Here is a 288,358-nt window from a genome sequence, read left to right on the forward strand (position 1 = left end):
AGCTGGCTTTGGGTTCTGGTAGCTCTCTAATGAGACTGAGTCATCACCATCAGCCTCAAGAGCAAGCTATCAAAATTTTCATTAAAAATTATTTTTTAATGAAAAATTTACTTCCCTTTTTTTCCCATGTTTTTTTTTTTAATTTTCACAGAAATAAACTTAATTTGAATGTCAAACAGATCTTTTTTTCTCTTTTTTCCCTTCTTTTTTACTTCCTCACATAAGCAATTGTTGCCTACCATCTTCCCTCTGTTCCTTTGTTTTTGTACACACTTCTTCGTTGTGCTGGGAATTTTTCAGCACTTCCATACCTTTGGAAAAATATGTGAGTGTGGATCTGATAACTTTCAGAATTGGAGCAAGGTTGAATAGTTGTAGAATAGCAAAGAAGAAAAGTAGTTGGAAAAAAAAATCCAACCCAAAATAAACCTTGAACTTTGTTCATTTTTTACACTCAATGGAAAAGAGTAGAAACAGGAAAAAATAACTATTTGAATATTCTTTTCTGAAAGGTCACAAACACGTGGGTGGAAAAACTAAAGTCTCCACTCTTAAGCCTTCAGAATAAAAGAGACTTCAGAATGGCAATACATTTTGCAAAATTATTTTTCCATTATTTGAACCAGGTCAGGACTAAATGTTCAATTCTGGATAAAGCTCACGTCAACCACTGTAGTAATGTTTAATGGTTAGAGAACTTGTGTGAATCATACTATGATTTATACCTTATTATGTGCAGAGAAGTTAATAGGATACTGGGGCAATTGTCAGGGAACTGGTACGGTGTCTTTTGTGTAGCTTGCCAGCAGGACGTAAGAGTCTGGATGATGTGTAAAATACTCTTACTTTAAATCATAGAGATATGGCAGTAAGCTGCATAGTCACTATCCAAGAAAAAACTCTGCCCAACCAGATACTCATGAAAAAATAGTATTGTGTGTGTTCAGTACCAAAATTTCCTTTTTTAATGAGTACAGATTCATGCAAGAGAGGCAATTGTCAAACCTGGGCTTTAGATTTCCTCAAATTTTGCTGTGTTTGAAATCCAGAAGCAGATCTGAATTATACAGTTCAAGCCTAATAAAAAAAAACACAGGTGAAGTCCATGAACGTTACAGAAATCAGTGGAAGTTTCATTATGTGCTCCAATGGAGAAAGAATCTGACTCCAAGATGCACTTGGAATCAGGGAGCCTCATTGTATTAAATTACGCAGAAATATAACTGTGCATGACTGTGAATTGGTCTGCAATCAGAGAAATGGATGAAAAACGAAAGGTCCTATTAACTTTGTCACTGAAGTCCAAAGAAAACGTGTGTGGACTACATCTGTTACACCCAGGCTTTTCTAGATGAATGAACACCAGGATTAAATCAAGCTAAATTTCAGAAAGCTACATGTATATGTGATGGCAGGAATGCCTCTAATCATGTATTTTCATCACCAAAAGGATTTTGGAGTTCTGCCATTTCAGAAGGGTCATCAGGCAGTAGTATCGCATAAGGACAAACTGAAAACTCATATAACTGAACTATAATAATACATTAGCAGTTAGTTATCATTATTCCTGTTAGGAATTCACAACAAACCAATTTTGATTACAATGTAAAAACCAGAAAATCCATGGAAAAATGCAAAAAGAACAGTCTAGAAACCAAAACAAACTGAGACTGGCTTTTGGTGCAAATAACTTTGTCTGTAATCTTCTTTCTGTCTTGTAAATAATAAATGTATTTCTAACACTTGTAGGATTTGGATTCCTGTTGATATAGAGCTCTAATAGCGAGCCATGTGTGACTCCAATAAGACATGATAATATTCTGTCAGCTCATCAGTTGGACCTTTATACTGGAAATACCTGGCTCAGTCACTATGTGAGAAATCATGCCAAGGCATGAAAATAATGTGATTCTTTTAAAGAGAAAAGTTGTTTAAAATGTCCTATCCTGGTTTATGGGCCAAATTCCCGCACTAAACTATCCAAGAATAATTATAATACTTTGGAGCTATTGGAAGGCAGATAAGCTGAAAGCATGCTTATTTTTAAATGGTATACTATATAAAAAGCTTTATACATCTGAGTAATTTTGACACATTCCTGTTTATTTTCAGTAACGCCTTCAGCAAATTACTTTGTAAACGCTAATCGATGTGATGTTTTGAATTCAGTCAGAGTTAGTGAACCTGACAGACAGCTTCAAACTGTCTGAGTGTCTATTTAACAACATTTTGTGACAAAGCATTTTGTGCCAGAGCATTTTTCGGGAAGGTGGTGATTCATCCTATTTATGTAGCTCAATGCAGTAGCTAACAATCAGTATTAACACCGTGCAGAACCAGTAGCACGTGACAGGACCCCGACTCGGCCAGAGGGTTAGTGTGGAGCTACGACACTGTCTGATCACTACCCAAAAGCAGATAAAAGGAGGCCTGGACAGTATCTGCCCAGCTCTAACTCATTAGACAATTCTGGTTTGCACTGGAAAAAACAAGAAGGCATATAGTTACCACATGGGGTGTCCTACCTGAAAGCATTGCTAAATGAGACCTGTCCTACATCTGCCCTCTCCAATGGCTTAGGTACGTGCTGGGAGAACCAGGTAATGCACTATGTGGAATGAAAAGGACTTGTACTACTTCTTCTTCAAACATCAAAGAAACACTGGCTGCAAAATCTAGCTAAAAACTATCTGTTCTTTCACACTCATGGAAATTGTTTTCTTTTGTGTTGTGTTTTCTTACATTGAAATAAAACTAGTAGGGAGTGGAGAAAAATGTTTTTCTTTGTGTATTAAAAATACAGGGGCCTAAATCCAGCTTTCCTTGTACAGCTAGGCACAAAAATCAATCCTACAACACACATAAGTAACCTTTGCAGGATCTGGCACTCAATCTTCTATACAGGTAAAACCAAATTGCCATGTGAGTAGTGTGGTTCAGCAGAATACATTCTGCAACAACCCTGTGCATACATCTGCCTTTGACAAAGATGGGATGCGCTCACTGAAAGTAGTGCATGTAACAGAAAATTTCCTCCATAAAAGGTAGTTCTTTTTCACTTCCATGTAATCTCACTGAAATTAACAGAAATTGCACATAAGCAAATGGTAAGCTATTTTGACTACAGCATCACAGGGAAGAAATGTCTCGTGAAGGAGAGGGGAAGAGGATTAACTCTCCCAGTCAAAATATAGTATTTAATTTAAAGCAGTCACAATTTTTAAAGTATGTTAAAATCTGTTTGGTTTTTTTTTTTTTCCCTTCTTCATTTAAAACTGTGACATTTTTCCTTGTTGCTCTTCTAGAGAAAAAATCCAACTAAGGATATTTACAAGAATGATTACTCAACAGATCGTTACCAAATTACACACTTTCAGCTGAGAGCTAATGCAGAATTTGTTTACCAAGAATAAGATAGTTTCCCTAGCGATGGTAATCCTGCAAAAGCCCTTTGTGTCACACTTGTAGCCACTCAGGTATGTAAAGTCTTAGGATCGAGGACAGGACATATCTCTCTTGTTGGCTGGTCTGGAACAAGAGGAGTGTACACTCTATGCCTTAAGGTTCCAAGCTGACAGATATATCTTGTAGTGTACATCACATCAACCTTGAGTACTAGCAGCAGCAGCACAGGAGCAAGTGTCAGCATCTAAAATGATGTTACTGTACAGGAATGAACTACAGGCCTTGGATAATGTTGGCATTAGCCATTTTTCAAACAGAAGAGGTCATATTCTGAGAGGTTAAATAACTGCCGTTGTTAAAGGGAGTGACTTACTTAAAATAACTTAGGGTCTCAAGTGTAAATGAGTTCAAATTGGTCTTCCAGGTGGTTTGTGCAATGTGAGTTATTTAGGTTACAGAGGTTTAGTATCATTTTAGTTTTTATGACAAAACCTTCTGCACCACATGCATATAGGCCAGGATTTGCCAGCCTGGAAAAGTGATGACAGAGTGGTGATAGTAGAAGTCTGTGAGCAGCAACAGAAAAAGAAAAAAAAGAGTAGGAAGTGATTATTTACGGTTCTCTGCAATACAAAAAATAGGGGGAATTAACTGAAGTTATCAGCAACTTAAAAACACACAAAAGGAAGTAAGTTTTAACAGAAAGTAAAATTAAACTCTGGAATTCATTATTATAGGATAATTGTGGACATCAAAGTAAAATTGGATTTAGAAAGGAATTAGAAAAATTCAAGGAAGAAAAACCATCAAACACAAGGATATAACTTCAGACAGGAAATATTTTGTTACTGAAATGGTATTTGCACATACTATTTTAATAAAGAAAATATATTTTCTATTTGTGACCAGATATAGCTATTCCTAAAGTTGCTTCACACTAGATATCGACATTTTTGTATCATGCATTTTTGTAGATCACCATTTTTAATATCTAATAGGAGAAATTTCTTAAAATTGCCTTTTGAGGACAGTTTGGATTTTTTTTCTTCTTTTTTCATTTTTGCTACTGAATGTAAATAGAAGAATATTTCTTATTCTTTCTTCCCCCTGATTTTTACCATTTTATTCCTTGGTATTTCAGTTTTGTTTTGGGGTGGTTTTTTTTGCAATTTGAGTTTTTTCCAAAAATGTATAACTAGGTAAAAGCTAACACAAGGTAAGGAAATAAGGGTGGTTGGTTTTTTTTTTTTTAGAAAACTGAAGAAAATCACAGTGGAAAAGAAATATAATGGTACTGATGTCAGGGGAAAGTCCTAGTGGACCATTTCTAGTAGCAGGAATGTAGTTGGAACAGAGATGCCTAAATCATAACTCAATCAGTTGTTGACAGAGAAGGAGAGGAAAGACAGACACAGTCAAAAAAGAATCCCCAGAGAAGATGATAAAAGTCTGTGGCCTGACGGGGTCCTGATCTCAGCCTCTCGGCCGTTAAACCTCTCGCACTGAAGCTAGTCATTAGTAAACAGATTGCTCAGAAGAGGCAGAGGAGGAACACGGCAAGAAGAGGGCTGCAGGAGCCAGAAACACCATGATTAATGATGTTCTGCAGACATGCAAAAGCAAACGCGCTCCATGTTCACAGCATCAAATTCAGCTGCAGTCTAACAATGATCCCTTACTTGTTGTCTTGGCATACGGCACATGGTTCTTCTTCTAGAAATCATTTTATATTAAAATTCCTGGTAAATCTTTTATCCAGACCAGAATGAACTAAGCAGTGAAACTTGTCCTCAGGAAAGAAATGAATAACTTTGAGCAAAATGGCCAGAGAAGTGGTGGAGGAGAAGGTTCCGTCTGGAACAAAGACCATGCTGTAGCCAACTGTACCACTGGAACCCCCTGAGGAGTAGAGGAGTGATGCCGTGTCTAAGGAGGCCATCTTCCTGACAGAGAAAATTTGCTCTGGCAAGAGCAAAGTTTTCTCCTGAGGCGAGTGTGAAGGGTAAGGCTAGAAGTGGCAGGGCAGAACCTGGAGTGCTCTCCTGATCCCCAGCCAGCAGACCTACGCCTCTGATACCAAACCACAAAAGCCCTGCTGCACAGCTACGTAGAGGCAAGGTCTGGTTTGCTGCCCCAGGGTTGGGAGAAAGAATAAAAAGGCTGAGTTTTACATTTACATCCATCCCTCACCAAAACCAGAAATGTCAAAAAATCTCACATTTTGCTGTGGCATGCTGTCACATGCCACCAAGTCTGTTGACAGTTGGTGTTCATGGCAGAAAATTAACTTTGTTGGTTTTCCGTCATGATCTCTGCCAACGTGGCTATCTCACTGTAATTTTAAGGCATCTGTGTGCTTTCTTTTGGAAGAACAAATTGATAGCCCTATTGCACAGCCTTCAAATTGGGACCCATTTTCACCTTTTGCTAGCCTAGCTCTTGGAGCTCCCACCACCAAAAGGTGCGATTCCAGTGAAGACATTTAACACAGAAAGCCCTAAAATATTCTGAAAACAATATAGCTGCAGAATCGTTACTCAATAACTTAAGCTTTACACTGAATGGTTATTCATTACATATATTTAGTTATTACAGCCCTGGTTAGCATAAAGAAAAAACTTGATTTTCAGTCTGCTGTCTTCAGAAGACGTTTGCTTGGAAGCTCTTGGTTTTGTTCTGGGATATTTTGTCCAAATACTGCATTCAGGGTCTCTATTCTATTGTTTCACCATGAAAGCTTTTCCCTAGAATAGCTTTTCCCTTTCTTAAAGCATCATTTTGCATTGCTCTGCCCACGACACGAAGGTTAAGAGAGTCTCTGAGGTCTGATCATACAGCAGAGAGACCCAGACACTCAGCCAGTGGGGTTGGCTACAGCTGGAATGGGATGGAGGAAACAAAGTACGGCTCTACCAGAAGGTGTGACCAAATGCTCATCTCAGAGGATTTAATTAACGGGAAGGCTGTAACCCTAGCAAAGCTGTAACCGCAGGTAGCTGCAGGCAGCAGAGGTGGTCTCTCTCACTATGGTTAGACGGGAGCTACTCACTTCTCTGCTTCTTTGAGGTGGATGCTTTGTTTTGGCACCTGCTTTCCTCTTGGACTGAGCAGGCATCCAGGATTGACTTTCCAGGCACGCTGCAAGATCTGCCTAAGCTTTGGGAGAGTTGTGATAGGGTCTGGAATTTACTGGTGAAGGTAATTACAGTTTGGGATTGATTTAATATCAGGCTCGTTGGTTTATTACACTTGCTTGTGAGAGAATAAAGCAGATGACTTTTTCTTCTATATTGTTTTTCTCTAGCAGAATAGAAAAGCACTTAAACAACCCAGAAAACATCCATTTTCTTATTAATGGGAAAAGGTAAATAATTGATTAAAAGGCAAAATTTACTGTCAATAAACCAGTATTTGCAGAACAAAGTGAAATACCAACCAGTCTTGCTATAGACATCAACTTTCCATCCACCACTCCTTAATGAAAATCCAGTGGCCACATCTAACTTATCAAATAATAACTCGGAGCTGCAATCAGAGGTTCTACCTGGGTAGCACCTCGTGGGACACAAAGCATTTATCTGAGATGTGTCATCAGAATCTCTCATTTACCACATAGGCACACAGAGTAAAAAGCATTCATTAAACAAATAAGAGTAGAAATGGGAAGATTTATTCTGGAGAATGTTGAAAGCCTACCAGGAAAGCAGATTTTATTCTTATCAGCTGGGAAAACAATTGCAAAACATAATCTTGTTTTGTCTGGCTTGCATTTTGCTCTCTTTCTTTTCGTTTTTAAGATGATAGCAGCTCTGACTTCTGTGCAACTTTTTCATTTGTTTCACAGTCCATTTTTTTTTAAGAAATTCTTTCACTGGCAGCTACCTTTATGTCACTTTTAATTTCAAAGCTGATGCTTAAAACCTATTCTGTGGCACCAATACAATTAGTGGCATGTTGACTGCTATTCCTTCTGGTTTTAGTACTCTGTCAGATAATTTTTACAGTTCAAACAGAGAATGTGGAGCTAAGTGGATCTTTTTACAGAAGACTGGAAGAAATATATCGCTAGCAATGTTACTGCGACAATATATATACTGTAATATTAAAGCTGTATTTTAAACTGAGAGTAGTTTCTCATCAAGACCAAAGGTAAATGTAAAAAATTAGTGAATGTTAGTTGTATGTAATTTGAACCTCTGGAAAGTATTCCTTAGATTATGCATAATGAAATTGCAAAATAGAAAAGACAATCACTCAAATCAATAAGGGCTCACTTAAAAAGCTTGTTCCTACTCCCTTGGCAAGTACTGTCATCAGCAAGAGCAGGACCCAGTGATCACAGCACCACATGCCTATCTGCGTCCAGATCAGAATAATAACCTTGAGTGTAGGGAAAGTTCCAGCAATGTTGGTTGAATTCCATTTTATTTTAGATCTGGTGGGCGCGGATATGCATTTAAGATGCACGCTTGCCAGCGACTGACTGCACACCGACATCAGTGAGAGATGCATGGTCTGTACAAACTGGAGGTGAACTCCAAACACTGCTGTAGGACTGCTATACACCAGTGGCGTTCTGCTGAGGTCACTGATGGTATATACCCTCCTTGGTACCAGTATAAGAAAGATGAGAATCACCTTTGCTATAAATAAGAAACTAAGACTGTGTGTTTACGAGTTTAAAAAAGGAGGAAAAAGGACTGGGGACCCCAGTCTGGCCTAGCCATGCTGAGAACGGATTAAAATTTCACTTACAATGCAGACCTTCCCCATTCTGCCACAAGCCCGATGGCTTCTTGATGCCAAATACTGTTTTCAGTGGTTTACCAACCCTCAAAGCATACTAAGACTGAAAGCATTTGGCTATGCATCTGAACATCAGAGAGACATGAAATTTCCAGCCTTTTTTGACTGTTAATCTAATTCCTATGTGTTAGGGTGAAAACAGACCTGCAAGTCATGTTTCAGTGCCTGAGTGATTCCCACTCCGAGCAGCAAATTGGTCTTAGGCTGGTAAACTTTCCTCTCTAAAAGGTCAAAGTTTGAGGGTAGAGAGGGCAGCATCAGCTTTCTGGTATTTTTCATGCTGAATGGGAAATGACCCTTAGGAATTTTTAGCAGGCCCTTGCAAGTCTTCAAGCTATGCCAGTGTACATCTGACAGGTGGAAAATGGTAAGGAGTAAATGCCATCACGGCAGGTAGCGAAGACAGACACATCAGAATGAGGACATTTGTCAGCCATGCACTGAATCACAAGAGGTATTAAGCAGTAAAATGAGGTGCTTACCATATAGGTACAGGAGATGTCAACTAAGGACGATTGTCTATGGTGTGTGGTTACCCTCAATGCACGTAGCAAGCTTCAGATTTCAAAAAAGTAGGCTTGCAATCATTGGCAGGGATGGGATTTCAGGTAATTTTCAGTACAAATCATACACTAACTGGAAGCGGGCATTGATTGCTTGGGGTGAGCCAAATTTCTTGATGATATCATATGAAGTCTGTTGGCATAACCCTGCTAACTTACGAGAGCAATGGAACTGACACAGCTCAAGGCTGCTGGAGCTCCTTCCTTATAAAAGAAGCAATACAGGCAGTTCTGGCAATCAGTACCTCCCTGTCCTGCCAAGTTCTTCTGACGCCATTTCATATTCACAATGCCCCAATGACTTTCTTGAGCTTTGTGGAATATCCAGGGTGGCAAGGGATACTGAAAAGATGGTCTGCTGAGTACAAGCAAACTGAGATATGTCTTGCCGTGGATAAATTACCTGCTTTATATGATCAATTGTCATGTTTTGAAAACAATATGACTCTAAAGTTTTGTTTCATCTTATTAGAATATCTGTTTATCTGCAGAAAATCTTACCTATCTGTGCCACGAGGACTGTGTTCAAACACACAGCTGATCAACCTTCTTTCTTAAAATGCTTTGAGTGATTTCTAAGTCAGACAGATGGATTATTTAATTAATTTATTCATGAAACCAGAATGACTTTGATCACAGTTAAATAGGTCTGATTCAAAATACCAAGTCGTAACCAAGAACTACACAATGAGGAATTGCTTCTACATTATTTAAATACGCTTTAAAATTTTAAAATTCTTTTTTATCTCAGCCCTGAACAGAGATGGGAGGACTACCCGGAAATAAGTTCTGAATTGTTGATGATCAGTACCATCACTCTGTGCAAGCTGAATATGTGAGGAACTGCTTACATTTACATCACTGATACAAGGTTCCCCTGGGGGGACATTCCTTCTGCCGTTTTCTGCCTGGACCACAGTGAGAGCAGTATTATTACAGCCAGGTGAAAGCAAAAGTTGTTGTGAGGTACAGAAGTTTACTTTAGGCACTTCATAGCAGTGGAGTCCCTTTCTGCAAAGAAAAAACAGATGATATCTATCTTAACAGTGTGAATCATTAGTGTGCAGCCATCCCTTGATCATACAGAAGAATACTGCAGTCCATAGCACTGTTATGTACACTTTATTGAGGAATGTTAAAAAAAAATGGATTTCTACCTACACTACGAAATCTAGTGAAGGAATTCTAGTATATAATGGTGACATGACAAGTTCCTTACTTAAAAAGACTATGCAGGTCTTGTATTTCTTCCGTATTCTGACTTTCAGAGTGATCTTTGATAACCTACCTTGAAAATAAGAACGTATTATATGACATTTTTATTTTCAGCACCATATAGTGCTGTTATTGTTGAGTATTCGCTGAAAGGGCAACACAGCAGGGTGTAAGAATCCAGGAAATTTCTGGAATTTAGATACACCTCTTTAATACAGATGCTGTATGGGTCAAGCACTGGAGGTGCCTCTGATGGATTCCCTAGTCATGGATAAGGAAATACTGGTTGAAGATGTGATACTCGATGACAACCTTGGCTGTGATTACCATGAGAGGACAGAGTTTAAGATCCCGTCAAGATGGGCAAAAAGGGGGAAACTGGGGGGCTACCTGCTAGACAGCTTAACCTAAGTCTCCAGGAAGTTTATGGAGCAAGTCCTCCTGGAAACCACACCCAGGCACATGAAGGCCTACCACAAAGCATCCCAGAGATTCTTTCTAGGAACTCAGTGAGACACAGACTAGAGAAGTGGACTACTAGGTTGCGAACAATGGCTGGATCACCAGGCTCCAAGGTTTGTGATCAATGGTACAAAGTCCAACTGATGGGCAGTCACTAGGTGTGTCCCACAGGAGGGACCTGAGGCCAATACCAGGATCAATATTGGTTAATGCCTCCTAATGACCTAGGCAAGGAGACAGCATATACCCTTAGCAAGTTTGCACCTGACAGCACAGTGGTGGGCAGATGGGGAGGTGGGGGAAGGCAGTCAATGCACTGGAAGGCAGGGCAGCCATTTGGATGGGCCTCAACAGGCTGCCAGAAACGTCACGAAGCTCTGGGGAGAAAAGTGCAGAGCCCTGGAACTCTGTAATGCAGGTGCTGCAGAGTCCTGGGGCTGAGGCTAGGCTGGCTGAGGGGAAGCTCTGCAGGAAAGCACTCCCTGGTCCTGGTCACAGGAAGTGGAACAGACATAAATAGTGAGCCCATGTGATGATGCAGGATCATCCCACCTGGTACTGGGCAGTATTATTGCACCACGGCCCGGTTAAGGGAAAGGATTCTTGCCCTCTGCTTGGCACTTGCGAGACCATGTGTGGACAACTGTGTCTGGCTTTGGGTTCCTCAATACAGAGAGAAAAGAAAAAACCAGAAAGTCTCACAAAGGGACACCAGGATGGTTAAGGTGACATACAAACAGAGCCAAGGGACATGTGTTTATTTGGCTTAATGAGAAGAAGGCTACAGAAGGATCTAATTTCAATCTTCAGTTACAGAGGAGGCAGCTGCACGCTCTTTTGGAGGTGCACAGGGAGAGGCTGAGAGGCTATAAATGAGTTGCAGGAAAAAGAAGGAGATAGGAATAAAAATGTATCTGCTATTTCTAAACCACTAGTGACACCTAGTTTCCAAGAAAAATACCGGTAGCTACATTAGCACTGCAACTCAGAAAAATGCATCAGATTGCGTTTATGATGCTACAGGTTTGGCAATTTGAAGGTTCTGGATAGCATCATCCCAAACTAATAGCCTTTGATAACAAAAATATGTGCATTAAATCTCTGCTCCAATAAAGAACACGGAGCTTGCAGCTGTGGCCTCTCAGTAGAAGGCACTGATGCTGTAACCTATCAGAGACATTTCCATGTCTGTGCTGTCAGGCTAAATCACTCATTCCTCATTAAGGACTGACTCCCTGATTGTCCACACACTGTACATATTGATGTGCACTGAGACTACCTTTGGGGTTCCACCATCTGGCTCCTCAGGTGGGAAATCCTGGACTTGAAGTGGAAGCAGCACATTCCTGCGCAACTCCTACTCTCACAGGCAAAAGAGATGCAATTGAGGCAGGTCTGGGCTGAGCTGTTCTGCTTAGAGTACTCCAAAGACACTAGAGTACTGCAAAGGCCAGGAGCCTCCTTTCCCTCACGCTGGCCCCAGTTCAAGTTAAAACAAAAGCAAAGTGAATGGTCACTCTGGGCCCCAGAGGACTGTCCAGAAACACTCAGGTTCTCCTTTTTGGGACAAGAACAAATCTCTGGCAAGTGTGTTGGTTTGGAAATTCTGTTCATTGGGGACAGAAAGTTACAAGTATGTGACACAGCATAAAGGTTCTGACACTTAGAAGGGGGGAAATGTCAGACAACAAAGTCTTTGGGCAGCCACAGTCTCACTGAATTGATAGAGCACTCTCAGCTACAGCATCCTTACCTGGCTTCCAAACTTTCCTGCCTCCTGCTCACCATCTCCCAAGAGAAATAAAAATCCCACTTCCAAAGAAATGAGGGGTATTTACCCTAACTGGGCAGCAGCTGCGGTCAGATGTCACAGAATAGGAGAGTCACCAAGCGACAAAGCATATGGTGGCCTGGACCACTACCAGACAATGACAGCGTGTCTGGTCACCACTTTATAATCAGCAGATGACTGAAGAAACATGAACTTTCCATTGCATTCACAGCTGACACCCACACACAGCTGCTTATCCATCACCAACTCTGACTGCATTTTGAGTCGGATATGACAAAACGATGCCACAGAAAACGAGTACAGAAGAAGACCATGTCACTAACAGCAACTGGCAAAATTACTGTGCTTAAGTCATGTTCCCGAAGATGTTGCAAGAGCAAACTAAGAACCCCTACTGCCTGCACAATCTTCCTTTCTACATACTCTCTCCTCATTATTGTTCTTTCCTCAAAAAGCTCAAAAATACAGTTTTGAGATGAAAAAATAAACATCCCTGGGGAACAGCCACCTAGCACTCTGGCAATTCTCAGGTGTGCTTTCAGTGTAAGGAAGAGAGAGCTAGTATGCATCAAAAAATACATGGATTTTATTTATGGACCCCTCATACATCTGGGAAAACTGTGGTTACTGAAGTAACTGATGTTTTTGACAACAAACTGACAGCTAGCATGTAGAAGATATGGCTGATGTCTGTGTAGTAACAATTCTAATAGTAGACTTTTCCATTCCACTCTGGCTGCTCATTAATGAATAGGAGTCTGGGGGTAAGTGCACTCCAGAAGACAAGTACCCTCCGTACTGAAGGACCACACAACACGCAAGATAACCTGACGTGCTCTACACGACAGGAGAGTAACGTTGTGTAGCTGGACAACCTGTCGTGCTATGCGGATCCAACTGATACAAGCCAAGCAAGCTAAGCTCTACAGTGTGGGTTTGTACATGAACCTGTACAAGTACAAACCAAGCATTACAAAGTATGTTGCTCGGCAAATATGAATAGTGTAGTATATAGACATAGTCTAGAGCACTACTCCACCATCCTCCTGCTCAAAGCAGGATCACATATGAGGTCAGACCAGGGTGGTCAGAGCTTTATCCAGCCAAGTCTTGAAAATCTCCAAGGATGGAGACTGCACAGCCTTTCTGGGCGACCTGTTCCATTGTCTGACTGTCCCTCTGGTGAAAAAACATTCTCTTTATATCTAGTTGGAACCTTCCATGTCAGTTTATGACTATTGCTTGTCAGCTTCTCATCATGCATGCCCATGAGTGGCTGTTTTCTCAGTAGCCTCCCCATGGGTATTGGAAAGCTGCCATTAGGTTGCCCCAAAGCCCTCACTTCTCCAGGTTAAACAAGCCCAGTTTCCTCTGTCTCTCCTTCTGGGTTCTGTGCTCCAGCCATCTGACCATCTTGATGGCTTTCTGCTGGACTTGTTATAGATATTTTTCCTATACTAGGGTAGACCAAAACTGAATGCACTATTCCAGATGTGGTTTAATGAGTGCCGAGTAAAGGTGATTAAGCACTTCTCTCAACCCTCTGGCTATGCTTGTGGTAGTACAGCACAGTGTGCTGGCAGCCACCATCTCCAAAACCATGATGGAGATATTTTGTTACTGAGTTCACAGTAACAAAAATACAGTGTCTGCTTCCTACAGTTAAATGGTTTCTGGGACATCATGTACTCTACTGGATCACAAAGATGAACCAGCCCATTTCCTTTGTTTTACAGGCAAATTAAAACTGGTGTTTTTACAAATTTCAAGAAGGTTCTTCACACAATATATCAATATACGGCAGAGTTTTCCTTTCTGTTGCAAAGATAACATTATTTATTGTTAGGAATGTGCTTTATTACTTTTATGCTGTAACTAAGAGCTACATGCACTCTAAGGCACATATTAATGATCCATTAATATACTGCTCAGATGTTTAAAATTACTCAGCCTAATGTTTCATGCCTTTCTACACACCTGAGTTAATACATACCCTGGAGTGCTTTCTTGCATACTTACAGCACTCTCTCTACTAAGGAAAACCGGGACTTGATTGCGTCCATATATTAATCACAGCATATGTTTACATAGTATGACTTCACTTAATAGCGTAATGATGAAGAAGCCGGATGTACATAGCTGTCTGGCCGAATGCCTGACTTAGGAAAAAGGGAAGGTTTTCTACAAACATCTTTACATCTCCACAGAGGGCCAAAGAAATCACAGAAATGCTAGGGAGATTATTTTTTTTTAAGATTGTACAATCTATCTTTATGCATAAAATATGGGAATGTCTTGCCGGATCATCTATACATATCTCAGTAAGTGGTTTTTGTTAATCTCCTAAGCAGCAAATAATTTCTGCCTTTAATGAATTACATTAAAAGGTGAAGTGCTTAGTGGCAGGAACTCATGAAAAAGAACCATTATTCACAAAGAGGTTTTTGGCTCCAGTAGGCAGCTTCTGTAAGTGATTTCAATGGGCTGCTTCCTTCCATTTAAGTTTTCTTTTCTGCCTGCAGCGCTTCACACTGATTCAACTATTTAATTATTTTTAAAATTTATTTATTTATGATTTCTGCCAGGGATATGCCCTCTTGTTGTACAGGTAACAAATGGGGTTTAATGTTTCTGAAGAAATGACCCATATGAATTACCATCTTTCAGTCAGGAATCATTTTACAGCTATATACCAGTGTCTTCTTTTTGCATTTCTCCATTTTTCATGCCCTTATTGGGATGTGGAAGCAGGATCATTTACACAGAATTGGGTTGTGAGACAAACAAGCATATTGTGAGAGATGGAAAAATGTTTTTAAGTATGAAACTTCAGAAACTGTTATACTGGATGGACTGGACACTTGGAACAATAAAAAAGAACTGATATACCAGTGCTGTACTTTTGAGATCCAGGTAGCAATTCATATGCTGACTAACACAAATTCTCAGACGGGAAACAAGACTAGAGAAACCTCATTTCTCCTCTAATGCTATTGCATCTCCTGGGTGGGACTATTTGAGAAAGAGCTACAAAACAAAAATAAAAATTACAAAAGGCCAGCCTCATACAAAGAAAGATCTGGTCTGTTCTGATGCAAGAGCTGGTTTCAGCTCAAATCCTGCATGGCTGATGAGCAACGTGTAGTAAACCAGTAAACAAACATATATATAGATTGTTTTACTGATCTATGTAGTGGTGTAAAATAAGGGTTTCTAAATAATTCCAGTGAAGCACAGAATATTACTAAGGATAAATAAATCTTCCAGTTACATCTCTGGGCTACAGGAGAAAACGGCAGCTAAAGGCGACTGCTGTGTGGAGGGAGTACCAGACTGGAGTGCCCTGGAGGAAACAATTAAAATTAAAATTGACGCTTAGACTAAGACATGTTCATATCAACAAACCATGCAATGAGACAGGTAAGCTTGGTGAACAGCAAAGTAGTCAGGTGGTGTATATTTTTAACATAGTCTATAGCTCTTGGAGGTATAATAGCAGACAATTCATGCTGAACTACATGATCAGTGGAGTGCAGACCACGGCCAGTTTCAGTGGGGCTTTGCCTCTCTGGGCAGTCTGTTAACCAACGCAAACTGACGCCTTTGCCATTCCTTTGGTCCCATCTGAAAGATGAGGAGATAGAGCCTCAGTGTAGACAATCTGCCTTATCTATCTTAACATAGATCTCATTTTAAATTTCGCGTTTTCTTGCCAACTCCAGAGAAAATATCTAAACCAGTATTATCTTTTGTTATCCTACCTTTAAAATGCTTAGTGCTAAAAAATCATGCTCCTGTCTTGTGGCAGTTTCAATTTAATCATGCCTCCAAGAGTTCCAGGAGCTCAGCTCAGATAGATTTTTGAAGGGGCTTCCAAGAATCAGGGTTCAATGTTCTGATGATCAGCTGGAGTGGTGCAGGCAGAGAAAGACCACACATACAGGTTTGTACCTTGGAGCAGCTGCTTTTGAGAGAGCCCTGTAGGAGAGCCAAGATGCTGAGTGCCCCAGCACCTCAGCAGAACCAAGCTTTCTCTTTGAATTAAGACTGGATAATAGAAATGATCAGATATTTGGAAAAAAAAATAAAAAAATTCAAAGATGTGGGCTGGAGGGGGGGGTTACCTTTTCCACACTGCACCATAAGCATTGCTATTTTAGACAGAGATCAGCCCTTCTAGTACTTGAACGCTTCCTAGAATTCCCTCAAGGTAACAGAACTTAAAAATTCCAATTGTTACTAGGGTTAAATTCCCCTCTTACAAAAGGTTTTATATGGGTGTCCTTGGGTAAGGGGAAAAAAGAAGCAAAAAATCTGCGGCCAGCACATGAAGCATAAGGATGATGTACAGCCTCTTGGTGACTGCCCTCTGAAATGGAATTACATCTTTGAGCTACCTCGAGCTTCCCAGTCCCATGTTCTACACAAACATCAATCAAGTCATTTCTTCACAGTCATTGTCTTTACACTTGCACGGGGCTCCTTTCTCCAGGAGCAGGAGAACACAGCCGACTATCACTAACACACAGTGGTCAGTCAGACAGGAGGGAAGCAGTGCAGAATTTTCTTCTTAGGAAATCAGAGGAAAGGTGCTATTATGCTGTAAACACAGGAGCGGGTAGAAGAAAACTTGCCATCTGTTGGCAGCTTCGCCCTGGTGGACGTGGGTGGTTTTTTTTTAAAGGCAGGTGAATAATGGTATGAATTGTTTCTGAGTGAAACCTGAGCTTTTCAAAGCGCCACAGCAAACGAACCCTCCATTGCGAATACTTCCTGTCTGAGAGTCACTTCACTTTGAGTAAGTCTCGTGGTAAATTTCTGTTCACTGACTGGATAAGCATAGCTTTTAAAATTAGAGTACTGGTGTAAACATTTACGATTACAAATTTAAAATGTGCTATAAAGATTTATGGGGAAAGTAAAATCTCAATTTTGCTGTATACTATTGCGCACTATATTATACACAGATGATAAATCACTCAGTATTTAAATATATTTATTTACAGAACAAATACCTATCTCAAAGGATTTATTCTTGTTTGCAAAATGTTCTGATAATCTGGGATGAAAGATGCAGAGGAAGCAGTAATAAACACTTCTACAACCATTACTAACATTTTCTACCAATTTCCTGTTCTTTTTCCTTATCTTTTTTGCTTTAACGTCTGAATTTCACTGTTTGTTAAGATACTTTTTAATCTAGTCTTGTATGTGTGAGAAATGTTTCTTTCTGCATAGCTGTCCACAAGTTTCTCCTGCTAATGTCAGAATATATGCCTCCAGAAAACAGTATTTGAATGTTAGTTACTAGATTACCATTTGTATTTCATTTTTCTAATACTTGCATCCACGTTAGCTCTGTCTTAATTTTACTTCACTAGCCAGTTCTATTTAATGCCAGAGTGTCCTCTGCTGTACGTTGCAAAAATAGGTTCGTTAATCCATGATGATCAAAATGCAGTGAACTGATAGAAAGAGACTCTGTAGGGATCTGCGCAGATTCTCACTTAAATTTCTCTGTCAAAGCATTTTTGCAAAATCCTTTCTAGTTCTGCAAAAATCATTCACGCTACAGATGATTTTGTAAATAGAATTCACATCAAAAACCTCCTAATGCTCCCACCTTGCCTCACCAGTGTTTTATGTTTAAACGGAAGATTTCACTAAGAACGCATGCTAGGAAAATTGCCTGAAAACAATCTTCTGGGACATCTCTGAATGTCAGACATGAAATAGGGAGAAAACTTTTTTTTTTTGTAACTAGCTTTCTGCTGTCTGGTGAGGACAAACTGGATGTGTGAAAGGCTATATGAATACTCCTTTTCAAGGGTGGATACTTAACCATTGCCAGGATGTCCCCAGAGTAAGGTGTACACATATTTTTCTAATGCACACATAATTTTATACAAATATTAAAAATAATATCTGAAAAGCACATTAACTGCAGTCATAATTATTTGCTACAGAAATAGGATTCAGGACAGACCTGTAGCAGTTAAGGTGGATAGCTCTTTGAAAACGTGAGTTAGTTGGTAATGTTTAAAATAAGAAGCGGTCAGGTGTTTTTCAGAAGAGCAGGAGGAAGGCTAGAAATGCTCACATTAAGGCTAGAAATGCTACTCATGTTCAGCAGCATAGAGCACTTTCCATGCATGAAGAACTGACTTGGATCCTTCAGCTTGAAAAATGACTGAAGATGGTAATCTTGAAAAGATGATAATCTATGAAAGCAAAGGTGAGCAGAGAACCACTTTTATTCACTGTTTCCGAAACAGCAGAAGTAGCAAGGATCCAATAAAGCTTTAAGGGAACAGGTTTTAAGAAACGAAGAGGAAATACTTCTGCACATGATTTTGTCATTGAACGGCTGAATTCTGTCATGATACTGTCATTGTCAGAAATAAGTAAAAAAGATGAGCCAGCTTTAAAAAATGAGACCAGGCGCATTTGTGGATTAGGTGTCCACCTACGTGTCACAGTTAGGTTCCTCAACCTACTAAGTGAAAAAAACTGGTAGGCCTGGATTGCCTTGGGCCCTTATTTGTGTCTGGTTTTTTATGTTATTTCCCATGGCAAAATGCCGATGTGTGTGCTCTGTACTAACGGCCCCTAACTCTGTTTCTGCTCGCTACATCCTACAGCCTCCCAGAGCTCATCGGGAAACCTCCCCAAAGTCACTCGCTAAGGTCGGCGCGCACAGACTTTGCAAAGCGCGGCCACCTGAAGGAAGCCATGGCCGAGCAGCCCCGCTCCCCTAGCGTTAACGCTCCGCCAGGACAGGCCCTAACGGCCACGCAAAGGCTGCTGGGAGAGGCGCGAGGGCGGTGCGCGCTCGAGGGATAAGAACGGCTCCAAGTACCCAGCCCCCTCCCCGCTCCGCCTCGTTCTAGGCCCCTGCCGGAAGTGAGGGAAGGAGGAGAAGGGGGGCGGGGCTGGGGCCGGGCGGCGCTCCGGTAGGGTCGGTCGCCGCCATTTTGTGAGCGGCGGGCTGCCGGAGCGCGCGGAAGTGGCGGACGGTGAGGCGGGAAGGGACGGGGCTCGCCCGGCTCCTCCCCTGCTGGGGCGGAGAGGCAGGGACTGAGCGCGGCTGAGCCGAGCCGAGCAGAGCCGGGCTGGTGGGGGCGGCGGGGCCGAGGCGAGCGCGGCCCAGCTATGTCGGCGTTCTCGGAGGCGGCGCTGGAGCGGAAGCTGTCGGAGCTGAGCAACTCGCAGCAGAGCGTGCAGACCCTGAGCCTGTGGCTCATCCACCACCGCAAGCACTCGGCGCTCATCGTCAACGTGTGGGAGCGGGAGCTGCGAAAAGGTGAGGCTGGTGCCGCCGCCGCCGGGCCTTTTCCCGCCCGCGGGTGACGGGTGGGGCCTTCCTCGGGGCGGCGGGTCTGGGGGAGGTGGTAGCTTGTGCAGCTGCGGTAGGTGTGCGGCTGCTGAGGGGAGTGATGGCAGGCCTGACGAGCCGGGGAGGGAGGGAAGGTGGGTGGGCCGGCCGGCCACGGCACCTGGGGAGAACGGAGCTACTGGGGCGAGTATGAAACCCTGGGTCTCGATTTCTTGATGGTTGTGGGCTGGGAGGTGCTTCTCTTCCTTCTTTTTTTCTCCACTCCCCTGGCTCCTCACTTCTCCCTCCCCCATTTCTTCATCGTCCCTTAGTGAAATGTCTCTGAGGAGGCTATTTTTTGTGTTTTCCTTCCCTCCTTTGTGTAAGGAGAGAGGAAAGTGGGAAAAGGGAAGGAAGGGGTCAAGTACAGGGTTTGATACTGGTAGTTACGTCTCATCCAAGACACTTTTTAGGCACTGTTTTTAATCATCTAGAACGATGGTTAGCTGTAATACTATTTGAGTTTCCTGACAGGATGGTTTTTTCTACTTATGCCAGCAAATATTCTTGTAGGGCAACTGAGAATGGGAGTACTCTGTGGAAGAGCAATTTAATGTGTCCAAAGTGTTTTTTACTTCCTGTTTTTGCCAGATGGCTAATACCGATGTTAGCATTAAAAGATGTGTGTTTCTTTAGCTGTATTGAGTATTTGATGTTGAGTGTGCTGACTTAGGTTTTTACATGTATTTCCTTTTAAAAGAAAAGAACTTGCAGCTATAGGCAGTGGTTCAGGGACTGTAAGGTAGAAATGGCATGTAAGGTTTATTTGACCTGATTGAAAAATAACTTGATCTTACGTTGTCTCATTTAAGAAAAAGAAAAATTACTTGCTAGAACTCTACCTTGTAGGAAATGTTACTGTCTTCCAGTTGTTTCCTTGGGAGCCCCATTAACATGTGGATCTTTTATGGGAAAAGTAGAAGGCTAGACTTACAAGTGGAGAGGAAAAGTAGCACTAAGCCATTAAAGGACCTATAAAAGAGAAACCACTCCCTTAGTTTTGCACAATGAAGAAGAATAGTCGACTTGCAGAAATTATGTGTAGTGGAATACAAGGAGTGCATGGCCGGGTCACAACTACCTCTTGATTAGGGGGCATAACTTCATAGCAAATGGATTGAACCACCACTTCCATACAGTATAGTATGTAAGTATGTTCCTATAAGCTGTAGGTTTTCACATGGCTGCTGTGTATTTGTTTAAAATATGCTTTTTGTGTGAAATATTATCTTTTGAACTTTCTAGCATGAGTTATATTCTTTTTTGTTGTTGCCTAAAGACATATTTGGTGGCATATTTTATCTTATGAAATAAACACATTTTCACTGTATGTTTGTGAGCTTTCACTATATGTTTGCAAGCTTGCTTTCTTGTTCTGGGAACAAATAAATGGATCTCTCATCTGCATCTGAAACGTTTCATGTTTCTGGGCCTTCTAAACAAACAACTTGAATGTTTGGTATTCTGAATAATATCAAAAAGGTATCTTAAACCAGTTGGCATACAGCTAGAGTTTTGGTTTCTTGTCTTAATTAATGTGCACAATACCAGTTCATAATAATCTATAATATTAATGGTCAGTCCTTAACTTTAGTATTAGAATAACTTTCCTGTTGTGCTGTTTGACTAATTGGAAAAATGAAATGTTTGAAACATGGGCTACATGTTTGAAGGTGGCATTGAGAGGCAAGGATAATGATTTTAAGAACTCATGGGAATGCTTTGCTTTTTCTCAGCTCTCAATGTCCAGCTTCCACTTTTAAGTCTGTTTTGAGGATGTAGCTCAGGAGCTGTGGATGAGCATAGCAGCTATAATTGGTTTTATCTTCTGTTGAAGTTCTTATCCAGCTTTTGCTGCTTCAAAGTAAGATTTATTTCTGGTGACCTCTTTTTGGAAGCCAACATTCAAGGGTCTGTGGAAAGCATGTGGTAGCCTACCTCCAGGAGGACTATGTTAGTTTCTTTCGAGATCCTGCACCTTTTTTTCTGGGCTTTTAGGTCTTATGTGAAGTGTTTCCTCTTTCGTATGTTTCTATACCACTTCATTTGAAGCTGACATAGTTAAGATAGGTGGGATGTATTTTAGTTTTCTATCTCTGATAATAGTACCTGAGCTTCATAAGTGCTAGCTTACATTTGCCCAGTACTGTCTTTTTGCTAATTGCAGCACTTAATTGTAAGACAGTCCCTAATCCCCAAGGGGTGGATTTAGTGGAAGATGAGAACGAAAACGAGTATGCTGTGGTGAAGTGACTTGCATAAAACATCACAAAGCAGAACACTGGCAATGAGGCCATAAATGGAGTAAGTTTAAGGCTCCTCACTTGCCACCATCCAAGCTGTAGAAACGTTATTTCTCTCCTACCTGAGAGGAAACTGATCTCTGTTTGGGGAATATGGACACAAAAATTACTGGCATTGCTGCTATTGCTAGCCACTAGTGTCCTGGAACTGAAAATCAAACCTTGCTTTCCTAAACTTTATTTCCTTTCACTGTATCCCTTTTTTATTATCACCCCTGTCTGCAGACCTTCCTTCCATCCTACTCCCTTTCACGCTCGTGGAACATTGTCTAACCAAGTTGAACACAATACAGTGTGATATTACGTTTTTCCTGGGTGCTTTCATTTTTGGTAAAAGATCCTTTGTGTCATATCAGCTTGCATGAGCCTTTCTGAAGATTTCTTTAATTATTAATGAAAACAAGTGCTAGGGTCTCAGTTCTTTTGTTACGAAATGCTTGGTCCTGATTCTTTTATTTTTAAAATAGTCTTGCCTATAGTCTTGGGGTAGAAATGAAGAGGCAGCTTTTCAAATGTGCATATAACTTAGGTAATACAAAATCTTAGTCCCTTTCTGTTTACTTGGATTCATTGGTAGTGTTCGGGTCCCATATTAGAGCATCTCTACAGATCATCAGTTCCATACACCCTCATCTACAGGTTTGCTGTTGAACTTTCATTGATTCTTTTGGTGAATTCTTGCATTTAGATGTAAACTTGGAGAATGGGCAAACCTTGCAGGTCTTTGTCATAACTTGGAGCAGTTATGTAACATTGGATTTGTCTTGCAGAACTCCAGTGTTGCTCAAGTTGTATCAAGACAGTTGGTGTAACTCTGATTACTGAAGGAATATGCATATATGCTTTTTCCCTAATAATAGCATACATTTTAAATGTAGTTCTTAAAATACTGGCATGTAGAATTCATAGAAGGAAAGGTAGTATAATGTATTCTAGAATAAACTGTATAGTGACAGTACTGATAACTCTGAACTGTCCAGACATTCCTAGTAACTGTCACAAATATTTAAGTAAAGGACGTCTTCTCATACAACCAGTAGTTTGATGAAATTATGGTAAGGATTTGGTTGTTGTATACTTCAAGAGACTGAGTGTAGAGACATTCTGTTTCATGACTGACCTCAAATATGTACTAATGAAAAATGTATGGATAACCGTGCCTCTAGAGTGGGTCTGTGTCAGAGCTGGTGCTCTACCTGGGGTATTAAGTATTTCTCATTCTGCGTCTGTGCAAAACCACTCGGGTGTCACTCCAGGTACTCCACATTTTAGTTTATGTAGTGGTGTTTTCACTTTCTTTTACTATGATTAGTGGAGAATAGATTCTGTAGTTCATTGATCTTTTGTTCCTTGATGAGTAAAATGAGAAAAGATTAATAGAATGCCTTTAACTTAAATAACAACTATAACGAAATAACAAAGATTTCTCCTGTTTTGACAGATAAGCAGAGGCCTACAATGACAACAGAACAGCTCCTTTTCCACTCTGGTGTTGGTTAAATGTCTTTAAATATTTCTGATGCTTTTTTGCTGACAGTATCTTGTGCTGTGCTAATGATGCAAATCCAGTAAAATTAATAATTAGTTTTGAAATAGAGGAGTTCTCTGATGGAAAGCTGGTGCTGGCACAAAGGAGACTGTGAGGATAGTATCACCCATTTAGGCTGCAGCCTGTGTTAGCACTGGCTTCTGCTGACCATGAGTCTGCATTCTTTTGGATTTCAAAGTTGATTTATGGAATAAATAATTTGGTGGGGCTACTCTTTCAGCACTTCATTTGTTGTAAATGTATTATTAACACAAGAATTTTATGCAGTTTGGATTTTTATTCTAGAAAGGTGTGGCTTTTTTCTTGGTATTTGTGATATGGCATGTTAATGATTGTTTCAAAGTAATGTTTGTGGATTACCTTGTGGTAATGTTGCCACAAAATGTAGTTATTTTACAGAGACCTTAGGAGTGGGGGTTAGGGAGAATTTTGTAAAGGCTTGAAAAGTGTGCTGAGGAAAGTGATCCTGCTTCAGCTAGACTTCAGATGTATGAAATATAACACTCAAAGTTAAATAGTTAATTACTTAGTAGTCACAAGTGTACTCAATATTTATTGAGTAGTACTAATTAATTAACTGTAATGTGAATACATCAGTCATTCACAAAATGCAACTGATGGGCCTGTTAAAACTATTTAGCTTTGTGTATCCATAAAGGCATTGATTTATAGTTGTGTTTTTTTTTAACTGAGGAGTGGGATTACACATAAAACTTTGTTGTCTAGGCCTGTAGCCACTGCATCGCTGCTGAGAAGACCCTTAGGACCCCCCTTGAAGAGGCTCTTCTGAGATGGAGGCTGTTCAGACTTATTTTTTGTTATTTGTGAATCAGTTATTTTGCTACCTCTTGCTCCCTGTTTTCAGGGTTCTCTGCAACTGTAGGGGTTTGTGTGTTTTGTTTTGAAATGAAAAATTTCAATTACACAGAATCACAATTCTGTAATTCAAAGCATCAGCCTTCAAGGGTGAATACTAAGTGCTTGTTCAGTAGGCTACATGTGATACTTGCTATACTGGGTTAAAATGTGTCCAGTTTAAAAGGGAAAAAATGAAATAAAATTGCTAAATGTTTGAGTTTGGTAATATGGGACTTTTTATTTCAAGCTCCAGTTAGTTGTCTGTAATATCTTCTTTTCCTGTGAACTCATTTTCTGTAAGCTTTTCCAGGTCTATCTCTGTCACACTAGGTATCCTAGTGATATTTTAATAGTTATCGTGTTGTATCTTTAAACCTAATTTCAGATTCAGGTATCTGTTTCCTCAGAGTCTGACATGGTATCTCATAGATTAGTCAGTCTCAGAAAGCAATGCTGAACACTGCCGTCTTCCCCCCTCCCTTAATCACGTGACCTCTGGTTTTGGCTGTTATCTGTCACCTCACCCGTGTCACACTGATCGTCTCTGCTGCAAAGCTTATCCAGGTTAGCAGAGCCATTGTGTATCGTCTTTTGACAGCTACAATTGTATAAGTACACCTGGGCTGCTACAGAGGGACATATTTTTAGCGCTTGACTCTGACAATTTACTGGGTGTGCCAATTTATTATACTTGAACTTTTTTTGTTATTTTGAGGTGTTGAAGTCATTCAGTGGTATAAATAGCAACTAATTTTGCTTATTTATGGCTGTTTGTCTACAACTTCTGCTCTTGGGACATTTTCTAGTGTTTGGGTCCTTACTCGTATAGCTGCTGGCATTGATGCAATACATTTTTTTGAAGTTAGTGGCTGTTGTGTCAGTTGCTCAATGCTGCAGAAAATTGGAAGGTAGAGGATTCTAGTAGGCAAATTGAGAAGGTCTAGCAACACTGAACCCAGATTTGAAAGCTGTACTACATCTGAATTACTCTGATATTCAGTCAACTACTTTGGAGCAGAACCACAGCCAAAAGTGGTGGACATATATTGCCTTGCAGATGTGAAATGGATTTCAGGAAACGAGTTCCTGATGTAAAGCAAGTATTTCCTATACTACTTAGTGTAGTTTTTCTGCCAAGAGGAAGAATCTTTCACTACTAGCAGTTGTAAGATTATTTTACTTAATGTTGGTATAGTGTCATTGGCTAATGTGATATACATGAGAGAATAAATAGGTTTTGTTTTATTTAAAAGAAATAAAACAATGGCTTACTGATTTCAGTGGTTAGTAGGTATTCTTGAGGAGGCCAGTAGGATACTTAAGACGGAGGTGCTTGTGGATACCTTCTTGCTTATCCGCACGAATCTTCTCATCTGTGCATAGAGGTTTGTAGATCAACCAACAGCAGGCAAGACTTCTGGTGAACATGAGTTGTTGAGTCAAGTTAGAGAAACGTTATTTGCTGCATATACGATTTACAAAAATACGATATACAGGAGCAACAGATTAGCAATGTAAGAATCTTTCACTTGAAATAGTCACATTTGGATTGTGTAATCCAACCTGACTAGTTGACTCTCTAATATTAGTCTTGAAAGAATGCAGTGTGTACAAATCTACATTCATTTGTTGCTGTACCACGCATGTCTTGGTATCTTACCTGTGCCTGTCTGTCTTTCATCATTCTGGTTCTAAATGCTTAATTTTGGTGTCTTTTTTTCCTATCCTAAAATTGTTGTTGCTGTTGATTCCTATCTATCTTGGCATTGTACCGGCCAGGCAATGAAAGGAATTGGTTTGTTTCATGTGTTCAGGTGATACACTGTATGTTCAAGACATACTAAATGCAGTGGGAAGCTTCTGCAGAGTAATTATGTTGGAATGGTTTCCTTGGTTTGTGACCAACTTTCTCTCATCCCTATGGTAATGCAGTGCTGATGGCCTCTTTCCCAGCAGTGGCTGTATACTGTGTTCCCTTTTCTGCTAGCCTCCAAACTCAAAGTCAAGATACTTGGACCCTCAAACCTTGAAAACACACTTTGTGGGAAATGTCATTCCCCTCCAAAACGGAAACACAGCAGTTCTCAAACCTTGGTAAAATTCCTCAGGAGAATCAGGTGACTGTGCAATGCTGAACACTTAGTTTAACTTTTTCATAACAGAAGGTTAATGAATTTTAAGATTAAGTGCTCTTTGTACAACATGCTTTCTATGGATGTTTGAATCTGTCTTTGAATTGTCCTTTCTGGTGGTAGCCTCTCAAGTGACTTTTTACAGATACGCTTTCAGTCATGTTACCAAAGACGCTGCACTTCATCAGCTTGCATTAAAACTCAGGTTAGTTCTCAGTGTGAAGGCTCAGTGATCTTGCACTCAAGTTTCAGTGCTGCTTGACTGAAAAAAGAGAGGTTGGGTCTTGTAATAAAAATCTCAAAGGCTTGTCAGATGTTTACAAAGAGGTCATGTAACTTCTCATGCAAAGGTATGAAGCATGCTATGACACAGGAAGTGTCCCAGGGAATTTGGGAGAAGTGCTGACACATACACAGCTGCATGTATGTAGGCTAATGTAATTCAAAAGCAATTGAGCCAAGTCTGTATTTAAATCCATATGAGAGAACTTTAGTAAAAAAGCTGTTTAGTGCTGATAACATTTGTGAAGTTTTTAACCTACTGATGCTCTTCTCAAAACTTCTTGTTAAATGATATTTTCATTCAAGGTCAGTTAGCATAGCAGAGCTGGCCTGTAGAAGGTTAAAGCCTGATGTAGCACTTTCAGATGGGTCAATAGTCTATGCACTTGTAGTGGGATGTAAGTGAAATCCCTTATGTGCCTGTGTGTTTCTCTGTAGTTTCTTCCCATGTGTTTAAGACGGCAAGTATCTTTCAGGTCTAGGGAAGAGGTGTAGAACAGAATGAAACTAACAGGCATGTTTCTAGCAATCTTCATGGGAGCTCAATTTCCAATGCCAGGAGGTAAATCTGCAGAAAACAAATATGGGTGATTATGCTGGCTTTGATTGCCAGAGTTAACCTCATTGAAAATAACATGCCTACTGCCTTCCAAGGTAGAATACTAGAGTTTCTTGCACAAAAGTGGTGGCTCTTCAGTGTTCTCTAAGTGTTCAGAGTTCTCTAAGTATTCTGGACTCAAGCATACAATATCAGGGCATCTATATTGGATTGTTAGAGAACCAGGAATACCCAGACCAGGCTAACAAGTATGCATTCCTAAGAGGTGTAGCTTCCCAAAAACTAATGCTTGATAATGAGGATGCTAAGTCTCTCCAGCATAGATGCCTGATTATGCTAGTTGCAGGTGAAATACCGTGCATACCTGCAGAGTATTAATTGGCATTTAATTATGTCAGGTAGACTTTTGGGACAGAATTAGTTTCAGTTGCAAGGTGCCAATCCCATTTAGTCTCATTGTGGGTGCTTTAAGATAATCTGCTTAATATGGTCCTTATACCAGCCAACACCATTGACCTCTTCAGAATCCAGCACTTCAGGGAGCTGCTTTGGTGGGTAAATGGTAAATCTAACTGAAACAAGCAGAAGAGTTATGTGAACACCGCACAGAGCTTCTGAAAAGGTGACTCAGTCCAGCATGGATGCTTTCTTAGCAGTTTTGTGTTTGCAAACCGTACTCTTAGTGTACCAGAGATACTGTGAGCTAGCTCCTACTTCTAACACTATACACTCTGGCAGTATGTGCTTTTCAGATCCTTCCTTAACCTAAGATTGTACCTTTATTCTTTCATTTTCTTCTGACAGTAAGAGTGCTTTTTACTAATAGCCTTGCCAAGCATTGAGGACACTTTTTTGTTTAAATAGTCTAATTGATCTTTGATCCATTTCGGTGTTCTGAGGTATATTAAAGCCCAGAGCTAAAAAGTTAGTGTTACTGCTACTGAAGATGCTTTAAGCAGATAATCTTTTTCAGAACAGACCTATCTGGTCTTGAATTTAATTTTGTATTTCAGATTTCAGTAGTTAATTTACAGTCATAGTGGCTTGGAGTTGAGAACCTCAGTTGCTAAAGGTTATGTTGCACTTTAGTCTTGTGTGTAAAGCAGAGAGGTAGTAGGCCAGTATGTAACTCCTGAAGATTTGTGAAGTGGAACGCTTTTTGACAGTAGGCATAATTTTTAGCTTTGGAATTTTGTGCGGAGCATTCTTACAGCAAGAAGAATTAAATTTTACTTCACAATATTCTTTGTGAACGTAAGGGCAGATTATTAGTTGAATTTCTAACTAAAGTTACAGATAGCTTTATAGTGTTTTGAAGATTTGTGTTCATTAAATGCAGCTTTGTGTCTGTTGAATTGTAGTAGAAAACTGAAAAGGTAATACTAGAGGAAATGAGATTGAACATGACTTCCTGGGTTTTAGCATGCTTTTTCCAAATACAGCATATTGATCTGTTTACTGTAGTGAACAGATGAAGTCTAAGCTTTGTGAGAATCAACATCACCTGACTTCATGGCACTGCGTACATCTCCTGTCTTTATACCAGCTCAGTTGATTTGGTTACTTGTTGGAAACAAGGAAGTTGAGGTCTGAAACAAATCAGTTACATCTCTGAGGATTAAAATAATAACCTTTTTTTTTTCCTGTGACATGGATAGATAAGAACCTATCCTGCATGCAGTTCAGAGGATGTAGCATGGGCAACAGTCTGCTTCGTTAGATTTTGAGCCCTAATTCTGGGCTCATCTAAGAAATGGGGAGGGCAGGCTCAGCTGTGGTAAACGCTGATTAATTTTGGTGCATCCATGAGACAAGATGTATTTTTGAGGATTCTCTCTTTGAATAATTCAGAGCTTTCTATGTGTCAGAACTATGATTTACCTGAAACATAGGTAGGAGATGTATTGCTATATTGTCAGTCTGTTTTTAATACAGAAATTAGGTAGTATAAGTCTATGAAGTCTGTGTTTTAGTTTAGTCAGATGTTGACCCAAATAGATGATCTCCTGGGTGTTTGCAGGTAGTGACTTAATTATTTGAAGCAGACTTTTAATAGAGCCACTTTGTGTCCAGCACTTCCAAACTAATTCTTTTTTACCACTTTTTATTTTGCCTTGTTTCTAAGATAGGTGCATTTTTACTTTCAATGCGGGTTTTTTTACCACTTAATCCACTTGTTGGGTATGTCTGTCCAAGAGGATGGAAAAAATTCAGTACTTAAAGGAAAAATCCTTCAGAGGAGTCTTTCTACAATGCAAAACTTATTCTCAAAAACATTTCCTTAGAATAGAAGCATATCAACATTGAATTTTCTGTTTGTATGTGAGGATGGTGGCTCTGCATGTTTGGGAGGTTGGACAAAATCAAATCATATTGGGAACTAAGCATGAGTTGTAAGAAATCCTAGGTTGGCTGTAGCACAGTGCTGTTTTCCTCGAGAGGGCAGAAAAAACTTAAATCTTGTCTTTCAAGAGAAACCTCCTTTTAAACTTGGGGCATACATACTGAGTCTGTGTGTTGGTAATGGATATTGAAAGTTTTTCTGGTATTAAGACAAGGTTAGAAGTGTTACAAGAGTTGCAGCTCTGAGAAACCTGTAGGCTAATGAAGATCAGATGAAGTGTGATGGTAAATGAAAATACCTGAGTAGGAACACTTAAAACATGGAATAGATTTGCAGAAGTACTTTGTAAATTGGAAGCTTGGAATCTACTGCACTTTATTGGGAATGGGGTAAAATGCTTATGACGTTTGGAGAAAATATCCACCACAGCAGCCTGAAAGTGATTTTTGAAAATGTTTTCTTGATATTACAGCTGTAGACACATGAACGTTTTAATGATTAGGAGGTGAGGGAGGGAAGTATCACAGTAATATGGAGAGGTTCACTAAGGATTGACTGTTTGGTTTGCTCAAATCAAAGAATGAGGGTTGGTCATATTAAACTGAATGAAATTCAAACTGAAAGGAGGAGGTTCTTCCCATGAATGATTGTGGATCTCTGAAGCTCCTTGTCAGAGGACTTCATCGGTGTAAGAAACTTATGCAGGCTAAAAGGGAAGCTGAAGTATGTGGAAGAAATACATGAAGGCTACCAAGCAGACAAATCACATCAGGCTCAGGAAGATACCTGAAAATAGTTGGCGCCTGAAGAATATTTTTGGAATATCATGGGTTTTTTCTGTTTATTTTTTGAGATGGGGCTAGAGGGATGTTGTGTCATTATGAAGGAGGAAGAATCTGAGGAAGGAGTTACAGCAGGAGAGAAGAATCAATGAGTCACCAAAGTCTTCACATTTTTAAATAAAAAATCAGAGTGAAATGTAAGCAGTGATTAGAGTAGGAAAAGCACATGTGATTTGCTTTTTCTGTGTTTAGTATAAATGTGGATAAATAGGTATTAGTTGGAGAAACTAAAATTTCTAATTGTTCTTGTTTATTGCTCTTCATTAGCAAAACCAAATAGGAAGCTGACATTCCTGTACTTGGCCAATGATGTCATACAGAACAGCAAAAGGAAAGGACCAGAATTTACGAAAGACTTTGCTCCAGTAATAGTGGAGGCTTTTAAGCATGTTTCAAGGTACAGTAAATTTCTGTGCAGTGTCCTTCATCATACTGTATTTGAGGGGGATTGAGAAAAGTCCTCAGTTCATCTCTTCTGACACAGCTAGTCCTTATGTGCTATTTCTGTACTTGAAGTCTTGTTAATTTATTCAATGTTCTTTTGATCTTGGATAGTCTTAATTCTGTTGGATGAAGTTACATAGTAAATTCATCTGCATTGAGTCCCTTTTGCCTTAGAAAGCTGCTAGCTATGCCTTAATTTAAGACTTGCTTTCAGTCTGTGTTTATATGCTACAGCAGTTTGATATGTTTCATTAGTAGTGTTGCATGATTTGTTCTTTCCCAGCAGCCATTCATCTCATTGCATGAGGATGCCAAATACGGAATTATTTTCACGTGGTACACAGCTGTTGAAGCAACACAAACCTATTTGCAGTGTTTGCATAATAGGCTTAGCGACCTACAGATTTATGGGTTGAGCAACAAGCAGAAAGAGAATTGGGTGTTTGCTTTTCTTTATGTGCTTGCTAAGACATCTTGAATTGGTCTTTGCTTTATTTTCTTTAAAATGTGATTTTATTATTTTTTGAGATTATTGGACTTCTGATACTTTGATATTAATAAAGTATGCCAAGGTCCTTCTGTGAAAGATAATCATACGGCAGTGCTGTCCTTTTACCTAGTGCTGATTTTTCCTTTTTTTTTTTTCTTGTAACAGTGAAACGGATGAGAGTTGTAAGAAACACCTTGGCCGAGTGCTCTCTATCTGGGAAGAAAGGTCTGTTTATGAAAATGATGTATTAGAACAACTTAGGCAAGCTTTGTGTAAGTATTTTGTGTGTGTACAAGGATTCAGTTTCTCGGTTGAAATATTATTTCTCTGACTCCTCTGTTTGTTTTCATTTAGATGGAGACAGAAAGGTGAGGAAACGCACATATGAACAGATAAAAGTTGATGAAAATAACTGTTCGCCTCGAAGTTCTCCCACTGACCCTCCACAGGTAAAAGCATGTGTATAAAATTCTGCATTTGCATATGGTTTCATGTAGAATTTTTCAATTAGTCTTGTTTTTGAATGGTTTCTGTCTGTCTTTTTTTAATGAGGTACTGTTTCTGGGCAAGGGTGACTACACCTGAAACTTTCCTTCATGGTCCTGTAGGTTACATGTGGACCTAAGAAGTTGAGTGCGCTGTAACTTTAGTCAGTTTGACACTAAACCAAAGTGTATGAACTATATATCCAGCTTTGTCCACATCAGGATTTCAGCATTGGTTTCTACAATGTTTTAGTTTCTCATTTTGTTTCCAGGGTCGTAACCAGTAACACATGTATTAGAATAAGATTGTTATTGGTTTATGAGTAAAATATTTTTTCAATGTTGCAATTGTGATGGTTGGGAAAAGTTTTTTATCTATCTTGCATTGTTATGGCTTTTATAATTCTTCTGTTACGGTACTGCCCTGACTCAGAAGGCTTTTTGTTACAGCAAGGAATGACTGTTCTAAAATAATCACAATTTAGTATGTTTCTCTGTAGCAGATACTGGGCTTCTATGAACATCAGCCCTTCTTCCAAAAGAAGTGCACTGATCTAGTCTGATGCGGTAGTGAAGCAAAACTACAAGAAAAATAATTTCAAAAAAGTATAGTAAAATGAAAGGTACTGTAAAATAATCGCCACTGTCAAAAGATTTATAAGTAGTCTATACCAAGCATTTAAATGAAAAATCTATTTTAGGAAGGTGACCTTTAAAACTAGGAACACTGCGATATTGCTCTTAGAATTAATGGCTTAGTTTTGTTTTATTTTCAGTCTGAGAGGGGATAGAATGTTGCTATAATGCTGATATCATAAATGCTTTTAAAATTACCATCAAATTGATTTTATAAGCTTGTTGCGAAATACTGTTTTGTACCAGGATCTGTTTATTTAAACTAGTTCTCAATCTTGCATGCTTTTTTCAGACCACAGATCTCATTAGAGCATTACAAGAACTAGAAAACGCTGCCTCTGGGGATGCAGCAGTTCATCAGAGAATAGCTTCTTTGCCTATAGAGGTCCAAGATGTGTCCCTGTTAGACAGAATAACAGGTGAGGGTTGGGGATCCAGTAACTGAAATGCTGTTCTAAGAATTTCACTGTATATAATGAAATCATGCTTTACTTGTTTTTCTCTGCTTCCTTTTTAGATAAGGAATCTGGAGAGCAACTTTCCAAAATGGTAGATGATGCATGTATGTTGCTGGCGGATTACAATGGCAGGTTGGCAGCTGAGATAGATGATAGAAAACAGCTAACTCGAATGTTGTCGGACTTTCTCCGATGTCAAAAAGAATTCCTTGCAGAGAAAGAACATAAGCTGGAAGTGCGTAATGTTTTGTTTTAGTCCATTCTTCACTAAAGCTTGTTCTTGCAAATGTTTTTAGTTTGCCTAAACAAATTTTCTCTCCAAGGGTAAATAGTTAATTGCCACTATTGGGTCTTTGCTTCCAGCAAATTTTTTTTTTTTTGGTTCTAGAGTTCTAAATCTGTTAAACCAGTTCAACATTAGGTCATGTTACAACTGTAATCACTTCAGTGTTTTTCTTTCTGTCTTCATTATATGTACAGATTTAGTTTTAGTAGTGCAGATAGAAATTCTTATCCTGAGTGGTACAAACTTTTTCATTCATTGTTACAAGTCTTACTTATGTGTTACGCTTTAATAGCCTTTTTGTGAATAGAATGATCTTTCTGGTTGTTGTAGGTTTGTGAAGCCACTTAAAGGATGAGTTTAATCACTGATTTCAGCACAACTTTTTAAGCTGACTGAAGCATCTATTAAACACAATAAAATGTAGTTTTAGGTTCTACAGCCTCTCACACAGCTGGTTAGAAGTATTTGTAGCACTAGCACCATTAGGACAGGACAAATTAATAAAAGAAGGATGCAGAGTGAATGGCTCATTATGAGCAAATGATCCCCTAAATTATTCCATTCTTCACTATTCCCAGTCATCTGTTTTCCTTTCGTACCACATAATACTGTCAGACCTCCTGTTGAACATTCCACGTATCCTAAATAGGTACATAATTTCATGTGCATTGCTTCCCAGATCCCTTGTCTCAGCTTTGAGCCTTAACTCGGGTATTACAGTAATAGAACGGAAGCTGCATCCTTTTGCAATGGGAGATAATAGAAGAGTTGCAGTGCCCTGTAACTGCAACATATGCATGTAGTCCTTATGTGGTGCACAAATTAATTGCTCTTCAGGTTTCATATCATACAGGCCTGTCAAGAACATTTTCTTCATTCTGTGGTTTCTTTACCCTTTTATAACTTCATAACTTGAGCTCAGATTCTGTGGTGTCTTTGTTCAGGAAAACGCTTTTCACAATGTATCTGAAGTGATCATTCAGATCAGACTACTCTTATTTCCTGACTTCCTTCTTTTCCTCTATGCCTCACAGAAAAGTATTTGATGAATGTTCTTCCTATCAACTTCACTGTGTTTATCCTGTGGGAAGACTATCAACCAACTTCACAAGAGATAGATGGTGTGCATGGTAGTGCTGATTGCAGTAGCAACTGATCCAGCTGCACAATGGAATCTGGAAGATTAAAGAACTGGAAGCCTTAAGCTTTTAATCACCTTCCCTGCCTTCCCTCTAGCTGGGTGTGATGTGTTTGAAGGACAGGTTCCCACAGTACCAGCATGGGACTGATTGTTTTGAGGCACTCACTTATAGATCATTACCAGCAATTAGACCCTGTTGAGGTATAGTAGACCACTGGGAATAGTGTATTGCTCAAAACACAGTGACTTAGTTCTTCAGACAGATCTATACTTCTGTAAAAACAAAAGAGCTCAATCAATAAGAAATTATGAATGGTGTGCAGCTGTGAACAGGGACCACTCTTGTTGGTTGTTTTCAACAAATACAAAACAGTTTAATTTCCCGGTATTACTGGATCAAAGAGTTCATAGCTGTAAGTGAAAGCAATTGCTTATTCCTAGGCTGTCGTGGTCCTTAAAACTGGGTTTCTTGGTTGAATTATTTAAACTGTTAAATTCTAATACAGCACGCTTCCAGTTTTAGACTGGTTTCAGAGGTCTGTTTTCAGAAAGCAGGAGCCATTCTTCAGTATCTGTAGCAGTCTGTTTTGAACAAATGAAGTCCTAGGATGTTGAGGTGTAATGTAAGAATGGTTTTAGGCTGATCAATGTGGTATAAATGCAGGTTACTAATAAAGAACTGCGAGCTAACGTGGTGTCAACCTAAGGTACTAAGAAAGAGCCGTGAGCCAAGAGATTGTAAAGAATGAGAACCTTAAAGTCAAGCTTCTGAACTTGGCTTAAGATGAGTGAAGTGACTTCATGCTCACTACCAGTAGTGCCTTTTGGTTTGGGAAGTGCAGGCTGATAAATGCTCAGAAGTTTTGAAACCTAAGATCAGGATGTCTTCATGATACTGTCTATAGGGCCAGGTGACTTAGTTTCTCTGTGTTTTTTTTTATTTTATTTTTAAGCAATGGCTATCTTCTGATGTAAATACCAAATACCTGTAGCCAGATGCATTTATTTTCTGAAGCAAGGACTCTGTTTTTACAGTCTTTAGAAATACCATACCTCATTTGAAATAGCACTGGGAACAGGCCTGTCACCTAATTCTTTGAGAATGTTTTTCCTGAGCTGTCTGTCCCTAGGCTTTGCTGCTCACATTTAGTTTCTGGTGAAATTAATTTGTTCTAGGTAAGCTTGTTTCCTTTGTTAGACTTCTGGCTGTTGACTTTTTTTTTTTTTGGAGTATAACATGATCTCTGGGTTGTAACATAACAAATCTTCATTTCTTTCTGAATAAGTATCATCCATCTGTGAGTATATTGCTGAGATCCTACCGTATTGCTTTGTCAAACACCCAGGTATGGTAAGAAACAAGTGTTTGTATTTTAGTGGAATCTAGAAACGTTACCTACTGTTGACCTGGTTTAACAGTATTAGAATTTGAATTCCCAGTGAATTCTTGCTAACGTTAAACTTTAGATGGGAGCTTTAGACCTAAATTTGCAGATCTTTTATCTTCTGAAGAAAATTTACAGGTAAGTAACTTTGACAACCCAATCTTTCCATGAGTTTTTTTAAAGATAAGAGTTTCTCTAATAGTTATTTCTAAACAGTAATGCATGATTCCCATCAAAATCAAGGTAATGTATACATTAGATCTTGACAGGAAATTTTGACAACAGATTAATAATATGAGCTATCTTGTCTGCATCAAAAGCTAACTTTACTGCTTAGTAGGTGATTTTCGTAAGTCTGCTCTGGGTAAGTAGTGTCATCTTTAACTCTTAAATTGTTTTCTTTAACATCTGTCTAGCTTCTGTTGCAGGTGGTGGACATGGACCTATCTTCTAATGATGTCACCATCCATTAGTACACACATCCTGCTAAAAATAAATTTAAGAATCAAAATCTTGTATTGTCTGTTGTTTTTGAAAACTGAAGAGGAGAAATTCTGTAACTACTCATACCAAACCTCTGCTATTTTCATCTGTATTCTCACAAGTGTTACTGAGTTTATGCCTGAGGTGGATAAGTATTTATCCAGTGTCATTACTATTTCTTGAAGATTAAAACTTTCACATGGTTATTCCTAAAACTCACAAGTCCTTTCGGTTAAATAATTTGAAATTCCAAATGCAGAAGTTTGGGTGTCACTTGCATTGAAGCTGCCATTACCAAAAGGAAAGAGCTGTAAAAACACTACTTTTTTCAGACTTCCGCATTTGAACTCACACTCTAGTTCTTGGGTTTACATGAACATCAGAAATGAAAGTGATGGATGTAGAACTCTTCTTTCACAAGCACAATAAAGAACTTTCACTTTATTAACGTACATCTGTTTTACATTTTATGTAGGTAACAGGGAAATATGTTATAATTGCTCTTATACCCCTTTAAAGCCCCCCTCAAATTTAGGGTTGTCCTAATGAGCATTTTCCCCTTCACTTTGTAAGTTTTAAAGTAGTATAAGCATCTAAGATTCAGTGTACTGTAGCTGTCTCTGAAAACTTGCAAGGGATTTGTAGGTAGATGTGATTCTATCTGATGGAGAAAAATGGAGCTTTTTCAGAAAGGTTTTTGTAGGAACCCTTTTTTTTTCCCAGAACTTTGAGGACTAATATAATTTCCTGTTTTCTACTGCTTTGGCTGACTCCTCCCTCTCTGCTTCCTCATTGTGTCCCCCTCCTACCTGTCCCGTAGTTTTTTTGAACAGAAATGTTGGTTGATCTCACTGAAGGCTGATAAAAAGAGCTTTTTATGTTATGCTGAAACAGAGAATTAGGTATACATAAGTTAGTATCCAGGTGCTCTCATCTCCTTGTGGTAAAGACTGTGGAGACATTCTAGAATTAATGTGATCTTAAAGATAACAGGGATGACATGAACAAGGGAAGTACTTGGTTTACTGTTTTGGTTTTTTTTTTTTCATATTGTGGAAAAGGCAAAAGCAAAGCAATCTCATTGATTACAGAGTAAATAGACTCTTACTAAATTTCAAATAAAGGCTTTGATATCTTTATAATAATCTTACCTGACTTATTAATGAGTGTGAGCAAGGGATCATATGACCTTTTTCTAGAAAACAAAGACAGCCGCCTTGCCTTCATTTTGATGTTATGGAAAAACACGGCATCGCTACACTTAGTGTATACTGGATGACCGAGTTTCTTACATGGTGTTTCTGTCGATTTACCACTTTAAATTGGGGAACATTCTTGCCACTAAATCCAAATTTTTATGAAGGAAATGTTACTCCGCGATGCCTGCTGTGGATTAGCAGCTTGCATTTAATTAAGACACTTTTGTTGATGATGTTGCTGTGTTGCATTCCTTATTTTCTACAACTGTATAAACAATATTTGTATCCTTACACTCACACATCTGGTTATAATTTTTTTTGGCTCCTTAGCCTGTTGAGAGAATATTATATGTTCAATGCACTTTTACTTCGTGTTTGAGCTTTATAGCTCAGTATAGCTTCACTTGTCTTCCTAAAGGGTTTAATTGTGTCATGGGATTTTACGGCTAAACAGCAAGCAGTTAGTCATCCTAGTCTGTAACTCTGGAGTCAAAGGCTTTTTTTTTTTTTTTGGTTCAGTTCCAGCTTAATGATTTCAAATGCAGACAAAAATGGTAGGCAAAGAATTTAGTGATGGCAGTGGTATAACAGGCCTCTTGTGTTTAGATTTTGTTTCTCAGTGCAAGACTGGATTGATACTATTGTCTGCAGTTTCCCTCCATCATGGCCTTTGTGTTATCACAAGGTGTAGTGCTTTCCTTGCTGTTTTTTTTGTGTGTGTGGTTTTTTTTCCTTACACTTACCTACTACCTTTGTATGCCCGCCTCTTTCTTTGAGTGCCAGGTGAACTTACAGTAATAGATTTGGTCATGCTTCATACTTCTAAGCCCGCTTAAAATAACTGGGATTAACTTCTTCATAACCTTGCAGCTAAGTAGCTAAAGTATTTTGCTGAGCTTTGGTTGCAGTCGAGGAACATTGATTTATAGCATGAATCCTACACTGCATTTTGTTACAGGGTGGAGTTTGCAGCATTGTAGGTGATCTACGACTCCCTATATGTGGCAGTGCCACAGTGATTCAGGTTAGTCCTGAATTAGGCACGAGTTGTGCTATACCTTTCATGAAGTGCAATGGTTACAGAACTGGTAGCTGGGAAATATAAGGAAGAGGGCAATAAGGTTCATCCATACTCATCAGGAGGTTTGAGTATTTAAGAGCTTCTCATACAGGCTGGGCAGCAGAAGACCCTGTAAGCAGTGGTACCAAACAGACCATGTTGACTGGTCTCTTCACATTACGAACCATTGCATTCTTTTTTCTTCAAGATTACAGCTTCAGAAATTGAAGCTGAGTTGACGGTGCTTCCAGTTCGGGGTAGCATATGACTTCTGAAAGAGGTGTTAGAATTGATCCAAATATTCCTGGACTGAGGGAGCGTGACTTGGGCTCTCTTTATAATAAAAAAGGGAGCAGACCCTTTGCCAGAATTTCTTACTACTTTGGTGGGCCAATTTCAAGTGACTTTCACTATTTTTCAGAGAAATGTATGTAGTTCTTAATCAGGAGTGAAATGTAGGCTAAGGATCTCTAATGGATGGATTCTCTTCCTTCTGGTTCTCCCCGTCCTGCCCTGTATGAAATGGAATAGGATTCAGAAACAGGTCCCTGTGCTTAGAGATTTGTGTAGATTGGTTTGAAGCCCTTTCTCATAGTTTGGCTTTGAATGACCGTTTGAGATGCTTTGCGTAATGTCGATGCTTTATTGATCTTAATGTTGAGTTGCACAGTGCAAGTCCTTTAGTGAATATAGTCACTGGGGATTTTCTGTTTCTTTTTCTTTCTTTTTTTTTTCCTTAAGAAAAATAACAAAACCTACACTCCCCCTCCCAAAGAAAAGAAAGAAGAAAAAAAAACAAAAAACAAACAAAAAAACCCCCTCAGAACACAAACATGAAACAAAAACACCAAACCCAGCCAGACTTCAGTAAGCTCATTAATTTGGATTATCTGCCTGAAGATGACTGAGGAGAATTAAGCAATAACTGCAATACTGCAATACTTATCTTTTAAGGGTTATTACATTAGAAGTTAAGGAATGTGAGGGAACATTTAAAATGAGACACAGCTTGCATCTCTTACCTGCAATAGAAGTATACTTGCTCATCATGCTTACAGGTTGCTAACCTATCTTTTAAATCTAGTCGTTCTTTGTTTCCGTGAGCATTTTTTCAGTACCAAAAAGTGATGGGAGATACAGTTCTATGGGTTAAGTTACTTAGAGGTAGTTTGCTGGACACTTTAGTGGAGAGTGGCAGCCCTTTCGTCAAACACAGCAAAGTCAAGTGGTCATTGCATTTTGTTCCTTTGTGATGTACCCGTTTTATGAGAATAATGCTTATTTGCTCCATTTCTTAGAAGAAGCTAATAACCTCTCTGTACTTGACCAATAAATACCCCTTTTTTTTTATATTATGACTTAACAACTGCAGCCTCAGATACCACGGTACATAGTTTCTCAATCTTTACCTGAAAGAGCGTTAGACTTCAGAGCAACGGGAATACTTTAAGACTCCCACTTTCTAAATTGAATTACCAGATACTTGAGTATAAATCCTGGCTTTTCTAACAGATCAGGCGGGTTGTAGGTTTTACTTTGCTCATCATTGTAAAGTAAGGATAACCTTTTGCTTCAGTTCATCATGTTTTAAAGCATTGCTTGTCACATTGAAGATGGCCCATTTTTGAAACAGGGTAATGAAAATATTGCAACTTTCCTATTTATAAAACTTTTTACCAATTTCACCCTTATTATTTGTGAAGAGTGGGGTTTTTTTAACCTTCACTCTGCAGCTTACCTGTTCCTTTTTATTTGGAAAGAAGGAAAAACAAAAAGGAAAGGAAATACAAGATGGCAGGTACTTTAATACTCTTGAGGTACCTTTTGAATTCCATGTTATAAAAACACTGAGAGAAGATACTGGTTTTATCTAGGTAGGACTTGCTGTTCATGGGTATTAGACAGAATATTCTGGGCTGTTGCAAGCCAAAAACTTGATACAGTTAACCAAAATGAATGGATCTATTTGTGTCATCCTCAGAAGAACGAGTTTTGCAGGTATGTAATGGATTCGGTTTTTGTGCAAACAAGCATCTGAGAGGATGGGAAATTGAAGATGGAATAATCAGTACTTTAGAACTTATTGTTAAGTTTTTGAAGAACAGCTGTAGATTGGCAAGTGACTTGGGTACTTTCTGCAGCAGATGTTCCTATTGCTTTGATCAGATGTTTGCTGAAGAAAAAAAAAAAGCACAACTGGATGTAAGAAATACTGAACTGGAGCACCTGTTTATGTCAGTAGTAGAAATGTAATTTTTCAAGTTAAGACTGCACCTTTGCTACAAGCTTAGTTTCCCACAGTAATATTGTTGCTGTTCGGACTTTTTAAATTCTGATGTTTCTGCCGCTAGACCTGTTAAATTTTAAGAAGACTTTTTTTTAATCATTATTGTGAATACAAAGTCGGACGCACTGTAAACCCTGCTTGTATGTCCCTGCTGCAACTAGAAACTTGCCTTTGAAATTGTTATTTGTTGAAGCAACTGTAAACTCTAAATAGGAACATAAGACTACACTGGAGTAAGAGGCAGTTGTGTTGGGGAAAACTCAATGCAAAAATGAAACTACACAAACTAGACATGGGGCTTTCTCACTCAGTTTGAGTTACAAAGGAAATGTTTGTAATCTAGTTTTGGAAAAGAAACAATGTTGTGGATGGAAGAGAAGAGGGGAGGGAAGCTATAAGAAAGCTTTGCTCCACAATCTGGGATGACTTCGTATAAGCAAACAGAATAGAAATCTGTTGCTTTAACTAATTCTTCTGGTACTTTCGTTTACCAGGAAAGTAAGCCCGTGTGTATTTGAAGATAATTGTGTTCGACTCAAATGCCGTGCTCTTTAATGTTCTTTTTAAATTGTGTCCTAATTAAAGCCTGTGTCATTAGGCTGATACTCAAAAGATACACTTGGAAAATTTTTCTGCCGGCATTAACATCTAAAAACTTTATCGTAAATTCTTTGGTCTAACAAGCTTCTATATGAAGTTAAAAGGAAACACCACACTCAAGTTACTCTTCACTATAACGTACACCTGTAGTTAGATTTTTTTGCTGCGTTTCTGATAATGATTTGTCTGGTAGGTTGGAAGGGCTGATGAGAAGTGCTTCTAGGAATCTCTGACAGAAGAAAGGAGAGTGTTTTTTTTCTCTCAGCCTTGCTGAAACAACACAAAGCAGATTTCGTTCTATCTCAGTTACAAACTTTTGATGTTTCCACTTGAAACCAGCATAGTGTTAGAAAAAGTGATATATGTAAAATCTGATGCAGAACGTATCTGATGGAAATGCTCATGCATTTGTGGACAGGGATGATACCTTTTTGAAGAATTTGAATGCGCACAGCAAGGAAACAGTCTACAAGTGGACAACAACTAGCTGTTTATGAGGCAGCATTTAAAGAAAATTTGCATCCATTGTATCTACTGTAGGTCTTGGGCAAAGTGCTCATATTTATCAGTGTCCTCGCATACACATAGGAAAGTAATTCATCTGCTTCTGTAACAGTCTGAGGTGGCAAATATTTTGAGACCCTGTTAATGAAATAATAAATTACCTTTTGTTGTTAGTTGTATTTTAATGTCAGCGTAGGGGAAGGTAAAGTTCTTACTGGAAGAAATGTTAACTGGCACAAACTAATCAGTAAGGATAGGTGATGTCTATGACAAAAAACTTTGCATTTAAAAAAAAAAACTTGTATTAGGAGTGAAATATTGTTTCAGAATACTTCAACATTTTGTGGTATGTAAGGACAGTCCACTTTCCCTGAGGCTTGTTTGGTTTTTTAGTTTGTTCTTTTTGAAACCCAGGGCTTGAATAGACATTCATCTATTACTAAGTCCATCAGTTATGGGTAAAACATCACTGAAAATAAAAAGAACATTGAAGAATTCATATGAAACTTGTATGACTGAGATAAGGACGATTTTTAGTTTTAATAATTCGGTTGTCAAATCAAAACTATTTGAGTTCATATGGATTAAAATGAATGAGTTCATAGTTGAGCTGCTTTAATCAGGCACCAAAACTATTCTGTTTCGCTAGTTTAAATTTATGATGATCTTATGTAGTGATACAACTAAACTACTCACAGGGTTTATTGTGACCATTTCAGATGTCTTGTATGGTCTGTAGGGTCTTTTCAAATACCTGCTGATGATCTGAAGGATACCTTCAACTTTTTTGTTAATTACAAATTTTCCATCAAGTTCTTAATAAAGGTACAAGTAAGTAGGCAAACACTAGCCAAGAGGTAGAGTTTTAACACGTCATGGTAGCGAGGTCTTTGTGTTGACCAGTTGCTCTCCATTGTGCTTTTTTAAAGTAACCTCTGCTTAAGCAGCAAATCATGGAAGTTAGTAACTTCCATATCTCTTTTCCAGTTCTTTTTTTCAGCTAAGGCTAAATGTAGAGGGCAGAAATACTGTTCAGTAGGACTTCAAGTGAATCTGAATTTTATAGATCAAAAACATCACACACCAATGTTGAAGCAGGATAGTAAACCTGGGGAATTTTACTTCAAAAAATAAAATTCTATAAAATTGGCTACTCCTGGTTATTAAAGAGCTCTAAGAACAATAGGCCACTTCATGGAGCAGTAGAGGCCCAGCTGAGAAAAGATCAAAACTCTTAGGGAAAATAACGCTTCTCTTAGCTGGGCTGTTGCTGAAAAATCCAGTTCTTAAAAATGCTCGTTATCTTTCTGTTGAAGTGCGCAGGTGAAATGCAGAGTTTGAAGAATGTTTCTTTTCAGCTAGTACTAACTGTAGTTCAATTAATACTGGCCTGATTCTGAAAATTAATCTCCAAGAATAACGATAGCCTTTTTTTATTGGAGAAGCCAATCTGGAAGGCTTAGCTCCATACTGAAACACACACACACACAATGTGCATTCTCTGAATCAAAATGCTGAGAAGAGAATGGGAGGAAGAGAACTGCAGGGCTTTTACATGATGCTACAGCTACCTGGTTAGAAGTATTCATTCTTGCTTTGACTGGAATTGGGAGATGAGATTTATGATCATGTATATGTTTACACACACACAAACTCCTTTTTTTTTTTTCCCTAGTGCCTTATTTCCAAATGTGTTGTTTTAGAAGCTGGATTATTTTCTTCATACCTAGATTTCCTTGATTGAGAGGGGCATGGTACAGGTGTCTGCAGGGGGGAAGGACTTGGAAGCTATGAATTATAACATGGTTGAGGACAATGTGAAAACTCCCGCGCTCATTACTGACTGTCTCTTGAAGCTGTACACAGTAGTTACTCTGAGTGTGTGTAATGGAAAAGTAAGAAAGCAATTGGGAGAGCTATTTCAGCAGCAGTGAGGAAACAAAGTATTCCACATCTGTGGTGAGAGTTAGTTTCTTAGCTGTGGAAAGGGAGAAATGGAAGAAGTTATTTGTCATAGGAGTTCTCATCATCACCCAGTAGGGGTGTAAAGTGTTCCTTACACTTGCCTTAAAATTTCATTCTAGATGAAAGGAATGGCCAGAGTACATTTATTTCTGCATTCAGGCTGAAGCAGTTATGATGTTTTTCATTTCTGCCAAAAGTAAAAGAATACTGGATTGGTCTACTTTGGAGTTGTTGGTAAAGATTTTTCCACTGCCAAAATCTGAAATGCCACGGACTTAAAATGGTTGAAATAAGGAGAAACAGAATCCAGGGAAAACAACTCAATGTATAAATCCTGTAAATGAACTCTCTGTTGTCTTAGAATTTCGTTCTGCTAAATTAGCATGAAGATATATCTCTGCGTTAAGTTGACTTGATTAGAGAGGGCAAAACATGTAACACTTCTCAGCTACTGCTGGCAGTGACTGGTGGAAAAGGGGAGAGCGAATTGCTATTATAGCAGGCTTATAGGTATTGTGCTAGTCTGATTTCTCGGGAGAGAAATCTAGACTGTTGCAGTCATGCTGCCAGTCTATCAATTCTTCTTTCAGTTGACGGGGAAACAATCATAAATAATTTAGTTCCTTAAAAGTTTGATAAAATTAGTTTTGTGAATAAGTGGATAGAAGAGAGGCCCAAAGGAATGCTTCAGTAGCTCTTCGCCCCTCATTCTGCTATCTAGTCAGCCTGTGTAGTGTGGAACCAGTCATGACCTCTGCTGCTCTTTGCCAAAACAGTAGTTGGGCAACATAGAAGATGTCAAGGGATATTGGGATGGGAAGGGGAGAGTTGGAGGGGGCACACTGGGTGGGAGTTACTGTGGGACAGAAGAATTGGGCTGGTTGTGGGATGGAGGTAGGACATTTAGCTGTTCCTTTACAAGAATCAAATAGAATCACCATTCACTGAACATCCTTTTCGCACCGTGCTGCCTGATCTTGAATAAATCATACTGTTGAGGGTGTAAAATACTTCCGTGTGATAATAGGATTGAAAAAGGATTTCTCTGAAAGTAGTAGTCTGAAGAGCCAGTGTTTTGAGCTGCTCTCTCCAACATCACTAGCTGCTTTATTTTCTTGCCTGATTCACTATTAGATTAAATTCTTGTTTGTTTTTCACAGAAGCACCTTTCTGTTTAATTTTCTTCGTCTGTGAAATTGATCTCCCGTCAGGTTCTAAATTCTCAGTAGTTTGGTATCTTAGAAATAGATTATGAATTCACATTGATTAAAAAAAACCCCTTTTGCACAGTTATCCAAAAAAGTACACTGCTCCGTCAAGAAAATGAAGAAAAATCTGCTGTCGTAACTTTTTCAAATTGAAGAAGAGCTTCGGTATTTGAAATGGGATGGTACATATTTAAATGAGGATATTTGGAATGCTTTGTTGTCTAAGTGTCAAAAAGACATTTTAGTTTACTTGTTTCTCCACACTTTACACTACGAAATTAAAAAAAACCCACACTTCTTTTAAGCTAGTGAGAATGGTATTTTTGAGAGGCATAGGCAGGAGAGGAATGTACTGTGACTTTTTAAGTCAGAAAATTTAGTGAATGTAAGAGACAAACGTGTCTTACATTTCTATTAGACAAAATAAGGACTCTGAGGAGAAAAATGACTGTTAACAGCATTATCTGGCCCCAGCCTTATCTCCCTGAATCAGACTGGTTTCTCAGTGCAAGAGAGATCAGTTCTCTCTCCATAGCTGGGTTGGTTTGCCATAGCATACACATCATTTGTAAGTGGGGGTGAGGGAGGAAGCTGGGAAGTAGGAAGAACGCTACATGCTTTTTAAAACAGTTGTAGGAGGTATAGTAGATGCGCACCAGAGGGCTGGAATATTTATTAATCATTGTTTTGTGATTTAGCACAAGTCATGAAGTATTTGAAGCTGTTCTGTGAGTCTTTAAGCGTAGGCCAGTGTTAACAAATAGAAATCACTGAAAAATTAAGCCTTTGATCTGTCTGCAAGGTAAACGCTTCCCTCTGTGTTTTGAGGGTTTTTTTTTTCCTCCCCATGCATCTAAACCAGACTTTTGTATGCTACTCCATCTTTGAGGCCCCGTAAACCAGATGTGGAGATTGAATTTTGCAGTAAGCACAGGCAATGGTTTTAAAGCTCTGCTTCATGCAGAGTTTGGGGGTAGGAAATGTGTAGTGGCTGCTTTGTTATTACATTGCAAGAGGGAGAGTGAGTCGAGTTTTGAAAGACACAGAATTGAGCGTTGGAGATAAGCATTTGAGCTTTGGGTTCCACCGTTCAAAAGATTTTTGTTTTGGAGTCATTTCTCAAAATAGCACATTAACAACATGTCAAAAATAGCAATAAAACAATGTGAAGGCTGGAGAAGCAACATTTACATCTGACTGTGGTAGAGGTTGAGTAGATACTTAATTTGCTATAGTTCCTCAAATATTAGGTTCTCATTACCCCTTCCCATTCCTAATTATGTATTTATTTTCATCCTTTGTTGTTTTTGGTTTTTTTAAGTCATTCAGATAAGGTTCATTTTACTCTGGCTCAAATACTTCATTCAAGAGGTAGAGGGACAACATCGTTTGTTTGTTCCAGAGTTGTGCCTGTAAACAAGTTCTTGGATTTTATGTGGAGCGCTGAGCTCCTTATAACTTTTTTAAAAACAAGCCTCAGAGCTGTCCTGATCTCAATAAATGTGAGCCCTTTGATCATGAAGACGGTAGAAGGCAGAAGACCGAGCAGGCGGCACAACTCCCCCAAATGTTACACTTGGCAATGTTTCAAGCACACAGAGTTTTAATGTAATTTATTTCTAGGTTGCTAGTAACTACCAGAGTAGGAGGAATGATTCTGCAAAGGCAGGATATAGGAAATCAGTCCTTTCCTGCGTCACATCCTAATTCACTATTTGTAATCTGACCCATCACTTTATTTTTTTCTTTCTGTGCTATCACTTACTCTGCTTTCTCCTCAAACCGTGGTCACTAAGAAAACACTGAGAACGTTGCATTCCCGTAGAATCTCTTCTGTTCCCTCCCTCCACCTTGTCTTTGCTATCCCACACATCAAGACTCAACAGTGAAGCTGCATCTGGTGCTATTTGTTACCTAAGAGTTCAGTGTCGAGGTGAGACCTGGTAAATTCTAGGTGTATTCTAGAAGTATCATAAAATCTCCCATTTTAAGTTACCTGTTTTCTGATGGAGATAATTGACATCTGTCAGCCATAGTGAACTGTAGTTGAAAGGCGGTGGCTCATTTGTAAGGTCGGCGTACTTGATAGATAAATTGAATGAGCTGTGACATCATTTTATTGTGGAGTATTTGGCCTCCCAGATACTGACAATCATCTGGCATCCAGAAAAAAAAGTCACGGGTTTAGTTAAACTGATACTTGATGCACGCCTTCCAGCCATATATTTTCAGTTTCACTCATCTATGATTCCATAATAACCAATGTAAGCGACAGGTACTGCATGGGTGTCAGTAAATCATGTTTTCCTCTTTTCCTCATTTTCTGCCTTGTGCCCTAGGAAAACATTTTTTTTGTTTTGGTGGTGATTTTTGTTGCTGCTGTTGTTTTTTAAACCAGTGGTATGTTAAACAACCTTTAGTTTTAAATTATTTAGATCTAGAAGCTGTACCGCTGTCATTAGTGTTGCGTACACTGACTGTTAAGCAAAACAATTTAGCATGCCATGTTGAAAGCCGGACGTTTCTTGTGCTTGCTGTCACGGGTCACGTAGTGAATTGAGTGCCATTTCCAATAGAGAAACCCATCATTTGGGATAGGATGATACTAGATGCAGCCTCAGTAAAAAGAATTAAATTCTGTCTGTGTGTATACCTGCTAATTTGCTCTCTTGACCAAAACACAGTTGCTGTGCTTAGCTATGGAATTACCTGAAGATGTAGGAGTGGAAAGTCCCTATTTATAATATTCTTATCTGTGGAAGAAATCGGGTGTTCTTGCTCAGCAATGTTATCTCAAAGCCTTTTTAGCCTAATGCTGAAAGATTGTGGAATAAAGCACGAACAGTGATGCAGGTACAAACCCGAAGTGGAAAGTGCAGTCACTACATGCTGGTTTGGTTCTGGAGAACCTGCATGAACATTTTCCTCTCAAGAACTAATAATTCCTGATTTACTGGGTTTCTTCTTGTGCCATAGCGCTGTCTTAGACAGCAGCAAGAAATTTAACGTGACTAGGCTATCGTCCAGAAAGTAATCTTTAAACCACTACTCCTTTGTTTTCCTGGCTAGCTCCTCGCCTGTAATTCGTATGGATTTTCAATGCCTGTAAGAGAAAATCATCCCAATGCCATTGAAAATGTAATGGGTTGTTTCTTCTGCAGCCCTTTTGTACCCATGTTCTCAGCATTTCTAGAAAGAAGCACCTTGAAACTTCTATTTTATTGCCTACTGGTTGATTAGTGTCTTCTGCCTTAGGCAGAGAGAAGAATCCAGGCCAGTCTTGTGGAACACCAAGGTCTTCCTTTGTTCCCAACCCACGCTCTAGTAGAACTGTTACACCTAGTGCTAATCCCTGAGTCCTAGAGTGGTACTGCTTTATTATTGGGCTAATCAGCATTACCAAGATTGGACTCCAAAGGGTCGAGCAACTGCTTTCAAGGCAGGTAGTTGAAAATTTTTGTTTTGATGTATATGCAAAACATAAATGATTATTAGCTTTTTTTCCCCAAAAATATCTTGATTCATGATAAAGAAGCTTCCTGTCACTGTCCTGACTTGGAACATCTAATTTATTCCATTCCTGTTCTTTGCACTCTATATATGCATGTACAACTTGGCAAATATCCTGGCCCTAGATCCTTGAAGATATTCTGGGTAACAGTCACTGTAATCAGTGGAAAATTAATGTTCTTTTCATGCAACGTGATCAGAAAAATTGTACACAGTTAATAGCAGCTGTGGCTTTTAACTTTATACTTCCGTTACATGGTAAGCAATGATTCTTAGGCTTCTGAGGGTAATTCCATATGTGGGCTGTAGTAGAATAATCGTGAGTACTTGAACTTCAATTTTGGATTACCTATAAGTATTTATTGTTTTCTGGTGTCTGAATAGGTAACGTGCAGTTAGGTAATGACAAAAAGAGCAAGAGGCTTTACAGAAGCTACTCTTAAAAATACCAAAAGTAATAAAGACCGAGATGTATAATCTAGGTTTGAGCTATCTTCAGTTATAAAATGCTGAACACAAACTCCAGATTCGCATTTTTCAATGTAATTGATAAAGACTAAGCATTTAAATATGTATTTGTTAATTTAAGAAATCATAATTGTATTATGTGATTTAAGATTTAGAGCAAATTTGTTTTCTGCATGTGAGCCAGTGCCCAAGTTTCAGTAGGAGAAATTTGCTGGAAAGTACTAAATTTCATTACAGCTCCAATCAAAACAAAGCTATTAGTGAAAAGCAGAGGTGAACTGTTGTGAGGGACAGCAGGCAGGCTCTCCGTGCTGCAGTGGGAGGGAGGGATGCTGTACAATTCTGACAACTGCGAGGCCCAAGCTTGAATTAAAACAATTTCTGCAGGAGACATGTTCTACGCAGCCTGCAAAATGTTTGATGGCAGAAAAGCTTTCTCTTATGCTGCTATATACAGGCTTATTTGTTAAAGCATGTTGCCCACTTTTTTCATGGCATGTGTGTGTTTAACAATACTTTTTCTTCCGATATTTGAGTAGCTGGCGTGCTTCTGTGCTACATCACTCAGCTTTCGCCATGTTGCACAATGAACTTTCTCCTCCAAAGTTCAGGTGATCTGGAAACATAATGAAATATGCTCTACACAGTTGCAGATTTCAACCTACGTATGAATGACTGCGGGGAAGGGTTCTTTTGCTGGTTTTACCTGGTCTTGTTTTCTCAACGATTTTTACGCAGCTCACCAGTGGAATGAGACAGATGTAATTATTTTGCAATTTGGACATCAAATCAGATAAGACCCATGTACTTCCCTGCTTTCCTGAGGTATTGTAAGGAAAAACAACATGTTAAAAGATTTTAGGTTCTTACTTTAACCTGTACAAATGGAAGGAGAGCCCGAGTTTTTCTCTGGAACCTTTGATACAAATTGAGAATAGTATCAAGTTTGCAAGAGCGGATTTCGTATGACTAAGAGAAATTTGGAGTGTCTGTTACACAAAAAAACCCAGGGTAGTGTACCTGGTGAAAAGGTACCTAAGCGACTTGCATACTGACATGCAAAAAGCATGTGGCAAAACAGGGAATTGAGGTGATTTACTACTTTGTATAATTCTATTTTTTTCAACACTGTGGAAACCCAAATAACTAGTTTAGGAAATACAGTAAAGGAACTGACGAAGAAGAGTAACTGTGTTTAGGTGTTTTATTAGTGCCTACTGATTAGTCAGAAATCTCAGTCATTAGAATCTTTATCCGGAATATCTGAAATGCTGTTCTTTGCCAACAGTGGTTCTTCCTGTGTTCCACTCCATTCCAAAATTACACATGTAATAAAAATTGGATGAAAATGGAAAGAATGAAAGAATTTTTTACATTATTTGCATTTTCCCTCTGTAACATGTTTAATGAATTACTCATGATTTACAAATGAAATAACTTAGTACTAAATTACTTTAGTAACATTTGACTTACTGTGTTCTCCTGATGACCTGATTCTCCAAGGTCACTCCACAATGGGATAGAAATGCAGACATACAAACCAGAAAAGCCCACAGGTACTCTTGGAGCTTCTATATAAACCAGGATAATAACTTTAAAGACCTTTTTAATGAAGTGCAGGTGGCTTGGATGGATGAAAGATGCTTTAAAAAGCTAAGGTATTTTAGATAGAAATGATTGCTAACCTCTGATACATGTTTTCTTTTATCAGTAGATCACAGAATAATGTGCATTAGTGGGGTTATTGCAAGCTGTAGGCTTTTGGGAGGAAAATAGTTCATAATGGGAAAGAAAACTTCAGGAAAAACACTGTAAATGTCTTTCCTTGTTCTTTTTAATGTTGTTTACTTGTTCTGTGTTCTGCTTTCTCTCTATGCTTTTTCTTCTCTGTTTGCTCATAATTTCTGCCCTGACAACCTCTTTTTACACCCTTTTTGTTGTAAAATAAAACTACCCATTTGAGCAATTCAGATTTGGGTAAATAATGCCAAAAATGAGTGGCTGTGCCAAATTTGCTGCCTGAAGTTGATTGTTTGATAAGAGACTTTTACATTGTGATTTTTTTCCTTGTAATTGCTCTATGCTGGTGTTGCTTACCTTATGCAAAACTTTCTCATCATAATATTTAACACTAGGGCTAGAGGCCACTGTTTTTTTCTTTTTAAATGATAGAACTTGTATCTCTGTGCATTGTTACGAAATTAAGATTCTGCTCCTTGTTGGCTGTAGAAGGGGCGCGGTTGTTTGCTTGCTTCATGCATGGTAGAGTTTTCGTTAGAGAGATTCCTATGGGACATGCTTGTGTAGTTCTCCCTTTCCAACATTACCTTTCTCACACTCCCATCCCCATCACTGAACACTGCATTTGAAGTATCTATTTCACACTCACAAAAGGAAAGAAAACCAAAATTTACTGTGCAGCATATCAACAGTTTGTCTCACGCACATAATTACTCTCATTAGTCACATAAACTATAGCTTCGATTCTCAAGTGACACTAAGCACTTTCGACTACCATTAAAGCAAATCAGGCTACTGAATATTTATCTTTGAGCTGTAACTAAATCTTCTTCTTTGGAATCCATGTCTCTAAAATGGATGTTTCAACCTACTTAATGAGATTGTGAGAATGAGTTGACAAGTGTAATATTAAATTGTCTAGCTGATAAAATTTATTAGACTGTGTACACATTGGATGACCCGCTGGCATTTCTTGGCTTATTTTGAGAACCATTCCTTAAAGATCTCTTTAAGAAATAGCTTCATACTCTTCAGGTAAGACTGTTCTGGAATTGTAAGGTGGTTGTCCTTCACAGCTGTTTCTTCAGGTTGGATAGAGTAATTTCTGAACTGAGAAAATAAAAGACAGAAATAAATAATAATAATAATAATAATAATAAAAAAAAAATTAGTCTGAAGAGCTTGTTCAAAATGTCCAAGGCCAGTTTTGCACAGATAGACCTGCACTGATAGATAACTTAAATGAGCAAGGTCAACAGCTTGGGCTCACCTGCAGCAGAAAGCTGATGTCCTCTATCTGTATTACTTTTATTTATTTCACTTTAAATATAGCTAATACCCAGTCTCGGGTCAATAAAACACTTTTGATTCAAACACTTCTCATTCATTTTCTTTCTTGCTCACAGGTTAACACTGAGTGGCTCTGCACTGCCGTTGCAAAAGCTATATACGTTAGCCTGCTTTAAGCTCTCTGCGGCTTGGACTAGACTGCCACTAGTACTTAGCCTTGCTACAGTAAAACTGGGTCTCATGCTTCTACTTTATGTAGATCAGTTCTTTGACAAAAGGATCTGAAACAGTTCCCTCTTGGCTAGCTGTAGATAAATCCCCTGCCTAGCGACCTGTAGTGTTACTTTCATTCTCCGACTCACTTCTCGTCTTCAAAATAGTTACATGTAGTCTTGGCTTTACAGAATTTCATACTTTCAGATGTCCATTTGTCTCTTAAACAATGAACATCAAAGTCCACGTTTTTGTAGTTCGGCATGCACAGCATTAGCTTTAGAAAGATGAGTTGCACATGTGGAATCTGAAGTTGGAACTGAGACTGTTGTAGGGACCTACAGGCAAGGGTTGCATGAAATGAGGAATACGCATCTGACACACAATTTTTACAGTTCTACTGTTACGTACAGTAAATAGTTGAGCCTGAAGGCTTTACACGGCTGTTCTTAAGTGCATTGCTAAAGGCCTACTTTTTCTAAAAAAACATCATAATTTTTCATTCATAGATTCCTTTAAAATTGAACCCTGATATCCTTTAATTTGGATTTCCTTTGGGTCATTTGTGAATAGATGAAACTTTAAGAAGTGATCTCTAAGTCTGCAACCATTTAATTTTTTGTTCTTATTTTCAAAACTGTTCTGCTTTATCCCTTGTAAGTGTGTCTGTGTAGTGTATCAACTTGAATATTTGAGCACAATTGCTCAGAATTGTTCTGAAGTGCCTGATTGCTTGTCATCACAAGTTCTCCAAAACTTCATTCTGTCAGCCAAGATTTGAAACTTAAGAATTCAGTGTAATTTAAGCATCTGTTGGAAGTGTGTAGCTTTGAGTTTATTATAATGGCTAAATTTTCAAGCAGATAAAAATGCTGTATCAGATAATAAAACACAAGGAGACATAATTTAACCTCAAGCATGCATCATTCATTCGAGCTGCTGCTCATATGTGCCATCCTGAAATGCTTTAAATTAAATCATTGTGCCATAGAGATTCTCTAATTAAATCAGTGTCTTTAAATAGTAACTTGTTTTATAAATTAATATTCATCACTGTGGACCTTTTATGATTGAATGGAAGTAAATATAAACTAAGTAAGCCTAGTAATAATACTGGTAATTCAACTTACAAGTTTATTAACTGTTTTCTTTAACTTTCCCAAACATTGACCAATTTTTTTGCCAACACAATCCTCAAGAATAAAGCTAAGGACCAGTGTAATAAGACATTCTTAAAAAATTACCATTTCTTTGAGATGACATAATTCATGTTCTTTCTTAAAGTATTGTGGAATGGGGAAATCCTTTCTGTCAGGGGCATGTGTATTTTTATATACTGGTGAAAATCAACCTGAATTTAATGAAGTTACAAGCCTTTGGAAAAATCTTACTTTATACTCTTGATACCTGTTAGATCGAGTCCAGAGAAGGGCCATGGAGATGCTCAGAGGGCTGGAGCACCTCTGCTATGAGGACAGGCTGAGAGAGTTGGGATTGTTCAGTCTGGAGAAGAGGAGGCGCCAGGGAGACCTTATTGTGGCCTTACAGTACTTAAAGGGGGCTTATAAGAAAGATGAAGACAAACTTTTTAGCAAGGACTGTTGTGATAGGACAAGGGGTAATGGTTTCAAACTAAAAGAGGGCAGATTTAGACTAGATAATAAGGAAGACATTTTTTATGATGAGCATGGTGAAACACTGGAACAGGTTGCCCAGAGAGGTAGGTGGTAGATGCCCCATCCCTGGAAACATTCAAGATCATGTTGGATGGGGCTCTGAGCAACCCATCTAGTTGTTCTAGATCTAACCTGGGGGTTAGATCAGGGGAGTTGGACTAGGTGACCTTTAAAGGTCCCTTCCAACCCAAACTATTCTATGATAATATGCTCATCAGAGATTTCTTAAAACATTACTAACTTCCATGAAGAGCTTCTCTGCCAGAGAGTTTTCCAGCTTGACTGCAATTGCTACTGTAAACAGTTGTTCTCTGGGTTGACCATGGACCAAGCACCTGACGTAAGAGCAGAGAATTTCTTCTGTGGCTGGGTTGTCCATGGCTCCCATGAGTCTAAGTAATGAAGAGGTGGAAGCTGATGGGTTTTAATTCAGAACTTGGACAAGTGCCCGTGAAACTTGGCACCAGAGGCTGCAGAGATTAAGAAGGGATCCAGGACTAGACATTACACGAAAGAACAGAATAGAAGATCAGCTGGCTGAGAAGAAAGGGAGTGACCAGCCAGAAAAGCATAACATCATGTAGGACTGAAATGGGAGGAACTGGAATTCCTTTGGACTAAAAGGATGGAAGCAAAAATTGATGTGAGGTGATAGAGAGATCTGGTGGAGATCTTATATAGGTAAAGAATAGGAACAGACTGAGAATAGGACTAGGGAGAAATAGGTGGGACTGGAACCAGATGCAGCCAAAACTATAGACAAAGTGATAAGTGCAGATGAGGGTTGGAGAGGGAGGAATTCAGATTTGGAGTCAGAAAGGAAGGAAATGGGAACAGTTAGGCAAAAAACAGTTGTGAGCGTTTGTACTGGATGTGAATACAGGCGTGATGGGAGTCTGAGAGGCGTTGAACATCCTTGCTGGACAAAGAGATTGGTTCTAGGAACAGTGTTCAAGGAATAGAGATGGCAACCAGGAGTCAAGACTGGGGTGAGCGAGATTTGAGATCAAGGTTTAGGCTGGAAGGAGCTAGACAAAGAAATGGCATTTTCAAGGAAGGGGAAGAATAGTTTGTGACCATTGTGAAGGAGTTCACATTTCTGATAATCACCCTTCAGATGGGAAATGTCCTGGTAAAATGCCTTGTTCCTATTTACTGCTGCTGCACCAGGGAATTTATGGTTTGAAGATGTGCAGTGTATTCCTGTCTGTACCACAGCATAACGGTGGTAGACAAAATCACTTAATCAAGGTTTCCCCAGATGGTCACTAATTTAGTTTGTGGGTTTCAAACTTCTGAGTTCATTGTTTCCTGTTGCTTCCTTTGCAGACAAGCTGAGGAGTCTCTGATATTTTAGCCAAATTTTTAAGGACAGCACAGAATTTAACCCTGCTCATCTGTTTTCCAGACTGATAGTGAGGCTTATCTGACTCCTCCAAGTTCTAGTTGTCAGTCTTTCTTGCAGAAGAATGTCCAGGCTGGGTGAAGCATTAGATTTTAACAAGGTGGTCTACAAACAAATACTGTGTTTCTGAACTTCAAAGTGTAGATATCGGGGTACCGCAGGCCATTTGCCTTTGTCTGAGCCTTTGGAGATTTCCAGTGGTTTCTGTGCTGTTGGACACAGCAAGCGAGAAGCCTTTGTTCTGTGACATCTGCACCTGAAATGGGAAGGTTGGAACAGACCTAGAAAGTCAGATATCTCAGTTTTAAATAGGATGTATGTACAGGCCGCGCATGCTGATATACATACAAGCCCTCAACACCTTGAAAGTCTTTTAAGGCTTTTGGCATTTGTTTTTCTGTATTGAGAATATTGATTTCCACCTTACCTTTCTATCTGTAGCTAACAAAGATGCAGATTAAGTATTTGTGTTTTCTGCAAACTTTTTATTCTTGCTTTGGAATCAGACTTTGTTTCTTTTGCTTTGCTATGCATTTTCTGTTGTGCAGTATTTTTATGCATGTTGTAGCCTTAGTGATCAGATAAAGGTTCAAAGTCATATTAATGTTGTAAAGGGAAAGCACATCCCTGAAGTTCCAAGTTGTTTTAGCTGTAGCAGCTCTCTACGGTAATTGCAGAAACTCTATATTAAGATCTATTTCAGTTGGAAGGGAAAATATCCTCTGCAGTGCACAGCCTGTTTGGCCTGCCCACGTTTTTGTTATTCATGATGGTTGTAGTGTCTAATCAAAAATTATTTGGCTTTTTTGTCTGGTACTTATTTGATAAATAATTACTATTAATCTAGGTGTGGAATCCATATGTTGTTAGCATTGCTTTCACCAAATAGCCATATTCTGCACTGTCAAGTAATGGAAACTGTAGTAATCAGTGAGATTCTAATAAGCAAAATAAGTTCTTCTAATTATCTCATAAACCTTCTTTTATGACTGGAAGTACAAAAAATTATTGCTTGAAAGTCGTGTTAGACCGCTGAAGAAATTGAAGAGACTTTAATTCCGTACATCAGGTTGCCTATATATCCCAAGAGTAAGGTTCTCCATAGGTAGCAAGCAATGCAAATTATGTTCAGAGTAGCAAAAGTAAACATCATACTTCTGCATGTCCTTGACTGTTTGAAGTAAATAGCTTCAATCTTGCCTCATTTACACGGGGGTAATTTGAAGTATATCTTAAATCAACATAATGAAAATGAAATACAAATTCTCCATGAGGATTTCTGCAATAAGTGTCAACAATACAGGTAAATTGTTACTCGGTTGTATGGTATACGGCATTTCTAATGGAGCAACAATATTAGAAATGACAGCTAGATATCCCCATTCCCACTCCTCTGCTTTAATTAAGTCACACCCTCACCATACGTAGACACTGAGGAAAAAGCTTGTAGGTACATGTGCATCCTATTATGATAAAATGATAAAGGCTGTACATGTAACGAGTATTCTTGATAATAAGTACTTGATACTTGTATTCTAGCAGTCCAGGACTACTTAGGTAATGCCAGGACTATATTAGCAGCTTTAAAAATATATAAGCAAACCCTTTCAGAAGTGACTAGTGATTTTAAATAGCATCAAACTGTGAAAAGCAGCCCTTTTGAAAGTACCTCAAAACTGCTAAGTCACTGTACTTGAAAATCAGCCCTCTGTTGAACTTGCTTACCAGTCATGAAAACTAGAGATTTCCAGTGATTTCTAGAATGGTTTTGAGAGTGTTGTGGAAAATGAGGTGCTCTGGATAAGGCGAATAATATTTCTACTTGTGGGGGAGGATAGTCATGGCCATCTAACCTGTAGCTGCAGATCTTATAGGCATTCTCATAGATTACCAAAATTGTATTAAAATTGCACTTCGTAGCTTATACTGCACCAATAATACAATGAACTATAAAACTTTATGTAATTTTTTATCTACTCTACTGTTATAGTAAAAACCTTGAGCAAACCTTCCTAGAGGTCTCTATTTCTAAGAAGGCACAAGGAACGAGTTTTGACCCCCTGAGAGTGTGTGTTGTGCTAAAGGCGTTGGCAAGAGGAAGAAGACTGTTATATGGGAGACCGAATTTTTGAGAACATTTTCCTTAGTGAGAAAAAGGAACCTACTGTCAGTAATATTGATCAAGCTGATATTCACTAGTCAGCAAGTGCCAGGCAAAATTTATATGGAAAATGCTGGATGTCAGAAACGTGATGTTACTATGGAAATGATTTATTATCAGCTAAAGGGAATTTCAATGGAGTCAAGTGACTGGCAATCTAATTTAAGGCACATTTCAGGTTTTAGAGTAAAGTCTTCAGAGAATATAGCTGCTAATCGTGATCTGTGTGTATTTGCCTAGCGTCGCGCTTTGAAAGGATGCTGATTTGCTGTTTCACGTTCTTCATTGACAGAGAATGAACTTAGTCGGGATTCAGCTGTTTCAAACACCATTTACAAGAATTAATTGCTGGAATGATTTTATAGGTTTGTTTGGGTTTTTTTTTACTAATTTTGGGCCTTTTGAGTGTTTTTGTTCTGCTTACAGTTCTGCTCAGCCTGTTCTGTACAGCAGTACGTCTTTCATAACGGAGGCCAGGTCTCCTGGCTTCAAGCTTGCTCAAAGCCCTCATTGCCCAATGCTCAACCTGCAGCCATCCTGCTTCTGAAAATACAGATTCTGGTTAACTAGTGTTCTGTATATTGCCAAATTGTTTATTTTACTAAACAATGAAACCCATCTTTTCCTCTGACATTAAAATCTATTACCTAAAATAATAGTCAGGAGTATATCTCTGCAATCTGAGCTAAAATAAATAGAGAAAAGGGCAAAAAGTATTCTGTTATTGGCTTTTTACATGCTCGCAAAGGACCATGACTCTTGCACAGAATCAGCTCACTGAGGCCTCTGGACACTGCTGTAAATGAGATATGAAACAGTAAAATATTTATGGCCTTGGGGCATTACTGTAAGGATATAGTATCAGGACACAGCCCTTCATTTCCATAGCCACGTCCTGAAGTCACTTGCACCAGAGAGAATGTTTTTGGCAAGTTTGAGCAAGTGACAGTTTTCCTAGGACCAGAAGACTCACAGGTGTAAGACTTTTTTGGTCATCTGTATCATAAAAGGAACGCTGCTTTGCCCTGTGTACCATCACCAAGTGTTTACAGTTCTGCTGACTAGGCATCTGTAATATTTGCACCGTGTTTAATATCTCCTAAGACTCTGAGCTCTATGTAATATTTATTTTTAAAATATAAATGATATCAAGGAATTGATGATCCTAATTCAGGGACACTTTCTCTCTATGTAAAGATTTAATTATTATTATTTTAGTTATGCATTATTTTCTCATTAAGAATTTAAGATTTCTTGTGGTTCTTTTACTGCCCTTGGTGAAAGGCCACACTGCCGCTAATAGTCACAAACTTTGTTTTTATGTGTGGTGGACCTTGTCCAACAATCTTGATCATGCCCCAGGTATTTAACATTTGTACTACTGTATTGCGTTCTACTACCAAAAGGTCTTTTCATTGGCCTTCCTTTTTACTCCTTGCTATTAACAATATAGAAAAACGTTTAACATTATGTTTAGACCTTGTAAGTGGCATGGTTGTTATCTTTTACAGACATTTGCACAGTGTTTCTATACTTGCTGGAACTTTCAAGTGTTCGTATTTGGCACTTTCACAGGATGATGATGGGGTTTTTTTCCCCACTGTTATTTAGAAGTGGTAATAATCGTGAGATCTTGGTAATCTGTGTGTAGGTTAACTATCTCTTGTTATTTCCAGCCGTTCCCAGGCTGCAGCAAAACCTGCAGCTGCACTAGAAAGCATTTGCATTTGATCTGTTGTCAATTAAAGTATATTTTTATGAAGCGACACTTTGCCTACTAATGCTTAGTCTCTTCTGCTCTCTAAAGAAATGTTTCCCAGTTTCTGAAGTGTAAATATTCTTTTAAATTGTACCTTGATCTTCCTACATTTTGCAATAATTGTTTTCATTTTATACGAGCTGGTGTTCTTCTCCATTATGTCTTGTGTTCTTAATAGGTGAGCACTAACAATATTCTAGAGGACTAATTTACAGTGTTAAATACTTTATCTTGTATAATGTTGTTTCATGTGGAAAGTGCCTCATAATCATTAAATATATGAATTATGAATGGTTTGACCTGTATTCCAACACAATGTGAAATCCTAAGTCCCCAATTCAGAAACTTTCTGAAAACTCAGGGTTAGATCCATAAATGTACTGATGCAATACGGATTTATTATAAAAATTAATGCAAAATACTTATGATTGGTCAGCTTGGTGGCGCTGATCAACAGGCCTGGTTAAGTGCTATTTGGTTGTTTTTTAGTCTTTCTTCAGTATGAGCTGACAGTAACTTCTTTGACATCAGTAAGTTTAACCTCCTGTATTCTGTGAGTGATAGTAGGGTATGTGTATCGATTATGCTTAATGCAGTTCCTGAGAATAATCCCATTCTACTAGTCATATGGAAAGCGTTAACTGGGATTGTCTTCCTTGTTTAGCATTTATGTACTTACCATTCAAAGCAAAAAAATCCCACGGCTATGCTTCTGAAGTCAGAGGCTGAAAAAATGCTAGAGCTGATGCCTCTGCCTCCAGAATACCCAGTTCTCTGGGTTCTCACCTTTTAAAGGATGTTTACTCATCTAACTCACAGAAGGAATACTTTCTTTAGAAAATGTCAAGTGCAATAACTAGTAGGGGTGGTATTAGCAAGCGACTCATGTTGAATTCTTCTGCATTACAGGAGTACAAACGCAAGCTAGCCAGAGTGTCCCAAGTACGGAAAGAACTCAGGTCACGCATCCAGAACCTGCCTGATCTCTCTCGACTTCCCAACGTCACAGGCAGCCACGTACACCTACCGTTTGCGGGAGACATCTACAGTGATGACTGATTACAAGAACATCCTTCCATAACCTCTACTTTTCTGTGAAATGAGGGGTAGGTCAGACTGATTGGTACTCTTGTAGTATTATTTTTGTATATTGTTGGAGAGTGTCAGTAAAAATACTCTAATAATTTATAAAAAATGGTTTAAAAAGTTGATTTGTTTACTATTTTATTGGCGAGTGAACATAAGGGTACATTTATAAAAGTGGCATCTGTGTCTATTACATTGAAGAATGGATAATTATCTTATCTTTTGTAAAGATTTTAGTTGGGTGCCCTGTAAAAAAACATGCTAAGATTTTTCTTATGTACCCTATATTTAATGTAAGTCAACATATAATCAGTGCATACTTCTAACTCAAGGCATTTCAGTTGCTAGTGAGGGAGTGAAATGTGGAAATCAGAAGCTTATATTTGCAAGAAGGTTGATGCAATTTAATGCAAAGTTAAAAGTGATCTTACTGTCCATTACATTTAAATTACCCACTCCCAAAACAAGTCAAGTGGGTTTTTTTGAAGTAAATGTTAGCAACCAATTTTGTATTGGAAAAGATAAATCATGTTACACTGAGCAGATATTGAAATGACTCAAAATATTGCAATATTTTATTATCATTTGAAATTCAGCATAAGAAGCTATACAATCGACCAGTTTAATTGTGTTTCAGAATTGTAACTTACTTTTTACAGCTGCTTAGTTTCTAAATTGAGACACCATTCATATGTACTCTAATCCCTTTCTGGAATATCTGTCTCCATCTAAAAAGGTTAATCCCAGAAATGCGAAGCCGTTTTACAGCTTTAATTAAATTCAAAGGTCATTCTCTAAACTGTCCCAGTTGTTAAATGTCCATTATTAAAATTTGACAATGCTATGTCCCATCCATCCATGCAACGACACGATGACACAGCCGTGCTGTACAGCCTCTTCCACTGAGAAACCCCGGAGGCCAGCATGGGATTCCGGCCCCCCGCCTGCTCCAGCAAACATTTCTAGATCTTGATTGTCTCTTCTCGCAGAACAGGAGGAGACGAGTCAGGCCTGTGTATAAGTTAAACTGCAGAAAATTATTGCCAAATGTCTGTTTCTGAAAAGAAGTCCTTTGCATGGCACAAACGTTGTATTTGTCTGCAGGTAGCTGAATTTGTGAAAATTCTTTTTTACCATACTACGCACCAGCTTTTAGGTTCACTTAAAAACCTAAAGATACAGACAGGCCTCCAGGAGATTGCCAGAAAGTTTAGGCTTTTGAGTGAATAGGAATTAGGCAAGTAATTGTCGAGGAGTGATTTAAAAAATGCCTGTCTGTACCTTTGGCATTTAGATGACTTTAACAACCTGTGCTTGTGTCTGAGTTCAATATATCGTCGGAGTATTTAATGCTAGCATTTTGTTCATGGGTTTGCACTTGTCAGGTGTTGTTTTGCGTCAGTTAAGTTCACAGTTTGCGAGTTTAACACTCCTTCTCACATGAAAGCAAATTTTCAAAAAAAAAAATCTATTCTTCCTTTTCAAAAACCACAACAATTCGAAATAGTCCTGGAGTGAAATTGTTGAAGATAGTGATCTGTCACTTGTTACTGACTTCTACAAGGCTAATCTCTGGAATAGCTGTTGGATGTGAATGGAGAATAATCTTTCTCTTTGAAATAGATACACTTGGACATAAGCATCACAGTCCAATTATCTTTTCTCATGGAAGTCGCCATGAATTAGAGCTTAGTTAAGCAGGGGAAAAAACCCAAAAGATAAAAATACAGCTGTTGACATAGCATTCCATAGCGTGCAATGTAGAATACTAATTTCATCAAAAATTCTGACTGACAGATAGAAATGCTGAAAATAGTTCATCAGAGCTCACTAGCTGTCCAAAGATTTGTAAATTTTAAGTGGCAATTTTCCGCTCCACAGGAATAAAGAGCTAACTGTAATGAATACAGAGGAGTGTTTCTTTAGTTTAAGTCTAATATGCAAAATCAAATAGCATTCATTGGCATCTTTTCAGCATAGATTCTTGATAAGAAGATGAGTGTTCAGTTACAATTTTAATGTTTTAAATATTTCTGTTCTAGCACGTTAAACTCTGCTCATAAATTCATATATATACATGTATGTGCATTACAGTTGCATTTAAAGCTCAGTCTTGCTAAAGGATAGCACCATAAATATTAAAAGAGATTAATCTATTAAGAATTATAAAACGAATCACAGAACAAGAAGGATAAATAGAGAGTTCACAGTTGAATCTCATCCATAGTAAACTTAATTTGTGCCCAGAGGTGACTCTAAGTGCAGCAGCATGGCTTGTTTAGAGTGCATTGAAGGATCTAAGTCTTGGATACTCAAAACCATAAGGGAATTAAGCTTAAACCGTCTTTTGCTACCTTAACTAAAAATAATTATAATACTAAAGTTGAAGGCTGAATTTCCTTGATCTCTCAAGGGTATTAAAAAAGACACAACACTTACTTCACTAGGCTTGTTTTTCCTATTCATAACTCTGAGTGATAATGTTGCTTATCTATAGGTAATGTAGAACTGATAAAAGAATGGGGAAAAATCTCAACTTCTCCTTGATGTATATAAGTTTCAATTTTGAGAGAGTGCTATTTTCTGGATATATTTTTCTTTTTTTACTGTGAAATTGTTTACTTCAAGGAATATTTCATAGCTGGGTTTTTGGAAATGATCCCTCAACATTTGTTTGGGGAAGAGGACTTGAGGAAGGTAAAGGTCACTCTTCTAGCAATTCTCTTATTTTGTGGCTGAATGGTATGTGGTTTTTTATTTATATGGGAAAGGCATCAGGTATCAACTAGTTAGGAAATTTATATCGTAACTGTAATAGTATAGCAGGAGATAACATGGTACGATACAAATGCGGCCCTGTAGTATCAAAAAATACCTCCAAATTCTCAGGTTCCAAAGCTTAATGTAGGTACTTCTGACATCTCAGGAAGAAAAGAGTCTGGGTGGGGAAGGGAAGGGTGCCTAGGAGCTGAAAGGGAGAACATGCCTGGGTGGAAATGAAAAGCAAAACAAATGTCAACTTCTGTCAAAACAGAAATAACAGCGAAAAGCTGGGCGGCACGATGTTTTAGCTGTAGATGGGATTATACCACAGAATTGCTTTGGGGCGTTACCACCCTGGGAAAGATGATGTGTGGGTGTACCCTGCCCGTCTCTTCTAACGTGGTCTGACTCTACTCAAACCAGAACGCCCACCCTACAAAAGGCACAATTATAAAATATCTGAACATTTTTCATCTAATAATAAAAGTATAAGAATTAGATGATTTGCTTCACTGTATTGCACTTTTATCGAGCGTTCTCTGAAAAAAGCAAAGACAAACCTGCAGCTCTTTGCCATACGAGAATGCTTACCTTGGAGGTCACTGGGACTGCTTGTATATTCTAGTGTTTGCAGGCTCAAGCTGTGTTTTTGCGGAATGTTTTGAAAGATATCAGGAATATTACCCCACTTCTGTGGTTTTAAAAATAAATGTGTAGTCCTTAGTTACAAAAATTACCATTCTTAGAAATCGTGTTTCATTACTCCTTTTGAAAGTTAAACTACAGCCTGCAGTAACATTAGCCTGTCTGTTTCACTCCGTTAATGTTTGTATTAATATATTAAAACACCTCAGTTAATGCCTAGCAGCACAACCCAAACTACACGCTTATTACGTATTTTATCTGAGTAGTCTGCTGAATGTTTAACTGAGAGCTTTCGTTACGATAAAATGACATTCCTGTTTACCTGAAGTTTAGAAGGACAATGTGTTCGGACTTCCACAGACTAATACTGCTCCCACAAGTCAGTGGTAACTCGCTCTGGTGCTTCAATGCTGACCCAAAATACATACGTAGGATGCAGTAGCCCCCTACACAGATGACCACGGAAGACATGGAAGTCAGACGTAGGCTTGATTGGCCCTCGGCAGAAGAGCTGGATTTCAGCCTTTTGGCACGTAAGCAAATAGATTCATGGGCGTGGGGGGGGGGGGGGGTTCAGTGGAAAAATTAGGGAACTAGAAAACCAGCACGTCTAAAATTTGATGGTTACATTTATAAATATTTAGGGCCAGTTCTGCTCATTACTCGTGCATATAATCACAGTGACTATTCCTGCAAGTAAAGAAAGCCAATTCAAATGTAGTGTCTGAAGTGGAATTTTTTTTTAATGAATGACCAATTTTGTCTCGGCTCCTATTTCAGTGTGTCATTTATCTTGATTAAGTAGTAAATCTCTTCCATCTTGTTATTTAGAGATCTATTTCTGATTTCATCTTTACAATATTTAAAGTATCCTACTAAGCATGATGTTTTTGTGGGAATTTGCAAAGTTCAATAGCACTCGTTACTTGTTTGCAACAGAAATAGACTCATTTGTTAAAAGCTAACAAAAGTTTGAAATGTAAAGATGTTTCATTATTGTGCTTTTCTGACAGAACGTGTAATCTTTGTGTAATTTATGTCCTCAGAATAACACCTGTATGTACGCTCTTTCATATTTAATAGAATAAAACATTGTTGTAAAAACATCTTTGAAATCATTGTTTATTGCTTGCCTACTCAATCTCTATACTTAGCAGTCAACCAAAATCTCATATTGAAGCTGAGGAAATGATCAATACTAATTTTGAAGTTTATTACTCTCTGTATTTGTGTTTTGTGTAAGAGAGTGACCATTTTCAGTGAGGAAGCAGTGCATCAAAAAGTCTGAGGTCGTATCTCTAGAACTGTTAAGTTTCTTAAAAAAGAAATATTGTTCATATACCATCTAGTTTGGCTGAAGTTTGTGTTTCTTCAGAGGGGTGGCTGGCTGTGAGGGAACCAGTTGTGATGTGCCGGCTTGAGGTCCCCAGTGCTCAAAAATGGGAAAATGGCCCAAACCAATGTTCCAAAAGAAAACATGATTTAGTTGAACTGGTCATACTAAGCCACATTTTGTAACATTTCAATGTGTGGTATGATGCTGTTACTGGTGATGATATACATACCATTGTGTAAGTAGAATTTGTACGAGCTGGGAAATAACTCTCTCTCTTGTCATTAAATACCTGTAGGCAGGGGTGTTGTGTGCTTAAGAGAACCTTTACAAGTCCGGGTGAAATTCTGGCCTCGCTGAAATCAGTGAGGCCGTTTCCTCCCTGTAAGTTGTTTTTCCAGCTCTTCAAACACAAACCAGTTGTGCTGCATGGCAGAGGTTTGGCAGGGAGCTTCAGCCAACACTTAACCTTCAGTGTTTCATTGCGTACAGGAATGTACTATATTCTGAAAGGAAAAGTGCATCACATGCATGTATGTATGTAGATATATACACACATCTGATCTGTGTGTGTATGTATATACATACCTACCTACATCATATATAGAGATACCTATATACATAGGTATGTGTGTGTGTCTCTACATACGTTTTTCAGTACACTGATACAGTGTATTTCAAGACACTGTGACAGTCCAATAACAGAAGACTGTAAGAGGCTTAGGAGTAACATAAAAGCACTTCAGATAGACCATACCAATGCAATTTCTGCCCAGCATTTTGCAGCACACTTGTAAAACAAGGAATGGCACACACTGAATGATATTTTTTCCCCCTTTTTTTTCTACGGTGAAGTCCGATAGCTTGCAATAGTGATCCCTTACAACACCACATCCAGACGTGTCTGACAACTCTGGTAATTACAAAGAAAAACAAGCTGTTTGGAGCATGACGAGACCGTCTAGGTTAACAAATAGCCCACTGCAACAGCACTACAGGTGGAGTGCAGAATACCTGAAGCTCAGTGCCTGCCATCCACCATCCACTTTTTGGAGATGCGTACTTCAGACTAGCTTTCCTGTGATCCTGGGGATAGACTGCCCATTAGCGTTTGCAGCACACTGGCTGTGCTCCGGATCACGTCTTTCATCCGTTATCTGTAGTTTTATCCAAAAAGAATGTGCCTCGTACTCTGAGACCACTGGGTATTGCGTAAAAAGCACAGTAAACAGGGACAATTGGAAGATCTGCTTCAAAAGCACATGCCTCATCTAACACATTAATGTTGGTGCACCTTAAAACACAGCAGATGGCCGTGCTGGTTTTGCGTAAGCCTTATAGGAAGCACAGCAGTAGAGTACCTAATGTGTGTATTTTCAACAGAAAAACTTATTGCAAAACTTGTTTTTCAAATACTTTTGTATAATACACATTTTCCATCAACAAGATTGAAGTATTTTTCCAGGGGCTGGGACCCTAAATACAGCAGGTGAATTAATGCCAAGTTCTACAACGGAAAAGGCCCAACTCCAAGTTCCATATTTTCATCAAAGAATGACAGTTAATTTGATCCTTCACCTACGTAAGAAACAAACAGCAGCGAACCTTCCAAAGTTCTTGTACAAGTGTACAGGAGATATAAAAAGGATACATGCCAATCTTTGAGACCGTAAGTAGAATTTGCAACAAGCTATTCTCCCCTGCCCTGGATTGCTTTCAAGTCTGCCAGCTTACTCACTGGTCCTGTTTCTTAAGCGGTGTTCATTCACTCTGAATACACCTAGAGAAGTTACTCGTTAGAATACATAAAAAAGGAAAATACAGGCCTTTAAACCCAAGAATTTAAATGTTTTTAACTGACTCTCCAAGGGGAAATCTGAAGCACAATTTGCAAACTATACACAGGGCAGGCTACGCACTCAGTCCTGAACTGTGACTTTCTGTTGTCCTTTCTCATCTCTGTGCTGAACTGAAAATGCGAAATCTGACAGCGGAGACTGCTTTAACCTTGGCAATCGTCCATTCACATCAAAACACTTTGGTGCAACGAGTTGACTGCTGTCCAGGGCAAGCCTAGTTTTCCAGACTGAAGTCCAGGAAGGAAGCAACTCTGAAACCTGAAAAAACCGAAAAGACATTTAAGAAAGATTGATTCTCTCTTTAGTCATTTCTGAATGAGACAGAAGTGACCCATTTTGGTAGCACCAGAGCAATCGGAAAGGCAGCATCTGGTATTCTTTACGGCTGTGCCACTCTCATAGTGGTAACAACTCAGGGTGCTGACAAATCTCACAGCGGGGAGCTCGCTGTCAGTATTGAGAGCATCCCGCATTAGCGTGCAGTGTTACAAGGTTCGGCGTTATCCTGGGACCAGTATCGTCTGCAGTCCAAATCACAGACAACATTCTTAAGACAAGGAAGAAACTTAATCTGGGGATAAAATGCTTTATCTCTCTTTGTATACGAGTGCAGTCTCAAAGAGTAAGTTCTTCTGAAACCTTCGTAAAGGCTGCGTTAAAGGCTGTACTTAAATTACCACAAGTACCAAAAGACAGCGACACTACAGGACACTACATTAAATCCTTGAAAAAATCATGCCTGCAGAAGGTGCTGGTGAAACTCTCTTTGGTTTACTCAAACGTGCAAAGCAGGGATGAAATCTTTTAAATTCTATCGTGATGCATTATCTTAAAAATAGTGGTAGAGTGAGGTGGAAGAAAGCCAAATTGCTTTCAGGTTTGCCAACCTATCCCTTGGTCCTGCTGGACCCACTGATGGATCCAGTATTGTCAGCTTCCTCAAAGGACAGATCCTGGCTTTTAATTCTTAGGCCATTAGAGACTGCAAAACATGTTCAAGATTCCCAATCAAATCAGACTGGCCATTTTCTCATCTCCCTCTTGCGGACACTCAGTCCCCTTAGAAACAGAGCTTGCTTCTAAAAAATACAATCTACGCTTACACAGGGTACACGCTGTTAGCTTGAGTTTTAAAGAAATCACTTTGTTGATTTACTAAAACAGGGACAATACTTATTGCTGTAATCTTTATTACTTTGAAACAAAGAGTAACTAAAGTAAAGTCAAGAAGGTTTTCAAATCTGCCTTCTGGCTTTTCTCTTTTTCTTCTAGGTTAAGCATCCGTTTTAGCTTAGAAAAGTGAAATTTGGAGTTTCGGGGAGTCTTGGAAGCAGAGCTGGTTGTCGCCTGTCCGGATACACGTCTTCTGAAAAACAAAAGACTCAAATGTCTTAAAGGTGAGGAACCAGAATTAACATGAAGTAACTATGAAAGTGCATATTTATAATTTAAGTGAAAAATTTTGCAGGTAGATAGTGTATTTTCATGTGAAAGTGAACAGTCAGAAGTATAACTTTGTTGTGCAAATTTTAAGCCAGACATTTCACATTAATGACAAAACCATATTTGGTCATTTTTTGTGCATAGTTGCTTTTCATTAGAATCTTTGATTTTAAAGGTTGGCAAGTTAAAATTAATGTTCTCAGTCAGACCACTAAGAAAAATACTTAGTTATCAATTTAAATTTTATTAAATGACCAATCTGAAATTAGTACATGACACCCTTTCCCAACAAGACATAATACACTACTCGGCAAAGTGCCTCTTTAAATAGGAAAGAAACAGGTACCTGGGAAGTGATGAGGGACTGTTCCCTTTAGATCCCAAATTACTGCAGCTTACAGGTGTCACTTTGTTTGCAGACTGAATTTTTACATCTGGTGTCCTCAGGCTAGATTTAATACTCGGAGTGCCAGAATTGTGCGTCTTGGTAGTTAGAAAATCCCTGCTTTTACCATAATGTCTTCTTGTTTTGTTGCACGAGTTGCAAGTAACCAGCTATGGAGAGAAGAAAGGAAGTATCAACCATTCTTTCAGTCCTTCCACCTCTATATAAAGCCATTGTAAGAATTAGCTGAACTCTTCTCCAAATATCATGAAGCAAATTAAATATTTGCTTAAATGAAACAAGATATTAAAAAGCAACTTATACTTTGCAGTCAGTATTTTCATTCAGGCTTCTTAAGCCAAACACATCCTGTGGGCTTATCTAGAAATGACTCCAATCCCCTAGCAACTGATTTCAGTAACTCTGAATGTAACGTTGTACAGTGAAATACAGAAAACAACCCTGCCAAAACAGAAAGATGAAACAGCACCTGGAACTGGATATATGGTATCTTGAGTATACGCTAGGGGCACTCATATTTTGCTGAAAAACATGACATACAGTGTCATGTAAATTCATTAGCATATTCTGTCCCCAATGAAGTTATATTACACACTTTCCAGGGAGTCTTGAGATAGATAAAATATTTATATTACCAAACTCTCAAAAACAGCCATCCATAAATAATAACAGCAAGTTTTAGTGAACAAAGAAGAGACTTTCCATTAGTGCAGAAATACCGACTACAACATGCAGGAGGTTCTAAACAAAGGGCACTTTCTCTTCTACCTCTGTACTTCTAGGCTGCAGGGAACTTCCAGTTGCAGAAATGCATCAGAACAGATAATGTCAGACAGTCACAGAGACTGTCAGATATTCCTAAGATCCCTGATTGCCATGGCAACCACTCTTATTAAGAGACATGAGATTAATACAGCCAGACAACTTTTTGTGGCACACAGTTAAACTGCCTGAAAAAACACAGTTACATGATGTTTCTGGTTAAAAAAACACGTCACAAAAACGCCTAAGCAGTTTGGAAAACATCTGTACCAAATCATTCTTCATTTCAAAGTGTTTAAATTTACCTAAATTCAGATTGCTTAGAAAGAATTACATTTAGAAATGCTGAAATGAAACATTTTCAGTTAAGTGTTTTGACTGTCTCTAGACGTTATTTTGTCAGCCTAACAAACTGAAAAAGAGAAAGATCATTAATTTATACAGCTGAGGTATTGATGTATTTTTAGTTCTTCTAAATGAAATTCAGATGGAGAAAAAAAACCCACCAGCATCACATGACGAATTAGCATTCCATGGAATATAAATGGAGGTGAACACCTTATAATGCAGGAATTAGTGGATTAATCATAGCACTGCACAGCTACTTTCCATTCCCTGAATTGCATATGCAGTTAACTCCAAAAATTTCAAAAGCCCTGAAATAGTTCCTATGTTATATGCCTTCTCATGGCAGAAGTATTCTCAAATCAAGTTCTACTTGCTAAGAAAGGTATCAGAGGCACAACCTGTCACATTGTTACTTGGTTTAATTTCAACCACACTCAAATTTTCATTTTCGCAAGTCTCAGGTATTAGATTATAGGGATCTACATTGCTAATTTTGAAAGCTGTCATTTGCTGACAGTATTTTAAAGACTTAAGACCAGAAAAACTTAAATCATAATCCACAGGACAAATGCAAACAGAACTGAGCAGAACACAGGTGCAGCAAACTGTAATTACATCCCAAGATTAGAATATTACCCAGAGTTTAAACTGGACCTATTTAAAATTGAATTTTAAACTACTCATATGGATGCACAGTGCGTCCTACAAACCTCTCCAGCTACAGAATAACTCTCAAGAACCCATCATAATTCTGAAGGACAACTGTTCATTAGTTGTCTGAACAGACAGTTCTTACTGTACATTAAATGTTTGTGATCCCTGAAAAATAAAGCAAGGATTCCAGCTTTTCAGGTGCCCTTTCCGTCGCCCAACTATGATCTACAATTTGGAGAGAGTAATAGCAAAGGTGCCTTTCTGGAGTGCCTTATTTTCCCATAAGAGCTGAGAACCTCAGTGATATCTCCTCAGTTTCATTTTGTGTTACTGACTAATAATTTTTCGTTTCAAAAATTTTACTCCCCAAACCAGCAGACTCTCATCTGAGAAAATGCCAAGTGCGCCAGCAACTGCTGGGCACAATAGGGTGCTGTCTCATGTATTAAAACATCCATTCACATAACCTGTTTTAATAGTAGTGCCTGCCTTGGCAACACTAGATTAAACGTATACTATTATTCTTCAAACAATAGTAATTAGTATAAAAAATAGTAATTAAATCTTACATTCATTAATAATTTTAGGAAAAAGAACTGAAACCCTAAGAGCAATGTTAACTTGTTTAAATTACCTATGATATGGTTTAGTTTTGAAAGACTACCTATAAACAGTAATATTCAGACCAATATAAAAAATCTGTACAGAAGTTAACAATAATCTCATGCAGCCATAAAAGTCTACTGAAATAAGTGAAGTAAAGCTTGTTAAACTGAGCAAATGTATCTTTACACAACTGATAAAACTGGAAAAAATCTGACAATCTATCAGTCACTCAAGCCCTTCTTCAGAGCTGAAACAAAAGCAGCAAATGTCAAGCTACGCATACTGGCAAAACCATCCTGACCAGCCAATGGCACGTGTTTCTTCTTAGGTATGTTTTGGGATATTCTTAGCAATGGACTTCTATGGACTTGAATGGATTTTAGGATCTAGGCAGCTGTATTAAGGCTCTGCATCTAGTAGAGTTGCCTGGCCATAGCTCTGCCACATACATAGGAAAAAAGGAACAGGCAAAAATCTGCCACTCCTGCCATTTTCTGCAAAGCTATGCAAACGATACAGTAGCTGACAGTGCAAATGCCAGAGCTTCCTGGCAGGAAGAAATTACATATTTTTCGGCAAGATCTTAGACATCTGCAGACTCTACCCAAACTGATGCTAAAGAGATCACAGGGAGGGCAGAATTGTTTGTGTAGCTTCTCTGACAAGTGGGGTTGTTTGTTTGGGTTTTTTTTTGCAGGGGAGAGGCGGGAGCTTACTGTTCTTGTCATTGTGCTCATGATCTCTCTTTTGTGGAGGGTAGATTTTAAAATTTTTTATTGTGAATAGAAATTATCCCAAAAGAAAGGAAGGGCTATATGCTCATGAAAAAAGAAATGTGTAGGTGTGAGCTCCTCTTCTAAGAGAAAGATTTCCATACCTTCTTTTTTATGCCACTGAAAGGTTTCAAGGAAATACCAGGTATTTGGCAGTTCCAAGTAAATATCCTTACCAGAACGCTTCTTGACTCCCTGTACTTTTTCAAAAGCTTTGTCTGTTTCATATTAAGTTTGTGGTTCTTCGCCTCTCGTTTAAGAACTTTCTCGATCTGTGGAGTCATTTTCATCTTTGGTTTGAGACGTACCCGGTAGCTATCAGGAACCAGGAACTGGAAGCAGTAAGGACATATTCTTTCTAATCCACGTTCATTATCTACAGATTAACAAAGGTACAAGAGTAAAACTTAAATGAAATAATTATGTTTTACAGGCAAACATTAAAATGACGTTTCTATTTTAACATTATCTAGGTAGCTTTGTTTTTATTTTATGTTTCAGATACAACTAGAACACAAGAGGAAGCTGAGCACCAGTATGTACACCAACATGTGCTCAGCTGGGCACAATTCATGCTAAGCTTATGCACAGCATAAGTTTACACAATATCTAACTGTACATTTTCCTGAGAAAATGCAATTCCTTACTAAAAATCTTTAAAGAGGGAGGGTCACAATGCAGGAATGTTCTTTTGCCAGATCAGTGACACCAAAGCCTTCTAAAGCTCTTTGCCCACTTTAAGTGCAAGAAGATGACAGCATCTCAGCCTGGGATGAAGAAATGCTTTGAGACAAATTTCACACCTAATAATAAGCTGTGTGCTCCCGCACCTGCCTTATTACTTCCTGCTGCCAGGGCTGGACTCCAGCATCTCTCTCTAAACCCCTGGGGAAAGACCTGGGCCCTGCTGCCTAGCAAGCACGCCATTTCCTCCAGAAGCCCCTGAGCCCACCCTGCCACAGGGGAAAACGGGAGGCAAAGAGAAAGCCTGCGTTCTGGGGGCCCCGCTTCCGCCCTTCTGCTGCCCAGGCCGCCCCTACGTGCTGCTCTCCCACCGCGGGGGCCCCTCTGCTCCCCCGCAGCGGCCCCGGCACCACCGGCCGGCCCCGAGTCCCCCTCCACTCGCCTCGGGAGTTGCGGAGCGTCCACCTGCGGGGGAGAAAGGCACAGCGTCACGTCACGTCACGTCACGTCACGTCACCCCCGGCCACGCCGCGCCACCGCAGGCGCGAGGACAGGGGGCGGAGCCACCCACGTGCGTCACCAGCTCGCGCCCTCCCTCCCTCGCCGCTTCCCTTCCCGCCTCCGGCTCCCTGCCCCCCGGTTCCCCCCGACGGCCGCCGCGTCCCGCCGCGGGCTGCTTACAGCAGGAACCGGGCCTGTCCCGGGCAGGTAGCCGCCAGCTCCTCCGCCGCCACCTCCAGGAACCGCCGCTGCCACCCCATGGCGCCGAACACCCGCCCCGCCGGAAGCCGCCGCCAGCCCAGGTCCGGCGGCCGGGGGCGGGGAGGGGAAGGGGGTGTGTGTGGGGGTGTGTGTCGGTGCAGCGTTTCGCCGAGGCTCGGCGGGTACCCGCCGCCGCAGCACGACGGTTCCGGGTTCGCACGGGCCGCGGCCGCCGGGGTGGGCTGCCTCGGCGAAGGCTTCGTGCCCGGCCGAAGGTTTCGTGCCGCCGCCGCCGCTTTGCCCGGGAGGCCGCGGGCCGGGGATCAGTTAGGGCTCGCGCCGCCGGCAGCCGTTGGGGCGGCAGCAACGGCTGCGCGCGTCCGTTGGCGGGGCCGCTGTGAGGGGGGGGCGCGCGGGCGAGGTAGGGTGAGGGGACGGGCGGGCGCCCCCAGCTCTGCCGGCCGGCGCAAGGAGCGGGAGCCGCTGCGCCTTCCGCGGCGTCAAAAGTGTTTGGTTTTGGCTTTTGTTTATTTTTTTTTCCAGTAGGGAAGAAAACTTTTACCGTAGGGGGAAAGGAAAAAAAAAAAAAGGAATAAAATGTTTCTCTGTCAAGAGTTGTCACGTGAAAAATTTCAACCAGCAGCTCCACAAAGCCGCTTGATGTTCAGAAGTGCCGAACATCAGCCATCTCCCACTCTATTTAGATGCTTTTTTTTTTTTTTATGAATTTTGGCAACTACATACTTTGCTTTATCACTCAGCAAATGTGCTCCCATTAAAAAGAAAAGAAAAAAAAAAACAACCCTCAAGCTTTTCAACGTTTGATGTGTGTTTTATTAATTCCCTTGGCCCCATTCATTTGCTAGACATTCTTCTTCTTTGATCTGTTGGTAATGGTGTTCGTTTAGGAGAGGTATTCATCTGAGCAGGCTTCAATATGCTATCAAGGAATTTGAATAAATATAATTATTTCTTATTTTCTAACATGGAGTAGCCGAGGGCTTTAGAAGTAGAAAAGCATGGGAAGAATTGAATTTCTGGCTTCCCTTTAATAGGAAATAGCTTTACAGTGCAGTCAATAAATCTGGGCTTGTTAATGAAATGTTCATAATAGCTACAATTAGGGCCTCTGCTGACTTTATTTTTGAATTAAAAACACATTTTTCAATGGACCTTTCAATATTACATTTTTTTGTTGCCAAGTTGCTGGCTTTGTTGATGATAGTTTTTGTGTGAACTCTGCCTTTCCTGAGTGGAAGAGCAGGGATGTCACATAACATCTATTTAAAACACAACCAGCGTTCATCAGTCAACAGATTTTTGGCAAATGAATATTCCCATTTATTAATAGCTGTGGGGGAACAAAAAGAAAATGTTTTTTGAACAGGAGCAAGCAAAAATAATTTCAACACTTTTTTTGGGGGGCGGGGGGAGGTGGGACGGTTTTTGTCATTTTTAACTATACCAGTGTGTTTGTCCTGCAGGGGACTCGGCTGCAGAGGAGGAATGGCCAGGCGAGATGGCGGGAGGAGGGATGCCCAGCAAAGGGGGATGGTGCCGGGGAGCTGGCTGTTGTCTGGGGCTGGGACCTGTCTCCTCCCTGCCCCTGGGGTGGGGGTGGTGCAGGTGGGCCAGAGCACTCCCACCACCACCTCGGGGCAGCCTGTTCTTTGGTGAGAACAAGTGCCTGAGTGACTTGGTTAACAAGCACCGTACTGTACTAATGAAGCAGTGACTAATACAATACAAAGGATTCGTTTTTATTTTTTCCCTTCCCCCTACCCTGCCCTTAGACTCTTCTTATCCCTTGCGGTTTTTTTTCCCTCAGTCTCTTCCAGTCTGTCTGAAACGCTTATAATTTTTTTTCTTTTGCTCCTGGAACTAGGCCGTGCCATTCCCTTTTTTATGTTAGTTCACTGGTTTCTCTTTGCATTATAGATCATCATTGTCCGAAAGGCAGTGCAAACAGCACCTCCCAGTGCCATTCATATACAGTATATCACATGTCTTGTCCCAGTACCTGTCTCATGAGGCAGAAACTATGTTTGTCATGTTAGATGTGGTACTGAATGTGCTAAACAAATAAAACTCTAGAGACAAAGGGAAAATGATCAAGAAACTGTGGCTTCCAATTCATGGCTCTCTACGAGCCCCTTTCTGCAGAACTTCCATCAAAAGCCTGTATTTCTGTGCATCCAGTGCTGTCAGGACCGGACCCTTAAAACCAGATAACCCTCAGCTCCCTGGTACAGTATTTATGGCATCGGTGGGTTTAATTCACCGGCATTTCAAGGCAGAATGCATTCATCTCTACTTTTTCCTGGCTTTTATTCACCAAAACCCCCACATTAGCAGACCCATGTTACGAACTGCTTCCCGTTTCTGTTGTTTAGTGTTTTGTAGCTACCACGGCTGGCCAACAAGCTGTAAATCTTGCCTGGTGTTTTGTAACAAAAGAAAAAATAGAATGATTTGTGTTGACTTTTGGTCATCGTGTATCATTATTGATTTGAGGGAGGGCAGTGGAGGAAAGCGTACTGTGTATCTGCCGGTTCTCCAGGAAGGCGGTGTTAGCTAGCAGTCAGTAGAGGGCAATAGAGAAATACAGTTTGTGGTACCTAAAGGATTTGAAGCACTGATTATGTGTTTACAGAAAAGAAAAAGAAGAAAAGAAGAGCCAGGAGGATAGGTTGTTCAGTTTACTACTGGAGACCTGACTGTGACAGACCACCAAGAAAACAAAATTTTCAAAGAGAGTACAGAAGACCTTCTGCAGCATCTGCGAGTCTCCTTTTTTCTTCAGAGTTCCGTAGGATAACTTAGCCAGAACTTACTGATGACTGCATGTTCAGTGGACTCGGGGATGGACTGGGAGATGCGGGAAGGCACGCTTTGGAAGGAACAGAAGAGGAGGTGTTTCAAAGCTCCTGCAGGTGACTGAGGTGAACAAACTCACAGCTTCTCTTTCAGGTGAGATAATAGGTGTTCAGTCAGCTGTATACAAGTAACGAGCAAACTGAGTGAGTGATTGAAATTATATGAGGATTTTGCTTTTTCAGGCATGCTGGTGCAAGACTAATTTTATCTTGGGGAAAAAAAAGGACAGTGATGCTACAAGGATAAGCGTTTCTAAGCATATGTTATTTTAGAGACATGCTAAAACTGGTCACTTGTTTTATGTGTAATATTTTATATTAGAACTGTTTGAAACATGCTCATCATTTTACAAGGTTTATGTGCTATAGTTCCTAGACTCTAGTTTACGGAGAAATATATAAAGAAAATGTGACTATTGTTCTTCCTTTTAGAGGGTATTTTTGCTAAGCTTTTGGACAAATGTGACTTGGAGGTTTGGAGAAATTTATTAAGAGATTTTGGATGCATGGTGGGAATGCCCTCAGATTCTTCAAAGGCTTTATTATCAGAATGATACTGAAAAGCGATAACAAAGAATATAGCAATAACAAAGAATATAGCAATAACAAAAGGAGTTAAGCCACAGAAATCAAGGGGCTGACAGAGCGTTGGGAAAGCAGAAAAAAAGCAAGAGACTAAGTTAGGAAATAAGCATATGAAACACTTTTCTATTGCCAAGATCTCAGCTGGTGTCACCATAGCACTTGGAAAATATCCTCAGGATGCTGGGAACCATTAAAGCAGTACAGATTATCAGAGGATAAACTTCCACTTCAGCTGCCACTGGTATCAGAAGTGACCAATAAGAAATGTTTGGGGAATGAACGATGAAGAATTGAAGCATTGACATTCTGGGGATATCATAGAGCAAGTGCAAGGGTATCTAGAGGTCAGTCAGACAGTACCCATCTGAAAAAAGGCAAGCTGATAAATAAAAGGAATAAATCATATTCTAAAAAAAACCATCAGATTTGAAAAGCTGATAAAAGCAAAAAGTTATCTAGTGTTCCTCCTGAACCCGGATTTTTTTTGTAACTGATATGATAGGTAGGGCTACAGCACAGCGATTTATCTGTGCTTTGAGTGCCAAAATATGTAAAAGATTAATATGATGATTGTTTATTTATTGTTTAGAAGACAGCTTCCTTGCAGTATGTACCTGAGGGAAACGAAAGATACCATATATAAAGCATGTCACTATTTTCCATGGGTTGGCAACATCCATCTGACAGGGAAGGGACTCAGTGACAATCAGAATCCCCCTGATCTTGAAAGCTACAAGCTCCAGTCTCCAATTTTTTTCTTTCTTTCATTCTATTTCCAGTGCTCTAGATCTTCTTGTATACTTACAAATCCATTCTCTCAAAAGATAATAGAAATTAAAGATGGTATTGAACAAAAACCTTAGAGAGAAACATAACTGCCATTTAAGGAAATCCGTAGTTGTGTACCAACTCTTCTTTAAAGTGGTCTCTGGTAGAAATTATTAGTCCTTTATCTAAAATGTAAAGCTCTAGGGCAATAAACATTCTCTTATAGGTGATACCTATTTTCAGTGAAATTAGCATGATTGCTTGTTGGTGTTTGCTGAAGAGTTTTCTTACGGGTCATAACTCCACAGACATAATCAAAGGGATTTTTGAAGTGGGTAGTCACACAGATCTGCAGCTGGGGCTGAGAAATGAGAGCTACTGCTTTTTCAAGTCCAGGCTTTGCTTTGCTTCTGTGTGACTTTGTGGTAGGTTAGGCCTTTTTATGGTCAGCTTATGAAGTGGCCAGCCTGGCATCTTGCCCACTCTAAGGGCTAGGCTTTAAATGGCAGACTGCAGATGTACAAGGAGGCCCTCCTTGCATAGAAGTTATGGGAAAGGCCATCGTCTGGTTGCAGTGTCCTTCAGTACGTAGACAAATGGACTCCTGTGCCAGTTCTGGATATGAGTCCTTGTCACCTTCATAAGAAACTATTCCTTTGCGTTCATTCACAAAACAGTTGTCTAAAAGTGTTGAAATCTCAAACTGAAGTTCCACCAGTGAAAAAGATGTTGCTAATTAATGTGTTAATTGTCATGTAAACTTTTTTGCTTAATGAGATGTGAAATAGCCCCTACTGTTAGGAGTATCAAGGTGCACAGGAGTTCGTCCCAAGCACTCAGGGTCATTTATTGCTGTGCTGCAGCACAACCCAGGGCTGCTATTTCAGCCTTTTGCCAAAATAGGAACATTTTACTTTCTGATGAGTCATCTGGGTTTCACTTAGATCTCGTAAGGTTCCCCCACCCTGTTCTTTGCTATATAGTCCAGCCCCTACCCTAGAGGCCTTGCTTTCCCAGCTGAAAGATGGGGTGGAACCCTCTACAGCAGTTGTCAGCTCCATTCCTTAATTAACTTGGAGGGGACTGCTAATGAATGATACAGAGCATTTTCTCTGTCACTGGAGCTGAACAGGCGGCATTCCTAGCCTTTTCTGGCCTGCAGTGTGGCAGAGCAGTGGTGGCAACTGAGATGAAGTTTGCCACACGCTGTGCTAAATGTTACCTGCATCAAGACAGCAAGGGAACTAGGTCAATCAAAGGAAGCAGTTGTAGATATTTTCCATATTGGTCATATTTACTTCTGAACAACACAGAAGAGCTATATGTTTCAGGAAAACACTTCTTCCTTTTTTTTTCCCTTGTGGTGCAAATAGGGGATATGGGAAGTCTTAGTTTTTTGTTTCTTTTTGCTTTAAATTATTTTCTTTTCCTTTTAATTCTGAGTGACCTGTTCTAAGGTGGCACTGGTTTGAGTGTGAGGTTGGCCTAGATGACCTCTAGAGGTTTACAACCTTACCCTGTAATTTTCAGCAGTCATGCTGTTATTTTTGATTTGTCCTGACTGGAAATTACCTGGGACAGGAAAAAAAAACATGACTATTTTAAGATAATTTTCTTTCCCCCCTAAGTTATTATTTTAATTCATTTGAAAATGGAGCAGAGAGACTAAAAAAAAAAGGTACTTCCAATAAATAACTGTGTCATCGAGTAGTTCTTTGCACTTGTTGGTTTCTGGGTTTTGTGTTTCTGAGTTTTGTCATAAACACTTTGGCTATCATGTTTAGGCTGCTTAGCAGAATTGATATTATACAGAAACGTAGTCAGTTGAAGGCTAAAACATTTGAGGGCTGTACTCCCTGCTGCAATTGAAAAGTGGCTTCTCACACCTGTTTATAGTATCCAAAGTTGGTTTCATGTCTGAGAAGCTGGCATCATTGCTGATTCTTCCAGTTTTATGCTTGGTGAGTCTGATGGCAAGAAGGGGTGGAATATTTGCTGCTAAAGTATGTGAAATAATATGAGCTTGAAAGATTCATATCAGTTTTTCAGTAATCAATTTTGTCTAATTTCATTAAAAATTAAACTTTTTGCCCAGATGACATCCTTAATTCATCACCCTTGCTGAGACTGAGATCTTCAAAGCCGTTTACAACAGCTAAACAAACATATCTTCCATTAGCTTTGATTGGAAAGCCTGATAAAGTGCGTAGAAGATCTGAATCTTTAGACATGACAGTGATGGATATAATTTAGACACAAGAGAGGTAACAGAATCAGACTGATGCTTAGAGTGAACTTTAAGCCAGAGTTTCACAGTCGAATATGGGTGGGTGGTGCAGTGCTCCTTATCTCTTCAAAACTGCTGCTGATGCACAGTGGTAGCATGAAGTGTTTTATCTACATTGGGAAGAGAGTGCTTGAGTCTTCATTGCTGGTAACGTGGCATTGCTCCCAAAACCTACTCCTCTTTTAAAGGAAAAACTGGAAGGGAGAGGATGTAACTACTCTGTAAGTCTGAAGCAGCTACAGTAAAGACGAAAAACTCCACGTGACAATCATTTAATTAGACTGCAGTAGTATTATCCTGGCTAGCATGTAAAACTTCTTCACTGAGGTTTGTATTATAGCTGTATAATTCCCCAATACTGAAAGGAACTAGCCTTTCTAAAGTTGGCCTGCATGCAAGGCCCTCTGCTTTCCTGTGCTCCTGTGAGATTTTGTACAGAAAACAAAACAGCAAGGGGTAGATGGTTTGATAGTGTATTTTTTTCTAAAACCCCAGAGATCTCTGCTTAAGCATCCCAAGTCAGAAAAAGCTCGAAGTAGTTGTATGCACATATGTTAAACAAACATTAACATCAGAGTTGTTGTTAACTTGCTACTTACTTGAAGTGTGAGGAGGGGCTGATGCAATCTCCAGACTTTTTCCAGAAGTCACGTAGCCATGGTTTTCTTTATACTCTTTTCATTATTATTAGATAATGCCAACAGTAGTACTCATGTATGGTCTGCATCAGTCTCCTGAAAGATCATTTTGGTCCTTAGTGAGGAAAAGGCTTGTTTTCCCTCTTTAGAAAAGTAGTTTTAAAGTGGCCTGGCTGATGTCATGGCAGGCATAACAAATTTTGTCAATTCATAATTGGACATAGTTGGTGCAAATGAAAATTATTTTTCTCCTTACTGTGTCCTTAAGCAAAGTTTTCCTGATGAAAATACATGTTTTGGACTTTTTCACTAATCTCACCCTTTCTTCTAAGACAGTCTGAAATCTCCCTTAGCGCTTTTTGGAAAAAAAAATCTGGTTATCCTGAGAGCATGGGTGAAAGACAGGACAGTGGAAAGCCTGAAGGAGTAAAGGTCCAGATAGAGATGTACTGGCAGGTCTGTGAAGAGCTTGTCACAGTGCCTGTTGGCTCTCTGCTTCTGTTTCATTTGTTCTGCTGGTTAATCATTTGCTTGAGTGCTCAGGTACCATGGCGATGGACACACTACCAGTGCCACAGACCCATGCTGCATATTCATTAAAACATTAATTTTGAAAGGAAACCCAAAGTAAATACAACTTTTGAAAATCCTCAGCATAGCTAACGTTGCTGTTTACTTTCCTCTCTAACAATACAAATTAGCATGGTAGGATAGAGGCTTCTTCCTCCCATGTTAGGATTTTCATTCTGCTGTTGATATCCACAGCTTTCTCATGAAAACATAAGTGGTTTGAAAGGCTTCAAACTTCTTCCATATGTTGAGTATAGCACATTTGTGCATTAGCCTTTCTGTGTAGCTACTGAGATGTTTGTTCCATTGTCATCAATATTAAAATCAGGGAAAGGGCCTTGGAAAAAGAGCCAAGTGCGTCTGGTCTATTAAGCCCCACCAGTTTGCTAGCGTGACCTTTGTGAAACGAGGGGTATAAAGTGCAACTTTGAAAATCCTGGCCAGCAACTAACTGCTGGAATGCCAGTTGGCAAGCTGTTCTTCCTTCTTCTCCAAATATGAAGCCTTCTGCCTGAAGAGCTCCTATGCAGCATCTCTTCTGCAGTGTCATGTTTTGAGATCTGATCCTCACACAGACCTCTGTTGCTGTTGTTACTTTTTATAGTGCTGTGCTATTTATACCTCTGTTTGAATATTTATGGTGGCCGCCACTGGAAAGTTAGCGCTGAGCAATAGTTTCCCACAGAGGGCATTACTGTGCTAGCATCCGTCCAAGATAACCGCACAGAATATAGAAACAAATGTTACCTCTTTATCATTAGTACCTTAAGAGTTTGCTCCTGGTTTTGGTATCTTGAGTTGCTTCACAACACTGCTGTCTGAACACTGGTGCCTGGAACAGCTTGAACTTGCATACTGGCAGTCTATGAACCCCCAGCACATGATGTGCCCAGGAGGCAAACTAAACCACAGGGGAGTGAATTAGATAGAGTTAGACATAGGGTATGCATCCACTGTAGCTGGATAATTGTTCCTCAAACTCGACTGATAATAAAAGCTTGCTTTAACTTTTGTTGCAGCCCTCAGGAAATGGAAAATACATTCTTTCCCTCTTATATTTCCCTCATATGATAAAAAAGTACCAAATATTATTTTCAGGCCTATCTTCCCATCTGCTCTGACAGCAATTAGCTCACCAATTGGTGTGTGCTGAGGTTCATTAATATGTGGTAAAAATATGCAGAAAAGCTCAAAACTCAGACAGTGATGCAGGGATGCTGTTTATGTCTCCCTGGCATGAGGTAGGAAGGGCCTGTGATGCCCACTGCTTGCCAGAAGTTGGAGACACTTACAGGCAGTGTGAATCTCCCGTACTACTGGTAAATAAAACAAAAAAGTATAGTAAAGACACTGAATATGGCAATCCTGTTAACATTTCTGAGCAAATGGCTAGTGAGATTTGTGGGACTTGTGGGTCAGGACAGTGGTCTCCTCCCTAGCCTGCTTCCTGTAAGATCTGAGCTGACGTTGTTGCAGGGGTCATGGGAGAGAAGCCGAGACTTACCCTTTAAGGATTTAATTTGGAAGGCAATTTAAATTGGAATCCCCTCTTCTCTATCCTTCTGCAGTATGGGACTTTCACCTTGGCACCATCCAGTCCTTGAACTCTCTAAGATCCTTACAAAATCCTTATAAAATGTGCAGGTACATCAACTCTGCTCTGCTCTGGTGTTTTACTGGGGAGAAAGAACAGCCCTTGAGGAAAGTGGAAGATGAGTGCTGCTTGCTTCTTCTGCCTCTCCTGAATCCAGGAGCCAGTGCAGGTAGAGTCACACCCCTCTCCCAGGTGGAAGTCAGACCAGACTGTCCAGGAAGGCACGGAATAGGGTGCAGCTAGTATTGTGGGATATCAAAGTAATACCTTAAGAATCCTGGTGCCTGTCGTATGATTGAAAACTGGGCTGTGGCATCAGACTACTACTGTTGAGATGGCAAACACTGCCCTATGGTGCAGAACCTATTAGTTTTCCTGTAAAATGCTTTTGTTGCTGTGATATTGCCAGTCATGCAGGCAACCCTTCCTGCCAACTGTTCCCTCTTTTTCATTAATCTGCAGTAATTTCTTTGGTGTTCCTTTGCATTAAATCTGAGGGGTATTCATGGCATTCACAGGTATGGTTCAATTAACTCCCTCATACTTCCCTTCCCAGGGTGTTCCATTTTTGAGAACAACCCTAGGAACATGTGTGAGTTCAGTGTGGATAGAGGCATCTCCTGCCAGCAGATCTGCGCACTTGTTTTTTTCCATGGACTATTGTCTGGAACTTGGCAAGCCTTTGGAATCTTTCCTGGACAAGCAGTTCGGGATTATTCACCAATTTTTTGTGAGCTGAAGTGAAAATAAACATGAGCTTAGGACTCTGAGCTCAAACTCAAACCCAGGCTTTCCCAATGTGAGCCCAGAACTGAGACTTTTAATTTGGCCTTTTATGATTATGATCCAGTGACAGAATTAGGCTTTGAATCTGAATGGTATCCAGGCTCTGTGATACTCATGTAAATATACTAGCTTAGGGCTTGCAGTATGTTTACAGCCTGTTATTCATTTCTAACTAGTGGCGTTTTCCTTTTTGGCTACAGTGGGAGAAGCTATGGGTTTTACCAATTGTGTTGGGTTTGGTGGTAATATAATCTGCAGATGTAGAAGCATGATAAATGCTCAGATATGAGGGTCAGAAATGAGTCCATTTCTAAACAATCTTAATGTCTTAATGTTGGAATGGGCAAAGAAAGAGTTTATGTAGTTTGCACAACTGCAACCATTGACTTCACTTTCAGTAAAGCAGATCCGTGATTTTTCTGTCTTCAAATACTTGGTAATTTTGGTTTAAAACAGTAGGTCCAAATCCAAACTGAGTTCAAGTTCTCCAAGCGTCTAATTAACAACAGGTATTGGTACACCTGGAATTAAAAGTATGTAAGTAAAGGAAAGCAATCACCTGGTCTAGTGCTGAAAGGCTTAATGAGGAATTAAGGAGAAAATACAAACAGGCTGCTGGAGTTGTGTTTGATTTTTCAGTTTCTTTGCTGTCTGCCAGTCCTTTACATGAGTGCTAAAAATTTCATTAAAAAATTAAAAATATATTTTAAAGACCAATTTAAGAAACAGAACTTGTAATACTAACTTTGGAAAATTGCAGCTCTATTTTCTGACACATTCTTACATTTGTGACTAAGGGAAAACTCAATTATTTCAGTGGATTGCTGGAGAAGTAGATGTGAATCTCACTTTATCCATTCTCATCTTAAAAGATTGACTTGGAAACCTTTCGTTTCAAAGAAGGTAAAGGTGTCAGGGTGAGTTCATATGGAACAGATGGGTTTTCTGGAAAAAGCCTCCAATTTGATAAACTTCCAGAAAAAAATCACATGACTGGCAGGAGACAAAGTACCTTTGTTTTGAATTTTTGCTGGTCCCACCGAAGTTGATGCTACTTTGGGAATTGATTTCAGCTGAGATTAGGACTTTGGTTATAGACTAGTGTTGAAGTGTTGAGTGTTGAAGATGCTGATCATTAAAGCTGTGTCAGCTTCTCAGCAATGAACTGATGTTCTTTCTGGCTTAAGTTCAATGCTCTTCGAATGAGAACCCTTGATTTACATTAAGTGTTTCTCAACTATTCTTGCGGGGGCATTAGGCTGATGTCTTGCTACTGTTTGTGGAGCCATCAAAGGAACAAGCAAAAAAGAAAAAAAAACCTTAAAACCCAAACAACCTCCCCCCAAAATATTGATTTCAGTTTGATGTCTGGTGTTGAATGTGCTCGTCCTTCCCTCTTGCAGCTGCAGAACGTACTGGCATTGCAGGTGGGTCGTCCGACAGCTCCCTTTCGGACCGTTGCCAATCCTGCTTCATGGATCCGCTAGCAACTGCCTCCCGAATTGTGCTTGCACCTGTTTCCTCTTCTTGTGGAATAAACAGTTTTGTCTGAAAAGAGCATTGACAAAGGCCAAAGTTGCACACCCATCCTGGCCCACTGATATAAAGGAAATCACATTTTCTTGATGCTTGTAGAATGAAAGTGGCAGCTGTTGCCATGGAAATAGTCCATTTATGAAAGAAGAAGTTTTGAGGAGGCTGAACGTCGCCACTAATCTAAGAGATTGCAGTCAAGACAAAAGGTTAAAGTTGGAGATGTGCTAATTAGGAGATAGCTGTGTTTCTGATAATGTGAGGATAGATACAAAGGAATTCTATTTGATAAAAATTCTGTTGTCCTGGCTAATCCCTTCAACCTATTATTTTGAATACACAACACGGATTAGATTCATCCCTAGTATAAATCCACTGATTTGTGTTCAAATAGGTGTAAACTTAATGAGTATAAATAGGCACTATGCCCTGGAAAGGTTCTTTCAAATACTTACTTAAAATGTATTTTAAGAGTTATTTTTTCACATTCCCTTTTTGGAGACATTTTCCTGGGTTTTGTTTTCTATTTTGCAAGTACTGATGTCCTCTCTGTCCTCTTCTCTATGCTCAACACATTTCCTGAGGTGCAGAAATTACTGTGGTTCTTCAGATTTCTCCTTAAATGTGCTAAAAATGTTAGCAGCAAATAAAGAAAAGGCTTTGTTATTTCCAGTGCACTCTGTTGATCGACTGTGTCAAGACAAAGTGAATAATGCAGTAACATCATCGTCAGCAAACAGGAATGTTTGGGCCCGATCGTCTCTGCTCATACGAAGTGCCAAATTTTCACTCTCTTCAGGAGAGATGCATCTCTCCACAAATCCTGAAAATACAGCAACATACTATTTCTGTTAAATTTTTCAGCTTTAAAGCACTGAAAACCCATCTGACAAACTCCATCTGAGTAGCTAATAAACATTTTAAAACAAATGCACAGTTTGCCCTGGATTATTTCACAAAAGACTTAATTATTCCTAATTAAAGCTCCTGTTGATTATATTTGTATGAGCCCTAGCCATTCAAATAATCTTGGGCCCTACATTCTTCTATTTATTTGTTTTCATTTACAAGTAGCCTGCGTTATCGCAAAAGCCTTTATCTGTGTAATTAGTTTTACATGGATTTTGTAATGAAGACTGTATGTGAAAAATGAAATGGTAAATGTTGTTGGATATGTCCCCCAAAATGACACCAGTAACATCAAAGCATTAAAAATATCACTACCACACTGTTCATGAAAGAGCGAAAGGACATTCTGTCACCAGTGGATGCAAGCAATGGGTCCAGGAAATTGTGAAGGGTGTTATAGCATGTGATAGTTCCAACTGTATCTCAAGCTCCAACTTGAAGGCTGTAATTTTGCTGTAACTCTTCTATCTGGGAGACTGAAAAACTCATAGGCTTATTGCTAAGTCCCTTCTTTACAAGCAAAATGAATATGTAGCATGAATACTGTCTTTTTCCCGCCTTCCCCTCCCCTATGCTATTGTTGGTGTTTAACTTAAATGACACTTCTCCCACCTGGAGATGTCTTCCTCAAGGCATTTCTAGGCAGCAGTTACATCCTTACTTAGGTCTTTTATTGCTAGGCTGAACAGCTTAGTTCTGTTAGTATCTTTGGATGGAGGATCTCTGTTCCTTCAGTCATTTTAGAAGCTATTGTCTGCACTTCTCCCCATTTGATTTCATCTTTCTTGAATGTGTATAGGATTTCAGGTGAGCTACAGTCCGCACTGTGCACATGATCACAGATGTCTCCCAGATTCTACTGAAAATCTTTGTCCTCATGTCCTGTAGTTTCACTTGCCTTTTTCATCATGTTACTAGTCATCTGCTTATTGGCAACTACAGCCCTCATTTGTCTCTACCTGGTCATCTCCCAGAATACATTTGAATTTTCTGCATGTGACCTTGCTGTTTACCCCATTTCTGTGGCTCCCATCTAAAAGCTGCTCTGTTTGTATATTTTCAGTACTCTTCTGTACTGACAGTACAAGAGTGCCCAGGTACTCTTCTACCTGGGTCACAATAATCAAGAGCTATGAAAGGACAGCAGAAGCCCCATACTGGATCCTGAATGCCTCTTACTAGTTCTGCTTTAGCTGTTTTTAAACACCAAAAAATGTCTTTACTTAGTCCTCAGATTCCTTAATCATGTATAACATGGTGTCAAATGCGTTCCTAAAGTCCTGAAAGATGACATCTGTTACACTTCATCTGTTCAGAAAATCAGTTACCTCATCTAAGAAAACTATATTGATAGTTTGTATGGTGTCCTTTTGGTAAATTGCTGTTGCATTTTAGCATTTTATCCCATTTTTCATTTATCTCCGTGTCTTTATATATTGTCTCCTTCAAAATGTATTTTAAGGCCTTTGCTGCTAATGAGGTCAAATTAAATAGCTTTTAGAGGAAACTGGCTTTTCCTCTTCTTTTTCTTCACATTTTTTTTTTAAGTAAAGAAATCATATTTACTATTTTTCAGTTTCACTCCCAACTTGCTGGTGGTGTTAAAAATATTTGTCACTGAACCAGCATTACACGTCAGAAATGTTTAGAAGTCAGAAACAGTGATTAATCAGACTTCAAGCTTGATGCATTTCACTTTTTTAGTTGAGCTTTTGTGTTAGCTATGGTAGTTCTATTTGCATACTGACATTCTCATTATTCACCCTATCTTTCTCTCTAAATTCAACTTAAAACTTCTTATTGAAAACTGTGGCAAAATACTTATTCAGAGCCTTTCCTTGTGTTGTCTTTAATCTCTACTCCATCCTTCTTCCGCAGTGGCACAGCATTTTTCCTTGTCTGTCTTTATTTATACTACCAAAAAGTCTTTTACTATTTGTTTTCATATTCTTTGCAAGATATAACTCAGTTCGGTTCTTACAGTTCAAAATTTATCTTTGTACTTCCTGGCCTCTCGGATGTTTTTAGTTTGTGGACAGCACCTTTGGAAATCTGTGTGGACTCTGCTTATTTCCAGTACCTTCTTTTCGACATGTTTGTTCATTCAGTTTAGACCTGGGATCTCTTCTTGAAAGGTTCTGCTAGTTACTGGCTGCTGCTTTGTAAAAGCTACTAGTTCAGTTTACTGTCTCTTTTCTGTACTACAGAACAGACATAGTTTAGACAGCTTAAATGCCATTTTTATTGTTGTTTTACAATGCTTTACTATGCTAGTGCAATTCTTAAGTTCCTATGCCCGCCTTGCTTCTCTCTTACATAAGTAATCCTACTTATGTCATAATCAAAGCTATGAAGATTATTTGTGTGAGAAAAGGGTTGCAGATCAGGGTCTACATTCCTTAAAGTACTTTCACTGGGTGCAGCATTTTCTCACAGTGGTGGCTTTTTTAGCTGAACTGTAAAAGCTGTTTAAGAGATACATGTGCAGTATCAAAGAAGTGCAGAATATTTTGGAAGATGAAACTGCTTGGAAACTGAAGGATGCGGGGATTTGTCCAGGTGCCTATTATTTCTGTAATAGCCTTTTTGCCACTTGACTCAGGTTTTATTTCTGTCTTTTTAAGTATTATTAGATTTTCTTTTGGCACCCTGGTGATTTGCAAATGTACAAGTACTGTACTGAGTGCTCAGGAAAATGGTCTTTCACAGAACTAAATTGTTGCATGGAGAAAGTTCCTTGGTAACTACTTATTACTTGGATTTTTGTCAGGTCTCAAGATATATCATGTCTATGTTGCATTAACACTGGAAAAGCTATTCAGCAGCAGGCTCTGCCCCAAAGAGCTTGCAACTGAAATACGTAAAATAAATTCAGGGCCGAAGGAAGCAAATACTTTTTTACAGTCACTGTGAATGTGTGAAATAATCCAGACTCAATCATCTAGGACGTGATCAGTAGCTGAACCCAGCCTCCTTGACTTCTCAGTCTCTTTCTCAGTTGCAGGAAGATTTTTTGTATTTTCATCCACTACAGTCATTAATAGGAGTAGGAAATTTCAGTAGGATAGTGGGATTGAAAAGAGATAAAATTTCATTTATTTTCCTGCTTTCACTGACTTTAATAATCTGTTGGAATATGACAAAGTAGTTGGTAGAAGACATCTACTGATGCCATTGCATTTTTTAGCCAATCCAGTAGGGGAGTATATATTAGCTGTTAATCTGTTACAGGGAGAAGGCAGTGGATGGGTCAAAACCTGATTTTGCTGTTAATTTACAAATTTTGAGCAATAGGCATGAAATGACTGAACAAAGAAGTAGATGACAATGCAGAAAATATTTTTTGGTATATAAAGAGCTTCCTTTTAGATTGAGACTCTTCATAAGTAATATTACACACAATTCTGAGAAGATATTAGGAAGTCTCAGTGCATTTAGATTTTCAGATTAGCTGGTGAGCTGCACAAATGTGACCTGAATTATGACTCTCCTGTGGTTTCTACTTATAAATACTTTTTCCACTACAAATAAATTATGAAATACGTTTAAAATCATGACTTAATGAAAAAAAAATGTATTTTTTTCAATCTAATGGACACAGCTACTTTGAATAGCGGAATTTTTTGCTGTGGGAATGAAAAACAACAACCCTCCAAATCTCTTCTGTATATAAATACATCCATTTACTTCAGCACCATCTCAGTGAACCTAAGTTTGACCAATAAAACCAAGCTGTAATGTCACTCCTGAGTGTGTCAGAAAGATTCAGGAGAGATTAGTGAGGAATCTGTATGTGATTCAGTACTTACCACTGTGTCAACTTCACAGCAAAGCGGGATCTTGAGTCATGGGAAAAAAAAGGAAACAGTTTTGTTTCGAAGAGTGTCATCTCATGTACGTACAAAGCTGTTACTTCCCTCTCTGGCAGCAAAACTCCATATTGTATCTACCAAAAGAACAGCAACAAATCTCATAAAGTGCTCAGATAATGTTACAATAAGGAATTTCAAAGAAATTCTGATTAAGACGGTACTCGGGCTATGAATACCTGCAGAATTGCCAGGTACCAGCACAGTGTTGTAAAGAGCACTACAAGGAGGGTTTCCGCTGGCACCAGTGTTGCAGTTTTACTCACCCAACAAATCTTGTGCTCATTGTGCTCAGTAATTGGTCTCAAAAAAAAAACCCTTCCAAATAATTTTACTACTGGAAATGTTTTTTCCCGAGTGTCTGTTCTGAAATAGCCAACGCAAATCTTTGTTTTGTTCTCTTGTTCTGATTGATTTTTTTTCAGGAAAGAAGGAGGTATTCAAACAATTAGAAACTTTCACATCAAGAATGTGGGGGGAATAAGTTAAGTGGGGATGATAAATCATCATAATGGAAAGCTGTCCCTTCCAGTATACGTGCTGGCTTTCTGAGTAAGATTTTCAGAAAACAAGATCTTAGCCTTAGGACTTGTACTCCTGCGTGAACTTTTCAGGAAAACAATTCTACTATATCAAGGATGCTCCACAGCCTGTTGGAGTGATGGGTGTTGATTTAAAATCCAGAGAGACAAAATAACTGGCTTAATTTTCAGACATGTAAAATGTACAGATCACTAGTTGAAAAAACATATAATTTATTTTAATGCTTATTTGTCAAAAATAATGCATATTTTTGACTTGGCTTATATGTCTATGTTGATTTTTCTTAGCTGTGGAGAAAGAGCTACAATACAAATAATGTGGCATAGGTATTTACTCAGCAGTCTGTTCAAACAAACTGACCTGATTAAGGTGAAAATTTTTCATTGCAGCAGTTTTCTGTTGGTGCATTAGGAGATTTGTAGTGAAAAGCATGTTATTTTTGCAGGTTTATTTTAATAAAAACAAACCCACCTCAAAACCAAATATTCAACCACAAAGTCATATTCGTTTTAATTCCAAAAAGGCTCTGTAATGCCTTCTGAGTATTATAATTTAGATGCTTCTTGCTCCTGTTCTACTTAGGGGCTTTTTTTCCTGTCTGGACCTAATCTTCCATGACGTGCCACTATCTCTGCTTTATGGCTATGGACATAGCCTATTCTCTGATGAATTGAGGGAAATACAGTCTAATAATGTAGCTACACAAGGGAATGAGAATATGAGTCACTCAAACTTTAATATCTGTACAGGCCAAAAGCTTGTATTTAAAGCTCCCCTGGAAAACTGAATTCTCTGCAAAGGAAAAAAGCACAAATATTTTTAATTACCTCTAGGCACCTAGTTCTCATTTACTGTTGAATACGTACGGTCACTTCAGTAAAGTTAGTTCACAGGAAATGAGCGTAGAATCTGAGCTGTGCAGAAACCTAGCATCGCGTGTGAAGGGCTCAGTCTGAATTTCTATACCAATGACTTCATCTGAGAGGAGGAAGAAAGGGGTGATGGTGAGTTAAGAGCATGGTGGGCTATTGTTATTCTTCAGCCACAGTCTTTGTATGGAGAACTTTTTTGTTGATGGCTCTATTCATCCTTTCTCTCAGTTCATAGCATTTGAGACAAAAAGCATTTTTTACACGTGTTGTGCATGTGGCATGGCCCACACAACTGAAATCCATCTGTGAACTACAGTGTCAGCCTGACATCGGTTACTGTCTGTGGCTCTAGGAGAGGTATCTTTAAGCATCGAACAACAAGCAGAAGTTGTATTTCAAAGCCTTGAAACCAGCTGCCTGTCTGAAAGCTCTCCAATTCAGATAGAATATTCTCAGCTTGGATTGCTTAATCAATGCTCTGTTTTCACTTCATTGGCAAAAAATAATATAAAAATAAAGCTTCTCTGTTAACAAATTGTTTGTCATTTTCAAGCTGGCTGCAGAGGTCTGTGCAGTCACGTCTACTGAGTCGCTAAATCTTTATGCCTCCTCCTCTTTGGAGAGTCATTAAGCTTAGAAGCATTAGCCTCTACAGGGCTGATCAGGATGGCTTGTTTTAAAACATGTCAAAACTGTTGGACAGCAGCTTGTTAAAAACACATTATGGATCATTCTGATTGACTGGGCATACATTAGTGCCAGTTCTGTTGTTATTGTTTTTAACACAAGTTGCAAAGATATTTACACATCATAATCGAGCCTTTAGGCTGGCGTTGGCACAGGTATTTAGTGCATCTGAGCTCTTCCAATTTTTCTTTTTATTAACCCAAAATTTTTTATATGGTCTATTAATTAGAAGTCTGAGTAACTGTTACTCAGTGCAACTACAAGACTGTTGAGAAACTGATTTTCAGAAAGACTGTTTGCCCAGACCTTCATTGGCTTTAGCTCAAGTTGACAGTATCACTGCTTCTAAAGCTTGGATTTGTACAGGGTACACCACAGCTCTGCAGTTAACCTATAGCTCTGCAAGAGAATGTTAACTACAAGCCAGCTCTGCAGACCAAACCTCTGTGCCAGAATTCACTTGAGCTTTTCCCTTTGGTGAGTACAAGGGGGGAGGGAGATGGAGGAGAGGGGAGCAACCATCCTCCTTTCCCCCCTTATATTTCAGGGGGACTAGTCCCTTTCAGGGAGAAAGGAGGGAACAGACCCTGCTCACAGGAAGAACTTTTTGCTCTCTGCTTTTGTATGCACCATGTGCGTGTGTAAGCTATGTCTTCCCCGTCATCCCCTCCATTATACCACAAAGACAGACTCTCCTCTTCTCCTATAGCTAGATTTTCAGAGCTCAGCAGCAAAGGTGCAAGCCCATGTTCTGCCAGAATATGACTTGACATTTTGTTGGCACCAAAGAGAATTGGACACTAGTATCCAAAGGCAGATTTTAGGTCTTTTTTTGAAGACTGCCCTCCAAGGTAAATCATTTTGTTGTCTGACCAATTCATAGGGAAGAATTACATCTGTTTCCTGTTTTGTATGCTATAAATACAATCTGAGTATATTATATTTATTATACTTTGAAATTTAAGTACTTCCTGCAATTTCCAGGAAAACTTCCTTTAAAAAAGCAATAAGCTACTGACGAATATGTAGAAATGATTTAGCATTTTATTTTTAGTAATGGAGAAAATACAAAGAAAAAAACTCATGGCCTACTGTGACAATTTATAAGGAAGAAAAAATAGGAGGAAAATCATCAGATAAATGACATCATATAATTCACCCTGGTCTGATTTGTGACTTTTAGATTTTGAGCATTTCTTAATTTGATTCGCAGGTGGTGATCTGGTGCCAGAATAAATTAGTCTTAGAAAGTGCCAAGACTGCTCAGCCATTTGCTGTGGTATCACTCCCACATGAGGAACCTGTATCATCATCTTTCTTCAAGTATCTTCTCTAGCATGGTAAGTTTTTCAGGCATACAATCTTATTCTGTGTCAGGAGTTTCAAGAAGAGGGAGTGAGGTGAGTTCTGAAAAGTCCTGCTCCGGTCCTAGATTTTGTTGGCAGAACTGGAAGCTATAGTCAGTAAACCTAGGTGTACTCATGTTGAACACATGTAAGGTTTGGTAAGGCTGTGGAGTGTAGTAAATACCACAGAACAGGTGTCACTAACTCTAGTTTGTATTTCCTTCTTCCCCCTGAAGTGGACCACAGTTGCACAGGGTGTAAAATTTCTCCACTTGTCTTATTATCTGAAATTAATTTTTTTAATACTGGCATCTGTATTTGCAAATTTATGACTTTCAAAGCAATGTCAGTCCCTCTAAATAATTAAAAAAAGAGCCTCTCATCCAATATTAAAAACAAACAAACAAAAATCCATGAATAATTCTGACAACTAACCTTTGGAATCAAGACCTAATTAGTTCTTATTGAGCTTGGTCCAAAGATCATTGAAGTAATTTGGAGTCTTTCCATTAAAGTTAATTGACTTCAGAGCAAAGTTGTTTCTCAGATACACTGGTTTAGCAACAGGGTAGCAAACAGTCACCCTGTCACCCATCAGTAACATCACCCGCAGTCAGGGTGCGTTAGGTGTTCTATTTGACATTGTTTCTGGTAAAGATGTTGCCTAAGTTGGTGATGCCCCTGGGGCCATATAGAGGACGTGGAAAAAACTTTGTGCCCTGAGTACCCATTACTTTGCCAGTCACCAAAGCCTGCAGGTTTCACTCATTCCAGCTTCACTGCAGAGCTTTCATCAGAAGTGTCAACATTAACAAGATTTTAAACTGCAGGCGAATACAGAACATCATTTGATCCTGGCAAAGAACTGTTTGCCTCAGCACTTGTGGGATAATGTAGAGTAAGCAGCAAATCATTGATGAATCTGTAATGCAACACCAGTCCCAAGAGTGCTCAGGCAAAATTGCTGCAAAGAAGGAGGAAAGACACCAAAAGTGATTAAATGCAGCAATAGATTCAGACCTTGGGAGACCTCCCGGGAGATTCTTCTTAAAAAAACCCAACAAACCAACCAAAAAAAACCATAAAGCAAAAAAGAAAAAGGGGTACAGAATTATGTGCTTAACCCTTTCATTCTGTCTTAATAAAAACCATAAGGAACCCACAGATGTGAATGTTTACTGAACCTTAATTTGCCTGGAATCATCATAGATTCATAGAATTGTCTAGGTTGGAAGGGACCTTCCTTGCAGTTACTCTAGTTTTATGCTTGTGGTAATGTTGACTTCTGGCCATTACCATGAGTTTCCAGTGAAAATTTTGCACACTCCATCAGGCCAATAACTCTTATCACTGTTAAATACCTTATTTGCTTTTGCTGTCTATAGAGATAATTAGTAAATGTAGGATAAAATTTGTACATTTAAAAATGTTTCAAATTCAATAACAATATCCAGCAATACTTAGGTGGTGATTAGAGAACTTCAGTGGAATTGCATTCTCAAAATGTTAAAAAACATCTGTCAACACAGACAGTTGGTTCTTAGACTAGCATTTCAGTGGATGCTTACTTGCTCCCCATCTCTGTTTTGTCTTGTATCTGGCTGCCATAGTTCAAATATAGATCCAGTAGGGTCAGTGCAGGTTTTCTGTTGTGATGATTGGGACTTGTACTTAAGACCTTGGCACTTGGGGGATCCCTGCTCAGTTTCCATCTCTGTTACGTATTTTCTCTGGGAACATAGGTGAGTCGCTCTTGGGCGAGTCATAATAGGGCTGCTTCTTATGAATAGTAAAATGAATATATATATTCATTATTATTGAATTTATATATTCATATATATTATAAAAATATTATTAATAATAGAGCTTCTTTCTTATGCCCTGGGTGCTTGGATAGTCTGCTTTGTGACAGGGCTTTGTTTCCTACTATATTTCTGTACCTAGGAAGTAGGGTTCCAGTTCCTGGTGCACCAGGTTACTTAACAAATTTAATTTGGTCAATTTCAAATAATGACATCAAGATAAAAAAATCTCCCTATGACGTTAATTATCTTCAGAGTATTCCACTCCCTTTGCAAATTTATTTTGGAGACTAAGCAAGGTTATACTGCAGTATTAAATACAGTCATCTGCTTGTATTAAAGTAGTTGCAAAGCTCTGGCTAATGCTTATATGAAGTTGAGATTAGAGAGTACATTCCACCTACTGATACCAAAAATATCGAGTTACTGTACCAAAAATAAACATTCATTTAAAGAAAACAAAGAAGCTTTTAAGTGATCATTCTGAAAATTTCAATGGCATTTTGCAGTCATTTGCATTGCATGATTCATGCTTGAAATACTGTTTCCTACTTTCTCTTAAATATACTTCTCTTGTTTAAAATTAATTTGCCTTTTACTTTGCACTGGCAAAGTAAAGTTTGGGAAGTATATGAGAGTGGTTGTTAGTCTTTTATCATTTGCAGCAGTGGGGATGTCACTTCAGACTGTATCGGCCTAAGATGATGTAAGGATCTTTAACTTCATGTTTATATCCAAGCCAGTGGACATCTAAAAGAATTTTAATTTCCAAGGTACCATCAGAAAAGTGGCAGGCAGTGTAGATGGGCAAAGAAGTCCATATGTGGGCAAAGAAGCCCCACCTGTGCCGTGACAAAAGGGCCCCATGAGGCTTTTCAAATCTGTAATAAAGCACTTGCTCAAGGGATTATGCAGGATAGCAGAAGAGAATCTACTCTTTTTCTTTTTTCGAACTCACAAAAAAAGAAACGTTCTTTCCCAGGCATAACCAGGAAGGCAATGTTTTATTGACAGAGCAACATATATTTAGGACCAGGATTTGTAGGGAGTGTTTGTACTTGTTTCCTGAGAATACATGGAGCCTCTTGATAGTGCTAGATGATAGCAATCTGCCCTGTAGGCAGATGTGCAAATAATAGATAGTGCCTGAGGCATATTTGCCCGCATTTGGTGAATTCTCCTTTTGTTTATGTTACCATATGGTTTAGTTTTATTCTATTAACTGTTGAGAACAATATCTCCTGAATGTCAGAAATCAATACCTTATTTATAAGTATACAGATTTTAATAATGCAATAAGGATAATGATTTTTTCTAACCGTATAGAAAAAATAGCGTGTCACTATTTTCCTGTGGTTGAAGATACTTTAAAATTGGTGGACTGGTCATACTGATTTTGAAATAATCTATTTTTACTGTTGTTCCAGATGATGTAAATTCATGGAAAATGATCTCAGAATCTGGCTGGACAATGCTTTTGCTTGTTTTAGCCTCTGCACTATGTTTAAGAGTCTTGCTCTATGGGCTCAGATGAGACTGAGATGAGGTCATTTTCCTTGAAGTTTTACTGTTAAGGTTCCAGACCAATACAGGACTTATGTTTTCATGTATTCAAGTACACAAGTAGTCCTTCTGAAATCAATGAATAAAGTTCTGACTTCACTGATGTCAATGTCAAAACTCCCACTCACTTCAGTGAGGCCAGAACTAATCATGTTTTTCAATGGAATAGTTTTGGGGCAGGGGAAAGGAGGTTTGTTTGTTGTTTTTTTTTATCAATGAATGAAGGGTAGTCAATATTTTAAGGTTTTATAACACATACAGTGCAGATACCTGTGGAGAACTGTCAGAAATAATTATTTCGGTTTTGTAAAAATCTTCTAGTTTAGTAATGCTGGTTCTTTATTTTGTCCTGACTTTTACATGATATATAAATGTTAACCATATTACTATGATGACATGAAATATAATTGTCATGGTTTAACGCCAGCTGGCAACTGGGACCGTGCAGCCGCTCTCTCAGTTTCTGTCCCCACTCCTCCCCACCAGTGGGATGGGGAAAAGAATCGGGAAAAATAAGGAGAACTTCTGGATTGAGATAAAGACATTAAAGCAAAAGCCACGCATCCAAGCAAAATTTAACAAGGAATTCATTCACTACTTCCCATCGGCAGGCAGGTGTTCAGCCATCTCTGGGAAAGCAGGGCCCCATCACACGTAATGGTTACTTGGGAAGACAAAACACCATCACTCTGAATGTCTCCCCCTTCCTTCTTCCTCCCCCAGCTTTATATACTGAGCATGATGCTATATGGTATGGAAAATCCCTTTGGTCAGTTGGGGTCAGCTGTGCCAGATGTGTCCCCTCCCAACTTTCTGTGCATGCCCAGCCTACTGGCTGGCAGGGTGGTGTGAGAAAAGGCCTTGAGTGCTTAGCAACAACCGAAAGCATCTGTGTGCCATCAAAACCTCTCCCATCCCAAATCCAAGACACAGCACCACACTGGCTGCCAGCAAGAAAGTCAATTCGATCTCAGACAAAACCATGACAGTAATCTAAAGTGGTTTAGAACGCATTTAGATACAATTGATCTAAAGCTTCTTACTAAAGCATCAAACTAAAACCATTCAATCATATAAAAATAAATTGTTTTGTCATTACCAAAATGCTTTTGGTTTAGATTCCTGAATCTAAAATCTATCTTGAATATCTTCAAGATATTTGTTTAATGGGAAATTCTGAAGTAGTGGCATTCTTTCTGATTTAAAGCATAATCAAATTCTGAAGGGTCAGGATTTCCTGCAGAAAAGAAATTTCAATTTTGACCATCTGTCAATGCAAGAGTAGTACATTCACTGTGGATGTTTACCAACTCAATGAAAAGCTGGGTACTAAAGTGCTGTGCAAATTTGGAGCTTAGCAGTGTAATGTTATTCCTGATCAAAATAACATGAACATATGATCATACTGTTGGTCAAATACATTGTCTGTGGTACCTTGATTTTTCAGAAGATAATGACTATTCTTGTGGTTGCTCTTACTCAGGCACTCCTCCTCATTTCTGGTTGACAAGATTTTTAAATAGAACCCAAGCATTTCTAGAAAATAACATGTTTCTTTTACTTTCCTTTTGCTCTTAGAAAACAACTTCATGACCTACAGTCAGAAATGTCATAGTCACAAATAAGTCGTAATTTTACTGTTAAAAGCTTTTGCAATAGATTGATGTGCAGTATAGCCTCTTTTATTGACCATTTAATTTGCTTCTACTTATTTTAAATTTCTTCGTAGTCTTAATTTCTTGGAAGAGTACAATATACCAACAACAACTCTTTATCCACTTACCTGGTAACTTTATCTACAGAACCACAGTGTTTGTTTTTATTTCACTGTAATGGTGATTGGCTGGGATTCACTCTGTTTTTACACTATACAAATATAGTGCCCTCAGTTTAAGTGGAGTGCATCCCAGTTTATACATGTGGCTGCAAAAAAAGGACTTTTGGACATTTCATTGCGTATTGAAAGTGCTGAATTTGGGTAATACAAATGCCTGGGTGGTGGTAATATCCTCGAAAGTTTTCTGCTTGTTTCCTAAAATATCTGTGTTATCAGAAGTTTTGTTCACAGAAAGTCATGAGAATCCTTTGTTCAAACAGGGCTGACTATGGTGTAATAACTATCCCAGCTGTTTGATGGGAACCTTTCACATACAGGCTGAGTGACAAGTAGCAACATAAACGTTCCTCCACTGTTGTAACAGACCTTGAAAATCTGCTAAGCCCAGGAGGACAAGGGAGGTCAAGGAGAGGCAGGATGTAAAAAATAATATTAACACATCATAAGCGGGAGGAAACACAGTGAGAGTTTTGCATTTAAATGAAATTTTATATACTCACAGGAAGCATCATCTAGTGGTTAAAGTGTAGAACTGGGAGCTGAGCGGTGCCTCTTCTATTCTTGGCCATGCTGCTGCAGGTTTTGTTCCAAATAGAGAAGAGCAGAGGTCAAAAATATACCTGTATAAAGAGCTTTCATTTTTTAATAATAGCATGAGATAAGGCCATATCCCAGAGCATTAAAGAGAATCAGAACTTTGATTGTAGATAAGATTTTTATGAAAACCATCTCAGAATTTCAAAAAAAGGACAGATCAGAGTTAAATGAAAATGGATATGAGAGGAAAGTTGTAGTCAGTCTGAAATCATGTGAAGAGAGGTATGTAAGTATAATCTGGGGTCAGCAAATGTAGAAAGCACCAAGGGTAGTAACGGCACAATAATTAGTTAAGGGGTCATAAAATCTGTCCATCTCATACACCCATGAAATTTCAATAGCTGTCTGGCAAAGGATATTGAAAACCTCCTTTTGTATGAATAGAAAATTGCTTTTATAGGGAGATCTGTGCAAAATTCATGGTAGGATTCATGGTCTCCACAGGGTTTGTGCCTCAAGTTGAATGGGAATGGATTCAGACAAGTTCATGCCCAACTGTGCTCAGTTGCACAGGTAATGTACACTGCCATATGAAAAAAACAGAACTTCGACTGAGACAGCTTGGAAAGTTTGATCACAGGTATGCAGAGCTTTGGGCTCATTTTCTATCTCCTAGCACAGCTTCATGTCATCACCAGGTTCTCCACCTATCTGTAGTATCCAGGGTCTTATTGAGCAGTTTAGGTTTTAATTTACAAGCCCAAATCAGTGTACCCTAGATTTCTCTTCAATTTACAGCCTGCTGCTCTCTGTTCTAGATTTGGAAGCTGGTTGTTCTTGGACATGCTGAAAGATAAGAAAATATATAGATCTCTGCAATCACATACGTGCAGAACTACTTGTCTCTGAATACCGCGTGTAGTCTAAGTGTTGAGATGTTCCTGGTGTGCCTTAAGGCTTGCTCCTGTGCATGCCCAGAATGTCTCCAGCCTTGACATTGCTGAGCAGTTCAGCATCTGTCTTGCACCTCAGACCTGTCATCATGATTTTAAACTTAGAAATGGATGGCTTACCTGTACAATCTAATGTTATAGTTATTCTTTGAGCATGGTGTTGACGCACTCAGTCTGGTCCAGTGGCATTCATCGAGTAGTTGGGAGATCCCACTTCAAATCCCACCTCTGCTTGAGTAGATATGAATTTGCATTTTCTGCCTTATGGGGGAAGCAACTTAAACACCGGGCTATAGAGTAAGTTTTGAGAAGGGTGATGGGACATGGAGCCAAGGTTGTCCTTCGCTCAGTTGAAGCTCTTCCAGTTTCTATGAAGTAATTAAATTGGATTGGAGGTGGAAGGGGGAGAAAGAATGAACTGTATCAAGGGACAGAGGAGAAGGGGCCAAAGACCTTCAGACATTTGAAGGATTTGAAGCTGGGATTTGAGCTCCCAAGTGAGATCCCCAAGGAGGTTGGAGAGGGTCTTGTCTGTATTTTGTGAGAAAGGGATGGCTTAACTGTCCATCTTTAGAAGAGGGTTCATAACTATGAATTACAGGAGAAGAGACGCACCATCTGCAGCTCAGGATAGCAGCTATGTTGGGGAAGAGGGGGAGAAGAGGGGCACTTCCATCTCCAGCAGTGCCACTTGGCCACCTTCAGCAAGTTGGCCTTCTGTATGTCTCATGCTGAGGCACCTAACTGTCTCCATGCTCTATCTAATAGCACATCAGTATCTAAGTCAGGATATGGATTGTGTCAAAGCATTGGGGAATATTTGTCTTTCTGAGGATATAGTCCGTCGTACTTTATACCTCAAGAATCCTAGTGATATCTGTAAACCTCTTTATAAAGATCTTTAAAATCTCCAAATGAAAAATGAAATGGCAGTAGTTTTTCTATTCAGAATGGATTAAAAATCTAAGTGAGGCAAGGTTTTAGGGGAGAGATTATCTTTTATTAGATCATCTGCTATACTTGGAACAAGCAGGCCAGGTTTCAGGTATGAGTCTCTTCATTCTAATCTTGATCACTGCTCATTACCACAAGGTGTTGCAAAGCCTACTAGTTTGTCTCTATCTTTGTATCTCTTTCTCATTTTAATGCAGGAAGTTATTTTTTCCTTTCTGTTGCTGATTTTGTGATTATTCTAGTTATTCATCTTTCCTGAAGTGTAATTTTTGGAAGCTGGACTGCGCTACCTTTTACAGCTCCAGGGACTTCTTTGCAATGGCAGAATACCCATCTGCTGTGTTCCATCTGGTTGCCACTTCTGCCTCTGCCACCTGAATGCAGAGAGCCAGAGAAGCGGGCCTAGCATTTTGCATTTTAGCATGCCCACATGCAGGGAGTGTATTTAATGATTTAATATTTAATAGTTAATTAATACATTTTTAAAAATTGAGCTCTAAATAGAACAGCTGATGCTTAATTTATTGAAATTAAGTTACCCCAGTGCACTGGGGTTCATGGTTAAAAAAAGTCAGTTCCTTGAGGGTTAAAAAGAAGAGAGAAGCTGATGACAGAAGGGAAAAATAATGACATTATTTTTTACTGTATTTCCAAAATGACTGTCAGCTTTCTATGGAAAGTCAGTCTGCAGTGTCAGTTTTTGTGTCCATTCACCTGCCCTTCTTTGACTTTGAAGATTCTAGTTCGGCATCCACTAGTTTCTCCAAATGCTCTCCAGAGATGACTGAACCTCTTTGTTTTCTGTTTTCTCTTTAAAATCTTTGTTAAGCTTTCAGAGCTTATACGTGGATATGCAATCATGAGAAAGCAGAAGCTAGGTGAAAAAAATGAAGTAGGTTTTCAGTGAAGTTTTGCTGTAGCATTTGCCCCCAGTGAACTGAACGCTGCTGTACTCTATTTAAAGATGTCCTCAGGACACAGTTCAGTTTTGCCTCTGTCCAAATTCAAGGGGTTCTGAGACAAGCTTTTGTCTCAAACTGAGTCCTCAGGCTGGGGATCAGCTACTGAAGCACTAATGTACTTGTGTATTTTTTACCTTGTAAACAGTTCTCTTCAAATTTTGGTTGATTTTTTTTTATTTTCAGCTTCAAAAGACAAGCAAGTCTTCTCCCAGTCCCTAGGGTTTCATGAATATATTGGTTATATCCATATGAGGCCAAACTGTGACAAGCTAACACCTGTACCTTGCGCTATGAGTTCAGTGAATTATTTAAGGAGCAAAGCATTATTCGTAGATATGAATAAGGGTAATGACACCCTGGGCTTTTTTTTTTGCCTTTTCTTCCTGGTCCTTATAATAAACATAAAAAATATAAGGAGGACTTCAGGAAACTTTACTTTATGGGAGGAGTCAAAATTAAGAATTGTGATGATACAACCTGAAAATTGCCAGTGAGAATAGCAGGGCATAAAAAGTCAATTACTTGCAAGACACTGGGAGCTTGGGAAGAAGGTATCATAACAATATCACATAATGGCTCCATTATAAGACTATAGATGCTTTGCAGAGCAATATTAATGAGCTCTTCTAAAACTTCGGGAAGGTTAAACCAGTCTAAACTCACTTGGTGCCTTGGCCTAATTTAGGCATACATTAATGTCTCTGCAGTCACTTGATGCTGAGTAGTGGAAGGAAACCTGCTATAATCCACTAAGCATGCCGTCGTGTTTTGCTAACAAAACTATCAGACGTAATAGAGCACTTTAAATATATCACAAAATGAGTTAAAATTGCAAAATAAATTATAATAAAGCGAAATATTAGCAAATGCAAATAAGTAAATAATAAAGTTAAATATTACATTTAAGAGTAAAAGATACTGAAACATTAACACTTTACATTGGTTTGCTTTTTAGAAATTACTGAATTTATGATTTAGGATTTGATGCAAAATTTATTGGCCAAGAATTGTTTCTGGAGCAAGGCACCACTGTTTGTTCTAAGATTAGTAAATTCATTACAAAGAAGCATGAGTGTACAAAATTTCTTGGTATTGCTGAGTGCTCTGAGCTCAGATAGTGCTGTAAGTGGAGCCCTCTCCATCCATTCTTCCACCTCCACTCCTTTCAGCATTGTAGATATGCTTCTGCATGTCACCAGGACATATTAAAATGTAGTACATGTCTTAAAAGCTATTCAGTTCTTTCTATTTTATGCAGATGCATAAAAAATGCTTTTGTTAGCTCAGGCATTGATAAAGTAATAGCAATTTCTGCAAGCTTAACTATTCAATTTCATTATTTATTTCGACAAATTTTACAGAATGGGGCAGGGGAAGTGAAACTGAGGGAAATTTATTGCAATTTAGAGTTGAAAGAATTTGGTAATTAGCATGAAATAAGAAAGAGAAAACAAAATTTTCCTGTACTTAGTTACTGGTAAGGTTTGGGGGTTTTTTTTATATGAATGTCCTTTCCTTCCTCCTAGCAGATGCTTTAAATGTATGATCCATACCTACCTGAGAGTGTGAGCACCACTCATAAAGCATCTGCAGAACTTTGCTAAGTAAATCAAGTCTATTGTGTAAATTTTAAGGCACTGCAAGCAAAAAAGGCTGAAAACTAACACTATATGATAGTACCAGTACAGAGTTAGGTATTTTTTTTTTCTAATGTCATTATTAAGCCCTTAAGGTCTTATCCTAAAAGCCTTGAAGTCATCAGGAAACAGGAAGCAGACTTCCAGGGTCTTAGGATCAGCATCTCAGTTTATTGGAGTTTTCTTTAATATCTAAAATGTATGTAAGAAGATGCTTGAATGGCAGGGATTGGAATTTCCTAACTTGGTCATTCAGCAAACAAGGGTAGGATGCTAGAGATTGGCATTACTGAGTGTTGTATTGATGCTTTTCCATTGACTGTCTGTATGACCTTTGCACACTGACTTGCCTCTTCAGCCCTCAGTTAATTTATTGTGAAGAGTCAGAAAACATGAAGAATCCTTTTTTTTTTTCCTTTCAGAATCCAGCAGCTGTGAAATTTAGGGATTCTTGGATAGGGGAGGAGACAGAATGCTTGAAGGCAGCAAAGCAGAGGTTTCTGTGCCTGCAGACAGATCAACAGTGGCTGGTAGCCAAAAAGAGAAAAAACCCCTGCATGTGAAGATACCTGCACAAATAGATTTTTCCTCATAATAATAATATATTCTTCCAGGTACAATGGAGTATAGAGTAACTCCACTGAAGATGATGCTGTTACTGCAAGAACAGAACTGAGTTTGGCCCATGAGAAACAGAGATCTTTCCCCTTTTCCCTTGTGGAAACTGCCATTCACAGGAAGATGTAGGGAGGAAAAAGGAATGATGTTAAGGAACAAGGAAGTTACAGCAGTGGGAGGCTGCCATGGTGATGACCAACCTTCCATTGCTTTCAGTCCTAATGTGTATTGCATTGCGTGTTCTGGGTTTAATTACGGTGCTGGAGTGTAGTGCTAATAAGGCTGCACAGTTTTGTCTTCTCCCTCTCTCTGAGGCAGAGATAATTAAAATAGGCATTAATTAATATGTGCTTTGAGGTCCCTGAACTTTAGGTGATTAAAATATCATAAATAATATATTATAACTTATAGCACTATGAAAGAGTTTAGTGTCACTGACTGTGAAATGTGACTAATCTTGAATGCCCTGCATGGTAGGGAATAGAGCAGTTTGAAGTGACCACCTACATCTCCATGTCCGTGGAAGAGGTCAGTTTAGCTGTCAGTCCCTGGGATCCCTTCTCAAGCCAGCCATAAGGGGACATTAGTGGCAGAAACTTTCCATCTTTGATCTCACTAACTTTTTCTGATGCCAAGACTCTACCTTTTCATCAGGTGCTTAACAGGCTATTGCTGGTTTTATATCTGCTCTAGATAAGTTGCAGGTTTTGAGCAAGGCATTTTTTTATGGCTTTGTGCTTTTAGTTCTCTAATCATCCCACATCATCTTTGTCCTCTTTTTGTTGGTGATACATAGAGGATAATTAATTAAATATTGAAAACATTTTTACTAACTTCACAATGGCTCTTGTAAGTTTTGTCTTTGCATCCATTGCTGTCTTTTTATGATGCTTATGATCAAGCATATGCACTGTCAGCAAACTAGACCTCTTGCTCTAGAATACTTATTTAGAATATAAATTCGGTAAATGTGGCAGTGAATGTTAATAAACTCTGTTAGTGCTTGGTATATGCAAGAGTCAAGCCTACCTTAGTGCTATATAGGGAAGGTCCCGGACAAACGGGACAGCTTTTAAATGATCAGCATAGTGGTGCCACCCTTACAGCTACCTCAGGGATGACAATGCCTTTTCCTTCACACCCCTGCTGAGAGGAGGAGGTTCACCTCCCTGCTATGAGTGATCTCCTTCACATCTCCTTCAGACAAATTAGTAAATCAGACAGTCCTCTTGCTTACAGGAAAAGGATTAAAGATTTGCTTTTCAAAATGACCTCTCTGTTCCAGCCTTCCACCCCTACCCCCTCCATACACACAGTAAAAGCCTCCTGTTAGAAAGGATTCAAATCAAATACTCTGGCTACTGAGAATTTTTAATCTGTATCCAGATTTCTAGGCTGCTGTTTGGTGATGATTTCTTCTTATAATCACCATGGCAGCAATACTTAACTCATTCTGTTAAAAAAAAAAAGAAGCTTTATAGATACTTTGTCTATGAAGCACCACGCCAAAAAAAAAAAAAGAAAAAGGAAGATAATTTTTGTAATTTATTACATGACAACACAAAATTGGAAGCCTGCAATCAGTGGGAAGTAAAAGCTTTCAAAAATAAAGCTCCAAGGTGATAAGTTAAAATTGCTGGTTGTCACATCTATCCTACTGCTTTTATCCATAACTGCTCTGTTCCTTGTATAAAAGCCTGGCTTTATTAGCATCCACTGGAGGCCTTCAGACACCATAAGACCTTGTGACTCCCAGGTTAATGACTGGTATTAATTACTACCAATGTACAAATTTCTAAGGCCGTATACCAGTCGCTGTGTTTTATCTCAGGTGCATGTAAAAATCCACTCTTTAACTTCATTTAATGTCACTGGCTTCAGCACTGAGCGTTACTCTAAGACAAGGCCATTTACAGGTGTCATGAATAGCTGTATTTGTATTTAACTGTAAAAAGGTTCAGAGTTTATTGCAGCAAAATGGGCCTTCACAGAGGTTTCAAGGGGGAAGAGGGAGGTGCTGCTTTGGTCTAGCCTCCTCTCTGAATGGACATCATTCCAGATCTTGCAGAAATGAAAGAGAAGGATGGTTGATCACTTATATAAAGGGTAAGGATCAAAGATGCAACTTTCCAGACTTCTTCCTGGCCTAGCGGTATCTGTCTTGTCTTGTATTTGAAATACAGCCTGACTCTATATTGTTCTTCCTGAGCCTGTCTTCAGTACTATATTCATAGAACTCCCGGGAAGGTCTGAGACAGCCGTGGATACCATCTCCCTGCTGGAAACCCAATAGGTTGGTCCAGCCTACAGGCCATCTTCCACGATCTCTAAGGTTTGCCCTTCATGCTGGGAAACTATGCTCTGCAAATATCCATCAACATCTACTTCACCATCACACTTCAAAACTATTTTCCTCTGTGGTTCCATTTATGAGTTACCAACAGGGTGCATGACAACATTGACAGCCAGTGCCATGACACCATAACTTCCCACTGGCTTAGGTTGTCTCATTCCGTTCTTCCCACGACAGATAGATAACTTGTGAAACTCCTTGCCAAAGGATATGGTAGGTACTAAAAATTTACAAGGGATGACTGAAGCTCTTTAAAATAAATCCACTGAGCATTGCAAAATACATCAAGCCCACATTCAGAGAAGTATGATCCTGAGCTAAAATCATTAAAGGCAGAGAGAGAATTAGCATGAAGTTTCATAGAAGTTGTGGATGCCCCGTCCATGGAAATGTTCAAGACCAGGCTGGAGGGGACTTTGAGCAACCGTGTCTAGTGGGAGTTGTCCCTGCCCATGGTAGGGGCGTTGGAACCAGATGATCTTTAAGGTCCCTTCCAACCCAAACTGTTCTATGATTCTATATGTGGTTGTCTTGTTCTTACTGTTCCATAACCATCCACTTATGGCCATACTTTGATGGTTTTTTTAATCAAGACACCAGAACAAGAGATAGTCAACAGTCCCAGAAGCAAAAACTGTGTTCAGAGATCTCTTAATGTCAATTCTATAAAAACAGGGTGCTCTCCCAGAGTGGATAGACCTTTGGTCTAATCCACTGTGGCCATTTTTAGGTTTTGCTTTTATGTATCTAAAATGGGAATCAAAATCAGAGTATTTAACTCTCTATTAGCCTTTTTATTGTTTTTCCTGTAGCACAACTAGATTAGTTACACACACACACAATTAAAACGGTGGCACCCAGGGCAAAAAACCCCAAACCTTAAGTTTTACCCTGCATCCCAGTAACAACAGAGATGCTCTGATAAGATGTGAGTTGGAGAAGGTCATCTTGACATCTTGAGCCACAATCTTTTCTTGGAGAGCTGTCATTTCAATCAGAAGAGGGTGAAACAGGCCCTAGTGCATCTTTTACAAAGAAATTTGTGATGGTTTCCCTGTGATTTATTCAGTGTCACAGTATGAGACGCTAAAACCCACTATGGGTTTTAGGTATTTTGTCCAGTGCATTTTCTACAAGTAGAAATTTAATAGAATCATTTTCTGCCTTTGAAATACCAGATGCCATATTGATCTTTCTCTTATAAATGCTGTTATTATGGATTTTGATGCCTCCCTGCTTACAACAAGACACAGAGATTTGTTGTAGAGACTGTTTCTGTATATGTTTTGTAAATGAGCATAATTTCGAGTGATGGAGATTTCTTTTCTTTTTTACTTAGGTTAGAGCTAGAAAAACAGTGTTTACGGGAGGAAGAATTTTTGAACATTTGAACCCCAGAGAAGGTTTTTATTCAATAGCTAATTTCTCCTTTACCTGTATTCTTTTATGTGGGACTACAAAGGTAATCTGTCTGTCTGAATACTAGAACAGCTACAGGGGCTAATTTTACCTGTCTATGGCCTCTTAAGGAGAAATACAAGTCCTCATTTACTGAATACTAGTATTCCCTTTATTGTAATTTTTTTTGTTGCTTATATAAATACATTATTTTACACACTTCCCAGACTGCCACCTTCTCCCACCTCTGTAAGCAGTATCTCCCAAGCTGGAGATGAAGACTTCCCTAGGTGGATTGACAGATGACGGCACTAATACCATTTTGTACACAAGTCCCCAAAGATTATTTAAGCACGTATTCTTCTGTTGAAGCTGACAGGAGATTGGTGTCTGGTGGATTTTAGCCCTGCTGCACCAGAGCCCTGGCAAAAACTGAAGCAGTATAGCTCACCACCAGCTCCATCACAAGGGTCAGCTCTCAGCATGCCTGGTCTCCTCGTGCTACTTCTCACACACAGACAGTCCAGACTGAAAGTCACACTGAAAACTACCAGTTGCTGTTGCTATCTTTCATACGTGCATAGCTAAAACCTTCTCCAGCTCTGTCCTCTCATCTGACTGACTGTAGCAAATGTACAGAGCTCCAAATTCATGTCACATCCCACCAAAAACTTCTTTGCTGTCCCTTGGCATCCAGCTCTAATGTATTTGCTATCACTGGACATCCTCTGCTCTGGAGCTCAGCCCACACTGAACCAAGCATTCTTAGCATGCTCTGGTCACCATCCACTGTCTTTAAATTCATTTACAGCCAATTCACTTGAATTAAAATTGGACCACAAACTCTAATCTAGATTTACTCAGAGACACTTTATACAGATGACACATGCACTTTGTGTAAACGCATGATGCTGTTTAATCTAAGCCGTTTTAATTAACTTAAATACAAAATCCAACCAAAGTATTTTTTGTTGCTGATAGTTTTTATTAACAATGTTGCAGAAGAGCTAGTGACACCTGTAGCAACCAAGGACTATATTGCTGAATGGTTCCCATAAGGAATGTATAGAGACTTGATTCCTTTGTTTTCTGTTTCCCTTTTCCCATTTTCACTCCCAAGGCTATCTTTGGGAACCTTCTGTTCTGTTATCTGTTCATTGCATTCCCAGTATTGAACATGATGCCCCCAGAAGTTGCCCAAAATTTGAGATTTTCCATCCAAAGTACCTTTGACTCTGGGAGATGGGGAAAGCGTTAAATGATATTCAAGAGAATCTGTTGAGCACCTTTGATCTATCTACAGCACTTTGAAAGGGTTGTCTCCCGAGTAGGTGCAAAAGGGACATCCTTTGCTTCCTTGTGCTTCCTTCTCACCTCCTTTGTGTGGCTGCCTTGGAGGCAGGCAGTGGACAATGTGTGTCAGCAGACTCTGAAAGCCATGCACTAATATGCTGGTCTTGCTAGGGCACGTGCCTTGGAGAGCATTTCCCAGCTCAACCAGCAAATGTGCTTTCAGGCTCACCCCTGTACAGCGGGCATGTTCAGTTTGGGGAGTATTTAAGCTTTGATGCTGCCCTTGCCAGACACTGTAGCCACAGACTGTGACCCTGGACTAGTTACTTACTATTTTTGCATGTCTGTTCTTCTTTTGCAGTTAGCTGCAAGAGTAGTCATTGAAGTATATTAAATGCTCAAATACTTTACTTCAATAGTCTGAACTTCAAAAAATGCCTTGTATGTTATTCCTTCCTTAAGTGAATGCTTTTGTTCTTTCAGAGGGCTGGGTTACAGAAGGGCATCTATGAACAGGGCAGTAGCATAGTCTTTTATGTTCTTAAGAACTGGAATGGACATACTTGTGCTCATTCAGAGTCAGAAGGACTTTGCACAAAGATTTCACTGAGCTGAAGAGTAATCAAAGACATGGAGAATACAGCAGTTTGATTCTCTGCTAGCCAGTTTCATCAGGCTGTGTCTGCCTAGATCCTTCACTACCAAGCAAATACAATAAACCAGGAGGTCTGTGCTATGCATACAGGTACCAGACATGTCCAGTGCAAACACTTTCTTACCGACTTTGTCCCTTTGCCAACGTGGTACAGTGGGACCCGTTTAAAAGCAAATACTGTAGTCAACTGTAATGCAGACATGTTAGTAAATGGCTATGGCTGAGTGCATGACTTATTACAGTCACAGTTACAGCCTAACATGCCTAAGCAGCAACTAAGCTAGAGCTAACGTGTGCCCTATGGGTAGGATTCTAGCAGCAATACTTGTATAGTGTAATAATTCAGTATAATTTTGTATGTTCCATAATTTGTTGTGTTCCCACACAGTTCAGCATAGCTGGCACTAATGGAAAACAGAGGGACATGAGCTAATGGTGTTAGAAGCTGTTGCAATGAATTTGATAGCAGGTGTCCACATGCGTTTCCCATAGTGTTGCTGGCAAGCCATTGTGTAAGGAAAAATTACCAGCGGGGTTGTTGTTCTTAAATGTGTCTATTGGTATACGGATAAACACACAGATACAGTCTGAGATGTAGCTGTTCTACTGCCGTGGAAGAAGAGACTGGGAACACGTACACAGCAGACCCCCGCCTTGTCGGGACATTTCCAGCTGATACACATTTCACAGTCCTAATCACACTTTCCAGACTGGTGAACGAAGCAGAGCTTAGAGAATGGAATAAGCTGGTTTTCTTTTTCCTTTTCTTTTTTTTTTTAACTTGTCTTTTTCCCTTATTTGTGAATTTCTGCAAGAAAAGTGACTGCAGTCCCAAGTTTTGGAATGGATCCAGCTATCAAAGTTCAGTGGTGTAGTGGCAACTAACTACTTTAATTCAGTTTGAAGTTAGAGTAATTTAGCAAGAAGGGAATATATCGCAAAGAGCTATTCAATCCCACACATACATTAGACAGCAAATGGACTGTACATTATTATTATATCATTTCAAATTTCTGTCAGTTGTGCTGTGGGAACAATTTTTTCATATAGAGTATTTAATTCTGGAAGCAGTAGTCAGTAGTTAGTACTGGAAGGAAGTAGCAATGGACAAAACCACCTACAGACTGGCAAATTTAGGACATCACTAAATCCATCATCGGCTCCATTATTCACCGTGTTTCAATTACTTACCACAGACAACACCAACAGGGGCTTAACAGTGAATATGAAAATCAGTTTCTGGGGAGGTAAAGTTTACAGGCTTTATTTGCAATTTGGATCCGGAGGCTGGTTGGGAGGAGCTACGTGGCAAGTGCTGCGCGTGGCTGACGGCACCTTGGAGGCTTGTTTGTGTATGTCGGTGTGACACACCAAGCACGCAGTGTCCAACCCTATTTTCTGGTGCCCTTTGGACACCAGCTCAAAACCTGCAGAGGATTTTTACATCCATCTGTAGATGCCTACTCACTCCTCAGCTTTATAATCTTATTTTCGTTGCTGATTCTGCCCCACACTTTCCATATAACCGTAGATGAGCCAGTAAGCTGCAGCAGTCCCAGACATAAAATGTCTGTAATAGCTGCTCAGTTCTCGAGGAAGCAGTATTCAGTGGCATGTCTCCAGCTCGTGGAGATGTTTGAGGGTCACGGTATCAGTGAAGAGTATCACTAGATGAGACTTTTGTATCAGTCCACGGGTATAGCTGCATGCCTTCCCTTGGTGCTACTTCATTTAATTAATTAGATCAGTTTTAATAACTGACTGCCTAATTCTGCTTTGTAAATTGGTACCCACAAAGCGGTGGAAAGACAGCGTTAACTGTGCAGAAGCAGGACGCGGGTGTTGTTACACAAGCGCATTCTGTGGGAGAAGGACAGCTCGAGTCACGGCTGAATAAGAAGTGGGGAAAAAAAATTATGGCCTGTCATAATAACAATGACAGTCTCCTCCTGCGTCCTCACCCTGCAGGAACAGGGAGGCAAAGGAGGCTGAGCCGTGCAAGCCACAGCATCCCCATCGGAGGGTGCATGCACGTGGCAGCAGGCACGTGCGGGTGGCTTCCCAGTGAGGAGAGCACAGCCGCAGAGAGCCAGCCCATGGGAGCACAGCACTGCCTGACGAGACAGAGCTTGTGTCGACAGCCTTTCTCCCAAACTGATGCTGATCCTGGGGTGAAAATGGCAGTTTTGTGGGATTTCTTCTGTGGTGAGTGGAAGTGCTAAGCCAGCTTCCCCTCTCTTTTCCTTGATTTAGGAAAGAGAGACTTTTTGTTTAGGAATTAATGCCTGTCTCATTTTTGGTTTTGTCTGTGGAGATGGGCTTTCTCTGTGCTACCCGAGCTGCTGAATAATGAACAGCAGCCCTCTCACAGCATAAACCACCTCTGCCTAAGGAGGGAATGCTTGCACAGGGATGGGTTTGCTAAATACTGATGCTGGAGAATCACTAGCACAAGCATTTTCACCTTGACTCAATGTTCCACCCTTCTGGGCTCCTGAAATAGCTGTGACCTTGATTGATTCATGCATTTTATGCATGTTTGTGTTACAGCTGGAAAGTAAGCAACAGATCTTTTGACTTTCAGACTTTCTTTGCAGGTTGATGCAGAACTTGGGCAGATTCTCCAGAAACACAGTGGCCAGGGTGATTGAGTCCATCAAGCATAACAAGACGAAGAGATATCATGGGGATATGATGCAAACTTCCTCAGTTCAGTGATGAGGGCTGTCAGCAGAAGCCTCAAAATAAACGCTCGATTTGTTGTGACTGTGGGCTTTTTTTGGGCCTCTTTCCAGAACTGAGAATACACAGTGGAAATAGTCAAGCAACCTCCAAAACTTTGCAAAGTCACAATGTATGAACGGGTGGTAAAAAATGTGATGGCTGGCTTAATAGAAGACAAATTAAAATGTTTGGAAAAATCATAATGGATACAGGAAAGAAAAAATCTTTCTCCAAAGGGAATATGTCTAAATCAGCATAAAACCAGCAGAAGCCTTTAGTATTTTGTCTGGTGGTGCAACACCAGCTCAATGGAGTGTGAAGCATGACAACCCATCCGTGGCAACTACGGGCCATCTCCATACTACGGTTTGTATGCTGCAGTAGGAACAAGACTCGGCATCTCCCAAGTTACTGTTGTACCACAACTCTAGAGTAACCTCAGTGTTCAACAGGAGACATCAAGTATGAAGCATGAAGGGAAGCTCCTTATAATAAAGGCCAGATGAAACACTTACCCTAAAGCTGTAAGAGCCATTGAAATAATTGCTAGCTCCTTAACCTTTCAAGAAAAAATTAGCTGAACTGTAGAAAATGAAGGATTAAAAAAGTGAGGTGGGGGGGAGAGAGAGAAAACTGGGAAGAGAAAGACACTTTTAATTTGCAACCTGCTCTCTTCATCAGAATTACTTTAGGATAATCAGGCAGATGCGGATGTTTCCTGGAAGGTAATGCTTGAGTGGTGAAGGTAGAATGCGACGGTTGGATAAAACATGCTTGCAAATTTGACAGGTTACATTATCTTTTATTGACATCCGAACAGAACTGCCAGACTCTGGAGGCTTTATTTTTGCATCAGCCTCTTTTTTTTATGACATCTGCCATCTTTAGAAATTAAACAAACTTTTTATTGCTGAGTTTTAGCATATTATCTCAAGCAAAGAGTCTTGACTGCTTCTTGGTAAAATCTGTGATATGTGATGTGCTTCTGACTTTAACCTGCATTTTTTTCTCCTTTTTTTTTCTGTAAAATCATTCAAAATAATTTATGAAATTCACTCTGTGTTATAATCTAACTTTGATCTGGGCAGACAATACCAAGACGAAATAGAAAAAGATGGATTGTAGTTCCTACATTAATAGACTTGCACCAAAAAAACCCTTACACTTTATGAAATGAGAAAGATAAGAACATGAATTAATAATGCTTTAACAGCGGTGGCACAAAATCCTTGAACGGTAATGCTCCAAAACTACTCATATTGATTTAAAATCTATATTTAAGACAGTCAGGTCTAGATGTCCCCCTTCAGCCACATCAGATATAGATTTTCAATTTACAGGATTATTTCAAATTGCAGTCTTTAATTCAGAAAATATCGTATAAAGCTTTCCATGTTTAAAAGTAAATTCCTTGCCTCTCGCTCTCTCAAATTATGCTAGTTAAAGTTTAACAGTCACTATTGATAAATGCTTGTGCATGACCATGTCAAAGCAGAACTGCCACATGTCCCGCAGAGGCCTTGTCCCAGGTTGCATGGTTATAAGGCTTTGGAGCCTGGAATGAGGGAAATCCCACAGTGAATACAGATTAGAAGAAGATTGGGCTCACGGAGAGCTTAAGGTCACCGAGGGCCAAATTCTGCCTGCGGTGATGTGTACCTATTGAGTACAACAAGGGTTTGTGTTCATGTAAAGGCAGAGTTTGTCAAAAATGTTTTGCTAATAATAAAAAGAGATTGATGTTCTTAAAAATAAAGTTAGACAATTCTTTGCTTTATTTTGAAGTAGGAGCAACAAGAGAATTGATTATTGCTTTCTTGCATTCCAAAACAGTTCTTGAGGACTTTGCTGAAAGTGTGCACTGTTCATTCAAAGGGAAATGATTACAGCCTGCAGCTACATTAATGTGCTAATATGTAATTAGTACAGTGTCACCTTAAACACCAAATTAATTCACAGTGGTTAGGTAAATTGTAACACATACTCACATCTATTTTCTATAAAATGACTGAAATTTTTAGTGTCTCCCAGCAAGACTGTCCTCTCCAAAGAATGAGGTGAACTGGTGTGGAACAGATGTGAAATTTAATTAAAAGAACAAAAGGGTATTTGTCACAAACTCAAAAATTGCGACAAAGAATGGGGGCTGGGAAAGCAAATTGATTCCAACAGTGGCAAGAAATGTCTCCCTTAACTAATAATAGTAATGGGCAGAGAAGGCAGTATCCAGATCCAAAAGAAAGTGCTAGTTTACATTTAATGGCTTGAAGATGAGGACAAATCACCCTGGCGTGAGTTCAAATTCACATTCTGTGGCTTCAGTATCCCTGTGATGTGTTTCTGGAACTGGAAAATAACCCCTTTCCCATTTTGGGTCCAGCCACACCACCAAATTTTAAGGGTGGGTTTGGTGGTGGCAGGCAAAATTCCCTTCAGACCTCCAGTTTAGAGATTTAATTTGATGGACAGGTCTGGAATGGCAGCTCCTCAGCTCGGGGAAGGACCCTTGGACACCTCTGTAGTCATATGAGCGCATTTTATCCGGTCTTGCTCCTTATGCAAACCATAGAAGTAATGACTGTCTGGCTAATGATATTGCTGCTGATTGTTCTCGAATGGCTCACTGTGAACATTACGCTGAACAGCTCAGCTGAGAGGCCAAATTTCCATGATCGTTCTCTGCAGTCTGCCGTACCAGCTTCCCACTTGTGCCAGGGGAGAGGGGAGTGAAACACCACACAAGAGGTGATTTGCAAATCTCTCCCTCGCCCTCCATCCCATCAGTATTCATCATGACTCAAAGTTTATAGCCATGGAGTGAAAGATGATTGTACTGTCAGACTAGGGAAATGAATCCTGAGGAATGAGCAGGTTTGCCATTTATCCATAAATTGACTTACCCCTGTTGGTAGTATAAAACAGGTAAAAGGCTGCGTTGTATAGAGCAGGTAGCAGTGCTAAAGCATCTTGCTTCCTATTTGAGACGTCTCACGGAGCAGACAGCGAGATCATTCCAGAGAGGCTTGTGAACTCAGAGTAACTTCTCTTCAAAACGCCTTCAGTGAACAAAAACGAGGAGACACAAAAGAAGGAAATACAGACTAATTAAACAGAATCTTCGCTAACCCAGATGATTTTCATGCTTTTTCCACAGGGCATCAGCAAATCTTTAAGGATGCAATTTCAGCTCTAACCTTGAATTTCCTTGCTGTAATGGGGATGGAGTGAATCTTTTAGCTTTATCTGAACATAATTTTTCTGTAAAAAGCAGATTAATTCTAGGTCCCAAGTTTCTAGTACTCTGTGTTTTGATTTCCTTTTAGTGCCTGTATAGGCACAGTTTAGGGAATTGGTAAGACAGATGGAGCTTGGTGTGATTTTTTTTTTTCACGCTGAATGTAAAAATGGTTGAGGTTTTTTTACTATGCAGCTAAGATAAGAAAGGCAGGTGGCTGGAAATAACTGATTTCTAGATAAACTATATCATTCATTGCAAAAATCTCAGAATACTTACACAAAAAGATTTGGGGGTTCGTCAAGTTGCAGACGAACAGCTGAAATCTGTTGTTGCACTCATCATTAGACAACCTTAAGAGCCATGTTATTGTCAAAAATACTGACAGCATTCCTTTTGATACACTCATGTGGAAAGATCTTTTAATTCATAGCTTTGTCGTTTGCCTAATCTGAGCTGTGACTGGTTGGACTGCACTTTATTCCATGTGAGATAAGTCTGGAAATGAACAAAGCTGATAGCTGTGCGTTTTATTTGAAGTAGATAGGAAAGTTTAAAGAAAAATTTTAAAATCTTTTGAACAGAAGTTCATCATTTTAGAGCAAACAGCTTATGTAATTTACTAAGTTCTATTAATGTGAGTACTTATCATCAAAGTGCCTGAGCAGGCATTCAGTGGGTCACCTTCATAAAAATAGCAGCTAAGTACACTTCATTTCCTCTCCCACTTCTTCGAGTTTGTTTGGAGAAGAAAAAGTACCAAACGAAGTAGACGAAGTAGCGACAGCATAAAAGTGATATGTAGAGAGTCAGGGACAAAAAAGCAATAAATCTGCCAAAGATATTTTGAACAGAGATAGCAATAATCTTGTATACCTGGCTCTAAATTGCTGATCTTTATTGTAATGCACAGCAATGTACTGTACTGGATTGACATTTATAAAAAAAAAAAAAAGTCTTTTCAAGATCTGCCTCTCAGAGCATTTCAGTTGGGAATGAATTGTAAGTCCGTAAGGAAGAGAACACATACAAGTAAATACTGTGCTCATATGAAATTCAACAACAGCTCTGAACATTTTGGTTAGAATTAATTTATGACTTGAGTTGAGCAAGCAGTAAAAAAAAACATGCTGTCCTGTGAATATCCGCTTGGATTCATAAGTGAATTCCAATTTAACTCTTTGAACCATTTCTAGGGGTTGTTTTCTGTGGATATTTGCCATGGAGCTTTATTAGCAGAAACTATTCTCAGCAGTGCCCATTTTAAATTCAAAAGTTTGAATGTTTACCAAAAGTGATTTCTTGAGCTGCATATCCACAGTGTCAGTTAGTTAATTAGACAACTAACCTCATCAGGAATAAGTTTTACATGGCTTATATAATTAAGAAATGCAATGTGATTTGCAACTCCTTACGAGTGATCTGCAGACCTGGAATTATTAATTACGAAGGCATTCATAAATAATTCTGCATAATAAATGTGGAAATGTTGTGATCCGTGTAAGGGCAATTTGCAAACAAGAAACAAAAGGCAGAATTTGTTTATACATGATTAGCTGCTAATTATTTGCTTAGCTTTATCTGCCATTGAAAGAATAGGTGCTGGCAAAGTTGCCAAAGACATGCTTTCAGTCTTCAAGATCTGGAGATCATGCTGGAAAGGTATTAGAGCTAATTCAAGCTGCTGTGAGGTGACGTGTCTTTGCTGAGGTCAACTGAATGGCAGCTTTTAACTCCGGGTCTGAACTTGACCTTTCTGCCCCAGGTTGGCAGCTACTTGGGTCGTTTTTCCATTTGCAATGTTGACAGTAGCAATAGCACACAGTGTTATCCGCATGCTGTCCATGAGCACCTGATTTCCATTCTTCTCCGCTTCTCTTTCGCAGATTGACACATAGATTGAATTCAGAAGTGCAGGAAAAGAGCTGTGCCTGCAAAAGGAGCCTGCACTCCAGAGGGTTGGCTCTAAACTATTGTGAGACCTCCGGCTACAACACAGGACATGGGAGCTTTTCTGAACCCTCGTGTCTTGTGTTGCAGCCAGAGGGGCACATCTTTTCAACTGAGTCTGAGACAAGTGGAAGAAACCAACATGAAAGAGGTGTAAAGAGAGAGTGAGAGACGGGTACGGGCGTGGGACTTCACTGAACGTCTGAGAGCAGACGACTCAGGAATGTGATCCTCGGCATTAGACTTTGAAGCTTTCTCCTAGATCCAGAGATGTCAGATTTCCACCTGTTCTTGAATGCAGATTGAAAGATCTGAATCAGGTAGTAAAAGTTACTGTGCTTACAATGCCACTGGCATTGGTCTTTTTATTTCTTTCTGCAAATTTGACTAGAATCACTGAATTAAACACTAAATGGTCCTCATGATCTGCCCTTTTGAAATTCAGCAGTTTTGTTTCTGTAATTCAGCAGTTGTAGGTGTGAGCTTTCAGTAGACATAGAATTAAGTAATCTCACATGTTTTGAGCAGAGAACATGCCTATGATTAGTATTCAATTTTTTTGCTTTTCACTGGGACAAATTTTTCACTTCTTGAGCAGCTGATTTCAGGGTGAGCCTCAGATTGAGTAGGAGCTGCAATATGATTTCTCTGTTTTGGCTTAACTTTGCCACTTGTTTAAAATATTGCACGCCAGTATGACCCATCTAATAAAGTATTAAAGTATACTTAACTGAATCTTCCTTTTTAATACTTAATTAGACTGAATGTACTGGGATAAAATGTTTTAAATATCGTAGAATCATAGAATAGTTTGGGTAGGAAGGGACCTTTAAAGGTCATCTAGTCCAGCTTCCCCTGCAACAGGCAGGGACATCTTAGAATCATAGAATGGTTTGGGTTGGAAGGGACCTTAAAGATGATCTAGTTCCAACCCCCCTGCCATGGTCAGGGACACCTCCCACTAGATCAGGTTGCTCAGAGCCCCATCCAGCCTGGCCTTAAAAACTTCCAGGGATGGGGCTTCCACAACTTCTCTGGGCAACCTGTTCCTGTGCCTCACCACCTTCATGGTGAAGAACTTCTTCCTAACGTCCCATCTGAATCTACCCATCTGTAGTTTTAATCCATTCCCTCTAGTCCTACCATTACCCGACATCCTAAAAAGCCCCTCACCAGCTTTCTTGTAGGCCCCCTTAAGATACCGGTAGGCCACTATAAGGTCTCCTCGGAGCCTTCTTTTCTCCAGACTGAACAACCCCAACTCTCTCAGTCTGTCCTCATAGGAGAGGTACTCCAGCCCTCTGATCATCTTTGTGGCCCTTCTCTGGACATGTTCCAGCACATCCATGTCTCTCTTGTAGTAGGGGCTCCAGAGTTGGATGCAGTACTCCAGGTGGGGTCTCACGAGAGTGGAACAGAGGGGGAGAATCACTGTCAACGCGGAAGGCTCGGACAATAACACAACGACCAATATGATCAGGTTAATGCCAGTTTATTGCACAGATAGCTCAGTTATTATAGACGTTCTGCTGACAATTTGCTGATTGGTTGCACAAGCTGTGCATGCGGTAAGCAACATATTATAATTGGCTTAAAGCATCTGTCCACGCGGACAATCACCCCTCCTATATCCTGGGTGAAGTTCTACATTTCGCACACTGAATTCAGCACACTTTCTCATATCTTGTTGGTCTCAGCATTTCTAACATTGCTACAATGTTTTCACATAGCCTTCAAACTAACAAAGCCTACATAGTTGTTAGCAATTCTTCGGTGCTTGGCCTACATAGTTGTTAGCAATTCTTCGGTGCTTGGAGTGTTCACAGGATGACCCCTTTGTACTAAAAATCCTCCAACAAATCACCTCCCTCGACCTGCTGGCCATGCTTCTCCTGATGCAGCCCAGGATACGGTTAGCCTTCTGGGCTGCGAGCGCACGTTGCCGGCTCATGTCCAGCTTTTCATCAACCAGTACCCCCAAATCCTTCCCTTCAGGACTGCTCTCAATCCCTTCATCCTGTATTGACGCTGGGGATTGCCCCAACCCAGATGCAGGATCCTGCACTTGGCCTTGTTGAACCTCACAAGGTTCACATGGGCCCACTTCTTGAGCTACTTCCAGGTCCCTCTGGATGGCATCCCTTCCCCTCAGGCATGTCAACTGCACATCTCAGCTTGTTGTCATTCACAAACTTTCTGAGGGTGCACTTTATCTCATTGTCTATGTCATTGATGAAGATATCATATCTGCATTAAGAAAATGTGTATGCCACTGAAACACCCAGAGGAGGACTTTGGATTTGTATTTTGAGTTGTTAAAATAACATGGGTGATTAAAAATGCTTTTGTTCCAATCCTTCCATTTTAACATCTTGTAGGAAGCTACAAAGACACGTGTCCTCATGTGGCAATAAACACAGTTAAATTTTGGGGTAAGATCTGAATAATTTAGAGAATGTTTCCAGACTGTCTATGATCATTCAGTCTTTGCCCCATTCTTTATTCATTGATTTCAGTGTCAATACACACAAAACAAAGCTCTGATCAGGGGATTAGGAATAGCAGGAGCTGATCCTTGGATCGTCACAAGGCAGATTTTTTTGAAGATTCCTTTACCTGATGAATATTGTGGTTAATATTATGGAATATTGCAGGAAAAATAAAAAGGCGGTTATAAGAAAAGTAAATAAATGTTCTCACCTTCATTTCTCTGATCAGGCTCAGTGTTCCCTGCACAGTTTGTGTAGCTATCATTTAAATGAGAGTGCTTTCATTCAGGAAGTGTCCTTCTGGGTCAGTACTCCTGGCTTAGTTTTTAATGCCATTTAGAGTATTCAGTTTGTCCTCCTGATCTTTAGTGGAAGTCAGCAGAAAGAATTAGCAAAATAACCCACGGGAGACAAATGCTCCAGTGCCATTCACTGCCCCATTAACTCCCATTGGGTTGAAAAGCCCAGTTGTTGCATCTCTGTGTGCGTGTCTTCGCCTCCAGCATCTCTTTCAATCCCAGGAGCGTAAAACATGATCATTTGAAAATTCTTGCTAGAGAAGCTCCGTCTCTCAGTATTCTCAAACACCAGTCATGTTCAGACATTTTCTGAGGGAAAAGGGAGTGAGAAGAACTTTACAGTCTCTCCCTCAGAGGAGACAATACTTCATGAGAAAACCGGGAAGCGTGTACTTAGACAGAAGAGCAGAGATCTGGGTATAAATCTCTGCAGTTGCACCAGTTTACTCCAGCCTAAGCATTTTACCTGGTGATTTTCCCCTTTCTAAAGTATCCCACATGGGCTAGCAAAAATTCCAAGAGCTTTCTAAAATACTCAGAAGTGAAGGATGTACTTCGTGGTTTTTTTCCAGTGATCTTCATTCAAATCCCTTACTTCTATTGCGTACATTAAGTTTTGCACTAGAAATACAAAGCAAATGGTACAACAGAAAAATATGTCTATGCTGCGGAAGAGGGGTATATTTTTTCTCTGGGATCTACCAGCTAGATGTACCAGTTGAGAAGATTTTTGCAAGTAGTTAACATCAGACTGTAGCCAAACCCCTAGTTTAAAGAAAAAAAAAACCAGCACTTAAGTATAGTTTAATTCTTTTTTTCCAGGAAGTATTGTTATTATAAACTGTAATCGGTGGTTTTAACTCAGTAATATTTCATTTCCCTTAAAGGAGAAAAAGGTTCCTAGCTGAGCATCTTTGTAAGAGCTGTCAGTGTCCGCATTCATAGAAGAAGAGCTGTAATCGAGAATGGGTAATTTCTTGGCAGTTTAGATGCACGCCCCGCCAATCAAGAAAGCCAAGGCCTCCTAATGATATTAAAATAACAGAAAATGGATTTTTTTCAAACATTCAGGTGTTTTTCAGAGCACCTATTTGCTCAAGTGAGAATTTTATTTGTTGGCGATGGCTGAATACTTAATTATGGTAGCTGTGCTAAATATCACTGCTGGCGCTTGAGATATATTTAGATTCTGCTCCCTCTGTCTCAGAAAACATAGCAATTAAAATGCAGCACTGTAACATAACGTAACTGATAATAGGTATAGGGCTGAGGAAGGTTTGAGATGTTGCCAAATCTGCTATGGAAACCATAGATGAAGCATGAAAATAGTGGGAGCTTTTTCTTCCTGTGCTAGTCAGAGCCCTTACTCCGCTCTGTCAGTGCAACATGCAGCGATAGAGGGATTTTCATGTGAATCTGAAGGGGTTAGGTGCCTTTGACAGTAATAATCATTACAGTATTAGTCTTACTGCCTGTAATTTATCTTCTTCACAAGATTTGCTTCAAATAATGAACGAAAGCTTAGTCCTGAGCAGACCTAAAGTATTTCTTTAAAAGGCTCTTTTCTCTTTCCCCTCCTTTCATATGAGGCACGCGCATCCTTTGGGTCCTGAATTGGAGCACGTGATTCCCACCTGGTCTGCCTTCTTGCACAGATCAGCACAAGTCGACACAATCATTCAGGCTCTCCCAGTAGGGGCTCTGGTTTCATCTTGTGTTCCCAGGTGGTGACAGAGAAGGAGACTGGGTGTGGGACACAAAATCTAAAAGTTTATCTATCTCAAGCATGCCTGAACCGTTTGTGATTTCATCTGTTCTCTGCTTCCTGTTCTCCTCCTCCCCTTTCTCTGAACACCCTCAGCCCCCTCTGTTTTCACGAGCCCTCGAGTTGTTGAGCCCTATTAAGTTCAGACCCTCAGACAGTCCCAGCAGAAAGCATGTAGCAGAATGCAAGCTCTAATACATAATCCCTGGCTGTATTTTTAACACTGTCATGCCATGTGCAGGAAATTGGGCACAGTACATCTTGAAGGACAAAGCAGGAAGGCATTGTCTGCTTGGCACATACCGTTTGATTTTGCTGGAGGAAACCTGCTTTGCAACATGTATGGAAAAACCCTGCACTCTTACGGGCTCTGAACTTACCAGGAGTTGCATTAACCATGAAAAACAGATGTAACAAAGAAGTGTCCTTATCCTCATTTAAGCTCTGTTTATGCTTTGAAAGTCTCACGCAATTCACTGAAAGAGTTTCTTCATCCCTCTTCAAATTGTGAAGTTCTTGTCAGAGCCCCATACTGATGGGATGAGGAACTGTCGCCTGTAACTGGCCATAAAACAGTGGCACTGTGTAAGTTGCTTTAGCCAACGAGTTGCTTGGAAAGCAAAGGGGCTGTTCATATTTGCAGGCTGATTCAGTCTGTGATCACTATGTAAAGCGTGCTAACAAAAGTGGCAATTCACTCAAGCCACAAAAAAAAATTTCTTATCTGTCATTTACAGCGCCATTCTTTCAAGCTCTTTTCTTTCAGTATGTTTTTTAAATTGAATTATTATATGTATGGTGTACGTGTCTTTGTTTCACCGAGAATTTAATTGACAAAAACCTCATTTTCGACTGAAAAAGGCAGCGTTGCTGGAAGCATAATAATCCATGCACCATTAGCCTTGGTTATAGTCAAAAAGGAACAGTAAAAATGTCACCTTCTAGCTGAGGTCAGCTTCCTGAGTGGATCACAGGTGGTGTTTGTTCACTTTACTGACTAAAATAAATCTTATTTCTCTTGGCTGTGAGAACAATGCAGTTAATGGAGATTGAGGTGGGCTTCAGGCTGTGTCTCATATATTCAGCAGAGATTAATTTAGTACTTTAATGAAGAATTTTTATCAGTAGTCATGATGCAGGGGAAGCATCCATTAAGAGCCTTGAGTGAACTTGCAGTAGTCAAGAAAGAGAGCATCCTTGTAAAGTAAGGTGAGCCCAAGAGGCATGGCAAGCACAGGGGCCCCCATAGTGCTCCTTGAATGGGACCAGGCTGGGCAAGACAGGCCATTTGGGGGACATCCCTCCACCCCACAGGCAAAGGAAGGGAGGGAGGCAAGATCTAGCAGGGCAATCCCGTATCTCTGACGCAGGGTCGACTCAAAATCACAGTGGGAGTAACAGGGTGAGTCAGATCAGTGCCTGTGGAGGAGATTTCTTCCCTCTTCACACTGGCCTGCAAAGCTAGCTATCTGTGGGAAGACATTTTTCAAAGCGGTCTACCTTTTTTAAAGGCAGAGTGGCTGCTGTGGCAATACAAGCCCTGTCCTGAATGCTGCCGCGTCCTGCATCTGCCTGACACGCTGACACCGTGGCAGCATGGTTGGGCTCCAGGCACACAGTACCAAACTGTAACGGAGTCACTGGGTGCCCTCACCTCAATGGCAGGCTCCTGCCTGGTCCCACTGCACTGCTGATGCTTTTCTCCCCTGTTTCTGCTCTCCAAAGATGAGGCAGAGCCGCAGCAGCAGCAGGGAGATGGCGGGATTTCCTACACAATGCCCATGGTACATCGTTTCCTTGCCTTCACGGTGCCAGATAACAGCTCCCAGACACATGGGGCCAGAGGGGGTCTGTAGGTCATGCGGTGCAGCTGGAGCAGGAGGGACGCATGCTGGAGTCAGGGCATCCACAGCATGGGAATGGGCAAAGGCCCTCAGCACTGGGCATACTGCTCTAAGGAGGCTGGGAGGGAGGGAGGAAGAGTCAAGGACTGAGGGAGGGAGAGAGGAAGAGGAGGGGACCCAGACCCACAGCCTCCAGGACTTTACTGCCTCCTCCTCCAAGAGGTTTTGCAGTTTGTACTTGTACCAAGCTTCTATTTCAGTATGAACTTTATGGTTGGTTGGAATGCCATTGGCCCTCAACGTTTGACACAGAAATGCAAAACCACGATCTCTGCTTTAATTAGAGAAGGAGGCTGGAACTGTGTTGCATTCTGAAGCCATGACAATCAAAAAAGGTTTGGAAAAGAGAATGGTGCAGAAAAAGAGAGAAAAACAGTGCATGTGTGTGTGTGTGCAGACGTACTCTCTGGATCATGGACTGCGGAGGGAAGAGGTACAAACATTTGGGAGCTGATGCTATAGATGCCTCTTACCCTCGTGTTCATCCAGAGCAACTCCATCAACTTCTGCTGAGCCACCTGGCTTCCCGTTAGAGTAACGGGTCATGAAACTTCGCTTCCAGTCTTTGCTGCACAAGTCATTTCAATTTTTCTGAGTTGCAAACCTGCAAGCTGAACTTGAATGTCATTCACAAAAGCTGTCCCCTTTACCTCTCCCTCCTGCATGGGCGTATCGCACCAGGTTAGTCAGGCAGCGCTACAGTTCAATGGTCTCCATTTGAACTTGATCATAAACACCAGAAAAGGCAAACACATTTCCTTCCACTCTGCTAATGGGGAAAAGCAAGGAGTAGAAAAGGCACTGATAGAATGTAGGTGGAATGCATCCTGTGTTGGTGGAAAGACATAACTATAGGTGAAATGCATCCGCCAGGTGATGAACAAACAATACCCATAATAGATGGAAAATACTTTCAACACTGTGGCAGGGCACAGCAGGGCAGGGCAGGGGAGGGCAGGCTTCCCTGTTCCCATACATGGCACACAGTTACAACTATGGCTGTCACGGGCACCCCGAAGAAACATCAAATCCAGCTGGCAGAAGGTTGCAAACTTTCCATGGCGTCAAACTCCCCAGAATGATTCCATTGTATATAGTGGGGCGGCGCCAGGCAGGGAGCCGCAGGGTTCCCGTGGCAGGCCTCCAGCTGCACGCCTGCCGGAATTGAGCCGAGTATCAGCCAGGCACTGGCTCACTGCAGCGTGCCACCCCACAAGGTAGCAGATTTCAAGGCCCAGTCAGTGGTAGCAATGTCCTCCCTACTCTCTCCCTGCCAGCAGAAGCCCCTGTGTGCCGGGACTGTAGCTTAGTCACTGCGCAGCCTGCATCCCTGTTCCTCTGCTGGTGCGAGCGGCAGGAGAAGGGGGAGAGGAGGAGAAATTAGTTACCACCACCAGCAGGCTGCCACCAGCCAAAACGCTGCTCCCGAAGCGTTGCCCTTCTGTGCGGGTGCCTCCGCACTCTGTGAGGAGTGGGAGTCACGCAGACGCTGGGGATACTGGGTTGAATGGAAGCAGCTACCTTTGAAGGGTTCATGGGCGTCTCTGCCTGGCTGTCTCCAAAGCCTTTTTCGCTTGTGGATTACCCCCCCACTCCCAGAAAGTGTATGGGATCATGTGAGAGAAATTAATACTATGTGGCCGTTGTTAATCTGATCTCTCCCTTTTGCTTGATTTTGTCAATTTTGTAAAAAGAAAACCAAAATCCTCTTTCTTCCTCAGCCTTGTAGGGGCTCTGTCCATAGCAGGAGGCCGGTGCTGAGGAAGCACTGGAGCATGCTGGGTGTTTTGCTCTTTTTTCGGCAGTGGACTCCAATATAGCCAAGTTAATTGGCCAAAACATTTTAACACCCAGTCATGTGTACACTGCCGCACAGGCTAGGTAATATAGTAAGGGCTGAATATAGTAAGGGCTAAGAAAGGGCTTGCAAAGTATTTAAAGGGAGAGTTGGTAATTCTTGCTATGTGCTGCCTCCTTCTCTGCAGCAGATACATCCACACATATTCTAAGAAGAGCTGAATCACCACATTATAAATAGACTCACTACGTATTTTTTTTCCCTGAAAATAATTTCAAACTGAACATGTCTACTCTATTCACTTTGAATTATTGCTCCTAAGAAAAGAGAAGGCGGCGACATTTTCTAACTCTTTCTACTTTCCCTATTAGTAGTCTGACTGTTAAAAGCCTTGACTGTTAGCCTTTGGGATGCAAACCTGCTCCCATTTAAGTCAATGTGAGTTTTATCATTGACTTAATTGGAAGTGAGATTGAGCCACTGGGCATGTGAGTGCCTTTGTGTAGAGCTTGAAAAAAAATAATAAAGGAGACTGAGGCAAAATGTAGTGCCAGTTTTTTTCATCACAGCAATAACCCAGCTTTGCTCAGCCTGCCCATGGTAATGCTAAAAGGAAAGCCTAGGCTGAAAGGAAGCGCTCATAATATTATAGCTTAATTAGTTTATGGGAGAAAAACGCTGAAGGGGAGCGGAGCTCCCGTTGTTAAATATTTTACCATTGCAACACTGACCAATGTTGTCTGCTCGACACGAAGTTAGCCAGAGTCTTTGCCCTGTTCCACTGCAGCCTGCCCAGGTTTCCGGGCTCCCTCCTCAAGCCACGGTTTTGGTTTAATGACAGTCATGCTGGGTACCTCTGAAAGCACAGAAAACATTTCTTTTCTGTGTATCTAATTTGCCTATTATTAACATTATCCCCAATCTTTTAAGTAGCTGATTATTAAGCAAAGAAATAGCAATGAAGCAAGGAAAGAATGTGATAGGGAGATTTACTGTGTGGGAAGCAGAGATAAAATTAGATTTCTTTAAGCTATGTAGTACAGTTATTAGGAAGTTAGGCTAATTTTTCAAGGAGCTGTCACTTAAATAACCTCATCTTATTATTCATGCTGAGGTATTTACTACAGAAATTCTTTCCCCCTGGTCATCATTTTTTTCCAGTAGCAGAAGTTGGCAACTCAACAATTGTTTGCATGCCCGAATAATGCAATGGCATGTTATGGTAATGCAAATAGTAGATTATTAAAGGACACGATTTAAAAACACTCTGCTGCTTCTAGTGGAATTTGCTTGTTTGGCCTCTTTTAGTATTTTCACCAGTTCTCTCCAAATTTTCTTTCCACAGTCTCTCAGTAGAGCCAGCAGTAAATTTTTCCCATCTTGATTTGTACTTAGTGCTGTTTCTCATTATCTGCTGCCTTTTCTAAAGGTGTTGAGCAGTCCCAGCATCAAACCCATTGACTGCTTATAGCACCCAGTATCTCCACCACCACAGAGATCCAGAGAGTATTTTCTCTTGATTGCTTTCTTTTTCCCCAGCTCTATTCTGTTGCTCCCACCTCCGTGTTGCTCCCAGTCCTGGCGTACGTATAAGTTAATCAGACTGTCTTTTAGGCTGAACTATGGACTCTTAGGAGCTCCTAACATGGGGTACATTTTCCAAGCCGTGAACTGGGACGTAGTCTCAAACCGTTTGTGGATTTGGCAATCCCACAGCCAAATCCCCAGGCACTGCTTGGCAGGAATTTCCACTTATGCTTCTTCCAACAGTGCATCTCCAGCTCTACTCCTCTGTTTTATTTTGCTTACAGGACTGCTTCGGTATGTACTTCTCAGCTCCAGTTTGCTGGCACACCACCTTGAGCGCTCCTCCTGGCCTTCCCAGTGAGGCAGGAGAGGTCTGCATAAAACTGTGTGGCTCTTTACTGCAGATTCAACCTCTCAAACATCAAGGGGACTCTAAGCCTTCTATAAATGAGGAACCTGGTGGACAACAGCAGGTTATTGTTCTTATACCAGAAAGCATAATAAAGGGATCAAGGAGGGAAAAAAAAAGCATATACTTCTATCACGCTTTCATTATTTACAGCCTTAACATAATCTCTTGCAGCTGGTGGTTTGCCAGTAAAAGGGGACCTTCGTTTTTTAGAGGGGACACTTTTTAATCATAGCTCAATATGCTGTGTAGTTGGCGGACTGTGGCCTCACATGCCAAATGCCCAAGGTTTGGAAAAACAGCACGCCATACAGAGCCGTGTTTGTTAGCTGTGCTAGGATTCTCACGGCACGTGTGATTTAATTTGAGCACAGGAAAGCAAAAAGTATTGAAATTTCGATAATCTAAAGTCCCTCAAAAATGGCTAAGATGTGGGAGCGTCCTTAAGGTTGCAAATCTGGATGTCTCCAGGTTAGGCAGTGAAGAGACATTCTTGCTTCCACAGGGTATCACCTGCTGGTCTCCTGTGTCAGAGTGCGTGTGGCTGTTCCTGTAGAAGTTGTTTTAGGAGGTTAGGCCTACCACAGATTTCATTTTTTTTCAAGAAAAATACGCTTGCTTGTTTAAAATGAGGAGGATATGAATGTCAAGATGAGCAAAATGTGTCCTAAACACATGGACTCTGTTCTAGTCAGGGAAGGGGAACTTAGAGAAGATCCCTAATCAACTTCTGAGGCTGTTACCTCCAGAACAGCAATTTATGGGAAAAATCAGCCTTTAAAGCAACTGTTTTGATTCATGAAAATAGGTATAAAGAATGCTGAGGAGGCTCTGGCAAGACAGAAAGGGATGAATGTGACTGGTAGAGGCAGGAGTGGGATGTGGTGCATTTTTGAAAATGCCAAGAATAGGACAAGACGAAAATAGGGTTATCAGGAGATGTATTTATCCTGAAACTTCAGAGACTGTGGAGTAATTAAGTAGCACCAAGGAACTTATTTTCAAGGCAGGTACAGAACTGGCAGCGAGCTAATGCAGAGAAAACAGTGTGCTAATGGTGTATGTACAGCTCTTCTCACCTCTGCTGCTAACCCCCTGCAGACACTCTCGGTCCACATGCTTCCTCCCTTCCTCCTTCCTCTTGTATCCCTCCTTCCCTCCTTTCTTTCTCTTTCTGTCTGCTTACCTTCCTCTCTTTCTTCAAATGAGGCAAATAAATGTGATTTTTATTAGCACTGATAGGTGAGGAAACAGAGGTTGAACCTGCCTGCTGAATTTGCATGCCAGATTCACAAGACCATCAGGCTCCTCTCATTCTCAGAAACATCTGTCCTTAAAAACACTTGTAACAGAAGTGACATTGTAAACAAACAAGTGTCCCCAGTGAGCGAATGAAGCTTTACATAATTAAGTTTCTTTCAGTAATATATGTCAGCATTCAGTCAATTGTCGTCTTAACCCGATTATGGCATTGCGCTTCTTGTAACAATAAACATTACATTCATTTTGTTCTTTTATAGGAAAAGAAACTGGGGGTAAGGAATTATAACTTGGGAGTGCGATGCAGGCAGGAAGAGCGTAACTGGGACATGGATTCAAGGCAAGATGTCTTAAAAACCTCTTTCAGCTTTGTTTTTGTCTGTCTTGGTGACCTTGTCCAGTTGCTTTACGTTTCTTTTGTTGCAGTACCAGTGACTGCAACGCAGCAGGACAAGCCCCCTTCTCCATCGTGTAAGAACAGGACACAGTTCCCTCCAGTCTCCAGCACTCTCACACACGCACCTGTACCAGACTCCAGGGTTCACCATCATCAACGCGCCAGCACATGCGGCGGAGCAGAGGGGCTGTGTTTGCACGTCGGGTCTCCAGTGGGGTGTGCACTGTGACTGCCCTGCTGCGGCTGACACCCACTGATGAATGTGAGCTCTCCTTGTTCCTACAGGGAAAGCAGGACCCTAAAATGATCCTTATTATCACACCGTCCCGGTGCCCTTGGCTCCCTGGGGCCTCCCAGCTTCAGGGGACAGGGATGGCTGTGGTTTTTCCCCAGTCAACCCCAAGCCCGAGAGCCTTGGTGGCCCGCCCTGAAAGTGCAACACATAGTTCGGGGCTTAGCAAAAACCCGTCCGTGTTTCGGACGACTGCTCGTTTCCAGTCTCCTCCTCCTCCTTTGTCTGGCTCTCATGGTCCCCTGGGTGCTGTGGGATTCTTTCCCCTGCTTCACATTTTTCTTTGTGTCCGTACACAACTCCTGAAGGCCAGACCTTCAAAACTTTGGGCTTAACTGTTCTGCCTTTGTCCGAAGCCTCTGTGAAATATGATCAGCACATATTTACCTAGCTGAGAGGCACATTGTGAGGCCTAATGAATGGCTCCACAGTACCTGGTACGATCTAAAAGCCTAGAAGAGCCCGATAAGGAGGTGAGCTTTACTTAATTAAGTTAACCTTCAGATTAATTGAGCTGCTTTCTAAAAAAAATGCAATGTGAGAACATCCAGCTCCTGCTGGGCTCTAGTCTGGTTTCTGGGGCTGCCGTCATTAGATACAGCCAAACGCCGTACCCATCGGAGGGTATGCACATTGCTGGGGGAACACGCTGATCGTCCCTGCTTATTTATGCTTTACAAAGTGCAAATTTCAGAAATAAATAGTTGATCTACTCTGCATGCAGCGAAAATTTGCCCAAGGCTGGGCTGGTGATTTTTTTTTTTCCTCTGTGTCTGCTTGCTTCTTTGGATCATGCCCACATGCTGCTATTTCAGTTCCTAACCTAGCAATTATCCAGCTACATGTATGTGCAGCAAGCGCACCGAACACAGCTGCCTCCCCGGTGAGTTCAAGGAAACTCAGGTGTCTCTTTCCCTCCTTTTATTGAATCGACCCTTTGCACATTATCCTGTAATTCTTTTTCTTTGGGATTGAACTGTAGCAATTTATAGCTATAAAGGTATATCCTTTTAAACCCCTCTTTCCTTTCTTGACAGATTGCAATTCTTTTTTTTCTTTTTTTTTTTTTTTTTAATGACTAATTAGCCAGGGGCTTTGTGGATAAGCTGTTGGCTTTACAGCCTCAGTTCAGGGCCCCTTCCCATTCAAGTGTAAAAGACAGAGAGGTCACAATAGCACTGCTCAGCATAAATCCTTCCCCCCCCTCCCGGAAATCTGTCACCCACCTCTTTATCTCTTGAAATAAAAAAAGGAAGGAAAGAAGCAATATGTGGGAGAATCTCTGCGGCATGTTGTCTGGCAGCCTGATGTGATAATGTTTCTTTTGCTGGGAAACAGCTGAAAAGAGAAAGGGGTTGCTGACTCGCTTCTCTTGCCCTCCGTGGTCAAGCAGAAGCAGCCACAGAGTGGGAAACGAGAGCGGGCACAGCCAATAAGCCAAGCCATGCAGAAGCAGTAATAAATCCCTTGTCGATGTACAGATGAAATTCAGTCAGCAGAAAGTTCTCAGAAGATGCTGGATACCAGCCTGGGTAGAAGACAAAGGACAAACAGTGTCACCTGGTGGAGCTGGGGCAGAGGGGAAAGGAGCCCTCAATGATGAGGGTGCGATGAGAGGCCCCCAAAGAGCCTCAGCACAAGCCCAAGAGTGCTCCTGAACAGAGGACTGCAACGAAAAGGGCTCCCACTGAGTCTCTGTTAACTGTGTCTGATGGGAAATTTTTCAGTACCGCATGGCAGTATCTCTTGGGGGGTTTCTTTTGTCTTCCTGGGGTGAAAAAGGTGAATGGAGCCAACACGCTTCTAGACAGTGGTACTTGGTGTCATCAGGAGTTGCTTCACTCATAGAGGGGTTTCAACTATTTAAACCTCTTGATTAACCAATAGTTTAAACATTAGTTGAACACAGTTAACAAAACCTGTTTTATTTCCAAGGAAGGATGAAGACTTATCTGGGAGTCAATTTGAGGTTTGTTAACGCTATCTGTGGCTTTGCTACAGCTATCTAGCAAATCTCAGAAAATATAACAGTCTTAAAAAAAGCAGATGTAAAATGGAAAAGTAAGTGCTTTACCTTCACAGGAAAGCCCTGTAGTATAATCTAGTGTAGGACTACTTTATGTAGGCATATCTTCATGAGTTTCTTCCAGTTCATATTAATTGTGCTTGTAAGATATATTCCAGGAGAAAGAAAACACGTAAGCAAGGAAATAAGCCATTTCTTATTTGTTGCCTTTGATCACTTCAGCTAGGAGGAACAGTCCTTAGAAAGAAGTCTTTTTCTCTTGCTCTCTGTGGCAGAGACTACCAGAGATATTTGGAGTGACACAGATGATGCCACACACCCTGGGGTTTGGCTCAGGTAAGTGAGATATCCAGACAGATCGTTTTTTCTTAATGGGGGAGAAAAAAATGCATTAAAAAATGTCATTTAATGCATTCCAGAGTGGCAGAAAGGTATTTTTTGTATAGTGGACCATTGATGTATTTCCTTGCAGACAATATACATCACTGTAAACCACCCCTGCCTGTTTTATTCTGTGTATCTATATATACAGCCATGTCCTATTTTAATTTAATTTCAAAAAGCTGAACTTCCCTAGAGAGATTTATTATGGGTGTGACGATTTCAGACTTTAAAAGGAAGCCACAGGTGATTTTAAAAGACGAGATAAACTTTCAAATACATCAAATGTCTCATTGTATGAAAGATTAAGATGAGCTTGATTTTATCCGGATTTCCTGCAAATGCCCCAAATTAGCTTTCACAATGTCTGAAGGGATGTGGAGGCCTGGGGTTTGATTTGCAAATCTGAAGGCTGGGGCTGGCTATCACTTGGTGTCTAAATGGGAAACTGGATTTTTTTTGTTTTGGATACAGCCTGGATTTCTCTAGAAATACGCTCTTTTTCCATCTACATATTTTTGTCCAGATGCAGTTTGGAGACTTTGGCTATTTGTCAGGAGTTTCTGAGTGCTAAACGAAGCTTACCTGGGGGACAACACTGTACCTTGTGGTGCTTTGCAGCTGGGGTGGGGGTCTGTGGCTTGTTTATTTGCTGCACGTGTGCCCAGACAGGGAGCTGCGAGCCCCGGCTTAATCTCTGCTCAGAAACTGTCTCTTGAAACCACAGTAGCTGGGACTGGACCCTGTTTCCCACTGCCTCTTCAAATGTATGGATGGCTGCGAATGCCTGCATGGGAAAGATCCACGCTCCCTGCACAAAGAGAAACTGTCCGTTCCCATTTCTAGCCAAGATTAAGTGACGGCGTCACACGCAACTACAAAAGGAAAGTACCCAGGAGGGAACACGTTGGCTATTGGTCCCGTCTCAGTTCTCTGCTGCTATATCAAAGCTACCTCTGAAAAAAAACCAGGCTACCAAGAACTTAAAGGGGCAGCTCCAGAGAAAACCTAATCCCCCACTTGCTAGTGCTTGTCATTTAGTGGAAAAGTTTGTGATGTCTGATGTTTTCCCTGGTGCCTCAGTTCTTTGAGTCACAGAGCTTGGTGAGAATTGTTTTCTCAAATGTTAATCTCTAGAAAAAAAGCCTGAAAACGTGACCAGCGTCATCCTCTCACAATGAGAAGTGAAAAGAAAAATGGTCTAACTTATTGTTTTAAGCAGTCTCTAGATTTTTAAGTTAATTTCAAGCTTTTCTGAGATCTTGCTTGTGATTTTTTAAAGCGTAGCTGTGACAACACTGTGTTACGATCATGCAGCAGAGTGTAATGATCCTCAGGGCTTCCTGCCGCCATCACTACCTCTGTCTCTTGCTAAGGCTGGCAAATCCTTTCTGCTTCTCCATCTCCTTCCTCCTGGGGTTACTCCAGCCCCCATCTCCCCTCTTCTTTGCCTCTCCTAGACTTTCTTCCCTCCTCACCACCTCCCTGTGCTCCTCCCAGCCACTGCGAGCGCCCTCCATTGGAGTGGCCCTTTCTCACCCCAGGCTCCCGGTGGCTTTCATGGGTGTAGAAGATAGCACAATAACCTGGTGCTTGCTGCCTCCTTCAAGTCAAACACAGACCTGGCAGAGGACAGTTTTGGTGCTGAGGTCACAGGGGTCCCCAGCACACCCCTAGCAGCTGGGGGTTGCCATCGCAGGGGGTGTGCAGCTGCAGCAAGAGCTGCCAGAGGGTCAAGACCCTCAAAATTGACCCTCTCAAGGCGATGGCACCTTATGTGACCTACCTTAGCAAGGAGGAAGATACAAGAACAACAGATGATGTATAAAAGGAACAGAAATAGCAGAAATGGGGAAGTAGAAAAAGACTGGATTTCAGACTTCATGTTTTTTAGTGTTTTACAATTTAGGCTTAATTTTTCATCCAGTTGAAGGTCAGTCTATGGGGCTGTGATTGCTGCCTGTGGAAGGGTAGGCAGGCGAGGTGGGTGTAGAAGGAAACTTCTGTTCGTGGTAGCCTGTGTCCCTGGGCTCCCCTGACACTCGGTAGCAAAAGCTAAACTCCTTTTCAGCGCAATTCAAAGCAGAAAATTAACTCCATGTTCTCCTTTTTCCATCCAAGGCCAGAGTTCCCCTTTCTGAATAATGCCCTCCCTGCTTTTCTTAGCACATTACTTTGTTGGATTAAATGGGGCTCAGCATGGGAGTTGACCTGGACAACCATTGGCAAACAAGTATAAAAGCTACACCTGTGAGGAACAATTGCAAGGAGGGCTGTTGTGCAGCTCCACAGGCTGCTTTGGCTCAGAGTCGAGGAGGATTGGCAGTAAAGAGTGATGGCTTTATTTGTACACCAGTTTCAGGTGTAAACAACAACTGCTTTATGCAAAACCTTCTGTCCAAAAAGCTCTTCTCTTGCTTATGGAGCCATTTAGCAATCACCAAACCCTGTTCAGGTGCAGATGCTGTTTTTTATTCTGAAGAGAGATATATATCTATTTCCTTTTGATAGCTTACTGTTGCTACCAGCATCTATCACCAATATCTGCTTGAAATAACTCTTCTGGCCCATTTCTCTCATGTGCTACATGTGTTCCCAATGCTACTGAATTTCCATGTAACCACGGGCAGTGTTGGCTTGTGGCACTGGAGTAACTGTGAGTCAAGCGTGAAAACGTGTCTGTACACAGGCAAGCAACAGTCATGCATGCCATCAGGTGCAGCTGTAAAGGAAAATTAGCTCTGTGTGTCACCGCCACAGGAGAGCCTCTGCTAGTACTCAGGTGTAACTCCCAGAGGTTGCTGAGACGAAGTGCTGATCATCTTCAGTTCCCAAGAATTCCTATGGGTGGTGAGTCCAGGAGGCTTCATTCCCCATGGAAGCTTTACCCCTTGTAGTACCCTGCCCCCCAGACCTCTTCTATGCAATTTTCTCAAATCACTCTGAGCCAAAAGCAGCAGCTCCAAAGGGGTACTCAGTGGATGTGCAAGCACTGCAGGACTTAGTGGTGCCCTTATGTAGTGCAGGAGTTTGCACTTGCTTTATGCATGCAAAAACTGCCACCTCGACAAAGGCCCATTAAGGTCTTCCTATCTCCAGCTGATGTTAAATCTACTATTTAAAGCACTTGTGACCCTCTCAAAAATACAGGTTACCTCCTGGGCAATTTCCATGAGTATCCAGGACTCAACAGAGATCATCAGTTCCCACCAGCAGCATGAAGCCCCTGAAGCGTTAGATGCGGAGTTGCTTGCAAATCGACCTCAGAGCAAAATGTAAGAAGCCCAGGAAGAAGATTCTCAAGCTCTGCAGAGGTACGTCCATGCTTATAGGCATTTCCAAGGGATGCCAAAGCCAAGCACAGGCTATGCAAATGACCATGGGAGAATAAGGGCAACTCAGCTGAGTGCTGGGAACCCTGCGTTCAGCTACCAGTTCAGAGAGTTGAGTTCAGCTTGCTTTGGAGAAAGATCTGAACCCACCTCCAGAGTGAGGCATCCCACCCACCAGCCTATTTGAGAATCTCCAAATCACATTTATTCACACTATTCTGCTCTGAGCACATGAGGAAAAGCTTGCCAGGGCGTTTCTATTGTTCCAGAGAGTGAGCTGATTATGCAATTGGCTTCTCTTTCTGGGTGTCTCAGAGAAGCCAGTGGAAAGGTTTAGCTCATTTAGCTCTGAACAGCAGGTTTTTGAGGACCCTTCCCCATGCTACCTCACTCTTCATTGAGTCAGAGGTCTAACCTGGAGCTTCACATTCCCGTATGTGGTCAGTGGAGCCCTGGCCAGACAGCATTGGCAGGAGCTCATTCAGTAAATCCCTGACGTGAGAAGTTATTGCCAGCCTCCTCCTCCTTCTGCTTTCTTCCCCTAGCCCCAGACCCAAAGCTATTTGCTGTTACCAGGCTGCTGTTGTCCCTGCAGCAAAACCAGCATGATGCATCTGAACATCTCCCAGGACAAGGTGGTTTCTTGTAAACCGCAGCGTTTAAACTATGGCGTAAGCATCAACGGGGGTGAGAATTGGGTGCCACATTGCCTTTTGTCGTTCTGCAAAGGTGAAGGTTACTGCTATGGACGGGGGGAACTAGCATCTTACATGACCACAGCCTTAAGCTAAGTGAATAGGAGGCAAAGCCCTACATGTCTCTGAGTTTTAAGAGTTAAACTGCTTTACAGGCTCCTAGGAAACAAATTTCATGATGCTCTTGGCAAGTGTTATAGGTAAGTTTTTAATCCTTGTTCTGTTAATGAGGCATCTAATGCACAGAGGGTGTGATCTTCCCCTCTGTTGTTTGACGTACCATCAACCGTGCAAAATGTTCCCAGACCAGAATGGCAATGTCTTGCCTGCACCTCTGAGGATGACACGCATGGCAGGACACCTGGTGTTGGCTAACTGAGGCCAGAGAGCTGCAAAGCCTCCAGGAATCACACAAAGTCTGGCTAATTCGTTTGGCATGGGGTACGTTCAGGAGTGATCTGCCTGGGGCTACCTGGGCAAGTCTGTCTGAAACCCGTGACCTGAACTCAGGTCTCTGGTCCCTGCTTCTGCGCTTGGACTGGGCTCTGCTTCCCTTGGCACAAACAAGGGAGCTCAACAGGCTGCGTCTTTAGATTTCCCTGAGAACCAGAAAAGTTAATGCTGGAAATGGTCTTTTTTGAAACATTTGTAATTGGCAGCTCCTGCCAAGTATTAGCAGGCCAGTGAAATCTCTCTACATAAATTGTGTTGTAATTAGCATGATTTGTTTAATGTCACCTTGTCTGGCTGTCTGAGAAACTGTCTCAAAATGTAAAAACACCACGTTTTTCAGTTGAGCGAGTGGAGTCTGACTGCACCAAGACATTTTTATTTCTCTTTATTATTTTACAATGGCCTTTTCAAATCACTCAGGCTGGTGAACCTAAGCCAATTTAATCAAGAATTCCCAGATGAGGAAAATTACAGCCATAAGACATAGCAACAACAAGCATAAAAATTTTCTTAATAAAGGTAATATGCTAATAATAATTAGTGGGTATTGCATTCAGTACACAGGACAACACAGTAGAAACATCCTGATACCCCAAAAATACTTGGTACATGGGCAAATAAACCATTTTAGGGGGAAGCAATAGAAAGGGTGAGAAGAGAAAGTAGTTTCCTTGCTGGAAAGGGATGTTAGGGACCGACCAACCTTGGTGTCCCCTCAGCTCCTGTGCTTACCTCCCTGAGCTGTGCAGCCAGGTCCGAAAGTCAAACACGAGTGATGGCAATTTTCCCACCAGGTGGCAACAAGGAGAGTAATAGGAAGGAAGTCGAGGGCCACTGGTAAGACTGGAGTGCAAATGGGGAGCAGCACTGTGGCTTCCCAGTGGACTCCAATTCATTAAAAAAAGCCACAGCTGGAATGTGGTCCCGTTATTGTCCATCAGTGACCAGAAAAAGCTCATGACAGGCACAGCAGGAGGAAAACTGGTCAGGTCTTACGGGCACCTGGGTGTTGCAACCTCATAAAGTGACTCTTATCTTCCCCATCCCACAAACATCACCAGCAATCTGAGAAACAGCGGGGAAAAAAAAGATCGGGGAGCCTTTTCAAGCATGAGAAATGTTTCAGGGCAAGAAAGGTGCAGAAGGAGCACTGAATGCCCAGCTCAGCACCAGCATTTTTCAACTTTAATCTTTCTTCCAAATGTTCTGCTTTTATTCCAACTAATTGAACGAATGTCTTAAAATTCACAACACAAACTGAATTTGATTAAATCTAACTTGGTTCGTATGATAAAGCACTGCAGTTAGAATGCAGCTAGAAAAATACATTATGCTAGGACAAATAAGTACGGTTAACTTCAATAAGAGCAGAGGTAAATTGCTTTTCACGTAAGATGTGCAATTTTACCTTGGTACGGCTTTAATCAAAGTAAAATATTATAGGGCCAGGGGAAGAAAAAACCCTCACAATGTAACATTTTGTCTACTCACCACTCACTAAAACTTCGAGTTTAAATTGCTAAATAAAGCCAAGGCTGTATGTTATCTGTCCCCAGTTAGTATGTAAACAATTAAGTTAAGGCAATATCTGGCTATGAACTAATTTATATTTATGACAGATCAAAACTCACAGATAGTCAGTGTGAATGCACAGTGTGAATGTCCGTCAGAAGTTTGTCTGCGCTAAAACTTTTTCTGGAAGGGGAAGAATGGAGCTAAATACAGGTATTTCAGTGGAGCTTGCATTCACGCTTACGGCGGTGTTTCCACAGCCAAATGAAAAAGAATGTAAGTTAAGCATAGCTAATAAATGGGATAGAAAGTATTAACCTTGCATTTGTGGGAAGGAATCTTGCTCTTTGCTCTTCAGTGGTCTGTAGCTGATGTTATGTTAGCAACACCGAACGCTTCAAATTCCTGTTTATGGCTCATTGCAACCTACCTTTTATCTGGGGAGGACCTGCTCTTTTTTTGGGGGGCAACATTGTTATGCTACTGCCGTTCCCTGCTTTGGCTGTACGGGTGCCTGCTTGTCGCAGCGCAGGGTCACCTGCAACCCCTTTCTCACGGGACAGTCACTGGAGTCGTACCACCGTTGAGGACACAGCAGGAGGCTGGGGCAGCTCTGCCCCATGCTGGGGAAAAAGCTCGATCTTTGCATCTGGCGCTTTCTTACCTGTGGCCAGGATGGGAAGACACTCTCAAGGCAGCTTACAATAGAGCCTCAAAAGGGTTTCACATTCCCATATTTCTGCATGCTACAGGAATGGGCCCCTGGAATAGGGCCCTGGCCCCCACCCCCCGGTCCAGCAGAGGGAGGGCACGGGAGGTGTGTTTTGGCCACCAGTTCTGAGAGGATCTGCACCATGGGTGATGTAGCAGCCTGGAAAGCCACCAGAAATACCCCGAGAAAACTAGTAAGGTAGTTCTCCAGCACACTGTGTCAGCTGGAGGAAGATTAAACTAAAACAAATGTGTAAAGCCTGGAGTTTAGTTAAATGTTTGGCAGAGGCCGAGATGAGAGTTCATTAGACAGTCTGGGCAGTTTAGCACCAAGGACCACATACAGTCATTTCTCAGAAGACATAAGGGTTTGTTGTCTCATTATTCAGCACACTTTTTACTGATTATACAGCCAAAACAACCTTAGCCTGGATTTTATGTGAGAATTTTAGCTTCTTGGAGGCAAGAAGAGGAGGGACACAACACCCTCTGGTCTCTGCATGCACAAAACATTTTTGCACAGAAACCAATTCTGTCATGATGGAAAGGTGATGTGTGCTCTCAGGCGTCCTTCACACTCAACGTGGAGGACAAGGGAGACCTTTGCATGGCCTAACTTTGAGCGCCTAGCTTTAAGCCTGAGGTGTAAGGCTGGTTTGTCTTGGGGAGTTGGTGGGGAGAGACAGGCACTTCCTGCCGAGGGGGTTTCACAGCACCGAGGGCAGGGTCCTGTCACTTGGCCAGCCAGAAGCTCCAGCCTGGGAATCAGGCATCCTCCTGGGCAGATAGAGGACACAGAGGCGTGAACAAGACGGTGCCTCCCACTGCACAGAGAAGTCCCCACCAGCTGATGTAAAGCAGGGCCTACAGCCTTGCCAACAAACTGCTGAATCTCCTTTATTATTGATGGCTAGCCCTGGAAAGAAAAGGCGTAGGGAAAAGGGGTCCAGCAGTCTCTTTGCAGAGGCAGGTCAGCAGCTCCAGTTACCTCTTACCATCCCCCAGAGCTGTGGCACTGGCCTGGGGACCCTGGAAGCCAAACCCACTCCAGGGGTGGCCTGAGATGAGGCCACAGCCCACCTGAGAAGATAGGAGAGCACCAAGGGGAAATACAGCTGATTTCTGCTTCACAGGAGCCTCTCTCCCTCCTTTGGGATGGACCTAGTGCCTCTTCATATGACCACATGCCTCCTGATTTCACAGGGAGCCCTGTATCAGTTCCCAGGAGAGAAATGGTGTGCAGAAGTTCATGGGTGGTAAAGGCTGAGAGCCAGCTTGTTTTCTCTGCCTTCCTTCTCCTCTCCCCTGTGGCCTCATCCCTGTCAGATTGTGAAGCACAGCCCCTGCCTCCCTGTGCCAGAAGCCTGGTAGGGAGAGGAGGCAGGAGCTAAGGAAAAGCAGGGTCTTCTGGTGCTCCCGGGACACGGACTGGGCAAATCCAACTGACCATGGCCCCCAGGCTATGGTCTCTGCTACCTTTACCTGGCCAGTACCTTATCTTGAGGCAGGAATGCCTCCCACGCTGAGGGAGTCCTTGCACAAGGACTTGGACTGATGCTTGAACATCCCACCTTGCTTCTAGTATTTTTGGAGACCGTCTAAAGGAGTGAAGCACGTGTGTCTGACTCCAGTTGAAATTCAGCAAATCTCACTAATCTTCAGAAAATATGTCTTTGTACCTGTGGGATAATTTTTAATCCACTGCGTCCAATGACCCAGATACTTCTCACGTCAGGACCAGGAGGTCTTGAGTGCAGAGATGAATGTTCCCTTCTACGTAGCACCTCCTCCTCCTCCTCAGCTGCCTTCCTTCAGCAAAGGGCCTACCACCTCTGTCTCAAGGCTTTCTGCTCCACGTTTTCAGCTGTGATTTTATTCACATCCTTCCTATTAGGCCCAGAAAAGAAATTTTTCTCTTTCCAGCCCCTCAGTTTTATTAGCGCACAAATGTGTTGGTTGCACAGAGCCTCGCAAGTGATGGGATTTAACTGGGAGCGTTTCACTCAGCCAGATCAGAATCTACCTCTTCTTGACTGCACACATATCACTGCCTCAAAATGCAATACTTCATGTAATTTTGATTCTGTCAGTAAAGGCTGCACTGAAAATCTCATCTGGGCTTGTTTGTGATATATTGACTTAAAATACCTGGTTCAAAGAAGGCTAGGAAAACAAAGCAAGAAAAACTCAAATCTCCCAACAAAAGGTAGTCCTTTCAAGAGAGAATGAGCAATTTGGGGAACAGAAGTATTTTCAGTGCAAGGGAGATAGATATTGTGTATTTCAACAAAGCCAAAATATTCCTTGTTTGTGTAGTCTTAATAATTCAGTTTTTAGTAGGTGTAGTTAGTGCCGCAGTCCAAAATCACATCAGTAAAAACTGATCACTCACCTGAAGTTGTCTATAACCAGGTCTTTGCTGCAGTCCCCGCACAGTTTAAGCTATGCCAGTTGTAAAACAACTTAGAAAATTTCCCCAGTGCAGGCAGGTTTGCAGAAGAAAAGACTCTATTGCAATTCATGTAAGTGAAAAACACATGGCATTAAGTTGCTCCCCAGAACCATTGCTAAATGAATAATGGATAAGCAATATCAGTGACACCCTCCTCCCCCCTGCCCTTAACTCAGGCACAAGAAAAAAACACCGATGGTTTGAAGGTTTCGTTCAGCCTGGTGTGAAACTTCCCAACAGGAGGAGTCCCAGGCAGAAAGAGGCATCTGCCACTGCTTTTTATGTGGATTACTTTCCCCATGACCACTCACTCCCTGTAAATTTCTTTCTGCTCTGTGGATTTACACACTAAAAATATGCAATAGGGAAGGAATATAAACTCTCACTTTGTGGTATCGCTGGCTTGCATATTGCAGCTCAGCAGTCATGGACAGCATCCAGCATTAACGCTCAAAGGGAGCTGCCGTATTTATGACTTCTCCAGCCTCACAAGAGCAAGGAAGGCTGGCGAACGGTGATTGAAGCACGGCTGAATGAAATGCATAATATAAAGAGGGCAAAAATCAAATATATTTTGAGTCTGAATTCCTAAAGAAATGAGGTTTGTGCAATCCTGCTTGTCTGGGCGAGGATGCGTGTGTGGCAGATTGCTCCTTCCACAAACCCCACACCAGAGCTTGATCCCGCTGACCTGCTGCCAATGACTTTTGACAGGGAGCGTCAGCAGTCTTGGAGGCAATTCAGTTTGTCCACGCTGGCTGGAAACAGATGCTTATGCCTCACAGGTGTTAAGGCTAATAAACTCACCCCTTATTAGGCACCTTATGAAGAGAGGGCAGAGGTTTTTGAAAACTGCATCCACTTCTTCTGCAGCCCACAGAAGTTCCCCTCCATGGCTTAAACTGGCTATTGCCAGGCTGAAAAAAAAAAAAAAAATCTCTGCGTGTATTTTAAATGCGTTTGCCAGCTTCCTCAGAAAAAAACCCAAACCATTTCTGACGTGCAGGTCACCTGGGAAGAGGCGACTACAGCCGCAGAGTCTGATTCTGCCACCCACTGGTTTCTCAGAAACTATCTGCAGGTGCAGATGCTCCTCCATGGGAGCAAGGCAGCCATCACCCAGCCCAGGCTCTGCTGAGGGCGTTACGTGTCGCGTGGGGAATATTCTTTTCCCCGACCAGATGACAGAGGCAGCACTCAGACGGTGTGCGCTGCTTCTTGTGAGTTACACCAGTGCACGCGCAGTGTGAAGCGGGGGCTTGACTCTGAAGTATCTGTTCTTTAATTGGTGGTGGTGGAGCTCAGGCTCCTCAGTAGACCAAAGTGAACATCGCCACATCTGCAAGGTGGACAAATAGCACTGGGGAGGTTTTCCAAGCTGTGCTCTGCCACATAGTGAATGATGTTTGCATTTTACAGGCCCATAACTGGCAAAATTACATTTTGGGAGGAGGAAGAAGTTTCCAAAAATCTGCACTGAGAGGACGATTTTGCAAGATCTACAATTTTGTACATATCCCAATGGCACCGCTCCCATTAAGAAGATCCTCAAATATGCTGATTTCCACAGTAGCCAAAGAAATAGATAGTAATGAATGCAATGACATCAAAGACAGCCAATTACTTGTGTTTATAACTAATGTGATCATGGTACAGCAGTGATAACTGGATATTCACTGCTTCTTATTGCAAACAATAGCACTGCCCGGGTTTTTGCATCCACGTTTGTAACAAAATAAGAGGGGAGAATTTTCAAAACAGTGGCTAATATCACATGCCTCCGCCCAGAGAAAGCTGCGAGCCCACTTTCTGATGTTCAGAGGTGAAAAAGCACCAGCGGCTTTCATTTCAGCACTTTGAAAATCAGATCACTTGCTCAGGGACTGCTGTGATTGATAATGCCAGTGCTCGTTTCAGAAATGTCCGTGCCCACACCTCTGTGAAGAATAACCAGAACAGTAGTCCAGGACTAGGAAAGAAGTTTTGGTCTACAGTGCATCTGAACAAAGTGGAGCTCACACCGGGGTACTGATTATTTCGGGTCTGTGGAATTGAAGAAAGCCCTCTCTCCCCACACGCGGTATCAGCTTTCACTCAAAAAACCTCCCAAACAGTAAAAACTTTTGACATGATTGCAGCCGCTAAAGCAAGATTAAACGCATAACCAATGTGTAAACTGAGATCCCTTTGACTCTGAAGAGAGCCTGAAGCAATGATTCAAAACTACATGAACTTTAAACTTCAGCTCACTCCGGGCTGTGGGCTCTTCGGTTGTGAAGCTGTGTTTTTTCAAGCTCTTTTTTTTTTTTTCTTTTTTTTTTTTTTTTTTGCTACAGGCTTCATTATTTTGCAGAGGATGGGTCTTTCTGCCCTGCAGGGATCTATCTGTCACTGCTGACTCTCTGCATCTTCTCCACATGGAAGAAGTAATTAGGTTGTACTTTCTGCACATGACCAAGACAGCAGGGAAACCCAGGGCTGTAGGCTGGAGAACTAAGCTGTCTAGAGGATAAAGGAAGCATCTGATGCCTAAGAAAACTAAATGGCTGAGTCTACCCGCAAGATCTTTCCTTCCTTTCCATGGAGGAGCTGGGACATGCTGAACTGCGCTCACCAGACTGCACTGGAACTTGGAAAGGTTCGTGAAGCCTTCAGGGAGCAGTGAAAAATATAACCACCCAAATAATCCCTGCCAAAAAACCATCCCAGGGGCATTAAATGTCTCTAAATATATGAAACAATAAGCCATGCTACAGGATGCTAACAGTTAGGGGCATCTCTTAAAATTACAATACAGAGGCGTTACTGCAAAATATAGTGGTGTTTCCACAATGTTAGGGCCTCCCTGTGCTACCACGCAGCTGGGGTATATGATTATGCAGGAGCAACTGCAACCCTTCAGCCCAGAATAAAGAAAAAAAAAAGCAGTTATTTCAGACAGTTCCAGATAGGATTGCACTTATTATTATGCTGTTACAAAATGCCATGTTGTAACCTTAAGCATTGTGCTGTTTCTTTATTCCTAAAGACACCAGAATACTGACATTATCATGTTCCTTGGAGTGATTTGGGGAAAGTGATGAGATTGCCAAGAATTCATGCTGTAGATCTTTAAGAGTTTAGTAGATTTATTATTTTCCTTCAAATAAATGCCTGCTTGTCATTGCAGGCCCTCCACTGCTTGTTTCCCCCTCCACTCCCTTAGATCCAAGCTTAAAAAAGAAGCTATTTGGGGCTTGATGTGTTGCTTGTAGCTATGTTAGAGAAACCGTACTATTCTGGGAGCATTCAGGCTTCTCCAAACAGCTCTTCCAGCTGTAACACCATGCATGGTTTTCATCTCAGGCGTAAGAACTTTCATTGGTCTCCTATCAAGCCCTGCCAGCCAAAACCCAAGCGCAGGCTGGTCTTCTGTAAGCCCTAAGGAATGTGTGCATGTGTGTGTCCGTGTATGTGTGTGCGTGAGTGTGTCCACACGGTTGTATGCACACACACACTCATTTATTCGCGTGAATAGTGTTGCAACTTAGGGAAAAAGAGAGGATCTATGGCCTTTGGAAGGAAGGGCAGGCCACTCAAGAGGACTACAAAGAGGTAGTGAAGCTATGTAGGGAAAAAATCAGGAGGGCCAAAGCCCAGCTAGAACTAAACCTGGCTTCTGTTGTCAAGGACAACAAAAAAAGCTTCTATAAATATATTAGCAATAAGAAGAGGACTAAGGATTATCTCTGTCCTCTAGTAGATGGGGCCGGCAACATAGTGACCAAGGATGAGGAAAAGGCTGAGGTACTTAATGAAGTCTTTGCCTCAGTCTTCAGCAGTAGGACCAGTTGTTCCCTGAGCACCCAGACCCCTGAACTAGAAGACAGGGATGGGGAGCAGAATGAAGCCCCTCTAATCCAAAGGGAAATGGTGAGGGACCTGCTTCAGCACCTGGAGGTGCACAAATCTATGGGGCCGTATGGGATCCACCCAAGGGTATTGAAAGAGCTGGCGGAAGTGCTCGCCAGGCCACTTTGCATCATTTATGAGCAGTCCTGGACAACCAGGGAGGTCCCAGCTGACTGGAGGTTAGCAAATGTGACACCCATCCACAAGAAGGGCCGGAAGGAGGATCCGGGGAACTACAGGCCAGTCAGTCTGACCTCGGTGTCTGGGAAGGTCATGGAACAGATCCTCCTCAGTGCCATTACACGGCACATGCAGGAGAACAGGGTGATCAGGCCCAGTCAGCATGGGTTTGTGAAGGGCAGGTCATGCCTATCAAACCTAATATCCTTCTATGATAAGGTGACCCACTTAGTGGATGAGGGAAAAGCTGTGGATGTTATCTACTTGGATTGTTGCAAAGCTTTTGACACTGTTTCCCACAGCATTCTCCTGGAGAAACTGGCTGCTCATGGCCCGGACAGGAGTACTCTTCGCTGGGTAAAAAACTGGCTGGATGGCCGTGCCCAGAGAGTGGTGGTAAATGGAGTTAAATCCAGTTGGTGTCCGGTCACAAGTGGTGTCCCCCAGGGCTCGGTGCTGGGGCCGGTTCTCTTTAATATCTTTATCAATGATCTGGATGAAGGGATCGAATGCACCCTCAGTAAGTTCGCAGATGACACTAACCTGGGTGGGCGTGTTGATCTGCTTGAGGGTAGGTTGGCTCTGCAGAGGGATCTGGACAGGCTGGACCGATGGGCTGAGACCAATGGTATGAGGTTCAACAAGGCCAAATGCCGGGTCCTGCACTTGGGACACAACAACCCCATGCAGCGCTACAGGATTGGGGCAGAGTGGCTCAAAAGCAGCCCGGCAGAAAAGGACCTGGGGGTGTTGGTTGACAGCCGGCTGAATATGAGCCAGCAGTGTGCCCAGGTGGCCAAGAAGGCCAACAGCATCCTAGCCTGTATCAGGAACAGTGTGGTGAGCCGGACTAGGGAAGTGATCATCCCCCTGTACTCGGCACTGGTGAGGCCCCACCTCGAGTACTGTATTCAGTTTTGGGCCCCTCACTAGAAGAGGGACATTGAGGTGTTGGAGCGTGTCCAGAGAAGGGCTACAAAGCTGGTGAGGGGTCTGGAGGACAAACCTTATGAAGAACGACTGAGGGAGCTGGGGTTGTTTAGCCTGGAGAAGAGGAGGCTGAGGGGAGACCTCATCACCCTCTACAACTACCTGAGAGGAGGTTGTAGAGAGATGGGGGCTGACCTCTTCTCCCTGGTGACAAGTGATAGGACGAGAGGAAACGGGTTCAAGTTACGTCAGGGGAGGTTTAGATTGGATATTAGGAAACATTTTTTCACTGAAAGGGTTATTAAACATTGGAATAGGCTGCCCAGGGAGGTGGTGGATTCACCATCCCCCAGGTGTTTAAAAAAAGGGTAGATGAGGCACTTAGGGACATGGTTTAGAAGTGGCTTTTGTCAGGGTAGGTTAAAGGTTGGACTTGATGATCTTAAAGGTCCCTTCCAACCTCAGCAATTCTATGATTCTATGATTCTATGAAGGAGAAGTTTAATGGTCAGCTTTGAAACCCCCTCCAGCCCCGTTACAGCAGATTCATCCTGATGGTCTGATCTAGACCAGTGGCTGGCTTGCTGTAACGCGCAGCACTGAAAAGAATTCTCAGGCCTGAACCCACCGCCGCCGAAAGACATCCCAATGGGATGTGTTGCTTTGCTCTGGACAAACCATCACGTCCCTCTGTCCCTGCAGTGGAGGAAGAGGAGGGTGGTATGTGCCGGTACGAAGGTCTGTGCCTCGGGAGAGCCCCCACCTGGGCTGTGCCACTTTCGACTCGCATGAGGACTGCTTGCTTTGCCAGGGAAGGGACTGCGCTACCCCAGAATGACACCCCAAAACTTGCGCTCATCATCATCATCAGTGGCAGGTTTTCTTGCGCAGGCTGGTTTGTGCTTTTTCTCCTCAATAAATATTTGTATCAGCCTTGACTGGAATAAAAGTGCTGACACACAGGGAAAACTGTCTGCTATTATTTTCCACTTACAAAGAACAAAATCTGCATGATGAGCCAAATTCACCTGTTGCAAAGATTATTTGTTACATGAAATAGCTAGAGTGGCAGAAAGAAGCCATTCCTGGAATTTACAAGGAAAAAGATTATTCTTTGCAGCAGCGAAACACCACCGTTGTCCCACTCAGCGTATTAACATTCACAGTAAAAGGTGGCAGTTGCAAAATGTGGGGGAGTACAATCAAATCAGTATTTCTTAAATAGTTTTGGAGTGTGCAAGCTGATATTTTGGAATAATAATGGAGAACATGCAATGTTCTGAGCTGTCAGAGTTTCTGAGGGGGCAGATTCAAAGGTCTGCAACAGTTAATGCCTCTCAAACTCCAGCTGAATGGAAGACGAACAAACAGGACAAATCAGGGTGTTGTACTTACAAGTTGAATGAGTTATGTTTTGTTTTCTTTTTTCTTTTTTAAGCAAATCCAGAATATAAATGCTGCTGTGACGGAAAACTAAAATTACACGGTACCATACACAGATCTCCTACGGATAGTATGAGTTGGCGCCTATGTGCGTGCATGTATTTGTGTTGTAATTTAAAACATAACATCTTCCCAAGCTAAAAAAGTTTAGGGACCTTCTCTGACACAAAGTCTTCACCTCAGAAAGAGGACCGATGGTAATAAACATCAATGTGGCAGCCAGAAACAGCATTTAAACCTTTACCAGCAAGGTACGGAACATTAAAGAAGCTAAATTGATCTTCCTGCCTTCTATCCCAAACATCGCTGCTCCAAAACCAGCCTCTCTCTCTCCCTCTCTCTGTGCTGACAACGACATGGTGTTTCTTATCCCCGCCAGCACACACTGCGTGCTGTGTTTGTGACCATCCTCCCTCCATCTCCACACGTCCAACCTACAGTCGAAGGTTTGGATTAACAGGAGCAGAATTTTGCACGGGCAGGCAGTGATGCTGTGAAATGCAGCGAAAGCAAAGAAACGCGGACCTTTGGCTTGCGAGCAGCCACAGGCACTGGGATTTCAGTGTGCGGTATGGCTGAGGCTAAACTTGGTATCATAACAAAGCGTGGGTCTAAATAGAAACTGCCTTAAACTCCCTGGAGGTTTGCTGCTTCTATGTGGTGACAGCTGTTAGAGAGTAGCTCTCCCACAGAAACAACCATACCAAATATAGTGTGCTGGAGTAAATGCAAGAGGCAACGCTGGAAGAAAACTGAAAATGTTTTGCTTGCTCTCTGAATGCAACCCTATTTCTGGAAGAGGCCATGGATGCTGTATCTGAAGGTATTTGTCCCTCTAGCTCTGCGATACCCTCAATTATATGTGCAACACAACCATTTTCAGAAGCTCCGGGTCTTTCTTGAGGCCATGCTTTGGGCTGGGAGACTCCTTCATGTACCAGCCCCAGAGAAGCTGGTGAGCAATCTTTTCTCACAGATGACTGCCCACTGCTTTGAAGGGAGGCTACCAGGAGACCCTATTTAAGTCACCTTTATTGCTGGTCTGCTATTGATCAGTTGCATAGCTAGTCTTGATTTAGGCATGTACTCATCCAGGCAGCAAGATGAAACTAAGAGAGGAAGCAGCCAAGCACAATAACGCAGACGTTTGCACGCTTTACTAAAATGGTGTATTTTCCGGCAACTTCTCTGCTGCCTCATTCCTCCTGCTCTGCTCAGGATGGCCCGTGGGTCCCTCACACAGCTGCTGTGACCTGCAGGAACTTTGCAAGCACGTACAAGCTGCAGGACCTGGAAGACGGCAAAGTGGTGACCTTGCCTGGAAACCTAGATACAGCAAAGGCAAAGCTCCCCCTGTCCTCGGAAGGTCCGGATTTTCACCAGTGAGTTTCAAAGCGCAGCATGCAGCGGCACTTGCAAGGGAGCTTCTACGAAGATTCATTCCTCGGCCTTTTTATCCCACACAGGCTTCCTCCTCTGCATCTTCTTTTTTGATGTTTTTTTATGTTGTTGTGTTTGGAGCCGTTCAAACTTCAGCACACAAAGCAGAGCTCAGCAAAACCCCTTGTATGTAAGCACAAAACCCTGGCTAGAAATGGTTTTGACTGAAGCCGGGCCGGCTTTCACCTGCCGCGATCCATAACCCTTTCAGCTACCCTGAGGAGGGATCTTGTGGGAAGATCCTGCAACCGGACGAGTCTGGTGCAGCTTCTTGGCAAGCCAGACGAAAACACATCCACGCTGCTAAAATGCTGCTGCTGGGCTGTGAGAGGGATAAGATGTCCGAGCGCTTTTGTGTCCCCACAAAATGAGTGGTTCCACGCTGCGAAATGGAGGTCTCGCTTCCTATGGGGCAGGGACGGAAACTGCCACCCCAGTGAGCAACGCCTTCCCTAATGACCCTTGCTACAGCATACCCCTATGGGTGCCAGGGGGAGTTTTGCCTGAATAAAAGCTAGACTTTGGACTGCTACAAAAGGGGAGATGTTCTAGGGGAGCTTGCATGCCCCTGCGCCGATGGCTGGGCAGGCGGTGCTGCCTGAGGCCGCCAGTACCGTGGAGCTCACCTGACGCTTAAAATATGATCAAAAGTCTAAGCTATAAGCCCGCACCATTTCGTTTTAAAATTGAAGACATTTTCTGAGTAACAGGAGCACATTCGTGCTTGGAAACCATAGAACACTTAGCACCGTTTTTGGTTCCAGTGCTAGAAAAAAGAAGCGGAAAAAAACACTAGACAATATTGTTTCTTGGCTGAACTCTTGTTGGCCAAGTTTTGGTGCAGAGTGGGTTTTTTTTGCGTGACTCAGTGGTAAATTTCTGAACAAAGAGCTTTATGATATAGAGGTAATACTGTAAAAAACGTTTAACTCTAGCTGGGCTAGAGGCAGTTTTGAAAACTTCTGGCATCTTTTCTTTCTATCGCACAGCAGTGCTTGTAAATGGATTGAAACCTTCCTCGGGGATTTCTGTAACAAAGTGGGTAAAAATTTAAGTGCTTTGTAATCTCTATGGGAAGATTTAGTATCAGGTAGAGTAGATAATTTGAATTACTTAGAGCAATCATGCTTTTGAAAGCTTTACTTCATTCTTGTGAAAACTAGTTTGTTGCAAAATTACCTTCCAAAATCTACTTTGCATGCTCCCCTAATGAACTTCTGATTTACATGTAGTTTGTAGATATCACTTCTCTATTTTAATGTAGTTTTCTTCCATTTATTCAAGGCGAATTTCCGTTTTAGGGGGAAATATTATGGAGTGTGGATAGCCGCTGTGGAAGAATTATTACAAATATCTCATTTGTAAAACTTCGGTTCTTCCACTCAGAAAGCCCACATCCCACTCCTCCATGGAGGAGAGGATATTGTGTTTGACTTATTACCAAGCCTAAAGCATTCTTAAGATTGACTGCAACTAATCGCTAAAATATGCCTTCTCATTTTGGGACTGTTGTGACTCTTCAACACAGCAAAACTGCTTCCTACTTCAAAATCTATTTCACTTCTAATTTTTTTTTTCCCCACAAAGGTTTGGTCCAGGCCTGTGTGCCGCCCTCATCAACATGCCCACTAATGTCACCAGAACTAAGGACGTGAGGAGGATGAGGCCTTTGGCACCCGACAAGTGACAGCATGGTGGTACAAAGCTCGAAACCAAAAGTGACCAGACTTCAGACAAAGAATTATTAGGGAAGCTGCTGAAGCCTCCACACAGGTGTCTGACAGCAGTCCCACCACGGCGGATGGGAAACTGCCTCACGACTCAGCCTCTTCTCCCCCATCCCTGAGGATGCAGCTTCCACCATGACACATCCCATCTTTGCCTCCCCAGGTAAGGCTGGGATATTGGTATGAGAGTTGGGCAATTTTTATTGTCTTTTGACATATAGTAACTATGCTATTTTTTCCATTCTGATTTTTTTTTTGTCATGACAGCCACTGCATTCAAATATCTGATACAATCTACTTATGTAGCGTGTTCAGATTATCTAGGACTATGAGCTGGAATGAGCAGTTTATTGAAGGATAATGCTGAAGAAAGGGATGTCAGATACTGTGCTATGGTTTGGAAAACAGGCCAGTAATGTAATGCTGTTATCCAACAGGCCATTCTGAGTTACAGGATGGAATAAAAGTCGTCTCAAAAAAATAAGTGAAATAAACTTGTGCTTCAGGGCATAAACAAGCTTTGTAAAAGGTTGGGATAGGAATAATAGCCCCTTCTGACACATTACTTTATAATTACAGAATATGGGACTGCTTGCATCTTTCTCTGAGAGGTCTAGTGCTGGCACTTTTAGATACTAGGTAAGTAATTTTTAAAATTTATAGGTCCTTCAACTTCTTTTAGTGGAAATACAGTCTGTCAAGGACTTTTTACACAGGTCAATTGCTATGTAGAGACTAAGAACTTCATTTCCTCAATCACATTTCATGACCGCATTAGAGGTAGTCCACAGATGCCCAGGGACCGATGAACCACATGATGAAAACCACAAGACAACTCAGACCAGGAATCAGATTCTGTCTGACAGTTTTCTAACACCTAACGTCTTTAAATCAAGGCTTTTTTTTTTTTTTTCTTTTTCTTGCGGAAGACACGCTTCAGTTCAGCTAGAAAATAGGAGCTTGAGGAAATAACTTAGAAGTCTGTGGCAAGTCTGTAAGGACTGATGTACGACGTGATTATAATGTTTAATCCTGGACTGAAAATCAACAAATCTACAAAGTTCCATATTTCTATGAAAATAAAGACATAAATCTACAGCCATGTTGGCAAACGACGTGCAGATGTCTCCTGGGGAACATCTGCAAAGAAGCCTCACACCTGCAGGAAGGGTGTTCCCAGGGTGATGTCGCCTACATGTATCACAAAGGAATTTTCTCCTTCGCTGCTCAGATGAGGGTTTTTAATGATTGCCTCCCATTTACTCCACAGCATTTCATTGCTGAGTAACTCGAGACTTCTTCACACTGTTTGAATTTGATGGCATGTACCAGTAATGCAGAGACCTTTCTTTCCTGGGGGAAATCAAGAAAATAATTCATTCTTTTGCTCAGTAACTCAACTGAATCCAATTTGGGCTCATTCTTTTAGGAAATGTGTTTAGCTAATTCGGTCAAATTAAAATATGAAAGAAAAAAAGTCAATAATGCTGACCACCTTGACATCACATTTCTTTGTTCTTTCATGGCATTCTTCCTCCACTGACAATTTGATTTTGCAGAGGGAGAAACTAGCATACAGTTTTATAAGAATTGAGTCACGGCTGCAGTTTCTGCATAGTACTAAACGCTAGGATGTGTATATGTACACGAAACAAAACCTCATCTATGCAGTTCTCATGTTGCTTATGGTTTTTGGTTTCATTTTTGAGCTTTTATTTTGAGCTTTTTCCTACATTGACTTTAGTGTGTATTTGTTAGATGCTAGTGTGATTAGTTAGATTTGTTAGATTGCATGCACAGAAAAAGATGTAATAACAGGACGGGAGTGTTACCTGCACTCTGTGTCCTTAAGAGACAAAGAAGAAATATTATTTGGAAATTTCTATGGCATGGGGCCTTCCCAGCAGCTGCTGAGTTCATCCCTATCCCTCACGTGCGGTTGTTAACACAGGGACACACAAGGGAACAGCTGAGAACTGGAGAGGCTAAGACCAAAGTGAATATCGATTCCCTTCTTCCTCAGTGTGACCGGCTGCTTAGAAAGCATTGATCACTAGCACAGCCTTGAGAGAAAGCTGGATGAATTCATGGAAGAGGAAACCCACCGAGAGTGACTAAATACACAGAAAACGAGCCTGGCTCAGCATGTGTCTGGGCCACCAGTGGCTGCAAAGTACTTGGAGGAGAGGGGAGATGCGGCTTGCGCTTGCCTGGTCTCGTGCTCCTCCTTTCAACATCAGCTTTTGGGCATTGGCATTAGCTGTTGTTATTTCATTATGCTTTTATTCACTGTTGGAAGGAGGCGAGGACGGGAAGCCGCCCAGGACGCTGACTGCAGCCGGCCGAGAGACCCCTCTTTCCCCAGGGCTGGCTGCAGCACAGAGTATTGACCGGCGTTGCAGCTGCCCGGTAAGCCTGCTTCATAACCAGAACCAATTTTCCAAAGTGCCTAAATGGCTCAAAACTGCAGGTTCTGTTGGCCAAGCTCAAGTGAGTTGCGCATATTGGGAAACTGCTTCCAGTTAGCTTTCTCTCTTCTTGTCTCTCTCTCCGTGAGTTTGGGCGTTTTCGATGATACAGAAATATACCATTAAGTTGAACTTCTCTTTATTTAAGCAGGTGAGGAACGAGCAGCTTCGAACTTCTACAGAACTGCACCATACCTTGAATTATTTTAACTCAAGCCATTCCGTCGCTGATAGAGAACCGCATATTACCCGGTTAATTTTCGGAGTCACACTGACTGGTGATCCTTTGTCCCATAAGGTAAGCATAGCACACTAGACGGATAGACTGCGGCAGAACGAGTTACATGTTGCATTTAGAGGCAAGTATCGCTTTAAAAAAATTTACCTGCCTGCCAAAAACTGGGCAAAACAAGAGGGTAAGTTCAGCTCAGTGCATAGAGTAGTTCCTCACTGCCTGACTCCCCTCCCGGCTGCCGGGAATGCCTGGCATGTCAGGTAACCCATGCTGAGCAACAGCCCAAAAGCACTTCTTTGCTTGTAAAAATGAAACAAGCTCCATATTGAAAAAAGTGATTTTCAGAGGTACTGTAGTTGCGGATAAGTCTGCAGCCGTGCTGCTCAGCCATCACACAGAGCCCAGGCGCCCAGCAGAGGCCAGATTTAAGCAGTGCTGGTCGATATGTGTGTAGCAGGGACCACTGCAATCCCGAAGAGGCAACTCCAGCTGCCTTGTGCCAGGGCATCCTATGGCTGCCTTTCCTCGCTTCTTCATGACCCAAGCGACAAACATTAAGATGAAACAAGCATTAACAAAATATAGCTATTTAATTGTTCATATTCTGTAATTCAGGAGAGCCCCTGGGACGTCCTGTGCTGTTTTGACCTCTAGTACTTCCCTGACTCATCAGCAACTCTGTTGTTTCATGTTGGTAAATCTTTCATCCATGTTGGTAGCATCCATAGTGTAGATGCTGTTCTCTCCTGGTTGGGCTGCAGCTGCAGCTGGCAGCTTCTCCATGAAGAAGCGTACTGATTTTCTGCGGCTGTGGTGATCTGATATTATAGGTGCTGTACAGTCTCAGATAGGAGGTCTCAAATAGCGGAGTCTCCTGTCTGTTCAAGGCCTTCCCAGCTGAATCTCTTTGTAACCTTCTCCTCTTAGGCTTGAGGGCGGTGTTAGCTGCTTGGGCTCTTTCACACGACAAGGTTTGTAACATCTGCCCAATGCCATGCGTTATGACAGTAAACGATACTGCTTATAACAAACATCTCCCGGGTTTCCTTTGACTTTTCAGTCTCTGAATGGTTTTCAGACATCCTGTGGCCAGTGTCTGTCTATACCACCTTAGTAGTATAGAAAATCCTGGTGATTTTGGCATTGAGGATTCCTGTGAGGCTGGTGCAGAGGCTGGTAAGAAGCTGCCCTGAACCCCCGGGGTCAGGAATACCACGTCCTCTCTGTGTTTGGACTGATACTGGAGAGGCTTTAGAAGGGTCAGACAGACATGCACATTATCCGGCATGGGACTTTGTGGCATGGGACTTTGTGCACAACCAGCAATTTACAGATGTACCCCTAAAATTCACATCGAAGTCTGATCTTTTTTTTTCTGCACACTATTTTATGCAGTGTATCATGTCCAACATGACTGTAATCTGTCTTCTGTCTTACTCAGATCCAGCTCTGCCTCCTGCTATTTTAACTCCTCTCCCAGGGATATCTGTTAGATGGACTTTTCATTCCATTATTTGGGCTCATGTCACATTTCACCACTGTTTTGCCCCAAATCAAAGCAGCAACCTCACTCCCTCCGTGCCCATGGCTCCCAAAAACTAGGAAGCTGCTCTGAGGCGGTCGGTCTCCATGGAGTTGTGGTAACGAGCTGCGGTGACTGTACACCTTTATGTTATTAAAAGCAAACAGACCTGTCCAGATTTTTTTTCCAGGGGTCAGGCGTGCTGCCTCCCTGCCAGCTCGCTGTTTTCCCTGTCTGACAGTGTTCGCTGTGGCCACTCATGCTTGGCTGGAGGATACGCTCCCTGGATCCGCTTAGGCACGTCTGTCTCCTACGTGTCCAGCGTATGTTGGGTAAACGATGTCAGATCTTTGCTGGAACTACTGGATGGCTATTTAAGAAAAACACCGGGAGTTAGGACAGGCGCATCCCGCCGTGCTTATCATGGACAGTAAGTTACAGCAATTGCCAGAGCCTCCCTTCTGGGCTGTAAAGGTTTTGCAAACAGACATCTGCACAGCGTGCCCTGCTCGGTGCATTGCCAGAGACATTGCTGGGCAGTACCCTCTCCTCACCTAAGAGCTTTAGGGTCCCAGTGACATGTGTTACAGTTGTCTGAGCACTCAGCAGTGACTTCTTTGTGATGCTGCCTAATTTCTCCAGGGCTGGATCCGTTTCTCTCAATAATTCCACTTGCAGGCTGTAATCCCACAAGCCACACTGTTTTTAATTAGGGGTTCCATAATGTCTCCGAAGATATGCATACTGTCAGAGATCTTATATCTGAAACATAAGGCTCTATTGCCCCTTATTTTTCTTCTCGGTTTTGAGCACAATTACTGTGTCCCTCTACAGTCTTATTCTGTCCAGGTCAAGTCTTCAAATAACTTTCTCAACGGTTCAATTGTTCCAAGTATTATTTTGAAAATAGTCTCTCCCAGGTCATTTCTTGCCCTCGTTGCTCAGTGAGACAGTAAAAAGTTCTACTTCCATGTTTTCTCACTGTCTTTGACGGCCAACTCCATGTATCAATTCATTTCTTCCCTCTGCTGAATCCGCATTCACATGGAGACTTCAAGCTGTCTTTTTGAGCTCCCAGTGACCTGAGTCCCCTCTGGCAGCTTGCCTGCTCTGTTTCCAGGCTGTCTTTCTTTGCCTGGACGATGGGGCAGTTCGTTAGTGAGGCGGCTGCTGCTGCAGTGATGCACGTACCACGCTGGCTGATGATATAAGCTCGGTCCCACACTCTTATAAAGGGACAGTTTATCTCCAGCTGCAGGTCACTCTCTTGCTGTGTGCTTCCTGATGCCACCTCTGGAGACTTCCCGCATAGACCCTGTGCCTGGTCCTCCCTCCTCTGGAACTGAGCATACAGAAATACTTGAGTAAAAGAATTCAAAAGCAATTTCTGCCGTCCCTTATGGACTACCACCACTACTAATGTTAGTAAGAGAGAAGTTCTGTTAGGGCCTGTAGCACATCCCTCAGGTAGCTGTTGCAAATGGGAAGCATTTAAAGGTGGGCTTTGTCCTAATATCGTCTGTTGGAAAGGACTTTCTGTTCCATATATTTCATGTTATTGCCCTGAAAAGCTAAATGGGAAAGCATACTACTAATTGAAGTGCTTATGGAAATTAAATCCATGTTTAAAGGAATTTAAAATTTTTAATGCAAAATTCAGCAGCTAGAAATTTTGCACCAACTTCTACTTAATTAAAATTAATAAGGTTTCAAAGAGTTTCAGTTGGGATAGACCAGGAAAGAATTTGGCCTTAAACGTGTAATTAAAATACAATTACATTGGAAAGAAGTCATTACTGAGGTTGTACCTCAAAAGCATACCTAATGGGCTATCAGGAGAAAAGGCTTGTGCATTTGGTACACCAGCTATATAAGATATGAAAGGATGTAGTCACTGAGAGAAAGAGATATTAGCAAGATCATTTTGGTAGACAGTAACAGTCCTTTTATGGCCAATTCCTTCTGGCAATATTCAGCAAGGGATCCGCTCCATCTTAGGTTGGGACGTACAAGGAACCTCAGCAAGTTTTTATTCTGAGACTTTTAGTTGTTTCCCAGCCCTCTGCAGGGCTGTGAGCAAGGGAAGCATCTTTCAAGCAATGTCAGACATCTCTAGATAAGGGAAACTTTAGAACCGAAAGAACTCAGTTGCCCGATTTTGGGAACCACTTGCCAAAGATATATTCAAAGCGAAGGGCCTAATCCAACCCAGGGAGGGAGCTCTCCTCTTGGTCCCTGTACCCGTCTGCATGAAGCCCTGAGCACAGCACCCAGAATGGCAGTGTTAGAGTTATGCGCAGCTCTGCATTTGCAGGTGTTTTGTTTTACTTTATTGCTACGACAGCCCTATAAAAAAGAATTTAAGAACTATGACATTCCACAAGAAGCACAAAACAGACGGGCTAGGGAGTAAGGTGGCAGTGTGAGCATAAAACTGAAGCTGCTTTGTGCTCTTTGGAGCCAGAACAACCCATCATTCATTTGATTATTTGTTTTGTTGATGGTGGTGGGTTTTTTTATTTGTTTGTGATGGGGTTTTTTGGTAATATGTGATAGGTTTTGTTTCAAAGTCCACTGAAGTCAGTGGTGAGGTCCTGTTGACCGTGCCAAATTTTGGGTTAAGTTTATGGAAAAAAATGCATTAGCTTTTAAAATAAACCATATGTGTAGTCAAAGATGCAAAGTTCACAATCCCATTGGGACCAGCTCTTTTTCAAAGGTTCAGAGTCATGGATTGATTTGAACGATCTGGAAAACCTGGATGTAACCTTGAATTCAAAACGCATCAGGAGGATTTGCTTGTAAGCTTTTGATTTAACCTCGTCTTTTCACGTAACTTTCTGAGTTTTTTAACTGTGATTTTTACAAGTACAGTGAGTCTTGTAAAAGAAGTGTGGGAGAGGAAATGTGAACGTCTCAGCTGCGCAGTGTCCCCTTTGATGCAGTACAAAAACCGGTGTAAGTAGCCTAATGTCTTAATGAACGGAAATATGTTCCTGGCAAAGAAGTGAATTTAGCACTTAGTGAAACGCACTCTGCTGAACTGCTGACATTCAGTTCATAATCAAACTTTTATTGTTAAAGAGAAATTGCGGTCACACCTTTTGTATTGAAGATTTAGTTCAATGAAATAAAATTCTGTGACAGTAATTTCTTTCTACCCTTAGAATCCCTACAGCAATGCTTGTTAAACAGATAAGAAACACATAGAGCTTGACCTAGCCTTTCTCACGTCAAAGTCAAGTCAGGTGTCTTCACTGACTAATACTCAACAAGGATGTTTTCTAGCAACTTTTTTTCATTTTTAATGCAATATAGAAGATGTGTGATTGTCAGTGTTGTGGTTCTTTATCATCCAAAATCGTTCCCACATCAGAGCTCCCAAAGAAGCCTGCGAAGGGGGGTTTCATACACAACGTTAGCAGCACTTGTCAGCAGGGCAGGACTGACTGAAGTCAGCCTTCTGTGGCTGTAATAACACAAGCACTTCCTTCCCTTAAACAGTTTCTTTCTTTTCCCCCAGGGTCTCGTAGTAACACACCTGAAAAAGCAGCCTTTATATCTTCCTCAAGCTAATTAAAATACAAATTCAAGCAGATGAGCAATGCAATATTACTAAAGTGTCCATTTGTTAACTTGTCAGCCCCTGAAGAATTTCCCGGTTCAGTCGTGACTGAGGTAAGCGGCACCAGAGTACTCGGCCATGGAAACTGCAGCTGGAAAAAAAGCACCTCTTGAAACCACAAAACTCACAAGGACTGACGTGGGGTGACATTAACTAACAGCATCAAATAAACAGAGCAAAACTATGCTCCCAATCACAAAGGTCACAGAAAAGCCACACAAGTTTGCCTTATGGTGAGTTTTGCCTTTTTGTACCCGTATGAAACACTTTTTTTAATGCTTCCGGGGTGGATGGTGAAGCTTAACAGAGAAGCTAATGGCCTGAAGTAAAAAGCTGAGACAGGCAAGGGGCATCGCTTGTGTCCACACACTGTCAACGTCAACGTGTTGTGAGTATGACTTTTGCCCCCTGCAAACCACCACCGCTGCTCCCCACCAGCCGGAGGCACTGGTTGGGCAGGTGCTGTCAAACAGAGAGCATCATCATGGCCAAATCCCATCAGGTGTGGGCAGAGGCCACCCAACCCTTTTCACATGTATTTTATACCAAGTGCGGAACGATATAGGTATTCACTGACTGATGGCTGCGCTGTTCAACTCACAGGATTGTCCAGGTCCTTTTGATTTATATTTTGTATCCCACACACAGCTTAAAAGCTTTATCTTCTCTCTAGTCTTTTAATTTATAAGCTGTGTAACTAGAATGCATGAGGGGGTTATGTCCAAGAATTTCAGGATTTGCCATCAGTTTTGCATAGGGACATGGGGTAATGCCAACTTCCTTTTTCCTTTTTTTTTTCTTTTACTCACTAAAGGCAAAACACAAATCTGCATTTTAAAGCAGCTCTCTCAAAATCGCATGGCCATATAATCGCAATCTATCGGACTAAAAATTAAATCTAAAATTAGACATAGAACATTACCAGCCCAGGATTTAAGGTTTATATTGCTGCGAATTTCTAGGAAAATATTTAAGAATCAATTTAAATGCTAATGATCTGGTTTGCCACAAAACTAGATAGTAGTCATACTCAGTAGCTGCATCAGAGCCATAGAACTGGTCTTTGCTGTGTCGGACTTCACTTGTGACATTATGTATGTAATTTTGCAAGTGTTCCTGTGTATCACAGACCCATGTACTACACCACAGCGAAAAGAGACTTCCCTGAAACCCTGTAGAAACCAAGTTCTCAAAAACTGAAATAATCCGTGTGGACTTTGGAAATCTGACTGGAGAGCCAGAGATGAACTCATGGAAACCTGAGGAAGAGGTAAAGGCAGGAGTACTTACCTCTTCCCCCCTGTACCTGGTGGCTTGCTGTGTTGCCCAACTTTGCCTACAGGATGTTCCCTATAGTTTGGAGACCTCAAAACAGCCCTACTCGGATCCCTCTGCCAGTTTTGTGCCATCCCTTTGGGTTGCAATTCTTTGAGGACCACAGAGGCTTCCTGCTGTGGGCAGTGGTAGGGTACAGTCCACTAGAGCCTATTTACATTTAAATTGGGACCAACTGCATTGGTGCCCCTGAAAGACCCTGTGGTTGGGCCCTAGACCATGTGATAGAGGTGACGATGAGGTGGGTCCTTCACACAGCACGCAACCAGTGACGCCATTGTACATTTGTCGTAAGGGCCAGGGAATACTTTCCCACGCATTTTCTGAAGCAGCCGTGAGCAGCGCTGTACGAGTGAACGACCCTGGGTCAGGCCATCCACACAAACCTGGAGCATCTGCTCCATTCAGCCAGTCACTACCAACTCATTCCCGAGCTGATGAAATCCGGTTTGTTGTGGGGTTGTGTGGATCTCTCTTGTGTCAGAAGAAGGCTTGCTGTAGATTCCTGGCTGTCTTCTGTCTGGCTGTTCATCTCTGTTTGATTTGCAGGCATTTCCACTTGGTTATATCCACCCTAGAAAACTAAACCGTGTCCATGGGCAGACTGTCATCTACACAGCCGAACGGCGATGGTGATCCCTCGCCCCATTTTGGTCTGTGCTGACCAGCACTTTCCCAGCAATTCCTGGACATGATGTGGGAGTCAGGCCTAGGACCATTCCCAATACACAGTGTGGGGGAAGATGAGTTGAATAACATGGTCAAGAACTGTTCTGTGCCAAGGAACAGCTCCAAAGACATTTAATTAATTGTTATATTTGTAGCATTTGAAACTACTTATGTTCAATCAAACTTGTTCGGAAACTACCTAGCAAATCCCAAAGTCATTTGTGAGAGCTGGCAGGGAAGAAAAGAGGAAGTGAAGGAGCAAATAAACACATTTGCCAATAGTATTTTTTGCTAAATAACTGGTCTGAAAAAAAAGGGAACATGGTAGTACTGTGTCATGTGCAGTGAGCAGGAGAAGAAAGCTTCCCTCCTTGCACATGTACATTGGGTCAAAACAGGGCAACCACAAGCATGTTCATGATCTGCAAAAAGTGTACATGAGGGAAGGGAAGATCCATGAGCAACAAGTTGAAGGAGAGTGAGGAAGTTGCCCCAGTGGAGCTGTTGATGGACGAAAGCTGTTCATGGAGTGTTCCTACAAAGCAAAGCGCAGTCACCTCGTCTGATGAAATGCCCCCTGGACTTTCTGCCAGAAGAGGAAATGGGATTTTGAGATGCAGTCCGGTCTGAAAGAAGATGGAGAGGGAGGACAAAGACTCAGACCCTTGTTAACCTGGTAGGAATATATCCTGTAAGACAGAGAGTTCTGGAGAACCAGACACTTCACAAGCCCAGCAGATGCGCAACACCCAATGCCACCTTGTTTATCCTGTATTTCTGCTGATGTCATGCCCGAGGGAGCTGCATCATGGATGTGGCTTCCCTGTGCTAAGTGTCAAGCGCCCAAACACAACAGGGAAACATGGTCCCTGCCAGAGGGCACTCGTGCCAGGGAGCAGAGACACCTCCACTCCCCTTCTGCGGGCAGAGGGAGGGATGGGGCCCCATGGCTGTCCCCCCCTCCATGTCTCGGTGAGCTCAACAGCCTCGGATAGGACCGAGGCACAGGGAGGTCTGACTGCGCCTCTTCTGAACAATTGGAGGCTCATTTTCGTCACATTGATCATTCATCACGTTGATTGTTAGTGGGGTTGGAATTTAAATATTAAAGGACAGCCTCAGAATAAAACAGGCAGAAACCCTAGTCCTTTTTCATTAAGAAAATATCTGGGGGCTTTTTTGCCCTCTCTCCTGAACGAGGTTTGAAAAGACAAGTTATCCTCATAAAATCTTATAAACGCCCACGAGACAATTTTGCTTTGAAGTATCAATGTGACAGGGCAAAAGCAGAACAATTTGATACTAATGATTTCAGTCACCATCCTAATGCTTCATGTTTTAAAGATCATTTTGCAATAAAGACATCATGATTTTACAGTCACATTAGAATAATAAACTGTAGCACTTACGGAGTACTTTTCCTCTAAAACATGAAATAAATTGGAGCAATAAGTGTTTTTCTCATTTTAGAGTTGGAGAAACTGAGGCCCAAGGACGTGACCTTCTCACAGCACAGTCTGGGAGAACCTCACCTGCCTCCTAGTTCTGGGGCCACCCTTTGGGTCATGCTGTCCCTCACCTGCTAGTCCGGACAAGATGACTGATGACAACTCTCTGCAGGAGAGAGCAGATGGAGGTTGATGTTCTGGCTGCCTGCCTTGTGACTTCAGGCACTTCACTAAGGCCTCTCAAATAGGAGTGTTGAAACTCCCATTAGGGAAAAATAAAAGCAGGAAGAAGAAGTGACAAGATCTATTCACAATAGACAAGATGAATACAATTCACCAGACCACCCGATAATCTCTGGAGGGAGGCGGGGTGGCTACAGAGTCACCTTTCCCCATCGTTCTTTCTGAAACATTCTCTGCCCCTTCATCTGTGCGAGAGAAGCAGCAGTGTTGTCCCCAACCCATGTGGCTGCGTCTCACCCCGGTCCAACCAGAGCCTCCATCGTTGGCATTACGGGCACCGACAGGTGGGGACCACACAGCCAGGCAGCTGCTGCGAAGCATCTCTTCGAGTGCAGGGAGCACGAGGATGTGAGGCTGCCAATATGTCAGGTTTCTAATTAAGATTCATCAGCTTCCAACCTGGCTCGATTCATTATTCATCTGGAAATTTTCTTCCCCGACTTTCTTCTCTTCTTTCGCTGTCACCCGCTAAGCAAAGGTATGCATTTCCCTCCCAGAAGCTCCATCGACATCTCTGCTAATATGCAGCTCTCAGGGTGCGACAGAAGAGAAAGCGACGGTTACAAACCAGGTCCCGGAGCACTCATCAATATTTACAGGCATCTGACAATGACTTATCTTAGACCATCTATGTTTAAACCACAGCAATGCAAATGAGGCGCTCTTTGCATTGCGAGTCGTGAGGATGGGATGTTCTAACATTTTTTGACTTCACTAGTAGAAGGCTGCTCCTCCTCCAGAAATATTTCCTTTCAATGCTGTCCTGGCGCTGTAACATAAGTCAGGAAGTCAGGCAGGAAAAGCAATACAAAGGGCAGAGTGGGTTTCCTAGCTCAGAAACAGGTGTATGTTGCTTAAAATTTTGGCAGAGGAAAAGAGGAGAGGAAAAACTCTCTGCGGCAGCCATTCAGCATCACAGCCTCTGCTGCTCTCTTGCATGGCAGCTACCCAGGGAGGTGTAAGCACAGAGGTGATTTAAAAGATTGATCCAGATGAAATGGATAAAAAGGATTCACGTGATTAAGTAGGCAGGGGTTGAAACAAACATTTCACCCTACACCCTTCTTTTCCAAAACACGATCCTGTGTGTTGCCCGCTGCGGGTAGGGTGGGATGGGGGGTTGGAAACAGAAGGAAAACCAAAGCAGCTCCCAGAGGCTCTCATCGTGAGAATTCAGAGCAAAGCAAGCTCGGGAGATGAGGTTTCGTTGCAGTGTGCACGCCGGGGAGGAAGAGCGCAGCCTGCCTCCCCGCTGCCCCGCAGAAGGACCCGCGGGCGCTCTCAGCCCGACGGCCGTGCTCACTCGCCACGGCAGCCTGGCCTGGGGACACTTGTTGAAAGCCGTCCGGAGCATCAGAGGGCACATCAGAGAGCAGAAAGCAGTTTCAGCCACGGGATTGCTTCTGGTAGCGGCACTCGTTGCCAGTTCCCGAACTGACTTTTGCTGTCTCCCAGGGAATATTTTTTTAATTTATTTTTTTTTTTTAACCACAGCAATCTTTATGCAAGGCATCATTTGCAGAACTGGCTGGAAAGATTTAGATTGTCATTTCCTCAGGTTCCCTGTATCTGAATCTTCGTCTTTATTTGACTTCACATCACTGAGGAATGCACCCTGGGCTCCTCTGGGAGTAGAGGCTACCCTCGTGAATTAGGAAAAGTCCCATGAGTATGGAGATAATTTCACTATATCTTGGATGTGTGAGATGTGGGAGGACAGCCCCCCTCTTTTTTGATGCTTGCTTATGTTGCTGTGTATGAAAAGTTATTTCTGAATGATGAAAGTGTTTGCCAGGAGTAGACAGGTTGTTATGAATGGCATTGCTTTTGAATTCTGTTTATAATTAGTCTCCTTCCCCGCACACTTTTTTCTTTTTTTTTTTTTTTTTACTTTTTATTTTTAGGGTCTGTATCTAGTACATTTCTTTCCCTTACGTGAAAGACTTAATAGTCCGTTGCTTGATTTCCATGTTAATTAAGCACGTGGCTTCTCTCAATAACTGCCACATCCTCGCTCACTGAATATGTACTTTTGCACCCTTAGCAATGATCTGACAACATTATCAGAGCAAAATACATAGAACAAGAAACCGAGGGGATTAGATATCAAGGAGGACACTATAGGGACCGTGTTAATTGAGGCGATCAGCAAGATTAAGATAAGTCTTGCTGCTTCCTCATATTGGTCTTAATGGCACAATGCAGAGCCCAAAGCACTTTACCTGCTGTACAAATGTGGTTAAGTCGCTTTCTTCCCTAGGGTGTGTAATCTAATCTTCCAGATAAAACACTTAGCAGAGTGAAACCAGCTGGTGTTAAAAGCTGTATTTCTAAGATACGGCACCTGTGTAAGGTTTTAAAAACTACTAAAAATAGCAAAGGCCAATAAAAGTTGAAATTTGGTGTGAGTGTGCTTACCTATAGAGACAGGAGCGTGTGCATGTTAGTGGGGTGGGTGTGTGTGGGTGCACAGGCTGGCCTGAGCTAGGTTGATGTTGCTCCAACTTCAAGAGGGGGATTTGCCCAGGCGATCTTCGGGGATCTCTCTGAACAACACTTCCCTGATTTTCTGAGAGAATACACAGGAGTGGGGGTGCTACAATTTAACACCGTCATTTATGAAAAGATCACTCCTGCTCTAAGAATATTGGCTTTTCTCTGCAATTAAAATGAAGCAGCAAATGATTTTGCATAAATAGGCTTTGAATGGGCTTTGAATAATGGACGTGTTGTCAAGAAAAAAAAATAGGCACTACCCAAACCTTTTTCAAATCAATTCTTGACAGAGTTCTTCAAACGGAGATAAACATTGCTGGTGTAATGATTTGCCACATGACCTTGCACTTGAAGTGCCAAGCGAAGTGAAAAATAACACACTCAAACAAGAAAAAGTGCTGATTTTGATTCCCAAAATAATATTTTTCTAGCTGGAACTATTTCTGCTATGGGCTAGCACGCACATACAGGGAGAAAGTCAAGATTTTCCTTCAGCAATATATGACATTTCCCTCTCAACTAGATAACTGAGAGGCTATTTGGGCTCGCGAAAAACACTTCTGCACATCTGGGAGCAATACAGCTCAAAAGCAATTTGGGAGGAAGGATAAGTCTTGCAGTCGAGGCAGAGGATTAAGAAGGAGAGTTGAGTTGGACTCTGCCCGGCCTGACTTCTGAGACAGCCTCTTCCTCCATCTGAGCCTCCGGTTCCTGTGGGGTTACATGGATCAGGGTCTTCCACTTGCCCGGAGACACTTTTCCACCTCCTGCATCACCAGAGCCCTTGTTTTCCATGGACTTATAGACTGACGTGAGGAGTTTGGCTAGCAAGCAGGAGGAACTGAAAATAATCACCAATGGGAAGAAATCTGATATAACTGGCCTACTGAAACCACCTGGAAGGCTTTGTACGAAGGCAGTGTTAAAAGCACAGGACAAAACCTGCCTGGGCAGGGCACAGGCTGTAAGAGTGGCACGTTCTCCACCATTCCTGGTTTGGGGATGGCAGGCATCTCGGAGGCAGCAAATCTCCACTCCCTGTGTGTCGGGGAACTGCTTCATAAACTGCATCCACTTATGAAACCAAACCGGTGTCCTTCAGAGCCGGTCCAGGTGCAGACTGGTGTCCTCCTTCGGCGCTGGGCTGTGTGGCAAGAGAAACTGTACCAAAGTAGAACGCACTTCCTAGGGCCAGCTGCCATTGCTGTCCTGACAAGCTGTGTAACTCCAAGTACCACATACGCTCGGTGCTTAAAGGAACTGGTTTTCCAAACTGAGAGAAGTTACAAGTGAAACTGAGTGTAAAAAAATTATTAGGAAGAAGCACATACTAAATGGCCAAAAAGCCATTACTTCACAGTAAAGGAGCTGAATAATATTGGTGAAAAGCCCATTCTCTTTCAGCGGAAGAATGGAGGCAGGAATAACGAATTAAAAAGCAATATGCAACATATGGGAAAAAGGGGGAGGTAATAAAAATCCATATAAATAAGAGTTTATGAAGTGTAGAAAATTGATAAAGGATACTAAAGACATCAGAAAAAAGTCCATGGCTGGCCAGGCTTTGTTTAAGAAGAGTTTCTTGAAAACTTACGAATAATAGCAGGAAAACTATCAGTGCCATAGTCTCATTACTAGCTGGAGACAGTCAATTCATTAATATCAATGAAGAAAAACCCCAACCTGTTCAACAGTTATCTTTGCTCTCTATTTGGAATAATGTATTTTCTGACATATTACTAATTAAGAAAGGTCTTCAACAACTTGCACTGGAGTCAACCATTTTTGAAAGCTGAAGGTCCACAAAAGTGGCCCCCAAGAGTCAATGTAGGATATTTTTAGCTTGTGTATGTCAATTTTTAATAAGTCACGAAATAATGGGGAAATTCTCAAAAGTCAATGTCAATATTATGTAAAAATTCCAAGACAAATGAAACCACGCAGGTAAATACAGTTTACTTGATACCAGTCCCAGGCAAAATAATGGAGAAATTGAGGGAAGATTTAATTAATAAAGATTTAGAAGATAAGAGTATAATTATTGTGGCCTTAATGAGAAGGGGGTTGTGATTTCAGACTGATCACCTGAGGTGGGGTACACGGTTGATAGCGGGTAACCAGGCAGGACCAGTCTGTTTAACGTGCAAGGCTTGAGTGCGCTGGTTGCCCAGGACCAAGGCACCAAAGGCCAAAGTGCCACCTCCCCTTGATGGCCAAGAGAGATGCTGTAATTGCCCCCTCCTGCTGTCTCCTAACCCTGCGAGCGGTGGGTACCCCCCATGGCTGAGGCCACGTGGTGACAGAAGGCACAAAGAAAAAGCCACAAGAGCCAGGGACATGGGGTCTGAAATGTCCCAGGTGGGCAGGAGGTGGAGGAGCCTGGTGGCTCCTGGTAGCCTGGGCGGTGGGTGCAAGGGGGCTGGGACTGTGGTGAAATGAAGGTGTCGTGGTTTGGGCTGGGCCAGCCACTGAAAGAATGACAGGTACTCTCTTTTACCTCTCTCCCCTTCAGAGAAAGGAGAGCATCTCCCTTCGGAGGAGAGGAGAGAAAATGAGAGGAAGAGAGAACTTATGGGTTGAAAAAGAAACTAAAGTACTTTAATGAAACATTGTTAACAAAATAATAAAAAGAAAAAATAATAATATTAATAAGAAAATAACAAAATATACACAATATATACCAAACCGTATTGAGCTCAATTTGATACCATACTGTATTGTCTCAATTTGATCACATCACTGGCAGGCACTGGGAAAGTCCCAGACTGGACTCAGTGTCGGACAGGAGCTGGATTCCAGATCTGGATTCAGGAAAGCATGGATTGGGGTCAAAGGCAGACAAACAGACAGAGTCATACTCAGATGCTGGCCATTGAAGAAAGAGGCTGACCCCTTTGATCCCTCAGCCTTTATACTGAGCGTGATGCAGATGGGGTGGAATACCCCACTGGTAAGTTTTGGGTCACCTGTCCTGTCCTCTCCTTCCCACAGGTGTGACCCCTCTACGGTCTTCTGCTTCTGACCCTCCAACTCGGTACATGACAAAGTGAGCTGATCTTGATTGTTATAGCAATAGGTGTAAGCCAGAGCCTCTCGGCATACCATTCCTTGGTATTCACTATAAACATCAGACCTTATCGGCTAGGAGCGGATACTGTCTGAAGAATATGCCATTAATTTCAGAGACTTATAAGAGGCTTAACTGAAAAGTAAAATTACTGAACAGAAAATTGGTTCTGTTTTACCTCAAACCAGGACAGAAGGACACCAAGACAGGGACAGGGGCTCAGCAGGGCAGGAGGCAGGGGTGAAAGCAAGACCAGCAAACAGGCAGCGGGACAGGGAGCTTAGGGGCAGAATGAGAAACGTTTGATTTCGGCAATAAGGTAATGTTGCTGGAAGAGCTGCATCCTGAGCAAGGTACGAGGCAGGGTCCCATGGATAAAACAGTGGGTGATTGCGCCGTGCCCCACCGCACTGGCACATCCATGCAGTTCATGCGAAAGGCAAGCATCCGACTTTAACCACTGATTTTTGCAAGCATAGAGATATTTCAAATGGCTTTTCTGTTTTGATTTGTGGTGCTTTAATACAGCGAAGTCGTTCAGAAAAATAAATAAGGCGATTACGCAGCAGCCTGCAAAGAAATAAATGAAGCGGGGGTGGGAGACAGGGCGGTGTAGGCTGCTTCAGGAAGTGAGGGGAGCCGCTGGACTGTGGGATGTTCAGTTGGCAAAGAAATAAAGGATTAAAAGGAGAGAAGGAAAGGGGCATGCAATACAGACTATAGAGGCTTCATCAAATGCCCTTAACTAGCTTTCATGAAATGATGAGTGTGTGACTGAACTACCCTCCTAAAGGAGTGCTCCAGCAGATTAGCAGGGTATACAATGAAGAGTCATTTTTCTCTTGGAGCTGTTGAATTCCTTCCTTTTATTGAAACGGTGAATTGCAGATTCTGCTTATCAAAGGTTCAGGTTCTTTTGGAGCTGCTTGATCATGAGCCATATTCTGCCTTGACTTCCAGCCCAGGCATCCCCACCAAGTTCAATGACATCTCGTGGAGAGTAAAGCAGGACAGACGTTAGCTTGATGTTTTCAACAGTGTTGTGGCTGTTAATGAAGCATGATCTGATCTGGTACATGTTCAGAGACTGTCGCCAGTGTCTGCAGTGGAATAGACTGTCTTTAATGCGAAGATGCAATTGATTCATCAGGATGTCATGTATACCGGAAAGTAGAACAAGTATCGTCTTTTGTTTGATTTTCTTCCCAGTGAGGAGTCATTCAGATAAAACATGCAAGAAATACTTTGGACATTTTTGGCAATGAAAAGGTTTCCTTTTCCCCCACTCCCGCCTCACCCAAAAGTAATGGAGCTGTCTAGCTTGTTAGATGCCACAGGCAAGTTTTAAGACTCCCAATCGAAAATAAAGAATGGGAATTTTGCTTTTATAAGGAAGAATTGCAGAATTGGAAATGATCCATATTTGGGACATACATGCAAGCTGTTATTCAGATCAAAGTATCTATTTGGAGCTGAATTACTCAACAGCATCTATCTATGCCTCTTCAACACCTGCGGATTAGCAATGTAATCGTGTGGAGGTTGCTATAGCTACATCTCTAGAGCAGGTGGAGTTCTTCGTCTCTTGGAGCACCATTATGCTCGTTCTTTGCAAATAAACCATGTGAGAGTATATTTAAAATGTCACCCTAGCGGCATCAGCCCTTGTCTCTAGCTGACACTCTCACATCAGATCTGTCCTTATCCTATCAACCCTGATTTCTCTAGAAACAATGCCACTTCCATCTGCGCATCCTGCCTTAATGGTGTTGATGGTGAACCGGCACTAGGGCCTTGCCAATCCAGACGTAGTAAGGTCATGAAGCAAGTGCTTGAATTCAAGCTGAGGAGGACTGCTCAAGTTTAGCTCGCAGATATGTAGTCTTGCCTCAGGGTTGATGGCATGTAAGACTGTAAGCTGGCACTAGGAACGGCACATAGAAAAACCACCAGCCTTCAGCAACAACACTTTCCAGGACCTGACCGACTGCTCAGACTGCGGCCAGGCAGCGGGAGTGCTGGTTGCGATGGTTTTCAGCTGGCTGTTTGCCCAAGTCTATTCCCAAACAAGGGCTGTGCTCGCTTTCTTACATCAAATACTTCAGCCTTCTTGTTTGGGCTCCCCTGCTGTTTATTATAGCAAAGGGTTGCCCAGATGACCTTTCCTTCTAGATGTCTGTCTGCAGTGACTGGCATATGCTGTAACCCCTAACCCTCTGCCAGTCAAGCCCACAAGATGCTAACCTGTGTGAAAACTCAGTAGTGATCCCTGTACAAAAAGCTGATAGCCTAAAAGAAGAGCCCTGACAAGCAGGAAAAAAAATAGACAAGAAGCTAAGAAAGTACCAAAGAGTAGATAAAAAGCAAATCAGGATGCTTTGACTTGTCTAATTTTGTCATTCTCCTTGTTCGTCTTTTGCTCTAGCTCTGCATCAAGTGCAAGCTTTTCATTCCCCAGTCAAGGTAGGTAAGGAGAGATTTCTCACTAAAACTTGTCAACAGAAACAACAACAACAGAGGATGTTTTCCTTTCCTGGCAATTTTTAATTTCTACCCTAGAAAGCTGAATTTTGGAAAAAGCAACAAACATAGCAATACTTCAATAGCTTTTCAACAGAAAGCTGCAGTTTTCCCCAGAAAGCAGATGCTTTTTAAAGGGTATCTAACAAAAAAGCAGAAATTTTTGCCAAGCAGTGGAATGACCAACTTCATCCTCAGCACCGTTCTGTTTCCAGTTATTCCTGTTCCCTCCAGTTTGCTTTGGTCCCTTAAGTCTCAGACACATTGGCTCTTTAATATGTATGCTCCTCAGAGCCTGCTAACTGCTGTGCCCCAAAAAGCAGTGCTGTAAAGTTTATTTCCATAAATTAAGGCAAATAAAAATATGTGGTGTTGCTTTGAGACAAATCCATCTTCAGGTCTATTAGTGCATTACAGGTCATGACTTTATTTCTCCCTCTCTTTCTTCAGACTGTTCCCCTCCAGGCAGTTTCCTCTATACGTTCTCCAGCCTGCTAGTCCCAAACGAAAAGTACAATTTTAATTCCGTCCTGGAGAGTATTTAAATCTTAAAGAAAATTACCAACTAAGAGGCTGTTCCTTATGAGAGAGGCTGTTTCGTGACCGGTCTTTCCACTTATTTGAGGAATGACTGCTGAGAAAAGTGAGCCAGGCAAAGGCGGAGCAGAGGAAGTCACGTCAGCCTTGCCTTTCTTTTCTTCTCATGCACTTGTGGTCGTAGCCGGCGATCAAAACGTCACCAAAAGCAGCAGTGTACGTTCGGGTTTTGAAAAGGGTCTGGGTTTAAAGCACAGAAGTGTAGGCAGCTACAGCGCCCTGTCCTGCGAGAAACGGCTCCTCCTAATCTAGGTGCCGAATTCCCGTCAGCACCGAGCCACAACACAGTGGGAATTAAGCCTCGGTAAATGTACCACTCAGGGAAGGTGTGCCCAATTGACAGCTATGAAAATGGATTAATTTGTTTTTTCAAGGTTCAAGTCCAGAATCAGGGGGGGTTTTTATGCTCTTTGAGCTGTTTTTTCTCTAAGGCCTGTTATGATTTGCAAACCGTTGATTTTGTACTACACCAAATTTTGTACTACACCATTTGTTCATGATTTAGCTGCCAGGAACTTGAGTTTGCTTTTCCTGGCCTGCCTGGCGCAAAAAAAAAAAAAAAAAAAAAAGGTGCACACAATTTTGCTAAACACACACATGCATGACCAAGGTTTTCAAAAGCAACTGGAAACGTGGGAGACTGCGGTTTCCCACCCTGAGACTCCTGCAGTGGGCTTCCTTCCCTGAGAGCAAGCCTTCCTTAAGATATCTCCAATTGAGCAAATAAAATTTTAGTTATACCCCATATCATTAGACACCTTTGAAGGAAGCAATCTTGACCATCGAAAATGAAGAATGTGGTCTTAATAATTGCTAGCGAGCCCTTATTACCCACGGCACCTGCAGAGCTTTTTCTGAAGGGGGAAAAAACCTCTTGCTTGGAAAGTCTCCTGGATGATTTTGTTATAGAGAAAATAAAAGAAAGTCAGTCTGTTTGAAGTCATAGCAATCAGCACTTAGGCTCAGCCACAATCTTGTTTCTTACCTAAAAGAAATGCAAAGGGAAGAGAAAAGACGACAAAAAGTGGCATATGTTTCTTTGGAGGGGCGGGGGAGAGGGTTGGGGGTGGAAGCTTATCTCCATCCTGCAGTACAGCACTGAGCTCGCAGCCCCCTAAACCGGACCACGGACCCAGCCGGTGCGATGCCGTGCCCCAGGGGACCGGTTGGTGGGAGAGTGGTCCCAGTCTCACGCTGACCTGGCGCATCCACCACCGGCTGCCGGCGGGAGCCGCAGGCACGCTGGCCGTGCACCTCGGGGGCCAAAGAGCTGCTTTGGGTCGCCCGCCATTCATGGCACAGCTTCCTCTCTATTTCCATTGCTATGGAAATTGTTTCTTGAGGCAGCCCTAATTTTCCTTTCATCAATCAATTAGGGTCAGGCTTTGCACTGGGTTGTTTGTTTCCCCAGCACTGCTCTGGTTTATATTATTTTCTCCATGACAAATTAACCACAGCTGGACCTGTCTTGAATTGCTAAGGATGCTCTTATATAAAGTGAAGAAAAAAAGGAAAAAAAAGACATAATAAACATGAAAAGCAGGAATAAATTGATATTTTGAAGGGGAAGGAGTGGAAATAGCAGGGACCTGACAGCAGTCCGGGGAAGAGGATGTCCTCTGGCTGCCCGTCTGGTCAGGCCCCACCATCTCCCAGGGTCGGGCAGGCTAACAGTGTGGTGCAAAATCTGTAGCTCCCGGGTGTATTAGTGGTGACACCCCTTGTTATGCCAAGCTGTGCAACCGGCCAGGAGCTTCCTGGGAAAGTGCAGTAATGGGGCTCTCCCTTATCCCTTTACCACAGACTCAGTCAAACCAAGACTCCTGTGTTCCACGTAGGGACATGTCCTCTCAGGGAATAAGAAAAGGGGGTGGGGTTGGGAAGTGCTTTTTTTTGCTACTATAACAATCTGGTACCAGGAGCTTTGAAATTCTCACATCACATGCTCCTTTAGTTCAAACAAACTTATTTTACATTTTCCTTCTTCCTTCCCCCACCTTCTATGCTTCATTGCCGCAACAGACTCCCATAACACGTTAGCAGATTAAAAATAACCTTCTGCCACCCTTCATCTAATTTGGCCAATTTAAAACTAGACAAACTACCTTAGGCACTGCGGAATAGAGGAAGCAACACGTGCACGTGTGTGTGCATATGGGCTCTGACCTAAAGGGAACAATTCTAACAGCAAGAGGCAAGAGGTTGTTCTTATTTCCAAGATGTCTGATTTTGCACCCTCCCTTTTCTGCTGCTTTTTTTTTCCCTTCTGCTAAGACAATCAGCCAAAGGTCCAAAAAAGTAATAATTACAGTTATTGTGTGACAGGAACAATGATTTATGAACAACGGGGTGCAAAAAAGCCCCGCCAATGCATTCATCTTTCCTGAAGCAATCAGGTCCTGATGATTAAAGCCGAGTGAGCAGCTGGGAGACCTACACAGGGAGAAGCAGAGCCATGTTTTGAATTGGCCCTGGGTGCAGATGTGTCTTGAAAACTGGTGTGAAAAGGGCTATTAACTGCCAATTCGTGTCCCCCACTTCCATATGGAGTATTCTGAGAGGACCTGTGATTCAGAAGCATCGACAAAGGAGCGAGCACAGCACCACCTGCAGAAGCAGGTATGGTCCTGGAGCAAGTGCAACCTGTGTGTTGGCCGTACGTGCTTGTGAGGAAAGATGTAAAGAAGCCAAGGAATACAGGGGCTTGGAAATGTCACGGAAATTTTTATACGAGCGTTCTTGCAAAGTTAAAATTACAGTGCCTGTATAAGCAGGAGGAGGTTGGAGAGGAGCAAAAATCCCTGTGGGAAGTGGGGGGAAGAGGAGCTGGGAGCTGCATCCTCTGCCCACCCAACGGCTGAACAGCTCAGGGGACCTGAGGTCTGGCCGTACAGAGGGCAGAGGAGGAAAACTGGACAAGAGCAACCCCAGCACGCGGCTGGCACATGACATGCGCCTGTATAAAGGGCCACGTAGCTAGGCAATTGCCGTCCCAGCTGACTGTCAGCGGCGCTTTTCTCCTATTATACATCTCAGTAGTCAGATAAAATGTTTTGTGTAGCAACCGAAGATACAAATCCCTTTAGCAAGGATTTGGAGCAGGTTTTTCTCGAACGTTTAATAATTTGCTTCAAAGATCGTTTGTGCTGGTTATTAAGCGGTGTTAACCAGGTTCAATCAATCTAGCAACTGGGCTGGATGGCAAATTAGAGAAATTTCTGGGTAACCTGAGCTGACACAAAATCTGTTTCCCCATTGTGCTCCCTTGAGCACATGAAAAAATCAATAGCACAGAAAGCCCTTCAATGCCTCTGTCCCCACGTGAACTCCATTTTTTTCCCAGCTGCTACTCATTTACCTACCAAGGCGGCCAGATGCTTTCCTGAGGATCGCTGCCAGTGTTGCGTCATCAAAGGTGAACTGATGTCAAGACACTGCAGAGTGCGTGCTGAGAGGCTGAGCTTATTCGGGAACCCTGGTTTATTTTCCAGATCTTCATGCACATCTGTACTTATTCACCCATGCACATAGTGCTAAAAGAGCAGCTGTTACAGGGACAACCTCCTCCTCAAACTGATGCATCCCGTCTGCTTCCCTCGGCCCACACCTTCTGCCCCCCTCCCCCTGTGAGATGCACCAAATTTCAGGGCACACCAAGCCACCCTATTCATCTGGACCTACCCAAGAACTGAGCTTGATCAACAAAGGCACCCCTGCCAAACCTGTAGAGAGAGGAGTGTTTGAAGGATTGCTTTCTCCTCTGACTTGATATATAGCTGTTCATTGCATGTGGGAAAACATAACACCTTGTTAGACAAGCCCTGAAGCACTCTGCTCTCATACTGCTGCATGGATGCAGCTCTGGCATAAATCACGGACCCTAAGCTGATCTAATGTCTTTCTTATTTACTACGGTGAGTTTTTAATGATTTACTTAGTATTGTTGTTGGTTTTACCCTTCATTTGAATTTGAAAACAGTTCCTGGCAACAGAGTATTGAAAAAAAACCTTTGAGATTGATGAACTTGTTTGGTTTTGTGTGTGGACGTAAAGGGCATTTCAGCTCTGACAATTGTACTTTAGATCCCCTACTTAGTCGGTAATATTCTTTAAGATTTAAATACTCTCCAGGATCGAATTAAAATTGTACTTTTCAAATCTAATGCACATTAGGACTTGTAAATTCGCTGGTGATATGCTAGCTTGGGGAAAATGCTCATGAATATCTGTTATTTTCTTACTATCAATAATTCTTAAGGCCTGTCCCACAAATACTTTGGGTAAAATGCTTAGTGGTTGTTTCCTCAGAGCACTTAGGATCGTTAGGGTGTCAACAGAAAGCAGTTATAGCCTTGAGTTCTTTGGTTTGCTCTGCCAAATCATTTAGCAAAAAATATCAGCATCAAGACAGGAGCAGTCATCTGCCATTCCTCCTCTTTGCAGCTTTGAACCAATAACCCCCATGTTTCCTGCATGTAGGGATCAATTATTTTGTGTTATTCTTTTAAAATTAAGCCTTTCCCTTCGTGCATGAAATTTTTGACATCATATTTCTCGGCTTTCAGCATTACTGAGCAACAACAAGAGATCCCAGCAACACCACTTTGGAGAGCCCTGCTCCTGGGCAGAAGGTGGGGAAGGAGCTCCCTGCTCGGTACCTTGCGAGGGAGGTGGTCATTGAGGTTGGGGAATGGAGAAGACGTACCCACCATCCCACTGCTTTCCCGTGCAGGTAAATCCTTCAGCTTGACTGGAGTCAGCGGAAACCTGGTCCGCGTGCCCACATGGGTCACTCTGCAGATTTGAGGTTTAATTATCCCGTGTAAACCAGAGGTTTCCTCCTGGTGCTCTCTTTCTCCAGCAAGCAGCCCCAATTCAGGAAAACTTTTCCACTGGTTGAGTATCAGCCGGTTGGTCTTGGGGTCATGGAGTCCTGAGGAGCTGGATGATGAAATGCCTGGATCCATAGCAGTCCACAGTCGCATGCTGGTTCCTCTCTGAAAGAGTGCGCTGTAGTACTGACATCCACTTACTTATTTAACCACGGGATAGCTTTTTGTCTGTTTTCTCTAGGCTGTTGTGGGTTTTGTTTCCAGTAGGCGTATTACTTGATTAATGATCTTTCTGTTAACACTTGCTCATATTCCATATGGGATCTTCTTGGGTTATCTAAATGCACAAAATACCTAAAACAATGTTTTTTCTCAGCTCAACTCTGTTTTTAATAGCACAACATATTTCTCCCTGCCCCACCCCCAAAGAAAAAAGCCTTTTCTGCCTTGTCCAAACTCACATTGAATGTTACTTGTGAATCATGTTGTCACCTTGTGCAGTATTCCAAGAAAACAAAGTGTGGACAGGCTCTGTCAGGAAGGGTTTTGTAATGTATTTGTCATTTCTTTTCTGTCTAGATTAAGGGCTAAATTTTGTGATGTAGATGAATTTGTAGACCCCATCTGTCTGAAATCACACCAGCTATTCAAAAGAGGGAGGCTGCTTTTTTTTCAACCAATGATAATAGCACTTTTCTGGATGCGGGTCGAAAAATATTTACATCAGTATAAATAAGCAGTGTGTAACTATAAATAAAGAACATATGTAATAAAATGTTATCATTGAAGTTGAAATTAAAATTGAATCCTGCCAAGCCCTAAACATAGATCATGACAGAAAAATCCAATACACCTTTTTTTTTGGAGGTGCTGTAATTACAGACTAGGTAAAGGAAAAAAAAGATTATACAGCAAACATAATTTGTAATGATTTCAGTAACATTTCTGATGTAATGCCATGAAAAGAATGACTACTTGTGCATGGCATCTACATGGGAATCTACACCCCGGGGAATCTACATCCCCCCTCCAGGAATTTACATCCCCCCTCCGAGAGGTGCCATCCGCAGCACTTACCTTTTAACCCCAGCAATGCCACAGGCTGTATGACCATGGTCTGTACGACCACGGGCTGTATGACCACAGACCTGTTTCCAAAGAGGATGCAACGGTGCCCGCTGGGTGACTCCTGCCAGGGCTGTCCCCCCACCCTGTGACCCCCTGCAGCCTGGTCCCCCCACCCGGGGGAGTCCCTGATGTAAGACCCAAAGACAAATTGGGAAGAGGTTTCCAAGCGTGGAGAGAAGACCCATGCAACCAACGGGTAGGTGACAACTCGCAGACCACGATGTTTGTGGAACACCAATTCAACACAGTACCTAAACATAACTTTGTGTTTATAAAGACCTTCTGGGATACAATGCTGCTGAAATTGCTCTGAAATCTTAGTTTTGTTCAACTCATCCTTTGATTTGGATGATAAGGATGTTTCAAAGGCTGTGAAAGGAAGGAGTATTTCACATGTGACCTCAAGGCTTCAGCCAAGCTTGGAACAGGTGTAACATTTCAAGATGGGAAAAGATTGGAAGCCACAACTGTGTCATCTGAGTGCGTGCTCAGCTGAAGACTTTGTACCACAATGCCTTCAGAATGGTACTCACCACTTAATCCCTCTTCATGGTTGGACTCGATGATCTTAAAGGTCTTTTCCAACCTAAATGATTCTATGATTCTATGACAGGGGGTTGTAGCATGGGGCCACCCCTTGGTGGATTGCCACCTGCTGCCCATGTCCCCCATCGCATTCTGACCTGACGCAGCTAAGAGATGCCTCTGCCCCCACCATGGACTCTCCTGGGGGGCCTGCTCTCAGCACAGGTGCCGCTTGCCCTCCTTGGCCAGGAGAGCTGGGCTCCACTCCTTTCTGGCAGGCAGCTTAACCACGCTGTAACTAACTGCTTTCTGGGTAGTGGTTTTGCAGAGAGAGATAAACTAAGAAGCCCTAGGGCGAAGGGCTGTGATGACTGTGCCTAAAACCAAGTCTTTCATCTCGAAAAAAGTTACTGCGTTATCGATGGGGCTTGGTCTGAGCAATGTGCCCTCCACTGGCAGAGCAGGAAAAAGTTTTTCATCCACTAGGAGCACAGACCAGTGTGGAAAAGTGCAGGTGGGCTAAAGAACACCCTCAGAGCCATTCATGCCGAAGCAGAAAGCATTCTCTTTCAGTTACTGGGAGTTGAGTCTTTTGTTGCCTCCCTGGTAAGCAAGGCTTGAGGCCAAAAGCAATTTCTTGTACTTCAATAGCTGAAAATAAAGCTTTAAAAAATAAGAACATGTCAGGGAATTAAATGAGAACCACAAATTTAGCAGGGCTAGTGATTGCCCAGGAGAATATTGAGGAGAAACGTATAGAAAAGAGGGTTTTTGAGACACAGTTAAGTGAATTACTGGTCCCATCCATAACATCTGTTACAGTCCTGGCTGCTGTGTATTTACTTTCAAAGAATTCAGCTTCCACTGCTGTCTGCCGAGGAGCCCTAAATCAGGTGTGCTGATGCAATTACTGAAAATGAATCTGTCAGAGCAAATCTCACGTAATCAAGGAGTTCTGTTTGGGTTCCCCTCCCGAACCCATCTTTGCCTTGAGGCTAATCTAAACCAATGTTCCTCAAACCCATTGGGATTGAGCAATGCAGGTACGAGGCAGACGTACTAAGGTTAACGAAACTTCAAACTATTTGCCATGAGCTGGTAATGGTATCTGGGAGCCAGCCATCCACAGGGAATGTCAAATGGTGTTATCTTTGGATCTCCATAAAAAAAGTCAGGCTTATTTTAGTGCCAAGGAGCAGGCACAGCCTGATGATATTTCAGAAGCACCAGCAGCCCCAAATGGGCAGCATAGACCCAGAGCTTCTTGCACCTTCGTGCACTGGCCGGTACTTGTTTTGGGAGAACATGAGTGCATGACAGATGATTTGTACAGTGAGCATGGCTGAGGAATAGGTGTGAGATCTTCATTTGCTCCTCTGACCTCAGCCCAGTAACTTGGTTCTCTGAGCAATGAGGTCTTTCTTCGTTTAACTAGACCTCTACTTAATTGTGCCTTCCTTATTACAGATGGGTTTCCCCCCCAACTTGTCCTTTCTCTTTGATCGGTGCAAGTTTCTGTAGGAAAGGCTGTATAGCTCAGATGAAAATGCTCACATAAAAGTTTAGGTTTGGCAAAGGTTTCCAACATATTTTTTTTAAAGAAGATGTAAGGTTTTGTTTCCTTACCTTCTTTTTTTTTTATTGAAGTTTGGGCAAGGCGGGAAATTTTAAACACAAGTTTTATAGTTCATGAGAAAAGATTGTATTTTTCTGGCTTTTCTAAAAAAGTCCTACTTTCAGCTTTCAATTATTTATCCAAATATTTTTATTCCCCTCTCTACTCTGGACTTTTGATCTATATGAGGCGGCACTGTGTTTAACCTTGCTAGCACTGAAAGCAATAAAACGTAAAATGAATAGGTGAAAAGGGACAGTAAATCCCCATTGCAGAATTATCTGGCAGGCCCTGAGACATGGGAAGACGTCAACAAAATAAAATTTATTTAATATTGATGAATGTGACAGCAACGCACCTGGAGAGGAATAACAACAATCAACACAGATATTTAGAAAAGATTAATATAGAAAAAGACCTTGGGGTTGTAATGGGTAATGAAGGGCCTAAGAGCTCGTGTTGCGAGGAGGGCGATCGCTCTCCCAGGGTGTAGAGCGTAAAGAGGGATCTGTCGTGTGACAAAAAGGGAGTGATGAGCGCAGCATTTTGCAGTCTGGGTAAGGCTGGAGCCGGAGCCCGGCACGCATTTTTAAGCCTCAGATTCTAAAAAGAACACTGGGAAGTGGCAGAGTACTTAAGGATGGGCAGGGGGAACGGTGAAGGGAACTGCATGTGACAGACGTGATGGAAAGCAATTTGCGGGGCAGGAGGGAGCCCCAGCTAGCGCTGGGAGGAACTAATATTTGTGAGCCATTAGGATGGACCTTCCCTGCAGCAGAGACAGTAAAAGGGTCTTGAATTAAAAGTGGAACAATCCCATTTAGATACAAGAGAAATGACTTAATAATAAGGGCTATTACACAGGCAATCGAATAAGCTGTCTGGTGAGCAACTGAACGCGAGTCGCTATTGGGAGAAGGTTTCCAAGGTGGGACCAGAACAAGTAGCAGTGGGATTACCATAGAAAAGGCCTCTCAGCATCATTTGAGCACAGCTGATCCAAAAGGTCCTTTGCCACTGTTTTCATTTGCGGTTCTGGGATGTCGCAGGCTGCAAAAAAACTACTCCACACACAACAGAAGAGGCGATACACCCAGCTTATTAATTAAATCCATCTGCCACACGCAATAAGCCTACACCATGATTGGGACAAAAGGTCCAGCCCTACCAGCCTCCCCCCAGATGTCCCATCTGCTTTACAAGCACTTGCAAGAGCAGGTCCAGAAGCAGGAGACGCTGCGTTCGGAGTCATCCGCAGAGGTGGCTTTTACCACACGCGTTTGCAAAGGATGCTGGCTGGCACAGCTCATGTCTATTGTGAAATGTTTGCTTCTGGAATTTGCAATGCTTGTACCAGTTAAATACTGAATTATCATAAATGTAATTTACATGTTTCCCAAATAAGGGAATGCAAGCAGAGAAGAGAGTTTCTGAATGTTCATATTTCCAAATTAAAGGAATGTAAATGAGCCTGCTGTTCAATTTAGTGTGTAATGTGTTATTTCACGGTTGTCTCCTTGATATTACAGGCCCCTTTTACATTAGGCAATGTCACATCCCACCCAAATCACCATGAGATAAAGATGTTCCCCTTTAATGTAATAAGGGACAACGACAATATTCCAACAGAGAAAACAGCATGCATACTGATTTGGTACAAATGCACCATCTCTCACTGGAAATACTCCACTGTGTCTCCTTCACCACAACATGCCAGCGTCGTGTCAAAAATCCCTTCAAGGTGAGGCTCCTGTTGACTCCTCGTCCCTTCCTCCAGCACCCCACACCTTACTGAGGAAGCAGCCGCTTCAGCATCCCATGGGGTGGTCCATCTGATGGCACGGGCGTGATGCTCAGCAGCACCGCTCAGCCTGCTTCTTGCCAGAGGATTTCTGCTCTGCTTGTTTTCCTCCTGTCCTTATAGCCAAGCAGAGGGAAGTTATAGGATGGCTCAAAAATCATTCATTAGGTGCTGGTGGCAGCTGTTCCCTCCCACCCTGGTTATCTTTAAAGGACAAGCGGGTGCTGAGTGTGTAGCGTGGTTAAAAGGCCAGTGGGAGGAGAGAAAGGCAATGATTTGTTAGACTTTAGGTCAATCATAGCTCAGTCTGGACAACCATATAACATCTTTACTTCTACCAATAGGTAAAATTTATAGTGCTGCTCACTGGAAAGTGAAATGTTCACACAGGGTGAGGGGAAATCTTGAGAGATTCCTATTCATTTAAAGGGAAATATGTTGCTCCTTGCTCTTCCCTCCTCAGCTTTACTTTCCTGCAGACAGCCCTGTAAATCTCTTTGGGTGACAGCCCTTTGGTGGTGCAGTGAAGCAGAGAGCCCATCCTGGAGGCACAGTGGTTTAGGGACCAGGCAGGGGAGCTCGCCCCTCGCTGCTCGTGCTGAGGCCAGCGCTGCAGTGTTGCTCCTGTCCCTGCCACAGCCTCAGGGTTTGCCTGGGTGGCTGAGGACAGCCCAGGCAGCCTCTCTGGCCATTTTCTCACCTCTCTGAGCTGCTGGACCTCTCGAGGTGCCTGCAGCACCAGGGGCACTGCAGCTGTCCCCAGCTTGTCCCCAGTACGCCGTGGCCACCTCTCTGCAAGGGCCCGAGAAAAGTGAGAGAGGAGCCTCAGGTGTCCTTTGCATTACAGCCACTGACTGCCTCCTGCTACTTGCACCATGCCTCGGGCAGAGATTTCTCCTTCTGGATCCACCATCCTCCTCCTGCCCCTCAGCTGGGCAAGGAGCACTCATCCAAGCAAGGATGTTGATGTCCTCCTCAAAGGGAGAAGCGTTGGCCCTTTGTTCCCTCCAGGGCTCTGTTAGAGGCCATATTTTGGGGAAGAGGATAGCTTGCTCACCCAGGAGTATAAAGAGCATCCAAAGCATGATGGTCTCACCCCAGGAAGCATAGGAAAGTCCTGCGGTATTTCCTTCAGCTCCTGACACCGTAGGTAAGCTGCATGAGGCATTTTCATGAAAGGACACAGGTAGCCTCCCAGAATCTTCCAGCTAGATGATGTCCCCAGAAGCTTTTGAAGTGAGCTGGTGGAGGAGTGGCTCAGTTTGGGGGAGCTGGCCCTTTCCCATCTCTCAGCAGAAGCCAGCTCAGGATGAAGCAACCCTGTTACTCTGGGTACCTTTCTATTTCTAACATCTGCTTTGGCTATGCGAGCATAACTTTACACAACCACAACTCCTGCATGTGATTTTCCAGCTTCCTGTGACCATACCAACAGCTAAATGACAGGGACTGCAAGGAGCACAGCTTGTGGAGATACAAAACTGCATGACATACCATAAGCCAAATTCTGACAGGCTGACCCCAATGTAAATGTGGCCCCATGACACTTATATTCATGTAGCCTTCGAGATTCACAGAATTATCTCACTGCTTTTAATACTGCAATTTCTCTTTACAGTCCAGGGCAAGGCAATGCACTGAGAGCTCAAGTCACTGAGCACTCGTGTCTTACGCCCAAGCTCTGCCACTGGTTTCACGTTAGCTTATGATATCTTGTCTTTCTTGTCTGAGAAGATGATGCTAAGACGCTGACTTGAGGGTTGGCTGATTGGTAAAATAATTTCTTCTGGCTGTAAAACGGTGATATGACAAAACAAGCCTTTCCTGGGAATGTGTCTGTCATAACAATTTCTGTGTGGCAGGCAAGTTTCTCTGGTCCAGAGGGAGATGTCCCATTTCATCTGAGAGAGTGCTCTACCTCAGCTGTGGAGCAGTAAATGGAAAACAACTGCTTTGCGGTTCACACAAGGCAACAGGGAGTTGGTAAGTGTTGTAATTCACAAAGGAGAAGCAGATGAAGAGCATCTGCCCTCCACAATGTCACTGGGATGGATGAAGGGGCAGCAGGTCCTCTTGCAGAAGATGACAGAACCATCTCAAACCTGCAGGAGCCAAAAGAGGGATTTGGAAGTGCCGCTTCCATCTTCCAGCCAACTGCTCGGCCACAAACCCATGGAGCCCATATCATCCCCATCAGTGGGAACATCTCCCTAGGCAAGGGCAAAATGACTGGAAGCAACGCAGTAGTTAGTGCATGTTTAAATACAAGGCCTACTCTTGGCTTGAAGGCAAATCCCTCTCAGCTTGGATGTGCTTAACATATGGACTGGCAATCGTCGCTCGTTTTTTATTAGCATTTTTGAAAGGCTGGATTTGTTTCTACTTCAGAATGGAAATGTAAGAGCCCTGGATTTTTTTAATGAACTCGTATCTGGCTAGCCCTTGTTCTGATCAGCATAAAATGCTTTGAGAGCTATTGATGAAGAGCACCATATAAGAAGTGTTATTCCTCGGGCATCCTGGAAGATTTAAGATTTACTCTTTGTGCTCTAAATTGTCATTAGTTTGCAAATTCAAAATGCCAAATATTTCAGACAGAACAAAGGCAGTTCACTTCAACAAATACTAATTTCACAGGAAGTTTTAACTTCCCAGATTTATACATATTTTAGCATAAGTCTCATTTGCAGTTATATCATGCAGTTTTCTGCTTGAAAAAACAGTCTTAGCTTTAGGAGATAGTATATCTTGTCAGCCTTCATAGTGCAAAAAACGGTTAAAGCTATTACTTGGCTTAAATGCCTGGGAAGAGAATTTCTCCCTAAAGAAGTTTTGCAAAACTTAAAAGAAAAATGGGAACTGAAGTTCAGAATGGAAATAATTTTGCAGCCTGAATTGCAATGGAGGTGAACGATACGCGCTGGAACATAAAACCCTTATTTCTGCTATTGCAATGCTGGAAGACAGACGTTATTCACCAGAATAGACGAACATCATAAGCTCCAGCCAGTCAAAAAATTAAAAGGCTGGTTTCTGAAAGGAGGTTTGCTTTCATAAACAGTACTATCATGGCTAAGTTATTCTGTAGTGCCGATTGACTGTGGCGCTCAATTGCTGCATTCCCTATGGCGGTGCGAATGCCATCGGACAATCAGGTTAAAGTGAGCAATTGCGAGTCTAACCCACGAGCCGCCGTCAGCAGCAGCGCGTTCCCACTGCAGCAGAGCCACCTTGAGAGTTCTCCTCCCACTCAGGAGCGGGCCAAAATGGAGTCAATCTGCTGCCCCTCATTATTCTGACAAAATGGAAATAAAGGTATCAAAACAGAAGAGTGTCCCAGGATCAATGCCTCCTGCTTCGAAAATAAACATTCCGGCTTCCCTTCTGTATTTACTGCATTTACCATTTATGCAGCAGCAGGAGACCATTATCCTGTGACAATGTTCAGCTCTACTGACATTACCTCTTAATTATATCTTCATTAAAACCAAATTAGAAAGCGGTCAGGAAAGTTAAGCCAACTGAATTGCTCATTTGGCTGAATATCCCGACACCTTTTTTTAGAGAAGTAACGCTGGCTCATGCAACAAAATGTTTAATGATCTACCTCACTGCTAGGAAGTGTTGATTTTCACTTTAAATGGTGAACTTGCTGCTCAGTCACACTGCATTTACTCTGAAAGGACCCTGCCTAGTTAAGTACTAGCGTGGCGGTACAGCTGCTTTTGCCTGTACCTGCAAGGTGATGATGCAAGATTGGGTTTGCCACTGCTGTCTCTTGACATCGTTTCTTCATTAATGCTGAAGGCAGAAATAATCTGTGCCTGATGAGCATGGAAAGAACCAGGAAATTGCTTTTCCCAGCAACAGAGAAGTGGCATTCCCCAACAGCAGCGTCTGTACCTCCCCCTCACTCTTCCCTCCCCTGTGCGATGGGGAGGGCAGCTGCAGAGGGATGCCGGGACAGACATCAGTTCAGTCAGCCAGCTGCTGGAAAAACCTCTCCTCCTCCTGAAGGGCAGAGGCCAGGGCTGCCTGCTACAGGAGAAGGTGCCACATGCTGCCGATACCATGCAGAAACATACCCGGCCTGCCTGCACACACCCTGCCTGCAGGTTGGAGCAGACAAAGGGCAGCACGGCTCCTGTGGCAAGCTTTTGGGCAACCGTCTGTCCTCCGTCTGTGTGGACAACCTCTCTTGTGCTTCATTTACTGTGGGAGCTGAGTGAGAGACCCACATTTCGTATCCAGGGCTGGACAGATTTGTGCCACCAACATCAGAGCAGAGCTCAGACCTCCAGTCCTTCAGCTCCCAAGTCTTGCTCCTCTCCCCAAGGCTGCAGCATCCCTTAACAAAGATTTCTTCATGGCCTACAACAGTCAGGCTCTTTGGGAACAATTTGCAGCATCCAAACATATCAGCTCAGTCAAGTCATCCCACATACAAGCCATCCCACAAGTATTGTCAGCCAGATGAACCTCCCTCTACTAGAAAGACAGAGATAACCTCCACGAACGTACAGACACAGAAGAAGTGCCGTAATTGCCAGTGTTTGGCAGCACAGGGACATGCTCTCTATTACGCAGTGTTCTTGTCATCACAGTTAGCTAATTTTTAAGGAACAATCAATTAATAAGTATAATGTAGGGGAAAAGAGAAGAATGTGGTTTTTTGAGGAACTATTCTCCATAAAGCTAAGTAGGAGAGAAAAAGAGATGTCTCACTGAGCAGATAACAGAGATCTGACTCCTTATAGCGTGGATCTTCAAGCAAAGAGAGTTTGCAGAGTCTCAGTGAAGAAAGCCAGAGGCAAAGTCTACCTGTGAACCTGTACGGCTCAACATCGTTCACACTGAGCAGCTTTGACAGCCAGAAGTGCAAAGGGAAAGGGGAATGCTAGAGTCATGGATTCCTCGGCTCTGGTGATCCAATATGTACTTGCAGCTGTAGTTTAAATAAGAGAAAAGATACATTTTTGATCTGAAAAAAAGAAGAGCAAAAGAAGGAAGGAGGAATTAAACACACGTCTAGCTCTTTCTTGTTCAGAGTTTAGGGTAGGGGAATTTGCAATGGCATTACATGAACGCTACTAGGCAGACCACGCAGAAAAAGAAACTTTGTCCTTTCAGAAACAGCATCCAGCTCCCCGTTATGCCTTTGAAAGGCAATTTAATATGGAATTTCCGAAGAGGATCAATGCTGGCACTAACATTGGCAGTCAGCAAATGTACCATATACTTACAACGTGTGACATAAAGAGAAATCTCTGCGGTTTGGAGCACTTGGTCAATCCCTCTTGTCCCTCCGCCTGTCAGATGCATAGCTGCAAGGAAGTGACTTCACCTGTCACTAAGTGCGGTAGGGAAGTCATCCTTAAAAGATGATGATCTGCTCAGGATGCACTGGATGAATTGTGTTGCATCCGTGGTGGGGAAAATAATCAGAAGAAAAATGAGTACAAGGAGGATGATACAAACCCATTAATCAAGGAGTTATAATGAATCTCTTTGGTTTGGGTACACTAATGTAGAGGAAAAATACTCTGTGTTCAGCCAGGCTGTTGTTTCTGTAAGGGCTGTACCTTATGTTTGGTAGCTGTATTTTATAGATAATCTATGATGCTCCATTTTCAGTTCAAAATAAACGTGAATTAGAAGGAAAAACGGGAGAGATGCAGAGAGCTAGAACATGCGGCGGAAATGAAGCTGATGCAATCATTCCCAGTTCTAAAACAGAGCAAGTAAGATGAGGATGTGGCTGGTTTAGTGATCACTGTAATCAGCACAATTGACTGCTTACAGATGACTAATCTTTCAGTTCCAGGGAGGTAAATTGAGACTTATATATTTCAACTTTATCCTAGCACTACAGGTAATGTAAGACAAATGATCTGTGAATTCCTAATACCAAAGAGATTTGTGGGTTATAAAAGAGAACAGAATGTAGACACGGGGTAAATTTAGGGAAATACAGATTTGGATTCAGATGAAATCTTAAACAAGCCTTCAGGTGAGTTTTCTTTCATTTTAATTATTCCTCAGATCCATTCAGGCCCATCTGTATTTTAATCAAAAGTGATCATAATGGTTTCATGGGTAAATGGAAAATGGATCTTGATAGATGCTCATTATACCTCATTTTGTTAACAGATGAAGAACCAACAAGAGGAATGAACTTAATACAGCAAGAAATGAGGTTCTGAGAAAGAGAAATGAAGAGCAAGATAAAAGATGATTAAATTAAAGGAACTAAAGCTGTGCCGGGCATCCTAATCAAAACATATAGAAGAACAATGGAGCAGGAGACACATGAGTACCAACAGATGTGGATAAATAGCACAGAGGAGGTGAGCGTGGGAAGGTCTGAAGTTATTGTAGGAAAAGAGAGGTAAGACAGGTCACAAAGGCAAGGTGCCTGGACAGAATGTATTTCTCCTGTTCAACAAGAGCAAGGATGCAGGGAGCAGAAAGACATGGGGCAGGGTACAAGCTCTGGGAGCGTGACCCCAAGAGCAAAGGGGTAGGTGGCAGCTTTCAAGTCAGAATGAGGCAGGTTGGAGGTAGGTCCATGCACTGGCAGCAGCTTGCAGAGTCCTCTGACTGAAATAAACCATCACCTCTATTTCGCTCTCAATCCATGCTGAGATTACAACCCTCTGACTAGGAGAGGTTACTGGGTTCATCCTAGTGAAAGGAAGACATTCAGCTCTGTGAAGAATAGAAGGACTTCACAGGAAAATACACCAATGCATTTTTTTTTTACACTTTTCCTGAAAAAAGCCTGTACTGTCTGAGTGCCAAACACAACTCTGCTCATGTATAACAGGAACATACCTTTGAGAAACCTGAGCCTCCCTGCTGGGCACTAGCGGCCCCAGTCATTGTGCATCTATACTGGTCTTCTAGGTGGCCCTTGCACAAGGTCACATCAAGGAAAATCACAAATGTGTACTGTTATTTATAGTCCCCTACCTCACTAAGGCAAAGTCTAGTCTTAACCAAAGACACTTCTCAATAGAGGTGAGATTACAAGGAAAGGGGACCCCTGCTCCAGCCCTTACCAGCTGCTCTCTGCCACAGCTCGCTGGCAATGGACAGTTGGCTGGGCTTTGGCACCAGTGAGCCGCAGAGGCACAGAAAACACGGTGGCTCTGAGCTCAAAAACTTCTTTCCAAAGAGGAATCAACTCTGTTGTGCTGCAACAACCCCAGTGGAAAGGGACACGACACTAATGCCCTTCCAGAAAGACGAAGACCAGCTGGGGAGGGGGGGTGGGGAACTGTGCTCCTCAAAAGCAGGTGAAGCTCCATGGCCCATGGCCAGGGGAGGATTGTGCCACCGGGTGCAATGTTGTATTACAGCAGAGAAGAACCAGCCCTGCTACTGGCACTCTGCAGGGAGCAAGAGACAGCCTGAAAGGGAGCAGCTGGTATCAAAATAGTGATGGTGGGAGAAGGAATGGTGCACAGGTGAGGTCAGGGGTATGGGGACAGGGCTGGACCATGAGGAAACAGACTACTGTGTGTTTGAATTACAGCTGTTGTCCTTACCATGAATTAATGAGGGAAAATGGGCAAGGAGTTGTAGAGGAAATCAAGTTGGGTGGGCCATCTGTATCAGTCCATGATGAACTTCCAGTTTTATGGGGAGTCCTTCAGGAGTAGAGAAAAAAGCCACTGAATAGAAGGGATGCAGAAAAGTGGCAAAGCAGTGAAAACAGCACGTGGTAGTTACAGGTGAGATAAATTAAAACAATGAAGTGGAAACTGAAAATGTTGCGAAGTGATATTTAATGACTCCACCTTTTGAGATGAAAAGGAAATTGAGTCTATATGCAGCTGCTAAGTATATAAATGTGAATTATTAGCATATCTTTATCATCTTGAGGATAGCTTTTCCTCCACTCTTTCCCCAAATCGTAAGAATGACACTGAGTTCTAACTCTCAGGAAAAATAATTAGGTTGCACAAACCTAAATTTTAGCTGTTGTTAGCACTGGTGTTGCTGAAGTCAAAGGAGTTATTCCAGCAAAGCATCCGATTCTTGATGCTGAGCAGCTTCTTTCCTACACTGTTTCTCTTCTGCTTTCATGTGAGGTGCTTGAAATATCAGTTTTAAATCAAAACCATTAGTATATTAGTATCCGTACGGTGATAAAAGTCAACATTATCCCTTTTCTCGAGGAAGGCATTGCAGCCATGAATTTTTCATGTCAAAGTTAATATAGTTACCCATAGCTTATATTACAATGTTGACAAAAAACTAGATTAAAGAAAAACTATTTTTAGCTTTTTAAAAACAAAGTTACCTTAAAAAGCATGGTTAAGATGAGGGATGGAGTGATGAGACACTATCACAAGCAATTCTCCACACAGTGAGTGACTGAGATAACCACTGTTACTATTTATTTTATTTATCTACGCTGAGCATTTTGCCTTTGAAGAATTTCATGAGGAGAGTAGTGGCAGTACCACGATCATCTTCCTCGGTGGATAGCACGTATCACAGCCATATTAGTCTGATGGTAGAATCTCCTCTGCTTTCAGACCCAGCAGGGTGGCCCACAGAGCTTGGGGACCTGAGGGCTTGGGCAGAAAAGGGACTCTCCTTGGTATCATCCTTGTTTCAAGCCCATGAATGAGCCCTATTTTACTGGGGATGGAAACTCAGGGCTCAGAACAGGTCCGCAGGGAAACTCTCTGAGCCTTGCTCCGTATCAGCTTTGCTTAACTCATATGGGCAGGGTGAAGCCCAGTCAACAGCAGAGCAGACCCAGTGTTGATAATACATGTGTAATATACATGCAATCCTCAGTTCTTGGCTTATGATTGGAAAAGCAACTGAAGAAACAGCATCCCACAACCTGCCCATGAACAGGAACAGCATAAATTTCCCTTTCTTAGCCTGACATTTTTCTTCTTACAAAGACAGCTTGCCTACAGTTTGGGCAAGGTTGACAGAGCAACCACTTTACTTGTTGTCCAACATAGACAGATTTAAGAGTAAAAAGCTAGAGTTTGCCTATAAGCCACTTCCAGGCCCTCTTTCTCCTCTTTCCCCACTGTCCTGCCTCTTCAAGCCACAAATCTTCCTATGACACCCCTCCAGTGCTTCCCATTTTTCAAGCCTGCTGCACCCTGACCTTGTGCCTTGGTCCTTCACCACGTCAAGGCAATGCGGTTCCTACCGGGTTCCTCTAGGCTTATTTGTAAAAGAAACACTGCATTATTTGGAGGCAGGACACAAAAAACTAAACAAATAATTGCTGTCGATTTCCTTCTTTGATGCTGTTCCACAGGGCTTGAAGGAATTCCGCAGGACCTAGGCTTTCAGATACAGGCTGTGTCTTTTTCTCTGTGATAGGCAGCGACTTCCGACTGTTCACAAATATGCTTGAAAATTAATCCATTGCTTTACATTTGAGTAAATATGATGTATTTTTAGCTTTGCAGGAATGTGGCATCGCTGCTTGCAGATGGAAGGTGCTGTTATATTCCTGCAAGCATTTTCATTCCTGCAGAATTAATTACAGCATCAAATCGAATTTGACTTTCCTCTGGCACCCGATTTGCACCCATAAGCCAGCAACTAGACATGATAACCCAAGTGAAGGGACAAAAGCCCAACTACAGCTTGAGCCGACAAACAGAAACCTGCATTTTTGAAACTGCGTATCGCAGGCAACAGCACTGTGCTCCCTTTGGCAAAGGAAACCGTCCTGAGGAAGAACTTATCTAGTGACTGACAGGCAGCAGCGGGCTATGAGCCTAGAAGATAATATTTTAGCTGCATCGTTTCTTCTCCTCAGAATCTCTTTTAAAGAACTCTGTGCTGCACAGCGCTTACCAAGGTAACCAGTAATAAAATTGCATTTTGGTTTTGTTTATACTTTGTAGAGGGTTTCCCTGTATATAAACCTACTTTTATAGACTACAAAAGGTGAGTATTCTCTGATCATTCAGCTACGATGGTTCGCTTTTAATACGGAGCCTTCCTGTGGTGCTCGCGCCATGTCTGGTCAGGACTGAAATCTGACTCTGTATCTGGTTGTCCGGAACATTTGTGCTTTAAACATCTTCTTACCTTTGAGTCTGTTAAACTTACAGTATTAGAGCTTTCATTTGTAATCCAGGCAGGAAAACTGATGCTCACCCCAATCGCAGAGGTGGATATCTTCACACCTACTCATTTCAAACATTTTTGTAAGAGGTCCAGATGTTATGACCGTGCTTGTGTCACGATGAGCCAGGAGAAGGAACAAATTAGGGAAGAGAACCCAATCCAGGACTCCTGACATCAAAGCATGCACCCTCGTTATGCTGACCTTAATGAGAAACAAGGCTGTTCTGATGGAAGGCAGTAACATCAGATGGATGTGACCTTCTCTTTGCTCATGAATGGTTATTGACCAGGAAATGATGACTCTTCATTAAAAAACTTTCTAAGTTATAACTGTCTACCAAGATTTGAATTAAAATGTTGTAGACATTTAAGAAAAACAGAGAGGTGGGAGTAAGTACATATTCCTTGACTGACCCATTACCTAGATCCAGGCTGACGAGAAAGCCATTGCCAGCACAGCCACACTGAAATCTGGACGTGGGTTTCCAAGGGTTCCACACCTGCCCAACCATGCTTTCATTTCCCTCTTCAAGGTGAGGCCTGAGCAGAGTATATGGGTTGCTGCACTCTGTCCTATGACCCAAGAGAAATTAGGTTGAGGATACCTAAGGGCACTGGCTCTTTTCTTTCTGTCAAAGCGCTAAATTATTAGTGCTGTGTTAATAAAATCCATTAAGGTTATCTGAAAAAATCTTTCTGTAATTTCATAAATCACTTAACAAATGTGCGAACTCAACTGTGCTATTCCTTAGTTAAAACACATAACAGCTGAATAATATGCAGGCAAGTAACACTGCTGGTTAATGTGGTTTAAATCCAAAGGGCATGTGGGTAAAGAAGAAGTCATCCGAGGACCAAAGTCATTAGAACAAAAGATGCCCATCAGCTGTCGTGAATTTATGAGGGTGTGGGAGTAGATTAAGAGAGGTATTTAGCCCCTCCAGAACATTTTCCATTAGCAGAAAGTAAAGCTTCTGTGAGTGGGCACCACAGCAGCATCTAAATTGCCTGATCTGAAAGTGCTGCTTCCTCTTAGCTGTCACCGTTTCCTCCAGCTTTGCCTTGGCACAAGTCAGCAGCAAGCACATCCCAGCAGCTGTTACCGAACACAGCGCTGTGTGTCTCTGTGTGTGTGTGAGCATTTGTCATGTGTCGTCTTCAGTTTGTTTCAGCTGAACTGCCATTTCGGGTCAGGGAGTAGAAGAGGAAGGGAGGACTGCCCCAGCCAGTGTGCCGGGACTACTGTTTCCCCTGCTGGGTCACAGCGTATCGTTGTTTCTTTGTGCTCCTTCCAGCTGTGTCTCAAGGAGAGGTGTCCCAGCATAGAACAACTTGATGTGTAGGCTGTGCGAAGTAGCACCCCAGTTTCTGGGTTGGGTTCAGCCAGAAGGGATTTACATGGAACTTTGGCCCATAGGATTCACAATAAGGAAGAGAAAAGGGTAGCTGGATGATCTTCACCTATCCCTTGATCTTCGTCACCCCCTCCCCAACTGATAGAAAGCTCCAGGCTGGGACGATGGATCACAGAAAATATAATCTTTGGACAGACAATGCCACACTGGGACGACGTTTCATGTGGCTGGTCTGGGCACCGGCCTCTCCTCACAGGACAAAGCATTATCTCAAAGATGAACTCAGCTATGGCAGCATGCACGAGAGAGCTCGCTGTGTTCCTCTGATGAAAGGGAAACCCTTCCTTTTGAGTACTCTTATCCAGAACAGTGTCAAAACAAGGAGAGACGAAACCTCTCAGAGATGCCACCATCCTCATGTATACAGAGGTATTGTGGAACAGCAGGTTCAGTGATTTTCCAGATCCCACTTCAAGATGATGCAAATGAGCCAAGGGAGCCATGCCTGACTACACACACATAACGTGGTGTGCTCAGTGCACAAGCAGACAGATGGTTTCCTGAGGAAGGTCACTAATTTGGCCAGAATGGAGTGGTAAGAAAGAAGATATTTTATCAGCTGTCAAGGGGCAGGTAGGAAGGCAGACCCCTTGGTGTCATACGGCAATGCCCTGGTGACAAGATGGTTCTTGGTTGGCATTAAAAAGAGCAGTATGCTCTGAGACAGGCTCACGCCTCTCCTACACCTTTCTGCAGCCAGGGAACTGCCTCATAAAATTATTATCGTACACCTGCATAGAAGTGATTTGGGATATTATTAAGAGGCTGACTTAATCATCAGGATTTAGGGCATGGTTAGGATTTCTCCAAGGTGATAAGTCAGAGTGTACCAATTAGAAAGAATCATGTGCAGCACCAGCTTGATTTAAAAATCATCTTAAGTGAATCAGAAAGCAGATGTGCATTTAGTTGATAACAGCAAGGAAATTAAGTCTCTAAGACCTCAGCTAGGGAGGCGGGGTGGAGGAGAATCAGAATTAACTAGCAGCAACACCTTGTGGCAAATCTCTAGGGCAAAAACTTCTTTCAAAAGTACATTCAGTTGCCAGGAATGGAAAATAAAGTCTGGGGGAAGCCCATGTGGGACCTGAAGTCTCCTCTAATCCGAGGTACAGCTTGTACCCAGAATACACACTCACATATGGAGAGGGACCCCTCCATAAACCTCATGAAGGAGAAAGAGGAGGAAGCTGGGTGGAGGGAACCAGGGGGTTGGCTGAGGCTGCCAGCGAGCAGCATGAGCAGGGCTGTGCCATTCAGGAGAGCCAAGCTGGGGCCAAGGGTGACTCAAGAACAGTCGGTGCTCTCAACTGAAAGGGCTGCTCTGCAACCCAATGGGGAACAGTCCCTCTGTCTCCTAGCAGAGTAGGCAGGTGACAGTGACATTTCACTAATCATCTGGTGACTGTCAGGCAGGTCATGGCGCTGAATCAACTCCAAGGGTCATCCTGGAATCAGGGGACAGAGCCAGACATGGGACTAGGGACCTTGGGTTCCTAGTGGACAAAAAACTGATCATGAGCCAGAAATGGACTTTCACAGCAAAGGTGTCCAACAGCATCCTGGACTGCATTATAAACAGCACAGACTGCAGATTGAGGGAGAAGGTCCTTCCCCACTACTCAGCACTGGTGAGACAAACCTAAAGCGCTGGGTCCAGGTCTGGGTTTCCCAGTACAAAAAATACACAGACATACTGGAGTGGGTCAAGCAAATGGCCACAAAAATGGAAAAGGTCTCCAGGTTTCTGACATGCAAGGGGAGGCTGAGAGAGCTGGGACTGTTCAGCCTGGAGAAGAGACGGCTCGGTGAGATCTTATTACTCTTTAAGTACCTGATGGGAGGCAGTAAAGAAGATGGAGCCAGCCACTCAGTGGTGCCTGGTGACAGTACAAGAGGCAATAAGCACAAACTGAAATACAGAAAAATCAATTTAAGCATAAGAAAAAAAAACATCTTTTACTGTGAGGACGTTCAAACATTGGGACACGCTGCCCAGAGACACTGTGGAGTCTTTGTCCTTGGAGCTACTCGAAACATGACTGGTCATGGCCTTGAGCAGCCTGCTAACAGTTCTGATCCTGAGCAACCTGCTTCAGCAGATGCTGCTTCAAGCAGGGGAATGGGCCTAGATGATCTCCAAGGGCCTCTTCCAACCTCAACCATACTATTCCTGTATCCTCAGGGCCCTGACAGAGGGAAAGCTGACACAGCCATGCAAAAAGGAGAGAGGCTTAAGGGAAAAAAAAGATGCTTGTTTTCTACAGTATCCTTCCAAGTGACGCTCCCAGCTGAGTTATTACACTGGTGGCCTAATTAAACCACATCCTTTCCATCTTGTGTTTCTGCCTCTGTGGTTATGAAAGACAATGCCCTCATCTGAGGAGTACCATTCCAGTCCTAAATCTGCTCCTAAATCCCTTTCAGTGCTACATACAATATTCCCTGTTGCCAGAGGTGGATAAATGAAAACAGGATTTTAATTAGCAGAGAACATTTCCTAGGCTTCTCACCTCCCCAGGAGCTGTCCTGCATCTCTAAGGGCATCCGTCTATCCATTATTTACAACCATGCAGGCTCAGAGACCTCCAGCGGGGATCATGTTTCCAATGAAGCAGGGCATTCCCAAAACCTTTGATGTCAGATTATAAGGTTCCAGAGAAAGGATCACACTTCAGGTGAGAGCTTTAGGCCCTGCCCTTCGAAACAGGAATGACAAACTTGCAAAAACAAAATGTGTGCCTGGAAGGGCCCCACTCATATGAGGCTGGATCCTCACTCCCTATGTGCCAGTGTGACTGCCCTGAAGGCAACAGACCTGTGATGGCAGAGAGGGATCTGCTTGTTTGCCCGTAGAATTCACGATTCAGTGTTAATGACTGCACCCATTTTTACAGATTTCGGTTCCATCTGCAAGCTGAAGGATAAAGAGATGCCCCTTTGTAAAATACAGCTTTGGAGTTCACCAGCAGCACAAAGCCAAAATAACGGGAAAATGGTGCAAAACATAGTAAGTTGTTAAAAAGACCTGCTCCCAAAGGGGGCAGGAGGAAGCCCAGACTTGACTGCTCGTTTGTCCCAAAACAGCAGATGCTCTTTCAGGACTCAGCACCCTTTTCACCACACCACAGGCCAGTTGTGGTCCGTAGGGAACAAGTAATAGAAAACGTACAATCAAAGCAGCAATTTCTCATCTGTGGGAGGACAGTGATACTGTGTGTCAGGTCACAGCCCTGGCTCTGGAGGAGCTGTTCCCAGCTGCTCTGCAAAGCTTTGTGGAGGATGGTGGGGTTTTTTCTTGACTCGTTCTAGGTAGAAGTGACAAGGCCTCCTGCCACATGACAACATTTCCTCCAAATGCATGTAAGCAGTACCCTCCTTTTTTGGTGAGCAGAGTACTTAAGTAGCATTTGCCAGCAAACGTGAAAACTCCAGGAGCCTTTTGCTTTGCAGGCATTGTTTTTTCAGTTCATTATCTATTTATAGTTTTTGCCTTTGATCGATGTTTGTATTTAACCTTGCATTTCTTAATTTGTAGGTCAGTCTGCATTTACCATGGTTAATTTATTAGGGTAGATTCTTCTTCTCAGTCAGCTTGTTGGGGGAGGAAAGTGTATTTAGGAGCTGTAAATCATTCCAAACAGATCTCATCCAGTAACCTTAGTAACCGAGTTATATACTGGAACAAGCAATATTTTTATGGTGATATTTTTTTCAGTGTGAATAATGGGAGAATAATGATAAAACAACACATTTGGGGATGGACTTGCCCATAAAAATTGCTATATAAGTGGCATCCTTTTTTCAGAGCAAAATTCTAGCCAATTCTTTTCCAGAACCTCTGTAAATTGTCCCAGAGCAAAGCTTTTCTCCTGTCTACACAGTAAGCTAATTCCTCTATTATTGGATCTTGTAATGCAGAATCCAAGCATATTTCATAGAACCTTGAGTCACAAGCTTAGTTAAATAGTGCACACTGCTTTGATCGAAAGGATCACATGGATTGTCACTCCCATCAAATATCACTTTCTATGACAAAGAAGAGGCGAATGCTTTAAAAGACTCCCCGCCATATCAAGATAATCCTGAAGGTTTAGATAAGCACCAGTTGTTTGCATGGCATCGCATCTGAAACTGCCATTAGAAAAATCCTCATCTGGCCAAGAGGCACCCAGATTGCTGACTTCAGAGGTTTGATTTCTTCCTCACTCCAGTGCCTCAGATGCCTAGAGTTGATTTTTTTGCAAATACTTCTTCCTTGAGCTTAACTCCTGGTCTATACCCAAGCATGATCCCTATGGGAAAAATCAACCTTTAGCTATCATCCACAAGAAGCATGATCTGAGAGGTGGTTTCAGGACTTGCTTAGATCATGTTGTATGCTTGGACATCACTCCCTCTTCAAACCAAGTGATGAGAGGAAAACAGGAGCTGCTCTTACAATAGCCAGGTGGCCAAAGCCTGTTTTCCCTCCATCACTTCCCTAGGAGGCAGGAGATCTCAGCTGAGAGGGAGGCAGACCCACATGTGCCACTTCTCCAGTCTACACCTCCCAAATTTGTGTGGATCTGGTCCCTTCCAGACAAATGAGGGAATGATACTTTGCCTTCTTGCCTCTTGGGGAAACAGCTCTGGCCACTTCTGTTCTGTTTTTGAAGGAAAAGCCAGAGAAGCAGCTTCTGGCCCATGAACACCACCAGTCTTGAGGGATGGAGGTGCCACCCACTGCCCCACAAGTATACCCCTGGGCTCAGCTACCCTTTTGGTCAGTGTAGGCCATCTGCTCAGCACGCCGGCCTGGGAGCCCCTGCCAGAGGCATGGGACTTCCCTTGCACACAGGTGTCTAACACGGGGCCCCAGGTCCTGGATTTCTTATCTTGGTGTTGTATGTTGCAACCTCTGACTTTTAGATGCACCGTTACCTTTTCGGGTCTAGCCTGATGGAACTTTTCTCGGCGTATTGTGAGGCTTTGAATACAAACCACAGCCACGGTGACTCTTCACAGCCACAAGTGCTCTGTTAAATCAGCACTAAGTCTCATCACAGGTCCTGTCATACCACTACGTCTGAGCTGAAACGGTTTGCTATTCACTGCCGTGGCCCTCACAAGGACTGAACAATTATTTGGGCCAAGAACAGCAAAATGCCATGGAAACTGAAGTGGAACACAATGTGTTCACACAGGGCAAGAGTCACTGGCTTTCTCTGCACAGAAAGCGCCATCAACTCTTGAATAACAACAGGCAGCCAGGGCTTCGTCTCCTATCTCATCAGAAAAATAGACCCTCCAGCAGCGTCAGCCTCCTGATACCACGCTCAGCGAGGCAGACTGAAAGGCTTGTCAAGAGAGCACGGGGAGAGGCTCTGATCTGCTTTTGATAGCACAGGTACTCTGCATAAACTTGAAGATTACCCCCTGCGCGAAGACCAAGTGACCTGTGACTCATGTAGCAAAATACCCACCTATACCTCCTCTGGAACATCGTCTTTTCCCTTCAAGCCCATTTCCCTGCCACCCCCAGCAGGCCGACCTGCTTCGGAGAGATACTCGACCCCACTTACCTTCTCCAAGAGGAGATAGATAACAAGTTTCACCAGGCACATCCTATATGAGTCACAACGACAGCGCAAGGTCTCTGCTAGACGGTGAGGTTCAGCCTCTCTGGAGGCTGGAGGATGGAGCTTCCCTCTGAAAAGCCACCTCGTGCTCCTATCACTTTCTGGTTTCCTATATCTATCATCATCGGCATGAGAGTATTAATAGTGCCCTGGGCACCATCTCCATTGAAGGATATCATCAACTCCTGACAGGCATTTTTTGCTGTTGCAGATTTACAGAATGGCTTTTAAATAATTTTTTATCATTAATTTCACTTTCTATCACTCTGCTCATCTACTCCATTGTCTTTGTGGTCTTCTCTGGGTATGAGGTGAGCGTCATGTGTGAAATCTGAAGCAGGCAGCAGGCTCTGTGTCCTGTCTCCGTCAACAGCAGGGAGCAGGTCAGACTGAGGAAGGTGCTCAGCAAGAGACACGGCAGAAGGAAGCAGGAGGAGTAAGGGCAGCCTTGGAGCTAACACAGCTTTTCTAGTTGGAATAGTGTGGCGTGCTCGGGGGCAGAAGTACACAGAAGCACATCTACTAGTTCTTAGGTGCTGGATGATGGTAGACAGAAATGGCAGGAGCTGAGGGCATTCAGCACCTGGAAAAATTTGATTCTTTGAGATTCAAAGCCAGCTATATGTGTTTTTCTTTGCACAAAAGGGGAATCCAGGAACTTCTCCCAGAGACCCATAGGAGAAATGAGGGTGATCAGGGTAACTTTTAGATGTTGGTCATCAGCCTCAAAGCTTTCCTAAGAGGTTTCCTTTTTCTGATTACTTCCCCCCGCCCCTGCCTTTAAATATGGGACTGAATTGTATTTCACCTTATAAATGTCAGAAAAGCCTTACATCAGACCACTTGAAGTATAGCTCTCCCATGATATCAAGACTGTGAATTAAAGTTTGCTTTTGGCGAGCTCACAGAGAGTCTTGGCCCCTATCTGCTAAATACATTAGGGTTCCAAAGAATTTCACAAGCTGTTCCAGATAAGCGCGCAGTAAGTAGGTGAGGCAAATAGACTTATGACTTCTGTTTTTTCCCGGCCAAGTTTTTCATCTCAGAAGTTACAGCACAAAATCACTTGGACATTTCTGTTACTGGTGACTTCTAGACTGTGCTCCCTTTCAGCAGCATGCCAACAAATTACTGAAGAAGGACACGGCAACACTGATGTAGCCACGGCGCCACAGAAACTGGTAATGCCCTGGCACTATACGGGGCACAGCTTTAGTGGATGGGGCGCTGGAGACATATGGGTTTTTGTTGTGGTTTTCAAAGCTCACGAAGTCAGGCTGGCATATTCATGGTTGTTTAATCGCGACAGCTGGGGAGTCGGAGGAGGGGAAGTGGGAATTAAGGACCGGGGGATCATTTCTGACTGTGAACTGACCATGGGTGCTGGTGCTCTTGTTCAGCCTCTGGCAGAGGATGCTAACAACAGAGAAAGAGACTGCAGCTTGGAAATTTTAGTTCCTAAATTCAATCGCTCGTGATCAGCCCTGAGATCACAGAGGTTACATTTATATTAGTTTAATATTTATGAGCCATGAAACAAGATGTTTCTGGTGAATAAAAGGTGAACTTCTACGTGAGCATGTAAAACTGAACTCTGTTTGGCCTTGATATTTTGAAGATAAAGTGTTGAACTTGAACCCAGAAGAGAAATTTGTGCAGACCCTCCTGACCAGAAAGGTGGCAGACGCTTGCCCAAGTGAATTAAATTACCATCTTTAACCTTTCGGTGCTGCTACCGACACTGACATCACCACTTTGCTGCAAACGGTCCATCCCCTTCGTCAAGAAACTCCGGCTCCTGTCATCAAGGGGTTCATTAGTTTGAAATTAGGAGCTCTGACCCGGTTCGGACTTCTTCATAACCCTGACCTCATCGTTCACTATGAAGCAATCCCATTATTTTAAGTGCTTCCCTCTTGTCAAACTGCCTCCCCCATCACTCTGACATGCCTGGTTTTGGATGTGTCCTTCAAGTAAGGAGACAAATAGCTCCTCTTAATTTAAACACATACTGTGATCTCACCCCCACACTTTTCCTTTCACATCTCTCAGGAAAACCAAAACCGAAGAACAGCAAAACCTGTTTTATCGGGCTCAGAGATCTGTCCCCCATTGCAAGTTGCACCAGTCCTCAGCGAGGAGGACTAGGGCTTTTCCTGCTGTTTTCAGGCAAAAAGCAAGGAAGCGCAATTCCTCCGGCATGAAATCTCACAGCACCGGTGCAGCCGAGGGGCTCAGGCCACTCTGCGTGGCGCGGGGGTGCCTGCCGGAGGGCTGGCTGCTCCAGCTCAGAGATGTGTTTCCAGCATGTCTGCGCTGACTTTGGCTTCCCAAGGTGACAAACTGTTAAACGTACGTAAGCCCGGTCTGGTTAGGAATAAGTTTAAGGCTGCCATCTATTCCCCGTGAGCACGTGCTGAGATAGGTGTGTATCTCCCACCTGGAGAAGGGCCCGGGGGCTGGCTGGCAATGGCCAGCAGCCTGCGCCTCTGCGGCCAGCTGGCCTGGCAATGGCACAGGCTATTTGAACTATTTGCACTCAGCGCTCCACACCTAATAATACTTCAGCACCTCTTTAACTGCTTTATCCATTTTTACCCGTTTGCAAGCCTCAGGCTCCCAAGGACAAGTAGATGGTAAGTGGAGCTGGTAAATTAAAAACCTACATGCTACGGGCTTTTAGCGTTAAAAGACCCCGAAGTTCCCTTAGTTCATACCGTCTTCCAATAACATCAACTCCGTTGTCAGCAGGTAAATCTGGTGGTATTATTTGCCTATTAAAAAGTCCATCACAGGATTCAATACGCTAGCGCTATCGCTCTCCAACCTTAGAGAGCAGGTTCAGGGGACTGCAAATGCCTGAAAGTGTTCTGCCCAAGGAAGATAAATGTCCATTTTTAAATCAATGTTTGGTGACAGAGAACTAGAAAGGACTTAAAAGAAAGAAGAAATTAAATCTGTTTGTCCTGGGATAAACGGGTTGCTCTTAATGGGCTTTTCTGATAACACAGAAGAGGCCGTTGTGTTCAACCGCAGCCCCGGGACGTAAGAGCTGTATTCTCATCTCAACTCAGCTATTGATCTGCTGGGTGGCCTGGGGCTTGCTGACATCTCTTACTCCTGGTTCTCTCAGCTGATGACAGGACCAGGAACCAGAACAAACCAAACATATTTGAACAGCAAGGGCAGCAATCTAAGTGGCCACCTTTAAAACGCAGATGAAAAACTTTCCTTTTTCGGGCTTCCTTCCGGCTTATGTTTTTTTTCTGGGAGACTGTTTTCACTGCAAGTCTTACCAAATAAGTTTATGATGGTGAATAAAATGGTGATGCCGTTCCCTTTCTGGTCTCTGTCATACTTTACTTTTAAGAAAAGTGGAGAAGACACTTGCAACAGCTTTGAAACAATTAAAAGCTGGGGTCAGCCTGAATGCATGATATGAAAACATTTTGAAGCTTTGCGCTTTAAATCTTACATTTTCTTAACTGCTCCATGGGAATATTACATATCCCACAAGAATACTATGAAGAGTAGCTAGGATGTCACTGAGACAGTCAATCATTTTTCCAGGGGATGAAGTTGGGCCACATTCTATTAGGGACTTTGGAGATCTCAATTACCATGTAAGTACAAAGTGCTATTGAAATGTCGAACACGTGTGCCATGCCTGGTAGGGTGGGCTGATTCAAAGGCACAGGGCACTCTGGAGTGCCAAAGTAATGTTTGGTGCTTTGGGGAATGTAAAAAGTGCAAAATCAACCCCAGCTCAAATAAATAAGATCATCTTTCTTATGAAAGAGAAAGTGATATTTAGTATTTCTCCCTCAAGGCTTATAAACAGCTGCCACTCAGGCAGAATAGATAATGCAACTTTCAGACTAATCCATGAAATCAGGAATTGGAATTCAAACCTTTCCAAATGTTGTTTTTCCTTCCGGGTGCCTTCAGTGCTCAGCGTGGTGGCTCCACCACAAAAGGGGGCTGTCGGCCCTCTGCAAGACACATTCACAAATTGCAGAGGAAGAGCCTGCCTAAGAGGGGAAGGTAGAAGGGTATGTTAGATAGAGATGCACATGCAAAAGTCACTGAGGATGAGTTTATGAATATGTTCTGGTGTTATTAAAGCCTCCTCAGGCATTAATTGCATCCCACACTAAACCCAGGTAGATTCTATTTTTCTTGGCAGGGATCAAACTCAGTTACCGAGCAAATAAGGAGGCTTGAAAAGCCATGCAAGTCTTTGCCAACTACTGCTTTTTCTCAGTAACTTCATGAACGCGCCAGAACTTGACAGAAGCCTGTAGTTGTGATAAATGTGTGTGCCTCTTGCTCCTCGTATGGGACTCTCACATCAGACCAGAAGCCCCTTCCAGTTCTGGCCTGCTCTACAGTTATCCTGATCTCCAGTTATCATAGAATCATAGAAAGCGTTGGGTCGGAAGGGACCTCTAAAGGCCATCTAGTCCAAACCCCCTGCAGTAAGCAGGGACATCTTCAACTAGACCAGGTTGCTCAGAGCCTCATCAAGCCTGGCCTTGAATGTCTCCAGGGATGGGGCCTCCACCACCTCTCTGGGCAACCTGTTCCAGTGTTTCACCACCCTTATAGTAAAGAACTTCTTCCTAATGTCTAATCTAAACCTACCCTGCTCTAGTTTAAAACCGATGCCCCTTGTCCTATCGCTACATGCCCTTGCAAACAGCCCCTCCCCAGCTTTCTTATAGGCCCCCTTCAGGCACTGGAAGCCTGCTATAAGGTCTCCCTGGAGCCTTCTCTTCTCCAGGCTGAACAACCCCAACTCTCTCAGCCAGTCTTCACAGGAGAGGTGCTCCAGCCCTTTGATCATCTTGGTTGCCCTCCTCTGGACCTGTTCCAACAAGTCCATGTCCTTCTTGTGTTGAGGGCTCCAGAGGTGGACACAGTAGTCCAGGTGTGGTCTCACGAGAGCCGAGTAGAGGGGGAGAATCACCTCTCTGGATCTGCTGGCCACTATTCTTTTGATGCAGCCCAGGATGCGATTGGCCTTCTGGGCTGCAAGCGCACGTTTCTGGCTCATGTCCAGCTTTTCATCCACCATTACCCCCAAGTCCTTTTCCATAGGGCTGCTCTCTATCACATCAGACAGAGATATCCTGCTCTCCAATCAGATAGATTTATCCCGGTCTCCAAACTGCTGCTGCCCTCCTGGAGTACAGAGCAAACCCCGTGCCTGCCCAGGCTGGGAGTGGGAACCACCTCAACACTGGGCAACGTCAGGAATGGGCACAAGGAGCTCTGCATTCCCCTGAACTGTGGGTAACCATTTTCCAGGGTCTCTATGAGCTTTTAAGGTTTGGGTGGGATCAAGGAGAGAAGATGTCAATGCTTACATTTTCAGGGGCCAACGTGCTTATGTGTGTGGAGAAGCATTTTGGCAGGGACAGCTGGCAGAACTGTGATGCTCATGTTACCACTCAGGCATCTGAATTCTGGCTGCTTCACTGTCCCAGGGAAAGACAAAAGCACAGAAAAGCAGAAAGCAACTTTCTCAGTTGGCCAAGGAATCACAGCCTTTGGGCAGAGACTGTGGGTGAGAAAGACAAAAAATGGTGAATTAAGGTTTTCCATAAGAAAACTAACTTGTTGCTATACTGTGAAAAATTGACAATGAGTAGTGTCATTGCAGTATTCAGCTGAATTGCTTCCCAACAAGTTCTAGAGCAAGCAAGCAGAAAGATGTTGAGTCTCCATTTTCTTTGCGAACAGACATAGATGGAGTTTCTTCCTAGGTTTAAAGTGGAGAATTGGACTGGAGTAAGATGGGAGTGAATTCAGAAGCCTTCCTTTGGTGTCAGAGCAGCCATTTGCTTTCCTCAACGTTCTGAAACTTTCTGCCTACACTGCAATAGCCCTTGATTGACTGCGCTTTGGTCATACGGATGTTTAGAGAGGTTTGAGCTGGTCTTTGCAAAGCCTGCATTTGTGTAGGAGCCAGAATACTTGTGCATGGGAAATGCCATTCCTTACAGCGTCATCCTTTATCTCGTGATCAAAACCAGACACCACCCATTCAGCAATCTGAGACCACACTTTGAAACTTAGGTGCCCAGTCGTCTCCTGGGCAGCATGAATAGTGAATCAATGAAGTCTGCAGAAAACCTGCTGAGGGATATTTGGTTGGACTTTCCAGCAAGGAGAGACTAGAGGTGGCTAGAAACCACAAATTACTTCATAAAAATAGGTCTGTGCATAACTCATGAACAAGAAGAGAAGTGAATAATTCATCATTATTTGCATTGTAGTTTAAACAAACCTGATGCAGTTGTGTGGGGAAAGGGAAACCTCTCCTCTTTTTCTTGCAACCTAAGCCAATTAAATCCAGGAATTATAGAGAGATTATAAATGCAGAAGGCAGGGTGAGGTAGAAAAGGAGAAATATTTAAGATTAGGGTTGTCCTTTACATATAGAATTCCAGAACGTGAACAGAATCATAGAATCATAGAATCATAGGGTTGGAAGGGACCTCTGGAGATCATCTAGTCCAACCCCCCTGCCAGAGCAGGGTCACCTAGAGCAGATTGCACATGAACGCGTCCAGGAGGGTTTTGAATGTCTCCAGAGTTGGAGACTCCACCACCTCTCTGGGCAGCCTGTGCCAGTGCTCTGCCACCCTCAAAGTAAAGAAGTTCCTCCTCATGTTTAGGTGGAACTTCCTATGCTCAAGTTTGTGCCCGTTACCTCTTGTCCTGTTGCCGGGCACCACTGAAAAGAGCCTGGCCCCATCCTCTTGACACCCAGCCTTTAAGTATTTATAAGTGTTGACAAGATCCCCCCTCAGCTGTCTTTTCTCCAGACTGAAGAGACCCAAATCCCTCAGTCTTTCTTCATAAGAGAGGTGTTCAAGTCCCCTAGTCATCTTGGTAGCTCTCTGCTGCACCCTCTCCAGCAGTTCCCTGTCCCTCTTGAACCGGGGAGCCCAGAACTGGACACAGTACTCCAGGTGCGGCCTCACCAAGGCAGAGTAGAGGGGGAGGATGACTTCCCTCGACCTGCTGGCCACACTCTTCTTGATGCACCCCAGGATGCCATTGGCCTTTTTGGCCACAAGGGCACATTGCTGGCTCATGGTCATCCTGTTGTCCACCAGGACTCCCAGGTCTCTTTCAGCTGAGCTGCTCTCCAGCAGGTCATCCCTCAACCTGTACTGGTGCACAGGGTTATTCCTCCCCAGGTGCAGCACCCTACACTTGCCCTTATTGAATTTCATAAGGTTCCTCTTTGCCCAGATCTCCAGCCTGTCCAGGTCTCTCTGTATGGCGGCACAGCCTTCCGGTGTGTCAGCCACATCCCCCAGCTTTGTGTCATCAGCAAACTTGCTGAGGGTGCACTCTATCCCCTCATCCAGGTCATTCATGAATATATTGAAGAGGACTGGACCCAGTACTGACCCCTGGGGAACACCACTTGTCACTGGTCTCCAACTAGACTCTGCGCCCCTAATCACTACCCTCTGAGCTCTGTCTTTCAACCAGTTATCTATCCACCTTACTGTCCATTCATCTAACCCACACTTCCTAAGCTTCCCTGTGAGGATGCTGTGGGAGACCATGTCGAATGCCTTGCTTAAGTCAAGGTACACCACATCTACTGCCCTCCCCTCATCTACCCATCCAGTCACGCCATTGTAGAAGGCTATCAGATTAGTCAGACATGATTTCCCCTCGGTGAATCCATGTTGAGTACTTCTGATAGCTTTCTTTTCCTCCGCATGCCTTGAGATGACGCCCAGAACAAGCTGTTCCACCATCTTTCCAGGGATGGAGGTGAGGCTGACCGGCCTGTAGTTCCCCAGATCCTCCTTCTTGCCTTTTTTGAAGACTGGAGTGACATTGGCTTTCCTCCAGTCCTCAGGCACCTTGCCTGTTCTCCAGGACCTTTCAAAGATGATGGAGGGTGGTACAGCAATGACTTCCACCAGCTCCCTCAGCACTCTCGGGTGCATCCCATCAGGGCCCATGGACTTGTGAATATCTAATTGATCTAATTGATCCCTCACTCGATCCTCCTCAACCCAAGGGAAGTCTTCTTTGTTCCCCGTTACTTCGCCCAATGCCTGGGACTCTTGAGGGCTGGGCCGAGCAGTAAAGACTGAAGCAAAGAAGGCATGCAGTAACTCTGCCTTCTCCGCATCCTCCGTCACCATGGCTCCTGTTTCATTCAACAATGGGCCCACAGCTTCTCTGGTCTTCTTTTTGCTTCCAATATACTTGTAGAAGCCCTTCCTGTTGAGCTTGACATCCCTGGCCAGGTTTAATTCCAAGGCGGCCTTGGCTTTCCTTGTTTCATCCCTGCACACTCTGGCAGCATTCTTGTAATCCTCCTAAGGGGTCAGTCCCTTCTTCCACTTATTGTAGACTTCCTTCTTCCACTTGAGCTTTTTCAGAAGCTCCCTGCTCAACCATGCAGTTCTCCTGCATCCCTTGGCCAATTTCTTTCTCTTAGGGATGCACCGATCCTGAGCTTGGAGGAAGTGGTCTTTGAATACCAACCAGCTTTCTTGAGCCCCTTTGCCTTCCAGAGCCCTAGCCCATGCGATCTCTCCAAGCAGTTTCTTGAAGAGGTCAAAGTTAGCTTTTGTCCGTGGTACCCATGATCCTGAACTCAATCATTTCATGATCACTACAACCTAGGGTGTCCCCAACCTTAATGTCCTCCACCAGTCCCTCTGTGTTTGTCAGTACCAGGTACAGGAGTGCTCCTCACCTTGTTGGCTCCTGCACCACCTGTGTCAAAAAGTTATCATCAATGCACTGGAGGAGCCTTCTGGACTGTGCATGCCTGGCTGTGTGGTCTTCCCAGCAAATGTCGGAGTGATTGAAGTCCCCCATGAGAACCAAATAATTTTCTTTCCTTTCGTTTTTACAGAAAATTTGGCTAGGAACTTTTCATTATCTGCAGAGAATCCCTGCAGCAAACTTCCAAGGGCTTCCTCAGAATATGTTCCTCTAAATAAGTTGAGAATTTACTTATAAATATTAATTAGGAAGGACTGAGTCCTGTGGAGGTGTTTAAAAAGAAAAAAAGAAAAGAAAGAAAAAGTTAGTGACACTAGGAAAACATTTAATACACACTGGTTTCAGCTGGCTTTAGGTAATATCCTTTAACTTGCAATTTAATGTGCAAAGCACATTGTCTTGACTACACACTGAGGTGTTCCCAAGCCCTGGTGCTCCCACAGGTGCTCCCAGCACTGCTCTGGCCCAGGGCAGTGTCACTGATGGGGAAGGCAGCAGACCCTTAGGCACTCCAAGCGACGGGTGCCAGCCAAAAGAGAGAGGCGTGCCTACTTTTATTCCAGAGGTTTAGTGTAGCTGTTCTGAAGAGGGAAGGATAAAAGAAATAGAGTGGCCAATTGACCTACCACCAGTTGGTCGTTACCTTCAGCACTGCGCTGGGCACCATCGGTGCAGCATCTTGGTGTGCGCAGGTGCTGCACCTGCCATTCCTGCAGAAAACCATGGCTTTATCTGAATATCCTGGAAACATGGTCAGCCAGGAGGAAGAGATGGGTGTTTAGCATTGTTGGAGGAAGTCCTCAAGCGACATTTACAGACAATGTTTGGGTTTTTTTCTTTTTTTTTTTTAAATAAGCATCCTTAAGTAATTAGCTATTAGAACAATCTTATAACAAATATAGAACAGTCTCAAGGAAAGATTAGCTGGACCCAAAGGCTGAACCCCAACTTTCAGTCACCCATGCTTGTCTACATTTCTAATTGTCACAGGAAAGGAGACTAGATCAGATGCATTTAAAAAGGAGATGAGGGCATGCTAACTCACTGACTTTCTTCTAGTCGGCTTAAACCAGACCTGGAACATCACTATAGCATAGTTTGCCATTCCTATCTGATATGTGCCGCCTTCATGCTAAAGTTTTCTGGGGCACATTCCTTGGAAACAGAGAGTTTCAGAGACAAAGAGCTCTCTGCGGGGCATATCTGAAACTGCTAGGCCTGGAAACAAAATAACTGGGACTCCTTGTTCATTGGGTTTGCTGGCAAACCCATGGCAAACCCCTGCTAGAAGTTGTGATGCTGTTTAAACAAAAACACACAACTTGTCCCAGGCCTGGAAGACTGGGTTTCTGCTGACTTTTACATGTTTTGATTGTTTAAAGAAGATCCCAAACATAGACAGCTGATTTAGGGAGATTAAAAAATATTAAAATTCAAGCACATGAAGCTGTGCCTCTAATAGCTGGTGTTTCAAGCACCTGAAATTACATGCCAGCGGGTCCTCTGCTCTTGGTAACACTCTTATTCATTACTCTTCTGATGTGTCCAAATTCCAAGATAAAATTATAAACTCAATAACTGCTATTTAGAAAGGCCTAAATACCTAAACTCATTATGCAGGGAAGATTATCTCAGAACAGCATGTCATCTCAAAACTGGATTTTTATACAGCTTGAGATTCAGAACTGCATTAGGCTTAAGATTATCTCACATTGGACCAACACATTGTCATAGAATCTATTTTAAACATTCAGAAGTGTCATTATCACTATTATTATTGCTCATTACCTAGACTAATGGGAGCTCCAAGCTCCTGCCAAGGTTATAGAGAGAGAAACAAAAGGAACTTTACAGTTATCATATAGCTATACAGTCAAAACCTCCAAAATCTTTCAAAACCATCTTTAAAAAAAGACAGTCCATTACCTTCAAATTCAGCTTGGAGGGTTTTTTACTTTGTTTAAAAAGAACAAAAAACCGTATTTTAGAAGATGTGCAATCAGAACAAGACTGAAAACAAACGTAGCAGTATAACCTGCTGTGAGACAGAAGGTATAAGAAATTATTTTCTGAACAGTGTTGCAACAGAAAATTATTTTTGATACGATGAAGGGGAACTTTCTTATTAAATAACAGGACTAGAGCAAAGTCTGAACCATCAGAGCTCGCTTGCCTTTCTTCACTTTTTACACCTTGCCTCAGCCTTAGCCTCGGCAAAATACCTGCATTTGGTGTGGAGTTGTTGTCTTTCAGGCAGTCCACGGCTACAAGGAGAATTAGGAAGGTAGGCACAGGTGTGACAAAATAAAATATGACGCACTTCTGCATGCTATAGAGAGAGGGTCAAACGGACCCAGCACCAGTGAGTAAAAGTTGCATGAGTGCACCCACACCCCCTCAGCTGCAGATTTGGTTGTGCAGGGACTCATGAATGGGTGGCAATGTCTAATGGGAAGACAGCATCAAGCAGTAACCAGCTTGGCACTGGTGTGTCAAGCAGGTAAAACACATCCAGCTCCTCGGCTGCGGTGACCTACAGGAGGGTGCATCTCTCCGTTTAACCATGAGCAGTCTCCCTGGGGCCTTCACAACCCTACTGTGAAACAGCCGGTCTAGCTAAGACTGGGGCAAAGGCTCAGTCACGCACTTCCCATGCCTCAGGGGACTCCCGAGCTCCTGTGCCATAAGATGGGGACAGGGAGCTGCCTGCACTGGACATTCACACCCAGAAGTACTGCCAGGTGGTTTAAACCTAGGAGCTGCTATGTAGAAAGAAAGCGTGGGGTCTGCAGGAAGAAAGCGTGGTGTCTGCAGGAAGAGCTGAAGGGAGCTCCTGGCAGATGGAGAACATCATGGAGTGAGGGGGTGTCTCAGGAGACGGAAAGAGGGGGAAAAAATGTTTGGGAGTTGATACTATCAGGAAAAAAAGCATCAAAATATCTTGCTTCCACTTCGCCTTCTCTGAAAATCGGGGCATAGAAATTAATCCACAAGGTCAATACTAAACCCAGTGGTGCTAGAGGACTCATTTTTAGAAAGGCAGTAATCTGGATTTAAAATGTACGAGCAATAGGGAGCTCACCATATAGGCAAAGAGGTTCAAATGGTTAACTGTGCTCATTGCCAGAAATGTATTTCTTATCTCTGATCACTCACACTGCTTCACTCTCCCAATAATGGGTTATGCTTATATGACTCTATCTGCTGAATTTAAGATCCCTCTCCTATCAGCAGCCTTCTCCTCAAATAGTTATCAACAGACCATGTTCAAGTCACATCTTAACCTTCTCTTTCATAACAAAACTCTTGGAGGATGTTGTCTTTCCCATTCATATTGTCCTTTTTTTCATTTCTTTTTTAAATTTCTTTGCAGCTTTTCATCATCAAGGAGACTAGAACTAGAAACAAATGCCAGGGCTGTCTTCAGCAGCCCCGCATACAGAGGCAAGTCTCAGTCTCCACAACAGTGGTGTGCATCCTTCTTGGTATTTACCCAAAGCCAGTATTTGCTTGCTCTCTGAGCCCCGTTAGCTTTTGGGGACCTTTCCTTCCCTTGGTCATCCTCCACAGCACCTCACACATTTGAAGTGGGAGTGCCTAATGAACGGGCAGTTTTTCAAACCTACCTGATGGCTGAGTATGAGGCAACATGGCAAATATTAATTGGGAGTCTATTCTTGAGCATACGAGACAGCAGGGAATAAAGAACAAAGTCAGTGTTGGCGAATTGCCTGGAAGCAAAAGGTGCTGCCACTGACTACAGCAAGCCACCTACCGTGTTACCATGCTGGACTTTTATTAATTTTTTAGGGTTTAGTGGGAATTTCTTCCATACATAAAAATACTTTCAACCATGCAAGAAAGAAGAGTCCAAATTCATCCACTTTATTCAAGGCAATGCAGGTGCCCACCTAATGTGAGTGGAGTCCTGCTCATAAAAGAAATGAAGAGGAGAGTCTGGGCAGTAAGACCAGGGACCACCATTGCGACCCCTTTATCGGTGTCCTGAAACAATCAGCTTCCCCTTTTGAGTAGTGGTGAAATTTGGACAATGTGAGATGAGACATCTGCAAGTATGGAAAGGTTTAACTGGGGACATGGACTGCTTCTGTGAGGGCAAGAGGCACAACATGCATTAAACAGAAATAGGATGAGGGAGGAACAAGCCCTCTGGAGCAGTACGGTGATAGGGGCTACCCAGAAAAATCAAGACAGAATGCAAATTAAAAGTTGGGGTTTTTTTTCTTTTTCGATTTTTTTTTTAAATTAATCACCTTGTTTCCAACTACACCATCTGTGGTATCATGCTTGGTCTTTATAAGGTACTCTCAAAAGAAGGATAATTATGAATTTAGTAACAAGATAGTACTTTTAATATTTCCTGTAATACGTTTCTAAAGTCTTACCCATATGTTTTCAGAAGACTGTATCAGAGATAATCAGTGGGAAGCCAGGAACGTGGTAATAAAGATGTGTGGTAGAAAAGCTAATCAAAGGATCTTAAAGAGAAAGAGAAAGAAAATAACAGTCCTCCTCCCAGCCCCCCCCTCCCGTTCCTTCACTCCCTCTAAAACAAGCAGCTGGTAACGTGAGTTCATGTCCAAGTATCTGGTCACGGGAGCAAAGCAAGCAGCCTCCACTATGAGGAAAATGAACAAAATAGAGGCATATGAACATGAAACAACATCAAAGAATAGAATAAGCCATTTCCCTCCTTAAAATCATGGTTTTAGGATAGCAGTGGCTCCAAATGAGACACAGGTTGTGAGAGCCGCCCAACACGCTACGTCACATTACATTACCCTGAGGACGACACGACGACCCACTCTACAAGCTTCACAGTCCAGTTTGAGAGCCGGTACCGCAAGGAGCAGGACAGGAAAAAAGTCTGCCCTAAATCTGGAAAGAGTTTGTGGCAATTATCTGCTCAAGAATACTGGAAGCATGACAAGAATAGCAGCCAAAGCACAGCTTGTAAACTGGTACCATTTATTAAAGTGAGGGCATTTTGAGAGCTGGGAAGTATAAAACTGAGCCTCTGGGAAAAAGAAACAACCAAGAAATGAAGGAGTCAGAGGCAGCTGCTGTAAAAGGTAAACCATTTCAAAGAAGTTAAAGATGGAAAAGTCCTGCTAGGTCGTGTAAGCCAGTGCCCTTACGAGTGCATGAGAGAGAGACGACAACAAAAGAGCTCTGGGCTCAAACAACATACACCAGCCGAGGTTGCAGCGACAAATTACAGAGAAAACAGGCAGCCACCTCCAGGGAGGGTCTCTGCCCTGACCCCAGGGGACCTGGCAGTACAGGGCTTGCTTAATCTTGGCACCTGCCTATTACCTCTCTATTGGAAAGAGAGAAATATCTTGGAAAGTCAGTCAGAAATATCTGCCCTAAAGCTATTCCTTTTCCATTGATGATAAATAAAAGAAAGTGAGAAAGTCCAGGTGTGAGAGGACACCAGGTCAGCGCGGGAGAGGTGGGACAGAATCTGACAATGGATTGGATCCTTCTGGCCCAGCTATGCTTCTAATTATTTGTAGGAATAGGTCAGTGACAGAGGTGCAAGCTGCTTCGCTTAGAGGTAACAGAGCCCAGAAATGAGCAGCAGCAAATAGAAGAAAAATTGGGGAAAACAGAAGAAAAGAGAAATGACAAGGACAGGAGAAACCTAGCTGAGTTTATGCTAACCTGAGCAGTATTGGGGAATAAGAATGGCTTTCTCAAACATATAGGAAGGGAAAAGAAAGCTGGTCAGAAAGCAGTTTCATTAATAAGCGAGAGGAAGATGAAACAACCAGTAATTCTTCAAAGGCCAAATTACCCCCTTACTATTTCTTTTCTCGAATAAAAAAGAAAAAAAGATTTAGCAATTGGAAAATAACAAAAATCCTACTCAAATAGCCATTAATGTAGTGCAGGTTAAAGGAACGGTTGGAAATTTTGAATATCCACCGTGCAGATCAATCAGCTGGTCTGGTTACACTCATCCTAAGGTGATGAGGGAATTAGCCAGTTAATTTACTGAACCATTGGCAATTATTTTTGAAAGTCATGGAGAACTATGGAAGTCCCAAAGGCTGGAAATAAAGCAAATATAGTATTGATTTACACAGAAGGAAGAATGATCTTGGCAATTACTGCCCAGCACTTTTATCTTCAATCTCCAGTAAAATAATGGACCAAGCAGTACAAAAAGAGCTATTAGAAAACTTCAAGAGGGCATTGGAAACATGAGCAGCAAGTGACATAGGATAAAGAAGGAATCCATTCTAGAGGGAGTTATTGATGTTTTATACATATAAGACTAGAATCAAAAGGTAAGGGATAAAAGTAATGAAATCGAAACAGAAGCCTCCCTTCAGCAGAGCACTTAAGCGCATGCTTAAATCCTTCTAAGCAAGTTTTGAGCAGCCACTGGATGAAAGGACAGGCTTGTTTGCATTCTCAAAGTTCAGCAATGAGCATAAACGATTTGCTTAATCAAGACCTACATGAAGAGCAACAGCAGAAGGGAGATTGATAAGGACCTTATGCAAAATTGCAGGAGAGAGAGTGATGAGGAAAAGGATTAAAATGTTCACAGGGTTCCCTCCAGTTTTGACTCAGTTCCCTCTGAGCAATACCTTCATTAGGGATGCAAAAGAGGTTGCAAAGTGCACACTCAGGTACAGAAGAGCAAGGGCAAAAACACAGCAATACATATGTATCTAGAGAATTACAAGGGAGAAGTAACAAAAGGCAATTCATTGTAAAACAAAACCTGCATTCTACTAACACATCCGAGGGGAAACAACCCAAAGTGGAGTCATCCAAGGAGAACGAGAAACCCAGAATAAACAACGTCAGCCATTTAGGAAGAAGAAAACTGGACAGCAAATTGTTCACTGCTTGTAAATGATGGGTAAAAAACACTGTAAAGCCAGGAGATCATAAAGAAGAGGGGTGATGGACTTTGTCGCCTGCTCAGTGCTGGGGCAGGGGGGTGCAAGCTGAGAACCCTCATTAGGTACCAGACAACCTAATTAGAAAAACTGGAGCGGGTTCAAAGAACAAAAGGCAAAAATGATTAAGGCGTCAAGGAGAGATCCTGACAGTAAAGTTTCATTATACAGCTTGTCTGTGTTATGATAAGACTTCAATCCTGCCATCCACTGCGTGTCCTACACAGAGAAAATTGCAGAACAGAGACTGGGGGCTGGTCACACACAATCACTTTTTCTGACGCCTGTAACTCCATTACTGGCACAGAGACAGCTCTCTGACAAAAATTACGAGTTTACTACGGCCCAAATACCTCCTTTGAAAATGGAAAAGGGCAAGGAGGGAGACTGTTGTGCTTCTTGCAAAAGCAAAGCTCAGACTTTGCAGCTTAGAGAAAAGGGGAGTGATGCAGATTTAAGTCACGCATTCATCCTTCTAAATCTGGATGACTCCAACATTTTACATGCATAAGACAGAGTTACCTTTGAGATTGCCCCATGAACAACACAATCTCTGCAGCCCTACCCGAGACAGATGCTAACTGCACATCAGACACATCTCTGGTATCTGGTGCCTCAAGAATACCGAGTGTAACTTCTGCAATTATCTTCTTACTTTACTTTGTCTTACTGATGGTAATAGAATTTTTTCCCCTTAAATTATTTCCTTCATTTCTTGTCATCTCTCACTCAGAACATGCCAATTATTCATCATTTCTCCTTGCTATTTTTAATGCTTAACATCTGTTTAAAGAATGCTTACTCCAGCCTTGAAAACGAGCGACAAAGTAATTTTGACGGTTTATTGAAGCAAATTGTAGGTTGATAAAGGTGAGAAAATAGTGACAGAATACCATAGAAATGAGGGAACATATATGGTAGGAAAAATCTGTTGTATTAAATACTGATATAACTGCTTGGCAGGAGGTCGTGGAGGTGGTCAGCTATCATTTCGAGACCCCTGATTTAAATCAGACAAAGGTCAGAGTTGATGGAAATCTTAATATCCATTAACGACCTCTGTGCTGTCAGCTCAGCTGCGATTATTAGCAGGTAACCATCCGAAAGAGGTGTGGGCTCACACACACGCACAGAGCAGCAGGCTGCCAACAACTAAACAGGTCAAGACGGGTATGAAATATCCTTTTGATGGCTAAACATCATCTCCCAATTCGAGACCTGCACCTGAATGATGTGGAGAAAGAGCACTCCGGCTGCATTCACTCTCCGGCATTTCCCTTTGGAAGAGGATTTACCAGGGAGACTACAAAAGACACAAAAGCACCTCCTTTCGCCTGCCCACTGCTGCATGGCCGTATCCTGACACAGAGCTGGGAAGCAGCTGTGCCTCTGCAGGATCCCCCATCCTTATCACGGCTGCCAGCCCCATTTCAGTCTTTCAGTATCAATATCAATCCCCCAGCTTTTCTAAATATCTAACTGCACCTTCCCACGTAATAATTAAAGCCACAATAGCGATGCGCAGTTATGGCTGCTGCAGAATTTTGTTTCCAAGACCTTGTTTTCATTTTCTCACAACACATATCTGTATCTTGAGCCAAAACTTCCCCAGATTGCTTTATGCCTGAGGGAGAATTTTGGTTTGGTTTTTTTTTTTTGAAAGCTTGATCAAGTGCTGTGCGGCCAGGTTTTTAGAAGACAGAGACGAAAAGAAAAAGGATATGGCTTTTTTTTTATAACAGAAATAGTTGTTACTTTATTTGAGCTTTCTTTATAGTTTCAGCAGCAAAGAGATCAACTGCAAAAATGTTTGACAGGATGGTAGCTTTTACAGAAGATATTAAGAGGTTTTGAAAGTCACATTTAGTGACGCAGGGAATTTTGTGCACAGGCTCTCCTGTCTCAGCGCCACCATCTCTAATGATACTGCTTCCAAACAGTATTCTCCGAGAGGGCTGCTCACTGTCTCAGTCTTTCTGACTTTGCCTTTTTTAATTTCAAAAAGCTTCATTTTAGATTCAGACAGCTTTTGTGAGCGAAAGCAATGCTCATATAACCTATCGGCATTCAAAACAAAAGAGTGAGAATGGGAGTAAGTCCAAAAACGCCATCTCACAAAATATATTCAAATCCTCCAACACTTTTAAGGTAACATTATCCCAGTGGGTTAGCTATTTACTTTTCTCACTTTTTGGCTTATTCTCTGCCTAGATGAAACACTAGCTTGTGACCAGTTATAGTTCTGTCCTTTTTAGGAAAAAAAAAATAATAATCAGGCAACGGTTAATAAAAGCAAGCAATAGGGTATTTTCCATCAACTCAGCTGCAGTATTTCTTCAACCAAAATGCCTGACACAGCAGCCATCACATTTCTGAGAATCCTCCAAAGATTTACAGCAGTTTATTCTCCAAAAAATTAAAATCTGAAGAAATGAAATCTGATTTTAGGAGCAAAGAGATGGGGGAAGTATTGCCTGAAGGATTAAAAGAAAAAAAAACCTCACTGAAGCTCTGGGAAATAAAGTCAGAGTCTTTCAGCTTTGGCCATTCATCAGCGGCATTTTTCAAATACTCATATATTTTAATGTTTTAATATTCCCACTGGTCTGTGAGGTACTACTGGCTCTGTCACAGTCTGCCGTTCCTGAGGAAGTGGTCTCAGGTGCCAGCGACAGGCTTCAGCAGCTACACGAGGAAAGCTTCCAGCTCACCAAGGTGAATTAGAAGCCCAGAAGTACTGGGTTTAATATCCCCCTTGGAAAGCTGCACTTCTGTTAGGAATATAACACTTGGGAACGCCTTCAGAGTCCTAGCCTGGAAATCCCTAGGGCCATCCTATTTCCTTGTGCCTTTCTGAGGTGGCTGCTCCCTTCCCTCACACATCCTGAGGCAAGCACGTCCGCTCCCCGAAAAGGCTCAGAGCTGACATCTATACCTGCGATGCTCGCTCAGCCCGGCAATCTCTGATGCACAAACGAACCGGCAGCGCTGAAATGAAAGATGAGAAGTTTTTAATTGCATTCGATGAACTATTATGGTTTTGAATCCTTTTTACATCTTCAGCAATATTTTATTAGCGCTGCTCGGAGGAATGTTTAAAAAAAAAGTAGTTCATGGATTCTTTTGGGCTTCACTCTGATATTAGAGTTGAGCTAAATGTTAAATCACAAAGGACTAAAAATGTTTCCTACCAGAGTTTCTTTAAATTTAGAACGGTGAATAACAATGTAATTTCCCTCCTCTTTACTTGGCACTTGCCAGGCTGCATGGCAAATACTGTGTCCAATTTTGTGTCCCCAGACACAAAGATGTTGACCAACAGAAGGAGTGAAGCAAAAGGCCACCAAGATGTTTGGGGTGGCGGCAGGGGTGGAGGTGGTGGTGTTCAGGGCTAGGGACTGAGCTCCTCCATGTTTCCCCCCCCCCGCCACCAGGATAGGACACAAACATTTTATCATCCTGGCCTCCTCCTCCATCCAAGCAACCGTTTCTCCACATAGCAACACACAGCTCTCTCTCCTATGAAATTAATGGAAGTCCCAGGGCTGTGGAGACAGTCCTGAGGACCTCAAAAGTTGCTCTGAATTGTAGGCAGATCCATGCATATACCAGCAGAGTTGAAATGGGCGCTCTCCCCCACCCTACATTTTACCAGCAGCACCAAGTTCATGCTCCTATTTCATCTGCATGGGGAGCCGCCGGCTGACTGCCCAAACAGCCCAAGACAGCGGTGCCAAGAAGCACACAGGGTTCCTCCAACCAAACGGGGCACAGGGCAACAGTAAGCTGGGCTCCGGCGCCAGCCCTGGCATGAGTTCCCAGCAGTCTTCCTGCCCAGGATCTGGTGCAGAGATTGGTTTGGGTTCAGGCTCCAGGCCAGAGGAGACCATGACGCGATTTGACGATGACTTGAACCTCCTGAGTATCAAAATTACACCTTTTGTGCAAAATACCAAGTGAACCTGAATTTGGTTAAAGATACCTCCTAAAAGGTATACATGGCACAGAAACTTCTGCCCGGAGCCCAGACTTTGGCACCAGGAGCCGCTCTGCTGTCTTCCTGGGAGAGAAAACCACCTGCAGTATCCGAAGGAGGAGGGAATAATGTCAGCCTTTTCTTTCCCTCTGCTGGCAGAAAGGAGAGAAGCATCACAGCCTTGTGCTTATCCTGAGCCTGCAGAGCTGGATGCCTCATACTATCTTCCCTAAAGGGCATGTAACTAAAAACAGGCATATGGATTTTTTTTCTCTTCCCCCCTTTTTTTTAAAAAAAAATTTACCACCTTTAGCAGACTCTTTCTGTGCAATTGTTTAGATTAGAAGGAATGTTTACAGCCCAGTTATATACTCTTGACAACAGGGTTTTATAATGAATAGACTTGACAGACCTCTAACTATCGACTCTCACATTAACAAAAATGGATTGAGATTTCCAGCAGAATAATTATACACATGTACAATCAGTGATTAATGAGCTTTTTGAGGAGAGCTAAAACCACTGAATCATAGCATGCGACTTTCATATCAAGGGCAACAATCACAGCATTGTGAATTTGTAGCCTTGCATAAAAACAAAAGGCCAAAATCTGTACTCTTTTTACAATCCATGCAAGCCATCAATTTCTCTGAAGTGGCATGGGGTGTATGTCAGGGGGAATTTATCCCGCACAGTTTTATATTACTTTTACCCTTATATCACCTCCGCATTATGAGGCTGCCAGTTGGGCTGGCTGCCTCCATACAAATAAGTCTGCTCACGTAAAATAATTATTCACCTTCTGCGCACTTCCGCTCTCCCCCAAAGCCCAAACCCACCCAAAACGATCCTGTATGGCTTAAAGAGGGCACTTCAGCTGGCTGAGATTTTTGCTGTTTGCAGGCTGGGCCCCTCAATCTGTGGATGGGAACAGATGAAGGGGGGAGGAGGGGGGGAGCGGGGAGCCTGCCCCCATATACCGAAACCATCGTGCGCTTCTGCCACTTCTCATTGGCGGTGGACAGGAAGGTGAAATACGGAAACAGTGCAGGAAAGGTCACTCTCAAGTTACTTCAAACCCAGCTGAAACTCTGATCTGCCAGATGTCTTAGGAGCGAGTGGAGGTTTTTTTTCATGAGACTCCGTCTCAATTTCCACACCAAAGAGGTTCAGATAAGCTTACGCCTCAGCCTGAACCTCTGAACCTTTTGAAGTTTGCCATCACTGTCATTTTCCCCGTGTACTGCTGGTTTCTCTCACACTGACTGAGCTCTTGCAGAACTACCCAGCCCTGATAACCATGAAGGAAATTATAGGAAACTTCACTCAAAAATAGAAGCAAAAGTAGTGTTTTGACAAATTACAGGCTGGCGCATGGAGAAGTATGGCCAGCAATTCCAGGGAAATCCTAACGCGCGATATCTGGTAAGTACGACTTTGAGCACACATCATTAAACCCTCACAACAGTGGTGCTAACACAACACAGACATTCACTTGTGTTATTTTATACCTCCACTCACACTGAGATGTCGCACTCAACCATTTAATCTGAGATGACAGAAGGAAGACCTGGAAGCAGAAAGTTGTGGTCCTGGAGGTCAAGGAAAAGGCTTTCTATTTCTGTCTCTGCTGTCAGCAGCCTACTGCCCTGGGCAGGTCACCTCACCTCCTGCTGTATACAGAGGAGTCGGAAAGACCTCTCTCCTTCACAGGTCATGGTGAGGCTTCGCTCGTCAGTATCTGTAAAGCATACAAGACCGTCTTGAACTGAAGATGTTGTCTCTGTGACTCTGTTCCTTTCAAGAAACATGAAGGTGGGTTAGTTTTTGGTGCTCTTACCCATCTTGGAGCTTGTGAAGCCCCATTTTACCCCCTGCAAATCTGGAACCCATTGAGGGTGTAGGATCGCCCACTGAATGTGTAGGATCACCGCCTTTTTCTTTGGGATTGTAGGTGGCAGAGTAAACTGAGAGGGCATGGGTGAAGTTCTAAATATTGAAAATAAATTAGGAAGTTGGACCGTTGCCTGCAAACTGGAGGCACATTTCCCTACGGTGCCTTTCTCTGGGGCCAGGAGCACAATGGCTATTTGTTATCAGCGCTGGTGTGCTGCTGCGGCAGTAATTGAAACAGACTGCTCCCTCCAGGAAAAGCCAAGCAGCAATGCTTTTAGCGGGAGGGAGGGCTAGACAAGTAGGGGAACAGATGCAAAATACTGATAAATACAGGTAAAAGTACCCACCTGTAGCTGAAAGTATGACCTCATTGCGTTCAGCATCACAACAAACACAGCAATGCTACAGGTGGCAGATCAGCAATGCTTATTTACCTGCAAGCAAGTGGCGGTTTTCCTTCCAGGAGAGCAGTCCTGGCCTTGTCACTCACACAGCTCTCCCTCAGGCTGACAAGCTTGGCAATTGCAGCTCAATCACTGTTGTATTTTCCCTAACAGGTATCTCCTGTGGGGATGCGGCGACACAGTCCTGGCATCTCCTGGGCTTCTCTGGCTCTTCTGTGCCCAGTGACAGCACAGAGCATGGTTAAGAGTTAGCTGTGGATCATAATCAAAACTTATGGCTGGAAGACAAGACACAGATTTGCTTCTGACTTCTCTAGGGCCAGGACAAAGATGAACAGTGTTGTGCTGGTAATAGGGTTTTGTTTTATGTTCTTTTACTGTATTCCCCAGATTGGTCCTCTGTAATTTCTCACTTTGTAGAAAAAGGGCTGTGGGTTTCCTTTATCTCTCTGCCAGTGTCTATGTAAAACCTCTGGATACGTGAACCAATGTGGACCGAGCACCAAAATATGCACTCTTAACACTTTTTTTTGTTGTTACTAATTGGGAGCACTGTTACTGCTCTGTGTCACAGAGGCATCAAAAACGTCTTGGGTCCTGGAGAGTGAGAAGCAAAAAGCACAGCTCTGGCCCCAGGTGAGCACAGTCTGGGACGCTGTGCAACAGCCAGTGAAGAGGCTCAGAACTGGGCTTTGACGAGTGGGTGTCTCTGGACCCTACAACTGAAGCCTAGAGTGGGATGTAGACTTCATGACTCAAGCTGTCCCTCTTAAAAAATAGTCCTCCTCATCAAGTTTGGACCAAAGAAACAGCAGCTAATAGTTACGATTCTGCAATCCTTTTTCTTAATGCGCACAATATTTCATGAGATTTTGGAAGGGGCCTTGGATGCTAAATTCCTATTTCCTTAACAAGGGCTGTTGCAGGAACTCATTGGTGGGACGATGATGAAAGCAATCATTTTGTTTCATCATTTTGACTTCCAAAGCAGCAATAACTAAGCTCTGGGCTTCTGTTTCATGGCATTTACAAATGAACAGCACTTGTTTTGCAGCCACTAAACTGGAGACTTGCTGCCTCATGCTGTTCTGGAAACTCACCAAGAGGTTGAGAACCACTCTGGATTTTTTCTTCCCCTCCCATCTTTACTAGTAATAAATGTTTGACAGGGCAGATTCTGGAGTGCCACTTTCTTGCAACCACCCCACCCCTTAGTCATATACAAGTCTACTTCTTCCATAAGAGGATCACAGATCCCATGCTTCTAAGAGGAACAGGCAGCAGCAAAAGTTATTTTAATTACCAAAGGTGGAACACATTTGGAGGACAGATCCAAAGTCTACTGATCTCAGTGGAAGTCTTCTCCCACTGACCTAAGCGGGCTTTTGATCAGATCACCAGTTAAGGAAAATGACATTGCTGCTGCTTAGCTGTTTTTTGCTGTAGGCTGATCGACTGCTGTGTTTCTCGCTTGTCTTGGAGTTGGCCCACTGACCAGCCCGGACAGAAAGGCTGGCTCCTTGCCTACTCTGGTCATGCTGCCTTTTAGATCCTCTCTCAATTTTCCCTGCTGCTGTTCCTGGTTGCCCTACGCTGTTTTTGCCAACTCCCAGGAGAAGAGACAGATGTTTTACAGGGGAGCGATGAAGCCGAATGGCTGCTGCAGAAAAAGAAATCTCTGGATCTCACAGCCCTGCAGAGCCACTGAATGTACAATCAAGATGAGAGCAGTAAAGAATATATAAAAGTGGAAATAGCTTTAAAGGGCCCACCAAACTGAAATTGCTCATGAATCATGAGGGAGGGACCTCCTCTGCAAGCAGCAGGGCTAGTTTCTCCACTCTGTAAGAGATCCCCGTCCTCCCCACGACGTCTGCAGGAGACCATTTCTGTAAATTGCGATTCGAAAGCCTGTCACCTGATGGGACTCCGGGGGGCAAAACCAGCATTACTTCAATGCAATCCCAGCATGAAAAAGTTAATAAAATATATGTCACTGAGAAAGCAATTGTACCTGCAGGGTAAGAAAAGGTCACACATGAATGCATGAAAACTGGGCATGCTGCATGAAGTGTTGATGAAATCTCCTTTCCACTTGTATGTGAACACATTGAGTGTAAACAGGATGGGCACACAAAGAGAAATGAGGCTGACGATTTTTCAGATTAATAAACTTCGGCTGGATTTTCTTGCTTTTTCATTTTCCCGCAGTACGCTGGCTACTTAGGCGTCAGGCGGGTCAGACACTCTTTCTCCTTCCTCTGTGAATTAAAATACTCAGACCAATATTTTTCAGGAGAAATAAAATAACGGGGGCTACTGGATTCTTGTTTCATGATGTGAAATCCTGGAAGAAGTTGAGGGCCTCTCCTCTGGATTTCAATACAAATGTTACCAGGTGCCAGCAGCCAGACCAGTCCGTTGTGCAAATGCTCGTGAGCGCAGTGGCAGCACTGCTGTTTTCATCAGGGGAGATCCTATAGAACTGTATCATACGCTTTATGGTCTTACAAATGACAATTGTTTAAGCACAACCTGTGGTCCCTGCTGTTATATTATCTCCAGGACAATGAAAGATGCATATGGACTTAATGAAGAGAAAGCGAAGCATTCATTAGGACTGTAAATGAAACAGGAAATTATTCCATCTAGAGGAGCATATTCTGTGGCGTTGCTCTGTTATCTGATTTCCTGTAGCACTGCTAGAGAAAGTGTGTTTTAATTAAGGATTTATATAGATTTCATTGAAAAATGTTTTACGGAACCAGACTCTGTTCGTGCCACTCTATCAAAACCAAGGGGTTGTGTGGAATTGCCTAAAACTTTCCAGAATTTCCTTTTAAAAGCAAGCTGTGGATAAGCTATGCATAGAACATGTAGACATACCCATTTCTATATTTTCAAATGATGCTTCAATCATTCTGTCATCCTGTTTTGAAATAGTTTGTTGTCTGTCATGGTTTAGCCTCAGACGGCAACAAAAAACCACGTGCCGCTCGCTCGCGCCTTCCTAATACAGGAAGGATCGTAAGAAAAGGCAAGACTCTTGGGTTGAGACAAAGGCAGTTTAACAGGACAGTAAAGGGAACAGGCAAACAACAACAACAACACGGATAGGGGAATATACAAACACGATTACGGAACCGCCGCTCCCCGCCGCTCCGCTCGCCGGCCGGACCGCACCCGGGCGCCCCAGCCCACTTTTAAGCAGCAACTTCCTGCCCCCTCCCCCGGCAGCTCAGGGTGGGCGTGGCTCACATGGCATGGAATACCAGGAAAAATTAACCCTATCCCCACCGGAACCAGGACATTGTCTAACTTTTTTTAAAATTTCATGCTGTATGATATAGTAGATTACACATAGTCAGAAGCACAGTCATGGAACTCCAATTTGCCCTTTGTATGTTTTGCGCATTATATAGTGCAATACAATGCAAAACGAGAAGTCAAATTTGTAAGGAAATGGATCTAACTGCTTTAAAAACAACTGTTTCTGCACAGAATTTAAACATCTTTTAATACAGATTCTTATTCGCAAGAGCGATGTTCTTTGGCAGGTCAGAGGTTCATCTTCCTCACAGCTTAGATTCAAATCAGATGAAAAATGAAGAATGGAAAGTCAGGAAAGCCATTTAAGAAGACAGGAAATATAGAGAAAGCATCTTTACCTCGACACTGACAAAGCTAGAAAGGGAGAGAAAAGGTTACCAGAGTGACAGTGTGCACGTGGGTATGTGCACGCACACACTTACCCGTGCAGTACGGTATAACTTGTTCTCGGTCTCTGTATATTTGGTCCCTGGCTCCATTTTGGTAGTTGATGAAATGACACACACTAAGAGAAAGTGCTTTTTATCCAAATCTTGCAATTGCAGTACATGGGATATGGAAGAAGCATCATCGCCCGGTGGAAACCAGACCTGGAAAGATGAGGCCCACATAGTCGGTGAAGTCCCTTTAATCCCATTGGAAGCCACGTATCTAAATGTCTTTGAGTACTTGCCCCAAAACAAGACCTCCAAGGACCCACAGAAAGCGTATAACTGAGGAACATACCTGAACCAGATTTTGTAAATGTCCTAATTGAATGTTTTACCCACAAAAATCATTGTTTCTTCCCTGCCTGTACAAGACTTTGCTGCTCGTGTGGCATTCTCTGCCTTATGTTCCCAAGCGATAACAGGTCGTAACTGTATGCACAGTAGTCTAAGCTGCTCTCAAATAACAAAATTATCAAAAACCAAATAGTGTTCACTACCACAGTTCGCTTCAATAGCCATCATTGTAGGAACAAAAGAAATCCTCTTTCATTTCTTATTAAATGCTTTGACAGTATTAGAATGTCCTGATTTTCTTTATTTATTCTGTTACATTAATAAAGAGGAGAATTTTAGGGAACTGAAAAGCTTTGAAGCTTTCAGTCCCAGACCAGGAAAGATTACTGAGAGTAAGCCTAAACTCTTTACAAAAAAATGTAATTTAAAATGACCTGAGTGGACTCAATGTCCACTCTTATGGGCTGCATCATTCATACAGCACAAGGCAAGTCCTGAATAACCCGAAGCTGTTAAGGACCAGATTTTGCTCAGAGTAAGGTCTTTATCAGAACTGGCAGAAGAGAAATGTGCAAATAGCTGCAAAGCACATAGAGATAGTACGATACCAACGGGCCCTGAAATATTTCTCCTCCTAAGGTACGTGTCATGTTATTTGAAGGTCAGCCCACTTCTAGCTAACAGCAAAAACCGTAATTCCTTTAACAGAAGAATTAATTAAGCTCCAAGTGAGAGGTAAGTTTTCATTAATCACTCTGAAAACGCTAACTTTTCCTGAGCCATCCTACCGGTATGCGAAAAGGTTGTTAGATGTTTCTTAAGTCAAAATTGTTTAAATTGGATTCACAGCCTTGACAGGACCATCCTGAAGTCTCCTTTTACTAAAGCACGCTCTTCTTTCTCATTGAATTAGTGCCAAGGGTCCATGGAGTCCTGTCCAGACCAATTAAACAGGGAGAGGGGAGAAGTCTTGGCCCCTTCAAAATCAATTGAACCACCTGCACAGGCATCAGTGTGTCCAGCCTTTGCCCAAGAAAGCTACAGCTGAAAGTTATATTTATCCTCCCTCAAACATAATGGGAAAAGAGAGCCTTCCCCAAGGCAATTATTTTGCTCCTAAAGGCATTATTAAATACAAAGCTGAGTTTCCCCATGACTTCAGCCTTGGAGCCCAGATGCAAAGCTGCTTCTCCGGCATGGTGTCACCCGGTTGGATCTTATGCTTGGGAATCTCAGTGATCCTGAGGAAGAAATGTTATTGCTGCAGAAGTCACACGGGTGAGCTCCTCACACTCTGCACTCAAGATGCTCTGTGGAGTTGTGTTCCTGGCATTATGCTGGCTCTGGCCCTTGCCCCAGCCCTGCCCGGGGGCACCTCCTGCCCTTCCCGAGGGGGAGAGCCTTCTGCAGACGCAATCCTATGACCGTTGCAAGGAAACTTTGGTCACGAAACTGACCTAGCTGTCTTCGCTGGAAAAACATTTCTGTTTCGGAGGGTAGTGTCAAGCTGCACAGAAGGAGAACAAGAAGTGACACAAAAGTATTCTAGGCATAGGAGTGGCGGAGTGGTGTGTGTGGGGGACACTGCAGCTTATCTCTGTTCACTGGTGGTTCATGCTTACGTTTTCAGCTCTGTGGGGATAGGCTACCGCAATATACAAAGGCGTTTCAACTCACATCAGCATTGTTGGGGAAAGAAGGGAGCAAAATTATTCTAGCTTCTAGCAAGGCCCCAATTAAAATCAGATTTTAAAGTAATGCTAAGTTAGCCATTTAATCAAAATTCTGCGTACACAGTTAAAGTGCAATCTTGTTTCATGCAATCAAATTTAGGAAGCAAGATAAATCCATAGAAACCTTCATGTTTAGGGTCAGCATTTTCATCTACTAATGAAAACATCAGGAAACTACAAGGCAAGGACAGCATATTCAAAATATCTCACATCAGTGTCTGAGATGCCTAGACTCCTCCGCTCCCAGCCAGTTTTCAGTGGTGCCAATTACGCTTTGCTATGAACACGTGCTGAAACCTGCATACATTCGGCAAATTATTCATGCATATGATGAGTTTTCAGACACAGGAGTTAGAGGCCTGGTTGCATCAATATCACATAGCTTCAAGGAGAGACTCTGTGGTGCTCACGAGAGACATGAAACAGGCATTTAGGAATAAGTATTGCTGTACCTGTCAATCACAGCCCCAATACATGAAGCACAGCAAACTGTCTTTTATCTCTCTACCCACTCACCACGAAGCTTTCAGCTCTTCGGTCAGCAGCGTGGTGCCACCACACGTCTGCCACCCAGCAACGTGCCGGATTCTCCCTTCCTTGCAGAAAGCAGGTTCCTCGCTGCTGCTGCCTTTGCTCTCACCCCCCTCCACCGCCTGAAAACCCCTCAGCAAGCCCCAGCAAGCAAAACGCCACACCACCAGTTCGCTGCTGAGATACAGAGGAAGCAAGTTTTCTTTCTTCTTCCTAGTTATTCACTACTTTATCTTTTTTTTTAATTTAACATGGACCTCTCACCTCAGCGGGACATAACCCCGTGGTGCTGGTGTGAACTGGAGGAGGAAGACCAAGGTTGCTCCCTGCCACCATGGCTGGTGGCACAGCAGCGCTCCCCCCCTGCCGCGGGTGACTTCTCCACTGTTGGCGGGGACAGGCTTGAAAGAGGTTCTCCAGTGCAATGAACGAAATAAGCAAGGACAGTCTGTCTGAAAAAAACACCCCACACTTCAAAACAAAGCGAAAAAAAGGTCTCCTCCTTTAGTGGACAGTCGTGCAGAAGATTGGTGAAGACTGGCTTGGCTGAAGTCAGTTTAAACACTGAAAAATACTAGCGTGTGCCTTTATGAAATCAACACCTTCGGGAACTACAGCAAGAAAACAGAAATAAAAAATCTTTCCAGACTTGATGTATTAAAATAAAAGGAAACCTTTATCCATTTTTACTTACAGTAAAAACACCCCTGAGTGACTTTAGGGCAGAAGTTTCCCTTGAAACATTGACTTCTAGGATGCTGTTGGAAGTTGGGACTTAAAATGTAATTCTGTAGTTGCATCAGAAAACAATTTGGAAGGCTGAGATCATCCAATCAGAGAATAAACACAGGCCATGTATCTTATGAATGCAAATAAAATTCAAGGAAATTTGAATATCAAATTCATCCCATGACTTGCTTTTGAACACCCACCTATATCTTGAGACTCTCTTACATGTTATTTTCCTTACATACAAAAATAGCAATGAAAACAACAAACACAGAAATTATTTCAAGCACCTGTGGGTTTCAGATAATATTTTCATTTTGCAAAAAGCAGTTCAAGAAAATCTGCATCCTACGGTACTATAAAATTCACTTTTAAATTCTGTATGATGATTACACATGCTGTTAAATTTGATAAATTTTTTCCTGAATTTACAGAAGTTATTAGTAAAATATCTCAAACAACAACTAAATTAGTCACAATCTATTAGTAGACAAACTGGTAAAGAGGAAATAGAAAAGAAATTAATTGAATAAATTATTCATTACAATTTATTCAGTCAGCTTTGATTTAAATGCTTGTTAATCCTTTGAGGGTTCATGTAGTACAATCTTAGAGTAGCCTTGGTCAGGAATTCCAATATCTGAAATGTGATTTTTCTTCTAAAATGCTGCACTCTTAGATTTGCCATGCAATACCAAAGTTGGAAAAAAAAATGGTTTGGAGCCCTCAGAACATTTTGCTTTGCTAGTTGTTTTCTCCAGTAAGAAAATAATAATATGGTTCAATAATGTAAAACATTACAGTACAAAATACTAATGTAACACAATAACATAATGCAGGACCATAGGAAACAGATATATAATAAATGTGTCAGATTTTCTCAAATACAAAGTTTTATCACAACTGATGGCTGTTTTGTGAAAGATCTGGACAGACCGAACTGTCTCCTGACCTTTCTGGCTGTGCCAAAAGCTCATGCTCTCTTCCCACATCCATACTGTATGCCAAGGAGCCACTATGCAACGCTGATGAGTGATTACCTCCTAGACACCACAAATCATCATTTCTAAACTTTTAACTATGAAGTTTTGTCAAGAAAGCTCTCCAGATCCACAGGCACTCTAGAAAATGGTATTGGCTTGGCTAGAGAGCCATAGGAACAGAAAAATATCTTGGTTCTGTAAGGGCTGCCTCACACCTAGACATGGAGCTCTTAGTTGTCAGTCCATTACCATGACACCATCTTACAGAAAAAACCCAAGGGTTAAGGTAGAAATAAAGGAATATTCACATTACATGGATTTAAATACAGATCACACATTTTGAAGTCCCAAAACAGGTGTAAGAAAGAGCACAAAACTGGTTATACATCTCCATCTGGGGTTTTAATGAGCTGCAAAAGGGCTTGCTCACTCTGTGTTTCCTGCTGTTAACAAGCTGTCCAAACACCTGTAAAGCCTCACTGCAAGGATTCAGCTCCTAAGCACAGCATCCTTCCCCAAGGACGCTTCTGATCTGGGGATATATGTTGCCTGTCCACATAAACTTTCCCTTGGCTGTAGTCACAGTCAAACCTCCTGCCTCTGATTTTCTCTAGTCTATAACTTAAGCAAGACATAAGTTTTAACTCTCCTTCCAGAGGCTTATTGACTGCCCTCACCTAAAAATGAGCAAAGCTCTTACCTCTTGGGTCTGCCTGTGTGGTATCACCTCCTGCCAAAATGACGAAGGGCTCAATGAACTACAGACACACCAGCAGCTTGCGGGGAGGTTAAGCACCACCATTGACCCACGGAGGACCAGCTCAGCTCCTTCAAACCACTGCGTCATATAGACATGGAGAAGAAAGGTTTGCAGGAGTCCATACAGGAAAGTAACTCATGATGTTCATGACCAGGCTCTGGATGCTGAATGTGGTGTGGGCAAACACCTGGGGTGGGTTGGGTGGCACAGCTCCAGATGGAGAGTTGCGGGGGACTCTGGCAGAAAATTGCTCATCCCCTCCAGAAGAAGAACAAGGTCTCCTGGCTATAGAAAGAGCCAGCAGGCAAACCTCAGCCAGCCAGAATTTCTCTCCGAAGCTGTACCGGCTGTGAAATAACATTCCTTTTCCAAGGAAATGGCATTTCTCCCTCCTCCTCCCCTTCTGGGTCTGCTCATGGGGTCCAACGAGGATGGTGCAGGACGGTGATAAAAGATGGTGAGCGTGGGCGAGCCCTCACCTTCTGCTTTTGTAGCCTGGCACCAGCTGGGACCATGGCACGAAGTGCTGCCTGCTGGGCTGAGATCAGGACGGAGGCAGCGCCCAGTCCTCGGCACAGACAGAAGGGCAGAGATGCTTAAGCTCTCGTGTGCGTATTGTATAATTAGGGCCTAACATAGTCTGGTATTTGAAAGCTCACTCATGCCATCCAGTTAATTATAATAGCTAATTTATATCTTTTATTGTTCTATGAACTTGAAACTTCTATTTCAGTGAGAACAGAGCGACAGCCAATGCAAAATGTGCTCCTGTAAATAAACATGGGTGGCAGCAAATGGAGGAAGGATGTTCAACAGCAACAATCATTCTCAGTTAGGATATTGGGGGAAAAATTGCAGCACATTAAGAAAGCAATAACACTCAACGGGGTGTGCATTCATCAGTCAATATGTATGCACAGGGAGCACGCAGAAGCGGGGAGAGCAGCCAGCCATGCAGGCTTAGGTAACAATTATTCTGGTGCGGTGCGTCGGGCCCTGCTGATGGATCACACAAGATCCATGGCAAGAAGAAAGACCCAGGAGCTCAGCTCTCACAGACGCCAAGTGCCACTACGGATTCACCGCGCCAGCCTGGGCAAGTCACGCGCTGCCTCTGGGGTCCTATTTTCCTTAAGGATGGAATGGATTATACTGACTGACTTTCCCAGGGGAGTCGCTTGTTCTGTACCAGGAGCGAGTGGCAGTACTTTTGCTGCCGCTTACTATAAAATAAGGATAATATGTCCCTGAAGAGGATGGTAGGAGAACTCCTTGTTAGCACAAGTGAGTCACTGTGCAGGGCTCAGTGGTAGGAAGGGGGAGCAGGACCCTCCGTTTAGTAAGAGGGGTGTTCATGCCCAGAAGGACCTTGCAAAGATCAGAAGACAGAGCAAGCCACTAATATCTACCCAAGGCTTCCACTGGGGCTGATCTCTCCTGTAGTTGCCCAGGATCATGCCTCTCTTGGTTGTCCCCAGAGGTTGGCTCCACAACCATGTGGTACCCAGGGATGTGGATTGCTCTGCTCCCCGCCGAAGAACCACCCTGCAACTGTGAGGAAGATCTCCGAGACACAGCCATCCCTCTCCACAATCCAGTCCCTGCCCAACATACTTATCTCTGACATCACAGTTCACATTCAAAAATAGTATCAGAATTGAAAACAACTCATTTCAAGGTATTTGCAATAGTGCTTGTTTAGAAACAACTGCATTTTTTTAGGTGCTGGGTTTTCTCTCTTTTTAAGCCACATAAAAATTGTTCGTCCTAAAGGGAGAATAAAATTAGCAAGGCACACCTCAGGGAATTAGGAAGGCAATCCACAAACAGCCTTCAAATGTTTCAGTTGATTATTTCTCACCCTCATGATGTATGTGCACAGGATATGCATAAATCCCCTTGCCTCATTCAGAGAAAACAAAAAAGAAGCAAGTTCATGGACTGCTTTTCATTCATTTACCATACACATGTTTCATTATTGACCGTACGTATGCACGGCACATACACAAAGAACAGCAACAGTTACATACGGTGCCTGCTGCCGTTAAGAGCCTGTCACACTGCACTTCCCAGTGTTTGAACCAGGGTAGGCTCATTTGAAAAGATTTTGCAAGCCACTCAGACTTTCATTTTGGAGGAGATGGATAGGAGAGGGTTATAGAACAGCTTTAATGTTATTTTTATGCACAGTCATGAAGCTAAGTTCTCTTCCTTTCCTCCCTCTCTGTCTCCCCTCCAGCTGACACCTCAGCAGCTACTTGAGAGCACAAATTGACCAGCAGTCTGCATCTGCCAAGTAATTCTCCTTCTTGAACTGTATTCATTAGCCATCCCTTTTCCCGCTCTCCCCCTGCCCTTCAGGAATTGATTTAATGTATTCCTTTCAAAATATTCCTTTCCACAAACCACATTTCTTTAAGCTAAAAGTAAGCCAACATCTTGAACCAGCAAGAAGAAATTCCTCCTTCTGCTGTCTTACCAACAGCCTGGCACAAGTACATCCAATATTGGGATCTCACATTGGGTGCGAATAAAGACACAGGTATTGTAATTAGTGGAGCGCCAGGCCAGCAATCTCCATGTGCACATTTTCGATGCTCTATTCCTTCTCTTTCCGACCTAGCTTTCTAGACTGATTTAACCCCATTTTTTCCACCGGCCGATTTTCCACCTGTTCTTTTCTGAGGTTGGACATGACCTCAGAAAGTCTTCCACCAGCTGATGACAAGGTGAAGTGACCTGCAACACAGCCAGATCCACACATCACTAAAGGGGGAATCCCAAAAGAGAGTGAGCTGGCTGCTCCCAAGCCCTTGTGTCCCGCCCTCAGAAAGGGCACTGATGCACTACAGCAGATGTCAGGATTGGCCCTGAAGCGCTTGACCCATTCTTATTTCCAAATGGCAAGTGGGTAGATTCCCACCCACTCCATCCGTGCATCAGGAAAATGACACAAAACTGAGGTAGAATATGAATACAGCAATTTTTCTTGATTTTTAAACAGATGTAGCGATTGCATTTTTATTAAAATAAATAAATAAATGCAAGCAGCATGAATTAGAAGCCACTGCAGAGTCAGCACATATTATACAGGGAAGCTAGCCTCCCCATAGTTAAGTAGGAAATATCCTGTCATTATAAGCCAGATCTTGTCTCCCTGTCACTATTTAGCTTTGCAAAAGCTAAACCAGCCTCCTTGAATTTTCACGGGCTGGATTTGACGAGAATATGTAATTTTGTTGGAAAGTTTGGAGGCAAATGGGACAAGACATCTAGGAAAAGTGAGCATTTGTACTTCTGCTCTTCTCTTTGGCCATCTTTAGATGCATTAGCATGCTGTTAAGAGCCACCATTCTCCCTTTCCCTGGGACACTTGGTACCTCTCCAAATCAAAGGAAAAGAAGATGATCCCGTGCCCTGCAAGATATTTTTGACTTGGCCAACACTTAGGACCTTCTGTTCAGGGAAAGACAAGCACCAGTTTGCTTCTGTGAGTGTTATGGACTTTGCAAGTGTGAAATGCACATCTGCTATATGCGTTATGGAGACCTTGCCCCACTATAGAGTTTAGAAAGATCCCACACAAGCAAGGCACCTAGTAAGGAGCTGGCAACAAGGGATGCTACTGAAAATGTACGTAGGAAGGAGGGTTTGATCAAATGAGTGACTGGTCCATAACTGGTCAGCACTTCTGTTTGGTGAGCTGTCATGACCTACTCCCACGGTGGACGTTGGTGGTTTGGTTTAGGCTGAATTCAAGATGAAACAGAAACATTTTGATGCAGGGACAGGCACTTAAAGTCATGTTAGTCAAGAAGTCAGCAGCCTCTCAAAATCTCAACAACCCCAATCCATGCACAGCTTCAGAGGATGGGGCTGGCGAGGGTGGGACAGATGAAGAGAGGAAGCAGACCCATGCAGTGGTGCAGCTCAGGCTCCTGTCCTGTATGTACACAGCACCAGGATCCCTTTATCTCTTTCAGCTTTGGATAAGGTTGAGCTCAGACTTCTATTGCTGCAGGTCAGGCCCTTGTTTTCTGCCTCTGAATGCAATAAAGTGCAACGTTCTACAACTCTGTAAGCATCTTAAATTGCTTCTCATATGGTTTTTAATACTTGACAGATTTATATTAAATATAAATGCTTTTTATGAAATAACTGTGTGAAAGCGTTTCTCTGCAAATCACTGTCTGCTGTGAGCAAAACTTAAACCCAGGACTTGAATATACCAATCATAGTTTCAATTTTGTGTAAGGCAATCTGAAAAGCCTCTGGGGGAAAAAAAAAAACAACAAAAACCAAACCACAAACATTTCAGCTTATGATCCACCAAAGGGTTAAGCTGAAGGACAAGAACAGAAGCATAATTTTAATTGTGCATATTTTTCCTAGCTACTCCGGTAGATTCTGCCTCATAAATTCTCATGACAATTGCATAATGCTGAAACTATCTGCTGGGAATCCCAAAGGGAAAGCTTAACCCTTTTTCCTTCTTGAAGTTTGATAATTAATTCCATTTCTTTCAGCGAGAGGAGACAGTTTACCCAAATGGCCAGTCCCGAAACAAACACTGACGTAGGTACTGTACTGTATTGTACATGCTCTGTACTTTCAATTTCTCTGCCTGGGTCACAGAGGAATAGGCAAACTGGTTCAGGTAAAATTAGAATTGACCCAAACCTTGCCACTTAAATAGGTTTTTGAGACATTAGGGCCTATTAACCACTGCTTTGCAGGGCAAATTAAGGGGCTTCCATTTAAGCTAATGTCCCACTACGGGAAGGGTAGAATTAGACCCTGGGTTGTTTGTTTTCCCCAGCAGTAGCTGCCTGCTAATTGCAACTGTTGAACATATGCATATTCATTACACCACGGAGCTTGGGAAGCTGCACCGTCTGCAGCTAACGTGCTGAATCAGATAGTAAATCAGACTGATTAAGATACAACGTTTAGGCTTAAAAGACACACTAATCACACAACCTTGTCTTTGGAGCTGACTTTCAAACCGCAACAGGAATGTTGTAGAGAAGATGGGGACCTGAACAGGGGTCTAAGGGCCACCTCCAGCAGCAGTGGGCCAGGTGAGGGGAGGCTGGGTGCCTCCTGTAGGGCTGACAAGGAGGACTGAGGGCAATCCTTTGTGGGGAGACCCAGTGTCCTCAAATTTCCTGGCTGCTACCACTCTCCAGCCACTGCGCAGATCCCCCCACCCCATAAGCAGAAACCCTTGGGACGCTCCAGCGGGATCCTGCAGAGAAATCTTCACCACCTAGGAGCTAACCCAGCCCAGCGCTTGCCAGCCCTGTTATTTTTAACGTTATTCACCAGAGTTCTAGATGCAACTAAGCCTTGCTTTGCAGTAAGCTAGAGGGAGACAGCTGGAGAAGGCTTAACCCTATCACAGAGCAGCTACACCAGAAAACATACATGTAGCTGACACTGCAAGCCATGCCTAGTGCATGGAAGCCCTGGGGACCTTATGGTATGAGATTTTGGGGAGCATGTGTGAGCACAGGTATGCTAGGACCTGTTTCTGCTCCTCTTGTCCTCGTTGTGTGCCACAGCAGATGACATGCATGAAGCTGCTCTGCTGTAAGCCAGCACAACCGGGCTCCTCTTCACCTTAACATGCTGTCATGGTTTCAGCTGGGATGGAGTTAACTTTTTTGCTAGCAGCTGGTGTAGTGCTGTTTTGGATTTGGCATGGGAATAGTGTGATAGCGCACTGATGGTTTTGGTCGTTGCTAAGCAATCAAGGCCTTTTCTGCTCCTCATACTGGCCCACCAGCGAGCAGGTTGGGAGTGCACAAGAAGTTGGGAGGAGACACAGTCGAGACAGCTGACCCCAACCGACCAAAGGGATATTCCATACCATCTAATGTCATGCTCAGTATATAAAACTGGGGGAAGAAGGAAGGGGGGGACGTCATCTCTTCAGAGAGATGACATTTGTCTTTCCAAGTAACCATTACGTGTGAAGGAGTCCTGCTTTCCTGGAGATGGCTGAACACCTGCCTGCCGATGGGAAGCAGTGAATGAATTCCTTGTTTTCCTTTGCTTGTGTGTGCAGCTTTTCCTCTACCTATTAAACTGTCTTTACCCAAACCCACAAGTTTTTCCTCATTTTTACTCTTCAGATTCTCTTTTGCCTTGCAAGTTGGGGGAATGAATGAGAGGCTGTGTGGTCCTAGCTGCCAGCTGGGGTTAAACCACGACATACGCCTTTCTTAATTTGGCTTTCCGGTAAGCTGTGGGAGTAAACGCGTGTTCAAGAGATGACTGTGGAGAATGCTTGTGGGTTCATTATAGAGCACCTTTGGAATAATACCTGCATTCATTGTTAGCCATTTCGTGTCTCTCAGTCCTGTAGCAAAGGAACCCTTCCTTTCACAGTACTTCTGAATCTGCCTGGAATCCAAGCGTGGGAGAAGAACGAGACCTCTATAAATGCGTTCAGTCAGTTAAGTTGTTTGTTTTGTGAAAAATAGCATGCTATGCTGATATCTTCAAGTGTTTGACATTCATGATTCGCAATTTAAAGCCTGAAGCACGTAATGGTGTTTGCTTCCAGACTTAACCTTCTGCAACCACCTTTGCTTGTTCTCCAGATTCATTTAGCTTGACAGTTATGTGAATTCCAGCCATTGGGCTGAAATTGCCATCCTGGTTTGCATGAGCAATACTTCCTCTTCACACAACAGTGACCTCTGAAAAGGTGCGTGCACATAGAAAAGGCACGCTCTGGTTTCAAAGTCTGCCAAGTGTTTGCAAATACATCTCGTTTTTGTCTGGTTTGCTCTCAGCGTCCTCTGTACAGAAGTGACAGAAGTGGGAGGAAACGTTCCTCCCCACTTCATCTCTCTGGCTTTGTCCCCATCACCAGTAACTCACACAAGCACTGTGGCCTGTAAGGTGGGATTTGAAGGAGACGGGGACTTCACCCTTCCGCCATAAATTTCCTCAGACCAGACATCTTTGGCTTACTTTCCTCTGGCTCCCCTGCCACACAAATATCCAACACAGGAGCGCATTTGCTGCCTTTGTGCAGAACAGAGACACACGCAAAGTGCAAAGGCAGTGGCAAAGCTCATTTCCAGGAGAGATCTCCAAGGTATCACCCAAACCACAACAAATACTATGAATTAAACACTGGATCAAAAGAATCAGTGCTTGGGATGAACTTCGATCTCATTCTGAGTGTCAAGTATTTTCTTCATCCTAGTTATCTGACACTCTAGTCTTAGCCATCCTTAAAGCCTGCAGGAGTTCTGAGCTGTACCATAGTACCTCAAGCCTTTCTCTAGCAGGTACTAATGCTCCTGGAATACACCATCTTCCATCTCCAAATAACCACCACGTTCACTGCCTGTGTCTTACTCACATTCACCCAAATTACCCGTAGTGTCAGGGTGGGAAGACATCAGAGATGGAAGTAAATGGGGGGGAGGTGGCGGGGGGGGGGGGGAAGGCAAGCCCACTAAACATTGGGACACATCATAGTTTACAGTTAATTCACTCTGGTTTCTGAAGAAAAGGCAATGAAAGCACAAGCTCAGACTTTTCAGGCAGTGGCAGCTTAGCAACCAGCTCCACGTGAGGACTGGTCTGCGCTGCAAGAAGATGCCCAGACCGTATCCTGAAGGGTGTACAAAGGGTCAAAAGCTAAAGCAAGAGATGTAGCAGAGACTACAGATTCCTTGCTAGTCTTAAGAGCACCAAAGGCAATTTTGCACCAAATTCATTATCTCTTCGTCACATACTTTTGAAGAAACTATTTGAAGCTGCTTTATACAGCCAAATACAACCATTGTACGCACACACAAACACTACTTTCACCAAGATTGCTAACTGCATCAACATATTGAAACAGATGCAATATATTAGTCATCCTAATAGTAATAAGCAAGGAGAGAAGAAGTAAATTAGGAAGCAGATGTGGGGAAACTTGTTTCAGCTGAGGTTTGAATTCACAGGACGGCATCAGTTTGAGAGAAGACAGACCTCTCACCAGCCAAAGTCAAGCTATGTGGCAGGTTGGAGAGATTGCCAGAAGCATAGGGAGACAGAAGAGTTTTCCGGGAGCAATCCAGAGAGAGTTTTGAAAGGGAGGAGAGCAACTTAGAAGTAAAACACAGCCTGAGTGGGCAGGCAATGAACCCCCCAAATTAACAGAGTATTAACTCAGTATTAACTCAGTATGGAAAAGTGTGAGCATGCCTTGGAATAATACTAGCAAAACTGGCCAAAAATGGCAAACAGAAGCATTTGACACATACTTCAGCAGCTGCAGAGCAGGCAGCAGGAACAGTCAGAAAGGAAAGACGATGGGAACAATGCCCATGCAATGGGGTGGCAGAGTCACACACAGGAAGGGAAGGAAATCTGTAGGTCTAGTTTTCTGTCACACTGCTTGTGCCACCAAGCTAGCAAAAACCTAAGACTGGGGATGGGGGGAACGGGACAGTGGTGTGCAAATACAAAGGATGACAGAGCATTTCAGTTAACTCTTGACAACTGTGTTGCCACAGACTGTCTTTGTAGTGACCAGGAGGTTCCACTATGGATGCCCAAGCTGCCATCTCCACCACTTACCACCCGAGAGGATCACCCTCTTTATCAACCACAAGACACTTTCCTACACCCGTAGTTTCAACAACTGTTTCATCAACAGGCTGATGTCCTGAACAGCCCTTCTCCTCCCTAGTGCCCACACCTTGAACATCAATCAGAGCAGCAGGGACAGAAAGAACCACAGGAGGAGCATCTGAGAGAGACAAAACAGACAAAGGACATCCTTTGTGCCTTTAAAGCCCCTCCTGTAAAGTTCTGCAGGTTTGTAACAGCCACTGCCAGCGATACCCTCACACCGCAGAGAAACGTCTTGCTCGGCAACGGCCTCTGCCTCCAAAGCAAAATCTTGCACTTGCTTGCTTGTCTCCTCTTTGCAAACCAATGTTGCTGCTCAATGGGTCACATTTAGGATACAACTCCATTAAACCATGCAAGCTCACGGCCACATGCAAAGCATGCTAGGTATCTGTAGGAGGGAAAGATACCTCTTTAAGGAACCTAAAAAGCAGGGTATCAAACAGGCAAAGGCCACTTTCTTTTTAAGATGAAAACAAACAAGTGCTTCAGAGGAATTGGCTTTGAATGTTTTATTTTCAACAGCAGATTTTGTAGGCTGATGCAGCTATCCTGTGTTAGTAAGAAGATATCATCTTAAGCCTGGGGCAAGGGAAGAGGAAGCAGCAGCACGCTGCATAGCCAGACCCCTTGACAACAGCAGAGATTAACTAGCATGCAGATATTCTTTATAAGGGTCCAAATGGACGTTGAGCCACCAAGAGAGACTGCAGTTAAGTGTAAATAAGCTTTGCCGAATACATGAAATGCCAAAGGATCTGCAGAGGAACTCTTAGCAGAAAGAGCCATTAATCACTGTAGCCAGCTGCATCCCATATACAGTGCTCACCTTGTGAACCTGAAAAATATTACTGTAATAAGAAAAAAGACGCCCTTCAAAAGCTTCTTCAGGTGCCCTATGCAGACACTGCAGTAACTCTTTGGGACAGATTATTTTCTGGCTGTATTTCTTAGTAGGCGGATTCCTCAGCTCCATTTTCAACAGCAGCTGACATAACTAACACCACTTTCACCCGTCGCAGTCACCTTCCCCTATCTTTTCCCTACAAAAAACCTCAGACAAGTGTGGGAATGGGGAGGGGGGAGCCGAGGGGGAGAGAAATGAATTGACTGGTCTAGTTGTAAACTTTACCACCTCCCCCCTGCCATAGGTAGAGCTAAAATTCCCAAAGGCCTTTCATGAAGGGCAAACACCGTGCCTTCTTTTTTCTGCAATGCTTTTGATGTGGCTGTGATCCTGATCAAACAATGAAAAATAAAACCCCATGCATGGAAACAAGATCACCTCTGGCTTCAATCTGGCTTACGTTTCCATCCCCTGGAGTTGAGTCAGCATCAGTCGCATCAGCTGCTTAAAGAAGAAAAAGGTGAGCCACAAATATTAGTCACAGGCGGAGGCGGCAGCAGGCAGGGACAAGTGACTCAATTCCCAGTTGGCTCCAAGAGTTCCCATCATCCTCTCTACATCAGCACATTTTTAAGCAGGTTCAACATGACCTTGTAAATTCCCCCCTACGTCACCACAGCGGCTCTGAGGACCTCCTCCTTCTTTACAATCCTGCTTTCATCTCTCTCCTTTTCTCATGCATATTGCATTTTATGAGACTCTTGCTCTAAAAAAAGCAACAAAAAAGTTGTCTGTATATGTCAAGATGCCTATAGAGAGGGGACTTTTCTAAGAAAGGGTTCTCGAGCTGTGGCTATTCACATTAAATCAGAAGTTAACTCCTGAGGATGCCGGGACTGCTGCCTGGAACATGCACTTAATTTTCTGACAATAAATTGCCATTATTGCAAGACTGACTTCCAGGTGAGGTGTCTCTGGTACACTGGCTCAGAGAGACCGCACAGGGCAGGGCTCAGCTGGTTGTGCTATTGCCTTGGGATAGTCAAATTCACTGAGATGTTTCTTGTAAAATGCCTGGGGCACTGGAAAAGGTGAAAAGCTGGAATACCTCAGATGCCTCACACCCAGATTAACCAAAGCAGGTGTGGGTCAGGGTCACTGGTGTATTCCACAACTGCACTGCCCTTGCAGGAAGGGGTGAAGGTTGCTGACAGTTTTTATTCTTTCCCTCCGAGGTACCGTGAGCTTGTCTTCTTTCAAAACACAGATCCTCAGCTGCTGTAAATTACTCGAGACCCTCTGGCTTTCACAGAACAACTCCAGTTTACAGGAAGTGAAAACTGAGATGAATTTCCACGCTTTTCACAAAAGAAAAATAAAATTGAGATCAACGGCATGACAAGTGGCAGACACTTAAAAAATGATAAAGCTTACGATGTCTCTCTGCAAACATATTTATCCATCTGTTTTTATGGCTTATGTCGTACCTCTCGAACTATACATCTACTGTTGTCCGCTGTCTAAGGCAGTCCTTGAAATGTCTTCTGCTTGTCAAGTCTCTCAGAGAGATTTTGCTCTAAATGTACTCTACAGCTGTACAAGCTCTGAAACACAGGAGACCAGACCCCATCTTACTTGCACAGGTATTGGCAAAGTTGCTCATACTTTCAGAAATGGGATCATCTAGTGAATGAAAACACCTTGGTCTTGTTTCCCTTACTGACAAGTTCCCTGGCAGTTCATTAGTAAGTTGCTAATTTCCCTCCCTCCTATTTATAGTGCCAATCCTCAAGGGCATATGCTATCTTGTGTTGTGAGTTTGTTGGCTCTCCTACACATCTCTTTATATCAGAAAGATCAGCCTGTGTCCGCTGAGTTTATGGTGATGACTTTGGTAGTAGCACCCGAAGGAAAGTAGCAAATGTTTTATACACAAGAATTATTTCACACCTACCAGTGATGGGCTGCAATCACCGCATTGCTGTACGCTTCCCCTAGGTGAATCCTCCCCAGTGACTTAATAACCAAGGTGATTGCCTCGAGCAATTAAAACCTCCAGGATCCATTCCAAATTCATTTTGTTGCCAAGTTAACAATACGGTAGTGAAAGTAATTTAGAAGTATTAAATGTTCTTCACTTACCATTTTCCTTTGACTCTCTGGTTTCACAGCACTCTGAGGACACCTTGTCCTGACACAGGAGCTAAGGCAACCAGCTGAAGGAAGGGGTGGAAGAGCTCTTCCCTGGTGGAAGCACTGAGGGGCACCTGGTGCAGGTGGGGAATGGCTGCTCACTTCCTTCTGGCACAGCTGATGCCTTCCCCCTTTCACATCCTTCTGTCCTTTGGGGGTGCAATTTTCTGACTTCGCATTGCAAGACTAAAACTAACATAGCCTGATCCAATCTCTGACATTCAATTGGCCTTTTCGTCTCCCACACGCACACGTGCGCACTTAAGGAAAAATAACATGAGTATCTGAAGTGCTTCATAGGTCTAAAGAAGGAAAATCTCCCCCCCAGGTGGGGAAAGTCCCTGTTTTCCTGCAAAACTGGAGCTGCTGACCCCATTTTGAAATGGGGTGCAGTAAGAATGTTTTTGTTGCAACTTGCAAGTTTTGAGGGGAGGGTAATGAAAAACTGGGGAAAGCTTCAGCCTTGAGAAATTTTCGTCTTATTTTGAAATAAGACGTCGCTGGGAAAACTTAAAAGAAAAATTTCAAGTAGGCCTACATTTTAAACACTTGAAAAAGTCACTTTAGCCCAGCAAGTTAATGTGAAGATCTGCAAGCTGATTATGAAGGTAAGAATTAGAGGTATTCAGACTTGAAATTTTTCAATTATATTTCCACATAATATGAACAAAAGGAGGATGTTAATTCTTTACATAAATATTATGCTACCTTCAGCCAGCTGTGGATAGGTTGGAAAGTTCTCAAGATTTTACAAAAATGTTATACAAAATATCACATTTAATAAGGAAAAAGGATGCAGTCTTCTGTAACTCCAAAATTTCCATGTTTTGTTGAGAAAAAAGCGTGTTCTGAAAGGCCAAATACACAGCTTCATCAAATCAGTGAAATAAAAAAAAAAATCTCTGAAACGTCTGCCACATCTATAAGTTAATCACATTTTAACACTACCATGGCCTCCAGCTCTCACCCTTTTCCATCCATCTCACCTTCACCAGGTTTTAAAGGTGGTAAATATCTAGCTGGTCTGATTTAAGCTCAGTACAGTGGCACAGTATTTCCAGAAAAAATAATGACAGAGCTAGGCAGCTCTGCTCACTTTTGCAAAGCAGAGTGCTATTTATTTTAGGGCAATGGTAACACAAAGCAGACATGGGACACATATAAATAGAAGTTCACTTGTTTCTCTGTATTTACCCCTCGCTCTCGGTTTCATTTTCTTTTTAAGTCGCTACGTGGCTTTGTTCTTTAGGCTGTTTGAACCAGAGCAAACAAGCACATATATTTTCCACCAGCAGGGCAAGATATTTGGACCATGCTGTAGGAAAATAGGGAATAGGATATTAATTGCCATCCCCAACTCCCATCCCAGTCATTTAAAAAAACACAATCTGTCTATTACACTCTTATAATTGAGATGAGTCTTTACCGAATGTTTCATGCACCAATCCAACACACCACAGTGTAATAGTCTTTGACATCTTCTTGCTTCTGTGGCTTTATGAAGGCTAGATTTACACTAATTTGCAATTAAAGGAAGGACAACTTTATGCCAAACGTACACTTTTGAACCCCAGTCATGTCAGTTCTACAGCTGTTCAAATAAAGTTAAATATCCCTAATAATTGAAAAAGTGCTTTAAAAATATTCTAATGGCAAAATGTCTTCACTTTAGGCTTGGGACTAGTTAGACTATAAATGAGTTAATTAGTAAAAATCCTGGTAACAGAAGTGAAGCTGTGCAGTTGATTGCATAGATCATATGTGTGAAGCAAAACTTGAAGAGCATCGACACTGACGGGTTGAGTACTGCAGGGTAGAAACCGGCAGTAATGGGATACTTGGATTTCCACAAGCTCAGCCAGCCCTCCACTTTTCCAGAAAACAGGGAGAATAGCTTGGTGAAGGGAAACTTACAACAGAGGAATGATTTGTGTTTGATGAATGGATGAACAAAAGCAAAATGTAAAAGCAAAGGTATATTGTATAAAGTGAGGGGAAAAAATGAGCCAAAGTCCTCTGACAGTCAAGTGCTATCCTTGCTTGTAGTAGGGTCCAACAGCAGTCTAGTGCTATGTCAATTGTAATACGGCTCTCACAAAAAGAAGTCATGGAAAACTTCTGATACAGAGCTCAGTTGTGACTAGAGGAATCAAAGTCCTGATCAGTGAGAGGGACTTGCTCTGGAGAGAGAGAAAGCATTTGCTGTCATTGCTCAAACCTTCCAGAAATAAGTCAATGTTTCCTGCCATGCAGTCTCCAGCTGAGGTACCCACTTTTCATGGAGTATTGTGATTTGGAGGACAGCTGTTCTTTGTCTGAAATATCTTAAACATAGTTTTTCAGAGTACAGATGTTCAATATTTTTCTGCAGATACCTGTGCCAAAAATCCTTTCAATGTCAGGCTAGACATACTGACGCTTTCAGATCAAAAACTGAAGTGTTCAAAAATTTATATCCACGTGTAAACACAGAGTAGTATGATACCATCCACCTATAAACTCACAGCTGAGGACCGGGGTGAAGGGCAGTTGCCCTCAGAATCCGGAGGACACAAATGAGGCTTTGAGTTATTCAACCCCCTGGAGAAATAAAAGGCCTTGTGCAAGTGTCCCATATGGTTGTTAGATAAACATCAGCCAAAATTTAACTTGGGATGCCTTAAATGTAGAAGGCCACTGCACAAGCATTCTGGGAGGAGGAAAAAATAATAAAGAAAAAGAAAAATCCTGAGGCAATCAGGCAGTCCACTCAATGCTTCTTTCCTGACGGTTAAGTTTGTCCCACAGCTTCTCCTTACGGGAGTTCATCTTTCTGCCAAATGTTTCTGAAAACCTAAAGACTGCAGGTCATGAGTGTGCCTCATCTTTCAGTAAGAAAGGCATGAAAACACTGCTGGCAGCAGAGAGAGGTAGGCACGGACGCGAAGAAAAAGCCAGTTTACAGGCTTTCCAATCAGTCTCTCACACTTTATCAATCATCTGCTGAGAAGGCCTTTGAGAGAGGGAGAGAGTCTTTATGTGCCCTTTGCCCTCTAATCCTCTGCTTGAATCTGGTATTGACACGAGCTGCTACCAAAGTAAATGTGCTCAATAGTTCATTTTAGAAGAAATCAGCCCGTATGGCTTCCTCCTGGCACCAGCCCCCTGCAAAGGAATGGCTTCAAGGCACCTTCTATGAGTTAGAAAGATGCAAATGGCAAATAATCCTGATATCAGGCAAATACTATGGAAACCTACACCGTGAGCACTGTGTGGCCAATTCTGCGCAGTGCAGAGCCTTGTGTGCCAGGTGTGAGCATCGTCCCTTCCTACCGGAGCAAGAGCAATGTGCAGCAACAGCTGATTGCAATCGATGTATTTGCTCCATCTACTAAGCTCATATCTGGAGCAAGACCTTGCTCCATCTCTCATGGAAAGAAATATCATGGATTAAATTCATTTCCAGCACAACTGTATCAACACCAGTCAAGTTACACCAGGATACACCTCTGTGTATTCGTTTTTGCACAAAAGGTATCTTAGCAAGACCAGTGGTACCATGTACATAAACAAAAACGGATGTAAAGGAACACAAAGAAAATGTCGTTTCCAATACGGGTTCATTTGTCCTGAAGCAAAAAAGAACGGCACACCTGTGCTTACTGTTGGAGAAGGCAAGAAACAGCTTTAACAACCAGTCTGAGAAGGAGTTCATAATAATACAAGCAGTTTCTCCAACAATTTAACGTTTTATCTGGTGTCCCAATGTGTCTATAGTTTAGGAATAAGGTACCTGTAAGCTTAAAAAGCCCCAAAGCTAAGCATAGGAGTCTAGAAGGGTAAATTCATGTCGCTTTCCAAAACAGAGTCAGAAGGTCAAGCAAAGCAAAGTACTGCTGCAACTTCTGAAAGTGAATGAGATTCCTACAAAACATACAAATTAAATGTGAACATTTAAGCAGATGAATTTTACATTTCTAAGCCAAATGTGTTACGGGACAGAATCTAGCAAAGTTCCCATTTTGTTCTGTTGATGGCTTTCAAATCTGTACCACAGAGGTGTGATAAAAAGACAGATAATGTTTTTTGACACCGGGACAAAGGTCTCCATCAGCAATCATCAAGGAAAACCCCTGACAAGGTGCACGCTGCAGGATGCGGCATGTTTTATGCTGTGGAACGTTCCTGAAAGGTTAAATCTTCTCAAGCTGTAATGCGCGTGAGGAGCAGGGATCTGTAGAGGTAATTTACATCATAACACAACTTCAGGTAGATTGCTCACCCACAGAAAACCGTACACAGGTTCAAAAGCCTTCAAAGAGCAGGACCCAGTTCAGAGGCTTGATTACTCGCTGAAATGCTAATGCTTGTAAAGAGAGTCTAACTCCAGCATAACCATCCACTCTTCCCCTCCTGCTTCTCTGCCCCTCGCTTTCACCACTTTTCTACAGTTTACAATAATTCCAATAACAGCAACAGCTAATTTTGTCACTAGCAATTAGCCTTTGCGGAACAAACAGAGAAGGCTGACCCTAAAATGATAATCACACTTTCTAGCTTTTTTTTTTTTCAATGCATGCTGTGTTCAGTGTGTAAGCATAGTTTTCCCCCCTCACTCATTTCTTTAATGCTTTAGCCTCATAATGCTGGTTTAAATGCTGATGTATGTGAGGCGTCTTCATCACAGAACTCTTTATTGCCGTTCAATTCAAATGAGACATTTATTTAACTATCCCCATGCAGTAAAATGGTTCCTGCTATCATTCAGTCAGTGCCGCAACCCCAAACCTGGAATAGTAAGAGTAGACTGTGGCTTTATATTTTAATTCTCTCTGTAAAAGGTGTATGAATGCCATGCTCTAGCTTCACTTGAATGGGCCTGAGACACAGAGGCTATTTGTCAAACTTCTTGAAATCGCAAGGGCTACAGTGAAAGAAACATTTCGAAAGGTGTCAGAGGTATTTATTTTAAGAGCCGAGGAGTCTTTCTATGTTCCTGAACTTGATAGGCAAAATCCGCCTTCAAAAGAGTTACAGAAGAATGGTTAACCATATTTTGGGCATGGCTATTTTCTTTAAGAATAGAAGTGTTTTTTTAAACTGACTATATCAGAGAAAAGAGATTTCATGCAATTTATTATGAGTTCTTCAGGTTTTCCAGCTCAAACAGGCTTATATACCTTTACCAATAAGAAGGGAAGTGGGCACAAGATCCTTCAAGAGCAGATCACCAGCGAGTCCTGCAGCACCACCCTGAGGTTCAGCCAGTTCCCCTCTCCTTTCAGTGATCCACATAAACAACAGAAGAAACTGCTCAAGCCTCAAAAGGAGGGGCCCAAGTGGTGACTGGAGCAGGCAGGGGACCACTGAAGGCCAAAAACCGTCAGTGAACATCTCGGCAGGGAACGTCTCATACAAAGAGGTGTGTTTTGCTGTGCTAACACAGCTTCGCTAGAGGAGGGAAAGGCCTCAGCACTCACCCTCCCTCCCTAACCCTACTGCCCTTCTGTACTCAGAGCCGGGCTGCATCCACCCTGCTGTAAGCTGCCCATCTTCTACTCAACAAGATTCAGCAAATCTATTCATGTCTTAAGAGTAAAGACAGCTGCAGTAGGTCAGATCAAAAGTCCATTTAGCCTAGTACTTTATCCCCGACACTGGCCAAAAGCCATCACCTAGAGAAGACTATAGGGACTGGCCACAAGACTTTCCCTCAGCGCTCTCTCATGCACCATAGGTGGTTCAGGAATTTCATGAGCCAGGCACGTTCCTAGGTGTTTAGATCTTCATTGTGTCTTACGGACATCTGTGTACCTTGTTATCATTCCTCCTTCTTCTCTGTGAAAGAGGAGGTTTACCCTGAGGCAGGTTAGTGTAGCTGTGCTGACCGACTTCGCACAGTCTCCAGAGGCTGAAATGAGAAAGCAGAACAAGTGTCTTGCTTATCACTGCTCTGGGTTTGCTCCCATTCAAAAAAAAAAAAAAAAAAAAAAAAAAAAAAGAGTTTCCAGGAGTCTCTAAAATGGGAGAAAACCTCCTCACTTCAAAAGAACAACTCAAGTGAAGGAGTTCCCACATGAAATGGCTTGTCCTGAAAGGTAGATGCAGTGGCAGTTAGGATCAAGACTACCTTCGTAGGATGGGGGTGGTAGGAAGGGAAAAGCTGGTGTGAGTGGGAATGGCTGCTAGCCTTGAGATGGCAAGTTGTTCCGGGAAGAAAGAGGTTTGAAGTTCAGCTATTCCTTGCTTACCACACGAAGTACTGAAAGTACGAGTCGGAGGAGGGTGCATGATATATGGAGTAGAGCTTTTCAGCTTGGAAACAAACTTGCTCAGGGTCTTAAAGTGCAGTCCGGAGAAGGTGAACAAGGGACTGTTATTCAATTTCATAATATATCGCAATGAAAGAAGTAGGAGGAAACTGGGGAAATTATCACGTGGCAGGTTTATAAAGAGACACAAGGAATTGCTCTTTCACACATGTACACATAAGCTGTGAAACTCACTGATCTGAGGCATTGCCGATGCCAAAAATAAAACTGGGTTAAAAATAAAATGGTTAGACAAATAAAAAATAGGTTCAACAAGGGCTCTTAAACACATGACAAAAATATATGAATTCCATGAACCACGGACTGCTAGGAGGTAGGACAAGATCAGGGAAAATATCACCCTGTCTTCCCTCACTTCTCATAAGTTTTCCTTAAACCTCTGCCACTAGCCATTATGGTGAGAAGATTCTGAGTGAGATGAACTTTCAGACTGACCCTGAATCGCTGTTCTTCTTCCCCAAATTCAATAGAGTTTTTCAGCAACCTCTTGTAACAGCATTTGCTTCTGCTGTCACTGTTCTAATGGAGTGTGCCAAGATGTATGGAAATTAATTATCCTTTTTTTATTTCTGGAATGTAGGCTGTGGGGATCTGACATTTAATGCATCAAATGCTCTGCATACATTCTATATCTGGTAAGTGCACTTCTCACAACTTCATCAACAAGTTATGGTTCACAGTCCTGATATGATTATAACATTAATTCCTACTGTCAGAGTGTGTTTACTGCACCAGCTTCATGAAGATGGCTCAGAGCCACCGAGTGCAGAGAAGTTCTGGTTTCTCTAATCAGTGACAAACCACAATCTAAACTCAGAGGAGAAAGTCCTACTTTTTCACTATCTCACACGTCAAGGGAAAAAATAACACATTCCTCTGAAATGACTGCGTTTAAGAAATCCTCCATCAGGATTTAATAATGGAAGATGATAATATCTTTATCTTTCTGTTGTGCTCTGGTCCCAAATCATTTGACAAATGTTATCTAGCAGGCTGGTAGGATGGGGGAAAGTTGTATTTTTCTGTAGGCCAAGCTCTTTGCAAGCCAAAGTGCGTTTGTTCTTCTTAGGGCACGTTTTCATTCTTTCCCCATTCTCTACCACTTCAGTGCCCCTCAGACACTGATCGTTGTGACCCCCAGGCCCTGCATCACACATGTCCCTTTCTGCCTCTTCCCATACTATCTGCCCATGATCATGGCCCTACGTCTTCACCCACCACCCTGCCCCTGTCTGGGTTGCCTATCCCCCTGCCCCACGCAAGCGTGCTTGGGCCACCCCTTCCACACAAGGTCAGCAGGAGAACTGGGACAGAGCAGAGGTCAGGATGCTGAGGCCGGGAGGTTCAGGACATCATTCAGCACTAGCTGCTGCCTCAGTTAAGTCAGCTGCAGTGTGTTACGTGGGTTTGGGTACCAGAGAGGACCAGACACATTGCAAGATATCTCTCCCTCTGTCAGCTGTGGAAAACGCCTACAGTAACCACACCAGCCCAGTGTGCCCCCCAAGCCTAGGCTGGACACTTGAATTTGACCGCATACCGGAGGTTTTCTATTTTTCCCCCTCCTTCCCTATTCCATGAGCTTTGCGTACTATTGCCCTGCCTCCTTGCCTTTTGGGGCATCCTCCAATCCTCTTCTTTTCTCTGTTGATGGCTCTGTAGACCTCACTTTCCCCTAAGAACATTATTTCTGTTTTCCCCACTGAGAGGGCATGCTATGCATGTCATGATGTATTATTCAACAGAGCTTCCTAAAGGGTTGTCAAGCACTGGAACAGGCTGCCCAGGGAAGTGGCTGAGTCACCATCCCTGAAGGTATTTACAGGATGTGTAGACATGATGCTTAGAGACATGGTTTAGCGGTGGACTTGGCAGTGCTAGGTTAACAGTTAGACTTGATCTTAACGGTCTTTTCCAACCTAAATGATTCTATGATTCTATTCTACAGGATGGGGGAAGCAGTCTGAGAGCGTTAATTGGGGTAACTTCCCACCTCCCGCTTCTTTTTTAAACTCTGGAAAAAAATCAGGAGAGGCTTGAAGCAGTGTGTGTGCTAAAAGGTTTAACCTCTTTCCTTATTTCACTTAGTGGTTTATCACCCCCCAAAATTCTAATTCTGCCCATGAACAGCCAGATTGTCCCTGGAAATCACGGAGTTAATCAGATGCAACACTTAAAGCATATCACCACCACCGTGCCTCACAGGCTGGGCCACTTCACCCTAACAAGCACTCACTGGGGTGCTCCTGGAAGCAAGGTGCAATGAAAATAAGTCCAATGAAAGTAAGTGCTCTATGGGGGCCCTCACTGAAGATGGGAACACAACCTAAAATGCCTTTTCTTCTAGGCCTGCCTTCAGCTAACACCACCTGCTCCAGCTACTTTCAAAAGCTGGGCCATTTGCTGATGAAATAGCTACAGACATTTTGTGCACATTTCATATTTATCAGCAGGTTGCTAACAATGCAGAAATGAGCAGAACAGCAATTTGTAGCTGTGCTCTGATACTGCAGCCCTCCTCCTTTTGATTAATGATTTTTTTTCTGTATGGATCTGTCTTAATGACACTCATTTATTGACAAAAATCTGCCTTTTATAGACTTGGAATTATTTAGAGGTCAAAAGAATAATTCTTTTAATAATACAGTTTCTGCTCCCTCAGCAATAGTATTTATGAAACCATCTTTCTTTTGTTAGGTTATTTCCCTATCTTTAGAACAGCCCATTTCCCTTTTGCTCTGTTAGGCATATTTTAGCAGAAGCAAATGGATTGTTCCCTCGTCACACCTGATCATTCCTCTTGACCTGATCTCTGAAAATAACAAAGTGACGAGCAAGAAGCCACTTAGAGTCTAACTGATAATCCTTTCTGGAATGTCATTTTTACCTGCTCGAGAGCTGGAATGGCTTAAAATGCTCCACAAGCCCTTGAAGACATATGCAGTGTGCCCATACCGCAGTAAAGTGTTCCGATCTCAGCACAGAGACCTGAGCTGCCTGTCCCCAGAGCTTAGCGTTACCAAAACTGGTTGCACCCACACTTGAAGAAAGCTCATTTCAAACTAACTCACACCATTATCCTCCAACATACAATACAGATACAACCCAGAAGCATCAAGGTGAATGCTATCACATACATGGCAGTAGCTGATATTTTATGTTAAAACATATATTTTCTAATATGTGGATTTGGGTTGTTTAGCGTGGAGAAAAGGAGGCTCAGAGGAGATCTTATCACTCTCTACAACTACCTGAAAGGAGGGTGTAGAGCGCTGGAGGCTGGTCTCTTCTCCCAAGTAATAGGTGATAGGACAAGAGGAAATGCCCTCAAGTTGCACCAGGGGAGTTTTAGGATAGATATTAGGAAAAATTTCTTCACTGAAAGGGTGGTCAAACATTGGAACAGGCTGCCCAGGGAAGTGGTTGAGTCACCATCCCTGGAGGTATTTAAAAGACGGGTAGACGTGGTGCTGAGGGACATGGTTTGGTAGTAACTTGGCAGTGTTAGGTTAACGGTTGGACTTGACGATCTTAAACGTCTCTTCTAACCATACCACTTCTACGACTCTATGAACTCCATAGGGAAAAGTACTTTTTCTTCATTTCAGTCAGTTCAGGTTTCATCTAGTCACTGGGCAATCCTACCTGTGGGTCAAGCCCCATGGGATGATAAATGCTGCACTAAAATGGCACGGCTCTGTAGTGAATTCAGCTGCCGATGCTGACTCACTGCGCTGGCTCCTACCAAGGGCTTCACCTCTCTCGGCTGCCCCTTCCCCTCTCCGGACTGTCTGGGTCATGGACTCTTTGCACGAGGAACCCATCCTCTACGTGTTCACACTTCCAGGAGCTTGAGCAAGGAGACTTCAGCCCTACATTTTATAGCAGCTAACGCCATACAAATAATATTGTCGTATAAATAATAATATGGCTGCCTAATAACAAACACTACATCACACTAAAAAGAATACATCTATTGCTAGCAGAATAAAAGGAAGACGCATTCCAAAGAAAATGAAAGTCTAAAAAAAATGCCAAGAGCCTCCATAAAGTCTGATAACCCAAAGAGACAGAACTAGCCAGGCAGCAAACAAACCACCCTTGAAAATAACATTTTTATTCTCAGCTTTCAACTAACAACAACTCTCTCAAGCTGTAGGATAGAATAGCTAAGTTCTTAATATTTTCTGAGACCCTGGTGGCTTCCACACAGAGATCACTACTCCATCTGGAAGATTTTAATTTATCAAATTATAATACTTCTTTCCACTCATATTTCAAGCCTATCATACCAGAATATCGGCTTATACCAGCAGACTCCATCTTCCAATAAACGAGCTGCTTAAAATTAAAGCTTTTGCAAAATGTATTTTTTAAAATAATCTGGATTTTATTTTTGGCAGGTGTAGGGGGTGGCTGTTTTTCAGGGAAAAAAATATTAGAAAAGGTACAGCAAAACCATAGTCGTAGTTATACTCTCCTGCTGCCTTCCCAACCCAAACCAGGTTTCTTTTCATCATAATTTCCTCTTTCCTTGTTCATTTTTTTGTTTTGTTTTTTTTGTTTGTTTTTCCCCCAAGGAAAATGAAACAAGGAAGAATGAGCAAATCAGGAAAAAGTTGTAGCTGAAGTTTCCACTTGAAAACTGGTGATAAATATACTTGTGAAACAGTGATACAATCAAACTATCTTTCTTTTTGAACTTGAAGAATCAATGACCTCCATAAAAAAATTGCAGCTATTTTTGTTTCCCTGTTTTACTATTTCTAACAACTGATTTAACTACCAGAGAGCCCAAAAGAAGTCTGATGCAAGATCAAAACAGACTGTAACCTCTCCAGTTAGTTAGTTTTATGTTCACAGCACTATTCATACCTGCTTCTTTTCACTTTTGTTCTGTGGCGCGGTGCCAGCAGGGCTGAGCCAGGATGACCCCATCACAGACTGGTGGGGTACCGTCCCCTGGGGTATGAGCCGCGTGGGCAGAGCTGGGGACAGGTGACAGGCGCCAACGACATCCCTGACACGGACAGGGCTGAGCCAGGTCCAGGGTCCAGCCAGGCTCCAGCTGGAAGCAGCAGGAGATGGGGCTGGAAGCAGAGCTGGAGTTGGACCATCCAGCAGTGCGGGCTGAGGTCCATCCAGAAAGGATCCGAGGCTGGAGACGAGGTGCCCGCAGTGAGGGTCTGAGGTGGCGCAGGACTGGATGGGGCACCCTGACCTGACCTGAGCTGGAGCCCCTGGGTCCATGGCAAGGGGTAGGTGGGAGTCCCCAGCGAGGTTGCCTGGGGCCACCATGACCTATTAGTCCCCTCAGGGAGCCTGGCATCTAACCCAAAACAGTGAAATGATGTTATGATCCAGCTCATTAGCATGACTCATGGTGTTTCCCTTTGTTGCCTCTGCTGGAGAAAACTGGGGGGAAGAAACCCAGACTGGCTCTGCCCCGGCCGTGAAATGCAAAGCTTGGGCATGGAGCAAAATCTGGACTCCCCGGAGTTTCAGTAAATTAAGACCAGGATTTAGATTTAGGCCTATTTCTCTTTTATCTGCTGACTTTTCTTCAAGGCCTGTCCTGAGTTAAGGGGGGAAAAAACCACCCAAGAAACTCTCTGACTTTACCTAACCTCAATCTGAATTCAGATCATCACACTGCTCTCTAATTTTTCTTCTTCATTCTCTGAAAACCCCTTCCTTCCCTCTTAACATGAAATAGTCTAATAAACGCATTGTTCTCTGATTCTTTTTTTTTTCCCCTGTTAAACTCCACCACTTCACAACCGCCACCTTCTGAGTGAATGGCCCTCCTCAGTCTAAAAGTTAGAAAAGGAATCAGAGAAGGAAAAGGAAGAGAGGGGAGATGGATCTCAAGCATTGCAGTCATGCTAATACAGCACTGAGCACAATCAGGAGCTGCCAGGGAAGAGCTGATTAATAACGAGAGGAATATAAGTCTTAATTTTGTAGACGCACATTATTTCTTGCACAGATTTAAAATTTAAGGCTCCAGGGCTTTAGAGCAGCAGTTAAGGGAGCAGAACAACCCGTAAAGCAGGCAGAGGTTATAGCTAGTTATTGACAGCACGATCATCATACACCATTGTAAAGCAACTGAACACAGTCATAAAACCTCATCCGTCACATACCCAAGGCCACAGACCCTGTGTTAGGATTATATTGAAGGTGAGATATGATGATGCCACAGTGTTTCCAATTTTTATTGACATCCTGGCCTTGAGGATTAGGAGGTGTCAGAATGCATCTATGTATTCAGAGGAAGACAACGATCTCCCCAGCTCTGTCTCAGTTGTGCTTAACAGCTTACTTGGACCACGGTGCAGGTGAAAATGAGAAAAGCAAAGGAATGCCACATTAGAGCATCGGCAGCCCAAACAGGACCAGGCAGTCCAGAGTTGCCTGCCAGAGTATGGACCAGAAAACCAATTATTAACTGCACGGCAGTACAGTGTGACCTCAATTCACAGCAGTAGGTACTGCACATGGGCATAACACAAGCCGGCCTTGACCCACAGGGTTTGCAATACAAATATTAGAGGACAAACAACAGGTGAAGATAAAAAAAAAGCAGGTGGAGTGCAATACAGCAGCAAGATAGCATGGACCTAAACGCGAAGTAGCATCAGCACATCTGAGGCTTGTGGGATTCCTGAGCACCTCAAGCATCAAAGCAAGTTTTAAGGAAGTTCTGATACAGGCCTGAGGAGGGAAAGCAGTTGCTCTGAAAGAAGTTACTCTGTTCCAGACAAAGTATCTCTTTAATAACTATTATCTCCGGAAGTTGCTAATCCCATTTGATTTTCAGTATTTTTCACTTCTGGGTTCCCTCCAGAATTATTTGCAATACTCAAAGCCTCATCCTCTGCTGTCGTTCACTGCAGTATGCCGCCAGTAAGCCAAGAGCATCAGAGGCCACATTTATACAGTACCTGTTCTCTCCAGAAACCACAACTGTCACATGCCCTTCGCAGAGAAATCAAAATAGGGATTTAAATAACTTGCCCACAGCCATTAGCAGGACCAAGCACTGATCTATGAGTCCTGCCCACAAGTTCGCATTTCAAATCATTTGACCACACTCCTTCTTGAAGGCTGGGACTCGGTAATTATTTTGTGCTTGTAATTACTCCAGGCCTCGTGCTTCTTTACACATTACCATGGTGCACGTGGGCAGAGTGAGCCGCGACACTTTTCTCGGGGCTCTCATTGCTGAATAGGCTGGAGTAACACAACTCATTAGTTTTTGTCTGATGTCAGAGCTGATGAATGCCTTTTTCTCTTGAAAAATTGTAATGAGCAGCGAAAGCACAACAACATAAATCTACGGCAGTGACAGTGACTGTGGCCAGAATCAGGAACAGCTCACGCTTAACCAAAGTCTGAAAGAGCCTCTGGAATTGTTCCTCTTCGAAACTCACACCCCAGTGTTGGTGGAGATCCGGACGCTTCCCAGCTGCTGTCACCATCCTCTGGCTGTCCAAACGAGATGAAAAATAACCTTATTGACTCCAAAGACCTCTCAGTGTCAGCCAAAAAAAAAAAAAAAAAAAAAGCAGCAAGTTTAACTGTGCATTGGGACATTAATTTTAAAGACTACTTCAAAGGCATGCAAGCACACTGCATGACCCAGAGCAGTCAGTTTTCTTCTGTTCTTTGAGGAAATTGCTAACCCAATTTCAATCCTGCAGATAAAAGTATTTTATGGCTCCAAAAAGTCTCCCTTTCAAGTGGGGTTTAAGCACAATCATGGGAAAGCCTGCATCTTATGTTTGTGACCACCGAATTCACTCAGTGCCTGTTTCATCTCTGAGTTAGGAAAAAAAAAAAAAACACAGAAAATTATTTAATCTTGTCAGTAACTTTCTTGCTAATCTCAAAATGGAGGCTGAATAAAGTTAATCCCTGACGAAACAAGTCCCTGAGATTTGGACGGAAAAGTCTAGCACAGGGACCAGGAAGGCAGACGCTTCTGCCCAGAAAGCTGACTGCTGAGGCAACATTTCTGTAACTCTTCTAATACGGAACAGCCTTCTCACAATAATTGTCTAGTGTGCAGTACATGAGATGCTGCGTTACGCCTTGGCAGTTTTTGAGGCCAGGTTGCTGCTGGAAGAAATCCACAGGCAGATCTGGGGTGGAAGAGGGAATATAAGATAATTTATTGATTTTATTTTTTTTTCCTGAGGCTTTTGGAGCATTGCCCAGCCCCTGAGCTAGGACAGGGTCTGCCACATTGCAAGGGTGTGGGCATTCTTCCTCCTCCTCAGAACTCTTGGTCCCTGGCGGGGAGGTCAATTTTAGAGCCGCAGGGACAAGCACGTTCCTGCATAGACGCTTGCCCCCTCCTTTTGTGGTCCACAGCTGGCTTCAACCTGTCAGCAAAATGGTTTGTGAGCTGGGGCGTACCCTGTGAACTGTGGGAAGGCACAATTGCTGGGAAAAACTCAATGTAGAGCAGCACCAGAGGGCAGCAAGGGGTGGTTAAAGCCCTGGGCCATGCTCTTAGCCCAGATTATTTTCTCCTCTGCTCTTGGATAAAGCAAAGACAAAACTATTCATTCACTTGTGAAAAAGAAGTCCCTAAGAAGAGCTTCCTGGGGAGCTGTGGAGCAGAGGACGGTGCTGTATAAGCTGCCTTAGCAATCCCAGGGCTTTGCCGGTGTTTGCCACCTCGTTGGTGCAAGAAGTGAGAGCCTCTTGGGAGAACCACACAGCGGCCATCAAGTCATTAGGGATTCTCGGTACTTGCATAATGGTGCGTAGGATTTTAATGTAGCCTATTCACTGAGTGTCCTGACAGACGATACGGGATTGTAGCAGAGACGTAAAGAAGAGGTGAAAACCAAGCAGCCATCCTTGCCGTCAGCCCATCAGTATTTCTATGACAGGCTAGTGGAGGATTGAGAAGGAACCGCTTTGCCTTTAAACCTTTTCCCTTCAAACAAGTGCCAGCTCCGTTTACAAAATCACACGCCGCTGCCTAAAGCAGTCCATACAATTCTGCTGCAATCCCGTTATTAACTGGTGCCTCTCATTAGCCCCTGCTGATTCATGGCTTTGTGCTGACAAAATAAAATGATCACTGCGACGTTGATCATCATATTCAGAGTTTTGCTGAGATGGCCACATTGGAGATATTGGCTCCCATCAATACCTTCCTTTGCCTCTAAATTTCAATAGCACAGACTGCAAAGCAGCTCCCTGAAAACAGACTGTTGTCACTATAGATTACTATCTGAAATTAATACCGGTTTTGCCTGGCAGTCAAACTCGCAATGCTTCCTAGGAACTCTCACGTACACACTTGTACATCTGACACAATTATACCAACCTTACCAGTTTTTAACATTTTTCTGAAGCTTTGTGAGCAAATCAGCCCATGCCAGCCTGAAGCTCTTCTTCCAACTTGTCTCTCCTCCGAAATGGCTGAAATACTTTTTTGAGCCAAAGAAAGTGCATCCCTGGATCCAGCCTGCCCAGAGCAAACAACTGGGATGCTCTTTTTAAATCCACAGTTCAGAGCTCATCTGCACTTACAGAGGGATTTCACTTTTTCAATTTCCCTTTTACAACAGGCCAAATGTTTGCCAAATGGGGAGCTTTATTTCCCAGGGGGAATTCACAAGCAAACCATCCAGCTTTGCTTTGTTCCTGGCAAGCTGAGCGGCTGCCCCCAGGGCTACTGGTCAGCAGCCACCACTGCCACCGTACCCAGCCAGGGCAGCCCGGGGGTGGGGGCAGCACATGCCACCCTTCCAGGATCCAAATGGCCGTGTGGCAGAGAGACCAGCCTGCGCTCTGCTAGTTCGCCTTTTCTGATGCTTTTCCTTTTTCGTGGACTCCTGTTGAAAATGTGCCAACAGACGTACGTATCTACAGCCCTGCTCTTCCTATCACATCTCCAGAACCACCAGCACACAAGTAACTTGAAAACTTCTAGTCCCCTTCCCCTTGGGACGGTGCCACCACATACCTTATTCCTCAGCCAGGTGTTTGCTTTCACTCAAAACAGGTCTCTTCGCCGGAATCTCCCCCTCTGAGAAATGCCTTCCCCCTTGTTTTCCTGCCCCCACGCCAGCATAGCTGCTGTCCCATCCCAGCCCTTGCCCTTTGCCTGGAGGCTGGCATCCCAGGCTGCCTGCGTCCTGCACCACCTACGAAAACAGCACGAATACAGCACGGCTTGCAGGTGAGAGCAGTTATTCACTTCACTTCCCCCCATTTACCTCAATTCCCTCATCTGTAAAACACAGATAACATTTCTCTAGCTCGCAGAAGACGATGATCATATTATTTATATCCAGACTCACATTCAGGCTACGCAGCTATAAACACCTAGTGATATTACATAAATGTCATTATTGTAACTACTCATGAGAACGTGGGAGGATTTGTGTAAGGGCACAAACAGGGACTTTCGGTGGAGGAGGAACACATTTCTATTCTGCATGGATCTGAACACAACATGTATGGCAAAAATTAATCTTGGCATGCCTTTTTTTATGTTCCTCCTGCCAACTATTGCAAGAAATTATTTCTGTTGGAAAGTTTAACATTTGCATTAGTCTTTGATTTGAATGAAAGACAGAAACAGGGTAGTGAGGAAGGCAAATGCTTCTTTGGTATTTGCCGCTTCTTGTTCCTAAAGTCTGCTATAATTTACAATAGGCAAATAGGCAGATTTTTTCCCTCCTTCAGAAATCCTCTTCAGTCCCTGTAAAACAGCAGTGGTGACTGGAGAAGGTTTGAATCATGGACCAACACCTGTCCTCAGTTTTGGGGCTTTCAGAGCCGCTCAGCCAGAGCCAGGTCAATAGACACACCAGGTTGTGCCCAATTGATTCTAAAGGTTTTCTGCAGAGATTCCAGAAGACAGGAGTTGCTCTATTGGATCAAACCAATGAGGCATGTAGTCCAGGATACTGTTTCCAACAGTGGACAATACTAGATGCTTCAGAGGTTAGATGCCATTTAAGCCCCAGCGACTTCTTTGTACAATAAATTTGAATGGTGTGGAATTATATTGCAACACGCTGAGAAGAAAATTGAAGATATGGAAATTGCATTTTGTGGCTGAAATGCAATTCAGACCACAGATATTACAAACTAGAGGGCCGTGAGAAACGGTTTGAAGGTCTGGAAAAGCAGAGTTGTGAAATCCCGTGCGGTAGTGTAGCCATCTAGTGATCATTTCGAGAAGTCTCTCTATTTCTTGGGAAAATGTGATGCAGCACGTTGACAGGGAAGATGATGCTGTTTGAAATGAAGAAGTAATGGCGAAGATCTGAGAGCAACAAGAAGCTGTATGCGTGTGGGTAACATTTACAAAGCTGGAAAACAAGATTACAAGAGGTTGGTGATTCCGAAGGATCAAAAGGTTTATCTGCAGCGTGCCTGCCACCTGCGAGAATATTTGCACAATACAAGGAATCAAACAAACATCTTCCAGAGAAGGGAGAGCTCACACGCTAGAAGAAGCTCAGAAGTGCTTGCAAATTGCAAGTGAGCACCTGGAGAGTGAGACTCGCTCAGCAGGACCAAAATTCTTCCCCTGGTTGCCACCAGGGTGCCTATTCAACCTCAGCTAAAAACCCCAAAATACGACAAAAAAACCAAACAAAACCAACCAGAAGCAAACACTTTTTTCCTGGATCTCAGGTGGAAGATATTTTCTTTTTAGATGGAAAAAATGAGAGATTCTCCCAAGTGCAAACTCTCCCAGGGTTTTGGAAAAAGGGACTAACATGTTTGACTGATGGAGCAGGGATAGTCACCACATTGATGCATTTATGACATGGCGCAGATCAGTGGCATGCTGCTGAAAACAAAAGCCTTTTAACACCACATGAAGGAGCAAAAACCGGCAAGGCAAGCCCAGAACTAAAAGCTGAGGACACTAAACCAGAACCAAGGTGAAATGGTCCCGTGCCTCGGCTCTGGCCACGGCCTGCACCTTACCTCACTCCAGCTTTCCTCTGAACCGTGTTCTGGCCCCAGCAGATCTCTGGTAGCTGAAGATTAGTTGAAGCCCTGAAGCGGGAGGCTTAAGAGGTGTGTCCACCCCTCAATGTTTTTAACAATGGTCGTTATGACCGCTCTGGGTATTCTTCATAGGCAGACATAAGGATACCAAGAGAATGCAGCGCAAGCTACAGTAATTAGCATAATATAATTCAAACACACAGGCTTAATAAACTATTTCAATATCAACCTGTGGCAATCTGCTCCGTAGTTTAATTATAAGCAGGCAGAGAAAGTATCCTATTTTTTCAGTACTGAATTCCACCTCCTTACTCTTATCATTCTTACCTCACAAAACAGGGAAAACAGAAGTGCTATCTTGTCTTACATTTGGGCCATTCTTTATTATATTATTCATAAATATATTAATAATATCATAATTAAAATATTTATATCAATATAATAATAACAATAATAAAATATATTAATAAATACCCTTTTATTCATCTTCTTACTAAGCGACATACAGACCCTGTCCCATTTGTGCCACTTCCCCCACACCCTTAGGTCACTGTAATTGCCATTCCTTCTCTTGCTTTGCGCTTTAGCATGATATACAGACCAGACTTATCTGGGGCTTAGTATCATCAGTTATACTGGTGCTATACTGGGTACTTCGCTGCTATACCAGACCTCTCCCTGTTGAGACAGCATCACAAGTCATCTGTGGGTTATGAGGACACACAGGTCTAGCTGTAGCTCTGATTTTTCCTGGCTTATTCCTAAACTACTCCAGGTTCAGGCCATATATAACAAGAGCACCAAAGTGACAATAACTGCCTAGTTTTCACTGCACAGCCACAACGTTCAGAAGACAGCTACACCCATGGAGGTCTCTGCTACTCAGCTGGTTGTTGCATCCTTTCTCTTTCTGTCCTGTCTCTACTTCTTATGATCTCGTAGAGACTTTGTGAAACAAACCTCCTCAGGAGGTTGTGACAGGCGTTGAAACTCCTGCCAGTTAGTTGGGAGGGTTTGGGCTTTCAGCTAGTCTGCAGCAGCTAGCGACATCTGGGCCCAGTCCTAGAAAAGAGGAGGAAAGTAGGTATTACAGACAGAGGCTGGAGATAAAAAGAATAATTGTGTGTACAGTCATGCAGGCTCGCTTAGAATTAGAGACAGGGATAGTATTTATCCACTGCTGAGCAATAAAGCAACGAGCAGTGTTAAACCTGAGATTAATTTCCTTCCTCCTCCTCTGCCCAGGAGTTATATTAAATACACAAAGCAAAAATATGAACTAACAAAAGAAAAACAGCAACTGGGTATAATTCAAGTTTTAAGCCAATACTTTTTTTTTTTTTTTGTAAATGCCTCCTACTTCCTCCAAATTTTCCCACAAATGTTGCTGTTCACAGACTTCCACAAACTGTCTTGCCAGTCCCGTACATGGTGCCAGAAATAGGGAATGGGGCTCTTAATTTTGTCAGTACTTATTCAAAGGCAGGCTTCAGTGTGAAGATCCCAACAAGATCCCGTGGTTTATCTACCATGTGCCTTCTTCACCATTGCTATCGATCAAGACTCATCTCATAATCCTGTAAGTGTGACCTAAATTCTCTACTTATGGATGCACGACCTTGAATCTGGCCGCATCAAAAAGGATTTCACTCAGAAAAGTCCAGCTTTATCAAGTAATTCAGTTCACTCTGTAGAACTAAACTGTCCTTATTATTTTTCACCTTTGTGTCATCCACAAACTTTATTAGCAGTGATTTTATACATTCTTCCGAAAGACTGGGGGAAGATAAAAGGAACTAAGCCAAGAAGAGGTCCCTGGAGGACCCTTGTGGGATACGCTTCTTTTACAAGACGATTCCCCGTTTGCAATTACTATTTGAGATTTATCACTGAGCTAGTTTTAATCCATTTAATGTGTACTACGTTTAGTTTACCCACTGCTAGCCTTTAACTAGGATCTTCTGTGGCACCAGTTCCTACACCTTAGAGAATTACCTCATGTGGACATGAACCAAACCTGTAATCCCAACAAAAAGCTGCCTAAATTCCACAAGACATGTTTTCAACAAAACAATATTGAAAGGCATCAGTTGTCACCTCGTTCCTCTTCTCTTCTAATTACACCTCTCTTCTTTTGGACCAAATTTAACGCTAGGCAAATCAGCCTTTAGTTACCTGTGGTTTCAAAGTATCTTTACAAAAAAAATTGGTATAATCTTATGCAATCCTAATGCATATATGTGCACACACACCCCCTCCTCTGATGTGTCCTTCACAGTTTTCTCACAACCAATGTGCATTCTTCTTGGTTAATTTTTTTCTGAACTTCTGGATGTGGGCTATTTGGTCATGTAAATTTTAAGATGCTCAGTGACAGCAATGACTCACTAGTACTTTCATTACCTGCTTTCAGAACAGAATTTCAGTATCACCGTGACTTCCAAATGTATGACAAAACACCTTTCCTTATCCGTAATGAATATTCATTTAACAGTTCATTTTTACTGCAGTATTACCAATTGTACCAAGTAATGAACCTATGTTTTCTTAAGGGATGGCTTTCATTTCAGTATCTGAATTCTTATTGTCCTCAACCTCCTTGGCATATGTACATGGAAACATTAATTACTCTGCATCAGTTTTGATTGAGGTGGCTGTATATAAACCAGACAATTCCAAAACTGAAGTAAAATTCAAAGTCAAAACATACATGTTTCTTTTCATCCTTCACAGTCCTTTTTGCATTGCACCAAAGACACCTTATATTCTAGTTATTTTCATTTCAAAGCATTGTATGTACTTGAGATATTTTGTTAGCATCGCTACAAAAGTGATGTCATCATAGCAGGAAAATTAAGTGTACCTTTGCTATTTTATGGTGAGCAGCAAATTTACTTATTTGATTTGACTCACTCATGGGAAATATTTTTCATTGAGACTATCCTCTAAGCATTAATTCTACTAGAATAACCATAAAGAACATCTAACACATGGCCCTATAAATAGTTTGAAGTAAATATTCATAGGATCATATCACTACCCTTGCTATCCTGACAGCTGAGCCTGACTGTCATGCTATCCCCAGACCTTTCCCTTCCCTGCCCAGTGAAATCCCAACTTTACTCCCTGGACACACCATCCTGAGAGCTAGCAGCGTTCCTAAACTGTCAGGAGCAGAGATGGCCTCAGCTCTAGGTCCCACACATACCTCTTTGTGTAGGGCGGCTGGAACAACCTCCTGGCTGGCAGGGCTGGAAGCATGAAGTTCCTCAGCAGCAAGCCCTCCGCTCGCTGTTGCCGTCCTTCTGCCTTTCACACTTCTACCCCTTTGCATCATCATTTTACTGCCCACAAAAGCAGGCAAGGCAAGCTAATCCCTAGAAGGGCATTAGCTCACATCTTCATGGTGGCAAGATTGACCATAAACATTGGCATGCGTGACCCCAAGTTATAAGATGATATGTATGAGTATCTAACATCCCAGAGCGGAGAAGTGAAAACACTAGAAGATGTAGGGGTGCAGTGTGAGCTGAAGCCATCAAAACCACGATGAATCCACATGGGACAGCCATAGGGACATCTGACGAGCAGCACAGCATAACTGGCAAGGCACTGATACTATTTTTTGGATTAACACTTTGGCTATGGAGAGCACTTTTGCTCCTCAGAGTGCGCTAGGGTGTGAAAAGGCAACCGAGATCACGTACAACTCGCATTATTGCCAACAAACTCAGAGAGAATGGTTAGATGTGGACGGTTGGCAAACGCTAACAATAAATAACCACTTCCAGCGAGGATCACTTTTCTTCCACTGCTCTCTGCACCCTCTAAGGGACTTTTTACAGGCTGGGAAACTGAAGGTTAAGTTACTGTGTTTCCCAACCTGCTAGCAGATCCCACTGCCTTGAAAGGTAACTCAGGGAAATTCAGGTAACAAGCTCCTGGCCACCAGTTTCCCATGAGTCACGCTTCCTGGGTGAGAAATGGTGCACTCTGGTCAGCAAACCCATTTGTCAATGGTGAGTGACTCAAGGTAATATTTGTCACAGGCACAACTCTCCCTTTTCATCTCCAGCTTCTGGACAGAAATATTAATCTCTTCTCTCTTCCCTTGACTGCTTCAAGCCCTTTTCTCAGCTGTTCACCTTTAATATCTCTGTCTTGCCAGAGTAGGGCATGAAAACCCGATCGGTGCTGAAGAGAAAGCATTACTTCTACACTCCCACCGCAATGCCAGCTCCAAAAACAATCAGATCTGTTACATTGACCACTATAACATCAATCACTGATTTTATCAATTTAGGATATTCCTTGTCTTGAGCTGCGATATATACAGTCTTGGGGAGCCAGTATTCAACTTTTTATTCCTGTATTGGGTACTGGAAATGGTCCTGAATGGCAAAATCAGATGCAGACCCCCAGCTCCCCTGCAGTTGAAGGTGTTTGGTTTCCAAGTTCTGGTTCAGGTGTCTCTGGTACATTGGGAGACTAAACCCAGCAGGTTGTTAGCAGCCGCTCTGCTTTCTATATAATAGACAGAAACCTTCCCCATTGCCTCCCCAAAAAAGTGAGAAAGAAAAATCAATGTGATAATTTATCTACACCGCCAGAAAACTCACTACAAACACACACCACAAATAACCAAGTGCAGTAAAGACAGAGAAAGAGAACTTAACAGCAATAGAGAAACTCATGTGCAGTTTATTTAGCACAGTCTACATCCCCATATCCTTCTGCAGCACAAACCAACTCACCAACTCCTTGGTCTGGCCATATTTCCTCATGAAGAGTTCTTTCTTTTGAAAAAAAAACAACCTTTCTCCTCTCTTCCCCCTCTCTCACGTTGCATTTGCCTTTCTCTTGCTTTTCTGTGTGCTCATCTGCATTCATTTCTTTCCCTGATTTGCCTCTTTTTAAAAAAGTCAACCTCTAAGCCCACGCATATCTGTTAATCTAACCCATCTATCAACAGTTTCTGAGCCATCTCTTCAACCTATGCAGCCAGGGATTTTTGCCAGGCTTTTATCATTTTTATGTGCACTGCTGCCGCCCGCTGCCACAAGGTCACCCTTGGAAATGATACTATGCCTCAGTGGGTACTTTTTCACCTAATAAAATATACAGCACACTGTATATCAATCATATCGTCTAGGGACCAAATACTGAACAGTCAAAGAGGGGTAAATGCTTCCCTCCGGATCAATTTTTGACTGCATAGCAAGGGTAACCTCTTTGCCAACGAGAGAGACAGAAAGTCCAGCATTAGACTGTGGGGAGCCTCTCGAGTCATTTTGGAAGCACAGTCCCTCTTTGCCCTCATATGTTCAAGGAATCAAACTCAAAGAGGTTATGAACAAGGTGTGTGACAGACCCGACCGTACAGGCAAGTTTTGCCACCATCGCTCAGGGGCTATTTGTCCCAGCAGCTTTCAGATGGACCCCCGCAGGGTCTGCAGATGATGCTCACTGAGCTCAGGAGGGAAAGTTCAAGAAGTAGCATGTACCCCGTGAGACAGTCCACCCCAGTAAATTGTTCGTCATTTTGGATTGCCCATCACAGAATCACAGAATAGTAGGGGTTGGAAGGGACCTCTGGAGATCATCTAGTCCAACCCCATGTCAGAGCAGGGTCACCTAGAGCAGGTTGCACAGGAACGCGTCCAGGCGGGTTTTGAATGTCTCCAGAGTTGGAGACTCCACCACCTCTCTGGGCAGCCTGTTCCAGTGCTCTGCCACCCTCAAAGTAAAGAAGTTCCTTCTCATGTTTAGATGGAACTTCCTATGCTCAAGTTTGTGCCCAACTCCGGAGTTGACCCTTGCTTTTCATAAGCAAACAAGGAGCAGCTATGGGCAAACTTGCTTTAGCCACTCTGTTGGTTGCAGAAAATCCCTGAACACAGAAAAAGTGCCTGGTAGATGTACAGGCAGGCTTTCTGAAGACCTTCTCTTCCCCAAATTAACACCTGTCTCTCCTTTTCTTTCTTTTTGGCTGTAATGCAGCTCTAAAAGCCAGACAGAAAAGAAAGAACGCCAGGAAGCTGTACCTCCCAATTTATATAAATCACAGTGACATAAAATATTTTACAGTGACACAATTTAAAAAAAAAAAAATAAAAAAAAATCCAGACCTGTGCAGCACTTTTGGTTCAAACTCAAGTCAAGGGACACGCCAGGAGGAGAAGACAAAAACGGAGCTTTTGCTGACGCCACCCATGGCATCACATTGCAGCTCACATCAGCATCAGAGGCGGCCAAGCCTGGTAACGCAGTGCACCGGGTGAGCAGGCAGAAGCCCAGCCCGGGGGTCCCACAGTGCTCACCCACACCTGGGCAACTATTTGCGCTAACTGAGCGCATGCTGGCCTTGAGACTTCTTCCCAGCCTCAGCTCCGGACACATGGCCCAAATGCCGGCCATGGGCAGTGGAGGCTCTGCTTGCCTGTGTGTGCCCAGCCCCCTTCAGCCCCTACCCTGACCCTCCCATCCCTGCATCCACACCGCTACGGCAAGAGCAGCTAGGAGTCCACATACAAGACTTTTGTCTCCCTTTCTCTGGCTGTCACCTCACCCTCCCCTATTACTTCCCTACTCCAGGAAAGTAATGAGCTCCCTGCCTCCCAGAGCCAGCAGAATTCATTTAGCCCCTTCCCAGCAGGACCAGTGCCTGCTAACAGCACGAGATGTTTCTCACAAGCATTGCCAGCCAGCTCCATGCTGCTTTAAATGAAACACTTCCATTAATGCTACAGGTGGGCTCCAGCTACGAAGTTAGCCTCTGGATCTGAACATGACTCAAATTCGGGAGCAGCTTGTTACAAAGATGGTCCAAGCTAATATTCCTTTCACCTAACGGGACGCAAATCTCTTCCTCTCTATTTAAGGGAGGGGAAAGGCCTTTACAAGCAGGGAAGCCAAGTCCAGGTTGCTTACAGCATGACTGCTCTACAGTCAGACCCAGGAATCTTGCTAGCTCGATGTTACTGAGGACCTTAGTATTCAATATTCTCTAAAAAGTACATACAGACCTGTCCTTTGGCATAATCTAAGCAGGAAGTAGCGTAGGGCAGCAGCCTGACAAAGTCTGAAAAATCACTGCCTTAAGCTCAGTCTGTGCCAGGTCTTTGTTTTTCTGCGTCCTTGTGGATGGCAAAATTCAATCCTGCAGGAGCACATCTGCCAGGTTCCCTCCTACTTGACTCCAGAACTGGTTTGTCATGGTGCTTAGCCAAAATTTACCTACCTCCAGCACTGCTGGTTAGTAGAGAGGAGGGAGGATGACCAACCCTTCCTTGCAGCTGGCAGGAGAAACCACACAGCAGAGCATCAGGTGAGAGGGCAGGGGATGAGGGCTAGAGGCTGGACAAACTCCTGCTTGCCACACTTCCCATTCGGCAACCTCCACATCCCCAGGGGTGAGCAGCCAGGACTGCTGTGGGGGAAAGGCAAGACCCACCTCACCTGCCCGGCTTTCCCTCCACCACCAGAAGCCACAGGCAGACTACATCCAGGAGCTGGGCACACGGAGGCGCTGGAAATGTTTCTCTTCCTCAGGTTGCTCTTAGTCCGGATCAGGACAAGAAGGAGGTACAGGTCTAAGAAGGAAACTGAGCAAGCAGCAGATGTTTCTTTCAGATGAGGTACCAATAACAAGGATGCAGACACACACACACACACAAATGGCATTTCTGTGCGTTGAAAAGAAATGAATAACCTGACCTACTGGTCAGACGCAGCAGGGGTCAGCTCCAGGAAACAGCACCGTTTTGCATGTTTCTGGCACAAAACACAAATCATGACAAAAGAAAGCAAGCAAACAAAAAAGTCAGCTTTTTAGCCAGGCACTCAAGCAAATAAGTCAGCACAATGCTTCAAATTCACCTCATGCAGGCATAAATTCACTTCTAAGGTCAGGGTTAGATGATTCCCAGCTTGCCACTCTTCCCCTCCAAATAATTAATTGAGTTTATTCAGTGGAATTTGTATGAAAGACTTAGAGGTATAAACTCTTTAGAGCAAGGAACACAGCTAAGTTTGCAAAGCGGCATGTAAATCCACAGTGCTATAATAAGCTTTTATTAATACAAACAAATCGTTTGTTCCTCTCCCCCCGGATCTCGCAAGACACAAACTAAAGAAATGGCACAGGACAAGGCAAGTCACCTCCCTGGAATTCTATCGGTGTGTACCGAGCACCGCTGACTGATAACTTCAGCCCTTTACGCCAGTCATTAGCCATCAGTCTCGTTTCAGTGAGCAGCTCCCCTCTGGCACCGACACCATGGCTCTGCATCCCCGAGCTGCAGCTCTCCTCTCCGCTTTCTCTCCCGTGGCCTGAAACGAGAGGGGCTGGGACTTAAATCAGCATCTCCCTCTTTTTCTCTCTGGCTACGAATCTTATTCTATCTTCGTCTTCTTCTTGTCACTTAAAGTGACTGCAGAGATTGGCTTATCCAGGCATTAGCCAATGCACGAATGTAGAGGGAAAGAGGCTAGGACCAGTGGACCACGGTGAGAGCTGCACTATGTCTCTGTCTCCAAGGGCAGGAGAAAGCACTGTGGACTGCATGTAGATCAAACGCTTGCTAGTATTACAACTGCATTTTAAACCTCCTTATTCTCCCTTAAAAACATTGGGGACCCCTTTGCCCCCCCTCCCATACTGGCCCCTAAGAGCACTTATAAAGTGAAAGTGAAGATGCCTGGATGACACCAAGCCTTGCTTCAGGTCTCCCAGACTAGAGGAGGGGACCTGGACCAAGATTCACAGCTTTTCAGGAGAGCGACATTACCAGCATGCTTCTGGACACTCAGGGGTAAATTTTCCTCATTTTCTTCTTCTGGAATTGATATAATTTCCACAAAGACTAAAACATTCAATGAGCCAGATCAGTTGTCATCTGGTGAGGGCACTGGGCTTGGAGGAGAAACCCTTATGTTCCAGACTTCGTTCCAATAAACATTAAACTGCTTTATAGATACTGGAAGCCATTAACAGGAGAGATGGCATTTCTCCATCCCAGGACACTTCCCGATTCACGGTGCTTACTAGGGGAGTCTCCAGGGACGTGAGGGGGCAAATGACCTCCCACAAAAGATGAGGTTAAACTGGGTTCTCCAAGTGCTCCAAGCACCCGAGGAGGTGACTTCATGTTGAGTTATATGGCTAAGAGGCAACCGTAATCCACAACAACCTGTGAAACGTGCCTAAACTTAGCATTTGCCGCATTTGCCTTGCTTTTGCCAAGGGATGCTCAGCATAGAAATAAAGTTAAACGATTTGAATAGAGCAATCCTTTCCTTCCAATCTGTGATCAACTGTTTTCAGTTCAACAGGGGTACAACAAAACATTGCCATTCTGGACTGGATCAAACTAGTTTTTACTTTCTCCCCACCCCACCCTGAACAAAAGCCTCACAATTCACTCAGGATACAGAATGTCTCCTGCAGAGGCTGCATCCTCACCAGCTTTTGCAAAGAATGCAACGTAGAATGTGGTGTACTATGGATGCTTAAGCAAACCAAACGAGATTTCTCAACAAAGCAGATGGAAAAACATATTTTGGTGAAGATGTTTTCAGAGGACCGTGTTAACTTCAAATAAATTTTACATGGAGGAAATGGAAGTTGGTGGTGGGGGATGTCCAACGACCTCAATTTGTTTAGATAGTATTTAAACGTGTCATTCTGCTTCGTCATATTATACATACACATTTTATAAAACATTATGCTATTAAATATTTTGACATGACCAAAAAAAAATGAAAAAAAAAAAATGAAGCAATCTGAGACGATCAGAACTCGCAAGTATATCTGAACTGGTTTTTCTTTAATTTGCATTCCACAGAAATAGTCACAACTTTCTACTTTTCTCTCCAATTTGAAACAGAAGAAATTGTGAACTATTTCCCAAGGGATAGGATTGCTATAATCCATAATGCTCTAATAGAAACGTGGCACTAATGCTCTTCATCTCGTGGATTATGACATGCTCTAACTGCCGGAGTGACGGGGAATGCTCTTGGGGCAGACCAATGGTCAGGAGCGATCCTCACAGACAAGTCAGAGCTGTGTGCAAGTGCAGTTCCATGCCCTCTGACAAGAAGGATGTGCCTCCGAGAGGTTGGAAATCCATCTCCATGACCTCCCATGCCGGCTGCCGGCCCCACAGTGAAACGCAGCCACATGCGCTGGCAGCATCCCGTGACCCACGGAGCAACACCTACAAGCAGCTGCCACCACCATTGGCCCTTCTGTGCCAGTGGAAGCCCGCATCATTCACGTGAGAGAGGAAGCCTTGCTGTAAGGCGTATTTTACAAAGGAGTCGTATGATGGGGTCATCTTCTGGTTGCTGTTTCATCATCCCCCAATAAATGACAAAATCCATCAGGTTTCAATGAATTCAGTGGCAGCCTCGGCTCCAGACCCTTCTACCAAGCCTTGCTTTGCAGTTATACTTTCTCCCTCTGCAAAAACTAGGACCCCGTGTTAAGGAATCACTGAATGCAGCCTAAATGCTTTCCCAAGGGCTTGCTTTTTAAAGCATATTAGCCGCTTGCCCAGTCCTTGGCTTCCAGCAGAAGTTCCTCCTGGAGGACAGCCTGGGGTCTTCAGTCACCAGGAGCTACCTGGTCCCATTTTCATGAAAAAAAAAAAAAGATAATAAAAAAAAAAAATCCACAACTACATTGACATGTACTTGCTCTGTGGCAGGAGCAACCCCAAACTGACGTTCAGCCGAGGCACAGGAATAGATGCTCAGACAGCCTCCCCACTCCAAATTAGCAAGAAGAACAACATTTGTGCAGACGAGGGAAACCCAGCTCCCAGGCCACCTAATCCCCAGAGGGGATCCACAGTTTATGGAGAGGCTCTGGAACCTCTGCCTCCTCTCAGCTGGCTGTATCCAGTGCCGCTCCTGCCCAGCCACTGCTTGATTTTCAGGCAGATGTTATTTTAATAAGAAATCCACCATTAATTGTCTTTATGTCAGGACGGGAGGTATAGCAGGAGGGTGGGTTGTTCTGCTTTGCTTTTTTTTTTTCCTAAGAACAGACGCAGTCTCTAAAATGATCTGCAAATGGCATAGGGAACAGTAACATATACTGTCTTCTATGCCCAGTGATAAGACGTGAACTGAGAATGTAGCTGTATTTGCCTTGAATTTATATTATTTTCAACGTCCCTCTTGCCTGATGCTCTGACACTGCTCGTGAAAACACATAACCAAGCACATGAGTTGATATCCGAAAGTTTGGGATAGGAGCTGGGTAAGGTGATAGGGAGCAGCTGAGAGAGATTGCAGATTAAGAAGAGGTCTGAGGAGTTGGGTAAGGGGGAAGGAAGGGGAAAAGGGTTAATTATGGAAAATGGGAACTCCTAGGAAAGAAAACCTCATAATTTTAAGTAGCCAGCAAACACAGAAAGGGGAAAACAAACTAACATGAGAGGGGATTTGTGGAGAGTTCAAAGTTTTAAAATACTCACTGAGATGAAAATCACTCTTAATTTTATAAGGTGAGACAGAGATTGCTCTCCACCTAAACTGGATGAGTAGCATGCAAAGGGCTTCCAGTTTCATCTAAAAATGAATTTTATGCCCCATTTACATTTTCATTATTTATGGAGTTTTTGTGATAATCTCTCCTGTTGGGAAGGAGATGACCACAATCCCACATCTGTTTACCTCTGTTTACGTCTGGGAAAACAGTCATGGATTTGTTCTGCTTCAGCGAGAAGGCAGAGTGATTTGATTATTGCTTTCTAACATACAAAAAGATTGTTGCTGAGACTGTCGCTTAAGAGACAAATGATGGAAAGCTGTTTTTAGCAAGTTATTGGAAAGGTGGAGATGAGAATGCTAATGGCCAAGACGATTTTTTCACTCTCTGGTCCCCAGGATGCCACTGCTGAGCTCAGTCAGCCAAGGTGAGACGGGGCTGGCCCAGTTGCTCTGAGCAAGAGTCTGGGTCCCAACACTGCAAAAAAGTTTGCCCTGATTTTGGCAGAGATGACACCTGCACACATCACTCGACTCTGCCTGTGGTGTCATGCTGCCTGTGGGGATGCTCCAGAGGTATGGAGGCAGGTAAGGCTCTTGCTTTCCTCTTCCCTAAATTATTCAGTCAGTTACATGCCGTCCTTGCTCACTCAGGCCATTTTCTGTCATCCCGATTTGTGTGAGGTGGTTTCTGTTCCTGAAGGAAGCCCAGTGGCACACCAAGGAGTGACCCCAAACTGGAGCTAAATTACCCTGGGATTTCTTTAGCTTTAAGCAAAGTATATGGTCTTTCCTAAGATGTCTGGGAAGTGATGCAGCCTTGCCAGTGAAGGTTTTCTTTGAATAATCAGGATAGAGAAGAGAGAAGTTTTAAGCATTCCCAGTTCAGCTATCATCTGCTATAGTCTTACACTGCCAGGACAAGTGGAAGATCAAAACCTCCTAGAGGGTTTCTGACAAACTAACAGGACTTTTTGTAAAAGCTCCTGAATACACTGAGATTCAGAGGCAGTGATCCACGTCCTGCTGCTGGGGTTGACCGATTCTCCTCTGTTTGCCCTCCTCCTTGCCCTACCCAGCTGCCACCCAGCTTTGGGTAGACCCCTGTGAAGATCATTCATGTAATAGCAATTTACCTGAGGATGAAACACTGCATTGGGAAAGGGCAGGTACTGCCAGACCAGAGCGATTCAGAATCATCATCAAAGCTTGGTTCAGCTGTAATGGCAATTTTTCTGTTGACCAGGTGGCTATGGCTAATTTGCTTTACTTCTGTTTAACTCTGCATGGTACAAGACTAATTTTTTATAGATCATAGTAACAAACAGTTATTCCTTATTCTATAGTGAATGGGATATTTACTACTCTAAGGTAATGATGCACTAGATGAGAGGTGGAGACACAGGAGGTGGCGTAGAGGAGCACAGGCATGGGGTGATAACGCAAGGGCACAGGCTGACCCTGGAGACCCCACGGCTATAAACAGCTCACCAATGGCCAGTTAAAGAAGTGCAGACCTGGACCTGGAGAAAGCTGGTTCTAGGGACATAGAACAAAGACACAGTACCTAACATTCATGAAGGGCAGTATGAATAGTGAATTTCAATGTAATGTGGAGCGGCAGATCATGCAAAAAAAGCAAGGTCTAAAAGGATGTTAGAATGACAAATCAAATGTGGGGAGAGAAAAAGAAGGAAGTAAAGAGGATTGAGGAAGAAGAAACCATCAGCACCACGTTCCTCCCCGTGAAAGGCTCCAGATGCCAATGCGTGGCCCTGACACCCCCTGCGATATGACCAAACTGGAACTACCAACTTTGGGCCCAGAGGACAGTCAAAGAGCACAACACCAAGAAAAAGGTGTAGAAACTAAGAAGATAAGTAAATAATAGCATTAACTGTATTGTTACTATTACTGAGACTTTCTCTGTATAAAAGTAACCAGATTAGCACTAATAATAATTCTTGCATTAGACTGTTGAGATTTCAATTACGCTAGCACTAAAATCTTGTCTTTATCTACAAGGTGTGTTTGCTTTTCACCCGCAAATATGATTTGACCGTAACAAGAGGGAGTGAGAATCACATCCTAGACTTGCTCTTCACAGGGAGGGAAGGCGGCTGAGAAAGACAGCCCTGCCAAGCCGACACACCAAAAACATGCTGCACAGCCCTTCACTGGCAACTTGAGCTTTAGAAAGCTATAGTGCAAGGAGGGAAAGAGAAACGAGCAAAAAGAAGTCTTGAGTTCAGAGTAAGAGCTGCAGCGATTACGGTACAAGCGTACCGGTGGGCTCGCCTCGGCACCATGTAACTAGCAATGGGCAACCAAGTGTTTTGTTTCTCTCATGATTTACATCATCAAAACTTGGTGTCCAAATGCTAAGTAAGCTAAAAACATTGAAACTTCTCTGGAAAAAAAATATAAACATCTTTAAACTCTTGAAAAATTCTCAATTTTTGCCAAATCTGACCCAAATAATCCACAAAGCAGCTTTGGCTGAACTGAACCAAAAAGTTGAAGAGAAATGCTCACTGAAAATAACTAAAAGTTTAGTCAAAGCCAAGGATAAGACAACTGGGGGGTTAACAGGCACGAGTTTAAAAGTCTACAGGGCTTTGTCTGTGGGTTTGAGACTGGAAGGGGAATTGTTGGGGTTTTTTTGTTTATTTAGGGAAAGAAGACTTTTTTTTTTTTTTTTTTAAACTAAGTGATGAAGAGCTCATGAGTTTCTCTGGGACATTTGCTGCCCTAGAGCCTCACACTGGTCTGTTCAGGCTGCTCTGAACACTAAATGTCTGCATGAATTCAAGGCGAGAATGGACAAAAAAACCATTATTAAATACATGGTCTAATAAATACATTATTAAAGACATAGAAAGCATCTGGCCTTACATCAAAAATGGTTGCAGATCATTTCGGGGAAATAGCACGTATGCTTATCCTTCGCCGTTGCCTGTTCATCCACCTGAGGCCATTGCAAGAGGTCATCACGAGAGATGGGACTCCTTGCACCTTCGGCCTGACCCAGGACATGCACCCTTACATTGGACGCGACATCTTGAGCAGACTGGAAAGAACAGTTACCCTGTCTTGCTGAGATGAGGCGTGAGAAATAAGGCCACACAGCAAATCTGTGGTAAACTGGGATTACAAACGTCCTGTCCAAAGCCTACCCAGGTTATCTTTCCTCTCTCAATGGAGCACACGAAATGGATTTGAGGAAAAGAGAGTCTCCAGAAACACACAACCTCAGGAGGCGCCGAAATCCTAAATGAGAGTGAGCCAAGCATCACTCTTAGAGGGATCCCACTGCAGTTTGTTTGCTTGAAGGTATTTACCGCCAGCCCCACAACTTTGCACACCAGTTGCTGCTGCTCCTTCAGGCAGTTAGTCACTTGTCTGCTCTCCAAGTGCTATTTATTACTGACTCGTTCCCAAGGTGATTCAATTAAGAAGTCAGAGAAGCAGTCACATTGCTCACAAGGCGGTAAAGAATTTCTTTTACGGTACAGTTTGCCATGTGTTCTTCTCTCCTGTATGTAAAGGGAATAATAGGATGCAGTAAACTGCACTAGGCAATAAACATCTGTTACAATTATTTAAATGCCTCAGATTGGCTTCATTGTTTAATTGCCTGCAAAGAAAGCCATTTAATGCCCTTATATATTCTTTCCCTGCCAGAAACACTATCCTTTAAACATAAGATAAAACATTTTAAAACGCAAACATTTCTTATGATCCTGCATTGTAATTGCCGTGCTGTAAAATATATCCTGGCTTCGGGTTTCCTGTATTCGGCATCACTGCCTCCTGCAGATGCACACAACTCTGCGGCCTCAAAAAGTACAGTGGTGGGGTGGTGGTGGGTGGTCAGCTTTGCTTTCTCATCACCCCTTATTCCCTGTAAGGGAAAGAAAGAGAAATCCCATATCATTGTAACAAACCACAGCTGGACAAAGGCAATGCATACAGAGAAAACAACACAAAATAAACAAAAACCCCAATTCAAGTGGGATTAAGTGGGAGAATCCATAAGTATTTGAGGAAAAGCCAAAAAAAGAAAAAAAAAAAAATCAATGCCGCTGCTCGGTGCTGACTCGATAGGTTTCATGCTCAGCAAACACGCTGCTGTGAGATCCCTGGGTACCTCGAAGGTTTCGAAAGCTGGGGAGGGAACAGGGCCGGCAACCAAAGCATCAGCTCTGAAACTGCCAGCTGTCACTGACACCGCAGCCTGCTGCTCGAGGGGCTGTGCAGCTCCAAAGGCAGGGGAAGGGGGACCTCAAGTGCCAGGTCACTGGTGTTGGACAAACCTGGGGCAAACCCATAACTCCGGCCCACGCGTGTTGTTCCAGAGAGCACAGAGGTGACAACAAGAGAAATGGGGGTAGAGAGGAGATGAGCGTCAGGAAGAAAAGGGCATGATTTTGTCTAGAGGGCTGCGTCTGTTTTAAAGTAAGATGTATGCTTTTAATGCGATGTTAAGCTTACATTATGGAAGTTATTACCATGCCGTTACATACAAAGGCACAGCTGAAAAGTCACGTATTAAAGCAGAAACTCAGTGACTAAGAAATATCAGAGCTAAAACCACCCACACAGCTTCCTTACTTAAGCTTCAAGTTAAAATACATCCTTTAATTACATGATTGTAGACTGTATTTTTATACAAAGCCCCTGTCTTCCTCAGTGAGGGGCTAAATATTTCTATTTATTTTTATCCTGCTACTATAATATGCATCTCTTATGCTTATTTACTTCACATCAAATCCTGCCTCAAACAAAACTGGTGTTTTCCTCCCAGCGTCTTATACTCTGCATATACTAAGGATTCCTTACAGTTTGGTTAGGATATGCAGGAATTATTTTCCTCGTTTTACAAACAGAGGATTAAGAGATGGGGAAACTTAAGTATAGGCCTATCAAAAGCATATACAAATTTTGAATAATGAGGTGGAGACCCTCATTTTCCAGAGTACTGAGCTTTATTGTGGCTCACCTTCTAGACAAAGCTCGCACTAACTGCCTCTGCAGTTAGCTCCTCTCTAAAAAAAAAAAAAAGTTCCATCTGCCTTACCTTGGACGTGCAGAAAACGAGAAGCATGCACTTTGTGGTTAACTTTTTGGTTTAAGGGATACAAATCGAGTTTGTGGCTGAGCAAGAAACAGATCCTAGTTCTCCACAAAGGCGTCGAGCCTCCCCTCTGAGGCCGTTTTATGACTTTCTGCAGTATCCCGCCTCATTCATTATGCATTTCCAGACTTCTCCAGCAAGCAAAGCCAGAGTCCTCCAGACAACAAACGCCTTCGCTACACAGAGTCCTGCCCCGTTTCATTGGTTTCTTCAGCTGCTCTCTCGGGCACCCACTGAGGCAGCCATCTGCAGAAAAAAAACAACAGAGCATGATATTTTAATTAAAGTCTACATTACTGTGCATACAAAGGACTAAGTTACAGTTATATTATATTGCTCTGTCCTAACTCTCGAGAGTTAGTGTTTGAGCCTGAAACATTCTTCCCATCCTGGTTTGCGCACAGGTAGGAGATCCTCAGGTTTTTAAAAAGACATAAAAACAGGAGTGTGGATATACAGAAATGTATGTATGGTCCCTTGGTCTTCATGAGGCTGCTCTGCACAGAAAGGATTTTGTACCGGAGATAAGGGTTTACCTGTGGCACTTGACACCGAGTGTATTACATGATGTATAACTGGAAGGAAATCACCCATACAAAGAACATGTCAGTGGATTGAAGATGCATTTGCTGTCAAGCACAAGTCCGGGCAATAAATACCTCCCATGCTCAGGAAAGAAAGTATATGCTTATGTACATGTGTAAATATATCTAAATGTATGCAACGATAATTTTCAAGTGCATTAAAAAACTGCAACGTTGGGCAGCACGGCCGCAACTTAAATTACTAGATGATCAACCACACGGCCCTGGTGCTGCTGTGACCTTCTCCCCGGACTCAGCGCCGTTGTAACTCTCAGTGCTCTTCTCATACATGGCTCCAATCCCTGCAGAAGACCTCCTCCTCAGCCAGCAACCTGTTGGCTTGCGTTCCCTATCATGAACACTTCATGGGAGAGGGGAGCTATGTGGAATATGCAGAGAGGAAAACTGGTGAAAAAAATTCTCCTGCTTTGCTTGACTTTTCTAACAACTTTTAACCCTGAATAAATTAACCAGAAATCAAACAAACAAACAGAAAAATTCAGATATTTTTTTTTTAATAAAGCACACCTAAATACCCAAACTGTTCTGTGAGCAGCAGAACCAATGAAACTTTCTGTCCCATGGATTTGTGACTTGTATCATAAACTTTCTTCTCTTCCTAGGTGCAATAACTCCTACTGGCTACTCTCATTTGCCTTTGATGACACCAAGAAAGGGAAACATCTGCGGTGGCCAACTTGAAAATGCTTATAAACAGGTCAGCCAGCAAACACACACACTGAGGCACCGCCAATTTCTGGCAAAGAAATTCAGTAAGATCTGACACCTTCTTGTCTTTTTCTCATTGGCTCCCCCTAGACTGTCAACAGGGACTTCATTTTTGGGGGACTTTCATGTCCCTTTCAAATGAGATTGACACCAGCCAACAGAACGGACAGTTGGTCAGGGACATGTATCACGTAAGGCCTTAGAGAACTGGCCAGCCGAGTTCCCAGAATCATTCCTTCAGTTTAACACTCTATGTGAGTATCTACATGGCTTAGTTGGGGAGATGCCAATATTGCAACTATTCATGTCATATGAAATCAGTAAACCTAGGTTAATTCCCTTGTCTTCTCTCCTATAAGCTTAGCTCAGCATAGCATGCTTGAAAACAAAAAACCATGATGCTGGATTTGTGCTGTAATTGGAACTCTTATTTAAGGCAACAGGCCTTTTTCAGTGAGGAAGTCCTCAAATATTTTAGATGGACTTTATCAGGGAGTGTAGTGATAGGACAAGGGGTAACGGTTTCAAACTGAAAGAGGGTAGATTTAGATTCAATATTAGGAAGAAATTCTTTAGTGTGAGGGTGGTGAGGCACTGGAACAGGTTGCCCAGAGAAGTTGTGGATGCCCCATCCCTGGAAGTGTTCAAGGCCAGGCTGGATGGGGCTTTGAGCAGCCTGGTCTAGTGGGAGATGTCTCTGCCCGTGGCAGGGGGGTTGGGACTAGATGATCTTTAAGGTCTCTTCCAACCCAAACCATTCTATGATTTTATGACTTTGCACAGGCCCTTTTATGGTGCCACATATTTAAACATGCACAAAGGACATAGCATCACTGTCTAGTCTGACTGCCTTTGGATCTCTCCAAGGCATCAGGATTTTGCTTCTTTGCTTAATGGACTTCATGCTTTTTATCCCATCCCTAAGACATCATGGGCTTTCAAGGGGAAGAGATTAAAACAGTCTCCCTGCGTATTGCAGGACCTTGGCAGCCACACAAGAACCATAATCAGAGCTTGTCTGCTGGTGCAATCAATACCCCAAAAGCACACATTAGAGACAGATTCAAATCAGAGGGAAAATAACTTGTCAACCAAAGCAAACTCTGTGAAAGCTACTGCTTTCGAAAACACAGAGGAACTACTGCTGTGCTCCCCATCTGGTAGAAACGATGAATCAATAGATATTCAATTTGCCCTGAAAAAGGAAAAAGAAAGGTTTTCCAGCATGAACATGTCTATTATTTCATCAGCTATTCTGTTTGCCCATTTCAGACGGGAACTTGGCCGGAGCAGTCTGGGAGCTCTGAGGACTGTCAGTTTTGCTAGAGTGCATTTAGGCACCAAAAAAAAAAAAAAAAAAAAAAAAAATCAACAAAAAATAGCCCCAAAACCAAGACAAAACAAAACAACAAAAAAAGCACTGACAAAGCAGGATCCTAGTCAGCTAATTAAATCAGGTTGCCATGTTTAGAATAGCTGCAGCCCCCAAAATGAGCAAAACCTCATTCAGACAGACAGAGGCTCTAGACCAAATGTTGTTTTTCTTTCCCATCTGTTAAAAATAAAACCTGCAGAATGGCATGCCAGTTTATCAAAGTCCATCCCACTAGAATATTAATCAGTGCATTGTATTTGATATTTATCTGCCTATAAACATAGCTTAACATTTTGCCAGCTTTTGTGCATTTTCTGCTGTCGGAAGAACTCCGACTCTGCCGTCTCATCACCTTCTTGCAAAAATTATCTTTGCTACTACTAAGCAAACACAGAGCTTTATAGCTTTTAAGCAATATGGTCTCTGCTCCTAAATGGAATACAGTTGAGGTTTCATGGATGTGGTTAAACTGACCATGAAGAGAGGGGGGAAAAGAGTGTAAAAGCAAAAGGAAACAAGGCACTTCATTCTGTGGAGAGAGCAACACAGCTTTGTCTAGATACTCACTGGGAGAAAAGGGAAGAAAAAACAGAGCAGGGTGCACCCCGCTGGAAGACAAAAGAAATGGGAATTCAGGAATGATGTGAAGAAGGAAAAGACAGAGCATTTAGGGAAAGGCACTTTACTCGTGAAGCAGCAGAAGAAGAAAGACAAGGAGCAGTAGTAAAGTGGCAATACAGAGAGGTAGAAGTGGGCTTGAATTTTTGGTAGCAGCAGAGGCCTTTGATGGTGCCAAAGAGCAAAAAGCAGTGCTTTGGGCAATAAATGCCAGCTAAGCAAGAAACACAGAGGTTGGATCAATCCAAGCTGGAACAAGTTGTGGTGTGAGCAGCACAGGAGACAGAGAGAGAGACAGACAGACTGCAGAAATTTGGGAGGAAAAACAAAATGTTTCAGCAAGGTTCAATGATGGATGTAAAATGATGAACACTCAGCATGACTGAAACCTCAGCAATGGGGAGAGCAGTAGACTTGTCAGTGCCCACAAGGAGAGATGTCAGAGAAATGTGGAGACACCACAGTGTCCCATGTTCAGTCTACTCCATGAAGTCCGGCTGGAGATGAAAAGAAATGGTGGGAGAGGACAGAGTAGAGAGGGATCCAGGTCAGAGAGATGTCAATACGCCAGCAGTATGGACGAGATGGGAATTGTGCAGGATCCCCACCAGATCAGCACTAACCCACAAAAAGCTACTTTCCTTCGAAACACAGCACCTCCATCTGAGGAGTCTGCCTTAATTGCAAGTTTTCTCACCACATGATCCTCTCCCTCTGATGTCCTTTTAAACGATGTCCTAAGAGTTGTATCAAGAGAGCAAACTACAGTCACAATAAGGACGTAACAGCCCATTTACCTGCTTTGCACACCTCCAAACCCCATGCACTAGAATTTCATATTTACACCATTCTGGGTCATATGCCACCCATAGAAAATTCACGGGGTAAAAGCAAACTAACGACTTTCATTGAATTTTGATGAGAGTCAGTCATCTTACCCGAGCTCTTATTTCCTCAGTCAGGCATGGGCTGCCAAACACTCAAAGCTGGCTTGAAGTCTGTATTATGCCTGTAAATATTCAATCACAAGCATAAGATTTCCCACACTTCCTCATCATGCTCCTAAAACATTCATCGTATAAATTAGTTTAAAGAGAAGGCTGAGTCAGAATTTCGATTAGAAAGAATAGAGAGGCATAAAGTCAATGGCAAAAATAAATATGCAGCCTGCCCGCAATGTAACAGGAAAGGAAAAGGAAAGTCATGGGATCAAAATTCCAGAAGCGTGTATGGTTCCTAAGTCATTGACAAATTTAGAAGTTTAGAGAGTTTCATTGTAAATCCATGGGAGCTGGTTCCACTAGACCACAGTCTTTCTCAGAGATACCATTTGCCCTGCCCAAAGCAATGGTGCCTGTGCATCGACATCTTATATCATAGAATCATAGAATGGTTTGGGTTGGAAGGGACCTTAAAGATCATCTAGTTCCATCCCCCCTGCCACGGGCAGAGACACCTCCCACTAGACCAGGCTGCTCTCAAAGCCCCATCCAGCCTGGCCTTGGACACTTCCAGGGATGGGGCATCCACAGCTTCCCTGGGCAACCTGTTCCAGTGTCTCACCACCCTCACAGTAAAGAATTTCTTTCTAATATCCAATGTAAATCACCCCCCTTTCAGTTTGAAACCATTACTGCTTGTCCAGTCATTACACTCCCTGACAAAGAGTCTCTCCCCATCCTTTCTGTAGGCCCCCTTTAGGTACTGGAAGGCTGCTGTAAGGTCTCCCTGGAGCCTTCTCTTCTCCAGGCTGAACAACCCCAACTCTCTCAGCCTGTCCTCATAGCATAGGTGCTCCAGCCGTCTGATCATCTTATATGGAGAGCTCATCAGCAAAGCAGCATGCTGTGGGCACCCATTGCCAGCCTGGCAATGCATAAGCCTCCAGTAAGACTTCTGTGAAAGGTACCTAAGGAGAGGCAGTAGGTTTAAACAGAAGACTTCACCTCCTGTGCAGAATGTGTGGGCTCTGCAAACTGAGGAAAATGGTGAAGCATTGCCACAGGTCACCAGGCTGGTGCGTTTGACCTTGCGCAATTAGTGGTAAAGTCCTCCTGCATGATCAGAGGGGGCAGGAGACCAGCATCCAAAGGGTGAGCAGAGCAGCCAAGCCCAGACCCCACACTGACCCTCTCCCTTCCCCACCCGTGTAGGGCAGGAGGGGAGAAAAGGAGAGGTAATGCACAGCAGGGACTGTGCTAGTGCCTTGCTGCCCAGGAATGCTCACCCCCCTTCCCCACCTCCCCAAGGAGGCATCAGGGTGCTACCACACAGGAAAACCTGGGCCCAGCGCACTGTCCCAAGGAGGAAGACCCAGCTTTGGCCAACATATCCTCCCTGGGGGAGTGCATTTTTACATTAGCATTACACTAGAGGCACACGCAGACAGACTGGCTTCCCCAGGGCCCATCAGCCATGGGCAATGGTGGAGCTCATGGCCGACCCTGCTCAGCCGGGGTCTCTCCCACTGCCTGTCTGGGTCAAGTGGTTCCACCCACTGGAGGTCCACCTCAGCCTCTGAGCACTTCCTCCCATTACACCAGCCATCCTAGAACTGAACTGTCTCAGAGCCTCTCTGGGACAGCTGGGGGGCACTCTCCGTATATCATCTGGAGTTTCCAATTCTGATAACCATGTGCTCTCAAAACAGCTGAGACCCTTGGCCTCCATTTTGGACTGCACGGTCTGAAGGCTCAGCAGTTTTAATTGCACTTGGAAGAACTCAACGGGGATTTTGCAGTTTATATGAGGACAGGAACAGGGTCAGTTTCACTTGGTTCCCTCACAAATGATTTTTTGTCACTAGTTTTTATTAGGGTTTAAATACACTGAGCAGGCATCACTGAACATCAATTAAAAAAGCTGTATTTCATCTAGCATCCTTCCCATTCCCATCAATAGCAGCAGGAATATATTTAAGAAGTCCACATCAAACTAGCATAACTCTCGAGTTTCCTCTGAGAAGAAAACAATCATGAAAGAAGTGTCTTGTCCATGAGAGACAGGAGCAAAAGCCTGCAGAGATTTCCCCCCTTCCTGCACCTGCAGCCTCCCCGGGAGGAGGGAGGGACAAAGAGCTGGGGGTTTTCATAGCCAGATGGAAAGAAATTTGGTGAACCCTTGGGTTAGAGACAAGGTGATGTTCAGCCCAACCTAGTCCTGTATCAGAAGCAGAGCACCAGCAGTTTTAATAAAAAGCACTAGATGGGAGTAAAACATCAAGCAAAGTCTGCTTGAGAAGCAGAAGGAAGGTTTTTCCAGACAGGGCAAGTGAGCAGAAGGTGCTGCTGCTGTGAAGATGTGTCTTATTCTGATGCAGCTCCAGCGTAGTCTAAGTTAACTTAAAATAAATGTGTCTGGAGGTGCTGCAATAAAGCTCGGCGCACAGACAAATAAGCAGAACTTCCCTGACATGATGCAGAGAGCTGGCCATCTGTCCAACATAGAGTTGCTGTAATTAGAGGGAAATAGAGGAGCTGCTTCATAGACTAAACATTTTCCTTCCTTAGGTAAGTGTCTAGGTGATGGTGGGTGGTGCTGGTTCCCAAATGCAGGTGGTATCTATCATTTAACTGGCAGTGGAAATTGCTGACCAGAAGTCACACACCTGGGCCAGGGGGCTATAAACTCAGCAATAGGGGATTTTTGCAGGTTTTGCTTTACAAAAAGAAACAGCATTTACAAAGCAGGGAGATGTTTACACTCTTACAGAAAATTAGCAATGCAGCCTTCTCCTCCTCTTCCTCCAAGCCCATTACCAGGGGAGAGCAGTGTTTTTCTCTACCTTTCAGAAATAACTAAATGAATTCTTTTTTTTAATGAACCTTCTCAATTCCCATTTGCACTGAAGAGGATGAGCTCATCCCCCAGATATGTAAATGGTGTTCGCAGCACTCCCCCTCTCTTTCCTCCTTCCTTTCTGCCAGCGTTCGGGAGGAGGCTGTGTTTCCCCAGTGCATGCAGCCATTCTGAGGATACGAGAGCGTGTCACATACCATAGGCATCACTACATTCAAAATCATGCACCCAGGCCAAACACAGCAAGTGCTGGCAGGGAGACATTATTTCTGCTTTGTTGCCCCCTCCACCCCCTTAAAAAAACCAAACAAACAAAAAAAAAAACCACAAAAGCCACAATAACTTTAGAGTTGATGAAAAATACACAGGATGCAGACGTTTGAAAAATAAACCCCCCAAATCATAGTAGCTTGGCATCTCTCTGAGTGCTCTTATCCAAGCCCTGAAGTCAATCAGGAGGCCAAACCCCACAACTTGTCCAAGCCCTGTGCAGTTCATGAGCCAGTGGGATAAGGCAAAACATCCTGTGGGTATTTCCCCCTCTTTCCCCAACAGTTCACTTCAGAAAGCCTCTTTCCTGGGGTGCAAGGTTAAGCAGGACTTCCCGTTAACTCTCCAGATAGATGCCCCTGATGAAAGGCTCCCAGCTCCCACCAGCGTGCTGTGCAGCGCTGTTCCACCACTTTGGAAACAGCCAGCCCCACTGTCATTTCCACAGAGGAAACACATCAGCCGGGTTATAAACTTCATTCATGACTAACTTGAGTTGGGAATAAATGACCTCAGAGGAAAATGAAAATCATTTCTCTGGCCTGTCACCTGTGGTTCAGATCTTCATAGGCAAAACCCAAGGCTAACAATGGGAAGCATCTACCAAAAGCAGACAGAAAAGCAAGTTGGGGAACAGTGTTGCGACCCCACCATGCCCCAAGCCCCGCAGAGACACAAACTAGGACCCCTTGGGGCCCACCTTCAGCCCTGCCTTAGGAAGGCCCCTGCCTGAAGAAAAGTTAGGGACAATGCCCATCTATGTCCAAGTCAGGAAAAGGTTTTAGCAGGAATAAACCAAAGCACAACATTGGTGCCCTCACAGCTGGTTTGCAGCCATTACATGGTGTGGGCAGGGTTGAAGGGGGAAGCTCTCCAGCTGGCATGATGAAGCACATGTCAAATTGCACCTCAAGAAAAGGCACAGCATGATGCTGCCTCCAGACATTCATCTCCAGGTGCCTGGACCCATGTGGATGCCAAGGTTGGCACCCCAGGGTAATTCATGCTGTTGGGAGTATCGAGGTCGTGGAGGATTACTCCTCCTGCCCTACCTGCTGCCTTCACTGCTGCTTGTCCCTCCCTCCCCCAGCACATTCCCACATCTTCCTCTCCTTCTCCCTCTCATACCTTGACTCCTTCCCTGTTTATCCCCTATAGCTTCAGCCGTGGGTTGGCCTGGCTGTGCCATCATCCCTGGGAGAGACCACCACACCACGCTCTAGCACAGAAGCCCAGCAAATTACTGGATCAGCACTCGCCTGCAGCACCAGCAGTGCTCTGTCTCCCTTCCCCGCCGCTGAAATAAAAGCAAATAAAAGCTGCTTCAAGTGAAAGCCAGCAGCTGCTTAACCAACAGTTCCTGTAGCATTTGATAACAGAGACCACCTCCAACACCAGCCGAAGGACAATTTTGCTGTAAAGGTTTTCCTACTCTCACAAGTAAACAACAGGCACATCAAGTAATCTGTCATAGAGCAGCAATATCAGACTAAGGGATGGGGGTGGAGGGAATAAAGCAGTAACTCACAGGAGACAGAATTAAAAACACTGTAATTAAATAGACCTTCAACATCAAAATGACGTATGTCAAACAGGGCAGGTATGTTTTCATTCGATCAGGGCCAGCCTGTCCCAAAGAGATGGGCTGGTAGGTAATTCATTCTTTTTGTTTACTCAAAGTTCAGTTGTGTTCTGCCAGTATTAAATATTTATTTAATTTCTCTGTGCATAAATGATGGGACATACTACCACAAAACAGTGACACTAAAAGCTATATCCATTAACTGATGCTTTGTGGGGAGAAGAAGAATGCTACTACGCATCTTGCATTATCACATAACATAGGAAATAGAGAGGAAATGGCCTTTTCAATTCTCCAAAGCATGCAATTTGACAGTTCTCAGCAGTCTTATCTTGCGCGGAGATTAGAGCCAGGCAAATAAATTAAAGCCGTGTAATCAATGAATGCATTCCTTTTTCCTGTTTGTGAAGAGGGGAGGGAGGCTGGGGTGACACCAGGCGGTCAGGTTAATGAATGCGTTCATGGGCCAGCATTACTAAAAGAGTATTTGTGCACACGCACACGTACCAAGCTATTGATTACACATAACCCTATTTGCAAAGAAAACTCCTCTGAATAGTTTGCAGTTCTGATTAGACGCCGGACCTGCGGGAACTGTGATTAAAAATATCTGTACCAGTCTAACTTACCAAGTGTATTGATTTAACTGCACCAGCAGAAAAATCTTTCTGCTGCGGGATATTGTACGTGCATTACAGGTTAGACCTTGTATCATTATATCAGGTCAGCTGAACACAGACATCATTGTCCTCTTGTGATCCGCCTGGATGACCCATCTTCATGGATCACTTGAGATCCTAGCTAAAATCGAGAGTAGACTGGTCTCAGCTACAGAACCAAACATTGCAATCAAAAACCATAAGAAAACACAGGGGAAAAAAAGCTAATAGGTAGAAACAAGGGTACCTTGTAGAAAGGTACCTTGTAGAAACCAGGCAAAGATCCTGGCTGAAGAGTTACTGGCGTGTTTGTGAATGAACTATATTTTGCAGCTTTAGCACCATTGCTTTGGATTCCTTGATAAACAAGGTGAAATGGAGTTAACACGAACTTGGGTTTAGTGCAAACGTTCTTCCAAAAATAAGGTGATGGGAAGCATTGCCAGTTGAGAGACTCAGGGTTGAGACCTTAAATTTTTCTGCACTGCTCCAGGCTCCCATGGGGCAGGGTCTACAGCATTTTCTCACCAAGAAGCTCAGAGAAGCACCCGGAGCTGCGTCACCTCCTGAGCACCCTGTAAGCAGGGGTGCTCAAGGGTCAGAGTGCTCTAGCAACAAAGGCAGTACCCATCCAAAAAACGCACAGGTTAACCCAGATAGCCAGCAGACAGATTTATTACCATAGCTGAACTCTCTGATCTGATTCGTCTGCGCGCCTAGCCCCTGGCGAGTGCAGATTATCTCCTCTTTAATCTCCTCTCCCCTTTCCCTAACTTGCAGGCTACCTGCAAACACGCACTGTTTGCTCTAGCCTTAAAGTGTTAGCAGTTTCCATCAGGGCCCTACCTTTTATTTGCTTGCAGAGCCCCTGGCACGTTTTGGTGCGACATAAATGAAGGGAGAGTCGTTCGATTTGCTCCTCCTTGTCGGATGCAGCTTCCTCAGGTTACCTCTTTGTTTGGGAATAATGGCTCTTTTCATACCTTGGATAAATACAGTCAATCCCCTTTTAATATTTCCCCTGCGTCTGCAAGTTCACTTCATCTGTTTGTCCTGGGACACTTCCAGCTATTTTCAGTGGCTTTCTATGGGTGTTCATAGGCACGTCTTTGTCTCCTAGAGCAAACTGCCTGGTGTAACGCAGAGCGGCCTCTGACCGCACCTGTACTGGAAAGAGGCAGGTTTTGGGATTACCAGAAAGAGCAGAGGGCAGAAAGAGACACCATAATGCAACCAGAGGCCCATTTCTTCCCTTCCCAGGGCCCCACTGCAAAAGACGGGGCATGAACTGCAAAGAGATCTCCCCTCCGCCCTGTTTGCAGGTTTCCTTCTCCAAGACACTCGCTGAGTGAGGCTGTCCAGATGCCAAACAACAGCCTGCTGCACCCACCGTCAGCACCTCGCCGCTTCCCATCACTCCCCCAAGCCCAGACCACCACCCCAGGTCTCCCCAAAATGGGCTTCCCGCCCTCCTCTGCAGGTGAATCCCGCTGCCACGGGCTCGGCAGCAGGCACCTCTCCCCAAGAAAGGGGCTAGAGGGGCATCTCTGGAGAAAGCGAAGTGCGATGCTAAGGGGGCTGCTGTATCCCTGCATGCCATCGGGCTCCCAGGGTCTTTGCCCAGCTCCCGCAGGGCTGCAGGGAACCTCGACACCCCAAGTCAGGCGTGTGCTGTGCCTGGGCAGTTGTCCATGGAGGTGAGGGATGAATCTGTGCAACTCGCTCGTGCCAAGTTGGCCAGACATTGCGTGTACACGTGCATGGAGCCCTGGCCAGGAAACCTGGGAGAAATCCTTGAAACATCCTTGCCAGCCCACGGATTCTCATAACACCAGGTTTTGTGCTAAATACAGGTATAAAAGCCCTCCCACAGGGTTGCAGAGGGGGCAGCAACACCCTTTTCTCCCCTCCTAGCACCCCAAAACTGCTTGTCCTGTTCCTGACACCTGCCGGCTCTGCTGGTTTTGGGTGTCATCATCTGCCGCAGGACGAGAAGACCAACCGCCATGCTGGGTGTTCCAACAAGAACATGAAGTAGCTGAATTAATTACCAGGGCTGTGCGAAGCTTCAATGCACGAGTATGAACTCTGCTCCTCGGTTTGTAATAACACATAATATATTGCTAGAGGGAGCCATTACAGTAGCACTTAACACTGACCAGTTTCTGCCCCCAGCAGACACGGTGCTACAAGAAAGCCATCAGGAACACTTTGGTCATGCATCAATTTATATTTTTTTTTTCCACTCTGCATTGCAGTTAAACCTGGCTGAAAACTACTTTATCCTAATGCAAGCTTTACCGAACGTTACGGTGACGTGAAGGGTTACTTGCTATCGTTTGCCAAGCCCTCAATTGTAATGCCACACAGCCAGCTAAGGAGGAGTCCCACTGAAGGGTAATATTTGATGGTCTAACTTTGTATAGCGTAACAGGGAAAAAAATACCCCACAGTGCTTTTCAAGTGAATTCATAATATGCTATAATGTTTTTCGGGGAAAAATATGCAGGCATAAAGTAAAAAGGAAATCAAAAGCACACCACAGCATGCGAACTCCTGCGTTCAGTCACTCGGAAGCAGAAAGAACAGCTCATATTCATATGAGTTGGAAAGTAAAGCCTGCCAAACCCTTTCCTAGGAAATTATTTCAGGGAATGCTACTGAATTCAGAATAGCAGCAGCACCATTATTTAACTTAGAGATGGAGCAGGTATTTTAGTTTGATTTTGACCCTTGCATCTCAGATCAGCCAAAAAGCAACCATCCCTGCAAGGGAAAGTAGCAGGGATTAGCAACGCGCTAGAGAGCCCAGGGAAAACTTTGGTTAACCGTTCACAAACAAAGCTCTGCTCTACAAAGAGCAGCTTTAAAATACCATTAGGCCTTTACTAGAGCAGGCAGCCTTTGATTAATGAGGTCTCATCCAAATGAATGTTAACTATTAGAACCATTAATAATTGAGACCGAAGATAAAAGCACAAATACACTCAGG

The 288,358-nt window shown here is 42.7% G+C and overlaps 2 protein-coding genes and 1 long non-coding RNA gene across 9 annotated transcripts; 2 read left to right on the top strand and 1 right to left on the bottom strand.

Moving 5' to 3' along the window:
• The first annotated feature begins 19,174 nt into the window (after positions 1-19,174).
• Positions 19,175-64,954, top strand: RPRD1A (regulation of nuclear pre-mRNA domain containing 1A). 3 transcript variants are annotated; one of them, XM_063326261.1, is made up of 7 exons: positions 19,175-19,546; positions 30,755-30,884; positions 31,587-31,693; positions 31,776-31,870; positions 32,835-32,961; positions 33,060-33,235; positions 60,250-64,954. In XM_063326261.1, exons 1-7 carry the CDS (start codon positions 19,396-19,398, stop codon positions 60,397-60,399), a joined length of 936 nt encoding a protein of 311 aa, XP_063182331.1. In that variant the 5' UTR covers positions 19,175-19,395; the 3' UTR covers positions 60,400-64,954. The 3 variants fall into 3 exon arrangements, with proteins under 3 accessions (XP_063182331.1, XP_063182332.1, XP_063182333.1); XM_063326262.1 differs by lacking the exon at positions 60,250-64,954 and adding an exon at positions 36,229-36,823; XM_063326263.1 differs by lacking the exon at positions 60,250-64,954 and adding an exon at positions 36,241-36,823.
• Positions 64,955-66,568: 1,614 nt separating this feature from the next.
• Positions 66,569-73,548, bottom strand: C2H18orf21 (chromosome 2 C18orf21 homolog). The gene is made up of 5 exons (XM_063326264.1): positions 73,384-73,548; positions 73,145-73,167; positions 72,195-72,394; positions 68,816-69,024; positions 66,569-68,392 (listed from the first exon to the last, which is right to left on the bottom strand). Exons 1-5 carry the CDS (start codon positions 73,461-73,463, stop codon positions 68,239-68,241), a joined length of 666 nt encoding a protein of 221 aa, XP_063182334.1. The 5' UTR covers positions 73,464-73,548; the 3' UTR covers positions 66,569-68,238.
• On the top strand, positions 73,394-180,795 carry LOC134511766 (uncharacterized). 5 transcript variants are annotated; one of them, XR_010069970.1, is made up of 7 exons: positions 73,394-73,505; positions 74,889-75,077; positions 76,058-76,374; positions 93,135-93,261; positions 150,912-151,214; positions 153,671-158,234; positions 158,800-164,999. It is a non-coding gene; the product is annotated as an uncharacterized LOC134511766 (long non-coding RNA). The 5 variants fall into 5 exon arrangements; XR_010069972.1 differs by lacking the exons at positions 73,394-73,505; positions 74,889-75,077; positions 76,058-76,374; positions 93,135-93,261 and adding exons at positions 132,126-132,240; positions 135,436-135,599; positions 175,842-180,795 and having other exon boundaries at positions 158,800-170,622; XR_010069971.1 differs by lacking the exons at positions 73,394-73,505; positions 74,889-75,077; positions 76,058-76,374; positions 93,135-93,261 and adding exons at positions 132,132-132,240; positions 135,436-135,599; positions 143,777-144,078.
• The last annotated feature ends 107,563 nt before the right edge of the window (positions 180,796-288,358 follow it).

Source organism: Chroicocephalus ridibundus, chromosome 2 (assembly GCF_963924245.1).
Source record: "Chroicocephalus ridibundus chromosome 2, bChrRid1.1, whole genome shotgun sequence".
Taxonomy (NCBI): domain Eukaryota; kingdom Metazoa; phylum Chordata; class Aves; order Charadriiformes; family Laridae; genus Chroicocephalus; species Chroicocephalus ridibundus.

Coding starts and splice junctions, on each gene's coding strand:
- C2H18orf21 (XM_063326264.1), bottom strand. CDS start 73,463: ATGGGGTGGCAGCGGCGGTTCCTGGAGGTGGCGGCGGAGGAGCTGGCG. Junction 72,395..73,144: donor GACGCTCCGCAACTCCCGAG/GCGAGTGGAGGG, acceptor GTTAATCTGTAG/ATAATGAACGTGGATTAGAA. Junction 68,393..68,815: donor AGTCCCTCATCACTTCCCAG/GTACCTGTTTCT, acceptor TTTGTTTTTCAG/AAGACGTGTATCCGGACAGG.
- RPRD1A (XM_063326261.1), top strand. CDS start 19,396: ATGTCGGCGTTCTCGGAGGCGGCGCTGGAGCGGAAGCTGTCGGAGCTG. Junction 31,694..31,775: donor ACAACTTAGGCAAGCTTTGT/GTAAGTATTTTG, acceptor GTTTTCATTTAG/ATGGAGACAGAAAGGTGAGG. Junction 33,236..60,249: donor AGAAAGAACATAAGCTGGAA/GTGCGTAATGTT, acceptor TCTGCATTACAG/GAGTACAAACGCAAGCTAGC.